The sequence below is a fragment of the Triturus cristatus genome, chromosome 10 (genome assembly GCF_964204655.1).
Source record: "Triturus cristatus chromosome 10, aTriCri1.1, whole genome shotgun sequence".
NCBI classification, from domain to species: domain Eukaryota; kingdom Metazoa; phylum Chordata; class Amphibia; order Caudata; family Salamandridae; genus Triturus; species Triturus cristatus.
In genome coordinates this window covers 1,238,795,801-1,239,071,803 of record NC_140593.1, presented here as the reverse complement: position 1 = coordinate 1,239,071,803, position 276,003 = coordinate 1,238,795,801, and the positions used below count along the sequence as shown (strand labels likewise).

Genomic DNA, 276,003 nt, shown 5'->3' with positions numbered 1-276,003 from the left:
GGCAGTATAGGCAATACAGGAGAAAGGATAGCGGTCAAGAGGTGAAAAGAAGAGACTGAGTGCTAGGAATGAGATGGAGAAGAGAGGTGAAATAGGGTAAAAAAATAAAAAGGTGTATCGAAGTGGTACAAAGAGGCAGCATAAAGAAAGCAATAGGAATTAGGACAGATTGTGCAGTAGAGAAAAGGAAAAAAGACATGAAGAACTGAAGCAATGAAAAAACGATGGAAATGCAGACAGAAGAAGGATATATGAAGAAAGAAAAAGAGGGGTGGGGTATGGAGAAAGAGATGAAGGATTTTATTCAGCAGGGCAGAGAGAAACTGAGCTATGTAGTTGAGTGATAGGAGGATGACTGCAGGACAAAGGAGAGGAAGAGGGAGAAATGGAGAAGACAGAGGAAAGGGAAGAATGAAAAGGAAAGGGTAAAACGTTGAAAGCAGAAGAAAATGAAAGATGGGGAGAGGAGATGTGAGCGAGAAAATAAGACAAGGCAACAGGTGATGGGGAAAAGAAAAACTGGAGAAATAAGAGATGGTGATAAGAAAGAGAATTTAAGATATAGATGTGAAATAGAATGGAAGTATGATAATATAGAGGACAGCTAGATTAAAGGGTGGAGAGGATGTGGCCTAACAGCTAGAGTGGTGGACCTCAAAGCTGGGGAACTGGGTTCGAGTCTCGGCAGGGGCGCTCAACATCCTGTGATTCTGGGCAAATTATTTAATCCCCCCTGCCTAAAAAACAAGCATTTACAATGCAATGGTCTCGGCATTGGTAAAGTTAGAGCTATTGGCATTGCTCATGACATTTTTTTTGTTTATGTTTTTGTTTTTAAAACATTTAAAGAAACGGCATTGTTATTTACAATGTCAATAGCTTAATCACTCTCAAATGCGAGACCTATTGCATTTGCACCCACACACACAAAGCCACCCACACACACAAAGCCACCCACAGAGCCACTCACATAGAGCAACCCACACACAAATACAGCCACCTACACACACACACTGATTAAGCTATTGACATTGTAAATAACAATGCCGCTTCTCTACATGTTTTAAAAACAAAAACAAACTAAAATAATGTCATGAGCAATGCCAATAGCTCTAACTTTACCAATGCCGAGACCGTTGCATTGTAAATGCTTGTTATTACTGTAGCCGACTCCTGTAGTAGGATTCGATTCCCTCTGGTTTTTAAGAGTTTCTTGCAAACGTTACAGTGTATTTTGTTAAGTCAAGCAGACTAAGCCCAACCACAAGAAAGGCTGCTGCCTTATGAAACTGCAATGATACTGGTGAAACTCTGAAGACAGAACCCGGGCCTTTGACCTTGCTGCGGTTAGGATCAGTTCTCATTATCCTGCACATTTCGCTTCCTGTCTTTGAATGATATTCATTACAAGGCCAACGATATGTCTGACATTTTGTATGCACTTATGGCGAAACAGCCCTATTTTAACATAGGTAATTTTGCTGCAGACAAGCTCGCGGCTGAACTTTTAGCCCTACAGGTTAGTACTGTCAAACAAAGAGATTTTTTCCCTGTCACTTCCTTCTGAGATGAAAGGAACGATTTCCCTCAGCCTGCAGCATTTAGTGTGCAAGCACTCCGCCACAACATTTTGAAAGGCGAGAAATCATGCAGCCAGTCTGTGACCTTCCCTTTCAGTGACAGTACAGGAGTCCCTTGAGCAGGTGAGACATCCTCTGATATTTGGAGAAGTGTCATGTTCTCTTCGCAGAGAAAACTGTCATATTGTTATTGCTATGAAAAATACAACACTCGCAGTTGTGGCTGCCGTGTTTGTTTCAAAATGTCACCCGAGCAAGTGACATGTTTTTGTTTTGCTTAGAGCAACAAACAACGTATGATATTCAAATAGAGCTATTAGTCCCATGCATTTAACAGTTTTCCTGAGAACAGCGATAACCAGGCAGTCAAGTGCCATTTGGAAGTCGGGGCATGTAGGCTGTGGTGGGCGGAAGTAAAAACGTGAATAGTACAACAAACCATTGAATAAAGAGTGTTGGCTCAAAGAGGCAAAATCGGTAATTTTAGTAAAATCCAATTGTCATGGCCATAGTCAGGTTTAAAAATAGAATCCCCACACAGGTAGGTGTCCCTGTACGCACACAATAGTCTGGAGTCGATTGTAGGTAATGACGATCAAGTTATCAAAGTTCTGGTTGGCTTGGAGCACGCGGTCTGCGGGTTACACGTAACTTCCTGGAGTTGTGTGTTCACTTAACGTTAGTGGCTGTCGAATGCCTCACACGACACCGATTCGTAGACGAGTGCTCCTCGGGCGGCTGAACACAGCAAATGGCCGCTGCTCTTTTAAAGCCATGTGCTGGGCATGAATGCAGCTGCTGGAACATAAAAGACCAAATGGCTGTTGACATTTGGTAAACCCTAAAAAGGTTTACTGGGCAGGCCCTCCCCGGGAGCCCATGAATGCGAGAGAACAATCCGCATTCTTGGGGGCTAAGTGTGTGTTTAAGACCCACCCTCAATTCAGAAGCTAATTGTCTGAATGGAGATGAAGAGGTCGGTGTGCTCTTTTGGCCAGCGGAGGATTCAAGCTGTGTTTTTTTTTTAGTTTAGTTTAAAACCTCGACCTAGTGACGCAGCGGGGGTGGGTGGGGAGACGGGACTGACTGTCAGCTCAATTACCGGCTCTCAGAAGGACAGGAAATAAAGCGTTGTAGTAGTTACAACGACATGCTCTAAGGCATTTATGGTGTTACAAGTGCCTTATAATACACCAATAGCCTGAAAGGGAACGATAAAATAATGTTACCGTATAATCGCGAGTTAAAGCGAACAGGCGGTGTGTTCGAGGCTACAACTTTCCATAAAATAATTGGCTGCGCACCGCGGGTTCACGGAGCCTCAGCTCGTATTTTCACTAAAGAAGCTGTCATTACGGACGCCGGGCATGAATATTTTACAGGGTTGGCGCCTGCCCGGTTCTCCAACGGGAAGCTGCACTTCGAGGGGGCATGCCTCTCCCTCCCACACCACGGGGTTGTTGGGCCCAATACGCTCCTTCAGGGAAGTTGTGGACTGCCTTTCTCCGCGGCGAAGCAGAAATGCCTCGGAGAAAGGCAGCGGCGGTTTCGAATTCGGGGGCGTGTTTTCCTTTTCTCTCCTCTTGCCATTGGCTGGAGGAGATAATTAGAAAAGTTGGAAAAACACGCCCCCGAATCCGAAAAGGACGGGGCCTGTTTGGAGTGACGGACCTCTTCTCCAATGGCTGGCCAGCATTCAAGAGGCCAGCCAATGGAGAACAGGGGAGAAGAGGGGCGGGTTCAAGCCCCTCTTCTCCAAGTCATTAAATCTCGGACGGAGACTGCGCAAGCGCAGCCTTCGAGCCGAGACCTAAAAATGAATGTGTCTGTCTGTAACGCAACTGGTGCTCACGTAAAGCACTCTGATACCTTTGGGTCAAGTTCACGCTATATTAAAAAAACAAAACTCCAAGGGTGCCCATGGGAGAGGGGAGCATAGAGCTTAGATGTAAGCAGAAAGAAATAGGATGACGGAGAAGTTGGGAAGAGATAGAAAGAAAAATGTGAACGTGGGAGGCAGACCGGAACGGGGACTATTTGTCGAGGTTGAAAGGGAGAAATTAGATGTGAGATGGAGAGAAGTAGCGTGAAGGAAGGAAAGTCAAATGAGGAACTACGAGCATTGAAGGTAGAGACGTTATCATTCTAAGTCCAGCAAGGACAAAGCCAGCAGTGCATGAATGTGGGAGGGACCCATTACATCTCGACTATGGCTATATTTCATCCAATAAAGGCAAACAAAAACAAACCAAAGAGTGTCTGAACAGTACTGTACGTTCCCGTCCAACCACTCAAGAAAAACGTACAACAATGTCAACAACAGTGCAAAATGCAGCTCCCCCACGGCAATCATTTTTGCATCACACTATAACGGAACTTTATGGCAAGCGTTGACTGTAGAATAGCTATAAAGATACGAAAGAGGGCAGGGGCGGATGTGCACATTTCTTGTAAATGAGAGGAGCGGTACTTTCGAGAGGACGGATGTGCACATACACCTACAGGATGCAACAATGAATTAACTGCCGGAGGTCCTGTTGGGCTATCTCCTCTGATCTCCAGTACCAGATATTTCACAGATGAGCTGTGTAAAATAGGGCATAATGGAGCTCCCTCTCGGAGGGGTTCAATCTCCACACAGCTGCATTTTCGGTAAAAAAACAAAAAAAAAACCAAATGTGCAGTTCCCACGGTAGAAACAAGGAAAACATTTCACTCGCACTGACCCGCGATGTTAATTAAATCCGATATTTTATTTCAAGGCACCATGGGAGCCCGACGTCAACCTCCTCCCTGGTAGTCTCGGACTGTGTATTAATATCGTCCCCTTAAGAGTGTTTAAATAAGGAAAACATTTCACTCGCACTGACCCGCGATGTTAATTAAATCCGATATTTTATTTCAAGGCACCATGGGAGCCCGACGTCAACCTCCTCCCTGGTAGTCTCGGACTGTGTATTAATATCGTCCCCTTAAGAGTGTTTAAATAAGGAAAACATTTCACTCGCACTGACCAGCGATGTTCATTAAATCCAATATTTTATTTCAATATTTGTTTCCTCAAGATGCACATACGTTTACAGTGTTTGAACATCTATCACTGTGTTTTAACTACTAACATTTGAGATGAAGCTGTCGCCATTGTGAAACAAGCATCGATCTCTTGTCTTTATGGGGCCATGTTTGCTAATTAGAAACACATGGCCCCATAAAGATAAAGCGCTTTGCGACCGCAGCAAAGTAGGCGACCCAGTCCGGCTCGGAGGCGAAAAGGGCGTCCACCAAAATCTCATTTCCAATGGCAGGCCGCCGTTTAGCATAAACGGTGACGCCAGCCAATGGAAATGAGGGTCGGGGCTTAAAGCCCTTTTCTGAAAATGCTCATTGACAATAAATCTCGCCGAGGCGAGCAGCGCTTCGCGCTGCAACGCCACGCGAGACCTACAAATGCAGGTGACCATAGGGTGTCCTATAGAAGCAGCCCAATGGAAGGATTTCAAAAACTGGTCTATTAAGGCCATCCGCGGGGCGAATTTTAAACGTATGGCACTCTTCACCAAATGGCAACTATACCACACCACGGAGAAAATGCACAAAATATTCCCGGAAATAACACCAGGTTGCCCTAGATGTAATTATCAAGGAGGGGACTGGCTTCATATGTGCTTCTCTTGCCCTAAACTGACTGACTACTGGACTAGGGTCTCTCAGTCGATTAGCAGGCAACTTAAACAGAACATAGACCCAAATCCTACAGTTATTTTATTCAGGATCCCAAATCCAACATGAACGGTGCGAAAAAAACAATTTGTTTTCAATGCTTCTTTAATAGCTAGATCCTTGATTTTACAAAATTGGAAATCATCGGATTCACCGAAATTTGCACAACGGGTAATTAAAATGAGAAGCACGAAAGAAAGGGGGAAAACTATAGTCCCTTAGAATAAGAGCTATCCAGAAATGTGTACAAATATGGGGGGCAGAAAAGATTCTAATATTTGTAGACACTACAATAAAAGCATATGGTGAGGATACGGATAGCTGGCAACAACTAGAACTATTCAGTACAAATGCCAATACGATCCATTTATCATACTTTACATATGTTTACAATACATAGAAACTTATCAACAAGAATCCTGAATATATTATGTATGCCAGTAAAAAAAAAGAAGAAAAAAAACACATTTTGGGAACCCGGATATTGATGTCCATTATTATGTATCATATTCGAATCATGAACTGTCGGTATGGGTCTGTGATTGATCGATTCTATACGGAAAATGCTACTTACCCAGTAGGCATCTGTTTTTGGCATATAGAGCAGTAGATCTAGTGTTGGGCATCGACTCCATTTTTAGATTGTTTATCCACAGAGGGTGAGAAATGTAGTTAGTAAGAGTAGAATAGAGATGTCCATGCATATGTATAACACGTTAGAGAGAACTGCAACAGGTATAGGTACCCGGGGAGGCGGGCGGGCGCATGTGAATCTACAGCTCTACATGCCAAGAACAGGTGCTTACCGTGGTAAGTAGCATTTTCCGTTCGAGGCATGTGAGCTGTAGATCACATGCTTTGCATAGACTATCCAGCAGTATTCTCCCAAAGCGGTGGCTAACCTGTAGCTGTTGCAGTCGTTTGAAAAAGTTGTCTAAGAACTGCCTGGCCCACATTAGCTTGTTGTCTCGCTAACACATCTACACCATAGTGTTTGGTGAATGTGTGCGGTGTAGACCATGTTGCAGCTTTACAGATGTCAACTATGGGGATGTTTCCTCAGAAAGCCATAGGAGTCCCTTGTTTGCGGGTGGAATGCGCTTAGGGGGTATTGGAAAAGTCCGCTTTGCTTTTGCATAGCATGTTTTAATACATTTAACTATCCACCGAGCAATACTGGATTTGGAAATGAGATTGCCTTTGTTTGGTGGAGCAAAAGCCACAAAGAGCTGTTTAGTTTTACGAAATGTTTTTGTCCTTTCTATGTAATATAATAATGCTTGTTTAACATCTAAAGTGTGTAGAGCTCGTTCTGCTACTGAATCTGGTTGAGGAAAGAACACAGGCAACTCAACCGACTGATTGATTGATGTGAAAGGTAGATACCACTTTGGGTAGTAATTTGGGGTTAGTGCGAAGAATCACTTTGTTATGGTGGATTTGAAAAAATGGTTCCTCTAAGGTTAGTGCCTGAAGCTCACCCACTCTCCTCAGTGATGTGATAGCAACGAGGAAAGCAACTTTCCAAGTGAGAAATTGTAGTTCACATTTGTGCAATGGCTCGAAAGGTGGACCCATTAGTCTTGTGAGGACAATGTTAAGATTCCACACTGGAGCAGGTGGGAGTCTTGGTGAAATAACTTTTGAGTTCTTCCATAAAAGCCTTGATAACGGGTGCACTGAAAAGGGACAGATGCTGTGTATTTTGAAGGTATGCAGCTAATGCAGCTAGATGCAAGCGTAAAGATGTGTAATCTAATCCTGACTGCTGTAAGCATCTAGCGGGTTGATATGGCTGTCATGACAATATATAACAAACCGCTTCCATTTAGCTGTGTAGCAAGCTCTTGTAGCAGGTCTTCTGGCCTCTTTAATGATATTCATACAGTCTGGTGGGAGGTTCAGATGGCCAAACTCTATGATTTCAGGTGCCAGATCGTTCGGTTGAGATGTTTGGGATCTGGATGTCATCTCTCCATGGCTCTGCGTGAGGAAACTGGATGTGAGATGGAGTTTTTGATGAGGAAATACTGAGAGCTCCAACAGGATAGTGAACCAAGGCGGACGGGCCCATGTGGGAGCTACTAGGATCAGTGTGAGGGATGTTTGTCTGAGCTTCAGAACCACTAATGGAATGAGTGGGAGAGGCAGAAAAGCGCAGGCCAATATCCCTGACCAGTTCATCCATAGTGCATTGCCTTTGGACAATGGGTGTGGATACCTGGAGGCAAAGTTTTGGCATTTTGCGTTTTGGTGGGTGGCGATCTAACCCCACATTTGAAAGAATGGAAGGAGAAACTGAGGGTGAATTTCCAACTTGTGAATCTGTTGTCTATGCCTGCTGAGAAGATCTGTGATCAGGTGTCCTGCTAGGAGATAAATTTGGTGATGTATGGCCCACCTCCAAATGGCTTGTGCAAGGCTTGACAGCTGGAGAGGGTGTGTCTCCCCGCCCCCCCCCCTTTCTGTATGTAATACATGGCTGTCATGCTGTCGGTGCGTATCAGGGCAGTTTTGCTTGCAAGGTGAGTCTGGAAGGCTTCGATCACTAGAAATACTGCTAGCAGCTCTAGATGATTTATGTGAAATTGTTTTTGCTTTTGACTCCACAAACCTTGAATTGTGGGAGTTTGGAGATGAGCTCCCCAACCAGTGAGCAATGGGTCTGCTGTTACTACTGTCTGTAGAACTGGGTCGATGAAGGGCCGCCCTTTGGATAGGTTCTGTGGGTTCCCACTGCAGAGAGCGATGGGTGCGGCCGTCTACCAACACTAGATCTGACAATTGATCCTGAGATTGATTCCACTGACGTGCTAAGCATTCCTGAAGGGGACGCATTTGAAGTCTTGCATATGGAACTATTATGATGCAAGAAGCCATAATTCCTAGTAACTGCATATATATTCGAGCTGGTTATGACTGGGTGAGCTGAAATCGTGAAGATAGAGCCTGAATGTTGCAGATCCTTGCTGCATTGGGAGAGGCTAGAGCTTTTTGAGTATTGAGAGCAGCTCCCAAGTATGTTTGCGTGTTGGAGGGTTGAAGATGGGACTTCAACACGTTTACTGTGAACCCCAGATCGTGCAGTAACTGTACTGTTATCTGAGTGTGCTGGAGACACTGTGGGTAAGAACTGGCTTTGATAAGCCAATTGTCCAAGGATGGGAAGACATGAATATGTTGTCTTTGTAGGTCAGCAGCAACTACAGCTAGGCATTTGGTGAATACTCTGGGAGCAGTGGTGACTTCGAATGGAAGCACTTTGAACTGGTAGTGTTGTCCCGCTACCACAAACCGGAGATATTTGTGATGAGCGAAATGTATTGGAATATGGAAGGATGCGTCCTTCAAGTCTAGGGTAGCAAAGTCGCCTTGCTGTAGGAGCGGGTGCACTTGTTGAAGTGTCACCATGTGAAAGTGATCTGAGTGAATGGAATATGCTACTTACCAGTATGCATCTGTTCTTGGCATGTAGAGCTGCAGATCTACACACTTGTACATAGATCGCCATCTGGTGTTGGGCCCGGATGTTTGCCGTTGTTTTTCCTCTTGGAAAGTCTTTGGAAGTCACAAGGTCGGTGACTCCTCCTTTGGATCGTATTGCGCATGGGCTTAGGCTCCATCCTCAGATTGTTTTTCGCCAACAGGGAAAGATGGAGCGTAGTAATAACAGGAAAGATGCCCATGTGTGTTGTATCTAAAATAAGATAAACTGGAACAGATAAAGGTAGCCGGGGAGGCGGGTGGGCGTGTGTAGATCTGCAGCTCTACATGCCAACAACAGATGCATACTGGTAAGTAGCATATTCCGTTCGAGGCATATGAGCTGCAGATTACACACTTGTGCATAGATTATATAGCAGTACCCACCCGTAGCAGCGACCACCCGTATCTGTTGCAGTGGTTTGAAATAATGTTTTGAGTACAGCCTGGCCCACACTAGCCTGTTTAGTTTGCACATCTACACAATAGCGTTTGGTGAAAGTGTGCGATGTTGACCATGTAGCTGCTCTGTAGATATCATCTAATGGGATGTTCCCTAAAAATGCCATTGAAGCCCCTATTTTACGTGTAGAGTGGGCTTTAGGGGGAACGGATAGTGTTCGTTTTGCTTTGTGGTAGCAAATCTGAATGCATTTGACAATCCACCTAGCTATTCCCGACTTGGAGATGGGGTTGCCTTTGTGTGGTGGAGAGAAAGAGAAACAATTGTTTGGTCTTACGGAAAGGTTGTGTTCTCTGTATGTAGTAGAGTAAGGCTCTTTTGACATCTAGTGTGTGAAGAGCTCTTTCTGCAACGGTCTGTGGTTGCGAGAAGAATACTGGTAGTTCTACCGCTTGGTTTAGGTGAAAGGGAGAAATGACTTTAGGGAGGAATTTTGGGTTGGTACGGAGAACAACCTTGTTATGGTGCATTTGGAGAAAAGGTTCTTGAATGGTAAGTGCTTGTATCTCACTGACCCTTCTGAGGGAAGTGATGGCTACAAGAAAAGCGTTTTTCCATGTTAGGAATTGAATATGCTACTTACCAGTATGCATCTGTTCTTGGCATGTAGGGCTGCTGACATTAATATCTGTGCATAGATCGCTGCCTAGTGTTGGGTCCGGATGATTGCACATTGTTGTCCTGGAAGAGTCTTCGAAGTATCACGAGATAGGTGGCTCCTCCCCTGGACTACAGTGCGCATGGGCATCCTCTCCATCCTTAGATTGTTTTTCGCCATTGTGGCAGTGATGGAGTAGATACAGTAAGTGATGACCATGCTATACAGTAATTCTGAGTGCTGCAGCCGCTACAGGCGCCGGGGAGGAGGGTGGGCGATATGAATGTCAGCAGCCCTACATGCCAAGAACAGATGCCTACTGGTAAGTAGCATATTCAGTTTGAGGCATGTGGGCTGCTGAATTCATATCTGTGCATAGATCATATAGCAGTCCCTCCATTAGCGGCGGCTGCCCGTGCCAGCTGCAGCAGTCTGAAAAAGAGTTTTGAGAACAGCCTGTCCTACAGCTGCCTGATGTTTTGAGTGTACATCTACACAGTAGTGTTTGGTAAATGTATGTATAGTGGACCATGTGGCTACTCTACATATTTCCTGTAAAGGCATGTTTCCTAGGAAAGCCATGGACGCCCCTAACTTTCGTGTTGAGTGGGCTCGTGGGGGAATCGTTAATGTGCGTTTAGCTTTTTGATAGCAAATTTGAATACATTTAACGATCCATCTGGCTATCCCTGCTTTGGAAATGGCGTTGCCCTTGTGTTGTGGAGAAAAGGCAACGAAAAGTTGTTTTGTTTACCTAAAGTCCTTAGTTCTGTCTATATAGTACATGAGGGCTCTCTTTACATCTAGTGTATGGAGCATTCTCTCTGCGACATTTTGTGGATTTGGAAAGAAAACAGGCAGTTCAATAGTTTGATTCATGTGGAACTGCGATATCACTTTGGGCATGAATTTGGGGTTGGTACGTAGTACAACACTGTTTGCGTGAACCTGTATGAATGGCTCTTGAATGGTTAGTGCCTGGAGTTCACTAACTCTTCTTAACGAAGTGATTGCCACTAAGAAAGCTACTTTCCAGGTGAGGAATTGAATCTCACATGAATGGAGAGGTTCAAAGGGTGGACCCATTAATCTGGTGAGGACCAAATTAAGGTTCCACACCGGTGCCGGTGGGTGTCTTGGGGGAATTACTCGTTTGAGTCCCTCCAAGAAGGCTTTGATGGCAGGCACTCTGAATAAAGAGAGGTGCTGCCTGTGTTGAAGATAGGCTGCTATCGCGGTTAAATGGATACGTATTGAGTTGTATGCCAGATTGCATCGGTATAGGTGTAAGAGGTAACAGATGATGTTTTGAATGAATGCGTCCAGCGGGTTAATGTCATTGTTGTTGCAGTAAATGACAAACCTCTTCCATTTAGCCGCATAGCAAGCTCTGGTCGTGGGTCTCCTGGCCTCTTTGATGATATCCATACAGTCAGGTGGCAGGTTTAGGTAGCCAAACTCTAAGACCTCAGGAGCCAGATTGCCAGGTTCAGCTGTTGCGGATCTGGGTGCTGAATTTCGCCATGGTTCTGCGTTAAAAGTGCGGGTTTGATCCGCAGCCTTTGATGCGGCACCACGGAAAGTTCTAGAAAGGTGGTGTACCATGGTTGGCGCGCCCATGTGGGAGCAACTAGGACGAGTGTCAGTGAGTGTTGTCGCAGTTTGCATGCCACTAGCGGTATCAATGGCGCTGGGGGAAAAGCGTACGCAAATCTGCAGGACCAGTTCATCCATATCGCATTGCCCTGTTACTGCGGATGTGGGAACCTGGCGGCAAAGCTTTGGCATTTTGCGTTTTCGTTTGTGGCGAATAGGTCTATCTCTGGATGACCCCACGGTTGGAGTACTGACGGGTGTAGCTCCCACTCGTGCATCTGGTGGCTGTGTCTACTGAGCAGATCCGCCATCTGGTTGTCCTTGCCGGGGAGATGTTCCGCCATGAGGAATATGTAGTACATGGCAGTCATGTTGTCCATCCGGATCAACACGACTTTGTTGCACAAGTGTACTTTGAATTCCTTCATGACTAGGAAGATTGCCATCAGTTCCAGAACGTTGATGTGCATCTTCTTTTGTTGTGTCCATAGTCCCTGCACTGTGTAATTGAGTACATGAGCTCCCCAACCCTGGAGAGAGGCGTCCGCCGTCAGTATTATTTGTGGAACAGGCTCTTGGAACGGTCGGCCCTTGCAAAGGTTTTGTGGGTTCCACCAATGCAGAGAGTTGTATGCCCGACCGCTCACCAACACTAGGTCTTTTAATTGTCCGTGAGCCTGATTCCATTGACGTGCTAAGCACTCCTGAAGCGGGCGCATATGTAGTCTCGCGTGCGGGACTATGAAAATGCAGGAGGCCATCATGCCTATCAACTGCATGAACACTCGCGCAGGAAGGGAGTGTTGAGGTTTGAACTTTGAGATCAGCAGTTGCATGCTGTTGATCCTCACTAAATTTGGCTGAGCTGTGGCTGCCAGAGTGTTTATGGTCGCGCCCAGGTACTGTCGTACGTGTGCGGGTTGGAGATGTGATTTTGGGTAATTTAGTGAGAATCGCAGACTGTGAAGAAGGTGAATGGTGAGGGACATGTGGCTGGCACATTGCTGGGCTGACTTTACCTGAACAAGCCAGTCGTCCAGGTAAGGGAAGGCGTGAATGTGTTGTCTTCGTAGATGTGCAGCCACCGTTGCTAGGCACTTGGTAAAGACCCTGGGTGCTGTTGTTACTCCGAAGGGGAGAACTTTGAACTGATAGTGATGCCCCTGAATAGTGAACCTGAGATATTTCCTGTGTGATGGGTGTATGGGTATGTGGAAATACGCACCTTTTAGGTCCAGTGTGGCTAGGAAGTCTCCCTGACTGAGGAGCGGTAGAACCTGCTGTAGGGTGAGCATATGGAAATGCTCTGAGAGAATGTAGTGGTTGAGGGGTGTCAGGTCTAGTATAGGTCTGAGCGAACCGTCCTTTTTTGGGATTAAGACGTACAGAGAGTACACCCCTGTCCCCTGTTGGTTGACGGGCACGACCTCTATTGCCCATTTTTGCAGCATACTTAGCACTTCCTGCTGCAATAATGCCAAGTGCTCTACGGACATAGGACGGTGCTTTGGCGGTATGTTGGGTGGAGTGGACGTTAATTCGAGACAGTAACCATGCTGGATAATGTCCCTGACCCACCTGTCTGTGGTGATGGTTTTCCAGACTGACAGGAACTGTTGGAGTCTCCCCCCCGACAGGTGTTATGTGGTCGGGGGGCAGGGAGAGGGCATCACTGTTTTTTTTTGGGGGAGGACCTGGTGTTGCCGTACCCACGTCCTCTGCCTTTGGTGCTGGATCCAAGATATCCACCTCTGGTGGTTTTATCATAGTTACTTTGTGTGCCCCCTTTATTGTACTGCTGCTGTGACCCCTGACCTCTAGCTGCTCCTCTATTCCCGGGGCGACGAAAGGAGCCACTACGAAACTGCTGCGTCTGCAGAGCCCCCATTGATTTTGCAGTGTCAGTGTCTTTCTTAATTCTTTCGAGGGTAGTGTCAACTTCAGGGCCAAATAAATAGTCTGGGTTGACCGGTTGATTTAAGATATTGTTCTGAATGTCAGGCTTGAAGCCTGAGATTCTCAACCATGCGTGCCTCCTCAACATGACGCTGTGTTGATTGCCCTCGCCGCAGTGTCGGCTGCATCCAGTGCGCACTTGATGGATGCATTGGTAAGGAGTTGTCCCTCTCTGATAAGGAGCTCCGCTGCCTCTTTATATTCATCTGGCAAATGTTGTAGCAGTGATTCTAGTGTGTCGTAGTGGGACCTATCATAACGGTCAGGAGTGCCTGGGTGTTGGCAATGCGCCAGATGTTTGCTGCTTGCGCTGCAATCCGTTTGCCTGATGTCTCCAGCACTTTGGACTCCTTGTCTGGGGGAGGAGCATCACCCGTTGTTTGTGAGTGGGCTCTTTTGCGAGCATTAGCAACAACCATGGAGTCTAAAGGTAACTGACCCCTAATGCACATAGGGTCTCCGGGTGCAGGCTTGTATGTCTTTTCGATTCTGGGGTTCAGCACCCGTGCCCTGGTTGTTTCTTTAAAAATGTCTTTTGCAGGTTTTCGAACTCCTTTTAACATGGGCAGAGTCTTGACAGTTTTTTCAGTGGAGGCGAAAGTGTCCACCAAGAAGTCTTCTTCTACAGTGTCAGAATGGAGTTCTACTCCATGATTGGCAGCAGCCCATTCTATCAGGGCATTAAAGGCAGCAGTGTCCTCTGTGGGAGATGTCTTTATGTTATAAAGCTGCGTGTCATGAGTATCTGGTGCGGTACCCTGGTCGGTGGGGTCATCCCATGCCTGATCTGGGTCTTGCAGGTGATCATCAGGATCGATATCCCCAGGGTAGGTGGTATCATCCCCTACATAGTCTTCTCCTGCGTCTGCATCTGAATGCGTAGGAGAAAAGGACGGTGGATCCTGATGGAAGGGTTGAAAGTGTTCATGAAGCACTGGCTCTGATCCTGCCGGCAATTTGTGTTTGAGAGGAATTTTGTAGGAGTCCAATCCCCTCGCTGGCGTGATTTTCCGCTTGCGGAGCATCAACCTACCAGTGTCGGCGTCGATAAATTGTTCCTGTGAAGGCTCGATATCTGTTTGTCCAGTGGATGGGGACTGTGTTTGGCGGACACGTGTCCGAATCTCGAACAGTTTCGGCGCCGTGGGTGGCGGCAACCCAAACGTGATGTTCGCCGGCGCCGAGTGTGATTTTGCGGCCTTGTGCGCGTCGGGACCCGACGTAGAGTGGAGGGTTGCCCGTTCTCTGATGCGTTGCAACGATGCTGAGACCTGTTGCACGGTGAATGCAGATGGCACCTTGGAACCGATCGGCACCTTGGAGGTAGGCGTCGAAGCGGCATCCGACTTCTTTGCAGTCATTGGGTCGTCGATCCGAAGGGAGGTATCGACGCTCGTTGGAGTCGATGACTTGGCAGGCGCCGACGTCTTCGACGCAGACGGGCTGGCCACCTTGACTTTGGTGGTTTGGGCCGTAATCTTCGGTGCCAGAGGCCGAGGCGCCTTGTGGGGACCGAGAGCCTTCTTCTTCAGCTCGGCACCCGTATCCGCTGCGGTGAGCTCGGCACCGAAATCTTTTTGCGGGTTCGGAGCCGATGACCTTTGCCGGCGTCGAAGGAGTGGAGGGCTTCGAGGCCTTCGAGCCGATCGCAACCAGTTTCACTTTCGGTTTCGATGGAACCGGTGCGATGGACGGTTTCGGTTTCGCTGAAAGGAATCCAGTCGTCTTCGATAATAATGGCTCTTGTGAAATGTTCGAGGCCGGGCCTGGAGGCGGGGCCGAAGAACCGTGAGATTGATCTTGGGTAAGGCCCGCAGGCGATCCCTCGACCTGAGCCTTATGACGAATTATTTTTTCGGCCTCCGTATCGACGGGTTGGCCTAGCTCTTCGCTGGAGCTATCTTCCTCGGCCCCAAGGGCCTCATCGTAGTCTCCTACCTCATCGACGACTTCTTCTCCCTGAAATATCACCTCATCGTCGTCTTCCGATCGTGAGTCGTGTTCGGAAGCGAGGCTGGAGTCTACGTCTTCCACGCTCTCGGCGTCTTCGTCTTCGGTGCTAAAGATGTTGGCCGGGGCAGGCGCAGATTGCTGCGCCTCCAATCTCGCTGCCCGTCGATTCCGGAGAGTCTTCTTCGAGCGGAATCGGGCACAGGCCATACATTTCGACTCATCGTGATCCGGTGAGAGACATTTGTTGCATACCGGGTGGACGTCGATGTGTGGGTATTTCGCGTGGCATAAAGGACATCTCTTGAAGGGAGTCCTCGATTCCATCGTCGATCGAAGTTCGATGTTCGGACCAACCGGATCCGAAAAGCTTGAAGAAGGTGCTAAAGCACTAAAGAAACTAGTCGATACCGAACGGGAACAGTACCGACGATAACTAAAGGCCTTTTGGCCTTAAACTGAATTTTCCTAACTTGAGCTAAGATAAGCACATCCGAACCCAATGGCGGAAAAAAACAATCTAAGGATGGAGAGGATGCCCATGCGCACTGTAGTCCAGGGGAGGAGCCACCTATCTTGTGATACTTCGAAGACTCTTCCAGGACAACAATGTGCAATCATCCGGACCCAACACTAGGCGGCGATCTATGCACAGATATGAATTCAGCAGCCCACATGCCTCGAACTGAAGTTCACATTTGTGCAGAGGTTCGAAGGGAGGCCCCATTAGTCTGGTGAGAACGATGTTTAAGTTCCACACAGGTGAGGGTGGCAGTCTGGGTGGGAATTATTCTTTTGAGGCCTTCCATGAAGGCTTTAATGGCAGATACTCTAAAAAGTGATAGATGTTGCCTGTTTTGCAGATAAGCTGCTATGGCTGTGAGGTGCTGTCTAATAGACGTATAGGCTAGATTGCATCTTTGTAGGTGTAGTAAATAGCCTATGATGTGTTGAATGGACACATCTAGGGGATTGATGGTATTGTTGTGACAATAGACAACAAAACGTTTCCACTTGGCGGCGTAGCACGCTCTAGTGGTGGGTCGCCTAGCTTCTTTGATGACGTTCATACAGTCAGGGAGAAGATTGAGGTAACCGAATTCTAGGATTTCAGGAGCCAGATCGCTAGGTTGAGCTGAGCTGGGTCCGGGTGCCTGATCTCTCCATGGTTCTGGGTTAAGAGGTGTGGAGAGAGGTGTAACTTTTGGTGTGGTACTACAGATAGTTCCAGCAGTGTGGTGTACCACGGTTGTCTGGCCCAAGTTGGAGCTACTAGGATGAGAGTGTTTGGTCACCACTAATGGAATGAGTGGGAGAGGCGGAAAAGTGTACGCAAATCTGCCTGACCAGTTCATCCATATCGCATTGCCTTTGGACAATGGGTGTGGATATCTGGCGACGAAGCTTGGGCATTTGGCGTTTGTGGGTGGCGAAGAGGTCCATCTGTGAAAGCCCCCACATTTGAAAGTACGGGTGAAGAACTTGTGGATGTAGTTCCCACTCGTGGATCTGTTGCGTCGTGTCTGCTGAGTAGATCGGCCATAGTGTTTTGGACTCCTGGGACATGTTGGGCCAGGAGGAAGATTTTCTGGGGTATGGCCCATCTCCATATGCTCTGTGCTAGCTAAGCGAGCCGTGGAGAGTGTGTGCCGCCTTGTTTTTGTATATAGTACATGGCTGTCATGTCTGTGCGGACTAGGACTGCCTTCCCTGATATTTGTGTTTGAAAGGCCTTTAGGGCTAAGAATATGGCTAGTAACTCCAGATGGTTGATGCGGAGTAACTTTTGTTGAGGTGTCCATCTGCGCTGCATGGTGTGATGTAGTAGGTGAGCTCCCCAGCCGGAGAGCGATGTGTCCGTTGTCAGTACTATCTGAGGAACCAGGTCCAGGAACGGTCGCTCTTTGGAAAGGTTTTTGGTCCACTACTGCAGAGAGCGATGGGTGCGACCGTCTACCAACACCAGATCTGTTAATTGACCCTGGGCCTGGTTCCATTGGCGCGCTAAGCACTCTTGGAGTGGACGCATCTGGAGTCTTGCGTGAGGTACTATGAATATGCAAGTGGCCATCATCCCGATTAGATGCATAAACACTCGAGCTGGAAGGGAGCGTTATGCCGTAAATTTTGCGCGTAGAGCCTGAATGCTTGTGATCCTGGCCGGACTGGGGTAGGCTAGCACTTTTGAGGTGTCTATGGTGGCACTGAAGTATTGTTTTACGTGGGACGGTTGCAGATGGGACTTTGCGTGGTTTACCGTGAAGCCCAGTTGGTGAAAGTAGCTCGATAGTGGCATGCGTGTGTTGTACACACTGGTTGTATGAACTGGCTTTTATTAGCCAGTTGTCTAGGTATGGGAAGACATGGATGTGTTGTCTCCGGAGGTGTGCTGCCACGACTGCTAGGCACTTGGTGAATACTCGTGGTGCTGTTGTGACTCCGAATGGGAGTACTTTGAATTGGTAGTGTTGGTTGTCCACTACAAATCTGAGGAACTTCCTGTGAGCGTTGTGTACAGGAATGTGGAAATAAGCATCTTTTTGGTCTAAAGTGGTCAGGAAGTCGTTTTGGGAGAGCAGGGGAAGTACCTGCTGAAGTGTTACCATGTGAAAATGGTCTGAGTGTATGTATGTGTTTAGGGGCCGGAGGTCTAGGATGGGCCGTAGAGTCTGGTCCCTTTTTGGTATGAGAAAATATAGGGAGTAAACCCCCAGATTTTGTTGGTTGGTAGGAACGTGTTCTATCGCCCCTTTTTGTAGGAGGGAGATTACCTCCTGCTATAGTAATGTTAGATGTTCCTGTGACATTGGGCGTTGTCTGGGTGGAATGTTTGGGGGGGGTAGATATTAGTTCTAGGCAGTAGCCAGACCGAATTATTTGAGTTACTCAGAGGTGATGGTAGCCTAGACATGAAGGAAATTTTGGAGTCTGCCCCGACCGGAGTGGGATGGTCTGGGGGGAGTGGAGGGAAGTCATTGGGCAGGTGTGGGGGCGAGCGGGCGGTGTTTGTTTTGCCTCTGCCTTTATTATTGTTGCCCCTGTAGCCGCCTCTTTGGTAACCCCTTGTGAAGGTGGATTGGGTAGGAGCTTTATATGAAGTGGAAGCAGTATCAGAGGAGTAGCCTCTGGATGTGCTCCGAAAGGAAGAACGGCGAAAGGAACGCCTGGGAGGGTGTGATTGTAAGGCTCCCATAGTTTTGGCCGTGTCCGTGTCTTTTTTCATCTTTTCTAGGGCCTCATCCACTTTTGGGCCGAACAGTTGTTCCTGGTCAAAGGGATGATTTAGGATGGAAAGCTTGTACTTCTGGTTTAAATCCTGAGATCATGAGCCAGGCATGGCGACGGAGGAGGACGCTAGTATTGATGGCCCTGGAGGCGGTGTCTGCTGCATCTAGGGCACAACGGATGGAGGTATTAGTGATGGTTTTGCCCTCCTGAATTAACTAGTTTGCCCTATTTATGTATTTGTCAGGGATGTGTTGCATTATGGCTTCTAGTTTGTCATAATGGGCCCTGTCATATTGTGCTAGTAGCGCGTGTGTATTGGCAATACGCCATATGTTGGCAGCTTGTGATGCAGTGCGCTTGCCGGATGCGTCCAAGAGTTTTGACTCTTTGTCAGGTGGTGGTGCTTCGCCTGACGCCTGGGAGTTGGCCCTCTTTCGTGCTGTGGACACTACCAGGGAATCTAGTGGTGCTGGCCCTCTGATGTAGGAGGGATCTGTAGGGGCAGCTTTATATTTCTTCTCAATGCGCGGGTTAATGACCCTGGCTCTGGCTGGGTCTTTAAAGACCTCTGGCGCATGTTTTATAACCCCCTTGAGCATGGGCAGTATGGAGGTGGCCCTATGCGTGGTGTCGAAAGTATCGAGGAGGAAATCCTCCTCCAAGGGGTCGGTATGGAGATCTACCCCGTGATAGTGTGCAGCCCTTTGGAGTAAATGGTTGAACCCCAATGAGTCTTCTGGTGGGGATGGTCTCGAAGGATAGAGATCATCTTGTGGGACGTTAGGGATGTCGGGGATGTTATAGTCGTCCCATGGGTCTGGGGAGCTTGTGGGAGTAGGGTCCCCTGTGGGTAAGTCATGGGGCACGTCCCCTATGCATCATATGTGTTGTCATGATCATCATCATCCGGAGGGGGTGTTGGGGAATGATGAGGAGGGGGTGGAGAAGGAGAAGGTGGAGGGGGAGAAGGTGGAGGGGGTAGAAGAGGTGGGGAAGGTATTCTGAAAGGTGACATAGCAGAGTCCTCCCTCTTTGGAGGTGGAGCTGGGGCAGGTTTTTCCAGCTGTCTCTTTTTGATGCTGAGAATCAAATGTCCGGTTTTGGGATCCTTTGTCAATGTCTTTTGCAAGGGATCCGGTGTAAAGAGTTCTTCTAAAGGTGGTTTATCCGTCGGCGCCGAAGGCATCGGGGCCGTTGGTTTTCTGGCTTTAGTGTCCTGTTTGGAAGTATGCGGCTTGGAAAAAGCTTTTTGTTTGGTCGGTGCCGAGATGGGTTTCGACTTCGAGATCTCGGTGCCGGTGGCCTTGTGTGCTTTTGTCGGTTCCGGGGATGGGGTCGGTATCGAGGAGCTTGAACTGGGTTTCGGCACCAAGTGTTTCGGTGTGGGGCTCGGTGCCGAAGAGGAGGCCATTTTCTTTTTCTGTGTCAGAGGAATGTTTGTCGGCATTGACGGTGGGCTGGCTCGAGCCCGAGCTGCCTGAAGGCTTAATCAGCTTCTTTACCGGTCCCGAAGGTGCGGTGTGGGAAGCAGTGTCTTTGGTTTTACCTAGGCCCGGAGGCGAAGGCGTGACCAAAGCCTTTTTCGGTGCCGGGGAGGGTGGGGGGGGGAGAAGGGGGGGGGGCAAATTGGTACACCCGACCGTCTGTGCCGGAGTGATGTCCTCCACATCTGAATCGTCTGCTTCGGAGGCACTAACGAGGCCCTCGTCGGTGTGGTGTTCTTCTGGAGCGTCGACGCCCTCTCCGAAGATGTCATCTGGAATAGCCGTCGACGAGTGTGCCATTGCTCTTCGGTCTCGGATAGTTTTCTTGGACCGGATGGACTTGCACGCCGGACAGTCTCGAGCCTCGTGTTCAGGGGAGAGGCAGAGATTACATACTTCGTGGAGATCGGTGTGGGGGAATTTGGACCCACATCAAGGGCACTTCTTGAAGGGAGTCCTTTCCATTAGCCAGGACCGGAGCTTGGGTAGGCCCGAAGGCCGGCGTCGACAACTGGAATCGAAGGTCTTGATCGATGAGAGCCGCGCCGAGTGTGGAGATCGTGATCGAAACAATATCGCGAATTGGGGTGAGGATTGCGCGTCGATTGAACTGGAAACCTGTTCGGAACCGGAGCACGAAGATTACATCCGAGCCCGATGGTGGAAAAAACAATCTTGAGGATGGAGCCGAAGCCCATGCGCAATACGATCCAAAGGAGGAGTCACCGACCTCGTGACTTCCAAAGACTTTCCAAGAGGAAAAACAACTGCAAACATCCGGGCCCAACACCAGATGGCGATCTATGCACAAGTGTGTAATCTGCAGCTCATAGGCCTCGAACATATTGATTTAGTTCTCAGAGGTCCAGTATAGGCATGAGAGAGACGTCCTTTTTGGGTATGAGAAAATATAGGGAGTACACGCCGGATCCTTGATATCGCAATGGTACGGGCTCTGTAGCTGCCTTTTGCAGAAGAGAGCGAACCTCCTGTTTGAGGAGGTGAATATGCTTTGGTGATATTTTGTGTGAACGGGGAGGAGTGTTTGGGGGATTGTTGGTAAGCTCCAGGCAATAACCAGATTGTATAATTTCTAGGACCCATCTGTCTGAAGTTATTGTATGCCAGACAGGGAGGAATTGAGGGGCACGTCCCCCAACAGGTGTGAAATGATCGGGGGAAGAGGAGGCAAGTCACTGTTAGTTTATTGAGGGGGAGGTGCGGGGTGTGGTACCTTTACCTCATCCCTTGCCATTGTTGCCTCTAAATCCGCCTCAAAAGTAACCTCTTGAAGAGAGTGACCGACTGTTGCCTCTATATGATGCGGAGGTGTTGTCTGTGGATACATTCTTGGAGCCCCCCTGTAGAAGGAGCGGCAAAAAGAACCCCGATTGGATGGGGACTGCAGGGCTCCCATGGATTTTGAACATCTGTGTCAATTTTCATCTCTAAGGAAGTGTCTACAACAGGACCAAAGAGATGCTCTTCATCAAAAGGAAGATTTAAAATTGAAGCCTGGACTTCGGGTTTAAAACTTGAAATTCGAAGCCAGGTGGGCCTTCTTAGCAAGACACTAGTGTGGATTGCGGGAGCGGCAGTGTCAGCTGCATCCAGAGCATCTCTTGTCGTGAGGAGGCGCATCCCCCGGTGATTGTGAGTTTGCCCATTAACGGGCATTAGGAACCACTATATGATCCGATGGTAATTGACCGTTGATATACACTGGGTCTGATGGTGCAGATTTATACTTCTTATCCGCCCTGGGTGTAAGAATTTGTGCGTGAACCGGATCTTTAAAGATGTCGTCCGCGTGTCTAAGCTTACCCTTCAGCACAGGCAGAGTGCGAGTGGATCTCTGGGAAGAGCTCAGTGTCTCAAAGAGAAAACCCTCCTCAAGTGACTCTTTATGCAGCTGAACTCCATGATACTCAGCGGCCCTGTTTATTAGAACCATGTACCCTGCATTATCATCAGGGGGAGAGGACTTTGTAGGGTGGAAGTCTGGCTTGTTATCTACATTTGGATCTGTATTCTAATCGCTCCATGTGAGGAAATATGAATTTTTATGGTCAATTGTGTCCCCTATCTTAGACCCCAACGGCTCCATGTACATGCTACAAGTACATGTATGTTCCCTCCAGTTTCAGCTATGAAGACGCAAATACATGTGCGTCCAACGTCAACCTGTCCTCTTTCAGATCTGCCATGAATGGGTCGAATATTCCATTCCTAAGTATGATTGGCCACCGACTTTATATGGTTCACTTTTCACGTTTTACAGTTCAGGCAAGTAGGCCCTGAATTCTGTCATCAAGCCTTTTCCTGCTTCTGCCTCTGAAATGCTCCAGCTTGGACCTGCATCCGTATCCATGAACTTTGTCCTACTCCCTGCGCGGCTAACGGTGCCTGACGCGGACTGTTGCCTGCCAAAAACTGTATTCAGCCTTCAAGTTATCTGCTCCGCTCCTCATCCAATGCATTCCTGTCTAGTAGTTTAGGTAAACATCCTTCCAGCTACCGAGCAAAGAGCTCGGCCTCGCTGTCTTCATGCAAGTAATTCATAGCCCCTGTTACCATGGAAGATTCCTGCCCCCTCGCATCTCATGTAGACACATAGACGCTTGTACATGCACTAACAGTCAGTATAGAATAGATTCCGTCCGAGAGACCTTTCCTTTTGGATAAAACAGTTCCTTAAACAAAGATATCAGATACGATTTGGGATTAGGTTGACCTGACCCCCAGGCTTCTGTCTCCACATGTAGAACTAAATGTCAATTCCCCTTCACCCTCTAGTTGCACGTCAATCACACGTCATGCGGCTGCGCGCGCATCTCTGCCAAATATTTCTGCTGACACTGCAGGATTCCCTTATGGATCCACCCACTTGTGACATCATTTTAAATGACGTTTCTGGTATACGCCTGTTATTACGCCTATTTTTATTACGTATGTGTATTCTTATCTGTATTATCAGCTGTTACGCCTCCTGCATCTGTCTTAATGCAATGCTTTTCATATATATATTGTTACTTGTCAATAATGTATTGCCTATCCCTTCCTGAACCTTCGTGGTGATGGAATAAGATTGCCTGGTTCGAACCATAATTCCTTTGTAAGGAATAAAGCCCTTTTCAGAACCTCTAATACCACGGATTCTGCCTCTTATTTTGACTGAGTTATTCTTACTAGACTTTTCCGCATAAAAAATAGTACAGGTAATTTAAATATTTACCACATAAATTGGCGCCCGAACAGGGACACTTTCTCATCTCACGCGCCGGAGGTGCGTTGCAGGCCCGGTCCCCTGCCACAGCTGAACGGACAAAAACGCGTACCCGCAGGATTTCCTGTATCTCCCTCCGGCCAAGCGGGGGTGACTGAGGCTGCGATAAACACCCAGACGAGGCGGTGAGAAGTGCGCAGTATCCCGACCAGAGCCTAGTTGAGAGAGCAAGATCCGAGGTATACAGAGGCCCACCAGGTTCCGAAGTTTCCGAGTCGAGTCCAGTCCAGTCCGGTCCAGTTCAGTTCAGTTCCGAGGCCTTCCGTTCCGTGCTACCCGGTGAGTACCGTTGCTGGGGAGGCATTTAGACGTGCACATTAATTTGTGCCGGTCCTGACGGGTTTGGGTACACAAATCCGGTCTGCACTGTTTTAGCAGTGTATCTGTACTGTTTAGCAGTATATCCAGTATGTTCATGTATATAATTCAGTATTATCTAGTATTAGTATTATGTCAGTAGTTAGTTTTCTCCTAATTATCATTGTTCGTTAAATGTTACATGTCAAATGTCTTAATGTGTTTAAAAATGGTGGTATGAATGAGTGTTCATTATTGTGTTTATTGTATTAATTGTGTTCAAGTCCAGTTTGAGTAAGAATCAAGTAGCAAGGTTTAAAGATGCCGTTCTTTTCAAAATTAAGACAGATCAAAACTAGAAAAGGAGTACTCGAAGAAGCTGTTCCCATTCCACCTAGGAACACTCCAGGGTATTTTATGTATCATAAACATGGTCTAGATGCCGTACTATATCTTGACTTATGGGTAGACTACACCAAGGATCTAGCAGAAAGTCAGAGGTGGCCCGTAGCTGGGACATGGGATGCAGATTGCATCATGAGAGTAGAAGAAGAATTATGGAAAAAGAAAGCCAGACAGTCACAGAAAGATGCCATTGAACTATGGCGTAAAGAATCGCATAGGCGCACGGAGAAAGCGCTCAGACAGGAAGAGAAAAGTAGGGAGAACTCAAATAAAGCCCGAGAAAATATATTAATTAAGGAAGGTACCCGAGTAAAAGCAGAACAAGTAGACAGACAACGAAACACTCTTATGAATGGTATGTATCCTCTTTTGGCCGAAGGTTTACCTAAGGCCACCCCGGAAATACCGAAAGATTTGCCACCCCCATTACTCCCGATTAAAGCACATCCCAAGACCGCAAAAGATATTTTCCTTTCCTCCTATTTAGACGATGTAGCTCCCGAATATGTTAATGTTCCACCACACACGCCACCTGTCGATGGTGCTCAACCTCGAGATCATCCGCCCCCAACTCCGCAACCACAAACTCCTCCGCACAATCCAACTTTTCCTGCATCCACAGTTTCTACCTTACATCCCACAAATCCTTTTATGCCTAGCACCTCAGAAGGTGCGACAGGAGGTGCGGCAGCAATTTTCACCACGCCACCATTACGAAGTAAATCGTCTCTTAGAGATTTAGCAAACCAACGTACACCCCAAATAGCAACGTCCGACATGTTTAAGGAACATCTTGTAGATTGTAGATATGATCCAGTGCCCGGTAAAAATGACAGAATGCTGCTATCATCACTACGTATACGACGAGCTTCAATGTATTTAACGACACTACCAGGAATGATTAAACATTTAGACAATATATATCGCTTTGTCCAAACAGGGCAAGGCCCTGAAAGTATTGACGAAGCCATGGAATACCAGAAAGTGGATATACAGAGACTACTGTTACGTTTCTTCATAAACTGCTTGATCAGAGACAGAGATAGGTCCGAGGTAGACCAGGATGAAATGCAAGTACTTACCAGATGGGGTCAGAATATATCAGAGGGAAAACATGATAAACAGACATGTATAGTAGCTATGTGCCGAAAGATCCGCAAAGAAGTAGAACGAATACATAAAGCCAGATTGGAGGCAGACAAAACTGAATCAGAGGGAGAGGAGGAGGAAGAATCAGAAATGCCCACAGGACAGTTAGAAACGATAGCTTATGTAGGTAGGGGAAGACCTTGTAACAATACCAGATACTTTAATGACCCGATACGTCCGATACGTCCAGAATGTAACAGACATTTTCAAGCCCCTATACTAAATACGAAATCCCCTGAACACTTATTCCAGGCTGCTGATAAACTACTCCGAGACCGAAGGGGGTATCATATGCTCGATTCTATGGATGAACAAGAATTAGCCAGGTCAGCAGTACAATGGGCTGACAGTTCTGAAAAATACAGTGATGATGCGTTAGCACACACGTTTTTGAATCTTACCCCAGACGAACAGCGTTTAGCTGGTATATACATGATACAACACCTCGTTATATTATATAGAAGCCAACACTCCGATCCTGGTCCCCTACCTGATATACTGATAGAATTACTCACGAACAAATGGAGAGGTTCAGGTACTGATTTAATTAAAGAAATTCTAGAATATCGACACCAGTACATTGTCTTCGTATGCCCAGAACATGTTTCAGTTCCCCCCAAGGAAAGAAAAACGTATCACATAGACAGACAGAATCCCTTACGCGAAGTGCACCCGATCAGAGGTGAGGACAATACTTTTAAGCGTGTGTTTGTGTACACGCCCATAACTAAAATTGAATTATTAGAAATGAAGAAAGTAGTACCCAGCCATGACAAAGACCCAGCAGGTTTCCACCGTGAAATAAAAGACATGTTACTGATGGGAGAGTATACTTATCCTGACATTATGAAAATATTGAAAGTTTTATTGCCTGCCGGTATTTACGAGAAACTCAAAGAAAAGGAATGGGAGGTGGGAGACCAAAAAATAGAGTGGACAGCATTAGAAAACGAAGAAAAAGCCCGAGCTGCAGGTTCAGGGCTTGGGGAAAAGACTACAGCATTACCAGGATTATTAGTGCAGGTACTACCACGTTTATTAACTACGAAAAAGGAAGATTGGGGTGCAATTTCAGCCTGTAAACAAAAACAAGATGAAGACACTAGTGATTTCTATTCCCGATTTGAAAAATGTTTTGGTATTAATAGTGGCATAAAAGCAAGTAGTGAGTCGTATCCACATCTGTTTGTAACAAAATTAGTTGAGAATTCCCTGCCCCAAGTTAAGAATAGAGTATTAAAATTCGAGAGTACCTGGCAAGGTAACACACCGTCACAGATGTTACAAATGTTACAATATCATCACAATAGAATTAGAGAAGAACAAGAAAATGAACAAAGACGTATGAAAGACACGAAAATGAAAATGCTTGTTGCTCAGTCAGTTCCAGCTGACGGTCATAAGAAGGGTACGACACAGTCCAATGATTCAGTAGGTCCTGTTAGAGGGACATGCAACTATTGTAAACAGCCAGGTCATTATATACACGATTGCGCAGTTCTGAAACATAATATCTCTACGGGTATAACGAAAGAGAGACCACGTCCGCCTAGACAGGATCAGATCCAACAACAAGTACCTCAGAATATACAGCCTATGCCAGCTGTACAACAGACCGCACCACAACCACAACAACAGCCACAGCCTATTGCTGCAACACAAAACACGACACAACAGATGTACCAGTATGCACAAAATGACTATCCAGAGTATCAGCGCTACACATGAAATAGCCTAGAGAGGGAAGTTGGCCTACCCCTTATTGAGGTTCCCGTAGATCAAGAAGGTCCTTACGTACAGAGTCACGTATTAGGGAAAGACAGAAAGTTTCTACTCGATACAGGGGCAAGCAGAACCACTATCAGTCACAGCGAAGTCCCAGGGGCACCCCTCTCAGGCTCACAAAATATTTCCCTTGGTTTTTCAGGAAAGCCCACTATTAACGAAGTATCGCAACCACTTGCATTCACAGTCGGTCCATTAACACGGACTACAGATCTATTGCTTACGAAATCATGCCCAGAAAACTTGTTAGGTATAAAAACATTGAAGGCTCTAGGAGCTGTAATATGTTGTTCTCCGGAAGGAGTACGACTATTTTTGCGTGACTTTAAAGGTCACTATGTGTCCAGAGACATGGATCACCGGTTACAGAATTTACCCACACATTTATGGGCGCAAGGCCCCACTGATGTTGGTTGTATGCACATTACACCATATCGAGTCACACTCAAAACAGGAGTAGTATTACCACGAATACGACAATACAAGTTACCACCAGATGCTGTTGTGGCTTTACTGCAAATCATTGACGAGCTCATTGCACAAGGAGTGGTTGTAGAAACGGACTCCAATGTATGTAATTCCCCGATAATTCCGATTCTTAAACGAACTGATCCAAAAGCACCACCAGTATATCGATTAGTTATTGATCTGCGAGAATTAAATAAATGCATTGTACCACAATACCCCGTGGTCCCAGATATCTCTTCATTGCTAACAGCTATAGATTCAGAAGCAACGTTCTTTACTGTAATTGATCTTAAGAACGCTTTCTTTAGCGTCCCAATCGATCCGGAAAGCCAATATTTGTTCGGATTCAGTTTAAATTGACGAAGTTTTAAATTCGCACGCGCACCTCAAGGATTCACAGAAAGCCCCAGCATCTATAGCCAAGCACTGAAAAGAGAACTTGACAGTATCCACATGCCAGCTAACACTGCCCTGCTTCAATATGTCGATGATCTGCTGATCACCGCCCGAAGCGAACCTGAATGTGAAAAAGCATCACTGACGGTTTTACATTTCCTAGCCGACAAGGGGCACAAAGTGTCCCCTTCAAAGCTGCAATTCTGTGTCCAGCAAGTTGTGTACCTTGGGCACTTGCTGTCCAAGGGGGGAAGACAGCTTACACCCGACCGTATCCAGTTAATTGTTAACATGCCGACACCCAAGACACAAAAGGAGGTACGGGCATTCATAGGCCTCACTTCGTACTGTAGGCAGTGGATCCCTCAATATGCATTTCTAGCAAAACCACTCATTCAGTTGACAACACAGGAGGCAGCGACATCGACTGTCCTCCCTTGGACTCAGGAACATACACAAGCTTTTGAAAGCTTAAAGAAAGCTTTATGCCAAGCACCTGTTTTAGCAACACCATGTTACAGCAAACGTTTTACACTTTTTGTTACAGAACGTGAAGGTACTGCTTTGTCAGTACTCACGCAGGAACAAGCAGGATCGCACAAGCCATGTGCTTATTTTTCTAGTACATTAGATCCCGTAGCTCAGGCTCTTCCTGCGTGCCTGAAATCAGTCGCAGCAACAGCTTTAGCAATCAGACAAAGCGATGCCATAGTGTTAGGACATCAATTGACAGTACAAGTACCACACGCAGTAGAGGTTCTCTTGAACCGGACCCAAACACAACACTTGACTATAGCAAGACTGACGGGTTATGAATTGACATTGTTCCAACCACACATAGAAATCAGACGTAGTACATTAAATCCTGCCACACTTTTGCCATTAAGTGGAACAGACCCATTGGCACATGATTGTATTGAAGTTATCACTATTACGACGAAACCCAGACAAGACTTGACAGATATTCCATTATCAGATCCAGACCTGACATTATATGTAGATGGTTCATGCATGAGAACAAGTACAGGAGAGTTAGTGGCCGCTTATGCAGTCACAACAGACACTGAAATTATTGAAACAAATTGTATCGATACCTTGTCAGCTCAAGCAGCAGAGCTCATCGCTCTGACACAAGCCTGTATTCAAGCCAAAAATAAGAAAGTCAACATATACACAGATTCACGTTATGCATTCGGAGTCGTCCATGACTTCGGCGTGCTTTGGCGAGAGAGAGGTTATTTAACTTCTCACGGTGCCCACATCCAGCACGGTCCCCTTATTCAAGCTCTGTTAGATGCAATACATCTGCCAACTGCAATATCGATTATGAAGTGTAAAGCCCATACAAAAGTGACTGACATTATTTCTCAGGGTAACGACCTAGCTGACAGAACAGCTAAACAGACTGCTCAGAATCAGACTCATACAACTGACACGACAAAGACAATAGTTCCGACACCAACACACTGCATGACAGTTAAGGATCCCGCCCTTGATGTAATTGACATGCAGACACATGCTACCCCAGAAGAAATAAAGAGATGGACTGAATTAGGAGGGATCCAAACAGATCAAGGATGGATGACGAAGGGAAAATCTACATGGTTTCTCCCCGACTCAATGGTTCAAGTCATCATTAACACAATACATAGTCCAGCGCACCTAGGAGAGAAAGCTATGCTAGACAGTATTCAACACATTTGGTTCAATAAACACTTGCGAGCAGCAGCTAAACAGAAAGTACGTACCTGCATGATTTGTTGTCAGTTCAATCCAGGAAAAGGCGTACCTGTAGAACAGGGTGGATTTCAACACCCCGATCACCCTTTTGAAGTCCTCCAGATGGATTATATCCAGATGGAACGATGTCGAGGATTCAAATATGTCCTCGTAGTTGTATGCGCTCTTTCCCGGTGGACAGAGGCGTATCCCGTCTCAGATTACACTGCCCCGACTACTGCCAAACAGTTAGTTCGAGAATTCTTCCCACGGTATGGTTTGCCCCGTGTCGTGTACTCATATAATGGCCAACCGTTCTCATCCGAGTTAATGAAACATGTTTCACTTCTGTTAGGCTATCAATGGAAATTCCACTGTGTCCGACATCCCGAGGCAGCAGGTCTCGTGGAGCGGCATAATCAAACTTTGAAAATTAGACTGTCCAAAGTATGTAGAGAAAAAGGTGTCGACTGGATAGTAGCTTTACCAGTTGCGCTCTTTTACATGAGAATGGTAGCACACTCTCGAACAGGGCTATCCCCGTATGAGGTGATCTTCGGTAGACCACCAAATATGTGGGGGACGCCTATACCTCGTAAGATAACTGATGTTGATTGTAATATGCTGACAGATTACCTGGCTTCCTTGATGTCTGCACTACAATCTTGTCGTTCACAGGTAGCTGCAGCTTTTCCCGATAACACTGAGGTGAAGCCCCATGATGTGGTTCCGGGAGATCTTGTACTTGTAAGGAACTTCGACAGAAGGAACCCGCTGGAGCCTCGCTGGCAGTCGCCTAAACTCGTCTTATTGACCACAAGGACAGCCGTGAAGATTGAGGGACGTAAAGGGTGGTTGCACTCGAGCCATATCAAAAAATTTCATGGACTATCATCCGACTTGAATTTTCAGCCCTGCATTCCCTCACAGACTGACTCAAAACTTCCCCTGGTTGACAAGACAGAAAAAGAAAACTATAAACTGAAACTAAGGTCTAGCAAGTCAGACAATTTGATTGTTTAAGTCCTCTCCAAGGTGAATCGGTTGAATTTGTCTCTGACATGTATCCTCTAGACCGAAATAGAGAGAGAAATAGACAGAAACAGCTCAAGAAACATGCGTACTGTAAATCACTTCGTAGTCACTGCATAGTGACATTGTTAATTATGTTTTTCCCAAGTCTTCTGATTATCATTGCCAGTATATTATTACACATGTATTACCCTATTTCCAAGCGTGCTTTCAATGCTACTGCCGAACATTCTTTTAGCGAATTACCCCCGCATGAGTTGTCCTATAGATTTGCACTGCGCAACAACACATTCATTAGTATGTTACATCATTCTCATCAGACCAGCAATGCTACAAATTGTTGGATATGTGGCCGACTCCCTCCCTATCAGAAATACAAGGGAGTTCTGCCTCTCTTTCCGTATCCATTCACACACAATGGCTCCTGTGGAGCATGGTTTAGTTTGATTAATTCCCTAGATTCAAATTCAGTAGTTTATCAAGACAACTGGGTTTGGGGAAACCTGAACATAGTTTTACTTAAAGTCTGCTACCCTAACAAGGAGGGACTTCCCAAAAGAACAGGAACTGATCTAGAAAATGAAGTATATGGATTAGGTAACTTTACACTTAATCTCATGATCCTGAATGTTGAATCCGAAGCTACACCAATCTTGCCCGCTATGTCAGTATTTCCAGTTAGAGGCGAATTATGTGTAAGAAAGAATGGTTCAATACACATGGGCCATAGTAAATGTACCACTGTAATAGAATTCAGTGATAAAGGCAAGTTTACATTTAGAGCTTCTCGTCACTCCTACTTCATCTGTGGTCACACCGCATATATACGCCTACCCCTAGATTGGGATGGTACCTGTTACATTGCATTCCTTCTGCCACCTGTTTTCCTAGCCCCGCCTGATTACCATAGGAATACCCATTTAGTACACAATAGACAGCAGAGAGATCTCCCGATTGTCGACTACACCGAAACAGCATGGGAGCAATACACAGATTTCAATAAAGGTTTCTTTCCCTACATAGGTACAGTCACTAATAGTAAGCTGATACGTAGATTAACTAGAACCCTTGAAGCAGTAGTGAATGAAACTACTTCCGCATTAGGCAACATAACAGAGGAGCAGTCTGCGATGCGGATTGTTGTTCTTCAAAATCGTCTTGTCCTTGACGTCATCCTGGCCGATAGGGGCGGAGCTTGTAGGGTCATCGGATCAAGTTGCTGTGTTTTCATACCAGAAAACGCGCCGTCAGTATATAAAGCCATAACTCGACTTCATAAGATCGCAAGCCAGATACACCAAAATCCAGGCACCTGGACTTGGTCCGGTTGGTTCTGGAGCGTGTTGTCAGCCTGGGGATGGAGGATCCTATCCTTCCTAGGTATTGGCTTTCTCATTCTATTCAGTTGCTGCTTGTGTCTACAATGTGGGCCAGCGATTTGTGGTCTGTGTGTCACATCGTGTATCCCGCCTTCGAATTTTCATTCAAGATCCCGGAAGAAGAAAGAAGAACAAATGATGCTATATGAACAGATTGATGGATTGATGAAGATAGATATTTCATAAGGGTCCGTAGGGGACAAGGAGGGAATGAGGAAATATGAATTTTTATGGTCAATTGTGTCCCCTATCTTAGACCCCAACGGCTCCATGTACATGCTACAAGTACATGTATGTTCCCTCCAGTTTCAGCTATGAAGACGCAAATACATGTGCGTCCAACGTCAACCTGTCCTCTTTCAGATCTGCCATGAATGGGTCGAATATTCCATTCCTAAGTATGATTGGCCACCGACTTTATATGGTTCACTTTTCACGTTTTACAGTTCAGGCAAGTAGGCCCTGAATTCTGTCATCAAGCCTTTTCCTGCTTCTGCCTCTGAAATGCTCCAGCTTGGACCTGCATCCGTATCCATGAACTTTGTCCTACTCCCTGCGCGGCTAACGGTGCCTGACGCGGACTGTTGCCTGCCAAAAACTGTATTCAGCCTTCAAGTTATCTGCTCCGCTCCTCATCCAATGCATTCCTGTCTAGTAGTTTAGGTAAACATCCTTCCAGCTACCGAGCAAAGAGCTCGGCCTCGCTGTCTTCATGCAAGTAATTCATAGCCCCTGTTACCATGGAAGATTCCTGCCCCCTCGCATCTCATGTAGACACATAGACGCTTGTACATGCACTAACAGTCAGTATAGAATAGATTCCGTCCGAGAGACCTTTCCTTTTGGATAAAACAGTTCCTTAAACAAAGATATCAGATACGATTTGGGATTAGGTTGACCTGACCCCCAGACTTCGGTCTCCACATGTAGAACTAAATGTCATTTCCCCTTCACCCTCTAGTTGCACGTCAATCACACGTCATGCGGCTGCGCGCGCATCTCTGCCAAATATTTCTGCTGACACTGCAGGATTCCCTTATGGATCCACCCACTTGTGACATCATTTTAAATGACGTTTCTGGTATACGCCTGTTATTACGCCTATTTTTATTACGTATGTGTATTCTTATCTGTATTATCAGCTGTTACGCCTCCTGCATCTGTCTTAATGCAATGCTTTTCATATATATATTGTTACTTGTCAATAATGTATTGCCTATCCCTTCCTGAACCTTCGTGGTGATGGAATAAGATTGCCTGGTTCGAACCATAATTCCTTTGTAAGGAATAAAGCCCTTTTCAGAACCTCTAATACCACGGATTCTGCCTCTTATTTTGACTGAGTTATTCTTACTAGACTTTTCCGCATAAAAAATAGTACAGGTAATTTAAATATTTACCACACATGGATCAGGACTATCATCATGATCCCCATCATCCTGGTTGTCAGGTGATTGTGGTGGCGGTGAATTTGCGGGTGTTATAAACAAATTTGGGTTAGGTGCAGAAGGAGGTGGTAGAGGAGGAGGAGAGGGGTTAGTAACAACATGTTTCCTTTTAAAAGGAATGTGGTAAGTGTCCTTAGCTTCTGTTTTTTTGTTTTTTAATGGTAATTTTGCAAGAACATGTACAGTTTTGGAATTGATGACAAGTTCTTTTTGTTTCGGGTCCGGGTTTGAAGGTGGGATGTCGAAACGATGCTCCTTTGTTGGAGTAGGTGCTGGTTTGTCTTTTGGTGCCAATATTTTTTTGGGGCGGATGTTTTCAGAGTCGGAGTGTTTGGGTCCGAAGATGATTTTGGTTTCCGAAGCGAAGGGATTGTCACCACAACGTGTTTCGGTCTTGGTGCCGATTGTTTCGTCTCGGTGCCCGAATGGGGCCGACTCGAACCTGAGCCAGAAGGCTTTGATGTTTGTGTTGGTGCCAGCCCGAAGGCGGGGTGTTCGAAACATGTTCTCAGTGCTGACCTTGGCCCGAAAGCAGAGGAGAGACCAGAGCCTTTTTCTTGGGCAGAGGTAGAGTTTGGGGCAGGGGAGGATTGGTAGTCACGATAAACTGACCCTGTAGAATGTCCTCATCCATGTTGGAGTCTGCTTCCGACACGGAAATGTGTTCGGCTTCTTCCTCGGCTCCTTGCGCGTCATCAACGTCTTGATCGGAATCTTCTCCGAAGAGATCCGGAATGGAGCTGCTGTGTTGTTGCATTTTGTGACGTCGAGCCTGACGGTCACAGAGCATCTTCTTGGATCGTAAAGATCTGCATGCGTCGCAGTCTTGTTCGTTGTGCTCCAGGGAGAGGCACAAGTTGCCCACTTCGTGTGAGTCGGTGAGCAGATACTTGGCGTGGCACCGAGGACAGAATTTAAATGGAGTCCGTTCCATCGACTGTGAAAGCGTTCGACGCGGCTAGGCCCGACGGCCTTCCACAAAGCTTCCGATCTAAAGAGTTTTTTCTTGAAACGATACGCAGAGAATGGAAAACGCGATCACATAACAATACAGTCAAGGGTAAGTGGATTGCGCCCCAAGGGAAACCTAAGAAATGGTGCCGAACCGGAGCGCAGCAGTTCACGTTCGAAACTGATGGCGGAAAAAAACAATCTAACAATGGAGTCGATGCCCATGCGCACTATCACCGAAAGGAGGAGTCCCCTACCTCGTGACTGGAAAGACTTCTTTGAAGAAAAACAAGGTGAAAACATCGGGACCCAACACTAGATGGCAGGAGTATGCAAAGCATGTGATCTACAGCTCGCATGCGTTGAACATAAAGCTTTAAAAAAAAAATTCTCCCACCTAAAAAACAAACCTGGTTGTATTTTTCAGTTATAAATAGGACAGTGTGTCTACCAGCCACTGAGAGCAAGATGCCTGCTGTGATAAAATGCGACACTTTGAAATGGGAGAAAATTCAACTGAAGAGTTAACTTTGTGTTTCTATGGATTCCATAAAACTCATCATTTAAATTTTCTCCCAGTTCAAAGTGTCACATTTACACACAGCAGGCATTTTGCAACCAGTGGCCTGTAGACATGTTGCCATATTTAAAATAGTAAAATACAGCCATTTGTTTAAAGAGGAGGAATTTAAAGTGAAGAAATACGCTTTATGAAATATTAAGATGTAATTGGCTTACTTGAATGGAGAAAAACATTGACTCAGTGCTTCATAGAAATATTTTTATCCACTTTAAATTCCTCCCATTTGAAAAAAATGAAAGTCTCTTACAGTTATAAATGTGGCACAGTGTCTACTAGCCACTGGGGGCAAGAGGCCTGCCATTTTTAAATGCAACACTTTGAAATGGGATAAAAGTAAAATGAAGAGTTAACTCAATCATTAAGTTAACTCTTCATTTGAATTTTATTGAAATAAAACTCATTCAGAAACATCATTTTGTTCACAGCTCCAATGTTGCGTTGACAAGTACTTTTATTTAAGATTTAAATACCCCAGGGTTTCCGTTCTTCACCTCTGTTCCTGGGGTCGTTAACCCGACTCCAGCACTGCTCATTCTCAGGCCCTGGTATCGGCAGCTTGAAGACTTGGAACAAGCACAGCCTTCCCTTAACTTTTAAAGGAAGAGGTGACCCTGCGCTTATTTAAAAATGAACTCGAGGCTGCGAGCGGCTCTGAAGGAGTCTGGGAGCTCACGATCGACAGGTTGGAGACACCTGCTCCAGGTCTACCCAGTGTATCCCAACAGCAGCGAAACCCTGCTGCCCATACATGGCAAAATATATTTGACAGGAAGGAAAGCCAGATTTTATATATTAAATACGTCGCCCCTCAGCACACCTTGCAGCCCACAGGGTACAGTGCATGATATTTAAGAGCGGGACATGTGTGACATTAGGAAGGGCATGTTCCTTCAGTGACTAAACTCAAAACGGCATTGTCACTGGTCAGGCTGTAACAGGTGCAAGGGAAAAGTCGAGCGTAGATTATACGCTTTAATCTATAACTTTAGACCTGTACCAGTTACAGGCTCCATTCAAAGCCTGCTTTCTACATTTAATAAAAATCCAATCTTTTGTTGAATTTTATTAAATATATTGGAAATGTAACTTTAAGAAACTTACCTTTACCCTGCTTGAAGCTGCTGGAGGCTAATTTGCATTAGCTCTCCAGGAACTGCTCAGCCTGTACGGGCCTGAATTATATGTGGAAGTGTGAAAACTGTTCCCAGACCAGAGACAAGGACCTTGGAGTGTGGAGGTACTTTCTTCCCCAGGCAGGAAGAACAGCTGGAGTGTGCCCAGGAGCTTAATTAATTTCAAAGGGGCCCATCCTGTCACATGCACAGGTTAGGTGACATAGAAAGTCCCAGCTTTTGTCTCCCTAGTCAGGCTGGCACCAACCCCAGGGGAAGAAAAGCTACCCCCAGAACTGCTTTTGAGTGACCACTGAGGAGGGGACTGCTTATGACCTTGGCTACATTTCTGAGTGGGCACATATGGCCCGCACAAGGGGAGAACCCAATCTTGGATTTTTAGAATTAAAGGCACTGTGGGATTGTCTGCCGTAGGGCAAACCAGGACTGCTGAAAAGGTGGGTTGAGTTGCTCCTGTTAACCTTTACCCCATTGGCGAGGTGTGCCCGGGAGTAATCTCCACCCACTAACTGCTGACAGACATAAATGTGGCACCTCCTGGAGAACACTTTCTGGACTTGCGGAAGCTCAGGAGAGGACTCGACCTGCTGTTTATGACCTGAGAGGAGACCAGACGATCTGAACTGCTCCCTCTTGTGGCCAGGACAGAGAGGTGGACTCCAAAAGGTCAGCTGGCTGACCTGCTGTTTGGCTAGAATATTACAACATATTTCTTCTTTTCAAATAATGTTTTGAACTGTATTTGTGGGAACAAACTTGTTACTATTATTGATTATGGTTTGAACGGATCCAATAGTCACGCTCAATGTTCAGAAATGAATCCACGGTGAACATGGTGGTGTTTACGTTGTTACTGCCCTTGGTTTGTGGGTGACATTAGGCATTCTTTGTACTTTTGTATCTTACTATAAACACACTGCTTCCACCATCAGCCTCAACATAGCCTGGGGTGAAAGGGCAACAGATACTCTCTCAAAAGGGTGAACTGTCACCGAACACCCCAACCGCCTACAGGCCCATAACCACGGGCACATAAACACTCTCTGCGACGCATGTGAATCTAGAACCGATTCAAGCTGCGAAAGAAAAAGGAACTTCCCTCTAAAACTAGATGTGAAGCATGTATTTTTAACACAGCATATCAGCATTGAGCTCATCTCAGGGTTTGTCCTTAAAAAGAGGTCACAAGGTTCCTTTTTAACATCTTGGAAGCGGTTAAACACCCAAACACCCCCAGGAGCAGGCACAGCATGTGAATCCATAGCAGCTGTCATGCTGCACAGCAGGGTCACATGTAAAACACTTTTCATTAACTTATTTGTTGTATGGAACGCAACGGAAATGATGGTGACCTTGAATAACTTGAAATATACCTTCTGAAAACAAAGATCCACATTACTTAGTTCAGCTTCGCATATATTTACATTTATTTATTATCTTGGCCAACAGGGAAGTAACAGGAAGTAGAAGATTCCAATGAACTTTGGAAAGGCACAATAATTTTCCCCATTGTTGTAAAGTCATTTTTAAGCATTTGGAGAATTCAGCATTTCTGAACATTGCTCTCCAGGCACGAAGAGGACACCAAAATAAGTGCTCAAATGTTAGCGCCGTGAGGATCATCCGTGCCTCGACATATCTGGATTTCCGAGCCAGCGGCATCAGCGGAGCAGGTGAGAGACAGAGTGAGGTCGAGTTTGTGCAAGAAAGAGGCAAGCAATCCCCCAAGGGAAGACACAGAGCATATGTTCTGGCACCTCCTTCACAAATCCTGCATGAAAGTGCCCCCCTGGAAAGCACTCAAGACAAGGCTCCCTCTAGATCGGTACAAATCGCATTTGAGTGGGAGGAGGCATGTCTGTGAGCTAGTATTCCTGGCGTATACTAAAGATTAAAGAAGCAGTCCTGGTAACGGGGCAGACGTAGCTTGGTTCAGTCCAGACCACATGGCAATAGCCTATGGTTCACTTGCCAGTCCTCAACAGAGCAGTCTTGAAGCCTTCAACCATTCACTTGTGAAGTCAGTACATATCCCCAACAGGGTCAGTCATTCGATGCACTGCGGGGGGTCACTGTATGCATTCCATCACATGAATCTGAAGCGTGTCCATGTCCGGCGCCTTGTACTGGCACTTAGGACAGCAGAAGTCTGGCTGCTCCTCACTCGCCCTGCCTCCAGCGCCTTGGTGCATGTGAAAGTTCCCTTGGTTTTGGGGGTACGGCAGTGGATTCGGTGGGTACGCCACTAGATTCTGCGCATATTGGCCTTGATTTGCAGGATACGCCACTGTCAGAGAGAGAGAAAGTCAGATGCAGGTTAAATATTTCTGCACAGCAGAGGATATACATTTTTCCTACACACAGTCTTTCTCTGGTTTGAAGCCTATTAGGACTAAAATCTACCGGAGGGAGGAGGATTACATATCTGCATCATCATGGAACAGCATTTACACCTCCTTCTGTCAGCATGACAATTCTTAGAGATCTGTACAGTTTGCAGGCGCCATCTTTGTAATGCAAGGTATAGTCAATCCGCCTTCAAAACCAAGACACAAGAGGCTCATGACTTGCTGCTCAATCGGAACTGCCTCCAGCAAAAATGTTCCTACCAAACCAGCAGCCTTTTCGGTCCTCTTGGGACTAAATCTGGTTTCTCTTCAAAAGAATTTCATTGCTTAACTTTACCTCCGAGACGGAAGCCGACCTCCCCTCATTTTGGTTTACAAGCCCTGCCCACATTTTCATCGTATGCCACAGACAATCCACTTATTTGTGGCCAGTTGATTCAAAAGGGCAGTGACCACAACAGCACTTGGAAAATGTGGATAGTTTGCGATGTTTTCTCAGACCACCTATGATAGAGTAGCAGGGTTTCAAAGAGTGCAAGCAAATCTGTATTTCTTTGCCTCATAAGGATTAAGTCACTTACCCTGTAAGCATCTGTTCTTTGCATGTAGTGCTGCAGATTCACAGGCTTTACATAAGTCCGCCATCTAGTGTTGGGCCCGGATGATTACAAGTTGTTTCTGTTCCAAGAAGTTTTCTTCAAGTCACAAGGCTGTGTGACTCCTCTTGGGAATACTGCGCAAGGCCCTCGACACCAGCTTCAGATAGTTATGCCGTAGGTCGGGGAGAATGTAATAGTGTATATGTACACAATGAGATGGCCATGCAGTAGTACGATGTCAGTATATTAAGTATATGAACTACAACCTACACATAGTTTTTGGGAAGGAGGGATGGCGCAAGTGAATCTACAGCAAGTCATGCCAAGAACAGATGCTTACAGGGTAAGTAACATAATCCATTCAAGGCCTGTGCGCTGTAGATACGCATGCTTTGCATAGACTGTAAAGCAGTCACTCTCCCTAGGCAGTGGTTAACCCGTGGGGGTTGCTGTGGTTTGAAAAAGGGTTCTTAGAACAGCTTGGCCAACAACGGCTTGTTAGCGTGCAAAGACATCTACACAATATTGTTTTGTGCAGGATTGTGGAGTACGCCATGTTGCTGCTTTGCAAATATCGATAGGAATGTTCCCTAAAAAATCCATTGAAGCTTTTATTTTCTTGGTGGAGTGAGCTTTGGGGGGGGGGGGGGGGGAAGGTATCTGGTTGCAGGAAAAAAACAGATCAGTCAATGGATTGATTAATATGAAAATTAGAAACTACCTTTGGGAAGAACTTAAGAACAAATGTTACTTACCTGTAAACTGTGGTTCTCCAGTATTGGTGTCTTTCGTAGATTCACATGCTTGAATATTTCCCGTCGAAGTGGGAGTCCCACGGTACATAAAACAAGCATTTGCAATGCAATAGGTCTCGCATTTACGAGAGTTTCAGCTATTGGCATTGTAAATGACAATGCCTTCTATTTATGTGTTTTAAAACATAAATAAAAGGCATTGTCATTTACAATGCCAATAATCTTAAACTCTCGCAAATGCGAGACCCATTGTACTGTAAATGCTTGTTCTGTTTGGTTATTGATCCGAGTTTTAATCAGTAATTGAAATGAAAATATCTAAGTGAAAGCGTTTTTTTTTTTTAAATGGGTGAGGTGAAGCAATGGGACAGAGCAATGTGAAGCGGGCAGTAGAGACGTCGCAGGGGTGTGAAGAAGCAATGGGCAAGAGAGGAGAATGCGGGTGAGAAGGAGAAACATTGGGTGAAAAATTAACCTCAAGCAGGCAGGGAGAAGTGCACAGGTGTGAACGCATGGGTGGGAAGTACACAAGGAGAAGTGCTACATCGAGAGGGTGGGGAAAAGCACATGATGACAGAGTCAACACGGAGCACCTCGGAATAGAAGTACACGAGGGGTACAGTTGGAAAAAGCATGCGCCCTCATGGAGTGCTTAACCAAAAAGAACAAGAGGCATGTTAACATCATGTCAGATATTTATTAAAATGTTATTGTTTTTTTTCACAAAAGGAGTTCATAACGTAGAATACTGAAAACACACATCAGTACCTATAAATATTAGATTTAAACACATGTAGAATTTGTGCTTAACACAGGTTGCAGCAGTGAGACCCGCTTAGACATTCAGCGGGAGTGACGCACTGGTAATGTACTGAGTCACGGCGGTGCTTGGGTGTGATGCTCAGCAGAGTTTGCAGCACTGAGACTCTCTTGGAGGTGTAATGGGCCGTAGGTCCAGTGAGAGACTTTTTGAAATCCCTGCTCACGATACTGGAACGGTATTGCACTGGTGTTTCTAGACCAGCGGTGCCCCCTGTGTGCTCTGTGCTTCAAGGTGCACAGCACAGGCTCGTCTGACGTGCCATCGAGCACATACAATGAGATGGGGGCCTCTCTGTTCAGATGTGACCCTTTCTGCCCAGGTTTAGCACCATTCAGCAGCACTGCGTGTGCCACCGCCATGCACTGGTGACGTCTCGTGCAAGAAGTCCCTGGCACCATCGTAGGGTTGGCTTTATTGTGAGCCCTGGCATCTGTCTGTCTGCAGCACGTGACCCGGGCACTCACCTGTGCACTGCAGCTGCTGGCACCAGAGGTGTCTGTGTACTTACTGGGTGCGGGGCACGTACCTGGCGCTGGCACTTCGAGCTGTGCCCCATGAACATCTGTTTCTACGTCAGGCATCCCATAATTTCACACTGGCTGCTGAGAGATGAAATGCTGCTTCCTGGTTCAGAGACAGGGATGTGTGCGGGCACACGCATGAACGCACGCACCCATGCACACATGCATGCACACACTAACGGACCCACGAGCACACAAAGGCACACAAACGCCCAGAAGACGAAGGACCACTCACTAGCAGACACGTGACACGCAATTAGGGCACACAAAACATATTTATACATTTGTGCACACAAAACACACCTGGAAACATGCACATACACACCCAGACAGAAACATGCAGAGAAATACACACACCCGAGCGCGTATACAGAGGGAGAGGCAGGCAAGTGTGCACACCACTGCTGCACACACACGCGCACACCTTCACAGCACAGCTCCAGTGCACGAAGGTGCTTTTACATGCACTCGAGAGATTTATTTTATGTTTTCTACAGAGTGAAGTTCCAACGATGACAACAGAGGATTCCTCCGAAAGTGAAATGGTTAAAGCAACACTTGCCAGTTAAATGAACTTTCCAGATAGTTCCAGTGGTATGCAACACTCTTACCGATTGTGGTCGTGGAGGAACTCGTCTACACATGAACTTCAGATACATCATGGCGTGTTCATGAAAGCGGCCTGTTTGGGAATCTTCTGAAAGATTCACCGTGCGTGGCGCTAGCTGTTTCTCTCCTTCCCCGAGCCACACATTCGACACCAACAGGAGGGTGGTAACCAGTGCTGGAAAGTAGGGGAAACTCGCCGGAAACTGGTTCTAGTACCAAGATCTGGGCCGGATCCCCATGGACGTATGCTAATGCTGAATTTGCCCTGCTGTGGCTATGTTTATGTGCAATGGGGGCTCAGGACCACTCGGTTGGCGCAGCAATCGGAGGGCGGCGCGGAAAAAGATGCTGCAGCCTGTAATTTATCCATCAAGCGGGGTGAAGTCAGACTCCCTGGGCCGCGGAGCATCGCCGTGATCCAAAGGGTATCATCGCCGCATGAGTCACGCCGTCCGACCGCCTCTCTGCGGGGTCTTACACGGCTCACTGCCCCCAGTCCAAGTGAAGAGGTCATAGGAGCGCCGATGAGAAGTAATGCATTGAGGCCGTGGCATCAGCAACTACCACCGTCCATCCGTATGGTACTACACAACCTTCCGTCATCATGATGTCAGCCTTACACAGCCCTGGGTCTGCGTGATGTCTATGCACTGAGGTTGTGTCATCAACAAACTACCGCCATTCACCCGTGCTGCCCTTCTCAACACCCTGTCACCATGATGCCAATGAGCTGACGCTGTGATGTCATCAAACCACCGTGGTCCCTTTGTGTGCGGCAGGGCTCTGCACCGTGACATCAAAACCATTTCCGTCGCTCCTTTCAGTTTGACATATCCAGCTGTGACGTGAAATAATCTCTCACTTGGAGCGGGTAACACCTGCCTTCATGTCGTCAGAAATCCACCATGAGCCAAAACGCCATCCACCGATCGTGGACACAAGTGCTACACCGTTTCTACCGTAGCACTGACATACGCCATACGACTGCGTCATATTGAAACAGAAATACATCACATCACAATGTAAAACGGCGATTCCGAACACTGCGCCACATGACTGCTGAAATTCAACATCAAGATCGCTACATCAAAGAAAATTGCGTCACACGGATTAGGAAAGAAGGTTTTTAAAATCACGGGTTCATTAAGATGAAAGTCAGACGGCACCTTGAAAGCTGGATTAGTACGAAGAATAACACAGTCCGACTTAAATTGGAGAAAAGGAGGCTGTATTGTGAAAGCGTGAATGTCACTTACTCGGCGAGAGGAAGTCAGAGCTAGCAGGAGGGCAACCTTCCAGGACAAAAATGTTTAATCCGCTGAATGGATTGGCTCAAAAGGCGCCCTCATAAGTTGCGCCAATACGATGTTAAGACGCCATGTGGGCAGAAAGCGCCGAATGGGTGGAAACATCCGGAACAACCCTTTAAAGAATTGCTGAATCATTCTAGATGAGTAGAGGGAGGAAGAACCGTCCTGACGAAAACGAGAAATTGCTGCCAAAAAGACTTTTAAAGTGGAATGAGACAGTCCTGACTGGGCTAACTGCAAAAAGAAAGGCGGAATCTGTGCCGGAGAGGCGTGCACTGGGTGAATGTTGACAGATGAACACCAATGACAGAAGCGTTTCCACTTTAGTTTGTAGGTCTTCACCGTGGAAGGCACCCGCGCCCTGGCAAGAACCTCCCTGCAGGCAGGCAAAATATTCAAGTGAGCAAATTCAAGGTGCTCAGGTTCCAGGCCGACAATTTGAGGGAACTGGTATTCGGATGGCAAATCTGACCGCTGTTCATTGTTAGAAGGTCCGGCCGGGGGCGAAGAAGGATGGGCTCGCATTGAGAGAGGAGCAGTAACTCCGAGAGCCATGCCTGCCGAGGCCACCGGGGAGCAATCGGGAGAATATGGCATGGTTGTCTCCGCATTTTCCACAACACCCGAGGTATCAGCGGGATTGGCGGAAAAGCGTAGGCAAATATCTTGCACCTTGCACCAGTCCATCGAAAGGGCATTCCCGCACGACCCTCTGTGGGGAAGCCAACTTGCGTAAGACTGGCATTTGCTGTTCCGTGGAGTTGCAAAGAGATCCAGGCTCGGGTGACCCCAAAGGCTGAAGACAAAGTCCAGAGTCGGCTGATGCAACTCCGACTCGTGGGTCGATGACGCTGACCGACAGAGAATCTGCTAGAATGTTGGAAATGCCTGGTAGGTGGACTGCTGTGAGCGTGATCTGATGAAGTATGGCCCAATCCCAGATCTTCTGAGCCAGCTGGGAAAGCAGTGGAGATTTGGTACCGCCCTGCTTGTTTAGGTAGTGCATGCTGGTGGTGTTGTCCGTGGAGTCGGAAAGATTTGAGTGCAAGGAAGATCGCCAGCAATTCTAGCCTGTTGATGTGCCAAGAACGTTGGGACAGGTTCCATTTGCCCTTGATGGACAGATCTTGAAGGTGTCCGCCCCACCCTTCCAGGGAGGCGTCTGTGGTAAGGACGAGTTCTGGGGCTTTTGCCAAGAATGAAGTGCCGGCTGCGATGCTGTGAGATTGCGTCCACCAGCGCAGAGCTCGTGCCATGCGAGCGGTTACCAAGATCCGGTCGCTGAACGAACCGGAGACCTGACGCCATGGTTTGTCCAGTTCTTCTTGAATTGGACGACTCTTCAGTCTGCAATGTGGGATCAAAGAAATGCAATAGGACGCCATCCCCAGAAAAGACTTCAAGATGCGGACTGAAACGGACCGCTTTGACCTGATGTGAGCTGCTAGCTGTAGGATCCATTTCTGCCGGTCGTCGGAAACAAAATCCATGGCCATGGAGGTATCGATAGTAGCGCCTAGGAATGTTCTGTGAAGAGCTGGCGTGAACTGAGATTTTGTACGTTGATTGACAGTCCTAGAGAGTGGAACAGAGTCTGATAAAACTGGGTATCGAAGGATGCTTGGTGGTAGGACTGAGACTTGATGAGACAATCGTCCAAATATGGCAATATTTGAATGCCTTGCAAACGCAAATGGACCACCACCGGGGCAAGGACTTTCGTGACGACTCGAGGAGCGGAGCGGAGTGGAGCCCAAAGGGCAGGACTCTGAATTGGAAGTCCCTTTGGCCTACACGGAAGCGTAGATATTTCCTTTGGCGTGGTAGAATCGGCATGTGGAAATAGGCAGCCTGAAGATCGATTGTCGACATGAAGTCGTCTCGAGAAAGGAACTGAAGAATGTCCCTCAGTGTGAGCATGCGGAATGACTGGTCTTTTAGAAACTTGTTGAGAGACAACAGGTCAAGGATAGGGCGCCACTCCCCAGACTTCTTTAATATGAGGAAAAAACAGGACTAGAAACCCAGCCCCTTCTTAGATTTTGGAACCACTTCGATGGCCCCTTTCTTGAGCATAATTTTGATCTGATGGAAAAGCTCTTTGAGATGAGCAGGAGGAGGACCGGTTGGGGGGTTGTTCCGAGGGAATTTGACGAATTCTAGAGCATGGCCTTTGGATACAATGTCCAACACACAACGGTCTGAAGTTATCAATGACCAATTTGAAAAGAATTTTGAGATTCGTCCTCCAACTCGGAAAGGGGGGGTGTTGGACAGGCCACACGAAGGGCTTGCGCCCTCCCCGCATGACAGGGCCCACGCCCCCGGCCCCCCAGGCGCGGCCCACGAGAATCACCCGCACCCCGTCTCCCGACGGAACTCCTGCCCTCGGACCTCCCTGTAACACGGGCCCAAGCCACCACCGGCTCCCTCGGCCGGGTCAAGCCGCCATCTTGGGCCCTGCGCCACGAGGCCGCGTGGCCTCCCCCCGACCCTAACCCTGGGCCTGGCCGGCCCCGACATCCCGGCACCACCATCCACCCAGGAGGTGAGCGGATCACTTGGCAGGTCAATGGGAGGACGAAGTGCCAAGGACTCTCCCCCGCCAGGTGACAATCGCCTCCAGCTCCCCCAGGCACCGGCTCCACCCCCCCGCTGGGTGTCTGGACACCTTCATCCCGGACCCTCCGACCCCCAAGTGCGAGGGTCCGGACATCAAAGGGCACCTGCCCTATAACTGGAGCAGCTGCGGAGCAGGAAGGCAGTTGTATCCTGGAGTCGAGAGACACCGAGAGAACTCAGCCTTGACGGACTACTGGCGCTGCCGTAGCCCTATCTTGTGATCTATCGTCCTGCCTGCTGGCGCTGCCGCGGCCTCCTACAACATCCATCCTCGTCGGGACCTGCTGGCGCTGCCGCGGCCCGTTGTAACAACCAAATTTCACCGGGACCTGCTGGCGCTGCCGCGGACCGTACATCGACCATCTTCGCTGGGACCTGCTGGCGCTGCCGCGGCCCGTGTATCGACCATCTTCACTGGGACCTGCTGGCGCTGCCGCGGCCCGTACCAGCTAGACCACCTAAGCTCGAGGATTGTGAGCTACCCACCATACCACCTCAACTGCCAGACTGGTAACCAGACTGTCCCGCTACCCCCTCTCCCATCTTGAGAGACTTGAATCGAGGGGACCCCTGAGTCCAGACCTCCTTGTACCTTTTCATCGTACCTTAAGAAGTGCTTATAAAGAACGCTAACTCATCTCCTTGTGTGGTATCTGTCTGTGGGGGGGAAGTTATTTGTCTGTACGATCACTGGAGACGGCTCTCCCCGGAGACCTCTCCCCTTGTCCTCGGCCGACCCTCCCGGTCCGTCTAACATTGGTGGCCAGCGGCGCGATCCGAATCAACGCGTAATCGTACAGAGAGTAGCTCACCCCACGACAAAACCACGATGTCGGCTAAAGATAGCGGTTCCACTGAAAAGTTCCAAATGGATAAGTTGGAAGAATATAGCCACCGCGAACTTAAACAATTCTGCATGGAACTAGGCATTGCTACCACCGGCCTGAGTACCAAAGAGGATTTGAAGCGCGCCCTTGAGTCGTGGGCAGAAACTGGGACCACCGGATCCCCCGACCAAAACAGTGTCGCACCACAGGGGAACGCCACGGCTCCCGAGGAAAGGGGAACGGGCCTCTCGCAGGAGGAGATCCAGGAAAGAGAAAGGACCAGATTACACGAGTTGGAAATGGCACGACTCAAGATGGACGGTGAACTAAAGTTAGCCGAGCAGAAACTAAATCTAGAGCATCTGCGGCTCCGAGAGGAGCGAGAAGAAAAACAGAGACAGAGAGAGCTTGAGGAAAAAAGAATAACACTCGAACACGAACGCAAACTGGCGGAAATAGAACTTCGGAAACAGAATAAAGAGACGGGGGTGCCTGAGCGACCGCACACCCCAGGGGCAACCGAGAAAAAAGTCCACATCCCCAAGGATGTTGTCCGAGAGTATGTCCGAGAAGACGACATACAACAGTGGTTCAAAGCCTACGAGATCGCCATGACCTCCCACCGGATCGACCGGAGTGATTGGGGAGCTGGACTATGGGGGAGGTTCGTCAACGAAGGTCGCGATGCCCTGTTGCAGCTCCCAGATCACCAAATGTCGTCCTACGACCACATGAAGGCTGCCCTCCTCACCCGCTACGGCCTCACACCCGAGATGTACCGCCAGAGGTTCAGAGATTGCACCCGGATCCCGGGTACAACTTGGGTGGAGTACGTAAACTATTTCAGCCGAGCCTTCGAGGGTTGGATCAAGGGGAGCCATGTAACGACCTACGAACAACTCTTTAACTTCATGGTATGGGAACACCTGTCGAACAACTGCTTCGTCGAGCTCAGGCAGCACCTCCTCGACAGTAAATTGACCGACCCCCGGCAGCTCGCCGCTGAAGCTGACCGATGGGAGAGCACCCGAGTGGGCCGGAGAGGACCGCACGAGCAGAACCGAAGCAACCAAGGCCAGCACCGTCCTCGGGGAGGAGGAGGAGGCCAGGGGCGAGGGAGAGACACCCTCCCGGCAACACCCGTGGCCAGCACCCCGCCCCCGGCCGGCCGGGGAAACCCCCCGATGCGTCCAGGGTTCCGAGCCAATGTCACGTGCCACCGATGCCAGCGAGTCGGCCATTACGCCAATGACCCGAGCTGCCCGCAGAACCAAACACCCAAGCCCCGCCAGGTAGCGGCCGCCGCCCTGGGGGAAGAACGACTGTCAGAGGAACAGGAAGAGTATGAGCCGGCCCAGCAAGAGTGGGAACCGGCCGCCATGGTTCTAGCGTGCCTAGGGGGAAAAGACATAGTCCCGCGGGCTCCCCTACCCGCCAACACCAGGAAATACGGTCAGTGGGTGACCATTAATGGGCATCGGGCCGAGGCCTTACGTGACACAGGCGCCAGTGTGACGGCCGTCCGCCGTCACCTGGTGAAACCCGAGCAGATCCTGCCGAACATTCTCTGCCCCGTCCGCTCAGCTGACAATTCCGAAAGCCTGTGTCAAATGGCCTGCGTCCCCTTCGAATGGGGAGGGGTCTCCGGCCTGTTGAAAGTGACGGTCCGGGATGATGCCCCCGTGGACTGCCTCCTGGGGAATGACCTTGAGAGTTCCCAATGGGCCACCGTCGAGAGAAGAGAGCACCTGGGGATGCTGGGCCTCCCGGACTGGGCCTGCGTAACCACCCGGTCCAGGGCAGCCCATGCCGCTCCCCGACCAGAAGAACCGGAATGGCCAGCACCTCCGCCCCCGGTCGCCCCAGTAGAAGACAACGATGAGGCCAACCCCCCGGAGCCAACGACCGAAGGGGACGCGCACCTCCAGGACGTCCCCAGCCTGGCTCAGTGGCGTCAGGAAGGGGGACCCAAGAACAGTTCCGCCAGGAGCAAAAGACTTGCCCCTCCCTCGAGGGACTCCGCCAACAAGCCAGCGCCCAGAGCGCAGGGGACTCCACCGGAACTCACTGGGTCTACTGGGAGAACGACCTGCTATACAGCGAACAGAGGATCGCAGAGCTAGGGGCCGGTCGAGTACTGGTGGTACCTCTCCGCTTCAGAAACTTCCTGCTCAATCTGGCCCACGATGTCCCCCTGGCTGGACACCTGGGCCAAGACAAAACTTACAGTCGCCTAGTGACCCACTTTTTCTGGCCGAAGATGCGGAACGACGTCCTGAACCACTGCCGGTCCTGCCCCACGTGCCAGGCCAGCGGGAAGAGTGGCCGTAAGCTGAAGGCCCCTCTACAACCCTTCCCGGTGGTCACCACCCCGTTCGAGAGGGTAGGAATCGACATTGTGGGGCCCCTGGACCCCCGCACGGCACAAGGACATAGGTTCATCCTAGTACTGGTGGATCACGCCACCCGCTACCCCGAGGCGGTGCCTCTACGAACAGTAACAGCTCCGGTGGTTGGCCGGGCCCTAATGGGGATCTTCTCCCGGGTGGGCTTCCCCCGAGAAGTCGTCAGCGACCGAGGCACGAACTTCATCTCCAAATACATGAAGTCCCTCTGGCAACAGTGCGGGGTCACCTACCGATTCACGACCCCCTATCACCCCCAAGGGAACGGACTAGTGGAGCGATTCAACCGCACTCTCAAGGGGATGATTGGGGGATTGGAAGAGCCCCTCCGTCGCCAGTGGGATATACTACTCCCGTGCCTCCTCTTCGCCTACCGGGAAGTTCCCCAGAAGTCCCTCGGTTTTAGCCCCTTCGAGCTCCTGTACGGGCACCCTGTGCGAGGGCCCCTCAGCCTAGTCAAAGAAGGTTGGGAGATGGCCCCCCTAAAGACCCCTCCAGACGTCTTCAAGTACCTCCTGGCCCTACGTAATCAGACCCGGCGCTTCAGGGAGATGGCCAAGGCGAACCTCGAGGCCAGCCAGGAAGACATGAAGAGATGGTATGATCACAATGCCTCCTCCGTCGAGTTCGAACCTGGACAACAAGTGTGGGTGATGTCCCCCACCGAACCATGTGCCTTGCAAGATAAGTGGACGGGGCCCTTCAAGGTGGTCGAGCGCAAAAGCCCCGTCACTTACCTCATCGACATGGGGACCACCCGGAACCCCCTTCGGGTCCTCCACACCACAGACTCAATCCACACTTTGTGCGCTCAGAACTCAGCCTCCTGATGGCTACAGACAGTGGGGCGGAAGAAGACTCCGAGCCTCTCCCTGATCTCCTGAAGACTCAGGAGAAAGACGGTTCCGTGGACGGGGTCCGGCTCTCCGATGCCCTCACCCCAGAGCAACGCCAGGGCTCCCGGGACCTCCTGCTGCGGTTCGCTTCACTGTTCTCCCTCACTCCCGGGGTCACCCCTTGGTGCTTGCACGACGTAGACACCGGGGACAGTCCCCCTGTCCGGCACCGGGCCTACCGCGTACCAGATCGGGTACGGGCCTGCATACAAGAGGAAGTGGCCAAAATGCTCACGATCGGGGTCATCGAGCCCTCGGACAGTCCCTGGGCCAGTCCAGTTGTATTGGTCCCCAAAGCCGCTGCCCCCGGCACCACACCTGAACTGAGATTCTGCGTCGACTACCGGGGCTTGAACGCTGTCACCCGAACCGACGCTCATCCTATCCCCAGAGCGGATGAATTGATCGACCGGCTGGGGGCCGCCCGCTACCTCAGTATCTTCGACCTAACAGCGGGCTACTGGCAGATCGGTCTCACACCCCGAGCTCAAGAACGATCCGCCTTCTCTACCCCCGATGGTCACTACCACTTCAAGGTCCTGCCCTTTGGCATGAAGAACGCCCCCGCTACATTTCAACGTCTTGTGAACCAGGTCTTGGCGGGGCTCGAAGAGTTCAGCGCTGCCTACCTGGACGATATCGCTGTATACAGCCGCCACTGGTCCGACCACCTCCTCCACCTCCAGGAGGTCCTACAGGCCCTCCAGCGGGCCGGCCTCACGATTAAGGCCGGCAAATGCCAAATCGGTCAAGGGTCCGTGACCTACCTGGGGCACCAGGTGGGGAGCGGGCTGGTGGCCCCACTGCAACTTAAGATTGCTGCCATCCAGTCCTGGCAGCCCCCCGTCACTCAGACCGAAGTCCGAGCCTTCTTGGGGCTCACCGGCTACTACCGGCGGTTCGTGAGGGACTACGGCAGCATTGTGGGGCCCCTCACGGGTCTCACGTCCAAGAACCAACCAAAGCGGATTAGCTGGACCCCCGATTGTCAAGCGGCCTTCGAAAAGCTGAAGGCCGCCCTGTGCACCGCCCCTGTGCTCCAGGCCCCTGATTACAGTCGGGAATTCGTAGTACAGACAGACGCCTCCGACCACGGCATCGGAGCGGTTCTTTCCCAAGTGAACCCCGAGGGTCATGACCAGCCGGTGGCCTTCATCAGCCGACGTCTCCTGGGCCGAGAACAGCGCTGGAGCACCATCGAGAGGGAGGCCTTCGCCGTGGTGTGGGCCCTCAAAAAGCTCCGGCCCTATCTCTTCGGTACCCACTTCCGGGTACAAACCGACCATAGACCCCTGCAGTGGCTGATGCAGATGCGGGGGGAAAACCCCAAACTATTGCGCTGGTCCATCCCCCTGCAGGGAATGGACTTCACCGTGGAGCACCGACCAGGCCAAGACCACGCCAACGCAGATGGCCTGTCCCGCTTCTTCCGCCTCGACGAAGAGAGTCCCCAAGGAGATGGGTGACTCTCCCCGCCTTCAGCTGGGGGGGACGCATGTTGGACAGGCCACACGAAGGGCTTGCGCCCTCCCCGCATGACAGGGCCCACGCCCCGGCCCCCCAGGCGCGGCCCACGAGAATCACCCGCACCCCGTCTCCCGACGGAACTCCTGCCCTCGGACCTCCCTGTAACACGGGCCCAAGCCACCACCGGCTCCCTCGGCCGGGTCAAGCCGCCATCTTGGGCCCCGCGCCACGAGGCCGCGTGGCCTCCCCCCGACCCTAACCCTGGGCCTGGCCGGCCCCGACATCCCGGCACCACCATCCACCCAGGAGGTGAGCGGATCACTTGGCAGGTCAATGGGAGGACGAAGTGCCAAGGACTCTCCCCCGCCAGGTGACGATCGCCTCCAGCTCCCCCAGGCACCGGCTCCACCCCCCCGCTGGGTGTCTGGACACCTTCATCCCGGACCCTCCGACCCCCAAGTGCGAGGGTCCGGACATCAAAGGGCACCTGCCCTATAACTGGAGCAGCTGCGGAGCAGGAAGGCAGTTGTATCCTGGAGTCGAGAGACACCGAGAGAACTCAGCCTTGACGGACTACTGGCGCTGCCGTAGCCCTATCTTGTGATCTATCGTCCTGCCTGCTGGCGCTGCCGCGGCCTCCTACAACATCCATCCTCGTCGGGACCTGCTGGCGCTGCCGCGGCCCGTTGTAACGACCATCTTCACCGGGACCTGCTGGCGCTGCCGCGGACCGTACATCGACCATCTTCGCTGGGACCTGCTGGCGCTGCCGCGGCCCGTGTATCGACCATCTTCACTGGGACCTGCTGGCGCTGCCGCGGCCCGTACCAGCTAGACCACCTAAGTTCGAGGATTGTGAGCTACCCACCATACCACCTCAACTGCCAGACTGGTAACCAGACTGTCCCGCTACCCCCTCTCCCATCTTGAGAGACTTGAATCGAGGGGACCCCTGAGTCCAGACCTCCTTGTACCTTTTCATCGTACCTTAAGAAGTGCTTATAAAGAACGCTAACTCATCTCCTTGTGTGGTATCTGTCTGTGGGGGGGGAAGTTATTTGTCTGTACGATCACTGGAGACGGCTCTCCCCGGAGACCTCTCCCCTTGTCCTCGGCCGACCCTCCCGGTCCGTCTAACAGGGGGGCTTTGAGGGGAGGGGGGTGTAAACAAATAGTCATTGTTTTTTGGAAGAGTTCCCCCTATAGTTGGACTTTCCTCTGTAGGATTTGCTAGTCTGTTGCCTGTAATACTGTGGGTTTTGGGAGGAAAAACGTTGGAGTCCTTGGCTTTATGAGCGGCATTGTGTTGATCCGCCACGAAAGGAGGAGGTGCTGCGTCCGCGAACACCCCGAAAAGGCTGCGTCTTAAACTGCAGCGTGCCAAGGGAACGAGCTGTCTCTGTGTCCTTCTTTATTGTTTGAAGCGCGTCATCCACGTGCTGTCCAAACGACGACTCCCCATCAAAGGGCATATCAAGGATCTTCGCCTGGACTTCCTGATGAAAAGAAGTAGAACGAAGCCAACCTTGCCCCCTCAAAACAGCTGCCTCAGCTAGCTGGCGAAAACCAGTTGAAGCGATATCCACAGATTAATCAATAATCTCTGAAGATGCTCTTTCTCCCTCCTGTAGAATTTTGAGAGCGTCCGCTCTAGAGGGTTCTGGGATGAGCTTAATGTCCGACCACATTTGGCGATCGTAACGGCCCAAGATGGCCAGGGAATTCGCTGCCTTGACCGTTGTGGAGGCCATGGTCGAAAATTTCTTCCCAATGGCACCCAGGCGACGCCCATCACGGTCAGGTGGAGAGGAAAGTGGAGACGAGGGATTCTTCGAGCGACGTTGTGCCGCCTGGGTGATGACGGAATCTGGCTTAGGCTGGGATACTAGGCAAGCAGGAGAAGAGTCCGGAGCTTTATACTTTTTCTCCAACCGCGGGAGAACTGCTGGGATTGAATTTGGCGTCTTCATCAGTTTAATACCCTCATTCCAAATGAAGTCAATTATGGGCACGGCCCAAATCGGTTTCACTGGCTGCGACTCAAAATCATATAGGAAACAATCATCCTCTCTCACAACCATGGGGAGATGAAATCGCTGTGCCGCCTTTTCCATCAACTGATGGAAACCTGTAATGTCAACAGGTGGAGAGTTTACTGGCGACCTCGGAGGAGAAGGCGGCGAATTAATCTGATAATCGTCCCAGTCGGCCATAGTGTCATCGCCCTGGAGTTCTCCGTCTTCAGTATCTGGAAGAACGTCAGCGTCACCCTCTGTAGGGGGTATTAGGAAAGGTGCAGATGGCGTTGGCTCCGCCGGCGCTTGAGGAGGAATTTGAATGTTAGGTGGTGTGTCACGTGGAGAGCCGTGAGAAGAAGGTGGAAAATGGCGATTGTAATCCTCCAGCATAAATTGAAGATTAGAGATGAGGGATAAAGGCAGCTGTGCCATTGGAATCTGTAAAGGAGGGCCCTGCTCTTCCTCTTGATAAAAATGATCCTCCTGGTCCTCATCTCCGAAATCTTGACATTTTATGAAAAGTTCTGATGGAATGCGAGCAGCCCGGAATGTAGAATGAAAGTCATCATCAGAGGCAGAGTCATCCTCATTGCCAGAGGGAAACAGTTGTTGCGGCGGTTGAATGGCCGGTGGCATTGCAATGGATTCCAGAACAGCGTGACGACGCTGATGTAGGGAATCGTCGACAGGAGCAGACGTTGGCGTAGGAATCGGCACCAGTGGAAGAGATGCAAAACTTGTTGAGGGTGAAAGACTTGCCATCACCGCCGACGAAGCCACCGCCGACGAAGCCACCGCCGACGAAGCTTTAGTCATCGACGACGAGGATTTCTTTTTCTTGATCGTTGATGAAGATTTTGACGTCGACGGGATTGCCAGCTTCTGCGTCATCGACGAGGAGGATATTGGAATCGTCGACGAGACAGCTTTTAAGGAGACACAAACCACTGTCGACGTCGACAGTCTGGCAAGTTTTTGAGTGGAAACATGCGATGAAAGAGCAACAGACGCCTGAGAGTGAGATCTCGGGGGCGTTGGCGTAGTAACAGAGTGTACTGGCACCTTAGAAACTCCCGAAAGGTGAAGGTTTCTCTTTTTAAGGAAAGGAGAGGGCAAATCCTGTACACTACTACGCTTGGAAGAGACTCCAGTGCGAGCAGAAAGCCATACTTTCGATGTCAGAGAGAGGATTATCGGCGTCCTTCAACTTCTGGAGCCACAGAAGAAGTCGACCCTCTCTATCCTTTAGAGTCTTCTGTGAAAAAGTTCTGCATATTTTACAGTTGCCCACCTTATGGTCAGGGTAAAGGCAGCATATACATTTTCCGTGAGCTTTTTGGTTGCCTTTTCCAGCCAATGTTTGACAGATCTCATTTTACTGCGCATGAAGTCACCCACAAGTAAAAAAACAAGAAGCACGAGCAACAAGCCCGGGAGTTGTGTGCGCGAGCACGCGCCAAAAAACCCCAAAAAACATGCGAGTGGTGCACGTGAAAGAAGGGGAGGCCAGAGGCTGAAAGCTGGCGGCTGCGCGTGTGAACGCAAGCGCTAGGCCGTGTGGCAGCACTTTTAAAAGCCCTAACTAAATGTCTCGCAGAGCAGCGCATGTGCTGGCTCAGGCGAGACCTAATCAGCATTCTTCATCCCAGGTGGATTTTACCAGTAGGCATGGGCAGAGCTCGCGGAGTTGCTGAGAAACTCCGCAGAGTTCCGTGACTGTCCGCGAGTATTGCTGGCCCACCCCTAATGAAGTCCCCTTGGCTGTGGAGGGTCGTTGGGAGGGGGGAGGGGGGGGGGGGGGGGGCAAAAACCCCTATTGTTGCCACAAGTAAGTCCCCCACGGTGGGATTGCTAAGACTTCGGAGACCCGCCCCCTTTTTCAACCACTCTGAAGAGGAGCCTCCTGATGTACTACTGGTTGGGGGATGAAGTCCCCTTGGCTGCTGAGGGTCGTTTGGGGCCAAGAACCCCTATTGTTGCCACAAGTAAGTCCCCCACAGTGGGACTGCTGAGACTAGGGGTGAGCGTGCCCTTTTTGACATGGTCACCCCACGTTTTGCTTGGTATTGGATGCAATTTTGACTTAAGGGCACTGGGTTCCTGCTAACCAGGTCCACAGTGCCAGTGCTCTTTCCCTAAAACAAGGTGACTTTTCAATTCTACCCCAGTTGGCAAGACGTTTAGCACCTCTGTAAGTCCCTGGTACCTAGGGCATGGGTACTAAAGAGGGTCCCCAAGGGCTGCTGCATGTATTGTGCCACCCTAAGGGACCCACCACTGAACTCATGCAGACTGCCATTGCAGGCTGTGTGAAATTGTGCAAACAAGTGTGAAAACGCGACATGGCAAACACCCCGTGTGCCATGCCCACAGACACTGCATGCAATATATGTATTATTCAACCCTAAGGGACCCTCCCCCCTACAAATTGCATGCAGACTGCGCTGCATTGTGAAAACCATGAGTGAAAACACAACATTGCACACTCACTGCGTGCCATGCCAAAGTCACTGCATGTAATAGATGTAAGTCACCCCTAAAGCAGGGTGCATTATATCACATGTGAGGACATATCTGCATGAACACATGTCCCTGTGTTGTCTGGTTCAATTGCTAAGATACTACAAGTGAACAGGGAAGCCAACTTAAGTACATTGTAGGAGAGTAGGGTCTGCTTTCTATGTTCACCCCCACTTTTTGCTTTTGCTTTACTGGTTTTCGACTTAGATGTGGCTGTGGGCCTGCTAATCAGACCCACAGCCCTGCTGTTCTCTCTCTAAATTAATACTATGTACTTTAGGTGCATAACCCGTTTGGATAGGATCACCTTATTGGCCCCTGTACAGTGTACCCTAGGTACCCAGGGCATAGGTGTACCCTAGGCCTACCAGGGGCTGCAGCATGTATTATGCCACCCCTGGCCTGGCCTTCCATTTTGACACAACTGGCTGATCACTCAGCTGGGGCAAGGTCGTGTAATCACCCCTTGCTTAGGTGTAGTATTCCTATACCTAACTTACATATAGACACATGTGTACCTATCAGTCACTCCTATGGCAGGCCTTGACAATCCTGGAGGCAGAGTGCTTGGTAACATGTGAGATGGTGCTCTAGCATGAGCTGAGCCTGTCTGCAGCTTTCGGAACCTTGTCCTTATAGCTGTTCTATGATATAGCCTACCATATACTCTTAAAGTGCCTTATAATCTTAGACTGTTATGGTAACTATGGTTTGGCTTTATCAAAACATGTCGTGTAAGGTGTCTAACACTAGGGAATAATACCCCCATGCCATTTCTGGACATGAGAATATTATTCCCCCCTTCTAGAGGGAAAGACATGTTAAAATCATACTTCAACTGTTAGCCTCTGACCAAAGCCTCAGCATCACAAAATGGATGCTGCTGCCACGACACAAGTCTGACCTCCTGCAGCTGGGAGTGATCCCAGCCAGGGAGGCCTGGACAATAGGTTTCCTGCTTGGGGAGGTGCTAGCACCTCCCCAGACAGCCTTTAGTGTATTGGGGCAGGGTGGGCTGAAAGGAATGAGACATGCCTGGGGCACACAAGGTGTTCCTTGCATAGTCCAGTTCAAACCGGCGCTGGGGCACTCCAGCCCCAGCTCTGGCGCGAAACTGGACAAAGGGAAGTGGGTGTAACCACCCCCTCCCAGGTCCCACCCATAAGGCGTGACCTAGCAGGTATCCCAGCCCCCCAGATTAGTATAAGAGTGGGAGTTGGGCCTCAAGACTTTAGATTATCCTGAACCTGCAAAACTGAACAGAAACTCTGGACCTTCGACATTCGACGAAAGAAGAAGACTGAAGAATCTCCCTTGTAGCCAAGGAGTGGCTACCCTGTGCAAACAGGCACCATCAAGAGACTACCCTTTGCTTTGCCCACGTTCTACGAGGAACCGACTGCAGAGCCCGACCAGAGCCTTGACTTCCAGACTTCTCCGACCCTGATCCACATCTACAGCAGAGCTGAGATCCGTGGAGGCGACGAGCGACGTGGGACCGGCTACCTGGAAAAAGTGGCTAGTAACTTAAAGCGCAGCTTCTGAGGTACCCTCGAAGTTGTGCACCGGGGATTGAGAAGCCCCAACCCCAAGCACCATCTGCACCGAAGATCAGCCCCCCCACACTCCACGAGTCCTGCGTGGGGCCCTTCAGCATTTTCCTGCTTGCCGCGTCTGTCCGGTTGCTTGCCCGCTGGCTAGTGGCCTTTGTGACGACGCACCCTGAAATCTTCTGCGCTGGTTTGGCTCCTCCAGACTGGCTCCCGCTTCTCTGCAAAGAAGAAGCACCCCAGACCTTCCTGGTCTGCACCAGAAGCAAGTCCTTCGTTCTTCGTGGGTTCCGCTTGCCAAGGCTTGGTGAGTCCTAGTCCAACTTCGACGCCGCCGACAGCAAGAGCCTTCGTGGGACAGCTCGCCTCCTGGTCCTGGTCGTCCTCGACGCTTCCTGGTCCTCCTGGCTGCAGCGACAAGCTTCACCTTCACCTGCAATCTTCACGACATCGCCTGGTTCCTTCCTGGTTCCACGTGGTCACTGGCTAGTGACCTTGACTCTGTCCCTTCTGCTTGCAGGTTTCTTCTCTTCTTGATCCCAGCCTTGGGATCCACCGGACACTCTTCACTGACTGCCTGTCAGCATCTTTCTTCAGGCATCCATAGGAGTCGACGACGAAAACGACGCATCTTCACCCCTATGCACCCGCAGCCTGTGGGCTAGGTAACTTGGGTACTCCGGTGCTCATCAGGATAGTGACTATCCTAGTGTCTAGTTTTCAAGTCTCAACTTCCTAGCTACTCCGGAAGTGTCCTAAATCTACAGTTTTCTAAACTGTACTATTGCTATTGACTTTTACGCATTACGCGTGAGTGTTTCCACTCTGCACACGAATCCCGTGGGCCTCCCACTTCCTAACTAACGCTAGTGTAGTGTAGCCCCAGCGATTCCCTAGGCCTAGGCCTATTCTATTTCCGTGACAGTGGTCCTTATACCACTTACTTAGTATATGGTTTGCGTGGCCCCTATTGCCTAACTGTATTACTTACCTGTGTGACTTAATGTATGCTTAAATAAGACTGTGTTGTACTTACCTCTAATCTCATAAAGAGTGCTGAGGGTTTGACTAGAATAAATACACTTTATTTTATATATATATCTGTTGTGGTGTCCTTTCATTTGGTATTCAAGGGATTATATATGGTATCACAGCTGGCTTCACATGCCATTCAGAGTTTAGCCTAAGACTGCTCTTGTCCATGCTACCACTAGGATAGCTGGTCTATAAGGTTGACTTTACAACCAATCACCATAAGGGTATTTGGACTGATATAAGGTGTAAACTAGAACTAGTGACATCATACATCAGGCCAACTTCTCACATACATGTACTGGGCACTGGTCATTACGAGTTTGTCAGCTACATGATGGCTTCACTGAAAGCTCTGGTGTCTGGTATCAAACACCTTATCTTAATAAATCCACACTGATGCAAGTAGTGGCTTTATTAAGCTATGCACCCAGACAGCATCTTAGAGGTGCCTCTTGAAAACCTACCAGCCTGTTAGTGTGCTAGCTGCCTGGCATCTTCCAGCTTGCCACCACAGACGCTTTTCTGACCCCTCTGGAGGTAAGAGTCCATGTTCTCAGACGTCAGAAACAATGCCTGATCTAGTAGAAGGTGTTTACACCTCCTCCAGCAGGGTGGCTAGTGAATCTGCACACCAAGGTCGAAGTTTTCAAAGCTTCTGGCACCTTTGATATGGAAAACCAGCTTCCCTCAGACCTGGGAGATGGCAACCCCTGCCCCGAGGCCCACCTGGCACCAGGACAAGCAGGAAATTAGATATGCAAGTGGGAGCATTGCACCACCAGGCGAGTCACACCCCTAATGTGTGTGTTACACTAAGGAAGGATTCTCCCATCTTGATTTTGGTGCAATTAGGAACTCTGGGACAGTGTTATGTCCACTCCCCACAGGATGTGGTCATATATGGGGTGTAGTGACCCCAATGGTAAGTAGCCTATTGGCTACAACCTTACACTCCACTTAAAGCCTCTAATCTCAGTTTGTAGGTGGTTCCCTGACACCAGGAACTCAGATTCACCTGACTAAAGAAGAAGGATCACCAAGAAGACCCGATGATGTGAGAACTGCGAACTAGATGTGAACTTTTGGTGCCAGACCCTGACAACCTGACTTGTCCTGCAGCTGTGCATCCTCTAAAAGTCTTGGAGGGCTTCAAAAACTTCGCCAACCAGCCAGCATCTCCCCTGAAGGGGAGGAGTCATTTCCCTGCAACCTGAGGAACTAACCGCAACGTCCGCTTCACCATTCTGCTGACCACCGGTACCACCGATGCAGCTGCCACCCAATAGGAGGTCACCGTGCTCCAGGAGGTCAGAACGGTCTCCCCACCAAATTTGCAGATGCCAGGACCCCCAGAAGCTGCCATGCACCAATACCTGTAGTACCAGAACACTTGCAGCAACCAAGGCTTGTTTAAAGTCCAATCCAGAATCAGACACTGCCAAGAACGACCAGGGACGTTAGCATCTTAGAGGCCACCACGAGAGTGGCCCAGCTGCTCTCTTTTGTGCCCCTCTGCAGGTCTGACCAAGAACCGTGAGCACCTTTGATGCATGGGAACAGCTGACCAAAACCCTCTGCACCTGAGCTCCCTGTCCCGGGTCCACTAACACTGGCTTCCCCCTGCTCCCCAAGACCCTCACAACATGAGTCCCCCCCCCCCCCAGCCCCCTTTGGGAGCTCCTGGACTTGTTCCCAAGTTCCCCTCTGCAGTCTGTTTCTTTATGAGCCCCCACCCTCCTTGTCAACGGTGTAGCGTGAAAAGCTACCAATCTCTCCAGCACCTGTACCCTTGGACACTTCAGGGAAGGTATACTGGAACTACTGGTGGATCTTGTGACCTAGACCCCCAAGCTCCTTAAAGGGGACCCCTGAAATATGATTGCAACTACTTGTATGCAGTAGATGTTTCTTTCTCTACAGGAAAGCATTCCCACGTAGAAATGCCCTTGTGTGACACCTCTGCCTAAATGTAAAAATAGAAAAGTACTTACCGATTATGAAGCTGCCTGTGTTAAACATTCTATGACAATATATGTTATTTTTCTAAATTGGTCTCGCGTTTATACTTGAGTATCTCATTTATTGACTGTGTGTACAACAAATGCTTAACACCACCCTCTGAAACCGCTTGCCCACACTACCACAAAAGAGAGCATTTGGGATCATTAATTTAAGCTCTGTAAGCCAATAAGGGTCGTCTGTACTTTCTACATTTTGGTGCACGACATAAAAACCCGGCTTCCTACAAATGCTTTGTTCCATTCTACGAATAATTGTAACTCACGCTGTTTACACAGGAATACCATTGTTTAAAAAAACGGTTTGAGAAGCCAATGTGTATCTTTCTGGTATCTCCCGTGGGCATTCCTGAATAACAACGAAAGCGTGCATCTGTTTCCACAATGTTCTTGTGGAATTAGAGTGGTCATGTTTCGAGTTTGCAGATACCATCCAGTACCCTGTTAAGGTTTGGGGTTCAGATGGGGCACTGAGAGCTAGCTGGGGCTTGGACCAACACACTCTGATGTGTGTGGACTCAGTCCCCATTGTCTGACAGTTCTGCTGTCCGGATACACAGTCCTACTTGAATCATAGGAAATGTACGACAGTTGGGACTGCATTATGGGGTAGCATGCCCACCTCAGTTTTCATTTAACCTTGAGGGTTCTGGGGCGGAAAGCCTAGCATGCTGTGAAGTCCTCCAACGTATGATCCTTGGGTAGTCAACAAGTTGAAATCTGGCCAAATTACCACCAAAAGTGGCTCGGCAAAAAACAGTTTGCAAGACGGGTTTATTTTCCATTCATTCTTCATTTCAGAGGAGGACTAGTGAAAACGACCACCCCACATACAACATCCTCTGACCCACGTGGTCAAAGCCTTAACAAAAAGGAAAATGCTACCTACCCAGTATGCATCTGTTCTTGGCATGTAGAGCTGTAGATTCACATGCTTTGCATAAGTCTGCCATTTAGTGTTGGGTCCGGATGTTTGCACTTGATAATGGAGTTAGTAAGAGTAGAATAGAGATGTCCATGTATGTATTTATCCAAGTAAGATAATACTGCAACAGGTACAAGTACCCAGAGAGGCGGGTAGGCACATGTGAATCTACAGCTCTACATGCCAAGAACAGATGCATGCTGGGTAAGTAGCATTTTCCGTTCGAGGCATGTGAGCTGTAGATCACATGCTTTGCATAGACTGTACAGTATAGAAAAACAATTGGTCCTAGACTTATTTAACGTGACAAAAGAAGTTTATGATTTGTAATACAATTTAGGAATGCATAACATGCAGAAGATCAGCACAAGGTACTAAATCCATACAAAGCTTTCAAATGTGCACCTTCAAAAGAAAGTCACCCACAGATTCTTCAAGAAACGATCTGTTTTATTCACAGAAACCTATTCAGAAGGTGAGCACATGACCATGTGATATAGCAGTTATAGAGGAGGCTCCGAAGAGAGGGGTGAAGCAGGAGTGCTCATGTGTGTAATAGATAAAAGGGGATTTCAAAGAGTGAAATAGAGAACAAGCATTGGCATAGCCAATAGGTCTCGCCTTTGTGACCTTATAAGTGTTTAGCTATGCAACAGTTGATGTTGTTGCACCAAGGATATTGTGCTGGATAACTAAACACTTATAAGGTCCCAAAGGCAAGACCTATTGGCTATGCCATTTAATTAGCTATCAGTAACTCGTTATGTAAAGCGCCTAGACAAGACTGTCCCGTGAGCGCTAAGAGCTATGCTAGGAGTGGCAGTTTGCAGAGGACACCTTCGTACTCGCACACATATTTCGATTTTTGCTCAGTAGAACTCTGCTCAGGGTGCGTATTTACAAGCCCTTTCTTTTCGGTACGTGTCCGCTCGTGCAAAGATAGGACTGTCCGTGTGTGAAAGGCGCCCTGTGCAGTGACACTAATAACACATCCAGCCAGGTGCAGGGTTCAGCAACCCTTTCGGTATGTGGCTTTTTTACAGTTCTATGATGAGAGTAGTAATATTAATAAGATAGCAATAATCGCTCTGTCTAATTGCTCGGAAAACATGGCGGCCGCGGGTTAGCGCAGGTCATGCGTTTCCGAGCAGTACCTTCTTACGAATGCCTTCCTGATTCTTCCCGACCCGTTTCCTCGTTTCCCCGTTTCACGGCGGGCTTGGTGTGTCACGGTTGACGGGAGCTTTTTTTTGAAGTTCGGCTCCCTCCGGTTTGCTCCGGCGTTCTGTGGATGTGTGTCAGGGAGAGGCCACTTCTCTCTCCCTGTCTGCTAAGGTGGAGTCGGGCAGCCGTGGAGCTTAGACGTGGCCGCGCGGTGGCGGCTCGTGGTTCTTTGAGACGGAGCTTCGGCGGCCCCGCAGGAGGGCTAAACGCTGTCAGACGTCGAAAGCACTGCATGGATGTGGCCGGGGAGGTCTGCAATCAAGTCGACTGCAATCAAGCCGAAGAGTCATCAGCCCCAGTCAGTAAGGAAGTAAGTCGGAGCTCCGGCAGGGTCCTAGAAGCTACTGAAGGTAAGACTCTGATACATACGGATGGTGCAGAGGAGGCTCACAATACCCCTGATAAGTCTGTTAAAAGTAAACAAACCGATAAAGGGAAGAAAATATTTAAAGGGGACAGAAGCATATTTCGTAAGCAGACTCTTAGCAAAAAAGAGAAAGTCGCAGCTTTGGCAAAGGTTAAGAAAGATAACGAACAACTTGAATTGGAAGAAGCCAGAAGGTGTATCCCGATAGGCGAGGGGGAGCTAAAGAATAGAAGGGCAAGTCGGAGTCAGGAGGGAGAGGATAAGGAAGTACAGAAGCACGTTAGAGGGAGAAATTCCTTACAGAAGGGGGAAAAGAAACAACAGAGCAATATAGTTCGAACAACTCCCTCTCTGCGCTCCTTCTTCAAGGTCCTACCTCAGGTTTTGGAGATCTGTGCTAGTAAGGATACCTTGCCACCTTCTGTTGACCCTTCTCCCGAACCTATGTCTGACATTTTCGATATAAGGCCTTCTGCTTGCGGTGAACAAGCACCCATCTCCCAAGAAGTTAGTACCGGAGTGGCGGAGGCAAGTAGTGGGGGTGTGACATTGAAGGTTATGGAGACTGGCTGCGATCCGAGCACACTGGGGGATCTTGCACAAATATTAGCAGATATGAGGGAGGAGATTAGATCTGATTTCTCAACCTCTAAGCTTAATCAGGCGGAAATAAGAGCTACGTGCGAATCACTGGGAAAAAAAGTTGGAGGGCGGATTGAGAATCTGGAGACCTCTGTTGAGGTCTTGAAATTGGGCATGGAGAAAGCCGAGGATAAAATTCACTCCTTACAGAGAGAGGGGGTTGTCTTGAAAGAAAGGGTTGAGTCTCTCGAGAATTTTTCGCGTCGGAACAATCTCCGCCTCCTAAAAATTCCGGAGGGAAAGGAAGGAGGGGATATTAAGTCCTTTGTGATCAATTTGCTAAAAGCCTCTTTGGTTTTTGATGAGGGTGTGGAGATTTTAGAGAAAGATATACAGCGGATCCATCGGGACCCATTTCGGTTAAAACCAGGAAGAGACAAACCAAGGAAAATTTTGATTAACTTTCAGACTTACGCCCTGAAGGAGAAGCTTTTAAATTTGGCGTTAAAAGAGAAGTCTGTCAAGGGTCCTGAGTTCTCCTTCGTGATCGGACCTCTCCAAAACTACTCTGGACCGTCAGTGGGAGCTTTGCCAAAGAATGGAAAAATTCCGATCATTGGGAGTTACGGTACAGATGAGATTTCCTGCCTTTTTGCGGGTGATGTACAATAATAAAATGCTTAATTTTAGATCTCTCCAGGAGGCAGATGCATGGCTGAACGATACTCTAAGGAGCTCTCAAGGGCGAAGCTAGGAGCTTAAATCTTGAATCTTGAGTTGTCACCATTGTCGAGTTATGGTTATAGTTCCTCCTACAGGAGGGATAATTATGAATAATTATGAAGGGAAAGTTAAAAAAAAAAAAAAAGGGGGGGAAAGATGGGTAAGGGGAAAAAAATAAATAAATAATAATAAAGAAAATTAACTATAAAAAAAGAAATTAAATAATAAAAAAAATATATATAAATATATAAATAACTTATTCTTCATTCTAAGTTCTTCCCCTGTGATGGCATCTTTTATGGGGAATCAGAAGGGTAGTTTTTTGGATCATGCAGCGGTGGACGAGGGTACTGCTCAAGGACGCAAATCTGACAGTCCAACAGGTCAGAGAAAGTAGGCTCACTTAAAAAGGGGAAGGCAGCGGGTCCTGATGGCTTACCTGGTGAGATCTTCCGGGTGCTCTCACCAACCTTGGTTTCAACGCTTACGGCCCTCTTTAACGAGATCTTGATCAAGGGCAAGACTCCTCCTAAGTCATGGAACGAGGCAATCATTGTGTTGATACTCCAGCCAGGTAAAAACCCGTGCGAGTGCGGTTCATATCAGCCAATCTCACTCCTCAATAGTGATTATAAAATCTTTGCAACCATCTTGTCGGCAAGATTAGGGAGTGTAATTGGGTCTATTATACACCAAGATCAGAAAGGATTTATTAAAGGGCGACAACTGGCTGAGTTGACAAGGGAGCTGGTTGGCGCAATTGATATCGCCACCACTTTTTCCATCCCCTTGGCAACCCTTACGTTGGATGCTACCAAAGCGTTTGACAGGGTTAATTGGAGTTACCTGGATGCGGTTCTGAAGAAATTTAATTTTGGGGAATTTTTTTGCCGTACTATCTCTCTGTTGTACGGGGCACCATCAGCTAGATTATTAATCAATGGAGTCTTAACAGAGCCTTTTACTATTATGAGAGGTACCAGGCAGGGCTGCCCTCTCTCTCCCTTACTCTTCGATCTGTATATAGAACCTTTTGCGCAGGTCCTGAGAACTGATGTGAATATTCCCCCATTTAGATTTGAGGGGTGGGAGAGGAGGGTCGCTTTGTATGCAGACGATATTCTTATTTTAACATCTGACCCGGGTCTAGCATTCCCAACGGTTATTAAAAGGGCTGAGGAATTTGGCCGCTTTTCCGGGTATGAAATCAACCCTGGAAAAACAGAAATCATGGCATGGAACATCGCCAGTGAACACCTGAAGACGACTTCCTCTATGAGATACCTTGGTATTTGGATAACACAAGATATTGAAAATATCGCACAAAGCAATATGGACCGGGTATTTAAGGATTGTCGGAATCTCTTAAAATCATGGGCCCATCTCCAACTTTCTATCATTGGGAGGGTAAACTTCATTAAAATGTCTATCCTGCCCAAATACATATTTCTCTTTAACACTATCCCCTTGGTTTTTGACTCTAAAATCTTGAATAGATGTCAGAAAGAGATAAATTCCTTCATTTGGAACTATAGAACCACCAGGCTTGCATGGAAAAAGCTGAGGAGGAGAAGAGAGAAGGGGGGGCTGGCACTTCCAGATTTAGAATATTATGCATGGGCTTTTATGCTTTCATATTCAAGGATGCTCTTGAAGTCTCCATCTAATATCTCATTGGGGCTAATGTATAACGCAATGCTAGTGGGTGCGGACCTACCATTAGATGGATTTTTGTTTAAATATGGAGACCAAAAATTCTTCAAAAAGGTGAAATTCACTCGGGAAGGCTACTAGTCTCTATTTCCAAGAAAACACCTCGTCGGTAGACTCTCCGGCTATCCTCTGGGAGGCGTACAAAACGGTCCTGAGAGGACACGCGGTCGCCTCCATTGCAGCGCACCGGCGCGAGCGACATCTTGAACTACAGTCGCTAGAAGCAGATCTTGCCGCGGCAGAGGCACGCCAGGCCGCACACCCATCGCCTGCGACCTCCCGGGGATTACAGGTGGCGCAGGTGAAATATAAGGAGCACCTGGCGGACTGCACCAGGCGACGGTTAGAGGCCACGCGACACAGAATCTACGATGTCGGGGACAAGACAGGGAAGCTGTTGGCATGGTTGGATAGAAGGGAGGGTGGTTCCAGGTGGATAGCGCAGCTCGATTCGGGGGAGGGTCGGATGGCAACTGACCCGCGTGATATAGTGAACACCCTGGCGGGTCACTTCGCTGCGGTCTACTCTTCCGCTTCTTCCATGTCAGAGGAGGAGGCGCTGTCGTATGTTCGAGATCTGGATATGCCCAGGTTAGCCCCTACCGCGATGACGGCCCTAGAAGCCGATCTGACGGTGGACGAAATACAGGCTGCGGTGGGAGCGCTTCAGTCGGGTAAGGCGACGGGTCCCAACGGCATCCCGGTTGAGCTGTACAAAAGGCTGATAGGGACGCTTGCTCCTCACCTGCTCAATATGTTTTCCGATAGTCTGCGACGTGGCGAACTCCCGCCGGATCAGCGCACGGCAACTATTGTGGTCATCCCAAAGCCTGGCAAGCCGGCGGAGGAGTGCACTTCCTACCGCCCCATCTCGCTCCTTAACGCAGAGGCCAAGATTCTGGCCAAGCTGCTGGCGGCTAGGCTGACGCCGCACCTCGCCGACATTATACATCCGGACCAGTCTGGCTTTATGCCCGGCAGAAGTACGTCCCATAACCTGCGGCGTCTGCACGGTGTGGTGACCCGGACGGGACAGGTGGGTGAGCCGGCGGTGCTTCTGTCGTTGGACGCGCAGATGGCGTTCGACATGGTCGAATGGCCCTTCCTGTTCGCAGTCCTTCGCCATCTGGGATTCGGGCCCAAATTCTGCGCTTGGATTCGTCTCCTGTACACTAAGCCATTGGCTCATGTTGCGGCCAACGGGCATATGTCCGGCGACTTCCCCCTGTCGCGGGGCACGCGCCAAGGTTGCCCCCTGTCGCCATTATTGTTTGCCCTTGTGTTGGAGCCTCTGGCGGCGTGGATACGCTGGGAACCCTCGATAAGGGGACTCAGGTGGTCAGATGGCTGGGAGGACAGGGTTTCTCTCTACGCCGATGACATCCTGTTGTATTTGGCCTCCCCGCGGCGTTCCATCCTCACGCTGCTCAATATATGCAGGGTCTTTGGCGAGGCGTCGGGGTACACGATAAATTGGTCCAAATCCGTCATGTACGTGCTGTGTGGCCCTCCACCGCAATTACCGGCGGATTGCCCCCTCAGGGTGGCGGAAGGGTCGTTCAAGTATTTGGGTATACACATCACTGCGGACCCGGTAGTATTCTACCAGAAGAATCTTCAGCCCCCACTGGACCGTCTTCGTCTGGACGTCCGTCACTGGGGGGCGCTGCCGTTGACCCTACTGGGGAGGGCGGCGCTCTTTAAGATGATGTCCCTGCCTCGCTTCATCTACGTGCTCGAAAACACGCCATATCCAGTGCCCCCGGCGTACTTCCGCTCAATTGCGGCACAGGTGACTAGTCTTCTGTGGCACAACCGACCGGCGCGTATTGCACAGTCCAAACTTACCCGCGGCTGGTACGACGGGGGGGATAGCGCTGCCCGACATCCAACTTTACTACTGGGCGACGCAGCTCAAGGTCATCAACTATTGGCTTGAGGAAATATGAATTTTGTGATCAGTTATGTCCCCTATCGTAGACCCCAACGGCTCCATGTGCATGCTACAAGTACATGTATGTTCCCTCCAGTTCCAGTTATGAAGACGCAAATACATGTGCGTCCACCGTCAACATGTCCTCTTTCAGATCCGCCATGAATGGGTCAGATATTCCATTCCTAAGTATGAAAGGCCACCGACTTTATGTGGTTCACTTTCCACATTTTACAGATTCAGGCGAGTAGGCCCTGAATTCTGCCATCAAGCCTTTTCCTGCCTTCTGCCTCTGAAAGCTCCAGTCCGAGCCCGCATCTGTACCCATGAACTTTGTCCTACTCCCTGCGCGGCTAACGGTGCCTGATCCGGCCGTTGCCTGCCAAAAACTGTATTTCACCTTCAAGATTATCTGCTCCGCTCCTCATCCAATGCATTCCTGTCTAGTAGTTTAGGTAAACATTCTTCCAGCTACCGAGCAAAGGGCCAGGCCCCACTGTCCTCATGCAAGTAATTCATAGCCCCTGTTACTATGGAAGATTCCTGCCCCCTCGCATCTCATGTAGACACTTAGACGCTTGTACACGCACTAACAGTCAGTATAGAATAGATTCTGTCCGAGAGACCTTTCCTTTTGGATAATACAGTTCTTTAAACATAAGATATTAGATATGATTTGGGATTAGGTTGACATGACCCCTCAGACTTCTGTCTCCACATGTAGAGCTAAATGTCAAGTCCCCTTCACCATCTAGTTGCACGTCAATCACACGTCATGCGGCTGCGCGCGCATCTCTGCCAAGTATTTCTGCTGACATTGCAGGATTCTCTCATGGATCCACCCACTTGTGACATCATGTTTAATGACGTTTTTAGTTACGCCTATGTTTACGCCTTTTTTCATTACGTATGTGTATCATTATCTGTACTATCAGTTGTTACGCCTCTTGCATCTGTCTTAATGTAATACTTTTCATATAAATATCATTACTTGCCAATAATGTATTGCCTTCCCTTCCTGAACCTTCGTGGTGATGGAATTTGAAGCCTACAGTTCGAACTGTAATTCCTTTGTAGAGGAATAAAACCTTTCAGAACCTCTAATACCACGGATTCTGCCTCTTATTTATACTGAGTTATTCTTACTAGACTTTACCGCATAAAAAATAGTACCGGTAATGAAATATTTACCACATAAATTGGCGCCCGAACAGGGACACTTTCTCATCTCACGCGCCGGAGGTGCGTTGCAGGCCCGGTCTCCTGCCACAGCTGAACGGACAAAAACGCGTACCCGCAGGATTTCCTGTATCTCCCTCCGGCCAAGCGGGGGCGACTGAGGCTGCGATCAACACCCAGACGAGGCGGTGAGAAGTGCGAAGTATCCCGACCAGAGCCTAACTGAGAGAGCAAGATCCGAGGTATACAGAGGCCCACCAGGTTCCGAAGTTCCGAGTCCAGTCGAGTAGAGTCCAGTCCGGTCCAGTCCAGTTCAGTTCCGAGGCCTTCCGTTCCGCGCTACCCGGTGAGTACCATTGCCGGGGAGGCATTTAAACGTGCACATAGTCTGTGCCGGTCAAGACGGGTTTGGGTACACAAATCCGGTCTGCACTGTTTCAGCAGTGTATCTGTACTGTTTAGCAGTATATCTAGTATGTCTTGTAAATAATTCAGTATCATCTAGTGTCAAGTATTATGCCAGTAACCAGTTTCCTATTAGTTATCATTGTTTGTTAAATGTTAAATGTTTTAAATACGTTCTATACATTGTGGTGTGAATGATTGGTCATTATTGTGTCTATTGTATTAAGTGTGTTCAAGATTAAGTAACCAGATCTAAAAATGCCGCTCTTTTCGAAATTAAGACAGATCAAAACTAGAAAAGGGGTACTCGAAGAAGCTGTTCCCATTCCCCCTAGGGACACTCCAGGGTACTTTATGTATCATAAGCATGGCCTAGATGCCGTATTATTTCTTGATTTATGGGTGGACTACACCAAAGATTTACCAGAGAGTCAGAGATGGCCCGCAGCGGGGACCTGGGATGCAGATTGCATCATGAGAGTAGAAGAAGAATTATGGAAAAAGAAAGCCAGACAGTCACAGAAAGATGCCATTGAATTATGGCGTAAAGAATCATATAGGTGTACAGAAAAAGCGCTCAGACAGGATGAGAAAGGTAGGGAGAATTCGAATAAAGCCCGAGAAAATTTATTAATTGAGGAAGGTACCCGAGTAAAAACAGAGCAAGTAGACAGACAACGAAACACTCTTATGAATGGTATGTATCCTCTTCTGGCCGAAGGGTTACCCCAGGCCACCCCGGAAATACCGAAAAACTTGACACCTCCATTACTCCCGATAAAAGCACATCCCAAAACAGCAAAAGACGTTTTCCTTTCTTCCTATTTAGATGATGTAGCTCCTGAATATGCTAATGCTCCGCCACACGCACCGCCCACTGATGGTGCTCAACGCCAAGATCATCAGTCCGTATCCCCGCAACAACAAACTCCTACGCACATTCCCACAGGTCCATCTGCTTCTACCGCTTTTCCTACATCTACAGCTTCTATCTTACATCCAACAAATCCTTTCGTGCCTAGCACCTCAGATGGTGCGACAGGAGGTGCGACAGAAATTTTTGCCACACCACCTCGAGGAAATAAATTATCCCTTAGAGATTTAGCATACGAACGTACACCCCAACTAGCAACTTCAGACTTGTTTAAAGAGCATCTAGTGGATTGTAGATATGATCCTGTGCCCGGTAGACGGGACGGTATGCTGCTGTCATCACTACGTATACGACGAACTTCAAGATATTTAGCGACGCTACCAGGAATGGTGGCACATCTAGACAATATATATCACTTTGTCCAATCAGGGCGAGGCCCTGAAAGTATTAACGAAGCTATGGAATACCAGAAAGTGGATGTACAGAGACAACTGTTACGCTTCTTCATAAACTGTGTGATCAGAAACAGAGATAGGCCTGGGGTAGATCAGGAGGAAATGCAAGTACTTACCAAATGGGGTCAGAATATATCAGAAGGGAAACATGATAAACAGACATGTATAGTAGTTATGTGCCGTAAGATCCGCAAAGAAGTAGAACGAATACATACAGAAAGATTAGAATCAGATCAACATGAATCAGAGGGAGAGGAGGACGAAATGCCTACAGGACAAAGAGAAACGATGGCTTATGTAGGTAAAGGAAGATCTTTTAATAAAACGAGATGTTTTAATGACACATCCGATACGTCCAGAATGTAACAGACATTTCCAAGCCCCTATGTTAAATACAAGGTCTCCTGAACACCTATTCCAAGCCGCTGATAAATTACTCCGAGACCGAAGGGGGTACCATATGCTCGATTCCATGGATGAACAAGAATTAGCCAGGTCAGCAGTACAATGGGCTGACAGTCCCAGCAAATACAGTGATGATGCACTAGCACACACGTTTCTGAACCTTGCCCCAGACGAACAGCGTCTAGCTAGTATCTACATGATTCAACACCTCCTTATATTATATAAAAGCCAACACTCCGATCCTGGACCCTTACCTGACATATTGACCGAATTACTCACGAATAAATGGAGAGGGTCAGGTACTGATTTAATTAAAGAAATTCTAGAATTTCGAAACAAGTATATAGATTTGTATGCCAAGAAAACGTTCCAATTCCCACTATGGGAAGAAAAATGTATCACATAGATAGACAGAATCCCTTACGCGAAGTACACCCAATCAGAGGTGAAGATAATAACTTTACACGCGTGTTTGTGTACACGCCTATAACTAAAATTGAATTATTAGAAATGAAGAAAGTAGTACCCAGCCATGACAAGGATCCAGCAGGTTTCCACCGTGAGATAAAAGACATGTTACTCATGGGAGAGTATACCTACCCCGACATTATGACAATATTGAAAGTGTTAATGCCTGCCGGTGTTTACGAGAAACTCAAAGAAAAGGAATGGGAGGTGGGAGACCAAAAGATAGATTGGACAGCATTAGAAAACGAAGAAAAGGCTCGAGCTGCAGGATCAGGGCTTGGGGAAAAGACTACAGCATTACCAGGATTATTAGTGCAGGTACTGCCACGTTTATTAACTACGAAAAAGGAGGACTGGGGTGCAATCTCAGCCTGTAAACAAAAGCAAGATGAAGACACTAGTGATTTCTATTCCCGATTTGAAAAATGTTTTGGTATAAACAGTGGCATAAAGGCAAGTAGTGAGTCATATCCACATCTGTTTGTGACAAAATTAGTTGAAAATTCCCTACCACAAGTTAAGAATAGAGTATTGAAATTTGAGAGTACCTGGCAAGGTAATACCCCGTCACAGATGTTACAGATGTTACAATACCATCACAATAGAATTAGAGAAGAACAAGAACATGAACAAAGACGTATGAAAGATACGAAAATGAAAATGCTTGTTGCTCAGTCAGTTCCAGCTGATGGTCATAAAAAGGGTGATTCCGCAGGTCCGGCGAAAGGGACATGCAACTATTGTAAACAACAAGGTCATTATATACACGATTGTCCAGTTCTGAAACATATCGCCACGGGTAGAACCCAGGAAAGACCACGTCCACCTAGACAGGATCAGAATCAACAACAAATCCCTCAGCATGCACAATCTAGGTCAGCTCCGCAACAACTAGCTCCGCAACAGGCAGCTCCACAACAGACTGTAGCACCACCACAAGCGCAGCCTATTGCTGCAACACAAGCAACGACACAACAGATGTACCAGTATGCACAAAATGACTATCCCGATTATCAGCGATACACATGAAATAGCCTAGAGAGGGAAGTTGGCTTACCCCTTATCGAGGTTCCTGTAGATCAAGAGGGACCTTATGTGCATAGTGAACTATTAGGGGAAGACAGAAAGTTTTTACTTGATACAGGGGCAAGCAGAACAACTATACGACGCAGTGAAGTTCCAGGGGCACCCCTCTCAGGCTCACAGAATATTTTCCTTGGATTCTCAGGAAAGCCTATCATTAATGAAGTAACGCAACCCCTTCCACTTACGGTTGGTCCATTGACACGAACTACAGATTTATTGCTTACTAAATCATGTCCAGAAAACTTGTTAGGTATAAAAACATTGAAAGCTCTAGGAGCTATAATATGTTGTTCTCCGGAAGGAGTACGATTATTTTTACGTGACTTCAAAGGTCACTACGTGTCCAGAGACATGGATCACCGGCTGCAGAATTTACCTACACATCTATGGGCACAAGGCCCCACTGATGTTGGTTGCATGAACATTACACCATATCGAGTCACACTAAAAACAGGAGTAGTACTACCACGAATGCGACAATACAAGTTACCCCCAGATGCTGTTGTGGCTTTGCTGCAAATCATTGACGAGCTCATTGCACAAGGAGTGGTTGTCGAAACCGACTCCAATGTGTGTAATTCCCCGATAATTCCGATTCTTAAAAGAACGGATCCAAAAGCATCACCAGTATATCGATTAGTTATTGATCTGCGCGAATTAAATAAATGTATTGTACCACAATACCCTGTGGTCCCAGATATCTCTTCATTACTAACAGCTATTGACTCAGAAGCAACGTTCTTTACTGTAATTGATCTCAAGAATGCCTTCTTTAGCGTCCCAATAGATTCGGAAAGTCAATATTTGTTCGGATTCAGTTTGAATGGACGAAGTTTTAAATTCACACGCGCTCCTCAAGGATTCACAGAAAGCCCCAGCATCTATAGCCAAGCACTGAAACGAGAACTTGACAGTATCCACATGCCAGTTAACACTGCCTTGCTCCAATATGTCGATGATCTGCTGATCACCGCCCGAAGCGAACCTGAATGTGAAACAGCGTCACTGACGGTTTTGAAATTTCTGGCAGACAAGGGGCACAAGGTGTCCCCTTCTAAGCTGCAATTCTGTGTCCAGCGAGTTGTTTACCTTGGGCACTCGCTGTCCAAGGAGGGAAGACAGCTTACACCCGATCGCATCCAGTTAATTGCTAACATGCTACCACCCAAGACACAAAAGGAGGTGCGGGCTTTTATAGGTCTCACTTCATACTGTAGGCAGTGGATCCCTCAATATGCATTTCTAGCAAAACCACTCATCCAGTTGACAACACAGGAGGCAGCCACATCGACTGTCCTCCCTTGGACTCAAGAACACACACATGCCTTTGAAAGCTTAAAGAAAGCTTTATGCCAAGCACCTGTTTTAGCAACACCATGTTACAGTAAACAGTTTACACTCTTTGTTACAGAACGCGAAGGTACTGCCTTGTCAGTACTCACTCAGGAACAAGCAGGATCACACAAACCATGTGCTTATTTTTCTAGTACATTAGATCCAGTAGCTCAGGCTCTTCCTGCGTGCCTGAAATCAGTGGCAGCAACAGCTTTAGCAATCAGACAAAGCGATGCCATAGTGTTAGGACATCAATTGTCAGTACAAGTACCACACGCAGTAGAGGTTCTCTTGAACCGCACACAAACACAACACTTGACTATAGCAAGACTCACCGGTTATGAATTAACATTGTTTCAGCCACACATAGAAATCAGACGCTGTAATACATTAAATCCTGCCACACTTTTGCCAGTAAACGGAACAGATCCATTAGCACATGATTGTATTGAAGTCATTACTATCACGACGAAACCCAGACAAGACTTGACAGATATCCCTTTATCAGATCCAGACCTGACATTGTATGTAGATGGTTCATGTATGAGAACAAGTACAGGAGAGTTAGTGGCCGCTTACGCAGTCACAACAGACACTGAAGTCATTGAAACAAATTGTATTAACACTTTGTCAGCTCAAGCAGCAGAGCTCATCGCTCTGACACAAGCCTGTATTCAAGCCAAAAATAAGAAAGTCAACATATACACAGATTCACGTTATGCATTCGGAGTCGTCCATGACTTCGGCGTACTGTGGCGAGAGAGAGGTTATTTAACTTCCCACGGTGCCCACATCCAACACGGACCCCTCATTCAAGCCCTATTAGACGCGATTCATCTACCTACTGCAATATCGATTATGAAATGCAAAGCCCATACAAAAGTTACCGATATCATTTCTCAGGGTAATGACCTAGCTGACAGAACAGCTAAACAGACTGCTCAGAATCAGACTCATACAACTGACGCGACAAAGACAATAGTTCAGACACCAACACATTGCATGACAGTTAAGGATCCCGCCCTTGATGTAATTGACATACAGACACATGCTACACCAGAAGAAATAAAGAAATGGACTGAATTAGGAGGGATCCAAACGGATCAAGGATGGATGACGAAGGAAAAATCTATATGGTTTCTTCCCGACTCCATGGTTCAAGTCATCATTAACACAATACATAGTCCAGCGCATCTAGGAGAAAAAGCTATGCTAGACAGCATTCAACACATTTGGTTCAACAAACACTTGCGTGCAGCAGCCAAACAGAAAGTACGTACCTGTATGATATGTTGTCAGTTTAATCCAGGTAAAAGCATCCCCGTAGAGCAGGGTGGATTTCAGCCTCCCGATCATGCTTTTGAAGTCCTCCAGATGGATTATATCCAGATGGAACGATGTCGAGGATTCAAATATGTTCTCGTAGTTGTCTGTGCTCTTTCCCGTTGGACAGAAGCCTACCCGGTTTCAGATTGCACTGCCCCGACTACTGCCAAACAGCTAGTTCGAGAATTCTTCCCACGATTCGGTTTACCACGTGTTGTATACTCAGACAACGGCCAGCCATTCTCATCCGAACTGATGAAACACGTTTCACTTCTGTTAGGTTACCAATGGAAATTCCACTGTGTCCGACATCCCGAGGCAGCAGGTCTTGTGGAACGTCATAATCAAACTCTGAAAATCAGATTGTCCAAAATATGTAGAGAAAAAGGTGTCGATTGGATAGTAGCCTTACCAGTTGCGCTCTTTTACATGAGAATGGTAGCACATTCTCGAACAGGGCTATCCCCGTATGAAGTGATCTTCGGTAGACCACCAAATATGTGGGGGACGCCTATACCTCGCAAAATCACTGATGTTGACTGTAATATGCTGACAGATTACCTGGCTTCCTTGATGTCTGCACTACAATCTTGTCGTTCACAGGTAGCTGCAGCTTTTCCTGATAACACTGAGGTAAAGCCCCATGACGTGGTTCCAGGTGATCTGGTTCTTGTGAGGAATTTCGACCGGAAGACCCAGCTGGAGCCCAGGTGGAAGTCGCCCAAACTCGTTTTGCTGACAACAAGGACAGCCGTGAAGGTTGAGGGACGTAAAGGGTGGTTGCACTCGAGTCATATCAAGAAATTTTATGGACTACCGTCCGATGTGAACTCTCAACCCTGCATTCCCTCACAGACAGACTCAAAGCTCCCCTTGGTTGAACCAACAAAAAACGAACTCTATAAACTGAAACTAAGGTCTAGCAAGTCAGACAATTTGATTGTTTAAGTCCTCTCCAAGGTGAATCGGTTGAATTTGTCTCTGACATGTATCCTCTAGACCGAAATAGAGAGAGAAATAGACAGATAAAACTTAAAAAACATGCGTACTGTAAATCGCTTCGTAGTCACTGCACAGTTACATTATTAATTTTGTTTTTTCTAAGTCTTCTGATCATCATTTCTAGTATATTGCTGCATATGTATTATCCTATTTCTAAGCATACTTACAATGTTACTGCTGAACATTCTTTTAGCGAATTACCTCCGCATGAGTTGTCCTATAGATTTGCGCTGCGCAACAACACTTTTATTAGTATGTTACATCACTCCCATCAGACCAGCAATGCTACAAATTGTTGGATATGTGGCCGACTCCCTCCCTATCAGAACTATAAGGGAGTTTTGCCCCTCTTTCCGTATCCGTTCACACACAATGGCTCCTGTGGAGCATGGTTTAGTTTGATTAATTCCCTAGATTCAAATTCAGTAGTTTACCAAGACAACTGGGTATGGGGAAACCTGAACCTAGTTTTGCTTAAAGTCTGCTACCCTAACAAGGAGGGACTTCCCAAAAGAACAGGAACTGATCTAGAAAATGAAGTATATGGATTAGGTAATTTTACACTTAACCTCCTGATTCTGAATGTTGAATCCGAAGCTACGCCAATCTTACCCGCTATGTCAGTATTCCCAGTTAAAGGGGAATTATGTGTAAGAAAGAATGGTTCCATACACATGGGCCATAGTAAATGCACCACTGTAATAAAATTCAGTGATCAAGGCAAGTCTACATTCAGAGCTTCCCGTCATTCCTACTTCATATGTGGCCAGACCGCATATATACGTTTACCTCTAGATTGGGATGGTACCTGTTACATAGCATTCCTTCTGCCACCTGTTTTCCTAGCCCCTCCTGATTATCACAGAAATACCCATTTAGTACACAATAGACAGCAGAGAGATCTCCCGATTGTCGATTACACTGAAACGGCATGGGAGCAATACACAGATTTCAATAAAGGTTTCTTTCCCTATATAGGTACAGTCACTAATAGTAAGCTGATACGTAGATTAACTAGAACCCTTGAAGCAGTAGTGAACGAGACTACCTCCGCCTTAGGCAATTTAACAGAAGAGCAGTCTGCTATGCGGATTGTTGTGCTTCAAAATCGTCTTGTCCTTGACGTCATCCTGGCCGATAGGGGCGGAGCTTGTAGGGTCATCGGATCAAGTTGCTGTGTTTTCATACCAGAAAACTCGCCGTCAGTATATAAAGCTATAACTCGCCTTCATAAGATTATAAGCCAGATACACCAGAGTCCAGGCACCTGGACTTGGTCCGGTTGGTTCTGGAGCGTGTTGTCAGCCTGGGGATGGAGGATCCTATCCTTCCTAGGTATTGGCTTTCTCATACTATTCAGTTGCTGCTTATGTCTACAATGTGGGCCAGCGATTTGTGGTCTGTGTGCCACATCGTGTATCCCGCATCCAAGTTTTGGCTCAAGATCCCGGAAGAAGAAAGAAGAACAAATGATGCTATATGAACAGATCGATGGATTGATGAAGATCGATATCTCCTGAGGGTCCGTAGGGGACAAGGAGGGAATGAGGAAATATGAATTTTGTGATCAGTTATGTCCCCTATCGTAGACCCCAACGGCTCCATGTGCATGCTACAAGTACATGTATGTTCCCTCCAGTTCCAGTTATGAAGACGCAAATACATGTGCGTCCACCGTCAACATGTCCTCTTTCAGATCCGCCATGAATGGGTCAGATATTCCATTCCTAAGTATGAAAGGCCACCGACTTTATGTGGTTCACTTTCCACATTTTACAGATTCAGGCGAGTAGGCCCTGAATTCTGCCATCAAGCCTTTTCCTGCCTTCTGCCTCTGAAAGCTCCAGTCCGAGCCCGCATCTGTACCCATGAACTTTGTCCTACTCCCTGCGCGGCTAACGGTGCCTGATCCGGCCGTTGCCTGCCAAAAACTGTATTTCACCTTCAAGATTATCTGCTCCGCTCCTCATCCGATGCATTCCTGTCTAGTAGTTTAGGTAAACATTCTTCCAGCTACCGAGCAAAGGGCCAGGCCCCACTGTCCTCATGCAAGTAATTCATAGCCCCTGTTACTATGGAAGATTCCTGTCCCCTCGCATCTCATGTAGACACTTAGACGCTTGTACACGCACTAACAGTCAGTATAGAATAGATTCTGTCCGAGAGACCTTTCCTTTTGGATAATACAGTTCTTTAAACATAAGATATTAGATATGATTTGGGATTAGGTTGACATGACCCCTCAGACTTCTGTCTCCACATGTAGAGCTAAATGTCAAGTCCCCTTCACCATCTAGTTGCACGTCAATCACACGTCATGCGGCTGCGCGCGCATCTCTGCCAAGTATTTCTGCTGACATTGCAGGATTCTCTCATGGATCCACCCACTTGTGACATCATGTTTAATGACGTTTTTAGTTACGCCTATGTTTACGCCTTTTTTCATTACGTATGTGTATCATTATCTGTACTATCAGTTGTTACGCCTCTTGCATCTGTCTTAATGTAATACTTTTCATATAAATATCATTACTTGCCAATAATGTATTGCCTTCCCTTCCTGAACCTTCGTGGTGATGGAATTTGAAGCCTACAGTTCGAACTGTAATTCCTTTGTAGAGGAATAAAACCTTTCAGAACCTCTAATACCACGGATTCTGCCTCTTATTTATACTGAGTTATTCTTACTAGACTTTACCGCATAAAAAATAGTACCGGTAATGAAATATTTACCACAGGCTCCATGCCCCGCACTCGGATCCGGCGTTTAAAGCGGATAGAGCCATATTGGGCACGAGAGGTATGTTGTCTCCCTTGTACGATGGGAGGCTCGGCCCAGACCTCATTGGCCCTCTGCGGCAAACAGTGGCCGTGTGGCACGCGGCCCAGGCCCGGTTGGGGTGGAGAGGAGTCTTGACCCAGCTCACGCCCTTGTGGGATGCGAAACGGCTCGGGAGACTTAGGCATAGCAGGGGCTTTGATAAATGGGATGACATTGGGATCTCCACAGCGGGCGACATGTGGCACAAGGGTGCAGTGATCACCTTTGCGCGCCTACAGCAACAATATGAGCTGGCGCCTTCGGAATGGTTCCGATCCACACAAATTAAGCACGCGCTGCTCGCCGCTTTGGTGCCTGGAGCCACAGTTCCGGAAGCGTCGCCACTGGAGGATAGGCTGCTCACAGATTATATGCCCCAGCGGGCAACATCATTCACGTACCGGAAGCTGATAAATAATCTCCCGGACCCTATGGGCACCCTGCGGGAGAGGTGGTCCAGTGATGTCGGGGAATTTGATGACCCAGAATGGAGGGAGGCGTTGGCGTCCCCCCGGGAGGCAGGGATACCCTCCAGGCTTCGGTTGGTACAGCTCCGGATTCTGCACAGGTCCTACTACACCAGGTACACACTCTACAAAATAGGAAGAGCACCCCACCCATTCTGCCTGCGCGGCTGCGGGGAGGAAGGCACCTTCTATCACACCATCTGGGAGTGCCCTAAAATCCAAGAATACTGGAGGCGAGTGATGCGAACGCTGTCCCAGGCGGGGGGTGTGTCGCTTGTACCAGAGCCCAGGCGCTGCCTGCTAAATGTATGGGAGCCTAACGACCTTGGCCGGCAGGCTCAGTGTTGGGCTACAGTGGGAATCGTGCTAGCTAAGCGGAACATAGCGCAGAAGTGGGGGGTGGGAGAGGTGCCGCTGCTGTCTGTATGGGGGCGTGACATGGATAGGGCTATGATAGCCGAGCGCTCAGTGTACATAGGGAGGGGGTGTCCCCAAAAATGGTCTAAAATATGGGGGGCATGGAACACATATCGGGGAGATATATGCGAGCCACCGCCAACGCTTGATGATGAAACCCTTGATGCGGACTGAGGTGCAGACCTCTATGGTGTACATAGGGGGTGTGACTGCTGGGGATGGGCGCATGTATGGGGGGATTGCTGGGAGGTGGGGGGCTGAGCCGCTTCAGATTTTGTTATATGCTGGAAAACGACTAAATGATCGACAATTGCTGTATTGTACTGTGTTGAAAGAAAATAATAAAAATTGTTTAAAAAAAAAAAAAAAAGGTGAAATTAAAAATCTTAAAATCTTTGGCTAAGGCCTGGGCATCGATTAGGAAGAACCTGGGGCTCTCTTACTATTCCAACTATGCACCAATCTGGGACTCCCCAGGCCTACCGGCCTGGCTGAAAGACCGATTGGCCACACCTTTGAGGGATGCAGGCATTGTAAGGTGGGGGGAACTTCTGTTAGAAGGCGACATTATATCTTGGGACGATTTGCTGGGTAAGGTTGGATCAGGATTGGCAAGATTTAAGTATATACAACTTGGAAGCTGGGTCAGGGCTCTTGGTGAAAAAGGGGCTCCTTTGGGGGCTATTAGCAACTTGGAACAACTACTGGCAGAGCGGCAAAGGGGGGGTAAAGAGGTTGCCTTGTGGTACTGGAGTTTGCTCGAAGATATTGATGGCGATTTCACCCTCCCTGGTGATCTTTGGGGAAAAGATCTGGACTATCATTGCAAAGAGGACTGGATTAAATCTTTTTCCATACTATACAAAATTGTGAAACCTGCATGGTTTAGACGGAACCATCTTTTCACAGTACATCGGGCCTACCTCTCCCCGTTAAGGCTTTCAAAGTACCAGCAAAATAAAAAGTGTAATAAATGCAATCTTCCCAATGCATCGGATATTCATATGTTTAAAGATTGCCCCTCTATCGCCCGGTTTTGGGATGAAGTAATAACATCGCTGAATTCCATTCTGAATGCCAACCTGACTCTTACCTTGCCATTAATAGTTTTTGGTTTGGACTCTAATATTACGGGCCAGGCCAGACTCTTTTTATTCTATGCAATCCTTCTGGCTAGAAGACAGATTTGTAAGGTCTGGGTCGACACATCTGCGCCTCAGCATGCTGGCTGGTTGATGTCCCTGATCGAGACATCAAAGATGGACTTAGCCAGGACAGGCAACAAAGGCAATCGAGCATTCTGGGACATTTTGATTCATCGTAGATAGGGCGCCGGGGTTTTTTTTTTTTTCCCCCCGGGTCTAATGATTATGCCTAAATAAACTCCAAGGATCTTGGGTCTTCAATCTCCGGTTTTTACTCCATTTAGATCCTATAGCTGGTATTAAAATCCAGTCGGGATGTGTCTCCTCTTCTGGCTTACCATCATCCACCAATATGCCATCGTGCTTAGGTTCGGTTGAGGAATTAATCATGTCTTCTACCGGTGGGCACGCTAGGTGGTCGGTGTACACAGAGAATGAGGGATATGGCAAATGAGGACAAAAAAAAAGATAGCAATAATCGCATTAATTTAAATAACAACAGTAAGTGCGAATCTGTTTCCGCCCATGCTGACGAGGTCACAATACCAGTGGGGCCTCTGAAGAGGTCTGTCTGCGTCAGAACAGACAGCATTGATGGAGCTCGAACAATGAAAATGGAGAAGATACAATGAAAATAACCCAACCTCGAGCATGACAGTAAAACACCCCCAGTTCCTTTCGCTGGCCACGCACTCTTGTGGTCCCTCTTTGGGTGCAGCCGATATTCCTTCTATGCCAGTGACGTGTAGTACTGCCTGACATCGACTCGGCCCCTCCGATCCGACTCTTCACAACGGTGACTAACTCTGATGACAAACAGCCCAGGAGCGCCCTGCGACCCGGCTGGTGTACTGCACGCAGGAGGCAGCTGTAGTTGAGGCGCTAGGGCTGATGGAAATCAGTGCCTCCGGAGCCCCGGGCCTTTGTGTCGCTGAGGGTGATGGCCCATAGCACCGCTGACCGTTGCTCTAGGTGATGGTAGGCAGTATTGTGTGTGCGCGCACACATTCTGTGACATGTGACCCACACATCAACTCTGTACGTGAGGTAGCTGGCCAGCACACAACACAGCAGCCTACTGCGCTTCACGTGGTAAGAAACAGAGAAGTGCGTGGCACGTGTGTGTTGCCATACACAACAGGATGTATGTCTGTGCCGTGATACACAGCACAGAAGCCCCGTGCGCCCGCAGATTTATCAGCAGACAGCTCCTGATGACAAACAGCTCCATCGGTGCCGACCACGCTGTGCATAGTAAGAGGTGGCATTAAAGAATGAGGTTAATGGGGAGAGTGTGGCGTTATGGCCAGAGCTTCCGAGCCTTCCACGTCCGAAGCGCTGACTCAACGCATTCATTCTATATACATCGGCTAGTTAAATGCGGGCAGCTGCATTCATTTTATATACATCGGCGAGTTAAATGCGGGCAGCCGACATCTGAAGTGTAGTATTTTCAGCAGGATACTACAAGCAGGTCACTCCCCTTAGCTCAAATGTTGGCAGCTTACACAAACTTGAAGGCTAGTGTTTAGAGATATACAGGGTCTGTGCAAGGCAGCAGCAATTCACACTACAAACAGCAAACAGATAACAAGCGCGGCCCCAGCGAGCCTCGCATATCGGAAGGGGCCGCGAGACGCGCTCTGTGGTGGGGGAGGGGGAGGAGCATTGAGGCGCAAAAGTGAAAGCAGGCTGGCTGGCGAGTGGTGTGCGATGTGCGCGCGCCATGACGAGAGAGGAAAACCATATGGCGCCTCTGCTCGTCATTGTGCGCGTAACCGCACGCCCGTCGCCAGTGGGCTGAAGCGCTTCACAAAAGCGGATTGAATGGCGGCACGATGCACGTGATTGTGCGCGTGCTCGCCATGCAATCCGCTTTTGGGAGCACTTTTGGGAGCCCCTTACTAAAGTCTCGCTGAGCGATCGCTTACGCGATAGCCAGCGAGACCTAAAAATTACAATAATTCTAATCGGAACTGGTTATAAGTAGCATCAACGCCAGTTAGTTATGGCCTGTCCTTCATTGATCATTTACGTTGTTACTCTTGATAATGTTCAAACAAGTCAGAGAAGTATCATCTGTTGGCTGGACGGGATAATGGTGGCATAAGGTACAGGCCCACTTGGGTATGAATCTCGACGTTTCGACCCGACTTAGTGCGTGGAAGGTAATTACATCCTCAGCTTGGTCTTCCTTAGGAAAGAGGAAGAGTGGGAGGCAACCAACTATGGGTGCCTGTAGGTTGATGGCCCGGATCACAGCTCCCAGGGTTGGGTAGTCCGTATCATGGTTGCGGTTTAGTAGTAATTATTCCACATAGAGGGTATCCAGAGACCCAGTCATAGTCAGTGAAAGTACCGGTTAAGAAGAGGGATAAACTCCATCCAAGGGAAACCAATCACCCCCCCAAAAATCATCTTGAAAAACGTGTTTAGAGCTGCCCGGGGAGTCAGTACTTCGCTTGTCAGGATATCCTTGTGGATGGGGAAGTACGGGGTGTATTACCTTTACCTCTTCCTTTGCCACGGTTTCCCCGAAATCCACCTCGAAAATACCCTCTGGTAGAAGGAGATGGACTATTGCCTGTATATGAGGCAGAGGACCCGTCAGCAGGCATGGTCTTTGAGCCTCCCCTGTAAAAGGAGCGGCGAAAGGAACCATGGCTGGAAGGTATCTGCAGCGCTCCCGTTGATTTGGCTGCCTCAGTATCTTTCTTCATTTTTTCTAATCAAGTGTCCACTGCAGGGCCAAATAAATATTCCTTGTTAAAAGGTAAATTTAAAATGGAAGCTTGGACCTCCGGTCTAAACCCTGATGCCCTTAGCCGTGCGTGGTGTTAATCGCGGGTGAAGCAGTGTCTGCTGCGTCTAGAGCACACCTGATGGAAGTGTTGGAAGAAGCTTCCCTTCCTGGAGGAGGTCATGAGCTTCAGCTTTATGCTCATCAGGCAGGTGTTGGATCAGCTGCTCCAGCTCATCATAATGAGCTCGGTCATACCTTGCTAAGAGTGCTTGTGCATCAGCTATGCGCCAATGATTGGCTGCTTGCGCTAATACTCTTTTGCCCGAGGCATCTATTAATTTAGATTCTTTATCAGGAGGCGGGCGTCTTCTGTTTGAGAATTAGCTTGTTTATGAGCATTTGATACCACTAAAGAGTCCAACGGGACCTGAGCCCCGATGTAAATCGGGTCTGTAGGTGCAGCTTTATATTTTTTGTCCACTCTAGGTGTGAGGACCCTAGCTCGCAGTGGATCTTTGGACACCTCATCTGCGTGTTTTAACAAACCCCTGAGCCTAGGGAGTGCAAGTGTAGTCCTTTGCGATGCACTTAGTGTCTCAGATAAAAAATCTTCCTCAAGAGGCTCCTTATGGAGCTGGACTCTTGGTACTGTGCGGCTCTAGTAAGCAGTTCAATGAACCCCACGTTGTCATCTGGAGGAGAAGGTTTAGATGGGTATAGGTCTGGTTCGTTATTATTGGGATCAGTGCTCTAGTCGACCCATGGGTCTGGAGCATTGTGTTGTGGCACATCCCCATGTGTGCCCCCATCTTGATCTCCATTCCCATCATCTTGATAATCTGGAGATTGTGGCTGAGGGGAATTTGTGGGTGTTATGAGCAAATTAGGATCAATAGGTGAAGAAGGTGGTGAAGAAGTGTTAGTAGCTATACTCTTTCTGTTTAAAGGGATTTGATAAGAGTCCTCCAATCCTGGTTTTCTTTTTGCTGGCAACTTTGCATAAAGGTGTCCTGTCTTAGGGTTAATAACAAGCTTCTTTTGTTTGGGGTCTGTGTTGGCAGGCAGAACATCCAAACAAGGCTCCTTAGATGCTGTAGAAGCAGTTTTGTCTCTTGGGGTCAGAATTTTCGGTGTGGAAGATTTTGGTGCTGATGATTTCAGAGCCCAGGATTTTGGTGTCGAGGATTTAGGTGCCAAAGTGCGTTTCGGTGCCAAAGTGTTTAAGGGATCACTTGGTTTGTCTTTCGGTGCCTAAGTTTGGGTTTGGTACCCAAAGGAGGTCGACTCGGTCCGAACCGGAATGCTGCGATACGTGTTTTGGTGTCGGGCCCAAAGGCAGGGCGTTCAAAACTTTACCTCGGTGCCGACCTTGGCCTGAAGGCAGAGGAGGGACCGGAGCTTTTTAGAGGGTACCTTTTGGGGCAAAGGAGTATCTATACTCACGGTACGCTGACAAGGCGAGATGTCTTCCTCGATGTCGGAGTCTTCCTCAGACACGTAGATGTGTTCCTCCTCTGCCTCGGTTCCCTGTGCTTTGAAGATCTCTTTGTCAACATCTTCTCTGTAGAGATCCAGAGCGGAGTCTCTGTGTTACTGATACATTTCATGACATCGAGCCCGAATGTCACAGAGCGTCTGGCAAGCTTCGTAGTTTTCTTCCTCGTGTTCGGGTGCTAAACACAAATTGCACGCGTCGTGTAGATCGGGGCTGGGGTACTTGGAGCGGCCCCCGGGGCAGAATTGGAATGGAGTCCGTTCCATCTACTGCAAACTCGGTCGACGCTGCTAGGACCAAGGGCCTTGCACGAGACTTTCCGATCGAAGTTGTAGAAATGGATATAATACGCAAAGATATATACACAATCCAGAAACAATACCGTAGAGGGTAACCCGAAACAGTGTCGAACCGGAGCGCAGCAATCCAGCTCCGAACCTGATGGCGGAAAAAAACAATCTAACAATGGAGTTGATGCCCATGCGTACTATCACCGGAAGGAGGAGTCCCCTACCTTGTGACTGGAAAAGACATCTTCGAACAAAAACAAAGTGCAAACATCCGGACCCAACACTACATGGCAGACTTATGCAAAGCATGTGATCTACGGCTCACAAGCCTCGAACAGCTGCTTTAAAAAAATATATTTCTCCTTTCCTTCAATGTTTGCTGTCATCTACGATTTTTTTCTGGTGTTTTTGCTCCCCTCTGAGCATGGTCACCATCTTTTTCATCAGTCTCCAACCTTGAACTGTGCCTACAAAACCAACCGTGGACGAAAGAATCAAAAGATAGTGACCACTAAATAGGTAACTGTAGGCAACATATGAGGTCTTAGGGGGATGACACTGACCACATATTGGTCGACGGTGAGAGTGGGGTAGAAGTAAAAAAAATAGGGACTATTCCAGCCCGAACCACTAAATGGCGCAAAAATGCTTAGCATGCAAATCCAGAAAAGTTTCATGCTGCAAAATCTGATGCAACATTACAGGACATCAGTTTTGAAAAGAAACGAAGACAAACAGCAATTCTATTCCCTGCACATGAAGCAGTATTTACGTTTTAGATAGGTAGAACTTACCCAGCTGAGCTCCACCACCGCGGAAATTATCAGAATGTCTGTTTCTCATCTCTTCGATCCGACCCCTACAAAACCGACACGAGACTTAAACAACAACCAATCATTTCGGGACCAAAGTCTTAAATATATTTGCATGAGGTCCTGTTTGGTTTCAGTCTTGTGGTAACTCCCATCTCCTGACACCAGTTTACTTAAAGTCAGAACATACCCAGCAAAACTAAGTCTGCCTCGGATCAAGATGCTGCTCTGGCTGCTCCCCCAGACTTCCAGCCAACCTCTCTACCATGACACCCTCTCTTTCCCTGAGCTCCGGCAGTCCCCCTTTCTGTTGGCGACAGAGCAGAGCTCCTGCTCTTCCTCTACAAAAAGGCTCTGAAAGGTTTCCATCCCACACATGCGCCGCTCCACCCTCCTTTAGCGCCCAGACCTCACCTTGCTGCTGCATCAGTGTCCTTCCTCAGCTTCTCGAAGGCCCTCTGCACTTGCTCAAGCTGCTCTTGCAGACGGTCACGCTGCTCGTGCAGCTTCTCGCGAGCCTCCCGCTCAGCCTGGAAGTCCATCTTGTAGATGTCAGCCTGCGAGAGAGAGAGAGGCAGTGAGTAAACTGTTTAAGCACTGGAGGTGCAAAGACCATACTACACCTTTACCACTTGAGGTCCAAACCTTAGCTTGGATTATGGCTCACACCTAATTAAATTGAAGACCAAAGCTTAAGTGCCTACGTAGGGATAAGTGGAAAAACAGACTTGCATTGTACACAAATCACCCAGCCTTCTGGACGTTGCAAGGGCCATGGCAGGGAGTGACTATCTTTCAGGAGAAGGCTCGAGTTTGCAGCCTGAGAGACCCTAAAGGTGAACTTGGAGTAGGTAAAGCCTCGGGCTGCTAGGAAGTGAGGAGGGTCAAAGAGCTGGTTTCAGTGAAAGGGGAATGGGAGCAGCTCGGCACCAGGCAGTGAGGAACAGTTTACGACAATCTGGAATAGCAGCTCCATTTGTAGCAAGCAATAGCTCTATCCCTCGTAGGGGTGTTAAGTGGGAGGGGATATAAACGCCTTTGGAGTTCTCAAATAAGGTAATTTTCACAATGTGGAGTCAAGTGGTAAATTTTATAGCACTTTTTCATAATCAAATGCGGATAAGCCACATGATTTATCAGGAGTTACTAGTGCACACTAATGAAATAGGCCAAAACTGGAGGCTTTCCTCAGAAAACTCTAAGGTCTCTATAAACATGAGAAAGGCAGATTAATGCCTGTGCGCCGATCTGATACAAGGCATCCAAAGAGAATACATGAATCCAACGGCAGAAGAAATGACAATGTGCCAAAACATCAGACTGTATATTGCTGTCCTTGAACCTGTATCTGCTCAATTTTGGTATCATAAAATAAAAAATAAGAAAACGAATTCCAGGGCTGCTCACTTGTCCGGGCGGGCCGGGTGCCAGCGGTCGGGGATGCCAGGGGCCAGCGGTCGGGGAGGGCCAGGTGGCAACGGTTGGGGCAGACCAGGTGCCAATGGTCATGGTATTCATGTGCTATGGCTGCTCATGTGCTTGCATCGACTCTGAATATCTGGGCAATAAAATGTAAAAAAAAACCACAAAAAAAAAACCCTGGCCCACAAAATTTAAATAAAAACTGATTCCAGAGGTGATCAGATGTCATGGCTGTAGGAAGCTGGCTCTCTATATACTATACCAAAGTGAGGTATAGTGTGCACTATGGAACCCAAAAGGTAGGCAGAGGTAAAAGTAGATAGCACCTCCCTCTCTGTTTGTGGTAGCGTGGTCGAGCAGTAAGGCAGTATCAGAGGACAGTGTTAAGCATTTGTTGTACACAGTCAGCAAATGAATTCACACACTCAGAGACTGAACTTCAGACCAATTGGTTTTGCATAAAAATATTCTTTTAGTTATTTTATTTCCTAGAACCAAGCCAGCCTGGCACAGGTAAGTGATAAGTACTTTGCATTCAATATACAGTTTGTAACAGTTTGGATTGCAATTGTAAATGTACTTTGATTTGATGACAGTAGTGTTACTGATAATGCAATGTTTTTCAGAATAAAGTACATATACTTTGAATGGGATTTTCAGTAAGATTACAGGTAAGTTACTTTTGAGATTACTTTTCGTACACAGAGTAGTATACCTGGATACTACTCTGGGACATTTCCTGTAAACAGATAAGTAAAATCGTTTTTGTTCATCGGTACAATTTTAAAGAATTTCTTTAGGCTTTCAAACTCCACACTTAGAAACTTTTCCAAGAAAACCAGCCAATGTTACCCTATGGAGGAAGATAGCGCTATCGGTTTTAATGTAAGTATTTGGTAGTGGGAGACGAGGTTCTGGGGGTAGACTCAGGGGTCCCCCAGGGTCAGTGATGCACTCTTGTTACACCCTCAGCAGCACTAGGGCGGCCGGGTGCAGAGTGCTGAGGCTCAATGTTATCCAAAGGGGGATAGGGAGCCTCCGGGCTGCTGACGAGCAGGCCACTGGGTTGTGGGAGCAAAGCTCCTGGATTTAAGCTCAGGGCAAATGGGGGTTTAGGCCAGCACAACAGATGCGCCCTCAGCGGCACTAGGGCGGCCGGGTGCAGAGTGCTGTTTTGGCGTCGGAAGCCCTGTAGCTTTCAATGGGGAATCTCCAGTTTGCAAAAGCACTGCAGGCTTGGGGACGAAGGTCTTCTGGGTGCGACCACCACTTCGAGAGGTAAGTTGGGAAGTTAAGAGTTGGTTAGGCACCATTGGTTGGCCACCCAAGGCCGAACGGCGTTTGTTGCAGGGGTGCCTTTTGTGGTCGGATCGTCTTACCAGCTCCTGGTCGCGGTTGGGGTTACCTTCTGGATTTAGCCTGCAGGTGTCGGCTGGAGGCAGGTCAGGGGTCACCGGATCTCGGGTCAGGATGGCCGGGGGATCCTCCGCTTGGTGTTTGCCCGCTCGGGCCGTGGTTGGCGGGTGCAGAGTGGTGCAGATTTGCGATTTCCGGCCGGGGCCAGAGATTGCAGATGAACAAATCCGGTGTTCACAGGAGACAAAGTGTTTGGGGTTGAAGGCAGGCAGGTCCTCCGATGTTTTCGAGGTGGCTGGCTGCAGTACACACCGGGATTTCGCAGGAGCAGGTTCAAGGTGGAGACAGGTCGGTAGGGCTGGGGCCAAGTCAGTGGGCGTCTTCCTCTTGTTTGCTTCTGCACAGCTGTTCGGTCCTTCTTCTTCTTGTAGTTTCTTCTTGTCTGAGGAAGCAAGGTTCAGGAGTGCCCCTAAATACAAGATTTAGGGACGTTACAGGTAGGTAAAAGGTAGGGACCAATGGGTCCCTTCCCTGGGGTGGGTAAACCCCCTATTCTGCCCCTCTCCAGTGGGAGGGGGGCATGAGCCTGTCCCTGGTTGGTTGGTTCCCCCCCATCCTCAAGATGGCGGGGACTCGAGGTTGTGCTTCACCTTGCCTCCCCCACCTGAGGGGTGGAGTTGGCAGAGGTGGAAACACAATAAACGGTCCCTGGGTTTCAGAATATAGGGAGAGGAGGGCAGGGAAAATCAAGGAACAATAACGAGAAACCTCTCCCTATGAATCAGTTAACCTGTTGAGTGCTCATGACGAGCTGAGCTCGTCATGAGTCACAGTGGAGCTGTGCTCATGACGAGCTGAGCTCATCATAACAGTCGCGGCCCACCCACGAGCGATTAATTCCCGAATTAATCAGTGGGCGGGGTTGTGACGAGCTGAGCTCGTCATGAGCACAGCTCCACTGTGAGTCATGACGAGCTGAGCTCGTCACAAGCACAGGGCCGCCACGGCTTCCCCCCCCACCTCCCCGCACCGCGGGGGAATTACCCCCGCAGGGAAGGGGTTAATACATTAGTGGTATATCCTAAATTAGAAACAACATCATTGTCCCACAAGCCAATGTTTTTTTTCAGGTTTTATTTCATCAAAAAAGCTCTTTTTGTATAATGTTATATATAAATTAATTTGTATAAAATTCTTTACTGTACACAATACAAGTAGAAGAGCCCCACAATAACATGACACCACACAGCACACAGACACCAAACATACCATACATAACTCAAATGAAAAAGACAATACACACAACCAACTATATACAAAAAAAGTTACAAAACATGCAATTCATAAATCATTTCAAAACTCTTTTGCCAACAGTTCCTTCGTCAGGTTGCAGAAGATACAATTCACTGGGTGGTCAGATACCATCCTTAAGTCAATATTGGCTTGTGGGACAATTATGCTGTTTCTAATACAGGCTGTTACACTAATGTATTCATTTATTCATAGGGAGAGGTTTGTCATTGTTCGTTGGCAAAGGTGGATACACCTCCCTTCCTCACTTGTTTTTCCCGCTGGTTCTCCCGCCCAAAGTGGGGGTTAGAACCAGTGGGGACCAGTTGCCGAGTACAGCAAGTGGTCTGGAAAAGCTCACAAAGGCGGCAAGCCTTTGAAGCTTCTCCTTCGTGAATCCTGCCCTTCCTGGGGGAGGAGGCTTGGAACCTCGTCCCAGAATGTGCATTGTTTCAGGCCCCAGAGAGCAGCAGGCTCTCGACCCAAGGGCCCAGAAACATGTCTGGTGGTGGCAGCTGAAAGCAGCCACTCAGCCTGGACACTAGTGGTAGGTTAGTTTTCAGGGGGCATCTCTAAGATGCCCTCTGTGTGCATTTTTCATTAAATCCCACACTGGCATCAGTGTGGGTTTAATGTGCTGAGAAGTTTGATACCAAACTTCTCAGTTTTAAGTGTAGCCATTATGGTGCTGTGGAGTTTGTAAGCACAAACTCCCAGCACCATATACTCTTAATGGCAGCACTGCACTTACAATGTCTAAGAATGGATGTAGACACTATAGGGGTACAGGGCTCATGCACTTGTACCCTCACCACTGGTATAGTGCACTCAGCTAGAGGGGTGGCTGAAGTATGCCAGGGCAGTGGGTTGTAGGCATCGCACATAGAGATGTGTGCCATGTCGACTCTTCACTTTGTTCTGCACCAAAACACGCAGCCTGCAAAGGCAGTGTGTGTGTTTAAGTGCTGCAGTCCTTGGAGGCCTTCTATGGTCACAGTGCTCTGGGTACCTGCTAGGGCCGCTCATGTGCTGCTGACATGCCAGGGCTGCTCATGTGCCAGTCAGAACTGCTCAGGTGCGGCTGGTTATGTGCCAGGGCTGCTTATGTGCCAGTCAGACCTGCTCAGGTGCTGCTGGTTATGGGCCAAGGCCGCTCATGTGATGTTCACATGCCAGGGCTGCTCCTGTGCCAGTCAGAACTGCTCAGGTGCTGCTGGTTATGTGCCAGGGCCGCTCATGTGCTGCTCACATGCCGGGGCTGCTCATGTGCCAATCAGAACTGCTCAGGTGCTCCTGGTTATGTGCCAAAGCTGCTCATGTGCCAGGGCCAGAACTGCTCAGTTGCTCCTGGTTTTGTGCCAGGACTGCTCGGGTGCTAGTCAGAACTGCTAAGGTGCTGCTAGTTATGTGCCAGGGCTGCTCATGTGCCGCGCACCTCCCATGGCTGCTCTTGTGCCACTCAGAACTGCTCAGGTGCTGCTAGTTATATGCTAGGGCAGCTAAAGTGCTCAGGTGCTGCTGATTATGTACCAGGGCTGCTTGTGTGCTGCTCACATGCCATAGCTGTGCCTGTTCCAGTCAGAACTGCTCAGGTACTGCTGGTTATGTGCCAGGGCCACACGTGCTGCTCACATGCCAGGCCATAGCTGTTCATGTGTGTTAGACCTGTCAGCCCTAGGGTGGTCTTTCCCTGTGTTTTTGCCCTTGCCTCATTTTTTCCACCCTCTTTTTCGTTGACCTTAGGTCTCCGAGCGCCTTCCCATTGCTAATCAATGCTAAGGTGCAGGTGCTCTCTTCTCCCAACATGGCTGCCACAGACCCCTGCTACTGCGGAGTGGTCTTTTTAGTAGCACCCTAGTTGCCAGGAGCTGGCTGGGACCCTAAACATTGTTGCCATACCAGCCCGCCTTTTTCTCCCCTAGTTAGACTAGGGAAGCTCCTGGAACCTTCTAGAATAAGGGCGGGGTCTGCTTTTGCCGCCTTAGAGAGTGGTCACCTGACCTGGGCATACATAAGGCAAGGAGGGAAACTTTTTAGTCAGTTGGGGCGACGCGGACCTGGGGGAACCTACGCAGGAGACTTCGGCGGTAGGGCCTAGTCAGGGACCTATACCACTGGGAGTGACAGGGCTTAAGTGCTGCCTTCCAAGCTGTGTGAGGAACACTGGACTAGCCCACTGAACTGGCCCGGCGGGAGGCGAACCCAGGGACGACCTACAAAGGCTGAATAACCTATCTACAGCCACCAACTCAAACTAACCCCCCCCCCCCCCCTCCCCCTCAGGAAACTAACTCCTAAGGGCGCAGAAACCAGCAAGCGTCGAAGAAGACCTTATCAATTCGCACAGAACTGCTGGGGGATCAACCAGGTATTAGCGCTGTGTCACCCCTGCGCTCCCTGACTCCACCTGGGACCCCCTTCACTGAACTGCCACGGTCGTGTGGCCTGCCCCCCTCCAGCCTGCACTGCCCTGAGCTGCTGCGCTCCCCCCGCTGGGCACCAGTGAAATTGCCCCCTAACTGAGGCCTGGGCCTTGAAGCCCCCCACCCTTGCCGGTCATCCATGTGAACCGCCTCAAGCTCTACAATGACAGGGCTGACATCACCATGCTGATGGTGACTGATGAGGAACAGGAAGCAGAGAGTGAACCTCTCCCTGACCTCCTCTCGTACAGCTCAGTAGATGGTGTGATCTTTTCAGACACCCTCTCTGCCCAACAGCAAACTGACTGCAAGCAAGTCTTGCAACAGTATGCTAGCCTCTTTTCCCTGACCCCTGGTCTGACAAACTGGTGTACCCATGATGTGGACACTGGTGACAGTGCACCTGTCAATAACAAAATCTATCGACAGTCAGACCAAGTCAAGGAAAGCATCAAAGCTGAGGTCAGCAAGATGCTGGAGTTAGGGGTCATTGAACCCTCTGAGAGCCCCTGGGCAAGCCCAGTTGTTCTGGTGCCCAAACCTCATCGACAAGGTGAAAAGAGAGAGATGAGGTTCTTTGTGGACTACAGAGGGCTCAACTCTGTCACCAAGACAGATGCTCACCCTATCCCAAGAGCAGATGAGCTGATAGATAAATTCCTCAGTACCTTTGACTTAACTGCAGGGTACTAGCAGATTGGCCTGGCCCCAGGAGCAAAAGAAAAGACCGCATTCTCCACCCCTGATGGGCATTATCAGTTTACTGTAATGCCCTTTGGGCTAAAGAATGCCCCTGCTACCTTCCAGAGGTTGGTGAACCATGTCCTGGCTGGGCTGGAATCCTTTAGTGCAGCTTATCTTGATGATATTGCTCTCTTTAGCTCCACCTGGCAGGATCACCTGATCCACCTTGGGAAGGTTTTAGAGGCTCTGAAAATGCAGGTCTCACTATCATCCAAATGCCAGATAGGGCAGGGCACTGTGGTGTACTTGGGCCACCTTGTAGGTGGAGGCCAAGTACAACCCTTATAACCCAAGATCCAGGCCATCATGGACTGGATAGCTCCAACAACCCAGACCCAAGTCAGGGCATTCCTTGGCTTGACTGGGTACTACAGGAGGTTTGTGAAGGGATATGGGTCCATTGTGACCCCCCTCACAGAACTCACCTCCAAGAAGATGCCCAAGAAGGTTAACTGGACAGTTGTTGCCAAAAGACTTTTGACACCCTGAAAGAAGCAATGTGCTCAGCACCAATTCTAAAAGCTCCAGATTATGCCAAGCAGTTAATAGTGCAGACTGATGCCTCTGAGCTAGGGATAGGAGCGGTCCTATCCCAGACCAAAGATGAAGGCCAAGACCAACCTGTTACTCCCCAGAGAGCAGCGTTGGAGTGCCATTGAGAGGGAGGCCTTTGCTGTGGTTTGGTCCCTGAAGAAGTTGAGGCCATACTTGTTTGGCACTCACTTCCTGGTTCAAATTGACCACAGACCTCTCAGATGGCTAATGCAGATGAAAGGTGTTAGACGGACCGGGAGGGTCGGCCGAGGACAAGGGGAGAGGTCTCCGGGGAGAGCCGTCTCCAGCGATCGTACAGATGAGTAACTTCCCCCCCACAGATATACACCACACAAGGATAGGATTTAACGTTCTTTATAAGCGATTTCTTAAGGTACGATGGAATGGTACAAGGAGGTCTGGACTCAGGGGTCCCCTCGATTTCAGTCTCTTGGTTTGGGAAAGGGGGTAGCGGGACAGTCTGGTTACCAATCGGGTAGCTGAGATGGTGTGATGGATAGCTCACAATCCTCGAGCTCGATGTTCTAGCTTTGGACGGGCCGCGGCAGCGCCAGCAGGTCCCGGTGAAGGTGGTCGTTACATGGTCCGCGGCAGCGCCAGCAGGTCCCGATGAAGGTGGTCGTTACACGGTCCGCGGCAGCGCCAGCAGGTCCCGATGAAGGTGGTCGTTACAACGGTCCGCGGCAGCGCCAGCAGGTCCCGACGAGGATGGAGGATGCAGAAGGCCGCGGCAGCGCCAGCAGGCAGGACAATAGTTCACAAGGCAGGGCTACGGCAGCGCCGGTAGTCCGTCAAGGCTGAGTTCTTCTCGGTGTCTCTCGACTCCAGGATACAACTGCCTCCCTGCTCTGGAGCTGCCCTAGTTATAGGTCTGGCGCCCTTTGATGTCCGGACCCTCGCACTTGGAGGTCGGAAGGTCCGGGATGAGGGAGTCCAGACACCCAGCAGGGGGGTGGAGCCAGCGCCCGGGGGAGCTGGAGGGCGATCGGCACCTGGCGGGGGAGAGCCATCGACACTTCTTTCTCCCATTGACCTGCCAAGTGGTCCGTTCACCTCCTGGGTGGATGGTGGTGCCGGGATGTCGGGGCCTGGCCAGGCCCAGGGTTAGGGTCGGGCTGAGGCCACGCGGCCTCGTGGTGCAGTGTCCAAGATGGCGGCTGGTCCGGCCGGGGGAGCCGGTAGTGGTTCGGCCCCATGATACATGGATGTCCGGGGGCAGGAGTTCCGTCGGGAGACGGGGTGCGGGTTGTTCTTGTGGGTAACACCTGGAGGGCCGGGGCTTGGGCCCTGTCATGCGGGGAGGGAGCAAGCCCTTCATGTGGCCTGTCCAACATGCGTCCCCCCCAGCTGAAGGCGGGGAGACTCACCCATCCTCTTGGGGACTCTCCTCGTCGAGGCGGAAAAAGCGTGACAGGCCATCTGCGTTGGCGTGGTCTTGGCCCGGTCGATGTTCCACAGTAAAGTCCATCCCCTGCAGGGAGATGGACCAGCGCAATAGTTTGGGGTTTTCCCCCCGCATCTGCATTAGCCACTGCAGGGGTCGATGATCTGTTTGCACCCGGAAGTGGGTACCGAAGAGATAGGGCCGGAGCTTTTTGAGGGCCCACACCACTGCGAAGGCCTCCCTCTCGATTGTGCTCCAGCGCTGTTCTCGGGCCAGGAGGCGTCTGCTGATGAAGGCCACCGGCTGGTCAAGACCCTCGGGGTTCAGCTGGGAGAGAACCGCCCCGATGCCGTGGTCGGAGGCGTCCGTTTGCACAATGAATTCCCGACTGTAATCGGGGGCCTGGAGCACAGGGGCAGTGCACAGGGCGGCTTTCAGCTTCTCGAAGGCCGCTTGACAGTCGGGGGTCCAGTTAATCTTCTTCGGGTGGTTTTTGGACGTGAGACCCGTGAGGGGCCCCACAATGCTGCCATAGTCCCTCACGAACCGCTGGTAGTAGCCGGTGAGCCCCAAGAAGGCTCGGACCTCGGTCTGCGTGACTGGGGGCTGCCAGGACTGGATGGCAGCGATTTTGAGTTGCAGAGGGGCCACCAGACCGCTTCCCACCTGGTGTCCGAGGTAGGTCACGGATCCCTGACCAATTTGGCACTTGCCGGCCTTGATTGTGAGGCCGGCCCGCTGGAGGGCCTGCAGGACCTCTCGGAGGTGGTGGAGGTGGTCGGACCAGTGGCGGCTGTACACAGCGATATCGTCCAGGTAGGCGGCGCTGAACTCCTCGAGCCCCGCCAAGACCTGGTTCACTAGTCGCTGAAAAGTAGCTGGGGCATTCTTCATGCCGAAGGGCATGACTTTGAAGTGGTAGTGGCCATCGGGGGTAGAAAAGGCGGACCGTTCTTGGGCCCGGGGTGTGAGACCGATCTGCCAGTAGCCCGCTGTCAGATCGAAGATGCTGAGGTAGCGGGCAGCCCCCATGCGGTCGATCAATTCATCCGCTCGGGGGATGGGATGAGCGTCGGTCCTGGTGACAGTATTCAAGCCCCGATAGTCGACGCAGAATCGGAGTTCGGGAGTGGTGCCGGGGGCAGCAGCTTTGGGGACCAGCACGACCGGGCTGGCCCAGGGGCTGTCCGAGGGCTCGATGACCCCGAGCATCTTGGATATTTCCTCTTGGATGCAGGCCCGCACCCGATCTGGTACGCGGTAGGCCCGGTGTCTGATAGGGGGACTGTCCCCAGTGTCTACGTCGTGCAAGCACCAGGGGGTGACCCCTGGGGTGAGGGAAAACAAAGTAGCAAACTGCAGCAGGAGGTCCCGGCAGCCTTGGCGCTGCTCTGGGGTGAGGGCCTCGGAGAGCCGGACCCCGTCCACGGAGCCATCTTTCTCCTGAGTCTTCAGGAGATCAGGGAGAGGCTCGGAGTCTTCTTCCGCCCCACTGTCTGTAGCCATCAGGAGGCTGAGTTCCGAGCGCACAAAGTGGGGTTTGAGTCTGTTGGTGTGGAGGACCCGGAGGGGGTTCCGGGGAGACTCCATATCGATGAGATAGGTGACTGGGCTCTTGCGTTCGACCACTTTGAAGGGCCCCGTCCACTTGTCCTGCAAAGCACATGGTTCGGTGGGGGACATCACCCACACTTGCTGACCAGGTTCGAATTCGACGGAGGAGGCATTTTGATCGTACCATTTTTTCATGTCCTCCTGACTGGCCTCAAGATTCGCTTTTGCCATTTCCCTGAATCGCCGGGTCTGATTGCGTAGTGTCAGGAGGTACTTGAAGACGTCTGGAGGGGTCTTTAGGGGGGCCATCTCCCAACCTTCTTTGACTAGGCTGAGGGGCCCTCGCACAGGGTGCCCGTACAAGAGTTCGAAAGGGCTAAAACCGCGGGACTTCTGGGGAACTTCCCGATAGGCGAAGAGGAGGCACGGAAGTAGTACATCCCACTGGCGACGGAGGGGCTCTTCCAATCCCCCAATCATTCCCTCGAGCGTACGGTTGAATCGCTCAACTAGTCCGTTTCCTTGAGGATGATAGGGGGTCGTGAATCGGTAGGTGACCCCGCACTGTTGCCAGAGGGACTTCATATATTTCGAAATAAAGTTTGTGCCTCGGTCGCTGACGACTTCTCGGGGGAAGCCCACCCGGGAGAAGATCCCCATTAAGGCCCGGCCGACCACCGGAGCTGTTACAGTTCGCAGGGGCACAGCCTCGGGGTAGCGGGTGGCGTGGTCCACCAGTACCAGGATGAACCGATGTCCTTGTGCTGTGCGGGGGTCCAGGGGCCCCACAATGTCTATTCCCACCCTCTCGAACGGGGTGGTGACAACTGGGAAGGGTTGCAGAGGTGCTTTGAGTTTGCGGCCGCTCTTCCCGCTGGCCTGGCACGTGGGGCAGGACCGGCAGTGGTTGAGGACGTCGTTTCGCATCTTCGGCCAGAAAAAGTGGGTCACCAGGCGACTGTAGGTTTTGTCCTGGCCCAGGTGTCCAGCCAGAGGGACATCGTGGGCCAAATTTAACAGGAAGTCTCTGAAACGGAGGGGCACCACCAGCACTCGACTGGCCCCTAACTCCGCGATTCTCTGCTCACTGTATAACAGGTCGTTGTCCCAATAGACCCAATGGGCTCCGGTGGTGTCCCCTGCTCTCTGGGCGATGGCTTGCTGGCGGAGTCCCTCGAGGGAGGGACAGGTCTTCTGCTCTTGACGGAACTGTTCCTGGGTGGGCCCCCCTTCTTGACGCCACTGAGCCAGGTCGGGAAGGTCCTGGGGCTGGGCGACCCCTTCGGGGGTTTGCTCTGGGGGGTCGGTATAGTCGGTGTCCTCTACTGGAGCGATCGGGGGAGGAGGTGCAGGCCATTCTGGTTCTTCTGGTCGGGGGATGGCACGGGCGGCCATGGACCGGGTGGTTACGCACGCCCAGTCCGGGAGGCCCAGCATCCCCAGGTGCTCTCTTCTTTCGACGGCGGCCCACGGGGAACTCTCAAGATCATTCCCCAGGAGACAGTCCACGGGGGCATCATCCCGGACCGTCACCTTCAACATGCCGGAGACCCCTCCCCATTCGAAGGGGACGCAGGCCATCCGACATAGACTCTCCGAATTGTCGGCTGAGCGGACGGGGCAGAGAATGTTCGGCAGGATCTGCTCTGGTTTTACCAGGTGACAGCGGACGGCCGTCACACTGGCCCCTGTGTCACGTAGGGCTTCGGCCCGGCGCCCATTAATGTTCACCCACTGGCTATATTTTCTGGTGTTGGCGGGTAGGGGGGCCCGCGGGACCATGTGTTTTCCCCCTAGGCACGCTAGAACCATGGCGGCCGGTTCCCACTCTTGTTGTGCCTGCTCGTATTCTTCTTGTTCTTCGGAGATTTGTTCTCCCCCCAGGGCGGCGGCAGCTACCTGGCGGGGTTTTGGAGTTTGGTTCTGTGGACAGTTCGGGTCATTGGCGTAGTGGCCGACTCGCTGGCATCGGTGACACGTGACGTTGGCCCGGAACCCCGGGCGCATCGGGGGGTTCCCCCGGCTGGCCGGGGGCGGGGTGCTGGCAGCGGGAGCGGCCGGGACGGTGTCTCTCCCTCGCCCCTGGCCTCCTCCCCGGGGACGGTGCTGACCTTGGTTGTTCCGGTTCTGCTCGTGTGGCCCTCTCCGGCCCACTCGGGTGCTTTCCCACCGGTCAGCTTCGGCGGCGAGTTGCCGTGGGTCAGTCAATTTACTGTCGAGGAGGTGCTGCCTGAGCTCGACGAAGCAGTTGTTAGAGAGGTGCTCCCACACCATGAGATTAAAAAGTTGCTCGTAGGTCGTTACGTGGCTTCCCTTGATCCAACCCTCGAAGGCTCGGCTGAAATAGTTGACATATTCCACCCAAGTTGTACCCGGGATCCGGGTGCAGTCCCGAAACCTCTGGCGGTACATTTCGGGTGTGAGCCCATATCAGGTGAGGAGGGCAGCCTTCATGTGGTCATAGGATGACATCTGATGGTCTGGGAGCTGTAGCAGGGCATCGCGGCCTTCGTTGACGAACCTCCCCCATAGGCCGGCTCCCCAGTCACTTCGATCGATCCGGTGGGAGGTCATGGCGATCTCGTAGGCCTTGAACCACTGTTGTATGTCGTCCTCTCGGACATACTCTCGGACAACATCCTTGGGGATGTGGACTTTCTTGTCTGTCGCTCCCGGGGTGCGCGGTCGCTCGGGCACCTCCGGTTCTTTGTTCTGCTTCCGTAGTTCTATTTCTGCCAGTTTGCCCTCGTGTTCGTATGCTAATCTTTTTTCTTCGAGCTCTCTCTGCCTCTGTTTTTCTTCCCGTTCTTCTCGGAGCCGCAGATGTTCTAGGTTCAGTTTTTGCTCGGCTAATTTTAGTTCACCGTCCATTTTGAGCCGTGCCATTTCTAACTCATGTAGTCTGTTTTTTTCTCTTTCTTGGATCTCTTCCTGCGAGAGGCCCGTTCCTCGCTCCTCGGGAGCCGTGGCGTTCCTCTCTGATGCTGCACCGTTTCGGTCTGGGGATCTGGCGACCCCGGTTTCTGCCCACGACTCAATGGCGTGCTAAAAATCGTCTTTGGTACTCAGGCCGGTGGTAGCAATGCCTAGTTCCATGCAGAATTGTTTCAATTCACGATGGCTGTACTCTTCCAATTTATCCATCTGGAATTTCTCGGTGGATCCGCTCTCTTTGGTTGACATTGTGGTTTTGTCGTGGGGTGAGCTACTCTCTGTACGATTACGCGTTGATTCGGATCGCGCCGCTGGCCACCAATGTTAGACGGACCGGGAGGGTCGGCCGAGGACAAGGGGAGAGGTCTCCGGGGAGAGCCGTCTCCAGCGATCGTACAGATGAGTAACTTCCCCCCCACAGATATACACCACACAAGGATAGGATTTAACGTTCTTTATAAGCGATTTCTTAAGGTACGATGGAATGGTACAAGGAGGTCTGGACTCAGGGGTCCCCTCGATTTCAGTCTCTTGGTTTGGGAAAGGGGGTAGCGGGACAGTCTGGTTACCAATCGGGTAGCTGAGATGGTGTGATGGATAGCTCACAATCCTCGAGCTCGATGTTCTAGCTTTGGACGGGCCGCGGCAGCGCCAGCAGGTCCCGGTGAAGGTGGTCGTTACACGGTCCGCGGCAGCGCCAGCAGGTCCCGATGAAGGTGGTCGTTACACGGTCCGCGGCAGCGCCAGCAGGTCCCGATGAAGGTGGTCGTTACAACGGTCCGCGGCAGCGCCAGCAGGTCCCGACGAGGATGGAGGATGCAGAAGGCCGCGGCAGCGCCAGCAGGCAGGACGATAGTTCACAAGGCAGGGCTACGGCAGCGCCGGTAGTCCGTCATGGCTGAGTTCTTCTCGGTGTCTCTCGACTCCAGGATACAACTGCCTCCCTGCTCTGGAGCTGCCCTAGTTATAGGTCTGGCGCCCTTTGATGTCCGGACCCTCGCACTTGGAGGTCGGAAGGTCCGGGATGAGGGAGTCCAGACACCCAGCAGGGGGGTGGAGCCAGCGCCCGGGGGAGCTGGAGGGCGATCGGCACCTGGCGGGGGAGAGCCATCGACACTTCTTTCTCCCATTGACCTGCCAAGTGGTCCGTTCACCTCCTGGGTGGATGGTGGTGCCGGGATGTCGGGGCCTGGCCAGGCCCAGGGTTAGGGTCGGGCTGAGGCCACGCGGCCTCGTGGTGCAGTGTCCAAGATGGCGGCTGGTCCGGCCGGGGGAGCCGGTAGTGGTTCGGCCCCATGATACATGGATGTCCGGGGGCAGGAGTTCCGTCGGGAGACGGGGTGCGGGTTGTTCTTGTGGGTAACACCTGGAGGGCCGGGGCTTGGGCCCTGTCATGCGGGGAGGGAGCAAGCCCTTCATGTGGCCTGTCCAACAAAAGGGGAAAATCCCAAACTACTAAGGTGGTCCATCTCCCTACAGGGAATTGACTTTGAAGTGGAACACAGACCTGGGACTGCCCATTCCAATGCAGATGGACTTTCCAGGTTCTTCCACTTAGACAATGAAGACTTCATAGGGCAAGGTTAGCCTCCTCACCTTTCGTTTTTGCTGAATTGCTGAATGTACTTTGACTGAGTGTACCCTGGACTCCTGCTAATCAGGTGCCCAGGGCCTATGTTCCTTCCCTAAAAACACAAAACACAAATTGGCAATCCCTGGCCACATGTCAGCCCCTGGTAAATGATACCCTAGGTACCCAGGGCCTTGTGACCAGTGAAGGCCTCTAGGGGCTGCAGCACTCATTGTGCCACCCTTAGAGGCCCTGTACCCTTACACACACACACACTGCCCTTGCAGGCTGGGTGTCTGGGTGCAAGACAAAACAAAGAGTCGACATGGCACACATCCCTGTGTGCCATGCCCATCACCTACACTGCCATGGCATACATCAGCCACCCCTCTAGCTGGGTGCCCTATGCCAATGGTGTGGGCAAAGGAGCAGGAGCCCTGTGCCCCTACAGTACCCAGGTCCATTCCTGGGCACGGTAAGTGCAGTGCTGCCATTTAAGAGTACATGGTGCTGAGAGCCCGTCAAACACGAACTCCACAGCACCATAATGGCAACACTGAAGACTTAGAAGTTTGGTATCAAACTTCTCAGCACATTAAACCCACACTGATGCCAGTGTGGGATTTAATGTACCAAGCACCCCAGAGGGCATCTTAGAGATGCCCCCTAAAACCTAACCTACAATCCACGTCTGTTCTAAGGCTGCCTAGGCTGCCACACAGCAGACATGTTGCTGGACCCCTGGGTAGGAGAGCCCCTGCTCTCCTGGGCCTGCAACAATGCACATCCTGGGCGAGGTGCTAAATCTCCTCCTCCAGGATGGGCAGGGGGAAGCTTCAAAGGCATGCCGCCTCTGTGAGCTTCCCCAGGCCACTGCAACCCCCCACTCTGGTGGGAAGCTTGGCCGGAAACCCCAAATAAGGACAAGGGATGTGCCAGCCTGCCAACCCCACCCCTCAGGTGGGGGAGGCGAGGTGAAGCACATCTCCGGGCTCTCGCCATCTTGAAGATGGGAAGCCCTACCCTATCAGGACTAGGCTACTGCCCCCCTCCCACAGGAGAGAGGCAGGATAGGGGGTGAACCCACCCCAGGACAGGGACCCATTGGTCCCTGCCCTTCACCTACCTGTAACACCCCTAAATCTAGTATTTAGGGGCACCCTGAACCTTCCTTCCCCAGATTCCAAAATCCGAAGAAGAGCTAGAAGAAAGAAGGCCTGCCCTGCAGCTGCTAAGAAGAGGATGACACCAACTGCTTTGGCCCCAACCCTACCGGCCTGTCGACCCTCGAACCTGCTCCTGCTCCAACCTGGCATCTCTTGTGGCCAGCAACCTCACAAACCCCGGAGGACCTGGCTACCTTTTGACTCTAAACCCCTGGGACTCCCATGAGTAGAGGCTCTACTCAAAATCTACTTCTAATCCCTGGCAGCAGCCCGGAACCGCGAACCCAGCACACTCTGCACCAGCCAAGCCTGGCCTGTGCCGGAGTGAACAAAGACCACGAGGACGACCCCACGGCGACTGTGACCCCGAGTCTGGCACCCAAGGACCTCCCTCGACACTCCTGAAGAAGCCTGCAGCCTCAGAACCAGGTGCCCCCCCAACCGCGATCAACAGAGGGTAAGATTTCCCGACACCAAAAGGCACCCCTGCACCCGGCGGCCCGCGGCCCACTGTGACCAATCCCTGGGTATTTACCTATCCTTCAACTACCCAACTTACCTCTAGAAGTGGTGGTGGCACCTGAAGAATCTTCGTCCCCGAGCTTGCAGTCTTTTTCCAAACCGGAGATTTCCCATTGAAATCAATTGAGCACCCGAAGGCTCAAAAGCACCCTTCACCCAGCCGCCCCAGTGGCCCTGGCAGTGCAACCTCTACACCTATCTACTTCCCCACTTGCCCTGGGTAAGTGACCAGGAGCCCAGCCCCCACAGCCGCGTGGCCTGCTAGTCAGCAGCCACCAACCAAGGCCCCCCCTACCTCTCATAGGATAACATTGGGCCTAACTCTCTCTGCACCCGGCCGCCCTTGTGTCGCTGAGGGTGAACCAACTGTACCTACCTGACCCTGGGAGACCCCTGAGTCTATGCCCAGAACCTTACCTTTAAACCGATAACTCAATTTTCTTCATAGGGTAACATTGACTGGCTTTTTCCTGAAATTTCTTCTAAGTGTGAACTTTTCAAATCTTAAAATATTCACCAAAAATCAGCCGAGTAACGAAAACGAAAATACTCACCTGCTCTTAGGTGAGCTCCCAGTGCTGGATCTTGGTGCCCAGCACTGACTCTGAAAAATACTTACAACTGTACTTACCAGTAACCAAATTTTCTCCCATAGGAAATCATTGACTGTTTTTCTGTGAAATTTCTTCTGTCAATTTCTGCACACTTTAAATATTCTTTAAAAATCGTATAACTTCTGAAAACGTAATTGCTTACCTGTTTTGGATAAAGGTCCCAGTACTGAGTCTAGGCACTCAGTACTGGATTACAAAAGTAACAAGAACATACTATACCTGCAACTTGAATTTTCTTCTATAGGGAATCATTGATTGTTTTCTATGAAATATTTTCTAAGTGTCAACTTATAAAATAGCAAAATATTGTCTAAAAATCAGCACAGTAATTAAGTCGACTTTTATCACTTGATTCTAAGTACTGACAGGACTGAATCTAGGATCCAGTCCTGGAATTCCAAAAGTAATCCTAAAAGTAATCTGTTGCAAATAACTTGAAATTTCCATTTAACTCAATGCATTATTGTGTTTAAAATTGTGTTGCCTGTTGCAACCACTTGTAACATTCTACAAAAGTCAATTGCATATTGCAAAAGTATTTATATAAAGCATCTCATTCTGAGAAAGTATATTCTAATACCTATTGTTGGTTCTAAAATAAAACAAGCATATATTTTTTATATATAAACCATTGGCCTAGAGTTCAGTTATTGAGTGTGTGAAACCATTTGCTGGCTGAGTGCTCGACCAAGCTACCACTTTAGAGAGTAAGGTTATATCGAACTATAGCCTCTGCCAAACCTCTGGGGACTGTGGACTCTGTACCTATTTAGGAACAGTATATACAGAGCCACTTTATCACATTGGGGGTCTCACCTCTGCTGTTTCTCATTCCGCCCTTACTCTCACCTGGGCCGTTAAGAGGGGGTCGCACCTCTGCTGCTTCTCATCCCTCCCTTACGCTCACCTGGGCCGTTAAGCGGGGGTCTCACCTCTGCTGCTTCTCATTCCTCCCTTACTCTCACCTGGGCCGTTAAGAGGAGGTCGCACCTCTGCTGCTTCTCATCCCTTCCTTACTCTCACTTGGGCCGTTGAGAGGGGGTCGCACCTCTGCTGCTTCTCATCCCTTCCTTACTCTCACTTGGGCCGTTGAGAGGGGGTCGCACCTCTGCTGCTTCTCATCCCTTCCTTACTCTCACTTGGGCCGTTGAGAGGGGGTCGCACCTCTGCTGCTTCTCATCCCTTCCTTACGCTCACCTGGGCCGTTAAGAGGGGGTGGCACCTCTGCTGCTTCTCATCCCTTCCTTACTCTCACCAGGGCGGCTGGGTCTTAAAGAGCGGCTGCACATCCACTGCCTCGCAACTCCCCCTTACTTCCATCTGGGCCTTTGGGACGAGGCCTCATTTCTGCTGCCTCAAGGTCTCAGTGGACTAAGAACAACGTCTCGCCTCCCACCCCTCATGATCTCACTTATGTCATTAGGACGAAGCCCATGTTTGTTGCCTCCCACAGTCACACCTGGTTCTTTAGGACAAAACCTCCTCACGTTCCTAGTGAGCCTTCAGAGCACGGTGTCATCACTCCTGCTCCTCCTCCCACAGTCTCACCTGGGCCTTTAAGACCGGGATGGTCTCCAGCTGGATCTTGTAGTGTTCTGCATCCTCCTTCAGTTTATCAATCAGCTCCTGCTTGGCCACCAGCGCCTCCTCGGCCTGCTGCAGCTGCTGCTTCAAGTCATCCAGGTCTACTGCCTGAGCACAGAGGAGAAAAGGCTGTCACGGGGGCAAACACTGGAGAGGAGGCGAGAGGAGGAGCAGGGTGAGAGGAGGAGGGGCAGTGTGAGAGAAGGAGGGGGAGGGTGAGAGAGGGAGGGGCAGGGTGAGAGAGGGAGGGGAAGGGTGAGAGAGGGAGGGGCAGGGTGAGAGAGGGAGGGAGTGGGGCAGAGCCCAGGTAAGGAGAGCAGCAGGGAACGGAAAGGGAGGGCTACACACCGGGTTCCTCTTGGCATTCTCCAGGCTGGTCTTGATGTGGGCATCGTACTCCTGAAAGAGGTGGTGGTAAGCTGCCTGCAACTGCGCCAGCTTTCTCCTGGGAGTAGAGAAAGGATAGGAGATACTGTAGTGTCTGTTGTCCTAGCAACCATACCCCGCCGCCTTGAGAAACTCCTGGGATGTCCAGGCAAGCAAATCGTGGACCCACAATACATTATACATTTCAGCCCTGCATAGAAAGCATATTTTAAGCTGCTGCCCAGTTCTCGCTGCCCTATCGTACCCCATCAGGGTCACTTTTCAGTGTTGAGCTATTTGACTATTTTCTAGAACACCTTCAAAGGACATCAGGGACCAGAGACTCATTTGCTTTGGCTAGGAGTGTTTGTCACATTGATTTCTCCTTCTATGTGCTCTAAGCTCTATCACTTCCTTTCGAGGGTCTACGAGACTTTGAGTGAAGTAGGGGAGAGCGGAGCTCCCCCCTCTGAAAACACATGAGGGTTCTGCTAACTCGTGTCCCCTCAGAGGATCTTAGATCTCCTCTACCACCCTCAGAGAATAGGAATATGCTACTTACCAGTATGCATCTGTTCTTGGCATGTAGAGCTGCAGATCTATACACTGTGCATAGATCGCCATCTGGTGTTAGGCCTGGATGTTTGCAGTTTGTTTTTCCTCTTGGAAAGTCTTTGGAAGTCACGAGGTCGGTGACTCCTCCTTTGGTTCGTATTGCGCATGGGCTTCGGCTCCATCCTCAGATTGTTTTTCGCCAGCAGGGAAAGATGGAGCGTAGTAGTAACAGTAAAGAAACCCATGTGTGTTGTATCTAAATAAGATAAACTGGAACGGATACAGGTAGCCAGGGAGGCGGGTGGGCGTGTATAGATCAGCAGCTCTACATGCCAAAAACAGATGCATACTGGTAAGTAGCATATTCCGTTCGAGGCATATGAGCTGCAGATTATACACTGTGCATAGATTATATAGCAGTACCCAACCCTAGCGGCGACCACCGGCATCCGTTGCAGCTGTTTGGAACAGTGTTTTTAGTACAGCCTGGCCCACACTAGCTTGTTGCTTGGTTTGCACATCTACACAGTAATGTTTTGTGAAAGTGTGCGGTGTTGACCATGTCGCTGCTTTGCAGATGTCATCTAGTGGTATGTTTCCTAGAAAAGCCATAGAAGCCCCTATCTTCCTTGTAGAGTGGGCTTTAGGGGGAACAGATAGCGTTCGTTTTGCTTTGTGGTAGCAAATCTGTATGCATTTTACAATCCACCTAGCTATCCCTGATTTAGAAATAGGGTTGCCTTTATGTGGTGGAGAGAAAGAGACAAATAGCCGTTTGGTTTTTCTGAAAGGTTGTGTTCTTTGGATGTAGTAAAGTATGGCCCTTTTAACATACAGTGTGTGTAAAGCCCTTTCCGCAACGGATTGAGGTTGTGAGAAAAAGACTGGTAATTCTACCGACTGGTTTAGATGGAATGGAGAAATGACTTTGGGTAGAAATTTTGGGTTGGTGCGGAGTACAACCTTGTTCTGATGCATTTGGAGAAAAGGTTCCTGTATAGTGAGTGCTTGTATTTCACTAACCCTTCTGAGGGAAGTGATGGCCACTAGGAAAGCTGTTTTCCATGTGAGAAATTGCAGCTCACATTTATGTAATGGTTCGAAAGGGGGTCCCATTAACCTTGTGAGAACTATATTCAAGTTCCAGACAGGTGAGGGTGGTACTCTGTGTGGAATTACTCTTTTGAGGCCTTCCATAAAGGCTTTGATGGCAGGCACCCTGAAAAGTGATAGGTGCTTCCTGTTTTGTAAATAAGCAGCAATTGCCGCGAGGTGTAACCGAATGGATGTATATGCTAGGTCACACCTTTGTAGATGGAGTAAATAACATATAATGTGCTGTATGGACACATTTAAAGGATTGATTGTGTTGTTGTGGCAGTAAATAACAAATCTTTTCCACTTTGCAGCATAGCATGCCCTAGTAGTAGGGCGTCTAGCTTCCCTGATAATATTCATGCAATCAGGGGGAAGGTTAAGGTATCCGAATTCTAGGACCTCAGGAGCCAGATCGCAAGGTTGAGCTGAGCTGGGTCCGGGTGTCTGATCTCTCCATGGTTCTGGGTTAGGAGGCATGGTGAGAGGTGCAGCTTTTGGTGTGGTACTACTGAGAGTTCCAGCAGTGTGGTGTACCACGGTTGTCTGGCCCATGTTGGAGCTACTAGAATGAGTGTGAGGGAGTGCTGTTGTAGCTTTCGCACCACTAATGGAATTAGTGGGAGAGGTGGAAAAGCGTATGCAAATTTGTTTGACCAGTTCATCCATATCGCATTGCCTTTGGACAATGGGTGTGGGTATCTGGCGGCGAAGCTTGGGCATTTTTTGTTTTCGTGGGTGGCGAAGAGGTCTATCTGTGGATGCCCCCATATCTGAAAGAACGGGTGAAGAACCTGTGGGTGAAGTTCCCACTCGTGGATCTGTTGCGTTTGTCTGCGGAGCAGATCTGCCACAGTGTTTTGTATCCCTGGGACGTGTTGGGCCAGGAGAAAGATTTTCTGCGAAATTGCCCATCTCCATATGCTCTGTGCTAATCGAGAGAGCTGTGGAGAGTGTGTGCCTCCCTGTTTTTGAATGTAGTACATGGCAGTCATGTTGTCTGTGCGAATAAGGACTGCCTTGCCTGAAATCTGCGTCTGGAAGGATTTTAGGGCAAGAAAGATTGCCAGTAACTCCAAATGGTTGATGTGGAGTAACTTCTGTTGCGGCGTCCATGTGCCCTGTGCTGTGAGATGTAACAGATGAGCTCCCCAGCCGGAGAGCGATGCATCTGCCGTTAGGATTATTTGTGGGACCGGGTCCAGGAACGGTCGACCTCTGGAAAGGTTTGTGGTGTTCCACCACTGCAGAGAGCGATGGGTGCGACCGCCTACCAACACCAGATCTGTCAGTTGCCCCTGGGCCTGGTTCCACTGGCGCGCTAAGCACTCTTGGAGTGGACGCATCTGGAGTCTTGCATGGGGCACTATGAAAATGCAAGAGGCCATCATCCCTATCAGTTGCATAAACACTCTTGCTGGGAGAGAGTGTTGAAATATGAATTTCTGACGCAGAGCCTGTATGTTTAAATCCTGGCAGGATTGGGATAGGCTATGGCTTTTGAGGTGTCTATGGTAGCACCGAGGTATTGTTTTGTGTGTGATGGTACCAGGTGGGACTTTTGATGTTTCACTGTGAACCCTAGCTGGTGAAGCAGTTGGATTGTTGCACACATTGTTCGTAGGACGTGGCTTTTATTAGCCAGTCGTCCAAGTAGGGGAAGACGTGAATGTGCTGTCTTCTGAGGTGTGCAGCCACTACTGCTAGGCACTTGGTGAATACCCTTGTTGCTGTTACCCCGAACGGGAGCACCTTGAACTGGTAGTGTTGCCCGTCCACCACAAATCTGAGGTACTTTCTGTGAGCCTGGTGTACTGGGATGTGAAAGTATGCGTCTTTCAAGTCCAGAGTGGTGAGGAAGTCGTTCTGGGAGAGGAGTGGAAGATCCTGTTGAAGGGTTACCATGTGAAAATGGTCTGAATGTATGTAAGTATTTAGAGGTCTGAGATCTAGGATAGGTCGTAGAGTCTCGTTTCTCTTTGGGATCAGAAAGTACAGGGAGTAGACCCCTAAATTTTGTTGATTTATGGGGACCTGCTCTATGGCACCTTTTTGCAGGAGGGAGATCACCTCCTGTTTTAGTAACGTAGCATGTTCTTGAGACATAGGGCGTTGCCTGGGTGGAATGTTTGGGGGGGTAGATGTTAATTCTAGGCAAAACCCTGAACGAATAATTTGGGTCACCCATCTGTCTGAGGTGATTGTCTCCCAGACGTGAAGGAAATGCTGTATTCTGTGCTCGACCGGAGTGGAATGGTCTGGAGGGAGCGGGGGAAAGTCATTGGGCAGGAGGTGTGGCAGAGCGGGCGGTATTTGTCTTGCCTCTGCCCTTATTATTATTGCCTCTGTATCCGCCTCTTTGATAACCCTTTGTGAAGGTAGATTGAGGAGGGGATTTGTAGGACGTGAATGCACTATCCGAGGAGTAGCCTCTGCCCGTGCCCCGAAAGGAAGAGCGGCGAAAATAGCGCCTAGGAGTGTGAGACTGTAGGGCTCCCATGGATTTTGCCGTGTCAGTATCTTTTTTCATCTTTTGGAGGGCTTCATCAACTTTTGGGCCAAATAGATGATCTTGGTCGAATGGGTGGTTTAATATAGAGGCTTGTACCTCAGGTTTAAACCCTGAAACTCTGAGCCAGGCATGGCGACGGAGGAGGACACCGGTGTTTATGGCCCTGGAGGCTGTGTCTGCTGCATCTAGGGCACAGCGAATGGAGGTATTAGTTATTATTTTTCCCTCTTGGATCAATTCATTAGCCCTGTTCTTGTATTTTTCAGGGAGATGGTGCATGATGGCCTCTAACTCATCATAATGCGCCCTGTCGTATCTGGCCAATAGCGCTTGCGTGTTGGCAATACGCCATATGTTGGCGGCTTGTGACGCAGTGCGCTTCCCTGACGCGTCTAGGAGCTTGGACTCTGTCAGGTGGTGGTGCTTCGCCTGTCACCTGAGAATTGGAGCGCTTCCGAAGCATTCTGACACTCCATCCGCTCCTACCCAGGCCACCTAAGACTGCTCCAGACACTCACTTGTCCTCCGAAGCATTCTGACGCTCCATCTGCTCCTACCCAGGCCACCTAAGACTGCTCCAGACACTCACTTGTCCTCCGAAGCATTCTGACGCTCCATCTGCTCTTACCCAGGCCACCCAAGACTGCTCCAGACACTCACTTGTCCTCCGAAGCATTCTGACGCTCCATCTTCAGGGCCGTCTCCAGGTTCTGCACCTGCATCAGATACTGATCCACCTGCACACTGTGCTGCTGCTGCAGAGCCTCCTTCTCCCGCTTCAGCTGAATGGTCTCATTGCAGGCGCTGCGGAGGCTGCAGAGACAGGAGAGATGAAGGGTTGGTCACAGGATAAAACAGATTCACAAACCACTGCGTGGGGACCGCACACCACGCCCTTCACAAGGGTGTCCTCGAGCTGCTAACATTGGTGGAGGTCATGGTAGAAATATACGAGGTTTAAGAACAGTGCCAAGGGCAATAATCAGACCAGAAAAGAATATTACTCACAGGTTCTGGCTTGACACTACAAGTCAATAAGCGCCTACAAAGTCCATATTATTAGTAATGTTCCACCGATTGCAACTAGTGCATAAAACTTTAATAAAGACACGAGGGATATATATATATATATATTTTTTTTACTAATTAATGCCTTTGCCCCGGTGTGAGACACCTTTGACACTGACCCCGTAACATTATTATCTAATGTTCATCATCCACTTAACAGCTCACCATTTTGTGGCATTATGGGATTTGGAGTCCTAAGGGTTTGGGAGCACGTGCTCGGCAGATTTTGAGTTGCCAGTATACTCATTGTCTGAACATGCAACCCAGAGATGAGACTTTAATTATCCAGTCCCGGTGCTCGGTTTTCATCAGGATTGTGACATTGATATCGCGGCAGGAAAACACTTCAATTTCAAATTTGAGGTCAGATGTCATGCTGCTGCGGATTTGTTATCAGCTCGTTCTCCGAAGCTGGCTAACAAAAGCGGACATGAACAATAACGTTTGACAGCAGTGGCATTTTTATATTAAGAGTTATATATTTTTATTAAGGCAACACAGGATTACAAGTTTGGCTGCATTTTTTGAAATACCCACATTAATCCCACTGTGATAAACGATTTTGGTGATACATATGTATAATTATCCATGCGGACAACATTTTCGGTATTTTAAGCAAACTAAATACATGCATTGTGTGTAATATTTATGAAGTTATGCCTTACCTGCATTTATACTGATTTTCTAGCTGTGGATAGTACATATATATTTTATATTTCATCTGTGAGTTGATCACCTACTTTATAGTATGTTGTTTATGTTTATTCATCAGTCCGGTGGGAAGGACTCCTTAATACAGGTGCAATTCAGCGCCAAACTAGATTGACAAAGGCCTCTTGAAGGCTGAAACGCGTCTCTCCTCGTGCTTGGGATTGAGGGCGACCTGAATAAATAAAAAGATGCTGAATCCGGAACCATCTTGAGTCCGTGCCTTCTTCCATAGAGCTTCTGTGGGAGGTGGTTGTTTGTTTCATATGTTGGCACCCTCAGACATCTCATTAACAGATCCATTAGCATATGTGGGCCAGCTAGTTACATCAAGCAATCACTAAAAAGGTTTGTATGAAACATGGGCACTGCTGGTCCAGAAAGATTGTAGACTGCGAGTAACGGAGTTGCTGATAGCGAGTAGTTACTTTTTTGTTTAATTGCTCTTCATCTGCTTTTGGTTTTACAGTTCTCCGATTGAACATGTGGCTTATCTCAGTTCAAAAACCTCTACGTACGTAAGCTGGGTATCTCCAGAACATTTCACAACGTATCAACGAAACAAAACGGATAAAAACAATAATCAACTTCCTCCGACTCATTTAGATTACATATCAGCATGACGCAGTCTTAGAGACACTAAGTGGGTAGCAAATAAAGTGAATCCGCGCCCAAGCGCTATGCGAGGAGTTCTCGTCAGGTAGTTGCGTATATGTACAAGTTTGCACCTAGTTGTAGAGTTCAGCAGTACATTGTCTTCCACATTCAGGGATGAATCATTTGTTGTGGGGCAATCCCCGCAGCCTACGGGGGGGGGGGGGAGTGGGCAGCTGTAGTGTGTCTTCAAAACGAATGGTCTTCTAGCTTTGCTTCGAGGAGACTCCTTATAGCATCCATATACACAGAGCCCTCAGGTCTTATGAGAGAACGCAAACAGGGGCTGACTCAAAGTGAGGCGTCCCTTTTAAAGATGGTTCCCCCCACCCACCAGTGGGGGCATGCTTCATCATTGGGAATCCTCCTCGCACCAGGAGACCTAGTCATGGTGGAGGCTACAACCCCCTCACTGCGATGGAGGAGCTCAGGGATGTTTTTCTGTATTAGAGGGGTTATTACTAACACCCAATGTGAGCTGGCGGGGTGTTGTGAGGGGTGCAGTGCAAGCAAGTGGGTGAATCAAAGCTAGCTACAGGGTTAACCGCTTATCCTTTATTCTGGCGATCTGGTGCTAGGACTAAAAACAAAAGGTACGACAGAAACCCTTCGATTCAGTCGTACTAGACAGTGATGACCTATTGTTTTTACTCCTACCACAAGACAGCACACACACTGCCTTCACAGACTGAGTGTCTTGGTGCAGAACAAAGTAAAGAGTCGACATGGCACACATCCCTGTGTTCCATACCTACAACCAACTGCCCTGGCATAGGTCAGTCACCCCTCTAGCTGGGTGAACTATACCAGTGGTGAGGGTACAGGTGCATGAGCCCTGTACCTCTACAGTGTCTAAGTCCATTCTTATATATTGTAAGTGCAGTGCTGCCATTAAGAGTATATGGTGCTGGGAGTTTGTCATTACGAACTACACAGCACCATAATGGCTACACTGAAAACTGAAAAGTTTGGTATCAAACTTCTCAGCACAATAAACCCACACTGATGCCAGTGTGGGATTTAATGAAAAATTCATACAGAGGGCATCTTAGAGATGCCCCCTGAAAACGAACCTACCACTAGTGTCCAGGCTGAGTGGCTGCTTTCAGTTGCCACCACCAGACATGTTTCTGGACCCCTGGGTCGAGGCCCTGAAACAATGAACAAACCTGGGACGAGGTGCCAAGCCTCCTCCCCCAGGATGGGCAGGGTTCACGAAGGGGAAGCTTCAAAGGCTTGCCGGCCTTGGGAGCTTCCCCAGGCCAATTGTTGCTGCAACTGGTCCCCACTGGTTCTGACCCCCACTTTGGGCGGGAGAACCGGCAGGAAAAACAAGTGAGGAAGAGAGGAGTGCCCACCTCTGACAACTCCACCCCTCAGGTGGGGGAGGCGAGGTGAAGCACAACTCTCAGTCCTCGCCATCTTGAGGATGGGGGGACCCAGCCAACCAGGGACAGGCTCCTGCCCCCTTCCCACAGGAGGGTGGCATTATAGGGGGTGTACCCACCCCAGGAAAGGGACCCATTGGCCCCTGCCTTTTACCTACCTGTAACACCCCTAAATCTAGTATTTAGGGGCACCCCTGAACCTTGCTTCCTCCGATCCAGACAAGAAACAAGAAGAAAAGAAGAAGAAGGACCAAACAGCCATGCAGCAGCTAACAAGAGGAAGACGCCCACTGACTTGGCCCCAGCCCTATCAGCCTGTCTCCCCCTCTAACCTGCTCATGCGAAATCCCGGTGTGTCATGCAGCCAGCAACCTCAAAAACCCCGGAGGACCTGCAGGCAGGAGGTTCTCCATTAAAAAAAACAGGGCATCCAACGTTGAAACAGTATCCTGCACCCGGCCGCCCTAGGGCTGCTGAGGGTGCACCTTTGGTGCTAATTTGTTTCCCCATTTGCCCTGAGCTAATGTCTAGGAGCTTTGCTCCCACAACCCAGTGGCCTGCTCGTCAGCAGCCACCAACCGGAGCCCCCCTATCCCCCACTGGATAACATTGGGCCTCAGCACTCTGCCCCCGGCCGCCCTAGTGCAGCTGAGGATGTAACGAGAGTGCATCCTTGACCTTGGGGGAACCCTTGTTCTAACCCCAGAACCTCAACTCCAAAGACCGATTACTTACCTCCAAACCAATAACACTATTTTCCTCCATTGGATAACATTGACTGTTTTTCTGTGAAAAGTTTCCAAGTGTGGAGTTTGAGAAACTAAAGAAATTCTTTAAAAGTGCATAATCTACAAAAGCGATTTTACTTACCTGTTTGCATGAAATGTGCCAGAGTAGTATCCAGGTAGACTACTCTGAGTAAGCCTCGTAATCTCAAACGTTACTTACCTGTTTGCATGAAATGTCCCAGAGTAGTATCCAGGTAGACTACTCTGAGTAAGCCTCGTAATCTCAAACGTTACTTACCTGTGTTCATGAAATGTCCCAGAGTAGTATCCAGGTAGACTACTCTGAGTAAGCCTCGTAATCTCAAACGTTACTTACCTGTTTTCAGGAAATGTCCCAGAGTAGTATCCAGGTAGACTACTCTGAGTAAGCCTCGTAATCTCAAACGTTACTTACCTGTTTTCAGGAAATGTCCCAGAGTAGTATCCAGGTAGACTACTCTGAGTAAGCCTCGTAATCTCAAACGTTACTTTCCTGCTATTTTCCTAAAAAGCATCTTCAAGTCTATGTCCTGCATTTACCAAGTATTGCATTTCTCTGCATCCGTCCTGCAAGCCAAAACAAAGTGCATATACAATTACAATTCAAACTGTGTTTCAATTAAATTACTACTGTAAAGTATGCATCACTTACCTGTGCCAGGCTTGCTTGGTTCTAGAAAATAAAAGAACTAAAAGAATATTTCTAGAAAAACTATTGGTCTGAAGTTCAGTCTTTGAGTGTGTGAATTCATTTGCTGACTGAGTGTGTACAACAAATGCTTTACACTGTCCTCCGATACTGCCTTACTGCTCGACCAAGCTACCACTTTAGACAGTAAGGTTACATCTAACTTTACCTCTGCCTACCTTTGGGGTTCCACTGGACTCTGTGCTCACTATACCTCACTTTCGTATAGTATATACAGAACCAGGCTTCCTACAACTGTCCACTGTAACAGTGACACCAAGTAATAAGCCTCAGTCTGCTGCACCCACAACTTCCTTATTGAGTGGCCTTTGGGTTTTATTTCAGGCCACTCTACTGCTCCCACCTCCTGCCAACTCAGTTCAGTGAAGACGGTGTTAAGCTCCATAAATATCTGAGATTTTCTTACAATAGGTATAGCGGCACAGCGATATAGGAGGCATGGTAATGAAATCATCCTAGCTATAGCTACTCTCCCAATTGGTGGAAGGTCAACCTGTTCCTGAATCGGATAGATTGTCTAAAAGCATTTATTGCCTTACCCACATTGCCTGTTATAAGTCTTGCATCTTCAAAATAAATCTGTTTCGCAGATATTTGGAAGTCTACGGCTCCCTTACCAATGGGGTATTCAAGGGCGGCAAGGCACCTGGCATACCAGGGGACCTCAGCTCAAAAAAACACGATACGCCCCCAGTCCACTGGTAGTCCTGCAACAGGACTAAAATCGCTTAAAACATTCTTTGTAGCAGATATACTATGCTCTGGAGGCCGCAGATACATCAAACCATTGTCCAAGTACAGCGATATCATTCCAGGCACACCCGTCACGTCAGTGCTTCCTTGGCCAAGGTCGGAGACAGTGGGCATGCCTGCCTTATACCTCTGACTACAGTTAACGGATTAGATATTGTGGGTCCTGTGTGGACCCTGGTGAGTAGCCTGGTGTACAGAATCTGAACCCTTTTCATTGAGACTGTACCAAAAACCATTTCTCTTGTGGACCGTTCAAAGGTAAGGCCATGACAGCATACTGAATGCGCTTTCTATATCCCGAGAGGAGGCTCTTGGGATCGGCCCCTCCACTGGCATCCTGTCCAACATACGAACAACCGCCTCAGATTAACGCTGTGTGCCTGCCTGGTACCAACCCGCACTGGTCGCAGCGCACGTCAGCCATGAGTGGTATGTGTTGCTGCCTGCTACGAAGCCGCACTGGTCACGATGGACAATGCCAGCCATGAGCGGTATGTGTTGCTGCCTGCTACGAAGCTGCACTGGTCACGGTGGACAATGCCAGCCATGAGCGGTATGTTGCTGCCTGCTACGAAGCCGCACTGGTCACGGTGGACAATGCCAGTCATGAGCGGTATGTGTTGCTGCCTGCTACGAAGCCGCACTGGTCACGGTGGACAATGCCAGCCATGAGCGGTATGTGTTGCTGCCTGCTACGAAGCCGCACTGGTCACGGTGGACAATGCCAGTCATGAGCGGTATGTGTTGCTGCCTGCTACGAAGCCGCACTGGTCACGGTGGACAATGCCAGTCATGAGCGGTAGGTGTTCCTGCCTGGTACAAACCCGCACTGGACGCGGTGCATAATGTCAGCCATGAGCGGTAGGTGTTCCTGCCTGGTACAAACCCGCACTGGACGCGGTGCATAATGTCAGCCATGAGCGGTAGGTGTTCCTGCCTGGTACAAACCCGCCCTGGACGCGGTGCATAATGTCAGCCATGAGCGGAGGTGTTCCTGCCTGGTACAAACCCGCCCTGGACGCGGTGCATAATGTCAGCCATGAGCGATAGGTGTTCCTGCCTGGTACAAACCCGCCCTGGACGCGGTGCATAATGCCAGACATGAGTGGTAGGTGTTCCTGCCTGGTACAAACCCGCCCTGGACGCGGTGCATAATGCCAGACATGAGCGGTAGGTGTTCCTGCCTGGTACAAACCCGCCCTGGACGCGGTGCATAATGCCAGACATGAGCGGTAGGTGTGCCTGCCTGGTACAAACCAGCCCTGGACGCGGTGCATAATGTCAGCCATGAGCAGTATGTGTGCCTGCCTGCTACGAAGCCGCACTGGTCACGGTGGACAATGCCAGACATGAGCGGTAGGTGTTCCTGCCTGGTACAAACCAGCCCTGGACGCGGTGCATAATGTCAGCCATGAGCGGTATGTGTGCCTGCCTGCTACGATTCCGCACTGGTCGCAGTGCACAATGTCAGCCATGAGCGAGATCACTCTGTTGGCTATAATTTCACTTTTTATTCGATAGGACAAGGGGTGATCTGACTTTACACCCAGCGGGTCTCTACCTTTTTGGTCAGTACCACAATGGCCGCCTCTGGTAGGCTGCTTAGAACAACTGTCTAATGGGATTCCTCCTATAGTGCAAACATCCAGAGTGAGAGATTGTCTCTGAAAGAACCATAAAACTCTACCCGTAAACTATCCAACCCCGTCTTTCCTCTTCCCAAAACATTTATTGCCTCTTTTAGCTCGTCTCGTGTAAGTGGTCTATCTAATACGACCCTCTGTTCCAATGTTGTACTGAGTACAGGGATGGCTGCCCGGTATTCAGTGAGGTGCGTGGTGTCCTCTTCTGCAGGGGCAGCGTACAATTCTTTAGAATAGGCAACAATATACGCATTTATTTTAGAATGCTTATCTATTCCATAACAGAGTTACTTGGGGGACTCTACCACGCACAACTCTGCCAGTAATCAACCAGTCTCGTCACCCTCCGAAAGCTGCCAATCCACACAATCCCTGCAGTCCACAAATTTGATCGGATTTACCAGCTCAGTGTGTCTTTTCTTGGCTTAAACAAGTCATTGCACAGCGTGACTGTCACTCAGGAGTTTGCATTCTATATGTCTGATGCAGTGTTCAGTTGAAGCGATGTCTCGACCAAGAGTCAGTCTTATACCATATATGTTTCTAATGCAAATGCTTCCTGTAACAACTTGCAATCTATCCCATTCGGCCGTCCTGATGCTAGCGGTCCCCTCATCAAGTGTGGAAAGACATCTCTACTATCCCCGGTAGGAACAGAAGGGAGAGGCGTGTGGGGCCTCCATCTTGAGATGCCACGTAGGCACCGCTGGGATTAACCGCCAAATCCCACTGTCGCCAACACCGAGTTAAGATCAGAGTCTGTACTACTCGAACACTCTGACCTTGGGACCTTAAGCCCCTGTGCCCATATTTGTATCCAGTCGCGTGTACAAGCCTTGAACAGGGGAGTAGAACGAATAATTTCTTACCTGTCGGTGTAGTTTTGCAGCTTGAAGATCTTTCTGGATTCACTATGCTGTGCATTATTCCGCGATCTTGTGGTTGGGTCCGGATTCGTAGTCTTTTCTTTTTTTTTTTTTTTTTCTTTTCTTTTTTTTTTTTTGTAGCCCAGGTGGGCAGCGACGACCCACCATTTGGTGCACCTCCCGTGACGTCGTCGTGCTTCCTGCGGAAGTCCCACCTTTGGGGCGCCATCTTCGGGTTCTTTTTTCCCCTTTTTTTTTTTTTTTTTAACCCTAGGCGATTGATTAGACCTTCAGTTCATTTTCTGTACGCTTTTATTCCTTCTGATGTTTTCCACTTCACCCCTTCTTCCTCCAGTCTCATCTTACTGGCGGAGGTGGGTGGGTTCGCTAGTGAATCCAGAAAGATCTTCAAGCTGCAAAACTACACCGACAGGTAAGAAACTATTCGTTTTGCAGCGTGAATCTTTCTGGATTCACTATGCTGTGCATAGACTTTGTAGCGGTTTTCCTAATTTTGTGGCGGCTGGGTGGAAGATGAGCGTTGGTCGTTGAAAATGTGTTGAAGCACCTTCTGTCCAACCTGTGCTTCCTTGTTCATCTGAATGTCCACGCAGTAGTGTTTCGTGAACGTGTGCACAGATGCCCAAGTTGCCGCGAGGCATATGTCCTGGATGGGCGTGTTCGCCAGGAAGGCCACGGTGGCCCCTTTCTTCCTTGTGGAGTGAGCCTGCGGCCCCTCCGCTAGCTCCTGTCCAGCCTGTTTGTGGCAGAATTGAATAGTGAGGGCAATCCATCTAGCGATGGTGCCCTTAGTCACTGGTCTACCCATGAAGCTAGTAGCAAAGGACACAAACAGCTGCTTCGACTTCCTGAGTTCCTTGGTTCTCTCAATGTAGTGCATCACCGCTCTTCTAGCGTCGAGGGTGTGCAGAGCCCTTTCTGTTTTCGTAGTCGGGTTTTGGAAGAAACTCGGTATCTGAATACTCTGATTCATGTGGAACGCCGACACCACCTTGGGCATGAAGTGTGGGTCTGTTCTCAGGACTACCCTGTCCTTGTGAATCTGAATGTAGGGTTCCTGTAGCGTTAGTGCTTGAAGCTCGCTCACCCTGTGTAGCGAGGTTATGGCCACCAGAAAGGCCGTTTTCATCGTCAACATTTGCAGTGTGGCCTTGTGAATGGGTTCAAACGGTGCCTTCATGAGCTCCGTCAGTACCACGTTGAGATTCCATGCTGGTGGCGGCAACCTTTTAGGAGGGGCAATTCTTTTGGCTCCTTCCATGAATCTCTTCACAACCTGCGAAGTGAAGAAACTTCCACCCTTCTCACCTCTGGTGTAGGCTACGATCGCCGCTAGGTGTACCCTTAGGGAGCTCGAGCAGAGGTTACTCTTTAGAGGGTGTGTGAGGTACCTCAGTACTGTTGAGTCTCTTGTCATTCTGTTTTGCAGGCCCTTCTTCCTGCACCACACAGTAGATCTCTGCCATTTGGCGCTGTAGCATTTTCGTGTAGTTGGTTTCCTTGCCTCCCGCAGCACCCGCATAGTGCTAGGAGGCAATTTAAGGTGAGCGAACTCTAGGTCTTCAGGAGCCATGCTGCCAGGTTGAGGCTCTCTGGCTCCGGATGCAGGACCTCTCCGTTTTGCATTGAGAGCAGGTCCCTTCTTCTCTCGAACCTGTGGGGATTGCCCTGTGCCATTTCTTGAATTTGTGAGAACCATGTCTGCCTTGCCCACTGCGGAGCCACTAGGATCAGAGTCATGTTGCTGGTTCTGCACTTGTCGAGCACTCTGTGCAACAGGGGTATCGGTGGAAAGGCGTAGGCAAATGTCCTCGACCAGCTTATCCATAGGGCATTTCCTTGGGATTGCTGATCTGGTTGCCTGGACGCGAAGCTTTGGCATTTTGCATTTTGGCGTGTTGCAAACAGGTCTATTGTGGGAGTTCCCCATCTCTGGAAAAGCTTCTCCGTTTCCTGGCCATTGAGCTCCCACTCGTGTGATGCCGAGGTCTGCCTGCTTAGCCAGTCTGCCTCCACATTGTCCTTCCCTGGAAGGTGAATTGCCAGTAGATCTATCCTGAGAGGTATGGCCCATCTCCAAATCTCCTGTGCCAGAGAGGAGAGAGGGAACAACTGTGTCCCCCCCCTGCTTGTTGATGTAGAACATTGCCGTGGTGTTGTCTGTTTGAACCAACACCCTCTGGTTGTACAGGTGCCTCTGGAATGCCTTCAGGGCTAGCAGGATGGTTTTCAATTCGAGGTAATTGATATGGCGTACCGCATCTGCTGGAGCCCACAGGCCCCTCACTCTGAGGTTGTCCATGTGCGCTCCCCATCCCTTTTGCGATGCGTCCGTGGTAATGGTCATTGTTGGGTTTGGTGGTGTCAGGCTTCTCCCTGCTGTCATGTTGTCTCTGTTCCACCAAGTTATCTCTTCCTGCACTGCGTGCGTAACAACCACTAGATCTTCCCAACTGCCGCTTGCTTGTGACCATTGCTGTTGTAGCCATTCTTGGAATGGTCTCATGTGCAGGCGTACATTCGGCACCAGCTGGATACATGACGCCATCATCCCCATCATCTTGCTCACTGACCTCACTGTCAGAGCTCGCCCCTTCTGGTAGAGACGCGTCTCCTTCAGTAGGGCATCTGTTCTCCTGTCGCTGGGCACCACTGTGCTGTTCAGGGTGTTGATTTTTGCTCCCAGGAAAATCTTCACCTGCTCCGGTTCCAGCGATGACTTCCCCCAGTGTATCGAGAACCCCAGGTTCGTCAGAGTGTCTGTCACGCGTGTTGCGTGTCTCTCGCACTTCTCGCGTGTGTTTGCCTTGACCAGCCAGTCGTCTAGGTAGGGGTAGACATGGATCCCCTGCCTTCGTAGGTGGGCTGCGACCGCCGACAGGCATTTTGTAAAAACCCTTGGCGCCGATTCTAGCCCGAAGGCCAGGGTTGTGAACTGGTAGTGTTCCTGGTCGATGTTGAACCTTAGAAGGCCCTTGTGCCTTCTGTTTATTGGGATGTGCAGGTAGGCATCCTTGAGGTCCACAGTGACCATGAAGTCCCGGTCTCTTATTTGGGGGAGCACCTCCTGCAGCGAAGTCATTTTGAACTTCTGCGTTCTGATGAACTTGTTCAGGTATCGCAGGTCCAGGATGGGTCTGACGTTTCCGTCTACTTTCGGGACCACAAAATGGTTCGAGTAGACCCCCTTGTTGCGTTCTTTGAACGGCACTGCCTCTATGGCTCTTTTTTCTAGTAGTTTCAGGGTTTCTTCTCTGAGTAGGGCCAGTTCTTGAGCCGATCTCTGTCTTCCCTTTGGTCTTCTGTTTGGAGGTCTTTCCTCCAAATCCACGCAGTATCCGTATTGCATGACGTTCAGTATCCACTTGTCTGTGGTTATACGCCGCCACTCCTGAAGGTAGAACCTCAGCCTTCCGCCTACTGGTGTTGGATGCTCGTAGGCTTTTGACTCTTCTCTCCCCCTTGATGTTACTGCATTGCGCCTCACCCCTGGGGGCATGTCGAGGGTAGGCGTCCTCCTGCGTGCTGAGTCACTTTGATGAGGGTTGGTCACCCCCTCTCCTCCTCTGGCCACGTCCGTTCCCTCTCCCGCGAAAGGACTGGCCCAGAGGTTGGTACTGCCAGTTTTGCTTCTGTTGACCTTGTTGTCCGTGACTATCACCCTGCTGACCCTGCTGGAAAGTCTGGTGCGACGCTCCCTGCTGGCTTTCTCCCCGACCGTAGGGTCTCCTAGAGGGATTGCCTCTCCTCATCCCTCTTAGCTGTAGGGCCCCCATGGACCTCGCCGTTTCATTTTCTTTTTTCAGCTGGGCGAGTTTCTCGTCTACTGTTGCTCCGAACAGTGTCTCTCCGTTGAAGGGGGTGCTAAGGATGTTGTTCTGCACCTCCGGTTTGAATCCCGAGATTCTTAGCCATGCATGTCTTCTCTCGGTGACCCCTATGGCCATTAATCTTGCCGAAGTCTCTGCCCCGTCCAGCGCCGTCTTTATACAAGAGTTGGCGATATTTTTACCTTCTTCCACCAGGTGGGAGGCTCTTTGGCGGTATTCTTCGGGGAGGTGTTTTACTAGCTCCCCCATCTCGTCCCAGTGCTGGTACTGGTGCCTATTGAGGAGTGCATTGGAATTCGCCATGCGCCAGTGCATTGCGGCGTTCCTCTCGACCTTTCTTCCTGTGAGGTCTATCCTCCTGCTCTCTTTATCTGGTGGTGGCCCCGAAGTTGCTGGCACGTTGGCCCTTCTCCTGGCCGTGGAAGCTATGATGGAGTCGGCCGTGATACTACCCTTGATGTAAGGGGGGTCCAGAGAAGAGTGCTTATACTTCTCCGTCCTTGGCGTGATCGAACGGCAAGTCGCTGGTTCCTTAAAGGCCTCTCTTCCCTGATTCATCACACTTTGTAGCATTGGAAGGAATTGGCTCCTCGTCTGGATGGGGAGCAGGGTCTCGAGGAGGAAATCGGCTTTCGGCCTCTCCTCGTCCAGTTTCACGCCGAAGGCTGTCGCTGCGCTCCTGACCACCATATTGTACACCCCGATGTCGTCGGGTGGAGAAGGCCTCGAAGGGTACGTGTCCACGTGCTCCTCGGGGTTTTCGGTGTCGAGATCCTGCCATTCGATGTCGTGGCTGCTTGATGGCGCCGAGCTGTAGAACGACTGCTGGTCTTCTTCCTCGGGTTCGCCTTCATAATAGGTCTCGTCTTCCTCTTCGAGATCTCTTGTCAGCCCCTCGGTGTCGAATTCGTCCTCGATTTCGATGACGTTCGTCAGTGGAGCCGTTGGAATTTTGAATTCCTTCATCTTGGCGTCGAACTCCTTCTTCCTCTGAAGGATGTTCTCCATTTCGGCCTCGAGCCGCCTCTTCTTCTCCATCTCGGAGATGCTTTCGGCGTCGACCGCGGGCCTCTTCGACGGAACTTGCGTCGACGCCGACCTGTCCTTCTGCGTCGAGCGCCCCGTTTCATGGGTTGTCTTTGACGAACCTTGCCTTTCGGCGTCTTTCGGCACCAGGGAGTCCTTTTCGAAGGATCCGCTTGCCCTCTTGTCCATGGTTCCCCCCTTGGTCGTTGAAGTTTTCGGCGCCGGGGCTCCCTTCGTGGACTTTGACTCAGATTTTCTCGAGTCACCCTCGGGTTTTCGAGGCATTTTCGGGTGTTTTGAGCTCGACGATTCTCTTACCTCGTCTTCATTTTTCTTGTCGGTCTCTACGACCGTGAAGTTTTCGGGTCCCTCGGCGACGTTGTCCTCATCGTCTGTGGAGAGGCCCAGATCGTAGAGCGACGGGGCCTTACCCTTGCCATCCATGCTGGCGTTGGCTCTTCGCTGACGTTCTCTCACCCGGAGCGTCTTCGGCGCGAAGGCTGAGCAGGCGTTGCAGTCCTTGCTCTGGTGGTCGACCGGTAGGCAGAGGTTGCAGACCGGATGCTGGTCCTTCTGCGCGAACTTGTGGTGGCAGTTAGGGCAGAACTTGAATGGCGTCTTGTCCATTGCACTCAGGGCCTCTGAGTGCGCATTCTCCAAGGGCGTCGAAGAAAAAAGGTGGAACACTTCCTTCTTCGCGCTCCTGATGTGAAATATTCCTTTCCTGTGATATCTTCGTAGTCCTTTATCGACGAAACTTGCTTTTCCTTCTTCTTCCTTCGATTGTAACTCTGGAGCTTCCCGATGACGATCCAGACCCAACGGCGGAAAAAAGAATCTGAAGATGGCGCCCCAAAGGTGGGACTTCCGCAGGAAGCACGACGACGTCACAGGAGGTGCACCAAATGGTGGGTCGTCGCCGCCCACCTGGGCTACAAAAAAAACAAAAGAAAAAAAAACAAAGAAAAGACTACGAATCCGGACCCAACCACAATATCGCGGAATAATGCACAGCATAGTGAATCCAGAAAGATTCACGCTGCAAAACACATGCTCTGGAGTTGGCGGTTGCATGCACATCCCAACCAAGGCTGAACATTTGCCATTCCCCAATCCATGCGGCGGACTTGGCCAAGAGAGTCTCACCTTGGGGTCCCTTGCAACAGAGGTTCTGATCTATCTAACTGAATGTCGTGCACACAACTAGTCTCCTCCCGAGCCCAGGTATGTGATAGCACAAAGTGCTGCCCATTCATTTAATGACCCGAGCAACGGTCTCTGCAGCTTCCTGGCTTTTCTGAGATCTGTGGGGGGAAAAGAACAAGAGAGGGGCGACGGAGCAGAGTAGAGTTTGGGGAAGGGGGAGGTTACATCTGAAGTTACAGGCGCATTTAGTTATGGGGAGCCCATCTCCCAGAGCAGTGGACGGCCTAATCACCGCGGTGGTGCCTTTGCTTGGAGCAGAGTAAATACACGGTTTAAATTTGTTTAATGTTTACATTCCAACGGTACACAGTAGCGGAAGGCCACCTTCATTTTAAAGGTAGATTTGTGCTGCTTTGTTTTTATAAGTAGAAGTACTTTTTCTCTCCAGAAACAGCCGATAACAGTTTTTAAATTAAGGTTTCCAAAATATATGAATGTTAACAAATAATTATAATCATGCACATTCAAAACCACGAGACCCATTATTCTATAATGTGCCTATCCTGCTTGCTTTGCAACTTTTAGAACATTTTTTGTGTACTGCGTTTCCTTTCTGTTCTTGGACTACACCGGAATAGGGTTTGCTTCAGTGGTGCTTAGAAAGCGAACTGCTATGAAACAGAGGGGACTATTGTGAGGAACTGGGGTGTATAATCCGGTGTGGTTGTGTGACCTCACCGTGTAATACACTTACCAACCCCTTTATTTATTTATAAAGTTTTGTATAGCGCCAACATGACCCTTCCGGGTATCAGAGCGCTTCTCAATTTTAGGTGAGAGGGATACAGTATTGGGAAGCAAAAACATTTGTTCATTACATGATAATACAAGACGCGTGCAATAATCTAGTAGGTGTTCGAAACCTTCACAGGAGGTTAGGGCGATACAGCAAAGGGGGAAGAACATTCAAACAGTACAATGCATGCTAAATAATAGTATTCCCGGGTATATATTCATGTCCAAAGTCAATCAAGATGAGCAAATAGAACCAGTAGATTGCATTAGTGCAACTCTTAGCTCAATCCTGGGTAGCTGTGGTTCTGAGTAGTCAGAATTACACAAAGGAACAAGTGTAAAGAATCTAAACGGCACCAAAACAATTGAAGAAGAAAAAACATGAGACACTCAAGGAATCCAATAACCAGTTTAGAACAAGCATTTTCAGTGCAATAGGTCTCGCATTACTCATAGTTTGAGCTATTGGCGTTGCATTATTATTTGAAAAAGCCAATAGCTCAAACTTTTAGTAATGCAAGCATTTGTGTGTTACGTGGCCACAGTAGATCTACTAAACAACACTGACCACCGTACAAAGTTCTGCCATAGAGGTGGGGGCATGTTAATGAGGCAAACAGACAGAAATAGAGCATTACCCATATCAGCTTCACGCAAAAAGAGCGCGATCATTATGGCTACTGGTCATAAGCATTGTCAAAGCCAGTAGATCAGGCTTGCATTTTGAGTCAATCTAAAAGCCTAATGAAAATTCTGCTTAGATCTCTCTATTTTGCAGCACAATAGCTACTGCAGACTCTAAAATTGAAGTATTTTCCACAGCTGCACTATAAACAGACACTTGCAATACAAGCTTTAAGAAGTACTGCAGGAAAATGCAAGGGGGAAAAGAAGATCATCGGGCACCGCTCACTGTGCGGAACGTAACCCACCAATCACAGCTGCCACAGCCCCCTCTCCCATACCCCAGAGCCAACAAGCCAAAGCCAACAAAGCAATACCTTGCTAGATGCTGGCGCAACTTTCGGCTAGACGTCTATGGCATTGAGATGCGATGCGCGGCACACTGTGATAGGAGCACGGACGCGCCACAACCATCAAAGCGGTCAGAAGTTGTCAACTGGACACTCCATCAAGCAGGGACACCCGAGCCTCAGCCCTCAGTGCATCACAGCCAGCGAGAAGAACCGTGCACGCTAACTCAAACGTGCCATGCCACCAGAGTAAAAAATAAATAAAAAGAAAGGATCGCGGCCACCATGAATATCAAGTTTGGCATGCCGCGCTGCATACATCTTTTTTTATTTACATAAAAAAAAAAGGATTTGGGTGAGCCGCGGTATAACAAAGTCGCACAGCCACCATATGTGCTGCATAAAATATAATTTTTTTTTTTAAACAAAAAGGATTTGTGCGAGTTGTGCAGCCGCCATTACTGAAGCTCAATCACGGCATGCCAGTGTACTTCAAAAAGAAAAATAGTGCTCACATATGGTAAACAACAGATTCGGGGTAACAACACATGTAACAGGGGAAGTCCTTATGGGAGGGTGCAACAGAAGGAAAGGCGGTACAAAGGCGGGGCCAGGAACGAGTTTAACCAAAGAAACAAAAGCATTTGGAAAAGACAATCAAAGGAGCCAATGAAAAACATGGGTGGGGCTTAATGCCCATATCCGGAATACAGAAGGTCTCAAAGAGACACTGCAAGCGCTGCCTAGGCGAAACCTAAAAATAGACTGCATCTTTATTTATTTTAGGCACCACAACGAAAAAGATCAACCGGAGGGTTCTGGAGATATAGAATTTACAATGTACAGTAAATATGCACTTTCACTTAACCGTGAACAAGCATTGGCAAAATCAACAAATTTGACATGTAGAAACTTTTTCAAGGAAAACTTTCGGCATGTGTCAATGTGGTTCGTTATAGTTACTTTAGACACCCAACTCCCGCAGAAAGTGAGGCAGGGGGACTAGCAAGGTCCACAGAAACCGGTACCTCAGAGGTAGAAGCACTCTTCAGTGAGTTCCAGGAACTTTTAGCTCTTTGTTATGGGTTGCTTTGGAGTGGTCCTGATGCAAGGGATACAGGATGCTGAAGATGCTCAAGGATGTTGCGGATGTGATGCGGTCTACAGGGGTCTTCCTGCAGCTACTCCTCGGTCCACGAGCTAGGAAACCACAGGGCCCTGGCCACAGGGGTTGACGTCTTTCGAAGTCTTCTCAGTCCTGGCAGAAGTCCAGTTGCTACTGGGCTACCAGTCACCCTGCAGGATGGTCACAATGGAATCCTGCCTTGAAGGTAACTTGCCTTCTAGGCGACCAAGCTGTACTCAGATGACTCTCCCGGGTTCAGCGATCCCGGGTGCAACTTTAAACTTCAGATCCTGGTCTCAGGTCTGATTTGCACTACCAACTCACCCCAGCAGGCTTCTTCAGCTGTTGTGTCCTGTGCTGCCAACAGGAGGGCAACCAACTGACCCTTTGAGTCTCTTGCTTCGGCTGGGGTCCGGAGACTACTTCTCCATGAGCAGTATACAGCAGGCACAATCCCTCTGATTTGCAAACCTTTCTCTTTGCCGTATCCATGGTGCAGCTTGGCAGTCCTTCCTCAGACCTTCTTCCAGTCCAGATGAGATCGGAGTTCTGGTTGCCCTATTTATGCTCAGAAAGTGGCCTCAGGGTAGGATGCAGTTGGTAGCCAATGGACTACCAGGTCCCCTCCCTCCTGTTGACCACTTCCTTGAAGTGTGGCATCTGGCTATCTTAGGATGCACCAATCTGCCCACTCCCCACATGGCAGAACCCCTCTCTCGGCGTCCAGAGTTCTTAAGCCCAACCCAGAGGCGTGGCTACCAAGAGGGCTACATGCTCCTGGAAAACCAGTTTGGCAACCTGGTCCCCTCTCCTTCCTGAGTGCCAGCCTGCCTACCTAAATAACGGGACAGCCCCTTTGCCACGTGTTCGACATTTGCCCTTCAAGGCGGCTTCACCATTGAAGTTCAGCTTTTTGGCCAACACCCATATGGCTTCCTTCCAGGGAGAGGTCACCGCTCTCTCTAGTGCAGGCTTCTATTGTGTGCTTTCCTGGGAGTCGTTGGCACGTCTCCACGGGAGGGTGGACAGTCGTCTCAAGGACAACCCAATGCAGGAGCACATGGCACATGTTACATGAATTTGGACTGGATAATCATGTCGAGCCTAATGAAACAAAGTGTGTAACTTTGTACTCGTCAACGGGGCAACCAAGTCTTTCCACAGTAAAAACAAGTTTTGCTTTTTTACTGCCAGAACCTGTAAAATACATGCTCTGTCCATGAAATATGTCGCACCCAGGGCTCGGTAGGCCTGCCATAGGGATGACTTACCTACTACACAGGGAGGTTTTGGCTCGGTCATTGCTTTAAATGTCAAAGTTGGGCTAGCAGTTTAAAAACTGCTCTTCCAGTCTGCACTGGCGAACTGGGAGACAATATTTACTTGGGTCACACCTAGGGAGGCACCACCCGTGCGGCAGTCCCTGGAGTGACCCTCGAACATACATGCCCAAAGTACCATATACTAGGAGCTTCAAGCAAGTCAGCCTACGCCAGTCTGGTATAAGCCAGTGCGACATACATCATTTTAAGGGTCAAACCACATGCACAGAGCCCTGTTTAGCAGGGCTCAAGGCATTTCAGCGTCATTACACCAGCACCTAGTGGTCTCAATGGGGGAAAAAAGGTGGGGGGAAACCCTGCAAAAAGTCTGTTTCTTACACCTGTCTTTTACACAGCAAATAAGCAAATAGTAGAAGCACATACTTATTCCATCGCAAACCAACTGAGCCAAAAATACAATTAAACATATACTAAAAAAGTGGTGTTGTGTCAAATATGTTTATCTTCTCAAGCTAACGCTGGAATTTCTTTTTTCTTTTTACATAAACTCACCACAACCGGCTTAACTTTTTATGAGCATTTATACATAATTTAAAATTTGATTGATTTAACACAATTTAGCAGAAAAACCTATTATTGCAAAAATAAAGCTACTGATTTCTTTATACAGACCTTTAAACAGCTAATACTTGCGTCAATGTGATGATGTGAGTGAAAGTGTGACCTTTCACAAAATAAGCGAGCACAGTTTACTTTTTTTATTTTCCTGTGAAACAAGCAATTTTCAAAATGGACAAGATAACTTTGTAAAATCTTAAACACAGCTATCAAGTTTGTTCCATGTCATGCATACCACTTTCGGCCAGTTCAGGCATTTTAGCCAACACCACTTTGCTTTCAGCACGGTCAGTGCAGTTTAAGTATGCAGAGTTACAAGCCCCACACAGCACCATGCTGCAGGTTGAAAAGCCGGGAAGGGCTGATGGTTTCATATCTCACAGTGGCATGTGGCACACTTGTGAAACGCAAAATAAAATTACTGCCTTTTATTCTTGTCAGCAATCTAGGGTTAAACATTCCAGTGGGTGAGAGGATAGAAATGGCCTTCAAATGCATGTGTGAAGAGCTCGTGGGGCAGCTGGCTTTCTAGAGGAGCTCGGGCAGAAGTCCAGGTGGGGATTATCTGAGGAATGGGGTGGGGGAGAGGCTTGGACATAAATAGAGTAGCACGAAGTTTGGAAAAGTCCCTTCGCGACCTGAAACAGAGTTCTAGTGTGTACCTGCCTTTGTTGTGGGTTGGCTCCTCCTACTCAGGGCAGTCAGAGAGGCACAGAACCAGTTTACTGGTCCTTCATTGGAATAGCCCCATGGGTGGGCAGACTGAGCTCCAGCAGTGGACGCGGCTTTGGACATCTTGATAAATCCTCGGAAGAGTTATTGGTTTTACTAGAAGCTGAAAGAAAAGCTTCAATGTTGTGAGGTGTTGTGGATGCCGATAGGCTCAGGCCCCTCCAGCTGCCGATGTAGGTACTAGTATTACTTGGGGCTCCCACCCCAGGACAGGAAATCACCATGAAGCTGGTGAAGATCAGACCTGATGTATCTCGCTGTTTATCTGCACGTGTCCCAGGGACATGAAGGACATGAGCGTGAGCCTTTTAAGTATTCGGCCAGCTCAGCTGGACTTTACCAAGGAACACAACCCCTTCGAAGGACTCCAGGAGCTATGATTCTACACCCTGGCTGTCGCTTAAGGGACAAGCGACATCTCTCATTCACAAGGAGATGGTGAGGGGAAGAACGCAAGCACCAAGCCAAAGACCCAAGGCAGCATCCTTGACTGAACACATAATTCAGGTTCTAATCACCATAGCATCCAATCATGACGCAGTGTTTACCTGTCCTCCAGTTTGCGTTTCTCGGCCCCGCACTCCTTCAGGCAGTCATTACTCTCTTGCAGCTCCCCCAGCAGGGAGGTGACCTGCGCCTTCACAGACGTCTTGTCATCCAGCAGATGCTGTGGAAAGAGAACGGATGGGTGAGACATGCTGCCAAGGCCTGCATTCAGTGAGTCAGACAGGAGCTTTCAGGTATAACCCTGCTCTGAGGGTCTCACTTGACTGGTTAACAGTGGACGCACAGCTACAGAGGTCTGCTCTCAGCACTGAATTAGGCAAGTCGTGAGTGTGAGTGCACACGCATACAATAGTCTGCTCCGAGCGCTGCACTGGGTTGGCTGGTCAGACAGCGACCATGCATTTGTGAGTGTGCCCCAAGGTCTGAACTGGGTTTGTAGGAGTAAGAGGGCATACACGTGGCAATGAGTGTAAATCCAGCCCTGGGTAGAGTTGAACACAGCATGAATATTCGCATCTAGGAGTACGCTGCCAGCTCGGGCATAAATAGCTCAATGTTTTTTAACCCGAAGGAGTATGTGCTGGACCAAGCGACACTCCGCTCCAAGTACCAAAGACCCCGTGTGGCACATGGTGTGTAGCATGCTTCCACTTGCGAGGGGAGTCCTGCAGGCTGAGAGGTTAGCCAACGATGTCCATGAGGGACAGAGGCCTGACCCACACCATGCCCATGCATACCTCCACCTGCTGCCTCAGTGCCTGGACTGTCTGCTCCGTCTCCTTTTCCTTCTTTAGCACTTCTCCCCGGAGAGAGTCCAACTTGGTCTTCAATGTGTCATGCCTACCAAAGAAAAGAACAAAAGGGAAGTCAGAACAATGTCTTCATATGGCCTCACATGCACTCTTCCGTTGAACCCACTTTTATAAGGGTGTGGGGGACATCGCTCAAGAACCCACTGAACACGGGAGTAGTCTCGCGGGGGTAGAGGCAACAAAGTAAGTACCATGCCTTGTACAGCGGAAAGTTGTTTACACAGGGACTCAAAAGTTGGACACACGAAACATGCTTTGCCGAATTCTAGCATCCAGCGACAGCATCAAAATGTCTCCAAACGTTTAGTTAAACTGAAAATAATCAGGTAGTTGTCGACTTAGGCCTTCTTCAGTTTGCTTTGTGAAGCCACAGTACAGTGTGCAGTGTGGTCTCATGTGGAGGGTGCATTTCACTCTTTAACAGAGGTCAATCTGCAAAATATTGTGTGGCCGAGCGCGCTTCCTGCACCTTTCGGTAGTGGAGCATCATTACCTCCTGAACCCCTGCAGATTGCGGCTTTGGTACTTCTCTGTCAGTGGGGAGCAGAGCTCACTCGCCACACTCCATCTATAACTCATTCAAGCCACACTCCATCTACAACTCATTCAAGCCACACTCCATCTACAACTCATTCAAGCCACACTCCATCTACAACTCATTCAAGCCACACTCCATCTACAACTCATTCAAGCCACACTCCATCTATAACTCATTCAAGCCACACTCCCATCTACAACTCATTCAAGCCACACTCCCATCTACAACTCATTCAAGCCACACTCCATCTATAACTCATTCAAGCCACACTCCATCTATAACTCATTCAAGCCACACTCCATCTATAACTCATTCAAGCCACACTCCATCTAGCCAATAACTCCATGGCAATTTCCTTGGTACCAAATACCATGAACAGTTAAGGCGAGTTTCAAAAATGTTAAATCGAATAAGAGAATCTCAAAGCCCTTGTCGTATGACATGTAGTCTGGCTCCTTTAGGCCAGTATTTGTGACTCCGAAAGAATGCTGATAACTTCATGGTCTCGTTTAAGCGGAGATCGGCGATTACTTTTCATGTAGGTATGTCAAACTGGTCACCTGCTTTGTAACCAATATCCCCTTCTTAATGCTCACACAGGGTTTGCAGAACGGCCCTGGTGATCACTCTGGAGATGAAGTCAATGGAAACCCTGAACTTCATGAAGCAACCTGCTATCCCCAAAGGAAGGAGGTGACAAGAATAGTCATGAACACATTGTGGCTCCCAAAGGAAATGATTTCATTAAGTGTTCAAAGGGAACGCTGGGATGCAGGACACTTAACTCCATACCAGCTGCAGAATGAGCAGGCGCTGCTGGATACTTTTATTCACACCACATAGCTCTACATTTTTACTCACCACCTCTGTACCTGGGGGCCTGCTAGAGGATTTATGTCCACTCGGCAGCTCTAACACCACCCATTGGACAAAATCATCACTTCCACAATCCTTCACATCAGAAGCGCAGCTAGTTCCTAACCCCGCCCTGCAGCACTCTCCGATTGTTCTTGATCAGACGAACTGCAGAACACGCGGGATCCATCGCTGTCTGCACAATGGTTCATGTGTTTTTAAACTCTAGCTATCTCAGAGCTGTGTGCATGCACAAACATTTGGGGATTCTACCAGACGTTGTTCTGAGAACTGTAAATACACTAATTGTCACTCCCAAATAATTGAATAAAGTATTTCCAGATTCGCAGATCAAAACAGACGAGTAGTTAGTTAACAAATAAGTGGATTATTTTGACCAGAAGCACTGATGCAACTTAACCAGGCAGCGAGATGGAAACTGCAATGGCCCCACGAGCAGAAGTGTGCAAAGTGGATCTAAATTCACAAGCTGTGAGGATGGGCACCTACATTCAGTCATAGCACTCAGAGCTGAACAGACAAAAGGTTCCATAAACACTGTAAAGTAAAACAGGATCTCCACCGACCAGATCTACTGGGATCGAACCAGATCGAATGTGATGCAGCTCATGGTTACATCTTCACTTGTGACGCTTTTCACGCCAGCCACAATAAGAGAAACGTAGCTGAATAATAACTGGCAGAAGATCATTCTTCGGAAAACCCAAAAATATTCAACTCAAATGAACGAGACAGCACATGTTTCTGTACTGTTTGTCAGCCGAGCCTCGGTCTACTCATGGGGGGGGGGGGCAAGCAGCACACACAGTGAACACTAGATGGGAGACAAAGGTCCCCTGCATGGTGTAGTCGTGTTCACTTGCCCTAACTTCTGTCCCCGTAATGTGGGCCACTCATTGGCTTTCATTAGGTCGGTGGCATGTATAAAGGAGTTATCAATTTCCTATACTGTGACGGGGCCAAATGGCGTTCAAGAGATTTACATGGCACAAGAATGGGTCCTACGATTATTTACCAATACACAGAAGAACATCCAAGCGAAAGAAAGGTTTAAGGTAGGTCTGAAAACTTCGGATCGCTCAATTGGTCTAGAGTTAGAAGAAAAACGTGCCTGCCATGGTTTCCCAAAGGATAGGAGGATGGCAAGAGTTTTTAGCAAGGACACAGTGAGTTCCAGAAGTTGGATGTAGCACTAGTAAAGTATTGCTTCACACTTCTTATTTTGAATTTCTGAATTGTCAGCTATACTCAATTTTTGATCCTCAGCATAGGAGAGATGTGAATCCTATTAAATAAATATAAACTATTGTTCTAAGTACGGATTAAACCGTGCCGGTAATAGTATACATAAATAAGGGACACCACATATCGCCATCGTTTAAAGAACCTTATTTTTCTTCCTTATTTGACAATTGAGAAAGGAAGGAGGAGAACCAATAAAGACGCAGCTGCTGGAGCCCATTCTCTGTTGCAGAGCAGACCGACACCAGCCTCTGATGATCGCAGAACTAAAAGCTGCTGGAGCCCTTTCAATGCTGCAGAGTAAACCAACACCAGCCTATGATGATCGGCAGTATTGAAAGCTACTTGTGAGAAAGTGGCTCTGTATATACTGTTCCTTAATAGGTGCAGGGTGTACAGAGTCCACAGACCCCAAGGGTTTGACAGAGGCTAAAGTTAGATATAACCTTACTCTCCAAAGTGGTAGCTTGATCGAGCAGTAAGGCAGTACCAGAGGACAGTGTAAAGCATTTGTTGTACACACTCAGCCAGCAAATGGTCTCACACACTCAAGACCTGAACTCTAGGCCAATGGTTTATATATAAAAAATATATGCATGTTTTATTTTAGAACCAACAATTGGAATTAAAATATACTTTCTCAGAATGAGATGCTTTATATAAATACTTTTGCTAATGCAATTGACTTTTGTAAACAGTTACAAGTGGTTGCAATAGGCAACACTATTTTAAACACAATAATGCATTGAGTTCGATGGAAGATTCATGTTATTTGCAACAGATTACTTTTAGGATTACTTTTGTGATTCCAGGACTGGATCCTAGATTCAGTCCTGGGTCAGTACTCAGAATCAAGGGATGAAAGTCGACTTAATTACTGTGATGATTTTTAAACAATATTTAGCTATTTTAAAAGTTGACACTTAGAAAATATTTAATAGAAAACAGTCAATGATTCCCTATGGCAGAAAATGCAGGTTACAGGTATAGTATGTTCTCGTTACTTTTGTAATCCAGTACTGGATGCCTATACTCAGTACTGGGACCTTTATCCAAAACAGGTAAGTAATTAAGTTTTCAGATATTATACGATTTTTAAAGAATATTTAAAGATTGCAGAAATTGACACTTAGAAGAAATTTCACAGAAAAACAATCAATGATTTCCTACGGGAGAAAATTGGGTTACTGGTAAGTACAGTTGTAAGTATTTTTCAGAGATAGTGCTGGGCACCAAGATCCAGCACTGGGAGCTCACCAAAGAGCAGGTGAGTAATTTCGTTTTCGTTACTCGGCTGATTTTTGGTGAATATTTTAAGATTTGAAAAGTCCACACTTAGAAGAAATTTCAGGAAAAAGCCAGTCAATGTTACCCTATGAAGAAAATAGAGTTATCGGTTTAAAGGTAAGTACTCGACTGGCAGAGTTGAGGTTCTGGGCATAGACTCAGGGGTCCCCCAGGGTCAGGTAGGTACAGTTGGTTCACCCTCAGCGACTCTAGGGCGGCCGGGTGCAGAGTGAGTTAGGCCCAATGTTATCCTATGAGGGATAGGGGGGCCTTGGTTGGTGGCTGCTGACTGGCAAGCCATGCGGCTGTGGGAGCTGGGATCCTGGTCACTTACTCAGGGCAAGTGGGGAAGTAGGTAGGTGTAGAGGTTTCACTGCCAGGGCCACTCGGGCGACTGGGTGCTTTTGAGCCTTCGGGCGCTCAACTGATTTCAATGGGAAATCTCCGGTTTGGAAAAAGACTGCAAGCTCGGGGACGAGGATTCTTCAGGTGCCACCACCACTTCGAGAGGTAAGTTGGGTAGTTGGAGGATAAGTAGGTACCCCGGGATTGGGCACAGGTGGCCGTGGGGCGCCGCGTGCAGGGGTGCCTTTTGGTGTCGGGAAATCTTACCCTCTGTTGATCGCGGTTGGGGGGCACCTTGTTCTGAGGCTGCAGGCTCCTTCAGGAGTGTCGAGGAAGGTCCTTGAGTGCCGGACTCGGGGTCACAGTCGCCGTGGGGTCGTCCTCGTGGTCTTTGTTCACTCCGGCACTGGCCAGGCTTGGCTGGTGCAGAGTGTGCTGGGTTCGCGGTTCCGGGCTGCTGCCAGGGATTAGAGGTAGGTTTTGAGTAGAGCCTCTACTCATGGGAGTCCCAGGGGCTTAGAGCCAAAAGGTAGCCAGGTTCTCCGGGGTTTGTGAGGTTGCTGGCCACAAGAGATGCCGGGTTGGAGCAGGAGCAGGTTCGAGGGTCGACAGGCCGGCAGGGCAGGTCTTCTTTCTTCTTGCTCTTCTTTGTAGTTTTGAATCTGGAATCTGGGTAAGGAAGGTTCAGGGTGCCCCTAAATACTAGGATTTAGGGGCGTTACAGGTAGGTGAAGGGCAGGGGCCAATGGGTCCCTGTCCTGGAGTGGGTACACCCCCTATCCTGCCTCTCTCCTGTGGGAGGGGGGCAGGAGCCTAGTCCTGATTGGGCAGGGCTTCCCATCTTCAAGATGGCGAGAGCCCGGAGATGTGCTTCACCTCGCCTCCCCCACCTGAGGGGTGGGGTTGGCAGGCTGGCAAATCCCCTGTCCTTATTTGGGGTTTCCGGCCAAGCTTCCCGCCAGAGTGGGGGGTTGCAGTGGCCTGGGGAAGCTCACCGAGCCGGCATGCCTTTGAAGCTTCCCCCTGCCCATCCTGGGGGAGGAGATTTAGCACCTCGCCCAGGATGTGCATTGTTGCAGACCCAGGAGAGCAGGGGTCTCCTACCCAGGGGTCCAGCAACATGTCTGCTGTGTGGCAGCCTAGGCAGCCTCAGAACAGACGTGGATTGTAGATTTAGGTTTCAGGGGGCCTCTCTAAGATGCCCTCTGTGGTGCTTTGTACATTAAATCACACACTGGCAACAGTGTGGATTTAATGTGCTGAGCAGTTTGATACCAAACTTCTCAGTCTTTAGTGCTGCCATTATGGTGCTGTGGAGTTCGTGTTTGACAAGCTCCCAGCACCATGTACTCTTAAATGGCAGCACAGCACTTACAGTGCCCAGGAATGGACCTGGGTATTGTAGGGGCACAGGGCTCCTGCCTCTTTGCCCACACCACTGACATAGGGCACCCAGCTAGAGGGGTGGCTGATGTATGCCAGGGCAATGTAGGTTGTGGGCATGGCACACAGGGATGTGTGCCATGTCGACTCTCTGTTTTGTCTTGTATCCAGACACTCAGCCTGCAAGGGCAGTGTGTGTGTGTGAGGGTACAGGGCCTCTAAGGGTGGCACAATGAGTGCTGTAGCCCTTAGAGGCCTTCCCTGGTCACAAGGCCCTGGGTACCTAGGGTACCATTTACCAGGGGCTGACATGTGGCCAGGGTTTGCCAATTTGGGTTTTGGCTGTTAGGCAGTTTTTAGCGAAGGAACACAGGCCCTGGGCACCTGATTGGCAGGAGCCCAGGGCCCAACAAGGAAAAGTGCATCAGCTATTAGGCAAAAAAAAGGGGGGGGGGGTTACTGCAACAGAAACCCACTTTCTTACACTACTGGAGCCCATTCTCTGCTGCAGAGCAGACCGACATCAGCCTATGATGATCATCAGTACTGAAAGCTGCTGGAGCCCTGTGAGGCGGTACCGACGGGGACCAGTCTCTTACCTGTCCCTCCAGGCCGATATGACCGAGGCAGCCTTCACGCCGAGGAACGGACCCGGATGCGTGACTTCCGTGGTGCGCCGCCTGAGACGATAGCCCCACCCACCTGTTATCTCTCCACACAGGAAGGGCAAGACCGAGGTGATACGGCAGAAGTGCGAGGAGCCGAACCCGGAAGTAGTTACCCACAGAGGGTGAAAAAGGACCAATCCACAGAGGATGGGGGCGCAGCGATCAGAGGAGAAGGAGAGGAGGCGAGCGAAGACCAGCGAGTGAAGACCAAGACTATCAACCAGAGCAGCCAGAAGGAAGATGTTGCGAAGAAAGAAGATCCCTTTGTGACCCCTAAAGTCCAAAGAACCAAGAATTTCAATAAAATTCACACCATTGCTCATTACATACAGCCTCCGCGTCTGTTTATCCGGCCCGCAATCCCACAGGTGGTGTCAGAAGTGGGATCATCCGGAGACATGGAGGCTGCAATCGCTAAAATGGCAGAAAGCCAGGAAAACCTGGGGAAAGTGATGGAGCGTTTCCTCACCGTGGTAGAAGATCGAGGCAAACTACATCTAGTGCTCACCCGACAAGGTCAAACCCATGGGGCAGCCATGGAGAAACTCACGGAAGCCATCGGACATCAAAGGGTGCCTGCCGCTCTTCCCTCTGTGATATGTGAGTGGCAAAGATCTGGACTACTTCTTTAATAATTTTGAGCGCATGGCCACCGTATGCGGCCTGGCCGACAGATAAATGGGGACAGTACTTGGGCCCTTCATTGTCAGGCGATTTACAAGCGGCTCATCAAGCTGCAACTGTACAGGGAGGGACTCCATATGCTGACATAAAACAATGTATCAAGAAAAGATTGGGAGTTGATGAGGAGACGTATAGAATGAGACTCTGCCAAATAAAGGAGGGCCCCCAGGAGACACCAAAAGCACTATACTTCCGGGTAAAGGACATGGCCGACCGTTGGTTTAAACCCTCCAATACCACCAAAGAAGGGATCATAGCCAAAATCTACCTGGAACACTATTTGTCCTCCCTGCATCCTCCCATCCAAAAGTGGGTCCGACAGCATGCACATCTCACCCTGGAAACGGCTGTCGAAATAGCCAGTGCATACAGCAGAGCCCAGGAAATACAAAAGGGGTGAGATGATCCACACTGGAAAGCGGGAAGTAGTGGGGTCCACCAGCCACCCCGAACCCCAATCATACGAAAGCTGGAGCCCGTCACCGTCATACCAGGTCCTACCTTGTTCAAACCCCCCCCCCCCCCCACTGGACCCTAATGCTTTAATTGCAGGGGGATGGAACATAATAGCGTGTTTTGTCCCCAAAAAGAAGAGCCAATGGAGGATGGAATGGTCCGGAAATATTATTGCTCCCCTCCCGATAGACTACCACCCCCTTATCATTGTAGGGTGTCTGAACGGACAACCAGTCACAGCATTGGCGGATACAGGGTGCCTTCAAAGTGTCAGGACCTGGAACACGGGATCGGCCCCATTGAGGGGACAGTAACCATACAATGTGTTCATGGTGACAAGAAGCAATACCCTACCACCCGTGTACAAATTCAACACCAAAATGACCCTGGATCCACTCTGAAGGTGGGTCTCATCCAACGATTGCCTGAACAGGCCATTCTTGGAAACGATTACCCGAACCTATCTCAATTGATTAAGGATACGCCACCAGAACATGAGTGAGTGGTGGAATACAGCTCCCTTCTCCAGGGACGAAGACCACGAATGGCCTTCCTCCAAAATTAAGAAAAGCCAAAGCCAAAGAAGAATGGAAAAAAGGAAACCCACCCCAGTGTTGCCAGTCCTCCATGATGAGAACCCATGGGAAACGGATAGAAACTTCCACGCAGCTCAAAGAGAGGACCCTGTCCTACGAGAAGCCTGGGATAGAGCCCTAGAGAAGGAAGACCCTCTTCAAGTAGGTCCCTACTTCTTTAACAAGAATGGGTTGTTCTACAGAGAGGGAAACCCCACACACAAACGCCAACTGTTGGTCCCGGGGCCGTTTCGTGAAAAGGTCCTTTAACTAGCCCACAGTCATCTTTTAGGGGGCATTTTAGTGATGAGAAAACAGAAAAGCTGATTATGGAAAACTTCTACTGGCCAGGAATCTACCAGCAAGTAAAGGCGTATTGCCGGGAGTGTCCCATACACCAGAACAATAGTCGCTATAGGCCTACCCGTGCACCCCTTCGTCCTGTCCCAGTTATTGATGAACCCTTCTGTAGGGTAGGAATGGACATCATAGGACCTGTGTTGTCTTCTCAAAGCAGGTGTCACTATGTGCTTGTCCTAGTTGACTACGCCACCCGTTTCCCTGAGGCGATCGCCTTGCGTCGCCCAGACGCCGCTAATATAGCCAAAGCCATGGTAAATGTTTTTTCGCGAGTGGGGTTTCCAAAAGAGATCTTAACAGATCAAAGAGCCCCGTTTGTGTCCAAACTAATGAAACAAGTGTGTGCCCAGCTGGGTATCAAGTAGCTACGAACTGCAGCGTACCATTCACAAACAGATAAATTAGTGGAGCGGTACAATGCCACCATTAAAACCACTCTTAAGAAGCTCCTCACCTTAGAAACCAGGAAATGGGAGGACATGTTACCCTTGGCATTATTCGCCATCCGATGTAAGGTACAAAAGAGCACAGGTTATTCCCCTTTTGAGTTATTGTACGATCACCAACCACGATCCCTATTAGAGATGGCTCATGAGGCATGGGAAAATGAGCAGAACGACATTAAACTCCTGGTGGAATACGTGTCAAACGTCAAAACACATTTAGGTCAAATACGGGCCATAGTCCAGACTAATATGGATGAAGCCATGGCTGCCCAAAAGGCCCAACATGACAAGAAAGCGAAAGAGATCCTTCAATGTGGGAGATCCGGTATTTCTCATGATAACCTCCTCTGATCATAAACTGTTAGGGCAGTGGCACGGCACCTATACCGTGACGGAGAAGGTAACACCTGTTGTGAGAAAGTGCCATCTTTCTTGCATGGTATGCCCCCACTTTTTGCTGAATTGCTGAATGTACTTTGACTGAGTGTGCCCTGGACTCCTGCCAATCAGGTGCCCAGGGCCTATGTTCCTTCCCTAAAACAAACCAAACCCCAATTGGCAAACCCTGGCCACATGTCAGGCCCTAGTAAATGGTACCCCAAGTACCCAGGGCTTTGTGACCAAGGGAGACCTCTAAGGGCTGCAGCACACCTTGTGCCACCCTTAGAGGCCCTGTACCCTTACACACACACCCTGCCTTTGCAGGCTGAGTGTTTGGGTGCAAAACCAAAACAAAGTCGACATGGCACACATCCCTGTGTGCCATGCCCATCACCTACACTGCCATGGCATACATCAGTCACCCCTCTCGCTGGGTGCCCTATGCCAATGGTGTGAGCACAGGAGCAGTAGCCCTGTGTCCCTACAGTGCCCAGGTCAATTCCTGAGCCCTCTAAGTGCAGTGCTGCCATCTAAGAGTACATGGTGCTGAGAGCTCGTCAAACACGAGCTCCACAGCACTATAATGGCAACACTAAAGACTGGGAAGTTTGGTATCAAACTTCTCAGCACATTAAACCCACACTGATGCCAGTGTGGGATTTAATGTACCCAGCACCACAGAGGGCATCTTAGAGGTGCCCCCTGAAACCTAACCTACGAATCCACGTCTGCTCTGAGGCTGCCTAGGCTGCCACCCAGCAGACATGTTGCTGGACCCCTGGATAGGAGAGCCCCTGCTCTCCTGGTCCTGCAACAATGCACATACTGGGCGAGGTGCTAAATCCCCTCCCCCAGGATGGGCAGGGGGAAGCTTCTGTGAGCTTCCCCAGGCCCCTGCAACCCCCCACTCTGGCGGGAAGCTTTGGCCGGAAACCCCAAATAAGGACAGGGGATGTGCCAGCCTGCCAACCCCACCCCTCAGGTGGGGGAGGCGAGGTGAAGCACATCTCCGGGCTCTCGCCATCTTGAAGATGGGGAGCCCTACACTATCAGGACTAGGCTACTGCCCCCCTCCCACAGGAGAGAGGCAGGATAGGGGGTGTACCCACGCCAGGACAGGGACCCATTGGTCCCTGCCCTTCACCTACCTGTAACGCCCCTAAATCTAGTATTTAGGGGCACCCTGAACCCTCCTTCCCCAGATTCCAGATTCCGAAATTACAAGAAGAGCGAGAAGAAAAGAAGACCTGCCCTGCAGCTGCGAAGGAGAGGGAGACACCAACTGCTTTGGCCCCAGCCCTACCGGCCTGTCGACCTCGAACCTGCTCCAAACCCGGCATCTCTTGTGGCCAGCAACCTCAGAAACCCGGGAGGACCTGGCTACCTTTGAACTCTGATCCCCTGGGACTCCCGTGAGTAGAGGCTCTACTCAGAACCTACCTTTCACCCCTGGCAGCAGCCCGGAACCGCGATCCCAGCCCACTCTGCACCAGCCAAGCCTGGCCGGTGCCGGAGTGAACTAAACCCACGAGGACGACCCCACGGCGACTGTGACCCCGAGTCCGGCACCCAAGGACCCCCCTCGACAATCCTGAAGAAGCCTGCAGCCTCAGAACAGTGTGCCACCCCAACCGCGATCAACAGAGGGTAAGATTTTCCGACACCAAAAGGCACCCCTGCACCCGGCGCCCCACGGCCCTCTGTGTCCAATCCCGGGGTACCTACCTATCCTTCAACTACCCAACTTACCTCTCGAAGTGGTGGTGGCACCTGAAGAATCTTCGTCCGCGAGCTTGCAGTCTTTTTCTAAACCGGAGATTTCCCATTGAAATCAATTGAGCGCCCGAAGGCTCAAAAGCCCTCTGCACCCAGCCGCCCGAGTGGCCCTGGCAGTGAAAACTCTACACTTTCCTACTTCCCCACTTGCCCTGAGTAAGTGACCAGGAGCCCAGCTCCCACAGCCGCGTGGCTTGCCAGACAGCAGCCACCAAACAAGGCCCCCCCTATCCCTCATAGGATAACATTGGGCCTAACTCACTCTGCACCCGGCCGCCCTAGAGTCGCTGAGGGTGAACCAATTGTACCTACCTGACCCTGGGGGACCCCTGAGTCTGTGCCCAGAACTTCAACGCTGCCAGTCGAGTACTTACCCTTAAACCGCAAACTCTATTTTCCTCATAGGGTAACATTGACTGGCTTTTTCCTGAAATTTCTTCTAAGTGTGGACTTTTCAAATCTTCAAATATTCACCAAAAATCAGCCGAGTGACAAAAACGAATTTACTCACCTGCTCTTAGGTGAGCTCCCAGTGCTGGATCTTGGAGCCCAGCACTGACTCTGAAAAGTACCCACAACTATTCTTACCTTTAACTCATTTTTCTTCCATAGGAAACCATTGACTGTTTTTCTGTGAAATTTCTTCTAAGTGTTGATTTCTGCAATTTCTAAATATTCTTCAAAAATCGTATAACATCTGAAAACATAATTACTTACCTGTTTTGGATAAAGGTCCCAGTACTGAGTCTAGGCACCCAGTACTGGATTACAAAAGTAACGATAACCTACTGTACCTATAACCTGAATTTTCTTCCATAGGGAATCATTGGTTGTTTTGCTCTGAAATATTTTAAATAGATAAATATTAATTAAAAATCATTACAGTACCAAAGTCGACTTGCATCAACTGATTCTGAGAACTGACCCAAGACTGAATCTAGGATCCAGTCTTGGAACTGCAAAAGTAATCTAAAAAGTAATCTGTTGCATATAACTTGAATTTATCATTGAGCTCAATGTATTGTGTTTAGAAATAGAGTTGCCTACTGCAACTACTTGTAACCGTTTACTAAAAAGTCTATGGCATATACAAAAGTATTTTTATGAAACATCTCCTGTCGAGAAAGTATATTTTAATTCCAAGTGTTGGTTCTAAAATAAAACAAGCATATATTTTTTATATATAAACCATTGGCCTAGAGTTCAGTTATTGAGTGTGTGGAACTATTTGCTGACTGAGTGTGTACAACAAATGCTTTACACTGTCCTCTGATACTGCCTTACTGCTCGACCAGGCTACCACTTTGGAGAGTAAGGTTATATCTAACTTTAACCTCTGGTAAACCCTTGGGGTCTGTGGACTCTGTACACCCTGTACCTATTAAGGAACAGTATATACAGAGCCACTTTCTCACACCTGTGACCTACTGCATTGAGACAGATGCAACTCGGGGTTCTTCGCAGATATACCACGTCAATCTGTTGAACAAATGGGAGGGACCCTTTCCAGCACTTGAAGGCATGACAGTAGGACAAGCCCCTTTGTTTGACCAATGTATCGATCCCGATCTGCCTTCTAGTCTGAGGCAGAAATTGGTGGATGTCCTCCATCCCCTACGAGAAACTTTTTCTCTGTCCCCAGGAAAAACATCCCTGTAGGAACACTCCATCAAAACTCCTCCAGGGAAGAGTGCGTCTCAGACCATATCGGATACCCAAGGCACGTAGAAATACCATTAGAGAGGAAGTACTTCAAATGTTGCGAATGGGTATCATCGAGCCATCAGTAAGCGAATGGAGTTCGCCCATTGTCCTGGTACCGAAGCCGCATGGGTCGGTACGCTTCTGTATAGATTTCCGAGAAGTGAACAAAATCAAGAAGGATGAAAGCCGCTGAGTGCCCCTCCCTCGGAATGATATGAACACCGTTTGAGACCGCTGGAAGCGCAGTCTCACTGCCAAGAGTGGGTCTAAAACCGGACTAATAATCATCAAGTCTATTGTTTTCCTTGATAAAACATAAGTGAGTGTTTATGTACCCTTCCAGAATCTTGGTAAAAAACGTTAAGCGTGAGATGGGGCGATAACCAGCAGGAGTGTCCGCATCAAGAATGTCTTTCTGTAAGCTCAGAGTGACAAGCGCAGTTTTACAAAAAGTAGGAATCTCCCCGATACTTAATTTATTACACATCATGAAAATTACTGGAGGAAACAAGACTACCAGTGCTTTAAAAACCTTAGAAGGAGAAGGGTCAAGTGGTGATCTAGATTTAATTGTTGTAATTTTAGCAAGAACCTCCGCCATTTAAGAACCAGGATTTAAGCGGGAGAGTGACATTTTCGTGATTTCTTCCAACAGAAGTCACCAGTGTAAAGGATGATACAGTAGTGATATTTTATAATAGAAAAAGTCAAAAGCTCTGAGCAGAATACTCCTATTCCTACTGGTTACAGAAAGTATTTACAGGACACATCTGGATTTTTCCATCCAAATCTAAAGTCTGTCACGGGTAGCTTTAGAAATATGCTCTGAGGATTCTCGAGCTCCCGCAGAGGGAAAGTGGTGTCAACAAGTATGTTCAAACGACTAAACCTAGGAATGAGCTTGCAACGCATGTACATGCTTCTCTACTCAACAGAGATGACTTCTCACCCTACCACTGGACACAACATTCCTTTTTGAAAATGTACCTCTTGCGCAAATGACATCTTCAAGATTACATTTTAGCTTGTTTACCCAAATTGCCACGGGTGTAGCACGGCCCATTATTGCACCGGCTGAGGGAGGGTATTCCATTTCCAGAATTACGCAACCGATCTCTCTAGCCACTACTGTTCCCAGAAGGATACCATCTGTCTTAGTAGCCAATCTCCAGCGTCTGTGGGAAATGAATTCCTACAGCCCCAACCATACTGTCCATTTTATGTGTAGGGTGAACTGGATTCCTGGCATGCAGAGGGTCTTTCCCAGCCCCACTTGTATCAGTGGATTCTCTACGACCAGTCATCTCAGAGATATAGGTCACCAATGTCAGTTTCCACCCAGAGAATGGCTTCTATATGGCTTCTGTGATACTTTTGTACAAAAATCGGTATAAGGTGTTACAGGTGTCCTGCCCAGATATAGCAGCCAGACCCCCGCTCTAAATAATCAGCCAACGAGACTCGGAAACAATCCTCAGCTATATGATGGACTTCACGGGTGGAGTATTTTTTTGTGAGAGTGCCGTTTTGGGGTTCAACGACTTTGGCTATTTCTAGAATTTTGTGCTGGAAACTCAACAGCTGAGGCTTCAGACCACGGAGCTCTTCAGCCTTAGACCTAGAGCCAGAGTAGATGAAACAGGAATATACCGAAAGCAGCACATTTGCAACATTGGATAATGTTTTACTCCCGACTGTCTCGTTGACCGGAACAAAGAAGCATTTTTATGGTAAAAATTAGTCACGAGGTTCTCAGGGCTGACCCACGTGCAGCGTTATATGAACGTGCTGGCCATGGGGCCAATAATCAAGAAAGCGTAGTGCTTAGTGCGTAAATGATAAACAAATCCATGTCATATATAAGCCCAGAGGGTGCCACACGTTTTCTTTTCGCACCTTACTTTTAGAACAGAAGCTGTACCTCCTCCACAGTGCTGAGTGCGGCTTACTGTGTCAAGTTCGTGCTGAGTTTCTAATACCCATCACCTCCTAGAGTAAGTCTTGGCTGCTCAACTTCACAACCCACAAACAGTCACGTACCCTAAGGGTACCTGGTTCTTCCAGGGCTATCCCATTTGTGGCTGTGGGACATTGGTGGTGAACATCCACATCAGATACTGCCCTGTAACCAGGGACTGCCCAGTTAGTCAAATGAAGGCCTCAAACCTTGTGAAAACCCCATCATTTACGTTTGCTCCCATTTCCGTTTCACTCCTTCTGTTCTCCCATATTCAAGTGTTACCAACCCCCCTGCCCTCTAATTTACAAAACACTGTCCCATATTTCCTGTTCCATGCTGTTCAGTCCCAATCTCCCAAGCTCCCCTTATTTCATACTCCTCCCGGCACACTTTCCTATATTATTGTTCTCATCCTGTTCTCCACACTACAGCCATTTCTTTTTCTCTTCTTACCCATACATTTACTCCACTCTTCCCTCACACTGCCTCTCAGAACATTCTTCAGTGTACCCAGTTTCACTCACACTTTGCCCATCTCCAATGTTCCCCTCACTTTCCGTTTTTTCTTTCTACTTACAAAGCCTTCCACCGCCCTATTTCCCTGTAGGAGTCTCTGCATCACTCCCGTCACTGTCCCTCAAAACCCTTCTCCACACAATCCTATTGACCTCAGACCCTCATAAAGCAGCCATCAATGCTCACTACAGACCTTGCTTCAGCGTCCTTTAGTTTTGTTTGCAGCTCTTCCAGTGCAGCTCTAGAGATGGAGAGAAAAGGTATGAGGTGAGCTCGAGTAAGCTTTGCAAGTAGAAAAGGAATCTCAATCACGGTGCCATAGGAAGATAAAAACCACTAAACAGCGGAGGCTAAGAAGATGTGGGAACAATGTGCAAAGAGTGGCCTGGATGAGGAAGAGGGGTGCACTCTGGTGGAAAAGGGGACATGGGTGAGGTGCGGCCTGAAAAAGTGGGTGTGTGTGAGGTGGAGCCTGAAGAAGGGCACATGGCCATGTGTTGAAAATGGATAGGCGGGGTTATGGACAATGTATAATCTGGAAGAGGCAGAAAAATTAAGGAGGTGTACGGTAAGGGAGGAAACCTAGGTCAGGTGTGTGCACCATAGAGCAGGAGTAATCATGCACTAGGTGCTACTATGGATGGGAGGTGATGGACGAGGTGCACCATAGAGGATGACATAATATGGTCAAGTTGGGGCATGAATGGAAGTGGACAGTTTTGACATGCAACATGGATCAGATGACATGGGTAAAGGGCACACTGGAGAAGGAGACTTGAGGAAGGGACATGGCTAAGGTGTGGCTTTGCTGAGCGGGTGATATGGGCTAGGTGAGGCCTTGAGAAGGAGGGAAAAGGGACTAGTTGTGGCCAATAGGACCAGGGGCATGGTGGAGGTGCAGCTCAAGAAGCAGGGGAAAGGGACTAGGTGTAGTCATGAGACCAAAGGTCATGAGTGACATGCTGCCTTGAAGAGCAGAGGACAGACGAGGAGCAGCATGGATAAGGAAACATGGGTGAGAATAGTCATGGGTGATGTGTAGCCTAGATAATCAAGATACATGGGGAGACATCTGGGTGCCCGAATTCCTCCCTCGAGGAGGAGGAGGAAGAGACATGAATAAGGTGCAGCCATGGATAACGTTGTCACGTGGTCGAAGACACTCCTTGGTAAGGATAAGAGATGGTCAAGGTGAGACCTTGAGGATCAGGAGATATGGCGAGGTGTGGCACCCGCGGAGCAGGAGACCGGCGCAAGGTGCGGTCTAGCAGATGCCATGGGTAAGGTGTGACTTTGATGAGTGGGTGATGTGGGCTAGGTGAGGCCTTCAGAATCAGGGGAAAGGGACCATGGCCATGGGGGCGGTGCTGCCTTAAAGATCAGGGAACATTAGTGAGGCGCAGCATGGAAAAGAAAACATGCGTGATAAGCATCTAATGATAAGAAGGTTTCACAGGTGAGATGTACCATGGATGAAGGGAGATACTGATGCACAGTCTTGGATGGGGTGACATGGGGAGAAATCTGTGTGCCTGAAATGGTCCATGGAGGAGGAAGAGACCTGAATAAGTTGCCACCATGGATGAGGTTGTTCCATGGTTGAGAGACTTGGGTGAGGAGGGGAGATGGTTGGGCGCTGTAAAGAATGAGGTGACCAAAGACAGGGGGGCCATAGGGGCCATAAAGAAACAGAGAAAAGCAAGTTGCAGACGGTGATTTCATGTTACATAGGTGAGGGACAGTCAAGACTAAAGTGACGGCAATGGCGTGTAATGGAAGGAGGGTGATGAGGGCATCTTGAAGACAGGGATGAAGCAGCGACATAGTCAAGTTACTGCATGGTTGAGCAAGACACAGATGATGTGTAGCCATAGAGATGTGAGGTGACGCTAGCTATGAATGGGGCGATTTGAATAAGGAATATGCTACTTACCAGTAGGCATCTGTTCTTGGCATGTAGAGCTGCAGATCTGATCTACACACTATACATAAATCGCCATCTGGTGTTGGGTCCGGATGTTTGCACGTGTTTTTGTCTTGGAAAGTCTTTGGAAGTCACGAGGTCGGTGACTCCTCCTTAGGATCATAGTGCGCATGGGCATCGGCTCCATCCTCAGATTGTTTTTCGCCAACAGGGAGATGATGGAGCTTTGTAAGAAACAGGAAATATGCCCATGTATGCTGTATCTAATTAAGAGAATACTGGAACAGATAAAGGTAGCTGGGGAGGCGGGTGGGCGTGTGTAGATCTGCAGCTCTACATGCCAAGAACAGATGCATACTGGTAAATAGCATATTCCGTTTGAGGCATATGAGCTGCAGATTACACACTATGCATAGATTGTATAGCAGTATCCCGTCCTAGTTCGACTACCACTATCTGTTGCAGTAGTTTTGAATAGTGTTTTGAGTACAGCCTGGCCCACGCAAGCTTGTTGTTTTGTTTACACATCTACACAATAGTGTACGGTGTAGACCATGTAGCTGCTCTGCAGATATCGTCTAAGGGAATGTTGCCTAAAAATGCCATTGAAGCCCCTATCTTTCGTGTAGAGTGGGCTTTAGGAGGAACAGATAATGTACGTTTTGCTTTGTGGTAGCAAATTTGTATGCATTTGACAATCCACCTAGCTATCCCAGATTTGGAGATGGGGTTGCCTTTGTGTGGTGGTGAGAAAGACACGAATAATTGTTTGGTCTTACGAAAAGGTTGTGTTCTTTCTATGTAGTACAGCAGTGCTCTTTTGACGTCTAAGGTGTGAAGAGCTCTTTCTGCAACTGTTTGTGGCTGCGAGAAGAATACAGCAGCTCAACAGATTGATTGAGGTGCAAGGGAGAAATGACTTTAGGGAGGAATTTAGGATTAGTTCGGAGAACAACCTTATTATGATGCATCTGCAGAAAGGGTTCCTGAATGGTTAGTACTTGTAGTTCGCTAACTCTTCGTAGAGAAGTAATGGCTACTAGGAAAGCAGTTTTCCATGTTAAGAATTGTAGCTCACATTTATGTAGAGGTTCAAATGGAGGCCCCATTAGTCTTGTGAGAACGATGTTTAAATTCCACACAGGTGAAGGTGGCACTCTGGGGGGAATTATTCTTTTGAGTCCCTCCATATAGGCCTTTATGGCAGGTACTCTGAAAGTGATAGGCGTTGTCTATTTTGTAGATATGCTGCTATGGCAGCAAGATGCAGTCTGATAGACGTGTAGGCTAAGTTGCATCTTTGGAGGTGTAGTAAATAGCCTATGATGTGTTGGATAGACACATCTAGGGGGTCAGTGTTGTTGTTATGACAGTACATTACAAATCGTTTCCACTTGGCTGCATAGAATGCTCTAGTGGTATGCCGTCTAGCTTCTTTAAAGACGTTCATACAGTCAGGAGGAAGGTTAAGGTAACCGAATTCCAGGACTTCAGGAGCCAGATCGCTAGGTTGAGCTGAGCTGGGTCTGGGTGTTGGCTCTCTCCATGGTTCTGGGTTAGGAGGTGTGGAGGGAGGTGCAATTTTTGGTGCGGAACTACGGAGAGTTCCAGCAATGTGGTGTACCATGGTTGTCTGGCCCAAGTTGGAGCAACTAGGATGAGAGTTAGGGAGTGTTGCTGTAGTTTGCGCACCACTAGTGGAATGAGTGGGAGACGCGGAAAAGCGTACGCAAATCTGCCTGACCAGTTCATCCATACCGCATTGCCTTTGGACAATGGGTGAGGATACCTGGCGGCGAAGTTTGGGCATTTGGCGTTTTCTTGGATGGCGAAGAGGTCTATCTGTGGTTGCCCCCACATCTGAAAAAACGGTTGAAGAACTTGCGGATGAAGTTCCCACTCGTGGATCTGTTGTGTTTGACGGCTCAACAGATCGGCTATTGAGTTTTGGACTCCTGGGACATGTTTGGCTAGGAGAAACATGTTCTGAGGTATAGCCTATCTCCATATGTTCTGTGCTAGCTGAGAGAGCTGCAGAGAGTGTGTCCCGCCTTGTTTCTGTATGTAGTACATGGCTGTCATGTTGTCCTTGCGGACTAGGACAGTCTTGTTCGATATTTGTTTTTGGAATGCTTTTAAGGCTAGGAATATGGCCAGTAATTCCAGGTGATTGATGTGGAATAACTTTTGTTGCGGTTTCCACCTGCCCTGCATGGTGTGATGTAGTAGGTGAGCTCCCCAGCCGGAGAGCAATGCGTCCGCAGTCAGAACTATTTGAGGAATCGGCTCTAGGAACGGTCGCCCTTTGGAAAGGTTCTTGGTGTTCCACCACTGCAGAGAGCGGTGAGTACGAGTGTCCACCAACACCAGATCTGTTAGCTGACCTTGAGCCTGGTTCCATTGGCGTGCTAAGCACTCCTGGAGAGGACACATCTGGAGTCTGGCATGAGGCACTATGAATATGCAAGAGGCCATCATCCCTATGAGCTGCATGAACACTCGAGCTGGAAGAGAGTGTTGCGGTTAGAATTTGGTGAGAAGAGCTTGTATGCTTGCTATCCTGGCGGGACTGGGATAGGCCAGCGCCCTTGAGGTGTCTATTGTGGCACCGAGGTATTGTTTCATGTGGGACGGTTGCAGCTGGGACTTGGCGTGGTTTATTGTGAACCCCAGGTCGTGAAGTTGTTGAATAGTGGTGCGAGTATGTTGTACACACTGGTTGTATGAGCTGGCGTTTATGAGCCAGTCATCTAGCTATGGGAAGACGTGGATGTGCTGTCTTCTTAGGTGTGCTGCCACCACTGCTAAGCACTTGGTAAACACTTGTGGTGCTGTGGTGATTCCGAAAGGGAGTACTTTGAATTGATAGTGCTGACCGTCCACTACGAATCTGAGATATTTTCTGTGAGCGCTGTGAATGGGAATGTGGAAATGGGCATGCTTGAGGTCTAGGGTAGTAAGGAAGTTGCCCTGTGAAAGCAGAGGAAGGACCTGCTGAAGTGTGACCATGTGGAAATGGTCTGAGTGTATGTATAGGTTTAGGGGTCTGAGGTCTAAAATAGGCCTTAGAGAGCAGTCCTTTTTTGGTATGAGAAAATAGAGGGAGTAAACTCCCTTGTTTTGTTGGTGCAGGGGAACTGGTTCTATTGCACATTTTTGTAGGAGGGAGATTTTCTCCTGCTTTTGCAGTAACCGATTTTTTTGTGACATTGGACGCTGTTTGGGTGGTATGGTTGGAGGGGTAGATGTTAGTTCGAGACAGTAGCCTGATTGAATTATCTGTTGCACCCACCTGTCTGAAGTGATGTTTGCCCACGCAGGGAGGAATTGGTGGAGTCTTCCCCTGACTGGAGTGGAATGGTCTGGGGGAAGTGGAGGGAAGTCATGGGGTGGGGGTGAAGGCAGAGCGGGAGTTGTTGTTTTTGCCTAGGCCTTTGCTGTTATTCCCCCTGTAACCACCCCTTTGGTAACCCCTAGTAAAGGTGGATTGGGTGGGAGCCTTGTAAGAAGTGGAGGGGCTATCTGAGGAGTAGCCTCTGAAGGATGAGCGACGAAAGGACCGTCTGGGAGCTTGCAACTGCAAGGCTCCCATAGATTTGGCTGCGTCTGTATCCTTTTTCATTTTCTCAAGTGATACGTCCACATTGGGGCCAAATAGGTGTTGCTCATCAAATGGCTGATTGAGTATGGAACTCCTGGACTTCAGATTTGAATCCTGAAATGCGTAGCCAGGCATGCCTACGTAAAAGGACACTGGTGTTTATTGCCCTTGAGGCGGTATCTGCCACATCTAAGGCACAACGGATGGAGGTATTAGTGATGGTTTTACCTTCCTGTATGAGTTCATTGGCCCTGTTTTTATACCTGTCAGGGAGGTGCTGCATTATGGACTCAAGTTCATCATAATGTGCCCTGTCATACCTAGCTAACAGCGCTTGGGTATTAGCAATGCGCCGTAGGTTTGCTGCCTGTGACGCTGTGCGTTTGCCAGAGGCGGCCAGGAGTTTAGATTCCTTATATGGTGGTGGTGCGTCACCTGATGTTTGGGAATTGTCTCTCTTCCTTGCATTAGAGACTACCAAGGAGTCTAGTAGTGCGGGGCCTTTAATGTATGCTGGATCAGTAGGGGCAGCCTTATACTTTTTTTCTATTCTCGGGTTGATGACTCTAGCCCTGACTGGGTCTTTAAAGATCTCTGGTGCATGCTTAATGACCCCTTTAAGCATGGGTAAAATTGAGGTGGACCTTTGTGTGGTGTCGAAAGTGTCCATGAGAAAATCTTCCTCTACTGGGTCTGTATGAAGGGCAACCCCTTGGTACTGGGCAGCTCTGTGAAGGAGCTGGTTGAAGCCAATATTGTCCTCTGGAGGGGAAGGCCTGGAGGGATAAATGTAATCTTGTGGGGTGTAAGGGACGTCTGGGACACTGTAATCATCCCAGGGGTCTGGGGAGCCAATAGGGGTAGGGTCCCCTAGGGGTTGATCGTCCCCACCTCCCCATGCATCATCTGAGGTGTTATCATCATCATCTACTGGGGTAGGTGATGGTGTAGGAGAGCGGTGTGGTGGGGGAGGAGGAGGAGAAGGGATCCTTAATGGAGAGGTAGCAAAGTCTTTCTTTTTCGGTGGTGGAGCCGGTGACGGCGTATCTAGGGGTCTTTTCTTGATGCTAAGCATTAAGTGACCAGTCTTAGGATCCTTCACAAGAGTCTTTTGGGTAGGATCTGGTCAAAACAGTTCTTCTGTGGGAGGCAGATCCTTTGGAGTCGACGGCTTCGATGCTGTAAGCTTTTTCGGCGCCGACACGGTAGCGGTTCTAGGTTTGGAACCGTGCAGTTTTGCAGTGTCTTTGTCCGATGGAACCTGTTGTTGTTCTTTCGGTTCTGAGGTCTTTGTCTTGGAAGAATGGGAGTCGGGCCCTTTGGTGGTCGTTTTTTGCTCGGCTCGGAGGGTGTGGTCGGTGCCGAGGAACCGGTGCTAGCCCTCGACGCAGAGTGCTTAGATGTCGAAGCAGCGGTCGGCGTGGATGAGGAAGAGGACGTCTTCTTTTTCGGTGCCTGAGTGTCTCAGTGTGCACCTGGGCGTGAAGGTGGTACCGAATCCTTTTTTGATGGTGTCGAGGGGGGGTTTGTGTCGGGGTCGACGTCTGTACTCACGGTCCTCTGAGCTGGAGTGATGTCCTCGACGTCGGAGTCATCTGCTTCGGAGGCGCTGATGCCTTTTTCGACCCGACCTTGCTCCGGAACATCGACGCCGTCTTGGAAGAGGTCGTCTGGGATCGAAGATGACGAGCAAGCCATTGCTCTTCTAGCTCGTCGGTCCCGGATCGTCTTCTTGGATCGGAAGGAGGTGCAAGCTGGACAGTCTCTGGCCTTGTGCTCCGGTGAGAGGTAGAGGTTACACATCTCATGCAGGTCGGTGTGGGGAAACTTCGACCCACATCGAGGACACTTTTTAAATGGCGTCCTTTCCATGAGCGGGAGATGAGGCCCAGGTAGGCCCGAAGGCCTTCGTCGATGACCGGAATCGAACACTTCGAAGTTGAAGGGTCGCGTGGATTGGGAAAACGGGATCGAAACAATACCATCGAGAAGGGAAGGATTGCGCGTCGAAAGAGAAAACCGTTAACGGTTCCGAACTGGAGCGCGAGAACACATCCGACCTCGATGGCGGATAAAAACAATCTGAGGATGGAGCCGAAGCTCATGCGCACTATGATCTAAAGAAGGAGTCACATACCTTGTGACAAAGAATTTCTAAGACAAAAACAAGTGCAAACATCCGGGCCCAACACCAGATGGCGATCTATGCATAGTGTGTAATCTGCAGCTCATATGCCTCGAACAGTACATTATAGTGGAGTAATTGGTCTGGTTGAAGATATTTGTGAAAGAGAAGGTGTTCTGGGTGAGGTACGCTTTAAAGCAAGATGGGACACAGGCGAGGTACTTTGGAGGGGACAAGTGAAAGGTGAATTCTGAAAGAGATGGTTGAGGTGAGGCCGAAAGAAAGAGTTGGCCACGTGAGCTTATCTGGAAGAGGTGGAACCATTGATGATGCGACAACAAGGCAGAGAAATGCTCTAAGTGAGATGACGACAAACGAAGTGCGCTGTATGGGAAGGTGTGGCCTTGCCTGATTATAAAGGTGGATAAGGTAAGGTGAGACACGTTGGAGGCGGAGACGAAATGGTTAGTTCCATAGTGGAAGAGTAGGTGGTCACAGATCAGTAAATGGAGTCTCACCTGTCGCCCACACACTCCAGACCGTTGGCATTCTGCAGAAAGAAAGTGAAATGGTTACTAAACAATTCTTTGTCTGTGGTAAACGGCAAAGCAAGGTGAGGGAATCTCTGAAACTACTGATGGGAATGCAAGGAAATCCTTCGCTAACAACGGCAATGCCCACAATAGCACATATGTGCACAGTTGTTTTTCTTATTGCATCAACAAAGAGATAAAGCGAGATATAGGGCGTTTATGTTGGTTTACATTATAGGTTTTGACAACACCCCTTAAAACCGGAAAATTACCAAAGAAACAGAGTGAGACAGCGCGAGAGAGGCGAGGTGACGAGCAGGCTGACCATATGTGGAACACCAGCTCAAAGCACCAGAACAGTGGAAAACCTGGCAAGCACAGAACTTTATGCAGGCACCATAAACGCACAGTGCCCAGAGAAAGGCAAAACTTGAAAGCACCCTCACTTTGTCCATTCATGTGCCTTAGACTGCTCAGGTAGGTAGTTGACCCCTACAATGGGACCACAACAAAGAAAGTGCAAAACATCACTCTGCCCTCTGTCCACAAACATGCAAGGGCAACCAGTCCAGCAACGCCATCTACACGATATCTCCTACGCCACATCCCACCGTGTCACTGCGCCGCTTTCTGTTCTCGGTGTAGGGGAAACTCACCAAGCTGTCCTCACCAACACAAAACACTGTGGCTAATGGAGATTTTGATTCTTCAGGACAGAGGTGAAAGCAAGATGCCATTACAAAACACACACACGTTTATGTGAAGTGTGTATACACAAACACACACACTCTGCTCTCCCAGACCCCCAATCAAGCACCTTCCTGGAAGTATTCCTGAGCATAAGCGGACGGTCCTCGAGAAGCCGCACTGGAGCTCACTGGAAAAAGCTCGACAGGAGTGTTTGAACCGCCTTTCTAGCGCTTACCGTGCAAGTGTTATATTCAGGTCAGTCCCCAGCCCTAAAAGACCAGATTCACTATTGGGATCACCTACTGCGCTGGGTGCCTCTGATCACTTGAGGAGATTACCAGGTGGGCTGTCAACTGCTAGTGGGATTCCAGTTAATTACAACTCTTAAACTGTGTCTCTCATTGATGTTTACATATTTGGAGCAAAACCTTTCAGTCTGCATCACCCCTCTTTTTAGGAGTGACACCTTCTATTTCATCCGTTTGGTAGCTCCGCTGTACCCACACACAGAGCTGGGTCCAGCGTCAATGCACCTGGATCCTTTCTACTCTGCTGAGACCCCTCTGTGTGGTTTTAGCTCACACTATGAACTACAGACTCAAGGGCCTCGGAAGCTACAAGAATCTACCCGCACCAAGCATCCAGGACATCAGGAGCCCTAGCACCAGTGTTAATAGAATGTGGAGAAGTGTGGCTCAATGGTTAGAGCGGCAGACCCGGATGCAGAGGTCTGGCCCGGGACCAGGGTTCAATTCCCGCCACGGCGGCTCTTGGATTCAATTTCCCCGGACCTGATAATTCTCGCCTCGGTACCTATTCTAATCATGGGTCCCACTGTGCAACTCTGGGCAATAGCTTGCTTAATCTCCACAACGGCCCCCCACAGCGCTAGGATGCCTGGCTTCACCTTGGGGGTGCCCAGGAGTGGACATCTCACAGGAAAACCAGGAAGGGTTCCACAGCGGTATGAATACAGCGCTACGAGACCTCTGGGTAGAAGTGCGCTATACAAGTACAAATACATTTACATTATCGAGGACAAAGTATGGGACACATCTCAGCCTGCAGCCTGCTGGCCACTGCTGCATTTTGCATCTTTCTTTTAACTGTCCTTACCTTTTAATAAAGTTATTTACTTTTTCTAAAGCAAAGTACCGTCTGAACAACGCATTTTAGTGAATCTGAGTTTTTAACCTCCCCCATTCGCTACAGTCATCCTTAACTGCTCGACTTCACTGTCAACTGCAAAACAGGAGTCTCTTGGCCTATCGCGGTCTGGGGGCAGTGGTGGTAAGGGAAATGCTACTTACCAGTATGCATCTGTTCTTGGCATGTAGAGCTGCAGATCTACACACTATGCATAGATCGCCATCTGGTGTTGGGTCCGGATGTTTGCACTTGTTTTTGTCCTGGAAAGTCTTTGGAAGTCACGAGGTCGGTGACTCCTCCTTAGGATCATAGTGCGCATGGGCATCGGCTCCATCCTCAGATTGTTTTTCGCCAGCGGGAAAATGATGGGAGCTTTGTAAGAAACAGGAAGATGCCCTTCTATGCTGTATCTAAATAAGATAAACTGGAACAGATGAAGGAGGCCGGGGAGGCGGGTGGGTGTGTGTAGATCTGCAGCTCTAGGCAAGGCAAGAACAGATGCATACTGGTAAGTAGCATTTCCCGTTCGAGGCATATGAGGTGCAGATCACACACTTAGCATACATTGTATAGCAGTCCCCCTCCTTAGCGGCGGCCACCAGTATCTGTTGCAGTAGTTTGAAATAGTGTTTAGAGTACAGCCTGGCCCACACTAGCTTGTTGTTTTGATTGCACATCTACACAATAGTGTTTTGTGAACGTGTGTGGTGTAGACCATGTAGCTGCTCTGCAGATGTCATCTAAGGGAATGTTCCCTAAAAATGCCATAGAAGCCCCTATTTTTCTTGTAGAGTGGGCTCTAGGAGGAACAGTTAAAGTACGTTTTGCTGTGTGATAGCAAATTTGCATGCATTTAACAATCCATCTGGCTATCCCAGACTTTGATATGGAATTGCCTTTGTGTGGTGGTGAGAAAGAAATAAAAAGTTGTTTAGTTTTTCGAAAAGGTTGTGTTCTCTCAATGTAATAGAGCAATGCTCTTATAACATCTAAAGTATATAGAACTCTTTCTGCGACTGTGTGTGGTTGCGAGAAGAATACGGGCAACTCCACAGATTGATTGAGGTGGAAGGGAGAAATGACTTTAGGGAGGAATTTAGGATTAGTTCGGAGAACAACCTTATTGGGATGGATTTGTAAGAAGGGTTCCTGAATAGTTAACGCTTGCAGTTCACTAACTCTTCTTAGAGAAGTAATGGCCACTAGGAAAGCAACCTTCCATGTTAAGAATTGTAGCTCACATTTATGTAGAGGTTCAAAGGGAGGCCCCATTATTCTTGAGAGAACGATGTTTAAATTCCACACAGGTGAGGGAGGAACTCTGGGAGGAATTATCCTCTTGAGTCCTTCCATAAAGGCTTTGATGGCGGGTACTCTAAATAGTGATAAATGTTGTCTATTTTGTAGATATGCTGCTATAGCAGCAAGGTGTAGCCGAATAAACGTATAGGCTATGTTGCACCTTTCTAGGTGTAGTAGGTAGATTATGATGTGTTGGATAGGCACATCTAGGGGATTGATGTTATTGTTATGATAATATATCACAAATCGTTTCCACTTGGCTGCGTAGCAGGCTCTAGTGGTAGGGCGTCTAGCTTCCTTAATGAGGTTCATACAGTCAGGAGGAAGGTTAAGGTAACCGAATTCTAAAATTTCAGGAGCCAGATCGCAAGGTTGAGCTGAACTGGGTCCGGGTGTCTGATCTCTCCATGGTTCTGGGTTAAGAGGCGTGGTGAGAGGTGTAATCTTTGGTGCGGAACAACGGACAGTTTCAGTAATGTGGTGTACCACGGTTGTCTGGCCCAAGTTGGAGGAACTAGAATGAGAGTCAGTGAGCGTTGCCGTAGTTTGCGTACCACCAGTGGTATGAGTGGGAGAGGCGGAAAGGCGTATGCAAATCTGCCTAACCAGTTCATCCATATCGCATTGCCTTTGGCCAATGGGTGTGGGTATCTGGTGGCGAAGCTTGGGCATTTGGCGTCTTCGTGCGTGGCGAAGAGGTCTATCTGTGGTTGCCCCCACATTTGAAAGAATGGTTGAAGAACTTGTGGATGAAGTTCCCACTCGTGGATCTGTTGCGTTTGACGACTTAACAGATCGGCTATGGGACATGTTGGGCTAGGAGAAAAATGTTCTGAGGTATAGCCTATCTCCATATGTTCTATTCTAGCTGAGAAAGCTGCAGAGTGTGTCCCCCACCTTGTTTCTGTATGTAGTACATGGCTGTCATGTTGCCCGTGCGGACTAGGACAGTCTTGTTCGATATTTGTTTTTGGAATGCTTTTAAGGCTAGGAATATGGCCAGTAATTCCAGGTGATTGATGTGGAATAACTATTGTGGAGGTGTCCACCTGCCCTGCATGGTGTGATGTAATAGGTGTGCTCCCCAGCCGGAGAGCGATGCGTCCGCTGTCATGACAATTTGAGGAACTGGCTCTAGGAACGGTCGCCCTTTGGAAAGGTTTTTGGTGTTCCACCACTGCAGAGAGCGATGAGTGCGACCATCTACCAACACCAGATCTGTTAGCTGACCTTGAGCCTGGTTCCATTGGCGTGCTAAGCATTCCTGTAAGGGGCGCATCTGGAGTCTTTCGTGAGGCACTATGAATATGCAAGAGGCCATCATCCCTATGAGCTGCATGAACACTCGAGCTGGAAGAGAGTGATGCGGCTGAAATTTGGTGAGGAGAGCGAGAATGCTTGCTATCCTGGCTGGACTGGGATAGGCTAGCACTTTTGAAGCATTTATTGTGGCTCCGAGGTACTGTTGTGTGTGAGAGGGTTGCAGATGAGACTTGGTGTGGTTTATTGTGAAACCCATGTCGTGGAGTAATTGGATAGTCGCGGGAGTGTGATAAACACACTGGTTGTACGAGCTGGCTTTTATGAGCCAGTCGTCGAGGTATGGGAAGAGGTGAATGTGTTGTCTTCTTAGATGGGCTGCGACTACCGCTAGGCACTTTGTGAATACCAGTTGTGCTGTTGTGACTCCGAAAGGGAGTACTTTGAATTGATAGTGCTGCCCGTCCACTACAATCCTGAGATATTTTCTGTGAGCTGTGTGAATGGGAATATGGAAATATGGAAATAGGCGTCCTTGCGATCTAAGGTAGCCAGGAAGTCGTCCTGTGAAAGTAGAGGGAGGACCTGCTGAAGTGTGACCATGTGGAAATGGTCTGATTGTATGTACAGGTTTAGTGGCCTGAGGTCTAGAATAGGTCTCAGCGAGCCGTCCTTCTTTGGTATGAGAAAATACAGGGAGTAAACTCCTGTGTTTTGTTGATGCAGGGGAACCAGTTCTATTGCACTTTTTTGTAGTAAGGAAATTACCTCTTGTTTCAGGAGTGACAAATGTTCTGTTGACATTGGATGCTGTTTGGGTGGAATGTTTGGGGGGGGTAGAGGTAAGTTCGAGACAGTAACCTGATTGCACTATTTGTCGCACCCACCTGTCTGTGGTGATGTTGGTCCAGACAGGAAGGAACTGTTGTAGTCTTCCCCCGACCAGAGTGGAATGGTCCGGGGGAAGTGGAAGGAAGTCATTGGGCAGGGGTGGAAGCAGAGCGGGTGTTGTTAGTCTTGCCTCTGCCCTGGTTATTGTTGCCTCTGTATCCTCCTCTCTGATAACCTCTGGTGAAGGTGGTTTGGGTGGGAGCCTTGTAAGAGGTGGAAGGGTTGTCTGATGAGTAGCCCCTGGAGTTGCCCTTGTAGGATGAGCGACAAAAAGAACGTCTGGGAGCTTGCAATTGCAAGGCTCCCATTGATTTGGCTGTGTCTGTGTCCTTTTTAATCTTTTCAAGGGATGCGTCAACATTAGGGCCAAAAAGGTGTTGTTGGTCAAATGGTTGGTTGAGGATAGAGCTTTGCACCTCAGGTTTAAAACCGGAAATGCGTAGCCACGTGTACCTGCGGAGAAGGACACTTGTGTTTACTGCTCTGGATGCTGTATCTGCCACATCGAGAGTGCACCGGATGGAGGTGTTGGTGATAATTTTACCCTCCTGTATGAGGTCATTTGTATTTGTCCGGGAGGTGTTGTAGTAGGGACTCCAACTCATCATAGTGAGCCCTATTGTATCTGGCTAACAGGGCCTGAGTGTTTGCGATGCGCCAAATGTTAGCTGCCTGTGATGCTGTTCTTTTGCCAGAGGCGTCCAGGAGTTTAGACTCTTTGTCGGGCGGAGCTGTATCACCTGATGTTTGCGAGCTAGCCCTCTTTCTAGCAATTGAGACCACCATAAAGACTAATGGAACAGGGCCCTTAATGTAAGCTGGGTCTGTAGGGGCAGCTTTGTATTTTTTCTCAATTCTAGGATTGATGACTCTAGCCCTAACAGGGTCCTTAAATACCTCTGTAGCGTGTTTAATAACCTCTTTGAGCATGGGTAATGTGGATGTGGACCTTTGTGTGGTGTCAAAAGTGTCCTTTAAAAAATCCTCTTCGACCGGTTCTGTATGTAGGTCGACCCCGTGGTACTGGGCAGCTCGGTGTACCAGCTGATTAAAACCCATGGTGTCTTCTGGTGGGGAAGGCCTAGAGGGGTAGATGTCATCTTGCGGGACATTAGGGACATCAGGCGTATTATAGTCATCCCAGGGGTCAGGGGAAGTTGGTGGACTGGGGTCCCCTAGTGGCAGGTCGTCCGCACCGTCCCCTGTGTCATATGTGTCGTCATCGTCTACTGGTGTAGGGTATGGCATAGGAGAACGAGGTGGTGGGGGAGGTGGAGGAGGAGGTGGAGGTGGAGAAGGGACTCTAAGAGGTGATGTGGCTATGTCCCTCTTTTTAGGTGGTGGAGCTGGTGAAGGCATGTCCAGTGGTCTTTTCCTGGAACTCTGAGTCAATTGACCAGTTTCAGGGTCTTTAGTTAGACTTTTTTGTTGAGGGTCTGGTAGAAAAAGCTCTTCTGAAGAAGGTTGGGTGTTCGGTGATGACTGCGTCGATAGAGGGCTTTTTCTGCACCGGCTCCTGAGCGGTTTTGGGCTTGGAGCCGTGTGGTTTACCAGTCTCTGTGTGCTTCTTCGGTGTCGATGGTTTTTTCGACTCCGAAGAGTGTGAGTCTGAACTTTTGGGGAGTGGCTTCTTCGTCGGCTCAGAGTGTTTTTCGGTGCCAGGGAGTCACCGCTTGGTGTCTTCGGTGCCGAGGGCTTCGGGGTGGAAGTAGCGGTCGGCCCGGAGGATGGGTGCGGCTTCTTTTTCGATGCCGATGATTGGGCTTCGGCGCCGGTGGCAGGCAGACTCGACCCGAGTCGCCGGAAGGCTTGGTAGGCTTCTTTGCCGGGCCCGAGGGCGGGGCTTGGGAAGCAGTGCGTCGGTGTGCACCTGAGCCCGAAGGTGAAGGTGTGACCGAAGCCTTTTTTGCTGTAGGGAGTGGGTCGGGGGTCGGCGTCTCTACTTACGACCCGTTGAGCCGGAGTCACTTCTTCGACGTCGGAGTCATCAGCTTCGGAGGCGCTGATGAGGCCTTCTTCGACCCGCTCCTCTGGCACATCGACGCCCTCTTAGAAGATGTCGTCGGGGATCAGAGTCGACGAGCGAGTCATGGTCCTTCGAGCTCGATCCCGGATGGTCTTCTACGAGCGTAAAGGGGCACAAGCTGGACAGCCTCTGGTCTCGTGCTCCGGAGAGAGGCAGAGGTTACACATCTCATGCAGATTGGTGTGGGGAAACTTCGACCCACAGAGGACACTTTTTGAAAGGCGTCCTTTTCCATGAGCCAGATGCCAAGGCTCAGGTCGGCCCGAAGGTCTTCTTCGACGACCGGAATCGAAGACTTGTAGAGATGCACGCCGATTAGGGTTCGCGATCGAGACAATACCGTTGAAAGGGTGAAGGATTGCGCATCGAAACAGAAATCGGTAACGGTTCCGAACTGGAGCGCGAGAAATACATCCGACCCCGATGGCGTAAAAAAACAATCTGAGGATGGAGCCGATGCCCATGCGCACTATGATCCTGAGGAGGAGTCACCTATCTCGTGACTTCCAAAGACTTTCCAGGACAAAAACAAGTGCAAACATCCGGGCCCAGCACCAGATGGCGATCAATGCATAGTGTGTAATCTGCAGCTCATATGCCTCGAACATGATGGAACCAAAACAGGATAAGGCCCAGTAACTTCTGTTAGAGGACCACAAAAAAGGCCTTGCACGCTTCCAACTTTTAGCCACCTCTTCAAAAACTTCTCAGAAGCTAAGCTAGTTCTTCAAACCAAAACCAACACCTTCAAACCAGCTCAAAAGAGAACATCAGCTGAACTGAGGTCAGACGGCCAGCGACTATGGGACTTTTGCCAAAGTTCAGTCATATAGAGTAACTATCAGCCCGTACATCTTCAAACCAACTTTGCCACTCACTGGAACAGGCAACAGCCTAGTTGCCAACTTGCATCTATGCCCCTGGGCCTCACCGAGTGTCTAATTTCACAATAACTAACTTGCTACACAAACTCTCTCCCAGAAGCTGGAGCCACAACAATTGCACATATGCTGAAGATTCCGAATGCAGGCTCAGACAAGACTATAAAAAACGTTTACAACCATCATTATTTTTCTCTGTGCAGTAATTATCTTTAAGATATCAGTTACCTTTTTTAAACATAGAAACCACAACATATACAGTAATTTCTAGTCAGGCTTCAAACCACTGCACATTGAATATGCATAAAAAACTCAGCAGTCAATGTTCAACTCCAAGACCACATCAATGATAATCCTCTCTTGCACGGCTAGCAGGCAGACGTCCGATCATGCTGCACCCGGAGTCTGCTACTGGACACATCATAGAAGATGCCCATCTGACCACAAATGAGGATAAACTCTGCTTCCGGATATTGCCGATTGCTTGACCTCTCAGCTGCCTCCGACAGTCTACCATCTCACCCTCATACTCACCATGGGGTCTTGAATGAGATGCACCGGTAATGTCCTTCACTGGTTCCTCTCCTACCATTCCATCCAACACCAGTTTGTTCACATGGACACCTCCAGGTCCCAAAACATCCCCATCACTTGTTCAGTTCCCCAGGGTTTCAGTCTGTCTCCGGTCATCTTAAACCTCTACTACTTGCTGCTCGACTCACAGATAACAGCATTACAATTCACCAGTATGCCACACGAAAGTCTCCTCTGCTTCAGACATCTACACCTCAAACGCTGCCGGCACATCATCCACACCTGTAGGTCCAGCGCCTACCTGTAGCTCAGACCAACCACAACCGAATTCCTGTTATTTGCCAAGAACAACATAGAAACCGTACAAACTTGGCTCAATGTCGTGAGCTTTTACGTCTTCGAACCCCAACTTTCACTGAATATTCATTCACTTGTAAACACCCTCGATGCCAACCTCACTTTCAAGGAACACACTGCCGAAAAACCAAGAAGGCCTGGTACCTGCTCCCGCTTCTAAAGAAAGAAAATCAGTTTCTTTTAGAAAGCGGCTTCAGAACAGCTGGCTGAGCCCTCCTACTCTCATACCTGGATGGTGGTGACAACCTTCAAGACTCCACCAAAGGGCATCTGACACGGCGCAGCAAGTCTCAGTCATGGCCTGATGAAATATGACCACATCACCCCATCCTGATGGAACCTGCCCTTGCCGGCCTGCATTATCTTCAAAACCACCTGAATCATTTTCAAAGTCATCACAACTAGCACCCTGCTTATGTTGAAGACACGTTCACCACCGCTGGTAGCTCTTGACATATCCAGAGCGAGGACATCAGACTGCAGAGTAAGAAGTGCAAAAAAGAAAAAAACACAAGACAGCAGACCTTTTCCATCTGTGCACCCAGGATTTGAAACAACCTATATCCACCAGGACGACCCCAATTCAGAAAAGAGTTGAAGACTCACCTGTTTATAGAACACTACGTCACAATCCATTAACCACCCACAACCAAAGCTACCTGTTGTATCACTCGTTGACTTTATGGTCGTCTTTGACCCTGTACAGCAGACAGACAGACAGACAGACAGACAGACACACACACACACGCATAAGACACTGGATCGGATGGCACCAGGCAACCTCAGCAAGTCCACCACCCCTAAAATCCAACCTATCAACAGTGGCCAGCCTCCACCCCTAAAATCCAACCTATCCGTCAACAGTGTGACTAACACACACCACGACCTCCCCACGTAAATATATACGAAGACTAGCTACTGAGTGTAATGTAGCACGTTTTTACTATTCTCACTCACATGTTTTTATACTGGGACAGGTTATACAATAAACTGAAGCAAATATAACAGCACTTTAGTTTTTTCGAAGAACTTACTCGACTGCACCAACACAGACTGCGGGACCAGTACCTGTAGTGCAATGGTCAACGAGATGGTGCTGGACCGGTTTGTCAGGATTTACCAACCCTGTGAGGACAGTCTAAGGCGTGTAATGCTCTTTCTGCTATGGACTCACATTGTGGATAGAATACGACCAGCTCAATTGTTTGGCTAATGTAGAACGGTGAAACTACCTATGGCAGGAACTTTGGATTAGTTCTGAGGACCTTGTGCACCTGAATGGTGCGTGCTTGTAGCTTGCTGATGCGCCAGAGTAAGAACAGGATTATTAGAAAGGCGAACTTCCAGGAGAGAAACGGAGGTGCAAAATAGGAGGGGTTCAGAAGTCTGACCCGTAGGCCTTGTGAGAAGTACATTAAGCTGGTGCACTGGGGCTGGAGATGTTCTTGGGGGTATTAACCTTTTGAGTTGTATCATAAATGCATTCACCACTCGACTCCTGAAGGGGGGGGGGGGGGGGGAGGGGGTCGGCGAATATTTCCTATTCTGCATCTATGCTGCCACAGAGTCCACGTTGAAGGGTATAGAATATATGCAAGACCTACCTTCTAAATGTGTAACTGGTAACAGAGAATGTCCAGAACCTTGACTCTAAAGGGATCTAGATGCAGTAAGGGACACATCTCTTCTACTTGGCTGCATACCTCACGTGCTGCGGGCCTACATGCCTCCTACAATATGTTCCATACCCTCCACAGGGAGGTTTAGGTAGACAAAGCTTAAGACCTCAGGTGCCAGATGGTTAGGTTGAGATGCTTAGGATCTGGGTGCCTGAATCAGTGGCGTTGCTGTGTTAGAAGGTCCAGCATTATTGGGAGCATCTTGTGGGGTCTGATGGACATCTCTGCCAGCGCGGCCCGGCTTAGGTGGGATCCAGGAGGATGAGGGCCAGGTCACCTGCCTCAAGCTCTTTACCACATACTGAATGAGTGGGGGAGGAGGAAAAGCATAGGCAAATATCCCTTGCCAGTTCATCCGCAGGGCACTGCCGATGAACTGAGGATGTGGGTCCCTGGGCACAAAGCTTGGGCATTTTGCATTTTCTGTGGTGACCAAGAGCTCAATGATTGGGCTTCCTCACGTTAGGACGTACCTGTGGAGGACTTTAAGGTAGCGTTCCCACTCATGAACTTGAATCAATAGTTTAACAAAGTCACTGTTCACCGCCGGGAGGTTTTCCTCTAACAGGTGGGTCTTGTGGATTGCACTGTGCCAGATCTCCTGTGCCAGAGCCGACGGTTTGTTGATATTGGGTGGGGGAGACGACTCCCGCTGGTTTATGGATAGAATACATGGCTATCATGCTGTCAGTCTTTATGAGGGCTACTTTGCTGTGAATGCGCTTGAGGAAAGCGTTGCCAGCTAGGCAGAGGGCCATAAGCTCCAAAAAGATTGTAACGCCCTGAACGTCTCAGGATCGTTTAACAGACACGATAATGAGGACGCAACCACTTGTGAAGGGTTAGTTATTTTAATGAAGGCAAAAACAATACAACGAATAAACAAAAGTTATAGTCACTGGAATCCTCCAGGCTAAGTACGTTACCAGCCCACCGCACGGATGGTCCTAACCGTCCTCTGCATATACGCCGGTCCCGGCGTATGCCAACAGAGGGCAGAAATGAAATGGCCGACAATGCCAATCGGTAGGCTGTGAGGGGCACGACGAGTGTTGGGGAGAATCGAGGAGTCAGGGAAACACCCAGCCGGGGTCTCTACCTGAAGGGAGCAGCCGCTCAACCTCTTCCTCAGACTGCACCGGGACGCGGAGTCACCTCCTGGTGATGCGTCACCGATACCCCAATCAAAACCAAGAAGACTGAACCGAGAGCAGCCGCTCGATCGATCCTGTGGACTTCCGAGTCTGTAACGCGGCAAACACCTCCTGGTGTGCGTTACAGCTGGCAGTCCCTGTATCTCTGGTCGGGCTGGGAGTTACGACTCCAACCAGCAAAAGCGCCACTGCGCTTTGACTCAGCCGAGTCAAAAAGCGAAGCTCAATGGTTGACCGGTAGAGCTTCCGGGTCCTTCACAGGTGACGATGGGGCAAGACACGGCCCAGGGAGTAACGACTCGACCTACCTCCGTTCTTGCCTTACTGGAGCACCACTCCGGAACACTGCTCTTCACGAAGCAGGTACGTCGGTGTAAACACAATATCCGACAGCCTTGTACCTCCCGGTTCCTCCCTTTATAGGGCGTGTTTTCCTTGAGTTATGTAACAGCTCTCCTGTTTACATAAGGGCGTGTTTTCCCTTGAGTTATGTAACAGCTCTCCTGTTTACATAAGGGCGTGTTTTCCCTTGAGTTATGTAACAGCTCTCCTGTTTACATAAGGGCGTGTTTTCCTTGAGTTATGTAACAGCTCTCCTGTTTACATAACCTCTCAACCGCTAAGCATCCTGGGAGATGTAGTCCGTTTACGCTGGTTACCGTTTTCCCCCCCTCGCATGACAGGAATTCTTGACAGTACATCCTCCCTCTCAGCGGCTCCCCACGGGTCCAGCGCTGGCAGGAAAACGCCGATGGAACAAGGAGACCAAGCGCGGAGCATGAACCCCTTCAGCCGGTTCCCATGATTGCTCCTCCGGGCCATAGCCTTTCCACGCAACCAGGTACCACAGCTTCCCCCTGCGCCATTTGGACGCCCGTATGCCCGACACTTCATACTCCACCTCCGACTCCACGCATACCGGCCTAGGTGTCCCAGACGGCTTGGAGGGTGCTGGTTTGAGCAATGATACATGAAAGACAGGGTGTATCCGCAATGACTGGGGCAAGCACACCTTCACGTTCACGGGACCCATACACTTGGTAATGCGATAGGGGCCCATGTACTTGGGATGGAACACACTGTTCTTTCGAAACCTCATGTTTCTTGTGGATATCCAGACATAGTCTCCAGTGCGGTACAGTGGCCCGGGCCTCCTCTTCCTGTCGGCCGCAGCCTTGTATCGTCTCTTGGCCTCTATTAGGACAGCCCTTGAGCGCATCAACGTGTCTTTTATGTGTGCCACCCTGTCCGCTGTGGCGGGAATCCTGTCCTCTCTGAACGGATGTAGAAATGGCAAGAACCTGGGATGTTGGCCATAGTTGCTATAGACCTGAGATGACTGTGTGGAGCTGTGAGTGGCGTTGTTATAGGCTATCTCTGCAACCCATAGCAAGTTGACCCATTCTTCCCTGCCCTGGTCCACAAAACATCGCAGATACTGTTTGAGCGTTTGGTTCAGGCGCTCGGTTTGGCCGTCCGTTTGAGGGTGGTAGCTGGTGGACAGGGCGGTCTTAACATGCAGCGCAGTGCACCAAGTCTTCCAGAATTGCGCAGTAAACTGCGACCCCCGGTCTGACACGATCACCCCAGGTAATCCATGCAGTCGTACCACATTCTTTAGGAGTAGTGACGCCAATTCCCCGGCCGTAGGGACTCTCTTGCAGGGGATGAAGTGCCCCATTTTCGTCAAGTAATCCACCACCACCAGTATTGCCGTCATCCCCTGGTCTACCGGTAGGCCCACCACGAAGTCCAGTGATATGCTATCCCATGGTCTATCCGGGGTCGGAAGTGGATGTAAGAGCCCTTGGGTTCGGCCATGGTCGGCCTTCATGGTAGCACACGTAGGACACTCCTGTCCCCACCTCCTGACATCCACTCTCATGGTTGGCCACCAGAAATGCCGTCCCATGCTAGCCACCGTTTTTTCAAAGCCCAAATGACCTGCGCATGGAGAGTCATGGCACCAGATGAATGCTTGTTTCCTTAGCCTAGGCGTGGGTATCAACAGGCACCTGCCCTTCAGGGGTATCCCGTCCTTCAGCTGCCATTCTCTGTGACTGAGGAGCCACCTCCGCCATGCGAATGACCTGATCCCTCTCTTTATTCCCCTCAGGAAAGTATCCGGTTGGATAACCCCCAATACCATCCTCGGGGAAATGATGGAACGCTCGGTCGCAGGCAATGGTTCCTTAACTGCAGATTGACGGGACAGGGCGTTCGCCTTCCGGTTTTCCGTCCCCGGCCGATATGTGATGCGGAAGTTGAACCCCGCAAAGAAGAGCATCCACCGCAGCTGCCTGGGAGAAAGGTGTCTTGTGGCCGTCATGAACTGTAGATTCCGATGGTCCGTGTACACCGATACCACATGTCTTGCCCCCATCAACCAATGCCTCCATTCGGTGAAGGCGTCCTTGATTGCGAGAAGCTCCTTCTCCGCAATATGGTAGTTGCGTTCGGCGTCGTTGAGTTTGCGGGACATGTACGCAACGGGATGAAGCACCCCTGTGTCGTGGTTGCGTTGGGACAAGATAGCCCCCAGCGCCACATCCGAAGCGTCCGCTTCCACCACGTAGGGGAGATCCGGATCGGGGTGAGCCAACACCGGCGCCTTACCAAAGGCGCTTTTCAGGGCCTCAAAGGCTGTGTTCCCTTCAGGGGACCAGACAAACTCCTTGGACTTCCTCAGTAGCTGTGTGATTGGGGCCACCAATCCTGAAAATCCATCTATAAACCGCCTGTAAAAGTTGGCGAAGCCAATGAAACTTTGGACGTCCTTCACGCTTTGGGGCACCGGCCATTCTTTCACCGCCTTGATCTTTCGTTCTGCCATCTCCTGTCCCTCTGGACTCAGCATCACTCCGAGGAATTCCACGGACGTGACGTGGAAGTCACACTTGCTGAGTTTACAAAACAGCTTGTTTTCCCTCAGCTTTTGGAGCACAGCTTTGACGTGGTGTACGTGCTCCTCCACACTGGACGAGTAGATGAGGATGTCGTCGATATATACGACCACGTAGATATCCAACTCCTCTCTGAATACCTCATTCAAAAAGTACTGAAAGGCTGCCGGGGCGTTGCACAGACCGAACGGCATGACGAGGTACTCAAAAAGGCCGAACCTGGTCTTAAAGGCGGTCTTCCACTCGTCTCCGTCCCTCATGCGCACCAGATGGTATGCCCCTTTCAAATCCAACTTGGTGTAGATACGAGCTTTCTTGACCTGTTCCAGCAGTACACTGATGAGAGGCAAGGGGTACCGATTCTTTATGGTTATCGCATTCAATGCCCTAAAGTCCACACAGGCTCTCAGCTCCCCATTAGCTTTCGGGATGAAGAAGAGTGGCGAGGCGGCCGGAGACTTGGACGGGCGGATGAATCCTAGCTTGAGGAGTTTATCCAGGTACCCCCGGAGATGCACGTTTTCAGGCTCCGTCAGGGCATACAGCCTGCCGCTGGGAACGCTGGCCCCTGGCACCAGGTCGATCTGGCAGTCAAACTGTCTATGTGGTGGTAGCACTTCCGCCTTCACCTCATCAAATACATCCTCAAAACTGTGATAAGCCTGGGGGAGAGCCACATCTTTTTCTGCCGCTGTAGCCACCGTCTGACTCCCGCTCTCATCTGCGTCAAGGGATTCCGTTCTTTTTCCACAATGCAGGATGCAATACGGTGACGTCATTTCGACGCGATGTGTTGGCCAATCCACAGAGGGGTTGTGTTTCTGTAGCCACGGCAATCCCAATATGACGCCATATTGGGGCGCTCGGATGATGTTAAAATCGATTTGTTCCAAATGGTTCCTCCCATATCTCATCGGAAGGACCCCCGTGTGCTGCCCGATGGGCCCCGTCACCAATCGCCTTCCGTCTACAGCATAGACGTCTTCGGATACAGCTTTGGGAAGAAGCACTAGCCCTAGCCTGCATGCCTTGTTGTGGTCCATAAACATGCCAGTGGCCCCTGAATCCACCATGGCCACAACGGGTATCCACTGGTCATGCACTCCCACGTGCACCGTGAGAAACAGGTGTCGGTGTCCCTTAGTGACCGAGTTGGAGAGTGAAGGGATGGATGAGTGACTCCGAGATGCCCCTTCTTTGGTCTGGGAGTCCTCTAGTTTTCCGCCGGTATGTCCACCACGGCTGTTACCGACCGGTTGGCCCGATAACGTGACGTCTTCGGTTTGGCAGGGCATTCACGTACGTAGTGGCCTTTTTTGCCACAATATAGGCACAATCCTTGTTTACGGCGTGACTCTTTCTCCGTGGCTGTGAGGCTCGCTCGTATTGCGCCGATGTCCATGGGTTCTCCCTTGGATGCGGTGGAAGTTTCAGGACTTCCCACCGTCACATAGGATGGAAGGGATTTTCCTTTTCTCCCATGATCCCCTTTTCTTTCACTCAGCCTATGTTCCAGCCGTAATACCAGGTTGATAAGGCCCTCACATGTCTTGGGTTGTGGGTCAATATGAGCCACGGCGTCTTTGAGCTCATCGCACAGCCCGTGATGGAAGAGCGCCGTCTGTTTAGCAACAGGCCACTTGGTTTCCGCAACTAGCCGTCGGAACGCGTTGAGATACTGCACCAGGTCGTTGGATCCCTGTCTCAACTCAAGCATTTCACGGTCCGCCGTGTACGAGTCAGCCCTTCTGTCGAATACCTTCAGGAATTCCTCGCGAAAAGCACCCCAATCACATAAGATGGGGTCGTCCCTGCTCACCAGAGGTACGGCCCATTGTGCTGCGTTTCCAGCCAAATAGGAAATAAGGAAAGCCACACGAGCCTGACTCGTGGGGAACGCCTTTGGTTTGCACGATAAATGTAGCGCCACTCGTGTGAGGAATACCTGCACTGTGTTAGGATCCCCACTGTACCTCTCTGGTGTTGCCAAGGGGATGGCTACCGGCATTTCCACTACTACCGCAGGGGTCTGGTTCGTGAGGGAGGTGCTGGGCATGAGCGGGTCCAATTGGATAGCATCCAGTCTGGCTTTTACATCGGCTGTTTCTTGCCTAGAGGCAGCCACTTCAACTTGCACGGTCGCTAAAGCAGCCAGCACATCATCAAGTGTTGCCATGTCTGTTATCGACCGGGAGACAGTTAGTGTTATTACGGTCGGATATTTTGTAACGCCCTGAACGTCTCAGGATCGTTTAACAGACACGATAATGAGGACGCAACCACTTGTGAAGGGTTAGTTATTTTAATGAAGGCAAAAACAATACAACGAATAAACAAAAGTTATAGTCACTGGAATCCTCCAGGCTAAGTACGTTACCAGCCCACCACACGGATGGTCCTAACCGTCCTCTGCATATACGCCGGTCCCGGCGTATGCCAACAGAGGGCAGAAATGAAATGGCCGACAATGCCAATCGGTAGGCTGTGAGGGGCACGACGAGTGTTGGGGAGAATCGAGGAGTCAGGGAAACACCCAGCCGGGGTCTCTACCTGAAGGGAGCAGCCGCTCAACCTCTTCCTCAGACTGCACCGGGACGCGGAGTCACCTCCTGGTGATGCGTCACCGATACCCCAATCAAAAGCAAGAAGACTGAACCGAGAGCAGCCGCTCGATCGATCCTGTGGACTTCCGAGTCTGTAACGCGGCAAACACCTCCTGGTGTGCGTTACAGCTGGCAGTCCCTGTATCTCTGGTCGGGCTGGGAGTTACGACTCCAACCAGCAAAAGCGCCACTGCGCTTTGACACAGCCGAGTCAAAAAGCGAAGCTCAATGGTTGACCGGTAGAGCTTCCGGGTCCTTCACAGGTGACGATGGGGCAAGACACGGCCCAGGGAGTAACGACTCGACCTACCTCCGTTCTTGCCTTACTGGAGCACCACTCCGGAACACTGCTCTTCACGAAGCAGGTACGTCGGTGTAAACACAATATCCGACAGCCTTGTACCTCCCGGTTCCTCCCTTTATAGGGCGTGTTTTCCTTGAGTTATGTAACAGCTCTCCTGTTTACATAAGGGCGTGTTTTCCCTTGAGTTATGTAACAGCTCTCCTGTTTACATAAGGGCGTGTTTTCCCTTGAGTTATGTAACAGCTCTCCTGTTTACATAAGGGCGTGTTTTCCTCGAGTTATGTAACAGCTCTCCTGTTTACATAACCTCTCAACCGCTAAGCATCCTGGGAGATGTAGTCCGTTTACGCTGGTTACCGTTTTCCTCCCCTCGCATGACAGGAATTCTTGACAAAGATGATGTGTTGCCCTGATGGGGAGTCCAAGTCCCTTGCACTGTCGCAGGCATCCCACCCACTGAGTGACGAGTTAGCGGTAATGCTCAACTGTGGCAGGGGTTTCAAAAAAGGCCTTCCAAGCAACATGCTGTTTCTGCTCTACAGACCGCAGACAGTGCAGAGTGCTGACTTTATCAACACCAGATCTCCCCTGTGTACTTCCGAGTCCACTGTCTTGCGAGACGCATGTGGAGTCGGCGCATGTGTAATCTACAGTGCTGCACAATTGCAATGCAGGATGCCAGGATACGCAGAGCTTTATTACAGTTATCACTGTTCGAAGACTGAAAAGAGGCAGAAGCTGCTGGAATACCGTCAACCTTTGCTGGTTAGGGTTTCCCTGTAACTGCGTTTCACATCGAGCCCAAAAAGGCCTGGATCTGTTGGGCATGACTGTGGGACTGCTTTGCATTTATATTGAACCCTGCGCTGCCGAGCATGTTGGAGCTGCTCGAGTCAATGCGAGGCATTGTTGCCTGCTGCTGCTATTGATCAGCCAGTTGTTGCGGTACGGGAAGAAGTAAACAGACTGCTGGGTGCCCTTGGACTTCTCGATCTCGGTCTTTATGTTTAATCTTTCCCTCAGGGACTAGCTCCTCCACTCTTTCTGTAGATCTCAGTTAGGCGCTTCATAGGTGACTCCATTTCCCCCCGTAAAATATGTTGTCCCTCTGGGGCAAATGGTGGGAATGTCTTGGGTTAGGTCCACTGTAATTCTCATGTGGAGAACTGCTCAGGTGTGGTAGCAGTGAATTGCCATCATGTCTGCAATACCATTATATTTTCTTTTAGTGTCAATCAAGAGTTACCAGATGTGGTGGTTATGTTCCTATGAAATAATACAATTGGATATATCTATATTAACTTGACAGCAAGCCAACCAAACTGGCGATATGCCAGCCAATGGAACATAGCACCACTTGCAGGTGGTGTCCAGGTGCTGGCGATCCTTTTTAATGTGTAGGATGGGGGGGGGGGGGTGTTTAAAGCATCAGCTAGCAGGGCTTCGAAGCGCAGTCGGTGGGAGTAGAGTGGTCGTGCCGCTGGGAGATGAGTAAAATAGAGATCGACTGCGTGGCGGCTTATCAAGAGTCATCAGTCTTGAAAGGTTTGCAAGAAAGTGGCTCTGTATATACTGTTCCTTAATAGGTGCAGGATGTACAGAGTCCACAGTCCCCAGAGGTTTGGCAGAGGCTAAAGTTAGATAGAACCTTACTCTCTAAAGTGGTAGCTTGGTCGAGCAGTAAGGCAGTATCAGAGGACAGTGTAAAGCATTTGTTGTACACACTCAGCCAGCAAATGAATTCACACACTCAAGAACGGAACTCTAGGCCAATGGCTTATATAAAAAATATACGGTAGTTTTATTTTAGAACCAACAAGAGGTATCAAAATATACTTTCTCAGAATGAGATGCTTTAGTTAAATACTTTGCAAGAGGCAATTGACTTTTGAATGCAATAGTTACAGTTTGTTGCAATATTCAACACAATTTCAAACACAATAATACATTGAGCTCAATGGGAATTTCAAGTTAAATGCAATAGATTACTTTCAGGATTACTTTTCTAACTCCAGGACTGGATCCTAGATTCAGTCCTGGGATAGTTCTTGGAAACAAGTGAGTACATATGTTTTAGTTACAGTTGTGATTTTTAAGCAATATTTTGCTATTTTAAAAGTTGACACTTAAAAACTTTCTGATCAAATTACCAATGTTATTCTATGGAAGGAAATTCACTTAGCAGGTAAATGGGGTTATGGTTACTTTTTCTAGGTCAGTGTTGGATCCTGGATCCAGCACTAGTGTACCACCTGTAAGCAGTTGTGAAACTGTGTTTAAGTTATACAGGCCATTTTTTCAGGAATATTTATAAGTTTGCAAAATCGACACTTAGAAGAAATTTCATAGAAAAACAGTCAATGTTATCCTATGGAAGAAAATTCAAGTTACCGGTAAAGTATGTTCTCGTTACTATTGTAATCCAGTGCTGGGCTCGTAGGCTCAGTACTGGGACATCTATCTAAAACAGGTAAGCAATTACGTTTTCACAGTTGGTACGGTTTTTAAAGAATATTTGTAGTTTGCAAAAATCGACACTTAGAAGAAATTTCACAGAAAAACAGTCAATGGTTTCCTATGGGAGAAAATTGGGTTACTGGTAAGTACGGTCGTAAGTACTTTTCAGGGTCAGTGCTCACTACGCCACTGGAGTCAAGCTATCCTGGCTGATGACGGCTGATGGCCAGAAACCGGTCCTAGGATGCTTGATTCCGGTCCAGGGAAGACATGGCTTGGCAGTTCGGGCTGGACTGTTCCCATGAGGCACAGGGTCAAGACTGATTTGCATATGGCCATGTCTAAACTGGGGTGGTGTAGTGGGCAAAAGAACGATGGATTTAACCCAGATCTCTTGACTGGGGGAGAATGTCTGCATTGTCAGCATTCCGTCCATCAATTGTTTGTTGGGCACCAAGATCCAGCACTGGGATCTCTCCTAATAGCAGGGGAGTATCGTTACTCGGTTGATTTTAGGTGAATATTTTAGAGTTTAGAAACTTCACACTTAAAACAAATTTCAAGAGAAACCAGTCAATGTTACCCTATGGAACAAAAGTGAGTTATCGGCTTTAGGGTAAGTACTCAACTGGCAGAGTTAAGGTTCTGGGCATAGACTCAAGGGTCACCCAGGGTCAGGTAAGTACAGTTGTTACACCCTCAGCGGCACAGGGGCAGCCAGGTGCAGAGTGAGTTAGGCCCAATGTTATCCTATGGGAGGCAGGGGGCCCTTGGTTGGTGGCTGCTGACTAGCAGGCCACGCGGCTGTGGGAGCTGGGCTCCTGGTCACTTGCTCAGGGCAAATGGGGGAAGTAGGTAGGAGTAGAAGTTGCACTGCCAGGGCCACTCGGGCGGCTGGGTGCAGGGTGCTTTTGAGCCTTCGGACGCTCAATGGATCAGTGACGAACAAAGGCTGCAAGCTCGGAGACGAAGATTCTGCAGGTGTAACCACCACTTCGAGAGGTAAGTTGGGTAGTTGGAGGATAGGTAGGTGCCCAGGAGTCGGGCACAGGGAGCCGCTGGGCGCTGGGTGCAGGGGTGCCTTTTGGTGTCGGGAAATCTTACCCTCTGTTGATCGCGGTTGGGGGGGTCCCTGGTTCTGAGGCTGCAGGCGTCATCAGGAGCGTCGAGGTGGGTCCTTGGGTGCCGGATTCAGGGTCACAGTCGCCGAGGAGATGTCCTCGGGGTCTTGGTCCACTCCAGCACAGGCCAGGCTTGGCGGGTGCAGTGTGTGCAGGGTTTGCGGTTCCTCGCTGATGCCAGGGGTTAGATACTTGCTTTGAGCAGAGCCACTGCTCATGGGAGTCCCAGATGCTCAGAGTCACAAGGTAGCCAGGTCCTCCGGGGTTTGTGAGGTTGCTGGCCACAGGAGGTGCCGGGATTTAGCAGGAGCAGGTTCGAGGGTCGACAGGTCGGTAAGGCTGGAGCCAAAGCAGTTGGAGACTTCCTCTTATTAGCAGCTGCACAGCAGGTCTTCTTTCTTCTTAATCTTCTTTGCTGTTTTGGAATCTGGATCGAAGGAAGGAAGGTTCAGGGTGCCCCTAAATACTAAATGTAGGGGCGTTACAGGTAGGTAAAGGGCAGGGACCACTGGGTCCCTGTCCTGGGGTGGGTACAGCCCCTATCCTGCCACTCTCCTGTGGGAGGGGGGCAGTGACCTAGTCCTGATTGGGCAGGGCTCCCCATCTTCAAGATGGCGAGAGCCCGGGGATGCGTTACACCTCACCTCCCCCACCTGAGGGGTGGGGTTGGCAGAGGCTGGCACACCCCCTGTCCTTCCTTGGGGTTTCCGGTCAGTCTTCCTGCCAGAGTGGGGGTTTAGAACCGGTAGGGGCCAGTTACTGAGTACAGCAAGTGGCCTGGTGAAGCTCACAAAGGCGGCATGCCTTTGAAGCTTCCCCTGCCCATCCTGGGGGAGAAGACCTAGCACCTCGCCCAGGATGTGCATTGTTGCAGGCCCAGGAGAGCGGATGGCTCTCTACCCAGGGGTTCAGCAACATGTCTGCTGTGTGGCAGCCTAGACAGCCCATCAGACCAGACGTGGATTGTAGGTTAGGTTCAGGGGGCATCTCTAAGATGCCCTCTGTCGTGCATTGTACATTAAATCCTGCACTGGCATCAGTGCGGGTTTAATGTGCTCAGAAGTTTGATACCAAACTTCTCAGTTTTCAGTGGAGCCATCATGGTGCTGTGGAGTTCGTGTTTGACGAGCTCCCAGCACCATATACTCTTAAATGGCAGCACTGCACTTACAGGGTACAGGGTACTGTAGGGGCACAGGGAGCATGCTCCTGTGCCCACACAACTGGCATAGGGCACCCAGCTAGAGGGGTGGCTGATGTATGCCAGGGCAGTGTAGGTGGTGGGCATGGCATACAGGGATGTGTGCCATGTCGACTCTTTGTTTTGTCTTGTACCCAGGCACTCAGCCTGCAAGGGCAGTGTGTTTGTGTTAGGGTACAGGGCCTCTAAGGGTGGCACAATGAGTGCTGCAGCCCTTAGAGGCCTTCCCTGGTCACAGGGCCCTGGGTACCTAGGGTACCTTTTACCAGGGGCTGACATGTGGCCAGAGAGGCCAATTGGGTTTTGGTTGTTAGGCAGTTTTAGGGAAGGAACACAGGCCCTGGGCACCTGATTGGCAGGAGCCCAGGGCACACTCAGTCAAAGAGCATCAGTAGTCTGGCAACAAAAAAAGAAAAGGGGGGGGGGGTTTACTGCAACAGAAACCCACTTTCTCACAAAGTTACGCTGTTAGCCCGAATAAAATGAGCAAGGATCTTGTTATGTTGGCCAAATCCGAACTCGAGTGTAGAAAATCGAATGTGGAGTTGGTGCTCACGTGCATTGTTCACCAAGGGAGGAGTCACAGCACATCCTGTGGCTGGACGTTTCTTTAAAAAACACGTTATAATGTCCAAGCCCACCAATAGATGGCAGGAATATGCAGAATGCATGTATCCACAACCACACATGCTGCAAACACAAAGCTAACCAAAGTAAAACGCAATAAAGGTATAGACCAATTTCCTCCCTATTGTGACAGTCTGAAAGCAGATCTGCCCCCGTCACCCAATAATATTGCATGCATTGCTACAATAATCTCGCTGCAATATTCTTTCCAGAAAATCAATCATGCCACTCTTGGGTTTGGTCACTCAATCTTCTGCTTGACGGAGCCAAAAGAAGAGGGGGCAAAGTTGTTTGGGACGCTACCTCGATTAGGAGGAGCTCTGGGTCCTTTTTAGGTCTTGCCTGAGCCAGCGCATGAGCTGCTCTGGCGAGACATTTAGTGTGTGGGCTTTAATAAGCCGACCACAGCTTTTTGGCTGGCATAGAGCAAGCGGTTACGTGCAGAATGACAAGCAGAGGCGCCATCTGGCTTTCCTCTCTCGTAATGGAGCGCGCACATCGCACGCCACTTGCCAGACGTGACGCTGCAGCTCCTTTCACTTTTGCAGTTTCGTGGGTGCGCACGCGAGCAGCACTCGCGTGTTTTTTTTTTCTTAAATGTTTTCTTTTCTTTTAGCGCGCACACAACTCAGGGTTTTTTTTTTTTTTTTTACTTTCTATTACAGAAGCCCTCTGACCATCGATCTGCAGAAACCTGAACCGTAAACACTTCTGGTCATTTCTGTTGAAATCCAAAACTTGGAGCTCTGTACGTAAAACCAGCGATGGTTGAACATGCCACATACCTCACGGTTCTCCTCTAAAAGCTAGAGAGATGTAACTTTGGAGGATATTGTAACGGTAGATTGCATAAACTTTGCACCGCGCAGTCATTTTGCACCGACATTTCCAGCGAGCAGCTAGTGTTCGATGAGGACATTCGTGCCCTGCTGGTCACTGCGGACGTGGTGGTGGGAATGTTCTGTGTCATACACTGTTACACAAGCGAGTCCTTTACATTAAACACAACATTGAAAACGGGCCTCCTTGGCCGTCTGTGACCATGTGTCTGTCGCTCCAGAGCGCACAGTTTACTCCACAGGGATTAATACCGCTGGTGAGAAGATTAACCCGGGGCCCAACATATAAATATATCACAGCTCCTGAGCGGATTATGAAGCAAGCGGCTCAGGATGCGAGCGCAGCGTGTGGGCTCCTCTGTGTGCTGCTGCCACACGCCGGAACACGCTATACCTCTGTAACAGCCTACCTGTACCGCAGATATAACAAAACCCTCAAACCACGCCGTTGCTACAAAACCATTCACCTATGATGCTCAACCTCCAGGAACCACACCAGGTACCGCTGGTACCACTGTTGGCCAGTAAGCTGGCCAGTTCGACAAACGGAAAAACAGCATGCTGCCGGGCTATATAAACATCTTAAGAAGTGCTTTAAATTACGCGAAAAGGCGGGAGTTCCTCAAAGGGGCGTGGCTAAAGAAGCAAAACTAAGCATATTTCCCTAGAGGTGTGGATTCTGTAATTAAGGATATGACTTAAAGTACAAGAAGTGAAATTAGGAGTGAAAATGTTTCAATTCCATATTAAACATAGCACTACTGAGGTGAATTCAACACTACAAAGGTCTTTGTAGGAGGTAGTGGTCTTTGCAGTGTTTCATTAACTCCAGTTCTTCCCTTCACACCGCTGTCCTATGCAGTCCCTCTGTTACTTCCAACTTTCATCATTTTGAAATCCTCCCTCTGCAGACCTCACACAGCAGGTCTTTGCTCTTCAGCGCCGTATTTCAGCTTCTCTGTATAACCTACTCCCGCAACCACACAAACAGCCCATTATCTTTCCTCTAAAAGTGCTGTCAATATTTCGACCCTCACATTGCCTTCAGCCTCGGCTCCAAAGCTATTAATTGTCCTTATCATAAACACCGACTGACAATCTTTACTTATGCAGGCCTTTCAAAGGCGGCTCAGTACACAGCACGCACTATACAAGAGTCCAAAGTCACATGAATAAAACTTCAAAAACACTACATCAAGAAAAAGCAAATATTCTTAAATTCTGCAAGGTTATATAAAGCATGTGAAATAAAAACTGCAGAGTGATATGGCTTACCATGAGGGTTTTCAGTCTTTTTAAAAAAAAAATCTTAACTTTTACATTTAAGGATATATATTTGGGGCCTGAAAGGAACCCATTTCAAAGTCAGTTTTAATTACCAGTGGGTCTGAGACCCAACAGGACCCGCCCCACTTAAAGCCCTGATGATAAGCATTTACTGATGAGATCTGTGTTTAACTCACACATCAAAAGATTCCATCCTTGTTGTTATGATAGCCTTCATCCTTCTAATGTTGGTATAGTAAATACCACTGAACTGGGCAATACCCGTTTCTGTCAGCAGTACTACAGAGCCAGTGCTGCGCGATGTCCTTTTCTGTGCTAAAGAAAATGGCAGCAGACATTGTGCCTTTCAATTTACAGAGCCTTAACGTGCGTTTTGTATTTTCTCGGTAAGGCAAAGTTGGCTACATTTTATTTTGTTTGCTTAAAGTTGCTCCAGTGCTCGTCTCTAGCTTTCTATTACATAGCCAATCTCTGGGTCATAGATTACATATTTCAAAAAAGGCTGTGCAGTTAAACTATTCATGCACTGGATTTTCATTTGTAAAGTTTAACATGAAATGCGCTGCTCCTTCCTGGGCCTGGTATCTTCCTAGGATGTCCAACTCGTGCGCCATTGCTTGTCTTGTAGCCGTGCGTTTGTCGTACCCCTCGCCACGTGTTTTGCTTTGTTTGTCTTGCAGTCTGGGGTAAGTCCCCCCCACACCCCCAACGTATTACTTTCCTCGTCACCTTGTCTCGTCATTGTCCTGCTCTTATCGCAGTACATTTCTTTACTTGTACTCCTGGTCTGCTCTTATCCCAATAGGTTGCTTTGTCTTTCTGTCCTGTGTTTGTCCTGTCTTTATCTCCGAGAACTGATGTTCTTGTAGTCCTATCCATTGTCTGTTCTGCTCAAAATTCCCTGAATTGGTTTTCATGTATTTTTGAGACCTCTTGCTGTCCTGCCCTTATTCTCGATGTATTGCTTTATGTCGCCATTCCCAGTCGTTGTCATGTACTCCTGTTTGTCTTCTTCCTGCTTCAGTGCATTGCTTTCCTGTCATCTTGTGGTGCGCCTGCCATGTTCCCGTCCCAGTGAAGCGCCCCGTTTCTCTCCCAGTGAAGCGGTGTGTTTCGCTCCGAGTGAAGCTATGGTTTTATCTTCTGCACGAGGAGGAAACACATGGGATCCCCTTAGCATCCTGCAAACAGCCAACTTCCCTACTGCACAGCTTAGAAACAGTGGTAAAGTCAATAGCTTTACCTAAACACTTATAAGGCCCCCCAATGCATAGCCGATAGGTCTCGCCTTTAGGACATTATAAGTGTTTAGTTATCCAGCACAATATCCTTGATTAAACATCAAGTGTTGCATGGCTAAACACATATAAGGTCCCAAAAGCGAGACCTATTGGCTATGCCAATGCTTGTTTTCTTTATACCCAGCACGTCAAGATTAAAGAATCATGACTGGAGGGTGTTAACCCACCCCCCAAACATGATGATGTCATCAATATTCCACAAAGTACAAGATGACATTGAAATAAAGGAGACACGGAGCGGGGGCATGGAGAAAGACAGCAAGCGAGAGACGTTTGCAAGCGCTTCTCATCCTCTGTTTCACTCACCCGAGAGGTACATTCTAGTCACCTAGAGGCGGAGGGGGCTGTGTACTCACCTAGGTCTCAGTGAGTCCAGTGCAGAGGCTGGTCACACGCAGGCTACACATGCCTCATACTTAAAGCACAGACACACTCCTCCCCTCACACACATGCATGGGGAACTCACAAATATGCTTCCTACACAGGCACTTTGCTGTCTCTCACACATGCACGCGTTCAAGCAAGCACACACGTTCAATCAGGCACACACACCAACCTTTGCCCGGTCATTCATGCTTGCAGCAGACCACCCTCTTCTTACCTCAACTCCAGTGTCCACTTCCCCAGGAGGACTTTGGGCCAGTTTCGTCTGAAGCTCTTGGTATGCCGTGAGCAGACCACCCTTTTCTTGCTCGAGTTTCTGGTTATTTTCTTGAAGTTGCCGGACATTCTCTTCCAGCTGCTCTTTCCTCTCCTTCAGCAGTCGTACGAAGTCTGTGCCACCTTCTGCGACCTGATCATTACAGGAAGAGGCAAACAATTAGACGGAAAGCGAGCTCAGCACGGATGCCCGCTTGAAATCTAAGAGAACAGGAACACGGAGAGATGCAGCAATCAGCATTCATGAGCTCCTTCAGAGGCACAAGAGGTGCAAGAAACCTCCGCTCTGGAGAACTGCTAAAACACACCCTCCTCCCCTACAGCACATCCAGCTAGGAGAAATTTAACTCCCAAGGGTAAGATCTCCTCTGCAGCCAGGCCGGACAGCAGCCTCTATCGGGTCAACAGAGGGCAGAAGCTACTCTATGTCCATGCCCTACCACACCAGCTCTTGACAGAGACCAGCACAGCAGCGGGCAAGCACCCTCCTGCACCATCTCTGCATCGCTTGCTTGGAGTATTCGAGGCTGCGCGGACAAAGATTTGCTGTTGTCCTTACACGGTCAGCTGCGGCTGCTTCTGGAAATAAGTTACCAACGACAGTCTTCATCCTGCCCAGCTGAAAGTGGATGGCAGGGCTCAACAGCACTCTAGCATTACTGCACCTGATCAGCCCTATAAAGAAAGTAAACTGGGCAGATCTAATCCCACTCCCAGATTCCACATACCTAAGGTCGTCCTGGTTACGATGGCCTTAGCACTCTCACCTGTGCCCCTGCGGTCAACGATTCCAAGTGTGTCCCCTGCAGCCTCGTGCACGCAAACATGCTTGGAGTGATAGTGTTATAGGAAGCCAGCGACGTCTCCGGAGTGCCGTCATCCTGTATACAGGCACAACCAGCCAATCACTTATCAGTAACCCTCAAGCGTGCGCAGCCATAAGCAACACTGACAGTCAATGATGTAGCAACAATCCCCAATACCCAGAAACAAGTCCTCCATAATCCAATCACTGATCACAAGTCCTTAAAGGTATTGAAAGACGAACAAGACATCCAAGTCAGTCATTGATCAGCAATAGGTGAATAGCAGTGAATTTAACGACTTTGTGACCCTTCGAAAACCTGCTTGGGTTTTCATTACTGAAACCTGGGATAAAGTTTGCTCTGGTCCTGACCCAGTGGAGGCTATTCCCGGTGGATATTTGTTTGACAGGCTTGATGGAGAGGGGAAGATGGGCGGAGTTTGGGTGTAATGTATAAAGACATTCACTCCTGCTCCACCAAAGTCCTCTCCTCTCCCTTAGACACCTATCAGGCCTTATATTTCTCCTTAAAAATTCTTCCTACGGAACGTTTTATAGGTGTGGTTACTTACCGGCCTCCTGGACCTAGGGCCTCGTTTCCCCAAAATTTCAGCAGCCGAATAGAGCCTATTATAGCCAGCTCAAAGGTCACTTTTCTGGGTCATTTTAATTTTCATCTGGAGAGAATTCAGTGCCCCGAAACGCAGGCCTTGCTGGAAGTCATGGACTCCTGTGGGTTCCCTCAGCTGGTGAAGAGTCCGACACACTCAGCAGGACACACCCTGGATGGGATTTTCTCGAATGACCCAAGGATGAGGGTACTGGATTCTATTCCCCTCTCTTGGTCGGATCACTTTGCTATCCCTTTTACCCTCGAGATTGGAGGTCCCCACAAGGACCCCAATTTTAAGAATAGGGTGGAGCTAAAAAGAAATCTTAGAGGGGTCAGTAAGGAGGATTTGCTCATCAAACTTAGCAATTATAGCTGCCCCACTTATGCGGATGTTAATACCGTCTATGACGACTTTACCAGTTGGCTAATGTTAGCACTGGACTCCCTTGCCCCTCTTAAAAAGCACTATGTGGTGAGAAAGCGCCCTCTGCCCCATGGTTGTCTGAGGGGTTGAGAAAGCTTAGACAGGGTTGTCGGCAGCAGGAAAGAAAATGGGGCCTGGACCAGACTATTGTTGAAAGGGATCTGCACAAACTTAGGCTAAAAGAATACAAGGAAGCCATTAATAAGGAAAAGGTCTCTTACTACACCAAGATGGTGCAATCTTTTAGATCCCCCAGGGAACTTTTCACCATGGTCAATTCCCTCCTAGCTCCCTCAACCACTGCCCTAACCGAGGTCACCCAGGACCTTTGCGATAATATGGCAGTTTATTTCCATACCAAAATCAAGGACATTTACTCCGCTCTGGAGAAGTCAAACTCTGTGGGATCCAAAACCAACCTCCTTGCTGATCATCGGGTAGGCCCACCTAAGGATTATGGTCTGCGCTCCTTTCCTCCCATCTCTCAAGAGGAGACTGAGCGGTTGTTAAGTGGGATTAGATCTGGCTCCCCCCTTGAATCCTGTCCTCTTACGATTGTAAAACTAGGGAGGGAGGCCATTGTACCTCCCCTGACTACCATCATCAATACTGTTATTTCCTCTGGCCAGGTTCCCGCCATATGGAAAACAGCGGTGGTAAAACCCTTGCTTAAAAAGGCCTCTCTGGATCCTACAGAATTAAAAAACTTTCGGCCCATTTCTCTATTGCCTGTTCCAGCTAAGTTCCTGGAAAAACAGCTTAACTGCCATCTCAGCTTCTACCTGAAGGAACATCAATTACTTGATGGGTCACAGCATGGGTTCAGGAGTGAACACAGCACGGAGACGGCCTTAACCGTTGTCTTTAATAACATCCGACAACAGGTTGATGCTGGTCATTCTACCCTACTGATCCTCCTGGATCTGACGGCAGCTTTTGACACCATCTCTCCTGGTAGGTTGCTGGGAAGGCTTCGGGAAATCGGGATAGAGGAGGCTGCATTTAACTTGCTCTCCTCGTTCCTTTAAAACCGATCGCAAAGAGTTAAGATGGGCCAATATTTTTCTGCCCCGATACAACTGTCTTGTGGAGTTCCTCAGGGATCCTCTTTGAGTCCCACTCTTTTCAATATCTACGTAGCACCGCTCGCCGCTGTGGTAATGTCCTTCGGTCTGGAAGTGCTTTCCTACGCTGATGACACTCAGATTTTGATTTCCATCACCGAGAGTGTCTCTGCCTCAGCACTTAATTTTAAAAACTGCATGCGAGCGGTGGCTGCGTGGATGGTGGGGAACTATTTGAGACTCAATGGGGATAAAACGGAGGTCTTTATTTTCGGTGGCAAGATTGATATTTGGTCAGAGGCCTGGTTCGCTCGGTTCTTGCCCCAGCCCCTGTCCCACCGCCAAGAATTTAGGCATTATTATGGACTCCACGCTCTCTGGGTTCTCAAATAAATAGGACAGCTGCCACCTGCTTTGGGATGATACGGACACTTAGGAAGATTTTCAGTTTTCTGCCCCTCTCTGCCCGCAAACAGGTAGCGCTGGCCCTTGTGGGGTCCAGGTTGGACTACTGCAAGGCTCTTTACTTGGGGATCAATAAAGGACTCCTGCATCGTCTCCAACCAGTGCAGAATGCTGCTGCCAGATTGGTGATGAACCTCCCGAAATTTCATTCAGTATCTGCCACTATTAGGAGCCTGCATTGGCTCCCGTTGGGGGGGAGAATTGAGTTTAAGGCCTAGTGTCTGGTTCACAAGGCTGTTCACAAAAAGGGGTCAGAAGATTTCAATAAAATGTTTCAAGGATACTGTCCTGGGAGGGGCCTCAGATCTGGAAATAAGAACCAGGTCATTGTTCCTAGAGCCAGAAGAGCCTGATGGGGGGAGGGCCTTCTCTCTGATAGGGGCCAATACGTGGAATTCCCTCCCTTCCACTGTTTCTTCCCTGGATTCCCATCTGGTCTTTCGGAAGTCCCTGAAAACCTGGCTTTTCACCTGTCCGATTGCTGTCCAATGTGAATCTTTAGTGCTTCACCGTCTGATATCGCTTACCATGATCCTGTTCCGCAGCGCCTTGACGCCCCTGGGCTAAGTTCGCGCTTTATAAAATGTATATTCATTCATTCATAGGCAACAGTACAGAGAGAAGTAAAACAGCCACCAATAACAGATCACCAATATTTTACATTCAAAATGATATGCAACGGATCCACCCAATCACTGTTCCACAGCACTGACAAACAGGTGAAAACTCTAGCCATTTACTGGCCAACAGCCCCTAAAAATAGAGGCAAGAAACTAAACAAGCCAGTCACAGATCAGCAGCTATCAACACGTAAGTTACATAAACATGCCCAGCCAATCGGTGCGCACCAATTCTCAACCAAGACTTCAGAAACACATCCAGCCAATCAATCAGCAATCATTTATAAAAACCGAGGTAAGTGATGCATTCACAAAATCCTTTGGCTACTAATTCTCGACAGAATGAAGACTTCAGCAACACAACCAGACACAATGACCTACAATCTTCCGCTGTAAATAATCACAACCAAATATCCTACCATTAGATCATCTATCCCAAGCAGGGCATAGAGACAAAGAGCGCATTTAGTCAATCATCAACCATCAATCCTCAACAGTGCAATTGACAGGCAAAGCCTATCACTGCTCCACAATTCTACACTGTAGAATTAGACAAGCAACAGCACCAGCAATTGTTGACAGAACTAAGCTTATCACTGACCAACAAGTCCTAATAATGCAGAGAGGAAAGCTCCACAACCAATCAACGATCACAGATTATCAACAGGACAAAAAGTAAACCAATTTAGCATACTGCCAAAGTTGAAATACAAGTTTTACAACCATTCAATGTTCGACATCTTCAAAACACATGTATAAGTCAGCAAAGCTAAAACCATTCATCTACCCTTTCTCTACAGCCCACCGCGTACAGGGAGGCGGTTTCAGGCCCGTTCACTGTCAGACTACTTTCTGAAGTTATTGTGGAACTTTCCCTGCTAAAGCCACAGAAACACAGAACAGGTAGCTTGAGGAAGCTTGCAATAAGTCTAACCATATTCAGTCGCTCAGGGCAGACCCCAGCCCTTTGTACTCCTGCCAACCATGCCACCTCAGACTCTCCGTGTACGCATGCATAGCGGAGCAGCTCTTTGACTCTGTATCCAAGAGTCCAAACCAGGCCTCCATATGAACCAATACTGAGGAGCGGTCTCTCGTACCAGCCAAACACTATACCCGCAATGTGTAAAAGACTGTCATAACTCTACTTTAATGGTCATTATGCAATCTCAAATTCATCTTGGTGTTCCACGGCTTAGTCACATTTTTCCTCACTTTAATTCTCACAGAGTTTTCAAACCGTGGGCAGTAACTCAACGATGACCCCAGAAATTAGCAAATCACTAATCAATAAATGATTAGTTAGCCATTCAATCGTCGGTCCACGCACCACAGCCATCCTGAGAAGGGAGATATTATGTAAGCATGCTTACAGAGAATGCTACTACATGGTACAATAATACTGCCCGCAATCAACAATCTAAATGCAAGGACAAGCAGATAACAATCAAGTCCAGGTGCCAAAGACAACCTGACAAGACAAATCTACAGTACAACTAAATACATGAACATTGCCAATGAATCAGTAATACCCAAGGTCATTACCAATCAATAATCAGTCCATGGACAGCAAGAACCAGCCACTAATCACTCCAAATGCCAAAGACATCTTGGTAAGGGGAGAGCTAAACTACAACCAGAAATAAGAACATGACCAGCAAATCAATGACAGAAACTACTGATTTAGGATCAAAGCGAGAGAAAGTCAGCCCCTGATCGGCCAAGGAACAAAAAACATTCTCAGGCAAAAGGAGATCCATCAGACAAAAGAGTAGAGAAACACAGTCAGTTAACAATAGACCACAATATCAAACAGCGTTGAGAGACACCCACACAAAAAAGTACAGAAACACGGTCAGTAAACACAGGACCACAACAAACAGCGTGGAGAGGCACCCAGACAAAACAGTACAGACACACTGTCGGTGAACACAAGACCACAACATCAAACAGCTTCGAGAGACACCCAGACAAAAGAGTACGGACACACGCTTAGTTAACACAAGACCACAACATCAAACAGCGTGGAGAGACACCCAGACAAAATAGTACAGACACACAGTAAGTGAACAGTGGATCACAACATCAAACAGCATGGAGAGACGCAAAGACAAAAGAGTACAGACACACGGTCAGTGAACACTGGACCAAAACATCAAACAGCGTGAAGAGACGCCCAAACAAAAGAGTACAGAAACACGGTTAGTGAACACAAGACCACAACAAACAGCATGGAGAGACATCCAGACAATAGAGTACAGAAACACAGTCAGTGAACACAAAACCACAACAAACAGCGTGGAGAGACATCCAGACAAAAGAGTACTGACACACGCTCAGTGAACACAAGATCACAACATCAAACAGCGTGGAGAGACATCCAGACAAAGACTACAGAATTACGGTCAGTGAACACAAGACCACAGCATCAAACAGCATGGAGAGACACCCAGACAAAAGAGTACAGACACATGGTCAGTGAACACAGGACCACAACAAACAGTGCAGACAGACACCCAGACAATAGAGTACAGAAACACAGTCAGTGAACACAGGACCACAACAAACAGTGCAGAGAGACACCCAGACAGTAGAGTACAGACACACGGTCAGTGAACACAGGACCACAACAAACAGCATGGAGAGACATCCAGACAAAAGAGTACAGACACACGCTCAGTGAACACAGGACCACAACAAACAGTGCAGACAGACACCCAGACAATAGAGTACAGAAACCCGGTCAGTGAACACAGGACCACAAGAAACTGTGCAGAGAGACACCCAGACAAATAGTACAGACACATGGTCAGCGAACACAGGATCACAACAAACAGTGTGGGGATACACCCAGACAAAGAGTACAGAATTACGGTCAGTGAACACAAGACCACAGCATCAAACAGCGTGGAGAGACACCCAGACAAAAGAGTACAGACACACGGTTAGTGAACACAGGACCACAACAAACAGCGTGGAGAGACACCCAGACAATAGAGTACAGAAACACAGTAAACACAGGACCACAACAAACAGCGTGGAGAGACACCCAGACAGTAGAGTACAGACACACGGTCAGTGAACAGAGGACCACAACAAACAGCATGGAGAGACATCCAGACAAAAGAGTACTGACACACGCTCAGTGAACACAAGATCACAACATTAAACAGCATGGAGAGACACCCAGACAAAATAGTACAGACACATGGTCAGTGAACACAGGATCACAACAAACAGTGCAGCGAGACACCCAGACAATAGAGTTCAGACACACGGTCAGTGAACACAGGACTACAACAAACAGTGCAGAGAGACACCCAGACAATAGAGTACAAACACATGGTCAGTAAACACAAGACCACAACAAACAGCATGCAGACACCCCCAGACAAACTCCAATCTAATCAACAATAAATCAGTGTTGAACCAGTCACCATATATTCTGCTCATCGGCTGACAAAACAGTTTCTATTTACAAACTATTATTTTAGCCTTTGTCTCAATACACTGAAATCATTGTAATTTATTAATTCCACAGTTAGCAACTTTAACAAGTAAATGCAATGCAATAGGTCTCACAACGGCGCCTCTTTTACTGTCAGCCTTGCTTCTCGTAGGCAAGGACTACAAGTACAAAGTGCATGTTTACGCACCGTTCAAAACCCACAAATAAAAGGCATTGTCATTTACAATGCTAATAGCTCAAACTCTCTCAAATGCGAGACTTATTGCATTGCAAATGCTTGTATAATTGTGCTCACAAAACAAGTCCTGGGTATTTGTATTTTCTATTGATGTGTTGAGTTATTCATACACGTATTTATTGTGGTTACACAGCGCACGAAGCAGGAAGAGCTCCATCTTATTTTCTAGCTCTTCAGGGCACAAGTCAAGACAGGATTATACATTTCAGAGAAAATGAATACAAATGCAAGGAGTTCAAAATCATTTGCTCAGTCACAGTTTGATGAGCGACAGAGGTGAAAGTAGCAGCAACACTGATGACACTGTTTACTGATTTGTTGACGAGAAAAGAAATGGAGCAAACAAGCTCGCTACTATTTTGAAGCAGCAAATATGGAAATTAGCAAAGACATGTTCAACCCGATTTGTTTTCATTTTTTCGCAGGCAATTTTTGTTTGTATTTAAGATTAAACAAACGAAAAAAGAAGATGAAGGGCCTCATGTAGGTAGCCTAATACCGGTCGGTAACGGCCGATTTTCGGTAATTATACCGTTACCGACCGGTATTTAGGCTTTTGCTATGTAGGGGGATCATTTCTGTATTCGGTAATTTACCGAATCGGTAAAATTACCGAATCGGTAATTTTACCAATTCGGTAAATTCCGAATACAGAAATGAGATGTAGGGGGAGTGTGTGGGTGTTGTCTGGAGTCGGTATTTACCATTAACTAATAGTTGGTGGTAAATTAAGAATGGATGTGTAAAAGCATTTTAAAGCGCTTAGAAGTGTGCAATGTGGCAGACATACATGCCCTTAGGGCATGTATGTGTGCCTCATGTGCACACATGCAGGAATCAGGGGTGCAACAGGGTGTCAATGTGACACCCTGCCACCCTTGATTGTGTTCCCCCCATTACCGAATCGGTATTTACCGATTCGGTAATGAGGCATACCTTCCCATTGATTCAATCAATGGGAAGGTATGCCTCATTACCGAATCGGTAAATACCGATTCGGTAATTACCGAATTACTACGAATCGGTAATTTTTACCGCAGGAATACCTACATAGCATTTACCACTTCATAAATACCGAATCGGTATGATTCGGTATTTATGAAGTGGTAAATGCCAGCCCACCTACATAAGGCCCTTAGTATTCATTTTATCAAAGACACAGAGGGGGCTTTTGTAAGCACTTAGGAGCAAGACTAAAAGGTGGATTTGTCAGTATGCCAGGGACAGATGAGCCTTTCAGGACAACATACCAGTTCACTAATGATGTGAAAACAAAGAAAAGTGTAGTGCATCGCTACACATAGCACAGGATGGTAGGGACGGTGACGCCAGGCCGTGCATTACAAAAGCAGGAGGGAGGAGGAGGAGGCAGCTGCAGCCAAGACAGACCTCAGTCTTTGAATGCACAGCAAATGTGGCAAGATAAGAGTACAGCCCTGTTTACAACAGAGCTCTGTGAATCACGAGCACCGCTCTCCAGGGCTCCAGCAGAGCTCTGTAAACCACGAGCACTGCTCTCCAGGGCTCCAGCTTAAAGAAAGAATGTACAGCCCTGTTTACAACAGAGCTCTGTGAACCATGAGCACCGCTCTCCAGGGCTACAACTTAAAGAAAGAATGTACAGCCCTGTTTACAACAGACCTCTGTAAACCACAAGGACTGGTCTCTAGTGCTCCAGGTTAAAGAAAGAAATAGTGCTCACAAGCTCGGAGTAACAACACATGTAACAGGGGCAGTCCCTTAAAATGGGCAGAGCTTTTAAAGCCCATATTCTGAATACAGCATGCCTCGCAGAGACGGTGCAAGCGCTGCGTAGGCGAGACCTAAAATACGCGCCTCTCACTGCAGCTCTTTGCGTGATTAGCTGTCAGCATTATAATCCATGTTTACTTTCAAACACTGAAACAACGGCACATTTGGTTGTTTCAACCAACCCTATTTCTCTTTAAGCGATCAGTGCAATACCGACACTAGAGTCGAAATAAGCGGAGTATGAACCAGACAGACTGTGTCCAACCTGAGTAAGAGAGGACTCTGGCATATTTTCCTCAGCACAAGATGTTGCAGAAGGAACCATAAAAAAACAAGAAGCTTACACTGTATTGGGGAAACAACTCAATCAGCCTTGTGTTTCTTTTCACTTTAATTAGTCCATTGTTTTTACTTCACCTTAATCAGCACTTCCCGCCAAACCCAACTTCCACGAAGGGATGAAGGCCGTCGCCGAGTGGATGAAGGGCAGCCGCCTGAAACTGAACTCGGAAAAGACTGAGGTCCTCACCCTCGGCTCCACCCCTCCGCCTGGGAGGACTCCTGGTGGCCGGCCTTGCTGGGAACTGCGCCGACATCCACCGACCACGCATGCAACCTGGGGTTTATCCTGGACTTCACTGTCAATGACCCAACAACTCAACGACGTCTCTTCCTCCTGCTTCAACACCCTCCAGAATGCTTCGCAAGATCTACAGATGGATCCCCACCGGAGCCAGAAGAATGGTCACCCAGGCCCTCGTCACCAGCAAGCTGGACTACGGCAATGCCCTCTATGTGGGAACCACGGCCAAACTCCAGAAGAGACTCCAACGCATACAGAATTCCTCCGCACGCCTCATCCTCGACATCCCCCGCCACAGCCACATCACCACCCACCTGAGGGAGCTGCACTGGCTCCCCGTCAACAAGAGGATCACCTTCAAGCTCCTCACCCACGCTCACAAGGCACTCCACAACACCGGACCACCATACCTCAATACCCGACTCGCCTTCTACACCCCGAACCGCCAGCTCCTCTCCGCCGACCTCGCCACCGTCCCACGCATCCGCAGAACGACTGCCGGCGGCAGATCATTCTCCCACCTCGCCGCCAAGGCATGGAACACCCTCCCCACCCACCTACGACAGACCCAGGACCTGCTGACCTTCAGGAGACTCCTCAAGACCTGGCTGTTCAATCAGTTGCTGCTCTCCCCCTCCCCCCCCCCCCCCTCCCTCAGCGCCTTGAGACCCTCATGGGTGAGTAGCATGCTCTACAAATGTTTGATTGATTGGAACAGTAGGTGGTTCAGGGGAGGTGTTGGCGATGAAGGGGTACATAATGGACTGGGAACCTGTAGCTCAGACATACATACTACTCCCCAACTCTGCAATCGTTATTTTGCAAGATTCTGAAGTGTGTATCACAGATTAACTAGTTGCAGTAATAAATCTGTTTTCTCATTATGGTTATATATTTTTTTATTATTACAAATCAATTTTACACAATTATCCTGTTATGTGGTTTCTGCATAAAATAAATATGGTCAAAATTCAGATCCACATATACACTTCATTGTGCACAGCCCTATGATAAGCCATCTACTAGTGCTGGGATGAAGTGCAGCGCACGGAGAGCCATGCTGCCTGCTCAGGCTTTCTAGATAACCCCAGGTTTTTCCCTCAATGAGCCGGACAATCAGGTGAGACCATTAACAATTCCCCATTTCAAAGGGACTTGGGGAATTTGAACTGAGCTGGGATGTCGAGTGGGTTTGCCCAACATGCGCCTCTTTCAGGAAGAGGCTGCTGCCCCTCTACGCAGGTCCTAGTAGAAGCACTGCGATGGGAGCATCAATTGTCAGCCAGGGGTGGAAGTTCTCTCACCTGTACCCTAAGGAGGGATGGCCTACCATCTCCCTCCCGTCTAAGTTTGTGCAGTCTCCCATAAATTGGTCTTTAGGTCTCCATCATGTCTCAGACATGCATGGAAATGATCTGTGCCGTGTGTCATGATCTGTGCCGTGTGCGATTGCTGAGTGAGTTTACTGGTTAAAGAGGAACTGGTGGGGACGTCCTAACCTGGAGCCAAATAACATTCAATCCAGAAGCTGGCACCGGGGCCAAAGAAGGGAGTAGAGCAGGTCCGGTGGTCCTCAGGGATCGAGGCTCACCTTGACTTCAACCCCTAGACTTTGGATTTGGCTGGGTAGATGGAGGAGATCGCTCTGGTTACAGGACTTAACCAGAATCAAAATGCTAACCGGCAGTTCAAAAGAAGTTAACATTTGACCATTCACCGTACCTTCCCCAGGACTTGTGAATTTTCCAGCTTTGTCTTAACTCTCACTATGTGCAGTGATGGGTGGTGCTGTCCACGCGGGTGCCCCTTCTCCCACTGGAATATTTTGACTGCAACTGGTGAGTTAAGGGTGATGCATGCACCACCAGAGCGATTATTCCCTCTTTGGGTCACGGGTCCGGAGGCAGACTGAGGATGCAGGTGAGCCATCCACGCTCCTGCAACTTGAATCCGGCAAGTAATTGAAACCCCACCCCAGCTACTGAAAGCTAATCACTGCAAAGCAAACACTGATGCTGCTACTTGGCTCTAAAGGGAAGCAGTGTGTAGCGCGGTCCATAACTGCAATCTCCACCATCTTTGTAGCGCTTGCTGTTTAAACACTGTAGTACTTTTCAGGATCAGAACGCTGGCCCCACGAGTTGCAGAAACACCTGCCTTTCTTGGTTTATCTCAATGTTATGTGTAGAAATGCGAAGATAAAAGGATCCCAGGAGGCAGACAGGAAAGGGGAGGGTGCAGGGGAGAGAAGGGAACTGAGGAGGACAGAGAGGGAGCGTGTCAAGAACAGGGGACTTAAAGGAACAGGGATAAAGAGGAATGATCTGCACTGACCAGGCACAGTAAAGAGAAGGTGCATGGAGATGTCCGGGAGGAGGAGAAGGAGAAAAATAGTGATGAATCAGGAAACAGTCTTTGCCGCAACAAAACGCGGGCGATGCTGGTTTGTGCTCCTCTACCTTTGTCTTGCTTCCACACAAGCTGGGCGGCAGCTATCTCATGCTTCTAGATTTTTTATTTATTGTTCGGCATGCTCAATGCAGATAGGTCCCCAGGCTCGGCCTTTTACAGCCGTTCTGGTGGTCAGGAGCATATTTAGGGCAGACGCCTGATTGAGACTTTACTGGCTAGTGGCTGCAAATCAATCCCTCCCAATCCTATGATCTGTGTAGGAAAGAGCCCCTTTTGGACATGGGCACCCCCACTTTTTGTCTGGTATTTGAGGCAATCTTTAGAGACAGTGCACTGGGTTGCTGCTGGCCAGGTCCAAAATGCCAGATCTCTTTCCCTAAACTGTACAATTGTTTCCCAATTGCCAAGACCTTTAGCACCTCTGTAAGTCCCTAGTAAATTGTACCCCTGGTACCTAGGGCCCGAGGTGCCAAAGAGGGCCCCCAAGGGCTGCAGCACGGATTGTGCCAGCCTAAGGGACCCACTTAACCAAGCATATGCAAGGCTGCTACTGCAGGCTGCGTGTAAGTCAAAGTACGACATAGCACCTAGCCCTCTGTGCCATGCCTGCAGATGCTACATGCAGAACAGGTAAGTCACCCCTACAGTAGGCCTTACAGCCCTGAGGCAGAGTGCACTATGCTACATGTGTGGATTATCAGCATGAGCAGATATGCCCCTGTGGAGGCCAGTTCAATTACTGCAAGTGGCCATGGAAGCAATTTTAAGTACACGTGCTGGACACTGGTCAAAAACGAGTTCACCAGCGACATGATGGCTTCACTGAAGATAGGGATGTTTGGTATCAAACATCATGTATTAATAAACCCCCACTGGTTCCAGTGATAGATTTATTAAGACATGCACCCAAGGGGCACCTTAGAGGTGCCCCCTGGAAACCTACCAACTACTAGCGTGCTGGCTGAATGGTACTGACCCGCCTGCCACCACAGAGGAGTGTCAGACCCACAGGGGTGACAGCCCTAGCTCTCAAGAGGTCAGGAACAAAGCCTGCTCTAGCGGAGGGTGTTTTACACCCCCTGCAGCGAGACGACCCGTAAATTAGCATTCCAAGGCAGGGAGCTTCAAAGAGCCTACCGCCTTTGGCATGCGATTCTGGCTTCCCTAAGAGGTGAGGGGATGCCAACCCCCCTGACCAGGGCTAATTTGGCACTTAGACAAGCTGGAAAATTAGTAATCAGAGAGGCGTGTTCACCCTCAGGCTAGTTTCACTCCTAAGTTGAGAAACCTAATTTGGATGCGAAAATTAGAAGTCTGCTATTTTGGTGATGGCAGAATTAGGAACTTGAGAAAGGGTTATACCCACTTCCCCCATGAAGTCGTCATATAGAGGGTGTAGTGACCCAAAGGGGAAGTAGCCCATTGGCTACTACCATACACTCCGGTAACGCCCCTAAATCTGGTATTTAGAGAAGCCCCTGGCACCAGGAAATCAGATCCAGCTGACCTGAAAGAAGGAGGAGGACCCTGAAGAGCTGTAAATGAAAGAAGAGAGGAGCAGCAACTGACTTGGCGCCAACCATGCGGCCTGCCTGCTGTCCCGGACAAGTGCGACAAAGACGACTCGTTCTGTAGCTGCTGTGCCTCCAAAAGCCTGGTAGGACTACCAGCCCTTCACTCAAGACCCAGGAACTCCCATGGAGTAGATGATCTGCTTCCCTGCCTCCACCAGGCACCCCAGAAGAACTGCAGGGACTCCGGACTGCTGCAAACCCAACACCGGAGAGCATCACTGCACCAGTGGCTCCTAGCCCGAGTCAAAGTCGGCCGACTGTGCCAGCATGGTCCCCGGACCCTCCAGAGACGAAGCGCACCTTGGGTTTGCCAAGAGTGGACTCTCTGATGCCGCATGCAGCCTCTTTGTGCAGGCCCCCCCACACACAAATGTGGTGAAAGCCAGATGCCTCCAGACACCTCTGTCCCTGTCCGCCTGGCCCAAGGATAAAGGGACAAAAGTCTCTGAGCATCTTAAGAACTGAATCCTCTGTTTGGTTCAGCCGGACTGGTCCCTCAGTTCAAGCTTGCAGCCTATTTGTCACCGAATCGATCCCCATAGACTTACACAGGGAACCAGAGGCTGAAAAGCATCTCGGCACCCGGCCCCCTCAGTGCTGTCCAAGGTGACCTGTTAGTGCTGCCTTGTAACTAAAGTCCAGGAGATTGGTCGCATGAGTCGCTGTGAAGTGCCTGTATGCACTGGATGTCTTTCCTCCATAGGATAAACATTACAGCTCCAGAAACTGTACTGTGTTGATTTTTAAAAGCTTTGAAAATTCATACCTCAAAACTTACTAACCCAATTTTGATGATCTTAGTGTGTAAATATTGAATATGCTACTTACCAGTATGCATCTGTTCTTGGCATGTAGGGCTGCTGACATTCATATCTGTGCATAGATCGCCGCCTAGTGTTGGGTCCGGATGTTTGCACGTTGTTGTCCTGGAAGAGTCTTCGAAGTATCCTGGGATAGGTGACTCCTCCCCTGGACTACAGTGCGCATGGGCATCCTCTCCATCCTCAGATTGTTTTTCGCCATTGTGGCAGTGATGGAGTAGATACAGAAAGTGATGACCATGCTTACAGTGATTCTGAGAGCTGCAGCTGCTACAGGCGCCGGGGAGGAGGGAGGGCGATATGAATGTCAGCAGCCCTACATGCCAAGAACAGATGCATACTGGTAAGTAGCATATTCAGTTCGAGGCATGTGGGCTGCTGAATTCATATCTGTGCATAGAATATATAGCAGTACCCTCTATTAGCGGCGGCTACCAGTGCCAGCTGCAGCGGTCTGAAAAAGAGTTTTGAGAACAGCCTGTCCTACAGCTGCCTGCTGTTTTGATTGCACATCTACACAATAGTGTTTGGTAAATGTGTGTGTAGTGGACCAGGTGGCTGCTCTACATATATCATGCAAAGGAATGTTTCCAAGGAAGGCCATGGAGGCCCCTAACTTACGTGTTGAGTGGGCTCGTGGGGGAATCGTTAATGTGCGTTTAGCCTTTTGATAGCAAATTTGAATACATTTTACGATCCATCTGGCTATACCTGCTTTGGAGATGGCGTTACCTTTGTGGTGTGGGGCAAAGGCAACGAAAAGTTGTTTTGTTTTCCTAAAGACTTTAGTCCTGTCGCTATAGTACATGAGGGCTCTCATTACATCCAGTGTATGGAGTGCTCTTTCTGCGACAGTTTGTGGGTTTTGAAAGAAAACAGGCAGTTCAATAGTTTGATTCATGTGGAACTGCGATATTACTTTGGGCATGAATTTGGGGTTGGTACGTAGTACGACCCTGTTGGCGTGAACCTGTATGAATGGCTCTTGAATGGTTAGTGCCTGGAGTTCACTAACTCTTCTTAATGAAGTGATTGCCACTAGGAAGGCTACTTTCCAGGTGAGGAATTGAATCTCACATGAGTGGAGAGGTTCGAAGGGTGGACCCATCAGTCGGGTGAGGACCAGGTTGAGGTTCCACACCGGTGCTGGTGGGTGTCTTGGGGGAATTACTCGTTTAAGTCCCTCCAAGAAGGCTTTGATGGCAGGCACTTTGAATAAAGAGAGGTGCTGCCTGTTTTGGAGATAGGCTGATATTGCGGTCAAATGGACACGTATTGAGGTGTATGCCAGATTGCATCGGTACAGGTGTAGGAGGTAACAAATTATGTTTTGGATGGATGCGTCTAGCGGGTTAATGTCAGTATTATTGCAATAAATGACGAACCTTTTCCATTTGTCTGCATAGCAAGCCCTGGTAGTGGGTCTCCTGGCCTCCTTAATGATGTCCATACAGTCAGGTGGCAGGTTTAGGTAGCCAAACTCTAGGACTTCAGGAGCCAGATTGCCAGGTTCAGCTGTTGCGGATCTGGGTGCTGAATCTCTCCATGGTTCTGCGTCAAATGCGCGGGTTTGATCCGCAGTCTTTGATGGGGCACCATGGAAAGTTCGAGAAAGGTGGTGTACCATGGCTGGCGTGCCCACGTTGGAGCAACCAGGACGAGTGTTAGTGAGTGTTGTCTGAGTTTGCGAGCCACCAGCGGTATCAATGGTGCTGGGGGAAAAGCGTACGCAAATCTGCCGGACCAGTTCATCCATATCGCATTGCCCTGCGACTGCGGATGTGGGAACCTGGCGGCAAAGCTTTGGCGTTTTGCGTTTTCGCTTGTGGCGAATAGGTCTATCTCTGGGTGACCCCACTGCTGGAAGTACGGTTGGAGTACTGATGGGTGTAACTCCCACTCGTGCATCTGGTGGCTGTGTCTGCTGAGCAGATCCGCCATCTGGAGGTGTTCCGCCATGAGGAACATGTTCCTCTGAATGGCCCACTTCCACATGCTCTGAGCCAGATGAGACAACTGTGGAGAGTGTGTTCCTCCCTGCTTCTGTATGTAGTACATGGCAGTCATGTTGTCCGTCCGGATCAACACGACTTTGTTGCACAAGTGTACTTTGAATGCCTTCATGGCTAGGAAGATTGCCATCAGTTCTAGAAGGTTGATGTGCATCTTCTTTTGTTGTGTTGTCCATAGTCCCTGCACTGTGTAATGGAGTACATGAGCTCCCCATCCCTGGAGAGACGCGTCCGCTGTCAGCATTATTTGTGGAACAGGCTCTTGGAACGGTCGGCCCTAGCAAAGGTTTCGTGGATTCCACCAATGCAGAGAGTTGTATGCCCGACCGCTCACCAACACTAGGTCTTTTAGTTGCCCGTGAGCCTGAGTCCATTGACGTGCTAAGCACTCCTGAAGCGGGCGCATATGTAGTCACGCGTGTGGGACTATGAAAATGCAGGAGGCCATCATGCCTATCAACTGCATGAACACTCGCGCGGGAAGGGAGTGTTGGGGTTTGAACTTGGAAATCAGCATTTGAATGCTGTTGATCCTCACTAAATTTGGCTGAGCTGTGGCTGCCAGAGTGTCTATGGTCGCACCCAGGTACTGTTGTACGTGTGCGGGTTGGAGATGTGATTTTGGGTAATTTAGTGAGAACCCCAGGCTGTGAAGGAGGTGAATGGTGCGGGACATGTGGCTGGCGCATTGCTGGGCTGACTTTGCCTGAACAAGCCAGTCGTCCAGGTAAGGGTAGACATGAATGTGTTGCCTCCGTAAATGTGCAGCCACTGTAGCTAGGCACTTTGTGAAGACCCTGGGCGCTGTTGTCACGCCGAAGGGAAGAACCTTGAATTGGTAGTGCTGCCCCTGAATAGTGAACCTGAGATATTTTCTGTGTGATGGGTGAATGGGTATGTGGAAATACACATCTTTGAGGTCTAGCGTGGCTAGGAAGTCTCCCTGTTTGAGCAGTGGGAGGACTTGTTGGAGGGTGAGCATGTGGAAATGCTCTGAGAGAATGTAGCGGTTGAGGGGTCTCAGGTCTAGTATGGGTCTGAGTGACCCGTCCTTCTTTGGTATTAAAAAGTACAGGGAGTACACCCCCGTACCGTGCTCGTGGACGGGTACGACCTCTATTGCGCCTTTTTGCAGCATACTTAGCACTTCCTGCTGTAATAGCGCTAAGTGCTCTGAGGACATAGGACGGTGTCTTGGCGGTATTGTGGGTGGAGTTGAGGTTAATTCTAGGCAGTAACCGTGTTTGATAATATCTTTGACCCACCTGTCTGTGGTGATGGAGTTCCACGTGGACAGGAACCTTTGTAGCCTTCCCCCGACAGGTGTTATGTGGTCGGGAGGAAGGGAGAAGGCGTCACTGTTTGTTCTTGGGAGAGGATCTGGTATTGCCGTATCCGCGTCCTCTGCCCTTTGTGCTTGAACCACGATATCCACCCCGGGTGTTTTTATCGTAGGTACTTTGGGCGTTGCCCTTGTTGTAGGTTTGCTGTGACCCCTGTCCTCTACCTGCTCCTCTATTTCCGGGGCGACGAAAGGAGCCACTCCGAAAGGTCTACGTTTGGAGAGCCCCCATGGACTTTGCAGTGTCTGTGTCCTTTTTTATTTTTCCTAGGGTGATGTCAACCTCTGGTCCGAATAAGTAGTCGGGGTTGACCGGCTGATTGAGGATGTTATTTTGAACCTCCGGTTTGAATCCGGAGATTCGCAACCAGGCGTGTCGTCGTAACATGACGCTAGTGTTTATTGCTCTGGCAGCTGTGTCTGCGGCATCCAGTGCACACTTAATGGATGCGTTAGTGAGGAGTTGTCCCTCCCTGATGAGGATCTCTGCTCCCTCTTTGTATTGGTCAGGGAGATGTTGGAGTAATGTTTCTAATGTGTCATAGTGTGCGCGATCGTAGCGAGCTAGGAGCGCCTGAGTATTGGCAATACGCCATATGTTAGCTGCCTGGGCTGCAACCCGTTTGCCGGAGGTCTCTAGCACCTTGGACTCTTTGTTCGGGGGAGGAGCATCCCCAGTTGTCTGTGAGTGCGCCCGTTTGCGAGCATTGGCGACTACAATGGAATCCAGAGGCAACTGGACTCTAATGTAGGTAGGGTCCCCAGGCGCCGACCTATATTTCTTGTCGATCCTGGGGTTTATTACTCGTGCCCTGGTGGGTTCTTTGAAAATGTCCTTTGCTGGTTTGAGGACACCTTTCAACATGGGTAGAGTTTTGATATTCCGTTCTGAGGATGCGAAAGTATCCATTAGAAAATCGTCCTCGATTGTGTCGGAGTGGAGTTGCACACCATGATTGGCCGCAGCACGTTCAATAAGGGCGTTGAATGCGGCAGTGTCCTCTGTGGGAGACGTTTTCGCGCCATATAGCTGCGTGTCCTGTGTATCTATATGTGCACCCGGGTCTGCAGGGTCATCCCAAGCCTGATCAGGGTCCTGTTGGCCGTCAGGGTCCATCTCTCCGGGGTAGGGGACGTGGTCACCCATGTAGTCCTCCAAAACGTCGGTTTCGGAGTGTGTCGGAGAGAAGGACTGTGGATCTTGGTAAGAGGTATGGAGAGGTTCGTAAAGAACTGGTTCCGAATCCACTGGCAGCTTTTTCTTTAGAGGGATCCGGTAGGAGTCCAAAGCTGGCTCGGAAGTTATCCTCCGCTTGTGGAGCATCATTCTGCCGGTGTCGGCATCGATGATGTGGGATGGTGACGTCTCCGTAGGAGAGCGTTCGGCAGGCGTGATCCTAGTGTGGGTGACACGTGTTCTGATTTCGAACAGTTTGGGTGCCGTGGATGGCGGCAAGCCAAAAGTGATGTTGGCCGGTGCCGGAGAAGCTTTTTGAGCTTTTTTCGGCTCGGAGCCTGAAGGGTCCTGTAGGGCTGCCTTTTCTTTGATGCGTTGCAAGGATGCTGCAACTTGCCGCACCTGGAACGCCGACGGTTCTTTGGCGCCGACCGGTTCTGTAGAGGCTGGCGTGGACTTTTTCGGCGCCACGGGGTCATTGAGTCGAGGAGAGGTAGTAGCTGTCGACGGCGTCGATGATTGTGCCTTTGGTGCTGCTTTCGAAGTAGTGTGAGACGCAGCAGCTATTTTGACCTTTGTGGCTGGAGCCGATTGTTTCGGTGCCGGGAGCCGAGGCGGTTTGGCGGCACCGAGGGCCTTTTTCCGTGTGTCGGCGCCGACGTCGGCTGCTGCGAACTCGGCACCGAAGTCCCGTTTGGTGCGGTCGGTGCCGACGGGTTTGGCTGGCGTCGAAGGTGTGGTGGGCCTCGATCCGACCAGTGTTCCTTTCAGTTTCGGTGGAACCGATACGGCTTTCGGTTTCGATGAAGGGAAACCAGTCGTTTTGGGTAGTAATGGCTGCCGCTGAATGTCCGAGGCCGGGCCAGAGGGCGGGGCCGAAGAACTGCGGGATAGGACTTGGGTAATGCCCGAAGGCGATCCCTCGACCGGAGCCATAGACTGACGCACTGGGATATCCTCCGTCTGTACGGGTAGGCCTTGCTCGTCACCGGAGCTACTCTCTTCGGCCCCTAAGGCCTCATTGTAGTCTCCTACCTCGGTGTCGGCTTAGTCTCTGTGAAAGAGTCGTTCTTCTATGTCTTCCGATCCGGAGTCGCGTTCGGAAGCGGGGCTGGAGGGTAGGTTCTCCACGTCTTCCACATCTTCGTCCTCGGCGCTGAAGATGTTGGTCGGGGCCGGTGCCGCTTGCTGCGCTTCAAGTCTCGCTGCTCGTCGATTCCGGAGAGTCTTTTTGGATCGGAATCGGGCACAGGCCATACATGTGGACTCGTCGTGATCCGGTGAAAGGCATTTGTTGCACACCGGGTGGACGTCGACATGGGGATATTTCGCATTGCATACAGGACACCGCTTGAATGGTGTCCTCGATTCCATCGTCGAAGTCGGGTCGATGGTCGGATATGATGCGAAAAGAGTTGGTCTTGAAGTTAGTAAACTAACAAATAACTATCGATACCGATCGGGAACAGTACCGACGCGAACTAAAGGCCTTTTGGGCTGAAAAAAGTTTTTCCTAACTTGAGTCAAGATAAGCACATCCGAACCCAATGGCGGAAAAAAACAATCTGAGGATGGAGAGGATGCCCATGCGCACTGTAGTCCAGGGGAGGAGTCACCTATCCCAGGATACTTCGAAGACTCTTCCAGGACAACAACGTGCAAACATCCGGACCCAACACTAGGCGGCGATCTATGCACAGATATGAATTCAGCAGCCCACATGCCTCGAACATATAAAGATGCGTGCTGTTTCTGTAAATTAGTGTGAATCTCCTGAGTTGTGTGCAACAGATGTCGAACACTCCACTTCGATAGGCCGAAGGCTGCTCGACCACACTAGCCCTTGAAGAGCACCTTAGGAGTGCGAGAGCTAGCCCCTGTCCACTAGTGAGGGAATACTTGCACTCTTTGCAAGGCATACCTCTTTTTAATACACTATATAATGGGCCAGCATCTTGCACTTTGGGTCATGTATATGTACTGCTAAGAGCCGAGCCGGTGCATAAGTACCGATCTGGATTCCAATATTCAGTTAGGCTGCACAAGTCTGTAGACTACTTTGGTGGTGGGTCGTGACTAGAGTTATTGCTTTACAATTTTGTCCACATACGATCATCAATTTGATTGAGAGGGGAATAAAAATGCCTTTCTCCAGGCAAGCATACTGCATAAGGACTTGTCTTTTGGTCACTTTTTATGTTTAAAGTCCTGCTCACAAGAGCAGCACCTTTCCTTGCCTTCTTCCCATTGATGTGGACTCAGTGTGGGGCTTCCAGGGAGCGCAAGAGGACTGAAGGGTGACTCACTAAATTCAACTTTGTGCATCTTACCAAAGAAGCTTCAGCTGTCTGCCCTGTCCCGATCTCATCATCTGTGCACGGAATCCCTGCGGTCTCTCTCATCACAACACACGTCTGTAAACAGGACAGCCAAGAGTGAGTAAGCAGCAACATGTTGTTCTATGTTTTAGTCTATCATTGAGTGGCACAGGGATAGAGACTTGGTTTAATCACCCCAGGATTGTCGGGGCACATCGCCTACCGTACTCACAGCTTTACCTGCTTTGGGCTTTTCATCGACACTTTGGAGTGCTCATCCCACTGCGCCCACAGGCTGGCCCTCTCCGCACGCAGCTGCGCCACAGTCTGACGCGCTTCGGAGAACTTCTGAATGAGGAACTCCTTCTCTTCCTTCTGGTTGGCCTGGAAGTTCACAAACTCGTTGCAGCGTTCCCGCAGCATGCGGTTACTCTGGTGCAGGGCCTCTGCCAAAGACAAGGAGTGTGGTGACAGCAGGGAGCAAACTACGGGTTTATAGTCAGAGTAATCACTCCTAGTTTACTCTATCGATTGAACCTCCATTTCCTAGCAGCTACTTCTTGTCTGTCGTTTACCCTTTTCTATGCTGCAATCTTTTTGCTAATTACTTCATTTACTTGAAATTGTTATTCCCACTTTATTATTTTCCTTACTTGTGCATTACTCCTCCCTCTTCACCCTGCGTCCCATTTTCTACTCCTCCTTTCTTTCTCTTTACCCCTCCGTTTCTTGTTCCCTATGTAGGTATCTTTTTCGCCTGCAGCCTCCTACCTTAGTTCTCCCTACCACAATATCAAACAATCCAGCTAACCCCAAAGCTTTACACCCCCCTCCCTCTTGATCCATACTGGACTAAGTTCATACAAAAGGAACGTGCAGAAGCGTGCAACAGAGGCGTACTGAGAACACATGGAGCGCGGACGTCAGCAGCCAGAAGGGACAAAGGTCACACCGAATGAACATGTAGAAGCGTGCAACAGAGGCGTACTGAGAACACATGGAGCGAGGACGTCAGCAGCCAGAAGGGACAAAGGTCACACCTAAGGAACATGTAGAACATGCAACAGAGGCGTACTGAGAACACATGGAGCGAGGACGTCAGCAGCCAGAAGGGACAAAGGTCACACCGAAGGAACATGTAGAACATGCAACAGAGGCGTACTGAGAACACATGGAGCGAGGACGTCTGCAGCCAGAAGGGACAAAGGTCACACCGAAGGAACATGCAGAAGCGTGGAACAGAGGCGTACTGAGAACACATGGAGCGAGGACGTCTGCAGCCAGAAGGGACAAAGGTCACACCGAAGGAACATGTAGAAGCGTGCAACAGAGGCGTACTGAGAACACATGGAGCTAGGACGTCTGCAGCCAGAAGGGATAAAGGTCACACCGAAGGAACATGTAGAAGAGTGCAACAGAGCCGTACTGAGAACACATGGAGCGAGGACGTCTGCATCCAGAAGGGACAAAGGTCACACCGAAGGAACATGTAGAAGCGTGCAACAGAGGCGTACTGAGAACACATGGAGCGAGGACGTCTGCAGCCAGAAGGGACAAAGGTCACACCGAAGGAACATGTAGAAGAGTGCAACAGAGGCATACTGAGAACACATGGAGCGAGGACGTCTGCAGCCAGAAGGGACAAAGGTCACACCGAAGGAACATGTAGAAGAGTGCAACAGAGGCGTACTGAGAACACATGGAGCGCAGACGTCTGCAGCCAGAAGGGACAAAGGTCACACCGAAGGAACATGTAGAAGCGTGCAACTGAGGCGTACTGAGAACACATGGAGCGAGGACGTCTGCAGCCAGAAGGGACAAAGGTCACACCGAAGGAACATGTAGAAGCGTGCAACAGAGGCGTACTGAGAACACATGGAGCGAGGACGTCTGCAGCCAGAAGGGACAAAGGTCACACCGAAGGAACATGCAGAAGCGTGCAACAGAGGCGTACTGAGAACACATGGAGCGAGGACGTCTGCAGCCAGAAGGGACAAAGGTCACACCGAAGGAACATGTAGAAGCGTGCAACAGAGGCGTACTGAGAACACATGGAGCAAGGACGTCTGCAGCCAGAAGGGACAAAGGTCACACCGAAGGAACATGTAGAAGCGTGCAACAGAGGCGTACTGAGAACACATGGAGCGAGGACGTCTGCAGCCAGAAGGGACAAAGGTCACACCGAAGGAACATGTAGAAGCGTGCAACAGAGGCGTACTGAGAACACATGGAGCGAGGACGTCAGCAGCCAGAAGGGACAAAAGTCACACCTAAGGAACATGTAGAAGCGTGCAACAGAGGCGTACTGAGAACACATGGATCGAGGACGTCAGCAGCCAGAAGGGACAAAGGTCACACCGAAGGAACATGTAGAACATGCAACAGAGGCGTACTGAGAACACATGGAGCGAGGACGTCTGCAGCCAGAAGGGACAAAGGTCACACCGAAGGAACATGCAGAAGCGTGGAACAGAGGTGTACTGAGAACACATGGAGCGAGGACGTCTGCAGCTAGAAGGGACAAAGGTCACACCGAAGTAACATGTAGAAGCTTGCAACAGAGGCGTACTGAGAACACATGGAGCGAGGACGTCTGCAGCCAGAAGGGACAAAGGTCACACCGAAGGAACATGTAGAAGCGTGCAAAAGAGGCGTACTGAGAACACATGGAGCGAGGACGTCAGCAGCCAGAAGGGACAAAGGTCCCACCGAAGGAACATGTAGAAGCGTGCAACAGAGGCGTACTGAGAACACATGGAGCGAGGACGTCTGCAGCCAGAAGGGACAAAGGTCACACCGAAGGAACATGTAGAAGCGTGGAACAGAGGCGTAGTGAGAACACATGGGAGAGGAGTTGGCCTAACGGCTAGGGCGCTCAAACTCGGAACTGGGTTTAGGTCTCGGTAATGACGCTGAACGTCTCGTGATTCTGGGCAAATCACTTAATCTCCCCCATGCCTAACAAAAAAATGAATGTGTGTCCTCATGTAACGTAACTGGTGCTATGTAAAGTGCTCGGATACCTGATTGGATTCGGGTCAAGCTCGCGCTATATAAAACTCTGCAAAAAAAAAAAAGAAAATGGAGCAAGGACGTCTGCAGCCAGAAGGGACAAAGGCCACACAGAAGGAACGTGCAGAAGCGTGGAACAGAGGCGTACTGAGAACACATGGAGCGAGGACGTCTGTAGCCAGAAGGGACAAATGTCACACAGAAGGAACGTGCAGAAGCGTGGAACAGAGGCGTACTGAGAACACATGGATCGAGGACGTCAGCAGCCAGAAGGGACAAAGGTCACACCGAAGGAACATGTAGAACATGCAACAGAGGCGTACTGAGAACACATGGAGCGAGGACGTCTGCAGCCAGAAGGGACAAAGGTCACACCGAAGGAACATGCAGAAGCGTGGAACAGAGGTGTACTGAGAACACATGGAGCGAGGACGTCTGCAGCTAGAAGGGACAAAGGTCACACCGAAGTAACATGTAGAAGCTTGCAACAGAGGCGTACTGAGAACACATGGAGCGAGGACGTCTGCAGCCAGAAGGGACAAAGGTCACACCGAAGGAACATGTAGAAGCGTGCAAAAGAGGCGTACTGAGAACACATGGAGCGAGGACGTCAGCAGCCAGAAGGGACAAAGGTCCCACCGAAGGAACATGTAGAAGCGTGCAACAGAGGCGTACTGAGAACACATGGAGCGAGGACGTCTGCAGCCAGAAGGGACAAAGGTCACACCGAAGGAACATGTAGAAGCGTGGAACAGAGGCGTAGTGAGAACACATGGGAGAGGAGTTGGCCTAACGGCTAGGGCGCTCAAACTCGGAACTGGGTTTAGGTCTCGGTAATGACGCTGAACGTCTCGTGATTCTGGGCAAATCACTTAATCTCCCCCATGCCTAACAAAAAAATGAATGTGTGTCCTCATGTAACGTAACTGGTGCTATGTAAAGTGCTCGGATACCTGATTGGATTCGGGTCAAGCTCGCGCTATATAAAACTCTGCAAAAAAAAAAAAGAAAATGGAGCAAGGACGTCTGCAGCCAGAAGGGACAAAGGCCACACAGAAGGAACGTGCAGAAGCGTGGAACAGAGGCGTACTGAGAACACATGGAGCGAGGACGTCTGTAGCCAGAAGGGACAAATGTCACACAGAAGGAACGTGCAGAAGCGTGGAACAGAGGCGTACTGAGAACACATGGAGCTAGGACGTCTGCAGCCAGAAGGGACAAAGGTCACATAGAAGGAACGAATGAATGACGTTATTCCACTGCCTTTTATCACGTTGTGATTCCACATACCATTACCCTGCAAGTCGGAACAACGACTTGCGGAGGGGTGGCACTGGATAATTTACTATTCCAACTCCAGTCTGTGCGGACACTAGGGAAGGTGTTGGATTCTAAATCCAACACCTCCCCCCCCCCCGCAAGTCATTGTTCCGACTTGCGGAGTAATGGTATGCGGAATCACAACGCGGTCGTTGTAACGACCGCGTTGCGATTCCCTGCGTTTTAAAAGTTTCGTTGTTTACCAGAAGGAACATGCACAAGCGTGCAGCAGAGGCATACTGAGAACACATTGAGCAAGGACGTCTGCAGCTAGAAGGGACAAAGGTCACATAGAAGGAACATGTACAAGCGTGCAACAGAGGTGTATTGAGTGCACACAGTGTACATGTCAGCGAGGACGTCTGCAGACAGAAGGGATAAAGGTCACATAGAAGGAACATGCACAAGTGTAGAACACATGGTGTACATGGTGTACATGTCAGTGAGGATGTTTACAGCCAGAAGAGACAAGTTCAAACTGTAGGAATGTGCACACTTGTGGAACAGAGGCGTACTGAATACATGCTGTGTGTTCATGTCAGCGAGGATGTCTGCAGCAGAAGAACTGGAGTGCACAGCGGAGACAGAATGAGAGACAAGGGGTAGATGCAGTGCTAATGATGGAGGAATGCTCGTCTGAATAAAGAGTGAAGAAGGTCAGGCGATGGAGGATGGGTGTTAAGGTTAATGGGGGAGGCAGCAGTCTGATTAGAGTATGCACGGTTTAACATTGGTACGGTTTGGGGGTGAAATCAATGTTAGATCAAGAGGGGGGGCTATTGAGAAGAGCTAAGGTTAGAGGTTCCATTGTGAATGCATAAAGGGGGGGGTCTGCAGAGAACAGGTGGGGACCAGCAGAGCAGAGGATCCATTTTAATGCACTTGCAATGTTGGAAATTCGGTAACAAATGGAATGCCGCTAGGAGGTAAGGGCCGGGGACAGACTGTAGGGTGAGAGCGGGGGAATGATTAGACTAGGGTCATGCTGATGTTACTCCAAAAGTGACAGACACAGAACAAACCAGGGGATGAGTGCTTTACACAACCCAATCCAGGGCAGGACTTCCCAAACGTCCTAGAACCACGACCCAATCTTTAGAACAACAAATGTCCCCCACCCACCTACCTTTAAATGACTGGGGGGGGGGGGGGAGGGGTGATTTTTCAATGCATCTAAAGCATCGTGTGGCAGCTCGCTGTCATTTACAGACAGCAGATTTTCCATTGAAATGTCCATTAGATTTGCACAGTCTTTTACTGATACAACTATACAGCACACAAATACTAATGCGTCGAAATCAGGTGTCAGTGATTTGTTCTGCTTCACCAAGTAGATTGTCTTGAATTGATTTGATCCCATTAAAATGTTTATTTCCATCATACTTCCAAATTACAAAAAGAATGTGCTTCATTTTTGCTTTCCTAACTGCTAAATGTGTACAGATTATTCCAGGAAGAATGAGGGGTACATGGGTGGTGAGTGTTACACCCAAAGAAATAGGGGTACGTGGGCTGCAAGTGTTACATCCAAAGATTTAGCGGTGTGCGGGCGGTAAATGTTACACCCAAAGAATGGGTGGTACGAGGCGGTGAGTGTTCCACCCAAAGAAGAAAGCGTACATGGGATCAAAGTGTTATACTCAAGGTGGTGTGGACTTAAATCTGGAGGCTGCAAGTGTTAAAGCCACAATAATCTGGGGGCTGCAAGAGTTACACACAAGGTGGTAGAGGGCACCGCATTCTGGGGCTGTGAGGGTTACACCAACGGTGGTAGAGGGCACAGCATTCTGGGGCTGTGAGGGTTACACCAACGTGGCAGAGGACACAACAATCTGGGGCGACGAGGGTTACACTAACGGCGGCAGAGGACACAACAATCTGGCTCAGGGCTGCAAGAGTTGCACTCAAAGTGACAGAAGGCACATCAATCTGGGGCTGTGAGGGTTACACCCACGGTGGCAGAGGGCACATCAATCTGGGGCTGTGAGGGTTACACCCACGGTGGCAGAGGGCACAGCAATCTGGGGCTGTGAGGGTTACACCCACGGTGGCAGAGGGCACAGCAATCTAGCAGATGCAAAGGTTACACCCAGGATGACAGAAGGCATAAAAATATGGGTATGATCAGGCAGGGAGGGTTACACCCAGAGTGACAAAGCACAACAATTTGGGGTCTGCGAGAGTTACACTCAAGGTGGCTGAGGACAACAATCTGGGAGCAACAAGGGTTACAACCAAAGGGGCAGAGGGTACTACAGTCGGCAGGCTGCGAGAGTTACACCCAAAGAGGTAGAGGGCACAAACATCTGGAGGCTGTGAGGGTTATGCCCAAAGTGGCAGGGCAATAACAATACAGAGAACTGTGATTGCTAGCTCTGTGGAGACAGAGGTACCAGCAACCCTGGGGCTGTGAGTGTTCGCTCGGAGGGGACAGCGGTACAGCAATCCTGGAGCTCTGAGTGTTAGCTCTGAGGGGACAGAGATACAGCAATCCTGGAGCTCTGAGCGTTAGCTCTGAGGGGACAGTGGTACAGCAACCCTGGGGCTGTGAGTGTTAGCTCTGAGGGGACAGTGGTACAGCAACCCTGGGGCTGTGAGTGTTCGCTCTGAGGGGACAGAGATACAGCAATCCTGGGGCTGTGAGTGTTAGCTCTGAGGTGCAGTGATACGGCAACCCTGGGGCTGCGAGTGTTAGCTCTGAGGGGACATAGATACAGCAACCCTGGGGCTGCGAGTGTTAGCTCTGAGGTGCAGTGGTACCAGCAATCCTGGAGCTCTGAGTGTTAGCTCCGAGGGGACAGAGATACAGCAATCCTGGAGCTCTGAGTGTTAGCTCTGAGGGGACATTGATACAGCAACCCTGGGGCTGTGAGTGTTAGCTCTGAGGGGACAGAGATACAGCAATCCTGGAGCTCTGAGTGTTAGCTCTGAGGGGACAGCGGTACAGCAACCCTGGAGCTCTGAGCGTTAGCTCTGAGGGGACAGCGGTACAGCAATCCTGGAGCTGTGAGTGTTGGCTCTGAGGGGACAGCGGTACAGCAATCCTGGAGCTGTGAGAGTTAGCTCTGAGGGGACAGTGGTACCAGCAATCCTGGAGCTGTGAGTGTTAGCTCTGAGGGGACAGCGATACAGCAATCCTGGAGCTGTGAGTGTTAGCTCTGAGGGGACAGAGATACAGCAACCCTGGAGCTGTGAGTGTTAGCTCTGAGGAGACAGAGGTACCAGCAACCGTGGGGCTGTGAGTGTTAGCTCTGAGGGGACAGCGGTACAGCAACCCTGGAGCTGTGAGTGTTAGCTCTGAGGAGACAGAGGTACCAGCAACCCTGGGGCTGTGAGTGTTAGCTCTGAGGAGACAGAGGTACCAGCAACCCTGGGGCTGCGAGTGTTAGCTCTGAGGGGACAGTGGTACAGCAACCCTGGGGCTGTGAGTGTTCGCTCTGAGGGGACAGAGATACAGCAATCCTGGAGCTGTGAGTGTTAGCTCTGAGGGGACAGTGATACGGCAATCCTGGAGCTCTGAGTGTTCGCTCTGAGGAGACAGAGATACAGCAATCCTGGAGCTGTGAGTGTTAGCTCTGAGGGGACAGTGATACGGCAATCCTGGAGCTGTGAGTGTTTGCTCTGAGGGGACAGCGGTACAGCAACCCTGGGGCTGTGAGTGTTAGCTCTGAGGAGACAGAGGTACCAGCAACCCTGGGGCTGTGAGTGTTAGCTCTGAGGTGCAGTGATACGGCAACCCTGGGGCTGCGAGTGTTAGCTCTGAGGGGACAGAGATACAGCAACCCTGGGGCTGCGAGTGTTAGCTCTGAGGGGACAGTGGTACCAGCAACCCTGGGGCTGTGAGTGTTAGCTCTGAGGGGACAGTGATACAGCAATCCTGGAGCTCTGAGCGTTAGCTCGGAGGGGACAGAGATACAGCAATCCTGGAGCTGCGAGTGTTAGCTCTGAGGGGACAGCGGTACAGCAATCCTGGAGCTGTGAGTGTTAGCTCTGAGGGGACAGCGGTAGAGCAATCCTGGACCTGTGAGTGTTAGCTCTGAGGGGACAGAGATACAGCAACCCTGGAGCTGCGAGTGTTAGCTCGGAGGGGACAGAGATACAGCAATCCTGGAGCTCTGAGTGTTAGCTCTGAGGGGACAGCGGTACAGCAACCCTGGTGCTGTGAGTGTGAGCTCGGAGGGGACAGTGATACAGCAATCCTGGAGCTGTGAGTGTTCGCTCTGAGGTGACAGCGGTACCAGCAACCCTGGGGCTGCAAGTGTTAGCTCTGAGGGGACAGTGGTACAGCAACCCTGGGGCTGCAAGTGTTATCTCTGAGGGGACAGTGGTACAGCAACCCTGGAGCTGTGAGTGTTAGCTTTGAGGTGACAGTGGTACCAGCAATCCTGGAGCTGTGAGTGTTAGCTTTGAGGTGACAGCGGTACAGCAATCCTGGAGCTGCGAGTGTTAGCTCTGAGGGGACAGCGGTACAGCAATCCTGGAGCTGTGAGTGTTAGCTCTGAGGGGACAGCGGTAGAGCAATCCTGGACCTGTGAGTGTTAGCTCTGAGGGGACAGAGATACAGCAACCCTGGAGCTGCGAGTGTTAGCTCTGAGGTGCAGTGGTACCAGCAATCCTGGAGCTCTGAGTGTTAGCTCTGAGGGGACATTGATACAGCAATCCTGGAGCAGTGAGTGTTAGCTCGGAGGGGACAGCGATACAGCAATCCTGGGGCTGCGAGTGTTAGCTCGGAGGGGACAGTGGTACCAGCAATCCTGGGGCTGTGAGTGTTCGCTCTGAGGGGACAGAGATACAGCAATCCTGGAGCTGTGAGTGTTAGCTCTGAGGGGACAGCGGTACAGCAACCCTGGGGCTGTGAGTGTTAGCTCTGAGGGGACAGCGGTACAGCAATCCTGGAGCTCGGAGTGTTAGCTCGGAGGGGACAGCGGTACAGCAATCCTGGAGCTCGGAGTGTTAGCTCGGAGGGGACAGCGGTACAGCAATCCTGGAGCTGTGAGTGTTAGCTCTGAGGGGACAGAGATACCGCAACCCTGGGGCTGCGAGTGTTAGCTCTGAGGTGCAGTGGTACCAGCAACCCTGGGGCTGTGAGTGTTAGCTCTGAGGGGACAGCGGTACAGCAATCCTGGGGCTCTGAGTGTTAGCTCTGAGGGGACAGCGGTACAGCAATCCTGGAGCTGTGAGTGTTAGCTTTGAGGTGACAGTGGTACACCAACCCTGGGGCTGTGAGTGTTAGCTCTGAGGGGACAGAGATACAGCAACCCTGGAGCTGTGAGTGTTAGCTCTGTGGAGACAGAGGTACCAGCAACCCTGGGGCTGTGAGTGTTAGCTCTGAGGGGACAGCGGTACAGCAACCCTGGAGCTCTGAGCGTTAGCTCGGAGGGGACAGCGGTACAGCAATCCTGGAGCTGTGAGTGTTAGCTCTGAGGGGACAGCGGTACAGCAATCCTGGAGCTGTGAGTGTTAGCTCTGAGGGGACAGTGGTACAGCAATCCTGGGGCTGTGAGTGTTAGCTCTGAGGGGACAGCGATACAGCAATCCTGGGGCTCTGAGTGTTAGCTCTGAGGGGACAGTGATACAGCAATCCTGGAGCTCTGAGTGTTAGGTCTGAGGGGACAGAGATACAGCAATCCTGGAGCTGCGAGTGTTAGCTCTGAGGGGACAGCGGTACAGCAATCCTGGAGCTGTGAGTGTTAGCTCTGAGGGGACAGCGGTACAGCAATCCTGGACCTGTGAGTGTTAGCTCTGAGGGGACAGAGATACAGCAACCCTGGAGCTGTGAGTGTTAGCTCTGAGGTGCAGTGGTACCAGCAATCCTGGAGCTCTGAGTGTTAGCTCTGAGGGGACAGCGATACAGCAATCCTGGGGCTGCGAGTGTTAGCTCTGAGGGGACAGAGATACAGCAATCCTGGAGCTCTGAGTGTTATCTCTGAGGGGACAGCGGTACAGCAACCCTGGAGCTGTGAGTGTTCGCTCTGAGGGGACAGAGATACAGCAATCCTGGAGCTGTGAGTGTTCGCTCTGAGGGGACAGTGGTACAGCAATCCTGGAGCTGTGAGTGTTAGCTCTGAGGGGACAGCGGTACAGCAATCCTGGAGCTCTGAGTGTTAGCTCTGAGGGGACAGTGATACAGCAATCCTGGGGCTGTGAGTGTTCGCTCGGAGGGGACAGTGGTACCAGCAACCCTGGGGCTGTGAGTGTTCGCTCTGAAGAAGAAGAGGCACAGCAATGCTACGCTTGAGAGTCTTCGCTCTAGGATGACAGAGGTAAAGCAATGCTGGGGCTGCGAATGTTACCTCGGAGGTCCTGGTTCTCCACCAGGAGACGCTGGAAGGCCTCATGGTTGACGACCTCTGATGGAAGATGCAGCATCGCCGATCTCCCCAAGGATGACGCTCCTCCAGTTATATCGAAGTCACTGCCTGGGCTCCCACTCGGCTGCACCATTTCAGGTCTCACTCTCTTCCTGATCCCATTCATTAAAGGTCACATCAAGTTCTGAAATGACAACAAGACAGTTTGAAGTAAGAAAGACACTGAAACAAGCCCTGGAAGTATTAATTTACTTTGACCGCTACTTCAAGAGGTGATCACACTCTGAAAACAGAGGGGTGTCTAGAACGAAACTCAAACAAGCCCCGAGTTAGAAGTACTGAACTTTGAACAAAACGGAGCCACAAACCGAGGGAATGCCTCGCAGATAAACAAGGTCCAACCATTTGCTGGAAAAGAGAACTTCCAGCAATGCAGGTGAAGGCCCAACTTTAATCAGCAAACGGTAAACATATTTCTGCAAAAAGCTCCTGTGCCCTGGACTCAATTTGTTTCACACGTTTACAATTGGAATGCTATTTGTACATATATACTTTACTATTGAATCCATCAAATAATCTGTAACATGACCAGCCCCCTTTTCTTAATCAATCACAATCCTTTCGATAACCATTAATAAAAATATCATTGCATTTTCTTCAACCTTAACTGCCCAATGACCACGACTCACCCACTCACCTCGCAGTAGACACACACACACGACAATCCACAAGAAAAGACAGTGGTGCAGGTATCATTTTTCAAAGTATGCAGATGTCTGACAATCAATATAGAGCTTGTAGCAGACAATGAAAGCAAGCAGAGCACACCAGGAGGCAGAACTATAAATACCTGCAAGTGAGACACTTTGCACCTATGCCCTAGAGGCCAAACTCCAATAGAATGCCCTTAAAATGACAGGAACAATGCCACGCATACTACAGGTACAGTCAAGTACGTCCATTCGCTCAAATACGCGCATACTAAAGATACATCAACCACACTCATTGCAAAGGCAGTGTGTGTGTGTCAGGGTACAGGGCCTCTAAGGGTGGCACAATAAGTGCTGCATCCCTTAGGGGCCTTCTCTGGTCACAGTGCCCTGGGTACCTAGGGTACCATTTACCAGGGGCTGACGTGGCCAGAGATGCCAATTGGGTTTAGGCTTTAATGCAGTTTTAGGGAAGGAACACAGGCCCTGGGTACCTGATTGGCAGGAGCCCAGGGCACACTCAGTCAAAGCACAACAGCAATTCAGCAACAAGCATTTACAATGCAATAGGTCTTGCATTACTGAAAGCTTGACCGCTTGGCATTGCATTATAATGTGCAACGCCAATAGCTAACACTTTTATTAATGCGAGACCTATTGCATTGCAAATGCTGGGTTTTTTAAAAGTTCTCCTCCAGAGAAAGTCCTGGCACTGAATGTGGCAAGGAACTGGGGAGTAAGCAGGCTTACTGTTGTATTGGGACAGAGTTTGGCGAGGATTATGGATGCGTGGGTGGGAGGGAGCTTGAGCCCGTAGGCTGCCAGCCCCAGATCTCATCTGCCTTCCACTTCATTTCCTGGAGCTCCCAGCACGGTGGTAAAGTAAAATGCAATACCAGTTCGGGTTCCAGTATTGCATTTTAAAACATACAAGTTTAACAAAAAAGTGTTGGGCAGCAGCACAAGAGTAAAGAAACGGTTGCAACGGCCATTGTGGAACCGGTTCGGGTTCCGGTATTTTATGAGGAACCAGACAGAGTGGACAGGTAGAGTGGACCTGGCACCAGCGAGGCATCAAAATGCAGAGGGCGGCGGAAGGCCGGTTTCAGAATGTGAAGAATATCTCCTGAGGCTGGTAGACGAAGACACGATGCCCCTTGAATCACATTTACCCCCTATAAAAATGCCCTCGTGGAGAGAACACGACAGAGGGACACGATCCTCCAACAATTGTATAGGTAATTGCCAGTGAGATAAACTGGGCACGAATGTAGTGAACACAGGAAAGGGTTTTTAGAGAACATAGGTTAGTGACGATGCGGAGTAAGAGTTACAGTTTCAGCTGAGATTAGGCGAAAGATAGGAAAACTGTCAACACATATGATGACTAACCTCGTTAAAAGTCCAGGAAAATTCGATTATGCGGGTAATACTTCATTCACCCTTGTTGTACACCTTTGTTTATTGCGAGAATGATACTGTGAATGTCAGTGTTTAAATGTGGCACCCTCTACACAGTTTTATAAACTGGAAACGAAATGAAAATAAATATATTTTAAATGTTGGTGCCCGAGAGCTAGAGCTGGTACTTAACTCAATGAGAGGAGGGTGTGGGTGGATGAGTGAGCGAATGAGTAAGATCTGGCACCATCCTCACCTAGGGGATATTCCATGTCAGCAGCTGTTGTTAAATGTGCTGTAATATCCTGCAGTGTTTTCACTGTCACTTACTGTCGGTCCATCCTCTTTGAATGACTAAAGACAATATGAGCGGCCAGAATCACACAGAGTTAGCACGGAGCTGGGACCGCCTCCCTTGAAACTCTGGTCCTGGGTCCACCCACTATCGCTAATATCATTAAAATAATCTCATTAGACTGGTTGACTGCGGCAGAAACATCTGTTATATACAGGGTCACTGGAATTATGTGATCCTGCGGCCGCTGAGATTTTCGCATTATTATAGAATTGCCGCACTTGCCACATAATCCATCATCTGCTGCTTAATGTGCAGCTTTATAAAAAAAAGAAGAAAATCCTAGCTCAAATGGTGCAAAAGTTACAAAAAATGCAGCAACGTTGACACGCTGACGAAGGCCTGTTGAAAAGTTGAACTGGTCACCATTGCTTATTGCTATATTTGAATTTTCAACTGGTCCCAATGATGCGCAATCAATGTCCAGACAGTGTTATCAAGTTTAAAAATGAAGAAATAATGAAGTAATACTATTAAAAAATGTGCCACATTATGCCGCAAAATGTACCCTTTCTTGCCACATAATTTACTCAATCCTGCCACATAACTTGGCCCTTTCCTGCTGCACAATTCCAGTGGCCCTGGTTACATAGTGCCATATATTTGGGGGAGGAGATAAGCCAGTGCCTTCAGGTTCCGAGTTTTTTACACTAACCATTCTATGCGCCCGCCTTTGCCCAATTGCGTGCTGCATTTTTTTTTTTTTAAACACGCGAAAGTCAATGGCAGTCGGGAAAGCAAAACCACACGCACAAGCGTGTGGTCAGCTTTCGGATCCCCGTACAAAGGTCTCGTGCTGCGCGAGCAATGCTCTGCACTGCAACGCTAGGCGCAAGACCTAAAAAGTGGGGGCATACCATGCAAGAAAGAGGGCACTTTCTCACACACACATATTACAGCACAGGCAACCAAGCCCAGTGGCTTAATACCACCCATATCACAGCACAGGCAACCACATCCATTGGCTCAATACCACACATTTTACAGCACAGGCAACCACGTCCATTGGCTCAATACCACATATATTACAGCACAGGAAACCACGCCCATTGGCTCAGACTCCCCATCCTGTATTTTCTCCTTAGTTTAAAGGGTCATTTTCTGAACTCCGTCCACCAGAACAAGTAAGATTTCAATGCTCCAAGGAACAAATACCTTGCCCTGCGGAACATCTTGAAAGAATCAAGTTTCTTGAGGAAGCTGGCCTCATAATTACCCTGCTTGAAATTCTCAGGAGTTCTACACCGACATCGGTACAGATAATTCTCTCTGAGAATCATAAAGTATACCGTGAGAGTTGAAAACTAACTATATTATCACTTTACCTAGACACCATATTCAAATACAATATTCTGCAAACAAAATGTAAATGAGTTAAGCGCAGAGACTAAACAAGCATTTGCAATGCAATCGGTCTCGCATTCGCGAAAGTTAGAGCGATTGGAATAAAAAATGGTACTGTAGCCTACAAGTGTGGGATACACTTGTGTGCTTCAGTGATTTTGCCCGTTTAATATATGTGTAAAGTTAGTACTATGGACATAAACCCTTGTTGCGGACATTCAGGAGAGTTTAGGGTACAGACTAATGCTAGAGCATCCAACAAATGTTTCACAAGTTTGCTGACTGTGTTGACATGCATGAATAATTATGAAAAGTATGTATTTATCCTAAGCTTGTTTAATAAAAAGATTTCCCCCCCAAAAAAAAAATGTACATGTAAATGTCAAATGTCCAGTATTTGTAAAGCACAAATAATTACCCGAAGGTGTCAAGGCGCTGGGGGCCCGTCGGGAAGATTAAGCGAGCTATTGCCCAGAGTCACATGGTGCTGGGCTGTTTTGCCGCCGGTGCCAGGGATCGAACCGCGAGCCCCTGGGTTCCGGAGTCAGTCACCCAGGCCGCTGCGCCACACCTCTTCCCTAAGAAACGGTACTGTATTTAACTTGTGTTTTTTGTTTGCAGTGGAGTAACATAACAGGCGTGCGGGCCGCAGAGCCCCGGGCTGCAGCTTGTTTGCACAGAATGCTGGGGGCGGTGGCATCACCCTCTGAATGTTAATAATGTATCAACCACAACAATTTAGGAGCATGGCTCTGTGGAGAAATGAAGTTGAGTGTGTTGAAGCTCAGCTCTGTCCCTTAAATTTAAAGTAAAAGCGGAACTGCTGATAGATAAATAAATGCGCCCGTCCATGCTGTGTGGGGAGGTGGGAAGCGTTTGCTTTTGAGGAATGGCAACAATAATTTTGGAAGCTCACAAGCCCAAAGTAATTGCGGCGCCGTTAATAAGTAAGGGTCTGGGCAAAACATTTCAAGCAGAGGAGGGCAAAAGTGAAAGCAGCAGTCTTATTCAATAAAAGCACACGGCCATGCTTGTGAGAAAGTGGCTCTGTATATACGGTTCCTTAATAGGTACAGGGTGTACAGAGTCCACAGACCCCAAGGGTTTAACGGAGGTTAAAGTTAGATATAACCTTACTCTCTAATGTGGTAGCTGGGTCGAGCAGTAAGGCAGTATCAGAGGACAGTGTAAAGCATTTGTTGTACACACTCAGTCAGCAAATAGTTCCACACACTCAATAACTGAACTCTAGGCCAATGGTTTGTATATAAAAAAATATATGCTTGTTTTATTTTAGAACCAACACTTGGAATTAAAATATACTTTCTCGACAGGAGGTGTGTCATAAAAATACTTTTGTATATGCAATAGACTTTTTAGCAAATAGTTACAAGTAGTTGCAGTAGGCAACTCGATTTCTAAACACAATACATTGAGCTCAATGATAAATTCAAGTTACATGCAACAGATTACTTTTTAGATTACTTTTGTAATTCCAGGCCTGGATCCTAGATTCAGTCCTGGGTCAGTTCTCAGAATCAGTTGTTGAAAGTCGACTTGAATTTATCATTGAGCTCAATGTATTGTGTTTAGAAATAGAGTGTGTGGAACTATTTGCTGACTGAGGGTGTACAACAAATGCTTTACACTGTCCTCTGGACAGTATATACTGTACCTATTAAGGAACAGTATATACAGAGCCACTTTCTCACATTGGTGGTAGCGGCGGGATCGCGGTTCCGGGCTGCTGCCAGGGGTGAAAGGTAGGTTCTGAGTAGAGCCTCTACTCATGGGAGTCCCAGGGGATCAGAGTTCAGAGGTAGCCAGGTCCTCCGGGGTTTCTGAGGTTGCTGGCCACAAGAGATGCCGGGTTTGGAGCAGGAGCAGGTTCGAGATCGACAGGCCGGTAGGGCTGGGGCCAAAGCAGTTGGTGTCTCCCTCTCCTTCGCGGCTGCAGGGCAGGTCTTCTTTTCTTCTCGCTCTTCTTGTAATTTCGGAATCTGGGGAAGGAAGGTTCAGGGTGCCCCTAAATACTAGATTTAGGGGCGTTACAGGTAGGTGAAGGGCAGGGACCAATGGGTCCCCGTCCTGGGGTGGGTACACCCCCTATCCTGCCCCTCTCCTGTGGGAGGGGGGCAGTAGCCTAGTCCTGATAGGGTAGGGCTCCACATCTTCAAGATGGCGAGAGCCCGGAGATGTGCTTCACCTCGCCTCCCCCACCTGAGGGGTGGGGTTGGCAGGCTGGCACATCCCCTGTCCTTATTTGGGGTTTCCGGCCAAAGCTTCCCGCCAGAGTGGGGGTTGCAGGGGCCTGGGGAAGCTCACAGAGGCGGCATGCCTTTGAAGCTTCCCCCTGCCCATCCTGGGGGAGGAGATTTAGCACCTCGCCCAGGATGTGCATTGTTGCAGGACCAGGAGAGCAGGGGCTCTCCTACCCAGGGGTCCAGCAACATGTCTGCTGGGTGGCAGCCTAGGCAGCCTCAGGGCAGACGTGGATTCATAGGTTAGATTTCAGGGGGCACCTCTAAGATACCCTCTGGGGTGCTGGGTACATTAAATCCCACACTGGCATCAGTGTGGGTTTAATGTGCTGAGAAGTTTGATACCAAACTTCCCAGTCTTTAGTGTTGCCATTATGGTGCTGTGGAGTTAGTCTTTGACGAGCTCTCAGCACCATGTACTCTTAGATGGCAGCACTGCACTTACAGGGCTCAGGAATTGACCTGGGCACTGTAGGGGCACAGGGCTCCTGCTCCTGTGCCCACACCATTGGCATAGGGCACCCAGCTAGAGGGGTGACTGATGTATGCCATGGCAGTGTAGGTGATGGGCATGGCACACAGGGATGTGTGCCATGTCGACTTTGTTTTGGTTTTGCACCCAAACACTCAGCCTGCAAAGGCAGTGTGTGTGTGTTCAGGTACAGGGCCTCTAAGGGTGACACAAGGTGTGCTGCAGCTCTTAGAGGCCTTCCTTGGTCATAAAGCCCTGGGTACTTAGGGTACCATTTACTAGGGCCTGACATGTGGCCAGGGTTTGCCAATTGGGGTTTGGTTTGTTTTAGGGAAGGAACATAGGCCCTGGGCACCTGATTGGCAGGGGTCCAGGGCACACTCAGTCAAAGTACATTCAGCAATTCAGCAAAAAGTGGGGGCATACCATGCAAGAAAGAGGGCACTTTCTCACAATGCTGTATTAAATAAATGAAGGAGCACTGCCATGTGTGGGGAGGTGGGAGGAGTTTGCTTTGGAGTAAAGCAGTCAAGGTGAGCAGTAGAAAACAGGCTTTATTTCGGTCAAGGCTCAGAGCTGTTATTCTGTAGCACACGATCCCCAGAGGGAGAGGATGTGGTGCAGCAGTCAGAGCTGCCTACTCGGGAGCTGGGGTCCGTGTTAAAGCCTCTGCATTGGCTCAGCATCCAGTGATCTGTAATTCTTGCCAAATCACTTAATCTCCTGCCGCGTTCTACTAATTTAAATACATTTTTTTTTTTTTTAACACCTCAATCTTGGAGGGACAGTCAAGCAGTGTTGTGGGCGAGGTGGGGGCAAGGCAAATGAAGCTGCCAGAAGCAAAGTAAACAGAACAATTATGGAGCAGAGGCAGGCCAACAAAAAGAAAAGAGTGCAGTCAAAGCTCTCTAAATAACCCAGACAGTAAGATACATATAACAGGGGCTGTCCTCATGGGAGGTAACAGAAGAAAGGAAGGGACTAAACAGGAAGAAGGAGGGACTACTAACAAAATAAACCAATGAAATAAAAAGAATTCCGAAAGCCACTACAAGGAGCCAATAAAATGTATGGGTAGAACATAGGCGGAGCTGAATTCCCATATCCTGAATACAGAATGTCTGGAAGGGACAGCGCAAACGCTGCCTAGGCGAGACCTAAAAACGAGGATCTGTGAGCCTTTGCAACTACAGGAAAGTACCATCTTGGAAAAGCAGGCGAGATGAAACAAAGAGCACAGGCGTTGAAGTACCGCCTCAAGGTTCCCTGGATGACCGGTCCATCTCTTGACCCAGCAGAATAGTGTGAATAGGCAGCTGAGGCACGCTGAATGCAGCTGCGACCAATACAGGTCGGGAAGCGCCAAATCCATTCAACGCCGTCAGAAGAGCCAATGGCTCCGTAACTATAGGACTCACACGTGCTTGATGTAAATCTACCTATCCCATGCGGATGGATTTAAAATCTGGAGTGGATTTGGTTCTCTTCAGTTTACGGTGGATACCCCAATGGAGGCCGACACATCTACAAATGCAAGTCTCTCGCAGGACACCAGCCTGAAAAACTGGCCCAAAGGCAAGCTTACAAAGACAGGGTCCACAGGCGGCAATACTGGGAATCACAGAGATCACCTCTCCAACCCTTCCTCTTCCGAACCGTACCATTTTCTAACCACCAGAAAGTGGACTTTAATCTGAGCGGTGCCAGCTCCTTAGGTCGCAGTGTCAATCACCACATCTCTGTCACCCCTTTAGGATCACCGAATTTTCTAATGCAATTTCGGCGATGGGAATACATTGGTGAAGCTATACTGGAAGCCCCGTGAGTATCAGACAAAGCAACCCACAGATGTAGGTTGGCGGAGTGGGGGGATGCGTTCTCATGAAAAACTCTTGAATTTATTGTACCGGGTGGCAGAGATTGCTATGAAGTTGTGATAAAAACAGTGCGATAGTCAAGATGCTTCGAAAGAGTGCTACAAGATGAAGAGGTCTGGCAGAGGAGACATCTTCTTGGGGAGTGCCTTTTCCCAGAATGAAGTCAGAAGTCAATGAATTCCTTCTTTGCCCAAAGACGCTGCACGCGTAGACAGATCACGAGCCATCAAGGAGGTGCACTATATACTGCACACAGTCAACATCCCTTTGTTGTCCGTCATCCCTATCCTCATGATAGACAAAATAGGGAATTAAAAAAACTCCCAGAGCAGTCTTTAGATCTCTTCCATCTTTAACAGCAACTCAGTTCCATTTATTGCCAATTTATTCTATTTAGACCCTTGGAGGACTCATTCCACAGACGATGGTTCTGGGGTCACTGCCACTAGAACTGGAATGTTCTTGTCTTTTCAATATTGCAAGTCGACTGAGTGGGAAAGACAGTCCTTGTCTTAATGCTTATCTGACCCCTGGGACCCCACAGACTTCAATGCATGAATGATCCACACTCCATCGATGTACATGGCTGTCAGAATGGAGTCAGGTGTTCTCACCCGACTCTCAAGAACTTGTGCCATCGGCATGCCAACACCGCACACACACTGTCTGCTTGTGAGTAGTCCTGATGAAGGACGGAGACCGCGCTGCTAAAACCTCCTAGAAGTATGTATGCCATAGAGAACTGAAGCAGAAGAAGGCGAAAACCCTGCCCCATCAGCGGGGCTGATGGCAGATAAGATGAGGGTGTGAGCTGTTCCTGAAGCGTAACTGTCAACTGACCACTTTCTCAACATGCAGGTCTTCCTTTAACGTACATGGAAAGCAGGCAATTCAACCCAACTCGGCTACAAACAATTGATAGACACGGATATTGATTCTGTTCCAAAGCTGTTTCCCCAGAGTCTTGAACCCCAGGCCACACGCAGGAAAGTGATATCCCAAACATATTTGCATTTTTACCAGTCAGCTAATGGCAAGATGCCAGATTCCAAGGTGATACCAGAACACTGGGACCAAGTGCATAACCCAACAAAAACCTTAGAAGCCAACAAGGTTCAAAGTCAGAGCTGCCCTCTTCACAACTATCTTCAGCTTCACCCCCTTGAGTGACTCGCCACCTTCCCAGGTCTCAGCTATTACTCATCTGCTCAAGTGTCAAAGCATACCGGAGCTTGATGGATATTACATTTCAATAAAAGCGTACAACATAATGGGTACCCAAATTCACTGGGTGTGGAACTGTATCGCTGTAGAAAAGTTTGGGGAAAGATAGGAAGGGACACTGAAAATGCAACAGGAATTCCCACAACACTGACAAGGACTGCTGCAGTCCTGGGGATATGGAAAGCAACTGGCACAACAAGGCACCAAAAGAGGTTTGCGACTCAAGGCCTGGCCAGAACCACAAAGTATACTGAACAAGCATTGGCATAGCCAATAGGTCTTGCCTTTGGGACCTTCTAAGTGTTTAGCCATGCAACAGTTGTTGTTGCACTAAGGATATTGTGCTGCATAACTAAATACTTATAAGGTCCCAAAAGCGAGACCTATTGGCTATGCCAATGCTTGTTAATGTTGGAGGCGGGTTGGAGGGAGACAAAGAGCGTGAGTGGGAGTGGTGAGAGTGGAGGGGCATGGGGGCCCTCGTTTCGGTGGCTTAGGGAGGGGCAGCAAAGGGTTTAATTACAAGGGTAAGGCAGGGGAACCAGGCAGCGCGGGAGGAGGTTTTTGCAGATAAAAATGGAGTGGGTCGGATAGAGTACATTGCCCCCACGTGTCTGCAATTATGATCAGCGTGGGGTACTCAGATGAGTCGATGCAGTAAGTTTGCTTACACTTAACATTAACAAGCTAGCGCTATATAAAACTTTTAAAATAAAATAAATAAATGGTGAAAAGGAAAGTGGTGGTGAAACCTGGGGATTTGCAGTGTTTAAATGCAGCCACTGATGCACTCAATATGTACAGCTGTGTCTAAAACTAACGCTCGCTGCGGGAGTCTGAGGGCTCAGCCGAGCGTGAAAAGCACTGAGGACACGGGAGGGTGGAGGGGCAGAGAGAGGGAGCCTGGCAGAGAGGGCGAGCAGAGTGGGAGAGAGATGACAGTGACCATAGGGGACGGACATGGTGCATTTTATTTGCAGTTTATATAGCGCCAACTCGATCTGAAAGTATTGAAGCGCTTTAGTGAGCGCCAGGTTAGAATACACAAGAACACATTCCTTTTTTAAAGGCACAGGAAGATTAAGTGGTTAGCCCACAATCACGGGATGTTGAACTGAGAGCCAACGGGATTGGCTGTCGATCATACACTCTGCAGGCAGAAAGAAGCCAAGTGCTAACTCTGATTAACCAAGAAGTGCTTCGTAGGCTTTAGCCAGTTTCCTTTGCTTTGAGCGCCGAGGAGTCCTTGGAGACTGTTGTTGACCTGGCAGGGCAAGAGGGCAATCTGTGGCAGGGCAAGAGGGCAACCTGCTGCAGTGGCAGGCAGCAGTTCAAGGCGGTGTCCTAGAAACCAGTTGAAGGCTGTGTCCTCGAAAACAGTGGTGGCACGCGTGCCAACACCCATTCTAGTAACAGACAACGTAGGGCACTGCCAATGAGGCTGGGGTCGTGCGGCGTGGACCAGAGGCGCCAGCCCCATTCATTCTCTGCCTGTGGAGCCGTAATGAAGAGTCACCCGTTTGTGAAAGTTGAATGTCACTCATAAACGCACTGAAACCATAGAAATTTCACCCATAAACAATCTGGAAACTTGACAGCTATGGGGAAGGGACTCAAAGGGAGACCAATTTTTATGCAAAATAAATAAATAAAAATAGCGGCAATGCATCATCCCAAAAAACGCGCATAATCTAGAACAATAAAGCATTTAGTTGAAAAAATAAACCCAGTTTGAAACCCCGACGTCCTGCAATTCACTCCAGAATGGTGAACACAGCGTGAGCTATTGTTTCTAACACTGACATTATTATTTTATGTGTTTTAAGTATACTAATTAACTTAAAGAGTATGCATTGTCCTTAAATTGAGAGGAACGAGCACCATGCTATGATTGCCACCACGCTCACAGGAAGTAAAACTTGGACTTTGCCTTCAGACTTTTTTTTCTCTATTTCCATGCCGCTCGTAACCTGTAACAGCAAAACATAGAAGATGCGATTTTCCTTTATGCATGATGGCACAGGGTCCATTACTTATTACATTGCATCTGGCTGCATTCGCCTGGAACGTCTTCAGTGTATTGAAGAACTTGGAGATCACTGGCCTGACCCCGAGAGGGGTCGACGGAAGAGAAATTTAAGGTGGGCGTGAGATTGCCTGACGGAGATGCACCCACTGAGAGAATCCCGAACGCTTGTAAGCGCGAAGGCGGGGCAGGGGCGGAGGCAGGGAGCAAGCGAGAGGAAAGACAGATGGCGCTGAAGGCTGGCAGTTCGCGCATGCACGCTCGCGTGAACGTAAGCGATAGGCCAGCCAGCAGCACTTTGAAAACTCACCTACTAAATGTCTCTCAGAGCAGCGCATGCGCACTGACTCAGCAAGACCTAAAAACTAAAAGGGACAACTCAACCATGCCAACACTGGATGACTGGGGCTGCAGCATGGACTGGTGCACGGCAGCAGGAAAACTGATGTATGAGAGTGGCAACTGTCCCAACATTATCAACAAAATCTTGGGGCGGAGGGGCGAAGATCTACATGCACGTGATTAGATACAGGATATTAATCTTGTGCTCATCAACAGCTGAATAGGCACGCAGAGGAATGCAGAGTCAAACGGCGAACCGAAATTTGGCCTATACTGGAATACACCATCTACAAGACAGACGTATACCTGCTCCATCAGTTGTTTGAACTAAAACATACAAATGACTTTTTCTCATGCATGAATCAATAAATATGGGCACATGAGGTTGTGGCATTTATGATTATACACACAGTCTAGATGTAAGCTGCAATTTCACCCAAGTAGCTGTTCTTTGAATACACATAAAATCAATTACATGGTTACAAAAACAACAAAAACACATAAAAAGTTGGTAATTAATTGCCAATGCCACAAAAAACCTCTACCAACCACATATAGCCCGAGTAGCTCCCTACTCCACCATCCAGAAAACACTTTGGGGCCTCGTGGGGGGGGGGGGGGGGGGGGGGAAGAAAAGCACAATGGAAAAGCGGATCTACAGCGCTCCTCAAGTTAAGATAGCACTGCTCCAATGTCCTAGTCGGAGGTACCAGTCTGAACAATGAATTTTTTTTGGGCAGAGTTTTATATAGCGCGAACTTGACCCGAATCGTGTATCAGAGCGCTTTGCATAGCACCAGTTACGTTACATGAGGACACACATTCATTGTTTTGTTAGGCACGGGGAGATGAAGTGATTTGCCCAGAATCACAGGATGTTCAGCGTCATTACCGAGACTCGAACCCAGTTCCCCAGGTCCGAGTTTGAGCGCCCTAGCCATTAGGCCAACTCCTCTCCCCTTACGTCTGCAGCTTAACACATTTACACTGCAGCTCGAGAGAGCACCTGGTCTCAAAGGCTTTCTGACACGGAGAGGTAACACTGACCACTGGCAAGTGCTTTTCGAAAGTCATCTCAGTCAAAAGGTGCCAGAATACTTCTGTATCCTTCAACAGAGAACACACAGTGTGAGGCTTCGGAAGGGTCTTTTCTAGCCCCTTACTAGACGGAATACTCAGGCTGGCTTGTAAAAGGGAGTCAAGCTCTTCACTCAGGGGAACCACGGGTTAGAAACATTTCCTTCTAGGTGCGCCTAGACATATTTACTCACTCCACGAATGCTCTTTGCACGTGCCAGTGCCAGACAACAGTGTCACCAAAGTAGGCTCCTCTGAAGGCCTTTAGGACAGGCTTCTCCGAGCAGCTCATGAGCTAATGGTAGATCCCAGCTCCCTGTGTGCAGCTCTCCTGTGTGCAGCTCCCTGTATGCAGCTCTCCTGTGTGCAGCTCTCCTGTGTGCAGCTCCCTATATGTAGCTCTCCTGTGTGCAGCTCAGCTTCCTCAATGAGAAGCTTGTGCTTGACTGAATTAATATATATAAACCAAAACTGAAAACTGTGCATTCGAGACGAAAACGTGTATCTTCAGAATTCATAAGCGGATATTTTCAAAAAAAATTGTTGAATTTCCAAAATATATTCAACACTGCTATTCAAATGATAAATCGTGACGTGGAGGAGATTTATTGCTAATGTTACTTTGGTGCCAGGGGGATTGCGGCAGGACTTCTGTATTACCCATGTAAAAATATTCCATGCTGGCAAAGGCTTTTTTACATTACTGGAGACAAATATGACGATCACTCCTTATAATCTTCATCATGGAGGCTACCAACGTAATCTTGTCTACAGTGGTCTCGCTCACAACACTAATATTAGTAGCTCGGGATGATTTACATTCACCATAAGTAGCTCGCATTAAATAAAAGGTTGGAGACCCTTGCTTTAGAACAGTCATGTTCCCGCTCCTTAGTCTCTGGAAGGCAGCAAGGTCATTCTTTAGGTCTGGGGTGCAAAGTTCAGGCCTCTCCTTGGCTCCTTCCACCTAAGCCAACCATCATATGCCATGTGTCTTGATGTCGGGGAGCTCCATGAAGGACAGAGAACTGGAGTCCCTGCCCAGCAGAGAACGTCCTTTACCAAGCGGCTTAATCTATTGGCTACAACTGTCCCAGAATGCTGCAATCCACCTTGGTTGTGGCCTAAGGAAACATGACCACGCCTCAATGGCTCAAAGAGTCTTACACTAGCCCCCAGAGAGCTGGATTGAAGAGTGACCACTAGCCCCCAGAGAGCTGGAGCTGGAACAAAGATTAACCACTAGCCCCCAGAGAGCTGGATCGAAGATTGACCACTAGTCACCAGAGAGCTGGATCGAAGATGGACCACTAGCCCCCAGAGAGCTGGAGCGAAGATGGACCACTAGCCCCCAGAGAGCTGGAGCGAAGATTGACCACTAGCCCCCAGAGAGCTGGATCGAAGATGGACCACTAGCCCCCAGAGAGCTGGATCGAAGATGGACCACTAGCCCCCAGAGAGCTGGATCGAAGATTGACCACTAGTCACCAGAGAGCTGGATCGAAGATGGACCACTAGCCCCCAGAGAGCTGGAGCGAAGATGGACCACTAGCCCCCAGAGAGCTGGAGCGAAGATTGACCACTAGCCCCCCAGAGAGCTGGATCGAAGATGGACCACTAGCCCCCAGAGAGCTGGAGCTGGATCGAGGATTGACCACTAGCCCCCAGAGAGCGGGATCGAAGATGGACCACTAGCCCCCAGAGAGCTGGAGCTGGATCGAGGATTGACCACTAGCCCCCAGAGAGCTGGATCGAAGATTGACCACTAGCCCCCCAGAGAGCTGGATCGAAGATGGACCACTAGCCCCCAGAGAGCTGGAGCGAAGATGGACCACTAGCCCCCAGAGAGCTGGAGCGAAGATTGACCACTAGCCCCCAGAGAGCTGGATCGAAGATTGACCACTAGCCCCCAGAGAGCTGGATCGAAGATTGACCACTAGCCCCCAGAGAGCTGGATCGAAGATTGACCACTAGCCCCCAGAGAGCTGGAGCTGGATCGAGGATTGACCACTAGCCCCCAGAGAGCTGGATCGAAGATTGACCACTAGCCCCCCAGAGAGCTGGATCGAAGATGGACCACTAGCCCCCAGAGAGCTGGAGCGAAGATGGACCACTAGCCCCCAGAGAGCTGGAGCGAAGATGGACCACTAGCCCCCAGAGAGCTGGAGCGAAGATTGACCACTAGCCCCCAGAGAGCTTGTTGGACAGGCCACACGAAGGGCTTGCTCCCTCCCCGCATGACAGGGCCCAAGCCCCGGCCCGCCAGGCGTGACCCACGAGAATCACCCGCACCCCGTCTCCCGACGGAACTTCTGCCCTCGGACCTCCATGTATCACGGGCCCAAGCCACCACCGGCTCCCTCGGCCGGGTCAAGCCGCCATCTTGGGCCCTGCGCCACGAGGCCGCGCGGCCTCCACCCGACCCTAACCCTGGGCCTGGCCGGCCCCGACATCCCGGCACCACCATCCACCCAGGAGGTGAGCAGACCACTTGGCAGGTCAATGGGAGAACGGAGCGCCAAGGACTCTCCCCCGCCAGGTGACGATCGCCTCCAGCTCCCCCAGGCACCGGCTCCACCCCCCCGCTGGGTGTCTGGACACCTTCATCCCAGACCCTCCGACCTCTAAGTGCGAGGGTCCGGACATCAAAGGGCGCCTGCCCTATAACTGGAGCAGCTCCGGAGCAGGAAGGCAGTTGTATCCTGGAGTCGAGAGACACCGAGAGAACTCAGCCTTGACGGACTACTGGCGCTGCCTTCTGCAACATCCATCCTCGTCGGGACCTGCTGGCGCTGCCGCGGCCCGTTGTAACGACCAACTTCACCGGGACCTGCTGGCGCTGCCGCAGACCGTACATCGACCATCTTCACTGGGACCTGCTGGCGCTGCCGCGGACCGTGTAGCGACCATCTTCACCGGGACCTGCTGGCGCTGCCGCGGCCCGTACCAGCTAGACCACCAAGCTCGAGGATTGTGAGCTACCCACCATACCATCTCAACTACCAGACTGGTAACCAGACTGTCCCGCTACCCCCCTTTCCCATCTTGAGAATCTTGAACCGAGGGGACCCCTGAGTCCAGACCTCCTTGTACCTTTTCATCGTACCTTAAGAAGGGCTTATAAAGAACGCTAACTCATCTCCTTGTGTGGTATCTGTCTGTGGGGGGGGAAGTTATTTGTCTGTACGATCGCTGGAGACGGCTCTCCCCGGAGACCTCTCCCCTTGTCCTCGGCCGACCCTCCCGGTCCGTCTAACATTGGTGGCCAGCGGCGCGATCCGAATCAACGCGTAATCGTACAGAGAGTAGCTCACCCCACGACAAAACCACGATGTCAGCCAAAGAGAGCGGTTCCACTGAAAAGTTCCAAATGGATAAGTTGGAAGAATATAGCCACCGCGAACTTAAACAATTCTGCATGGAACTAGGCATTGCTACCACCGGCCTGAGTACCAAAGATGATTTGAAGCGCGCCCTTGAGTCGTGGGCAGAAACTGGGATCGCCGGATCCTCTGACCAAAACAGTGTCGCGCCAGAGGGGAACGCCACGGCTCCCGAGGAGCGGGGAACGGGCCTCTCGCAGGAGGAGATCCAGGAAAGAGAAAGGTCCAGATTACACGAGTTGGAAATGGCACGACTCAAGATGGACGGTGAACTAAAGTTAGCCGAGCAGAAACTAAATCTAGAGCATCTGCGGCTCCGAGAGGAACGAGAAGAAAAACAGAGACAGAGAGAGCTTGAGGAAAAAAAGAATAACACTCGAACACGAGCGCAAACTGGCGGAAATAGAACTTCGGAAACAGAATAAAGAACCGGGGGTGCCTGAGCGACCGCACACCCCAGGGGCAACCGAGAAAAAAGTCCACATCCCCAAGGATGTTGTCCGAGAGTATGTCCGAGAAGACGACATACAGCAGTGGTTCAAAGCCTACGAGATCGCCATGACCTCCCACCGGATCGACCGGAGTTATTGGGGAGCCGGACTATGGGGGAGGTTCGTCAACGAAGGTCGCGATGCCCTGTTGCAGCTCCCAGATCACCAAATGTCGTCCTACGACCACATGAAGGCTGCCCTCCTCACCCGCTACGGCCTCACACCCGAGATGTACCGCCAGAGGTTCAGAGATTGCACCCGGATCCTGGGTGGAGTACGTAAACTATTTCAGCCGAGCCTTCGAGGGTTGGATCAAGGGGAGCCATGTAACGACCTACGAACAACTCTTTAACCTTATGGTATGGGAACACCTGTCGAACAACTGTTTCGTCGAGCTCAGGCAGCACCTCCTCGACAGTAAATTGACTGACCCCCGGCAGCTCGCCGCTGAAGCTGACCGATGGGAAAGCACCCGAGTGGGCCGGAGAGGACCACACGAGCAGAACCGAAGCAACCAAGGCCAGCACCGTCCTCGGGGAGGAGGAGGAGGCCAGGGGCGAGGGAGAGACACCCTCCCGGCAACACCCGTGGCCAGCACCCCGCCCCCGGCCGGCCGGGGAAAACCCCCCGATGCGTCCAGGGTTCCGAGCCAATGTCACGTGCCACCGATGCCAGCGAGTCGGCCATTACGCCAATGACCCGAGCTGCCCGCAGAACCAAACGCCCAAGCCCCGCCAGGTAGCTGCCGCCGCCCTGGGGGAAGAACGACTATCAGAGGAACAGGAAGAGTATGAGCCGTCCCAGCAAGAGTGGGAACCGGCCGCCATGGTTCTAGCGTGCCTAGGGGGAAAAGACATAGTCCCGCGGGCTCCCCTACCCGCCAACACCAGGAAATACGGTCAGTGGGTGACCATTAATGGGCATCGGGCCGAGGCCTTACGTGACACAGGCGCCAGTGTGACGGCCGTCCGCTGTCACCTGGTGAAACCCGAGCAGATCCTGCCGAACATTCTCTGCCCCGTCCGCTCAGCCGACAATTCCGAAAGTCTGTGTCAAATGGCCTGCGTCCCCTTCGAATGGGGAGGGGTCTCCGGCCTGTTGAAAGTGACGGTCCGGGATGATGCCCCCGTGGACTGCCTCCTGGGGAATGACCTGGAGAGTTCCCCGTGGGCCACCGTCGAGAGAAGAGAGCACCTGGGGATGCTGGGCCTCCCGGGCTGGGCCTGCGTAACCACCCGGTCCATGGCCGCCCGTGCCGTCCCCCGACCAGAAGAACCGGAATGGCCAGCACCTCCGCCCCCGGTCGCCCCAGTAGAAGACAACGACGAGGCCAACCCCCCGGAACCAACGACCGAAGGGGACGCGCAACCCCAGGACTTCCCCGGCCTGGCTCAGTGGCGTCAAGAGGGGGGGCCCACCCAAGAACAGTTCCGCCAGGAGCAAAAAACCTGCCCCTCCCTCGAGGGACTCCGCCAACAAGCCAGCGCCCAGAGCGCAGGGGACTCCACCGGAACTCACTGGGTCTACTGGGAGAACGACCTGCTATACAGCGAACAGAGAATCGCAGAGCTAGGGGCCGGTCGAGTGCTGGTGGTACCTCTCCGCTTCAGAGACTTCCTGCTCAACCTGGCCCACGATGTCCCCCTGGCTGGACACCTGGGCCAAGACAAAACTTACAGTCGCCTAGTGACCCACTTTTTCTGGCCGAAGATGCGGAACGACGTCCTGAACCACTGCCGGTCCTGCCCCACGTGCCAGGCCAGCGGGAAGAGTGGCCGTAAGCTGAAAGCCCCTCTACAACCCTTCCCAGTGGTCACCACCCCGTTCGAGAGGGTAGGAATAGACATTGTGGGGCCCCTGGACCCCCGCACGGCACAAGGACATAGGTTCATCCTGGTACTGGTGGATCACGCCACCCGCTACCCCGAGGCGGTGCCTCTACGAACTGTAACAGCTCCGGTGGTTGGCCGGGCCCTAATGGGGATCTTCTCCCGGGTGGGCTTCCCCCGAGAAGTCGTCAGCGACCGAGGCACGAACTTCATCTCAAAATACATGAAGTCCCTCTGGCAACAGTGCGGGGTCACCTACCGATTCACGACCCCCTATCACCCCCAAGGGAACGGACTAGTGGAGCGATTCAACCGCACTCTCAAGGGGATGATTGGGGGATTGGAAGAGCCCCTCCGTCGCCAGTGGGATGTACTACTCCCGTGCCTCCTCTTCGCCTACCGAGAAGTTCCCCAGAAGTCCCTCGGTTTTAGCCCTTTCGAACTCCTGTACGGGCACCCTGTGCGAGGGCCCCTCAGCCTAGTCAAAGAAGGTTGGGAGATGGCCCCCCTAAAGACCCCTCCAGACGTCTTCAAGTACCTCCTGGCCCTACGCAATCAGACCCGGCGCTTCAGGGAGATGGCCAAGGCGAACCTCGAGGCCAGCCAGGAAGACATGAAGAGATGGTATGATCACAATGCCTCCTCCGTCGAGTTCGAACCTGGTCAACAAGTGTGGGTGATGTCCCCCACCGAACCATGTGCCTTGCAAGATAAGTGGACGGGGCCCTTCAAGGTGGTCGAGCGCAAAAGCCCCGTCACTTACCTCATCGACATGGGGACCCCCCGGAACCCCCTTCGGGTCCTCCACACCAACAGACTCAAACCACACTTTGTGCGCTCAGAACTCAGCCTCCTGATGGCTACGGACAGTGGGGCAGAGGAGGACTCCGAACCCCTCCCGGATCTCCTGAAGACTCAGGAGAACGACGGTTCCGTGGACGGGGTCCGGCTCTCCGATGCCCTCACCCCAGAGCAACGCCAGGGCTGCCGGGACCTCCTGCTGCGGTTCGCTTCACTGTTCTCCCTCCCTCCTGGGGTCACCCCTTGGTGCTTGCACGACGTGGACACCGGGGACAGTCCCCCTATCCGACACCGGGCCTACCGCGTACCAGATCGGGTACGGGCCTGCATACAAGAGGAAGTGGCCAAAATGCTCACAATCGGGGTCATCGAGCCCTCGGACAGTCCCTGGGCCAGCCCGGTTGTATTGGTCCCCAAAGCCGCTGCCCCCGGCACCACACCTGAACTGAGATTCTGCGTCGACTACCGGGGCTTGAACGCTGTCACCCGAACCGACGCTCATCCTATCCCCCGAGCGGATGAATTGATCGACCGGCTGGGGGCCGCCCGCTACCTCAGTATCTTCGACCTAACAGCGGGCTACTGGCAGATCGGTCTCACACCCCGGGCTCAAGAACGGTCTGCCTTCTCTACCCCCGATGGCCACTACCACTTCAAGGTCATGCCCTTCGGCATGAAGAACGCCCCCGCTACATTTCAACGTCTTGTGAACCAGGTCTTGGCGGGGCTCGAAGAGTTCAGCGCTGCCTACCTGGACGATATCGCTGTATACAGCCGCCACTGGTCCGACCACCTCCTCCACCTCCAGGAGGTCCTACAGGCCCTCCAGCGGGCCGGCCTCACGATTAAGGCCGGCAAATGCCAAATTGGTCAAGGGTCCGTGACCTACCTGGGGCACCAGGTGGGAAGCGGGCTGGTGGCCCCACTGCAACTTAAAATTGCTGCCATCCAGTCCTGGCAGCCCCCCGTCACCCAGACCGAAGTCCGAGCCTTCTTGGGGCTCACCGGCTACTACCGGCGGTTCGTGAGGGACTACGGCAGCATTGTGGGGCCCCTCACGGGTCTCACGCCCAAGAACCAACCGAAGCGGATTAACTGGACCCCCGATTGTCAAGCGGCCTTCGAAAAGCTGAAGGCCGCCCTGTGCACCGCCCCTGTGCTCCAGGCCCCCGATTACAGTCGGGAATTCGTGGTACAGACAGACGCCTCCGACCACGGCATCAGAGCGGTTCTTTCCCAAGTGAACCCCGAGGGTCATGACCAGCCGGTGGCCTTCATCAGCCGACGTCTCCTGGCCCGAGAACAGCGCTGGAGCACAATCGAGAGGGAGGCCTTCGCAGTGGTGTGGGCCCTCAAGAAGCTCCGGCCCTATCTCTTCGGTACCCACTTCCGGGTACAAACCGACCATAGACCCCTGCAGTGGCTGATGCAGATGCGGGGGGAGAACCCAAAACTATTGCGCTGGTCCATCTCCCTGCAGGGAATGGACTTCACCGTGGAGCACCGACCGGGCCAAGACCACGCCAACGCAGATGGCCTGTCACGCTTCTTCCGCCTCGACGAGGAGAGTCCCCAAGAAGATGGGTGACTCTCCCCGCCTTCAGCTGGGGGGGACGCATGTTGGACAGGCCACACGAAGGGCTTGCTCCCTCCCCGCATGACAGGGCCCAAGCCCCGGCCCGCCAGGCGTGACCCACGAGAATCACCCGCACCCCGTCTCCCGACGGAACTTCTGCCCTCGGACCTCCATGTATCACGGGCCCAAGCCACCACCGGCTCCCTCGGCCGGGTCAAGCCGCCATCTTGGGCCCTGCGCCACGAGGCCGCGCGGCCTCCACCTGACACTAACCCTGGGCCTGGCCGGCCCCGACATCCCGGCACCACCATCCACCCAGGAGGTGAGCAGACCACTTGGCAGGTCAATGGGAGAACGGAGCGCCAAGGACTCTCCCCCCGCCAGGTGACGATCGCCTCCAGCTCCCCCAGGCACCGGCTCCACCCCCCCGCTGGGTGTCTGGACACCTTCATCCCGGACCCTCCGACCTCTAAGTGCGAGGGTCCGGACATCAAAGGGCGCCTGCCCTATAACTGGAGCAGCTCCGGAGCAGGAAGGCAGTTGTATCCTGGAGTCGAGAGACACCGAGAGAACTCAGCCTTGACGGACTACTGGCGCTGCCGTAGCCCTATCTTGTGAACTATCGTCCTGCCTGCTGGCGCTGCCGCGGCCTTCTGCAACTTCCATCCTCGTCGGGACCTGCTGGCGCTGCCGCGGCCCGTTGTAACGACCAACTTCACCGGGACCTGCTGGCGCTGCCGCAGACCGTACATCGACCATCTTCACTGGGACCTGCTGGCGCTGCCGCGGACCGTGTAGCGACCATCTTCACCGGGACCTGCTGGCGCTGCCGCGGCCCGTACCAGCTAGACCACCAAGCTCGAGGATTGTGAGCTACCCACCATACCATCTCAACTACCAGACTGGTAACCAGACTGTCCCGCTACCCCCCTTTCCCATCTTGAGAATCTTGAACCGAGTGGACCCCTGAGTCCAGACCTCCTTGTACCTTTTCATCGTACCTTAAGAAGGGCTTATAAAGAACGCTAACTCATCTCCTTGTGTGGTATCTGTCTGTGGGGGGGAAGTTATTTGTCTGTACGATCGCTGGAGACGGCTCTCCCCGGAGACCTCTCCCCTTGTCCTCGGCCGACCCTCCCGGTCCGTCTAACAGAGCTGGATCGAAGATTGACCACTAGCCCCCAGAGAGCTGGAGCTGGATTGAAGATGGACCACTAGCCCCCAGAGAGCTGGATCGAAGATTGACCACTAGCCCCCCAGAGAGCTGGATCGAAGATGGACCACTAGCCCCCAGAGAGCTGGATCGAAGATTGACCACTAGCACCCAGAGAGCTGGATCGAAGATGGACCACTAGCCCCCAGAGAGCTGGATCGAAGATGGACCACTAGCCCCCAGAGAGCTGGATCGATGATGGACCACTAGCCCCCAGAGAGCTGGAGCTGGATCGAAGATTGACCACTAGCCTTCAGAGAGCTGGATCGAAGATTGACCACTGGCCTCTAGAGAGCTGGATCGAAGATTGACCACTAGCCCCCAGAGAGCTGGAGCGAAGATTGACCACATATCATCAGGTCGGAAAGCCCTACAATGGATGCTGGAAGGTTGGTTCAAAGATTGACCACGTTCCATCGGATCTGTTAGCCCAAGAATGGCAACCATAGCTGGATCGAAGATGGACCACGCCTCATTGAGCCCTACAATGGCTGCCAGAGATTGTGATCAAAGAGGTCGCTGGCAATGACCAACTGTTTCTGAAGAGCAGCCATATCACCAGCACTTAGGGTGAGCACTCTACAGAAACATAAAACGTATCCCAAAACATATCTACAACACGGGGAGGGGTGGAGGGGGCAAAACACCGCCAAGGTGAGAGACAGTTACGCTCAACTGCAGAGCATATTTTGAGAACAGCTTTAAATATCAATCTGTTAACACAAAGGGAGGAGCCAAGATGGCGACCGGAGCAGACGCTTGAGCGCCCGGCTCCGTCGGCCCTTGGCCTCGGACTATCATCCTGATTCCTATCCTCGCTGATTTTCGAGGTGCAACGTGTGCGACGATGCGCTGACCGCGCCGCCGCTTTCCCGGAGTCTTAGCCCGCCCGGACGCCGGAGTTCTTGGTGCTTTTGTTCTCCGCACTGGACCCCTGCTCTATTGTGGCCTTGGCCGGCCCCCTGGAAGCTCCGCAGTTACCGGACCCGCTAGCGTACACCTGAGCCCCGAGGTCCCGGTCCCACCTCACACCACGGACTGTCGCCGGATGAGCCGGGGGAGGGACGCCCGGACCCCTCCTGCACCCAGCACCGGATGGGCTGGAGCTATAGGGTAAGCCCCGGTGCGGCGGGTCTCCTGCCCCGTTCTGTGGACCGCGCTGTGGGAGGCTGCAGACCCCCTTCTTCTATTGCCTAGTCGGCTGCAAAGAGAACCCGAGGGAAGGGCAGCGACTGTTGGCTTTTCCCTGCTGCGGCGCAGACCTGAGGGGAATTGCCTCCTTGCTAAGACCCCCCCCCTGGCCACTGTACCGTTCTGCGGTAAAACATGGCGTTGATTGCCTGCTCGCGGCTGGGGGATGCTACTCCGGTCTCGCCCGCTGCCCGCTTCGCCCTCCCTCTACCAGACACCAGCTCCGCAGTGCCGTCCCGGATTGCTACCGATGTGGGGGCGCAGCCTCCGCTGACATGCGGCTCCGTTCTGGCTGCCCTACGGGACTTTCGTCTACAAATGTGTCTTGGCTTGCAGGCGCCGAGTGAGCGGTTTGACTCCATACTGTCGGCTGCGGGTCGTGAGCACCCCGTTTGTCATCAACAAGGCGTGGGTCTGCCAGTGCTTTTGTCCTCTTGCGGGGACGCAATGGCTGTTTATGATCGTGCTACACTGGTGCCTGCATCTGGCTTTACCGACACCCAGGATCAATCGCTCTCCAGCTCAATTGCGGATACTTTGTCTCCCCGTCCATTGTTGCCTGCTTCGTTGTTGCCTGCCTCACCGTGCCCGCAAGAGTATCCAGCAGAGCGACACCCGACGTCCTCGAGGAACCGTTCATGGTGGCCTACTGCTTCTTTTCTGTGGAACTCCTGTACTTTACATGCCAGGTCTGGACTTTATGTGGTGCACAAGGGGACCTCTATAGATGGTCGGCGGCCATTTTGTGACTCTACTTCACCATCTTCTCCCAAGCGGCCATATTGTCTTTGTCTGCACGGGGTGCGGGGCCTTCATGTAGGGGGTGGTGTAATCTTAAGCCCGCGATCGGGCCAGGGCTGAACTGATTTATATCGCCATGGTCTCACGGATGGACTGGACTGGAACTGTTTGCATATGTTGTGCGCACTCGTCGCGGTTTTGTTCGCCTTCATTTAAATTGTTGTGACACGTTATCTTCACACGACCGCTTTGGCGTAGTGGGTTCTCAATGTGTGGAGGCCATAGCTGGCCGATGGTTTCGGGCGCTCTGGGGTAACGTAGGCTCCTCCCCACTTACCTCTTTGTTCTCTTATTTTTCTTTACTCTATTCCTACTTTCTCTCTTGTCTATATTTCGGGTTCATTGGGCGACAGGCACTATGCTGGGGGGGGGGGGGTAGGCCGTAGCCTCCGCATTGGTGTAGGGTGGGGGGGTAATTCACTGTTTCTACTTAGTTCTATGGGCCTTTTTCTTTTATGTTTCTGTGCTATACTTGTTTCGATTCGGGGTCCGGGTGTGGGGTGGATTGAGTGGGGGCGGCTCTGGAGGGGTGCATATTTACTCATGTGACTATCCTGTTATATAACTGCATCGCCTCACTGCCTGAGATTTTCCTTCCATGACCGTTTTAATGATGCTGCTGCTCTCCCGTGTGGTGAAGCTATTTTGCGGACTCGAATCTCCTTGGTTCTTATTCTTTACTGATTTTTCCCTGATAAAATTATTTTGAAAACCTTAAAATTAACCTTCACTTCTCCTCCCCCTGGTGTCAAGGATCTCTCCAGTGTATACCTCATGACTCGTTGCTAATCTTGACCGTGGATGCTCAGGGGATGTAATGTTTGTATCTGTGCTTAACCGTACCGTGGCCGGCCTGACGGTTGTAGGCCCGTATTTGTTCTTTTCATATGCACAAATAAAGGTTTTTTTAAAAAAAAAAAAAAAAAAAAAAAATATCAATCTGTTAAAGCATGATTTTATTACCCCCGTTTGATGCATGGGAATAATTATTTTTTTTTTAAATGATGCCTTGTACCACAAAGAAGCTTCACATCTTTCTTTGGGTTTCTCTACACCAATCCGCACCATCCCATTAAGTGTTTTCTAGAACCAGGTTACCAGATGCCTCGGGTTCCCAATTGTTTTGGTAAGCAGTACCCGCATGAGTTGTGGTGGTTCAGCTGCCTCTGCATTCTGCAAACCTTCGAATGTGCGTCCCGGACACTGGCGGGGACCGGGCCAGATCCCTCTCTAAATGTTTACAAAAGTTCTAGAGGAATCAATACCCCGTTCAAATACCAATCTCTCCCAGTGAGAATCCCACTTGCATCCAGCTCGTGAAAAATGTAGGAGACCCTCCACGTTGGATGCCCCCCAAGGGTCCGGCTGGTGCCTGGGACGGATAGGGGGTCTTCACAATGCATGCTCTCCACCATTTCAATGCGGTCAATAAGAATATCCCAGAGCTTGGGATTTGGTACTCTTCTGCATTAAGCCTGCCATCAATGCTCCTTGATTTGGTTCCTTCCCCATTACCAACAACTCCTTAGTACATTCCACGTCCAGCCATCTGGCAATCCACTGTAATGGTGCAAAGGTCTCCCACCATAATTGGGTTCCTGAGTGTAACTTATACGCCCTTTGCCTAGCTCTATCCAAGACCAGTTCTCTAACCAGTGTATCGAGCTGTAAGAACCATTTAGCTGGTACCCAGAACAGGAGATTAATAAAACAAATATGTATGCAGTAGTCTTGGAAGAATTACTATCTTGGTAAGGTGAATTCTAGCCACAATGGGTACGCAGAAGGATCTCCAGAATGTAACAGACCACTCTGACCCTCTTATTACTACCCCGAGTTACCGTCCTGTCGGTCCATCACCTGGTGATAAATATGCACTCCCAGTTACTCAAAGATGTGGGGGCGCCCACTTCATTCCAATGTCTTGTGCGTCAAGTTATGTTCCCTACGACTAATTGGGAATACGTGAGATTTGGAACTATTTGCCTTCAGACCGGATACCGCTCCAAAGTCCCTCAAAACTCACATAATTGGCTCCAGGTCCCTCATTCCATTACCCAGATAAAATAGTAAATATTCAGCGTATAGAAATATGGTATGTGCTCAGTCCCACAACGGGATGCCTTGAGGCCCCACTCCTCTTTCCGAGCTACCTTCGCCAGCAGTTCCATAGCAATAGCAAAAAGGAGTGAGAAGAGGGGGCAGCCCTGTATAGTGCAATAAAAGCGACAATACTGGTGCGAAACTTGGTCCCCATTTTTTACCAGAGACACTGGGTTAGAGTACAGCACCCTGATCCATCTTATCCAACCAGACCCCATCCACATTCTTAACATAACAGCTTCTAGATAGTACCAAATACCTTCTCGAGGTCCATCGAACCTACCACAGACTCCGGGTACGAGTCCACATTTGTCTCATCTAATATCCTGTACAGTCTTGTAAGAATATATGAAGTATTGCGGGTGGTTATGAACCTTTTGGTCCTTATGGATCAATTCACGTTAATAGTTTTCAGGAAGGCAACTGCTTATGATAGATATATTTTCACGTCCTAGACTACATTTAATTTCTCCTATTGTGAAGGGGCGATAGTTCCTAGGTGTGCCCGTCCTTAGTTAACGAGGATATCTATGTTGCCACTTGTACACTCTGTAAATGGGGAACCTCTAGCCCATTGAGTCCAAGAGTATACATAGGAACAAGGACAGGTGAATATTCTTGAAATATTCCTAAAATTCTGGCTACAGGACTAGTGGTGTCTCAAGTTTTGTCTCAGAAGTATCCTTATTTTCAATGGTAAGCCAGAGCTCCAAGGTGATTCTAAAGGTACAGTGAACCCGTTTCGCCGCCTTTATGGCGCGCAGGCCTGTGGCTTTTTCCAAGGCTGATAATGTGTAAGGAGACAGTAAATAAAGAATGGAAAGTCACCATGTGTGAACAACATAAAAATATAGAGAAAGAACCATAAAGAAGGCAAAAAGAAAAACCAACCAATAAGAAAGACCATTTTGTCAAAGTTCTAGCAGAAAAAAAACATTGGACTGTTCATTGCAAAAGTAAAAGTATTAAACACATTGATATGAATAAATATATTCATTGATATTGAAAAAGCGCAATGATAATAAATCATATCAGTAAAGGAGTCACAAATTCAGCAAATATGGTTAGAAAAACACAAAGATTGTCCTCAAATAACAATAGAACGCAATAGATGAACTAGAAGCAACCCCAAAGAATATGTTCAAGTGTATAAAATGTCAAAGTTATGTTCATACGCAAGTCATCAAAATTACCCGAATCAGCATTACCGAACGCAATGCGTATCATAGGAAAAAACAGCAGTAGAGGCCAAAGATACAGATTGAATGCCTGTTGGATATGGTCCCACACAGTCAAGTGCCAAAGAAAACCATAATGGAAAGAGAAGAACAAGCATTGAAAATGCAATAGGTCTCGCCTTTGACTAAGTTGAAGCCATTTGTTTTGCTATACAATACCATTAACAAAGCAAATGGCTTTAACTTAATCAAAGGCGAGACCTATTGCATTTTCAATGCTTTTTTTAATATAGGCTTTTTAAGTGGCAAGCACTGGACAGCTGGAACTTTACGTCTTTGTGCAAACCCCTGTTTCTGAACAGTTAGCATATTCACGTGCTTTAGCATCACCAGGACTTGAATCAAATGAAAATGTGTAAACAGTTCAACGTTATTGTTAACAGGGGCCCCCAAAATATTGCTTGCCCAAAGCCCCAAAAACTCTTAGCAACTCTTAGCAGACACATCAGGATTTCACTTAGAAATAGGAACCAAATGCGTCACCCATGTAACGCATATCTATGTAATTACCGACAGTCACCAAGTCTATATATCACAAAAAGGAAGTGAAAGCGCAGATTCTCGGAATGACCAGAATTGGATTAAGATCATCAGGTCTATGGTTGAGCAATCACAACGAAGGGGCCGAAGCGGGTATTACAGTCAATGAAACAAGCATGCAAAGAGTACACGAAATGTGAAGGGACGTGAAACCGAGGACGCAGGCAGCCGACAGCAGATGCTCTTTTAAAGTCTGTGTGGCACTGCAGAACTGTGGAGAATCAACAGACATTACTGCTTCATTTCACTCTTCTTCAAATACCGCACAAGGTCTATCGGAACGCCAGATACAAGTATACGCATTTTAATTATTTACTGTGAGAAAGTGCCATTTTTCGTGCATGGTATGCCCCCACTTTTTACTGAATTGCTGAATGTACTTTGACTGAGTGTGCCCTGGACTCCTGACAATCAGGTGCCCAGGGCCTATGTTCCTTCCCTAAACAAAAGCCTCCAACCCAAATTGGCAAACCCTGGCCACATGTCAGCCCCTGGTAAATGATACCCTAGGTATCCAGGGCCTTGTGACCAGGGAAGGCCTCTAAGGGCTGCAGCACTCATTGTGCCACCCTCAGAGGCCCTGTACCCTTACACACACACACCCTTACACACACACACCCTTACACACACACACCCTTACACACACACACCCTTACACACCCACACACCCACACACCCACACACCCACACAGCCCTTGCAGGCTGGGTGTCTGGGTGCAAGACAAAACAAAGAGTCGACATGGCACACATCTCTGTGTGCCATGCCCATCACCTACATCAGCCACCCCTCTAGCTGGGTGCCCTATGCCAATGGTGTGGGCACAGGAGCAGAAGCCCTGTGCCCCTACAGTACCCAGGTCCATTCCTGGGCACTGTAAGTGCAATGCTGCCATTTAAGAGTACATGGTGCTGAGAGCTCGTCAAACACGAACTCCACAGCACTATAATGGCAACACTAAAGACTGGGAAGTTTGGTATCAAACTTCTCAGCACATTAAACCCACACTGATGCCGGTGTGGGATTTAATGTACCAGCACCCCAGAGGGCATCTTAGAGGTGCCCCCTAAAACCTAACCTACAATCCACGTCTGTTCTGACGCTGCCTAGGCTGCCACACAGCAGACATGTTGCTGGACCCCTGGGTAGGAGAGCCCCTGCTCTCCTGGGCCTGCAACAATGCACATCCTGGGCGAGGTGCTAAATCTCCTCCCCCAGGATGGGCAGGGGGAAACTTAAAAAGACATGCCGCCTCTGTGAGCTTCCCCAGGCCACTGCAACCCCCCCACTCTGGCAGGGAGCTTGGCCGGAAACCCCAAATAAGGACAGGGGATGTGCCAGCCTGCCAACCCCACCCCTCAGGTGGTAGAGGCAAGGTGAAGCACATCTCCGGGCTCTCGCATTCTTGAAGATAGGAAGCCCTGCCCTATCAGGACTAGGTTACTGCCCCCCTCCCACAGGAGAGAGGCAGGATAGGGGGTGTACCCACCCCAGGACAGGGACCCATTGGTCCCTGCCCTTCACCTACCTGTAACGCTCCTAAATCTAGTATTTAGGGGAACCCTGAACCTTCCTTCCCCAGATTCCATATTCCAAAATCCGAAGAAGAGCTAGAAGAAAGAAGACCAGCCCTGCAGCTGCTAAGAAGAGGAAGACACCAACTGCTTTGGCCCCAGCCCTACTGGCCTGTCGACCCTCGAACCTGCTCCTGCTCCAACCCGGCATCTCTTGTGGCCAGCAACCTCACAAACCCCGGAGGACCTGGCTACCTTTGAACTCTGATCCCCTGGGACTCCCATGAGTAGAGGCTCTACTCAAAACCTACTTCTAATCCCTGGCAGCAGCCCGGAACTGCGAACCCAGCACACTCTGCACCAGCCAAGTCTGGCCTGTGCCGGAGTGAACAAAGACCACGAGGACGACCCCACGGCAACTGTGACCCTGAGTCAGGCACCCAAGGACCTCCCTCGACACTCCTGAAGAAGCCTGCAGCCTCAGAACCAGGTGCCCCCCCAACCGCGATCAATAGAGTAAGATTTCCCGACACCAAAAGGCACCTCTGCACCCAGGGGCCCCCTTTGCCCAATCCCGGGGTACCCACCTATCCTCCAACTAACCTCTCGAAGTGGTGGTGGCACCTGAAGAATCTTCGTCCCTGAGCTTGCAGTCTTTTTCTAAACCGGAGATTTCCCATTGAAATCAATTGAGCGCCCGAAGGCTCAAAAGCACCCTGCACCCAGCCGCCCGAGTGGCCCTGGCAGTGCAACCTCTACACCTGTCTACTTCCCCACTTGCCCTCAGTAAGTGACCAGGAGCCCAGCTCCCACAGCCGCGTGGCCTGCTAGTCAGCAGCCACCAACCAAGGCCCCCCTACCTCTCATAGGATAACATTGGGCCTAACTTTCTCTGCACCCGGCCGCCCTTGTGCCGCTGAGGGTGAACCAACTGTACCTACCTGACCCTGGGAGACCCCTGAGTCTATGCCCAGAACCTTAACTCTGCCAGTTGAGTACTTACCTTTAAACCGATAACTCAATTTTCCTAATAGGGTAACATTGACTGATTTTTCCTGAAATTTCTTCTAAGTGTGGACTTTTCAAAACTTAAAATATTCACCAAAAATCAGTCGAGTAACGAAAACGCAAATACTCACCTGCTCTTAGGTGAGCTCCCAGTGCTGGATCTTGGTGCCCAGCACTGACTCTGGAAAATACTTACAACTGTACTTACCAGTAACCCAATTTTCTCCCATAGGAAATCATTGACTGTTTTTCTGTGAAATTTCTTTTGTCGATTTCTGAAAACTTTAAATATTCTTTAAAAATTGTATAATTTCTGAAAACGTAATTACTTACCTGTTTTGGATAAAGGTCTGAGTACCGAGTCTAGGCACCCAGTACTGGATTACAAAAGTAACGAGAACATACTATACCTGCAACTTGAAATTACTGCCATAGGGAATCATTGACTGTTTTCTATGAAATATTTTCTAAGTGTCAACTTTTAAAATGGCAAAATATTATCTAAAAATCACCACAGTAATTAAGTCGACTTTTATCACTTGTTTCTGAGTACTGTCCCAGGACTGAATCTAGGATCCAGTCCTGGAATTCCAAAAGTAATCTAAAAGTAATCTATTGCAAATAATGTGAAACTTCCATTGAACTCAATGCATTATTGTGTTTAGAATTGTGTTGCCTATTGCAACAACTTGTAATTATTTACAAAAGTCAATTGCATATTGCAAATGGAATTACCTACAGCATCTCATTCTGAGAAAGTATATTTTAATACCTATTGTTGGTTCTAAAATAAAACAAGCATATTTTTTTTATATATAAACCATTGGCCTAGAGTTCAGTTATTGAGTGTGTGAAACCATTTGCTGACTGAGTGTGTACATCAAATGCTTTACACTGTCCTCTGATACTGCCTTACTGCTCGACCAAGCTACCACTTTAGAGAGTAAGGTTATATCTAACTTTAGCCTCTGCCAAACCTCTGGGGACTGTGGACTCTGTACACCCTGTACCTATTTGGGGAACAGTATATACAGAGCCACTTTCTCACATTTACTCATAGCATACCTCCCCCCTCAGATTGAATATAATGAAACAAGCTGAAACGGTGTCCCGCTGAGCAGTTAGATGGCGATTGTGCATATGGTGTGAACCTGCCCACTGATAGAGAGTGGTAGAGTGCACACTCAACAGACAAAATGTACTCCAAGTGGAAATATGTCCGATGGCTTATGTCTGCACCGGCCAGAAAAAGCAAAAGAATTTGATTTGATTGATTTAAATTATTTCTAGAGCGCACGTATACCAGCGGTTTCTTGGCGCTAACTCTAACCGGATCCGGGGCTAATAGGCAGGGAGGGTTGATGGAGGATTATTCAAAAGACTTCGTGAAAAAATAAGTCTTGAGGTGTCTACGGAATTGTGAGTAAAGAGTAATGGTACGAAGTTCAAGGGGAAGGGAGTTCCAAAGGGTCGGGGCAAGGGTGGAAAATTTAGAACCTCCCCACTTCTTTCTCCGGAAGCGGGGGACGGTGAGGAGGGATTGGGAGGACGAGCGTAGTTCCCTGGTGGGAACGTATGGAGTAATCTCAGAAGAGATAAAGGCCGGAGCCAGGCCAAGTCGGGCCAAGAAGGTGATGGTGGCGAGTTTGAATTGGACTCTGGCTCGCACGGGGAGCCAGTGTAGAGATTTCAGAAGAGGGGTAGAGTGGTGAGATTTAGGAAGTTTGAAGGCCAGGCGGGCCGCCTGGTTCTGAATCTGCTGTAGGCGCCGCAAGCTATAAGCAGGAATGCAGGCATATAGAGCATTGCCGTAATCCAGGCGGGACACCACCATGGCCAGAATTATAAGCTTGAGAGCAGAGAAAGTAAAGAAGCGAGACACTCTGCGTATAGTGCGCAGGGAAAGGAAAGAAGAAGATACCACAGAGCTAACCTGGGAGTGAAGGGTGAGTTGAGAGTTGATTTTTATGCCTAGGGTTTTAACAGAGGAGGAGGGTGCAGGAGAAGGGCCAAGAGAGGGAGGCCAGAAAAGGGAGGACCAGGGGCTGGATGAACCACCCGTCAAGACCAGCTCGGTCTTGTCGGGGTTGAGTTTGAGGTGGTTGTGGTTCATCCAATCCCTGATATGGAGCATGAGAGATTGAAAGTTTAGAACAGAGGAGGGAGAAGAAGATAGGTTGAAAACAAGCTGGAGGTCATCCGCATAATTAAATACGGCGACCTCCATCTGTTGAAGGGAAAAGATAAGGGGGGCGACATACAGATTAAACAGGAGAGGGGAAAGGGAAGAGCCTTGGGGAACCCCGCACTGAACTTTCCGGACGTCCGCTGTAAAGTCACCCAGGCGAACGGCCTGGGTGCGGTCGCTCAGGAAGGAGGATAGCCAGACCAGGGCAGTCCCCCCGATTCCTGCCGCCTTGACACGGGATAACAAGATGGTGTGATCTACTGTATCAAAGGCGGCTGAGAGATCGAGGAGCACAAGGGCCTGGTGCTGGTTGGTGTCCATACCCTCCCTGAGGTTGTCCAGGACCGAGATGACAACGGACTCCGTAGAGTGTGCGGGGCGGAAGCCGGCCTGGCGGGGGGCAAGGGCTCCATGCGTCTCCACAAAGGAGCTCAGAGCGCAGGTGACATGGCGCTCGAGCACCTTGGCCAGAAATGGCAAGAGGGAGATGGGGCGGAAATTGGCAGGGACAGAAGGGTCTGCCCCGGGTTTTTTCAAAATAGGCACAATAACCGCCGACTTCAAGGGGTAGGGAACTACGCCTTGAGCAAGAGAGCTGTTGAGGAGGTGAAGGGGGGGGTCTGGGCAGGTAACAAAAATATGGCGGAGAATGTGGGCAGGGCAGGGGTCAAGAGGAGAGCCAGACTTGACCAAAGGCACTAAGGAGGTCAGACATTCTCTAGTGATAGGGGGGAGGGTGGTGAGTTCACCCTTGGGAGGGGGACATTGGGGGTCCACAAAGGAGGGAGAAGGGGGTGGAATGTTGGCCTTGATGGTAGCAATTTTATGAATAAAATAGTTATTAAGGGAAAGACAGAGTTCTTCGGACGGGGCGGGCTTGAGGGTTGTTCTGTCCGAGAACGCCAGGCTGTGGACGATTGTAAATATCTCCTTTGACTGGTTTTCCGCGGCTAAGATTTTGGAGGAGAAGTATGATGTTTTGGCCTCCAAGATGTCTATTTTATACTGGGTAAGAATGTCGGTATACTCCAGTTTTAGCGTGGGGCAATAGCTTCTCCTCCATGCCCGTTCAGCGCGACGTACTTTTAGTTTAGTGGCCTTAAGCTCGACGTTAAACCATCGGTTGGCGTCCTTCTCACGTTTGGAGGTGATGCGTTTGAGCGGGGCAATGGAGTCGCGGCCAGAGGAAAGCCATTGATCTATGGCATCCACCTGGGAGAGGGTGGAGAGGCCGTGCAGGGGAGGGAGGGAGGAACTGAGAAGGGAGGAGAGACTTTCTGGGTTAACTCGGCCCCACGATCGAACCCAGGTGTTTTTGGGGCGGGGGGGCTTAGTTGGGGGATGGATAGGAAGGGAAAAAGAAATCAAGTGGTGATCAGACCATGAGCAAGGCGAGATGGAAAGAGATTCCACAGGGCAGTTCAGGGACCAGATCTGGTCAAGTATGTGACCTTTGATGTGAGTGGGTGAGTGAACGTAGGATGTAAAGTTAAGGGATTGGAGGGTTTCGGAGAATTCCTTAGAGGACGCACATTCAGCGGGGTCGGATGGCCAGAAATTGAAATCGCCAAGAAGCAGAATGGAAGAGTTATTAATTGTGATAGTGGCCAAGACTTCCAGGAAATCAGAGAGAAACTGTAGAGGAGATTGAGGAGAACGATAAGTGAGAAAGCAGGTCAGAGGAGGAGAGGTAGAAGTGGTGCGAATCACCAGAAATTCGGAGGTCGCGATGTCAGGCAGGGATAGACTTTGGAAAAGTAGATCGACACGTGCGATGACCGCTACGCCGCCCCCAGCTTTGCCAGGACGGCGATCCGCCCTGAGGGCATAGTAAGTGGCCGGTAAGGTGGATAATAGGGCAGGGAGGGAGTCATCGCAGAACCAGGTCTCCGTTAGGAAAAGAAGATCTGGGGCATGAAGATCCAACAGGACCGCAAGCTCATGCGCATGGGCGACAGCGGACCGGGTGTTAAGATAGAAGGCCGTAAGAGCTTTAGGGGTTGACGTAGGAACTGTGCGGCAGGACGAGAGGCGGGGGGCCAACTGTGGGAGGAGGGCTGGAAAGGGAAAAAGTGGGGGGAAGACCAAGGAAAGAGATGCGAGAGCGTGTGGAGGCCATAATGGCCAGGGTCCCTGGAGGCTGCGCAGTTGGTCCGGGGAGTAGGTGATACGCGGGGCAGAGTGACATGCCCCTAGCCCCGGCCAGTCGCGGACGGGCGCAGACGGGCTTGCCTTAAGCGCGCCTTTGGCGCGCAATCGTCGCGCCCGCTGCGCTCGTCCGCTGCGCTTCCTCCCAAGACACATGATTTATGCTAAATGGTCGGGGCGTTGAAAGGGGCGTGGCCAACCGAGGGGGCGTGTCACGTGGCACACCTCGCCCTCGAGAATGGCGACCAGGATGAGGTGGTTCGTTGCAGCGTCAGCGCGCTGTTTGAGGAAATGCCAGAGAGTGCGAGTATGCTGGGTAAGTTAAGAACAAAGTATCACACACAATAATTAAAAAACAAAGTATCCACGCTCCCGGCTTTTCGCCTCAGGAGTCCTGCGTTAGTGTCGCGCTGAGAGAGCTGCGCGCACTATATATAGGTCTGGTAAGGGGGCGTGGCCAACCGAGGGGGCGTGTCACGTGGCACACCTCGCCCTCGAGAATGGCGACCAGGATGAGGTGGTTCGTTGCAGCGTCAGCGCGCTGTTTGAGGAAATGCCAGAGAGTGAGAGTATGCTGGGTAAGTTAAGAACAAAGTATCACACACAATAATTAAAAAACAAAGTATCCACGCTCCCGACTTTTCGCCTCAGGAGTCCTGCGTTAGTGTCGCGCTGAGAGAGCTGCGCGCACTATATATAGGTCTGGTAAGGGGGCGTGGCCAACCGAGGGGGCGTGTCATGTGGCACACCTCGCCCTCGAGAATGGCGACCAGGATGAGGTGGTTCGTTACAGCGTCAGCGCGCTGTTTGAGGAAATGCCAGAGAGTAATAAAATCTATGCTGTAGCCTGGAGGGATATAGCATTACATTGGAAGTCGACTGAGGATGTGGAAAACTGGGCTGTTGTGGAAGGGGCAGCTCTGGAAAAGGGCAACGGAGGATTTCGCAAAAAGCCCATTGCTGAACTCTGGTTGGAAGTGCTGAGAGCCTTCCCGAATAAAGACAGTGGGGAGGAGCTGTGAGTTCAGACCGCTACATGACCAAGGCAGGAAGGGTATATGGGCCCATGGGTGAATTACCGGCTTCATCAGCACATCGTCTATGTCACTCTATTAGCAACACTCGTAGTATTAGGCGTGGTAGTAGAGTCTAGGGGAGGTGGAAGGAAAGAAGGACGAACAGCAAATGAGAACTATCTAGAAGCACTGAGGTGCAATAGTCATCATCTTGTTTACATGCTAGGATTACAAAGCTCTGAACAGACAAGCAGAGATGTATAAATGAATCGATGGCATGCTCCCTAAATGTGCGCCACCACCAACATCTGGGCTGACAATGTACATTTGGAAATGTTGCAGTGGCAATGCTTTGAAAAAAAAAAAAATCAACAAATAGTTAAAAAAAAAATTAAAATTGAGTGATTGAGACTCTGAAGATCACAACCCCTTCAACAGGCCTCGGTAAGGTTTCATTCAGTTTCAATTTCAGAATTGAAAAATTTTCAATATTATTTACAAGAAAATTATTGTTTCGAATTTATCGTAGACTGCTACAGCCACTGACAAAGACAATAGTCCTGGCTGGTTTTAGATGTATGTCAGTTATTGTGTTATACATCTGGTGCAGTAAAAAAAAGCTCAGAGGGAACCAAAACTACTAGTTGGGTGAATGACACGATATTGAAAGCACAGAAATGTAGTCTAAAGAGAGACGCCCTTAATGACATAGGCACCACCTCTTTTAGAGATCCCATCCACTTTTTCATCCCACTTGTTAGAATTGGGGGTCTCTGGTTGGCACAGGTAAGTACTTGTGACAAGCAGGGACCCTCTCCTCTCGTCAGGGCAAGGGACTTACTCTTTAAAATAACCCCTGCTCACCCTCTAGGTTGCGCGGCGTGAGCAGACAAGGCTAATCTCAGAGCTTTATGGGTAAAGCATTTGTAAATACACACAGCAACTCAGTGACAACACCACACATGGACGCCACACCAGGGTTTGTATAAAAATAAGTATTCTTTATATAAAAGGCCTAGCACAAGACCCAAATAATGTTTTTAAAAGGAGGCCACAATACTATCTTAGGAAAGAGCGTTATTGTTACAAAAATGCGTATCTTTATGTCCTGTGCGCCTCGCGCTGACTGTGCGATTCTTTTTGGGGAAGATCGTATCAAAAAGAGTTAGCTAAACGTTGCGGACTCGCGGGTCCGATGAGCACACAGTCAGGGGCGACTCTCACAGTACCTTTGAAGTTCGTAGGGGTCGACGCGGATGATACCGCAGGTGAAGGTGTCCCAGGAGCGTGCGTTGGCTCTCCTCCGGTGCGGGCCTGGCTTGGGTAGATAACTCGGTTCAAGGCATCTGGGCGGGGCTGCAGGGCGGAGCAGACGGTCCGGGTTGTAGCGGCTTCACGGTGCGGCGCAGGATGCGCGTCATGCCTTGGAGCGGGGATGCCAATCCGAACACAGCGGCGCACTACGGGGAGGCCGGTATGCCTCGAGTGTACGAGCCGTACCCTTCGGTGCGCAGCTGCGGGTTTGGGTTCTGGAGTGTGGCGCCAGGGAAGCCGGTGCGCTTTGGCGTACGGGGCGGATTCTCCTTGCGGGGCGCTCCAGTCCTTAACTGCCAGTGGCAGGGGCGGCGAGACAAGCAGTGCGGCTCACGGGGGGGGGGGGGGGGGGAGGATGCAGCGGGGTGTAGGCGGCCCGGCAGTGGACAGTGCGGGTTACGGCTCGTACAGAGCGGAGCCACACGGTGCGGGTCAGCCACAGACACGGCTGCAGAGCAAACAGGGTTTCGAGTCGCACTTCACCGGGGCTCCAGCGGCAGGGCAAGTTTTGAGGCAATGTCCAGCGGCTCTTGAGGCAGGAGGAGTCCAATATTCCTGGGACTCCGTTCAGGGGGCAAGCTCACCCACAAGCCCTTGGAGATTAGGTTGAAGCACAAGTTCTGCAAAGTCTTTCAGTCTTTTCCCCTCCTTTCTCAGCAAGGCACCCACTGCAGGCCAATCCCCCAGGTCAGGGACAGTACTACTCCTTCAGCTTTCCCAGGTCCTTCTAGTCGGGCAGAGGTTCTTCGTGGTTCAAGCAGGATCGGATTTCTTAGGAGCAGGGCTCCTATCTTTATACTGCATTTCTTTTGTTCTTTGAGGCCAGGGCGCCTTTGCCTTGTTTAGTCCAGTTCTTGAGCACTTTGTTGTGGTGACTTTGGCTTGTCTTTTCAGTGTGCAGGGCAACGACATCAGACGCTCCACAGGAGGTGGAGCCAACATTGTGGTGGCAGAATACAGCCCTATTTCAGAGTCAAGGGGCACTCCTCTCACCCATCCTGGTGTAATCTTTCTATTCACCACCTGGAATTCCCCAGCCCTGTCACTCACACAAACCAGACAGCAGATACACATCAGAGCAGAGGCCGCCTGAAATGGTTAGGCAAGCAAATACCAACTTTCTAAAAGTGGTATTTGCAAACACAGAACATTAAAATAAACGTTGCTAAAAGATGTATTTTATTATTCTGAGTTCAGGCATATCAAACTCGAGTTTCTACCATGTTCCCTGAGTCTGCTAGGATTATAGAGTGTAATAATTCCAGCAGCCCATTCTGGCCTATGAGAACAGGTAGCCTTACAATAGTGAAAAACGAAAATGGCTGTAATTCACTATTAGGACATGCCACACACATCAGGGCTTGTCCTACCTTACACTTACAATGCACCCTGCCCTTGGGCCTACCATAGGGGTGACTAATATGAAGTTAAGGGAATGTTTAGGGACTGGCAAGGGGGTGCCCTTGCCCAGTCAGCATGACAGTACCAGACTGCACGCAGGTTCTGCAATGGCAGACCTTAGACACATTTTACAAGGCTGCTTCTGTGGGTGGCACAACCAGTGCTGCAAGCCCACTAGCAGTATTTGGATTTACAAGCCCTGGGCACTCCTGGTGCACTTTACTGGGGCCTGACAGTAAACCAAATAAGCCAATCATGGAATCCAATCAATGTATATACTTTATACAGGGAGCACTTGCACTGTGGCACTGATTGGCCGCGGCACAGTGCTCTGAGCAGCTAACACCAGCAAAACACATGAGGCAACAGCAACAAAAAGTGGAAGGGAGACCCACGCCAAGGTGCCAGGTCTAACACCACTGGTATACGAAGGTAAAAGAGGAGGGGAGGAAAGAGGGAGGAGAGGAAAGGGGGGTAAAGAGGAAGGGAAGAGAGAAGGGGAAGGAAGGGGAAAGGAGAAACAGAAATGGGAAAAGGGGAAAAGAAAGGTAATTTAGAAAGGAAGGGAGAGAGAGTCAAAGAGAAAGCTATTTCTGGGCAAAGAAAGGAGGACACATTTTCACAGACTATGGTTTTTACGAGTATGGGTGCTGGACATCAGTGTCAATTACACCGAGTGCAGGAAGGAATCAAAGCGACACTGATGCAAAAGAACCCATGCCGTCATCTACTGTGAAACTTGGGGAAAATCTCATAAAAGACACTCGTTATAATGTAGTAAGAAAACGTGCAAGAGAGCTGAAGTGCTAGGGTAGAAATTGAACTATATGAAGATCTTTCGAATAGTTGTGACGTTTGTCAGCAGATTTGGAAGGCAGAAATGTTTCTGCGTCAAGGGAATCACAGATCCACATACAAACATCTCAATCGAAAACATACAAAGTAATAAAAAGTAGTCACTCCAAGTTGATCGCTGTTCATGGCTATCATACATTTCCATACAGGTTACGAAATAGCTGTGGTAAACAAATTACATGTTTGCATCTATATCACTGCTGCTTATAGTTTTGGGATTGGATTTTACTTTTGTAAAACTCAACGGTCGCTGTGCGTTTCTTCATGTGCATGCTTAGAAGGTGAACACACCTGGACCACCCTACTGCTTTCTTCCTTCATGCTTTCCCTTATTATGTCCCTTTTATTTTGTAGCTTTAATAATGCAATGGGGCGGTGACGCTTCCTACCTCCTCTGTCCTTTGCACCAGTCCCGTTCGCCTTCAAACCACCCATCACGGTGGGCAGAGGCGACCTCACGGGCAAACGAGCAATCCGCTTGCCTCCTTTGACATGGCTTGAAACGTTTCCCATCTCTAGCGCGCCTCCCCTTCCCCCGCACCTCTTCTTATCACTTTCGTTGTCCAGAACTCATTCCATCGTACATTTTTCCTTCAGCCCTCCTTTGCCGTTTCCACCTTGCCTGCTGGGAAACATTTCGCTGTAACCATCGTAAAGCGTGGCGGCGATCTTCTAGTGTAGATGTTCTGCATTTTACAATCTGTTAATTACCAATGCCGTGAGATTTAGGAGGGCATATTATAAAGACAAGTGATAAAATTATCGCCGCTTTAGCGGCAGAAAACTGCTGCTAAAAAGGCGATAATGGGCTTGATAATATGCCGCAGAGAATTCCAATAGAAGCCCATGTTAGATGTCCTTCACATCTAACATGGGCTTCAGTTGGAATTCCATAGAGCAGATTATCAAGCCCATTATCGCCGTTTTAGCAGCAGTTTTCTGCCGCTAAAGCGGCGATAATTTTATCGCTTGTCTTGATAATATGTCCCTATATTTTTATAACGAACAGCTTTTAAAAAATTTTAACACCACGACCTTTCACTACACTAGCCTGTCGATTTTCGAGGAACGATTCTTTGTATAATGATTTTACTGTTCCAAGCGGCACCCTCCGCGGTCCCGTCAGCCTCTACCCCAGCCCTGTAGGTCTACCTCTTAACTCTGCTAACACCACATCTTTATTTATTTTATTTAATGCGATTTTATATAGTGCGAACATTACCCGAAGGTGTCAGAGCGCTTTACAAAAGAACCAGTTGCGTTACATAAGGACTTTGGATTACAAGAGTTACAGAAGAGATATAAACAGAAAAGAATTGCAAATGTACAAGTTGTAAAGTCACTCAAGGAAGAGATACAAACAGATAAACTCTAAAATCACATAGGAGTGGTAGTAAGTACAATGGTCTATTACATATACTAGTGGTTAGAGTTATATATATACAAATTGCAAAGTCAATCAGGATTACATTTTAACAGCGATTAGGCTTGGACGATTATATGCACAATTATGGACAATTATGCGATTCAGCTCTGGGGTTTTTTTTTGCCTAGTTATTCATTTGCTGCACTTGTCACTTACTTTCTCATCTCCTGCATAAATTGCAGATTTTGATAAAAAATAAATTGTTTCTAGCTCAAACAGATAATAGTTGCTGAAAACGCCTTAGCACGTGTTCCAGCTCAGTAGCAGACCCTTTGTCGCGCAGAGGCAGGCCATCCTTCAGTCGCCAATAGCTGTATTTATGTTTTGACCTTGGATCCTTTAGTGTAAAATTACAAAATGGTGCAGCATTACTGCTTCAAAATGTGTTACATCATGCCACATAATTTGCTTTCTCTTGCCACATAATTTAGTGATCCCTTCCACATAATTATGGTGGCTCTGCTCATGACTCTTCCAAGGGCATTTTGCCAACCGAGTCCTCATGTCTGGGTGAGTTCAAGGTGTTGCTGCGTGCTCAACACGGGGCACGATTCACAGCTCTAGAGAGGAGTCTGAAGGCAGTGCATGTTTTTCGCAGTGCCACACTCATCCAATTCTTGGCCTCTTCTGAGAGCAAAGAGCAATAAAGTATATTTGACAAGCAAAATTACCATTTTAGGGGAAAGTGCGTACAATTGGTACACAAATGCTGATGTCAAAATATTCACACCAAAGGAAAGGAAATGCAGTGTCTCGGTGTATGTGTATGTAAGAGAGGGGATGGGGGAAGAGGAGGGGACGAAAGAATGCAGAAGGAGAAAATGAAAAGAAAGGGCTTTTCTTTCTTTATTGAGTTTTATACAGCGTTGGCTAGACCCGAAGGTATCAGAGCGCTTTACATGAGGATTAAACAATGTTACAGCAAAACAATCAGTTACATTCGTTACTAGCGCATTGATGACATAGAAACATTAAAAACTGATGGAGTAAGGAAGGGAAAAGGGGGAACAGTAGAGGGGATTAGAAGAATATTAGGAGGCAGAAGAAAGGGCATGGGTGAAGAACAGTAGGGGACAGTAGAGGTAAGGGGGGGGGGGAAGGAGCCTAGTGGTGATCATGCCCCTAGATGCAGGGGAGGGAAGGGAACATAACGGGAAGACGAGGAAAAACAGTGTCCGATGTCCGGCTGGGTAGGTGCTGGCCGAGAGGGCGAATCCCAGGGCCTGACTCCTCTACAGCTATGTATGATAGCTCCACCGGGTATCAGCCAAAGGTTAAGCAGGCTCCGCGGTAATACGTATGCTAGCTCCACCGGGTATCAGCCAAAGATTAAGCAGGCTCCGCAGTAATACGTATGATAGCTCCACCGGGCATCCGCCAAAGGTTAAGCAGGCTCCACGGTAAGTCCAAACAGTTGAAGATTCAGCCCAGGGCGCAACGTCATAGCTCCATTGAAAGTAGTGTAGAAGAGAGCTGGAAGTCCATAGGGAGGAGATCAGCAGTGGAGAAAAAATGATGAGACCTATGTCCGAAGTCCGGCTGGGTAGGTGACGGCTCTAGCGGTGAGCCGGAGCCAATCTCCCCTATAGCTGTTGATGCAGCTCCACCGGGAATCGGCCATGGTGCTCGTGCTCTGACGGGATAGAATGAAGATCATGAAGTGTCCAAAGGTTTCGAGTCCGGAAACGGGAGAATGACGAGGACAAGGATGGTAGGATAGGATATGGAGCTTGACTGCCATCTTATAGTCAGGCAAGTTAAGTCGCTTGACCCCTGTGATTCTGCGGCTGGACTTGCCACTAGATCTATGTTTCTATAACTCTGCTATGCCTTTGAAGGTTAAGGTAGGACCTCCGATCTCAGGGATAGCCAAGATGGAGACGTCAGGGACGGAGAGCTCCAGAACCCGGAAAAGGTATAAATAAATTCTTGAATGCCACCAAATACGAGCGTTATTTCCCGTCAACTGGGGCCCCGCAGGGATCCGAAGGTACCTTCAGTGCTACACTCACCCACACTTGCATTCCTTCTTTCAGGCCCACAGTTCACTGGCAGCATCTTCAGTGCACTATTCTCCAGCGTTTTGGGGCTTATGGTAGACAGTCTACAACCTCCAGGTCCACCCCCCGCCTGCAGTACATCCAGCCATCAGCCTTTGACGTGGGAGTCCTGCCAACAATAATCCCATCAGCGCGAGTTCACCGATATATTCCACAATAAGGCCTCACCAAAGCTAGTCATGCACTGTGGGGGGGAGGGGCGCCAAACTGAATTAAAAAGTAGGCCGTCAGGGTGTAGAATGGCCGATTACTCCACATCGTCCCCACTTTATAACTCACCCACCCTGCTCCTGTCGCCTCTCTGCCCCTCCTGCTCACTACCTGTCCTGCACCTCTACACTTCTGTCTCTTCCTGTTTCTGCCCCTCTCTGATGCCTGTCCGCTACCTTTAATCACTTTCCACCCCGTTTGCCCTCACTGTCCTCGCCGCCTGCCCTTTATCTCTGCCCTGTTTCTGCCCTTGCTCCTCGTGCCCTGCCCCCGAAAGCCCGGACCAGCAGCTCAGCGGCAGCGCTCTCTCCACAGCCCAATGAAGCCTATCCTCTGCCCAGGGCTGTCCCAGACACCAAGGGCCGGGGGGGTGTGTGTGAATGGGCGCGCACTTAGGGGCCTTTCACAAACAAAAGTGACACTCTGGAGGGAGAGCGCGGCGGAGGGGGCGGGGGTTAGGAAAGGCCAAAGTGAGAGCAGTCTCACCAGCAGCCCAGGTGCCCCCCATATCTCCGCAGAGATCACGCTGCCCCCACCCCACCCCTTCCGAGGAAAACACACACATACAACATGCACCGGGTCTGACCCGCAAGGGGCTGCTTTCCAACCCCCCAGAGCAGGGACCACCAGGGGGCCTGCCTGGGAAAACAAGCACGCCAAATGGGAGGACGTCTGAGAAAACGGGCTGTAGTGGGGGAGAGGGGCTCCTACAAATCAAAACGGGATGGGGGCCGCCTGCAAATTAAACACAGAAAGAAAAAAAACTTTAGAACCAAACGCAAGTAAAGTACACCAAAGCAACAAAAACCGCACAGAAGACGAGCCCGGCTGATTTATACAGTGATAAAAACATTCTCTCCTCTGCCTGGATTCAGGGAAGTAAAAATTGAGTTTATAATGAAATTACGCTTTAAAGCTTCTCTTTGGCAGGCTCGGCAAGAACTGGTGCATAATGCAAGCTGCTGCTGTTCACTATGCAGGGGCTCGCAAGATTCAAGGCTAACAAAATGAAGGGTTTGGTTAAACAATAAAAAAAACACAACACAGCACAAGTTCCCCGAAGACCTCAGGCCCTAGTCATCGCGTGCAAATAGATCATGAGTGTGCAGTGAGTAGAAATGTGAACCTCGATACACAACCCACATTGTGAGCAAGTCTGCATAAATGCAACAGTGTGCCTTAGCATCATCACCCACCGCTCTGGGCGCTACAATTAACAATTGTCTGTTCTGTAATCTTCGTCAGTGGGCACCTCTTGAAGATTGCGCATGACTCCGTTTTTGTTGTTGTTCAAACAGACCTAGTCGTGGGATCCTTGTACAAGAGTCAATCAGACAGTGAATGATAAAGGAACATTCATCAGTTTCAAAGGATGCATAGGGTGATTGCTTGGAATGCAGGAGCTGCAGCAGCGCCCCATGTCGAGTGACTATCAACCAAAATCAATTGCTTTTTACGGTTTGTGTTAGAAAAGCATAAAATGACAATAGCAATGCATTACAAGTGCTCATCATTGCCTTGTCCTCCCCGTGACTCCGTGCCAGCTTCACAGCTGTTGTGAAGACTTTTCTTATCTGCTTGTTAAATAAACAAGCAGATAAGAAAAGTCTTCACGACAGCCGTGAAGCAGGCGAGCCAGTCCAGGTGGGCCGGACCAAAAAGCTAAAGGGAGGCAACGAAAAACCCTCCTTTCCAATGGGAAGCCAGGGTTTAACATAAACACTGAAGCTACCCAATGGAAATGAGGGGCGGGGCTTTGAGTCCCTTCTTGTTTACTATAAGTCTCGAGGCGAGGAGCGCATGCGCGCTCCAACGCCAACCGAGACCTAAAAAATAAAGATTCCATGGCTACGGCCATAATAAGTTCATAACCATATTTGAGAATCCATAGTAGGAATAAGCAATCATAATAAATAGGGTCAACATATAATAGGTCCAAAAAACCAACAGATGAGATGCGGTCATATATGTAAGTATCGAAATGCATCACACGTAAATAAAAATGATTCATGCCACATTCCATCAAATTGCATACAGTAAAACAACAATAATAGAATAAATAAATATAGTAGAATAGTTAAATAAACTAGTAAAACAAATTGAAAAAAAAAGGAAATAAATATACATACAGATGTCCATTGGTAATAAGCGTAGACATAAGGGTATAATATATTAAGAAGAAAGAAAAGAATAAAAATACGTGGAGTATCATATGCAATTAACTTATAGCCTAAATATTGCAACCTAGTGGAAGGCATGCAGTCCTGGAGCATGGAAGTGAAGTCAAAGAGAGTGGACCCGAGGTATCATATCATCAATCCAGGTGCAGGAGTGAAAGAAGAAGGGCAAGACTGGCCCGATGGAATGTCTTAAACTTCAGAGTCAAAAGGAAGGTATGGCAACCAAACGTGAAGAAACACTAATAATACCCCCTTCAGTGTTCAACGACCAACCGTGGTTAATGTAAATACGATGGAAGGCTCTTCCTGTTATTCAACTACCTGTAAGACAGCTGGTTACTAATTAAGATAAAGTTATGGAGGTAGAAAAACGAAGCCATGAGCTTCAAAATATGAAAGTGGAAAGAGACCCATTAATGCAAGTCATAGGTGTTTGGTTGGTTACCTGTGATCGATAAGACATGCAAGTATCCAAGAACCGTTTCGGGCAATTAATATGTAGACTTCATGGAAAAAAAATCACTATTTAGAAGAATTCGTAAGAAAGAAGCAGGGGACCCTAGTCCACGTCTGTGATCTGAAACACGTCTTCCATACCAGTCGGTTCAAAGAGTCTGAATCACTTGTGGTCCACATTAGCACAATGACGAGCCACTGCCTGAACTTATATGGAATGAGAAATGGCGGTCAAGCACTTCCGGGGTGGGAGTAAGATAGGACGCAACACTACTCGAGCTGGCCTGGAGCCACCAAACCTACCACAGACTCCGGGTACGAGTCGGCATTTGTCTCATCTAATAATCTGTACTGTTTTGTAAGATTATATGAAGTACTGAGGGTGGTTATGAACCATTTGGTCCTTATGGATCAATTCATGTTAATAATTTCAAGAAGGGCAACTGCTTATGGATGGATATTTATATGCTCATGTCCTAGACTACGTTTAATTTCTCAGTAGGACAAAGCCCTCCACGCGCTCAGGGTGGATTTAGAATCTAATCTCCACCTCATCCCAGAGTTTTGATTCCTGTGTCCTGCTATCAGCTGCGCAAATAAACTGCGGTATTTTTCAGTTAGTGATGTATTACGATATCGTACATCCTCCTTCTGGGTACTCCAGGCAGCCAACTGTGCTTCAGGGCCCTCCTCTCTTTGGGTAATGGCGCTCTGGTGATTGTGCCAATCAGTGCCTTCAGGATGTCTTAAGGTCTAACAATGTCCATTCCCCGCCTTGCAGGGGGATGACGGAAGCATTAGCCGCTGCTCTCAACTCCCCACTTGCTTGCCCAGTCCGAGAGGAATGAGAGAACTCCTTCAGCTCTGCATCATTTCGACTCGTACAAACAGCTAGCCAGCAGGTCATAGTAAAAATCAAACTGTTCCGCTTCAGGAGCCTAATAAGCAAGTTCAGTTCAGGACTCTGTGTGTTCTCTAGTTAAAAGACAGAAGGCCTGATAATGTGCGCTAGATGCCACAGGAGCTAAAAATCACGTTCTCAAAATGAGTCTCATTTAGACCACTATAAAATGAAGATAATACTCTAGAAAAAGAATATGTTATGGCTAGCAATTACATGACTACCTAACCGTAATCTGTAGTCTCTGTATCAAAGGATTAAACGATCTCCCAAGATTCCAATAACTGGATAGACGACTGCACAACTTGCCACTTTATTCACAACACAGTAGCAGGACCCTTCCATCTGGGCACACACTAGACTTCTCCCAATATCAGAGGCCCTCCTATTGCTGCCTCAATCACAAGGCCCAAAGCTTTGTGCCTCTACTTTCAAGATGGTCCATTCTCTGGAGGCCTCGACTCCACTGACCCGGACTCCGACACCATCACTCCGCTCAAGAGGTCAAGCATATATTGGTTCTTCATCATTCACTTCCCCTTTAAAAATGTCGCTCAGACACAACACCGTCCAAACATCAGAAGACTGGGATTCAACTCTTTTTTCTTGGTTTACCGTAATGATTATGTGGCCTGAGACAATCTGACCCATTTACAACCAAGTTTATTTTAGTAGGAGAGCCAGGGGAAGCGTTCCACAACTGAGCTGAGCCCAAAAATATTGTAACAAACAGCGCTTCAAAGGGTACTGTTTAGGTGAAATATCAAACTATGTATGAATATGTGTAGACTTTAAAGGCCGATGGTGGTCGCGGACACAAGGAGATGGCATAACAAAAATGCGTGCATCTTTCTTCATCCATGTTTCCTTTCTACACCCCCTCTCATCGATTCTGGGTTCTGCCTCCTTGAATTGCATGCATATTTTGTTTCCATCGGTTTTCCGTCCCTCCTTGGCTTTCATTTGCAGCATGTCAGGTGCGGTTTTGTCAATTGTGCAGCTGTGTATGCTTGTGGACAGCAGTTTCAAAACTTTTTTGGCCCACCCATGAGGAGGGTGGTTGGGTTTGTGGTGGTTTTGCTATGGTTGGTTCTTTTTCCACCTCAATATTCCCAGTGGCTTTCGCCTCCTGTCCCAGGGCACTGTATACCCGTTTCTTCTTGTTCACACTTCCAACTAAAAACTTTTGAAGGTTCCACATTTAATAGCGGTCCCAAGTTTAAAAAAAAAAAAAAGCACTTGTCTGCTGCGGCATGTTAAGTTATTTTAATTATTATTTGCTAGCCTTTGTCGGCAGCCTGCAATCTAATTGGTTGATTTCCCGCCACGACACCCTTTGGTCGTCTCTGTAATTAGGCACCCTCATTGCAGAGACCAATTGGCTATGCCAATGCTTGTTAATACTTGCGGGCAGCAGCTGGATTTCCTTTTTCTGCTTGTCAAACCTGCAAACCCCTTGCTCCAACGTCTACACTGGTTGCCCTTCCGTAAGCGGTCAAAATGTAAAATTCGCTGCATTGTTTATAGGGCCTTGCATAATAAGGGTCCTTCTTACATTGCTAGGAAACTCAAGCCTTATGTCCCTATCAGGCCACTCAGATCGGGAGACAAGGCTCTCCTTGTGGTCCCTCGGGTGAGGAAAGCAAGGTTAGGCGGGAAGTCTTTTTCCTACCTCGCTCCCTACTATTGGAACCAGCTTCCAATTGACCCGAGACAGTGCCCGGACTATCTGCGTTTTAGAAAATTTCTTAAAACTGCCCTATATCGTTAAGGTTTGTCTACCTGGCTAATGCAATCCTTAGCGCGGGGATACCCCTTCGGGGGTGATTCAGGCGCGGTATAAAACCTATAAATAAATAAATAAGAAGGTATGCAGTACGTTTTTCAAGTAGCTAACAAGGCCTGGATGCACCACTGGATGGACAATGCAAGTCCTCCAAGTCAAACTTGGCTTCACGGTTACTCAGAGCTGGAGTTCTTTAGTGAGATTGTTTTTGCCAGTGATGAAGAGGGCGGCTGCTGGAGAGACCAAGAGTACTCCTTGGAAGACCACAAAGAAGGGCGTTGCACCTGCGCAGATGCGAGAGAACCACGGCTTGCATTGCTCATGAGCAATAAAACAGCAACTGCTGAACTTCAGGTAGTACGGAATGCGGCTGCGAAACCAATACTTGAAGTTCCTAAACACCAGTCTCAACGGGGACCTCCTAACTGTATTGATTATCAGTGAACAAAGGGATTTCCTTTAAGGCCTTATGCATGGCGCAGAAGGCGGGGCAAAATATCGGGCCCAGAGGATTGACAAGGATATTCCAGAAATATATCCACACTTGACATCTTTGGTCTGCTAGCTACAATCCTGTAGTTTTTCCCAAATTTAGGAAAAGCGTTTTCCGTGGCCACAGCCAAATTGTGGAATTCGATTCCACCAGCTGTAATTTACAGGATAACAATAGTTTTCAGAAAGCACTAAAGACCTGGCTTCTTTATCTTTAAACTATGGACAGCAATTTCCTGGTGATATGAGGATTCTCATTCTCCGGAGCTCTCTCTTCTTTAGAGCCTTGACGACCTGTGGTAACAGTGCACTTTATAAATCCATATAATTTCATTTCATGTGAAGTCAGTCAGCAGGAAGTGTGCTTTCAGTTTTTATAGGATAAACAATCAGCATAAAATCGTATGTGTGAGGTTTGTGACACGTGGTATCACGAAGAGCTGGTGTGTTGACCTAAAGTGAACCCCAAATGCTTGCCCAGGAATTAGCTAGGTTGCGATACAACAGATGCAGAAGCCAGTCTTGGTTTGGAAGGGATGAAATAAAACACGCTCTCCCTGAACACTGCTAAACTGATATCCAGAGTACTCCCCACTAGGTGATGTCCCCGGTGCCTCTCCCTCTCTAGCAACCTCCCTCACCCTCTCCCTCCAGTCGCCCCAGTACTTCTCCCACCGAGCCTCCCTCCCTGCAGGTAATGTCTATGGTATCCTCCCATCCCAAGTGATGTCCCCCTTACCTCTCCCTCTCCAGCCTCCCCCTCACCAGGCCACAAGAAATCTACTTGCCCACTCGTAGTGGCGAGTCAGATTTCATGAGGGTGAGCTATTTTTAGGGCTTACCGGCCCATTCCAGTGAGCTGACAAAGAACAGCTGTTCTGTTCACTCACAGCGAATGAGCAATAAAGATGCCTTTAAATCTCGTTTTTATTTGGTCACATTTGCTCTGCATTCAGAGACAAAGGACAAAAGTCAGTTTGTCTTCCTAAATTTGTTTTTCTTTCTCTGACTGAAGTTAGAGGATTTTGTAAAGTGAACTATGCGACAATTGTGCTGAGCATGTAATGAAAAGCTGCAAGATGCCAGGCTTTTCTACCTAACAACATTTAAATAGCTAATAAGTGAACTGTACAAACATTACAAAATGTATTTCTTTAGTTATGAAGGAAACTGTCTGTATTTCTGTGTGGTGAAAAAAAGATTTTTAGAGAATGAAAGCAAATCACAACACGTTACTTGGTGAGGTGCAAATCATAAATATTGTTGCTGAAACCCAATTTCCAAACATTGTTTGTACGGTATATAGTTTTATCAGTAAAACTGCAAGTTCATGGGAAAGTTTGTGGCTATTTGAATGGAAATAGCGCTGTCTGTAAATGACCATTGCACTACCACATCATGTTTTGGTAATATATTTATTAAAAGAGTGTTTTTAAATATGAACGGAGAAATATTCCTGCCCCCACCATGATCACAACGCGATTAGTGAACAAAGAGACAAGTCATGGGTCATGTGTACCCTATAAGTGGGCTAGATTCTTACTATGCATGAAGCAAACGTTTAAACCATCGAATCAAACAAAAGATGTTTTTTTGTACAGCAGAAATGTTGAACTCGCATATTTGAAGGTGCTATTATATCTAATAATGAAGAAAGGTAGCTCTATAAAATATTTTTCTAGAATCACACAATTTGAAACAAGTTTAGGAGTCAAGAACATCACAGTTGAGTAGAGTGCTCAAATTACCAGGCCTGCAGATTAGTAATACTTATTATTTTTCAAGGCTTGCTCTCCCACCAGTCTCCCCCATACCTCTCCCTCTCCTGTTTCCCTTTTCCTCCCTCCAGGTGATATCCCTGTTTCCTCTCCCTCTTTTGCCTCCCTCCAGATGGTTTCATTGGTACCTCTCTTTCGCTCAAACCTCCTCCATGGTATGCCTCTGATACCTCTCCCTCTCCAGCCTCCTCCCCCCCCAGTCTCCACAGTACCACTCCAAACTCCTTCCTCCCCACCTCCCTCTAGTCTCACTCCCTCCTCCCCCCCCCCCCCTCCCTCCTCCCCAGTCTCACCAGTATCTCTACTCCTTTCCAGACTCCCTGGTACCTTCCCCATCTCCTCCGCCCCAGTCTCCCCGGTACCTCTCCCCCAGTACCTCCCCCCTGTCTCCCCCGGTACCTCTCCTCCCCCTCCAGCCTCCCTCCCCCTGTCTCCCCGGTACCTCTCCCCCTGTCTCCTCGGTACCTCTCCTCTCCCCCCGTACCTCTCTTCTCCTCCTCTCCTCCTCTCCTGCCTCCTGCTCACGCCTCTTACTTCTCTTCCTGGTCTGGAAGTGTTTTGCTCTTGGACGCAACCATTACCGACGCCTCAAGGTGAGCTCACTCACAGCATCCACTCCACGGAGGTGTACTAAACCCAAGCACTGCCCTTTGCTTTTCTAAAGTTTTTACATCCCTGAAAGGGGACGAACACTTTCTACGAGCCCTCACTTCCTCTTCAAAGCCTTATCCCACCCCCGCGGATTAATGGACTCGACCAAAACGTAGAAGCGTGATAAATCGAAAACGAAACTAAAAGTTCGCAGCTGATTACACCACCAGAGCCAATTTGCTGAAAAGAGACTCTTGGTAGCACCCCTGGGGTATTTGACAGGGCGGAAAAAACACACAGACACTACACCCCGGGGGTACTGAAGAGATGGACGTGACAGCTATCCCGCCCCGGGGGGACTGATACAGAGGAAGCATGACACTACTCTCGTTATTTCCCGGAAGTCATGGCCTCACGCATGCCAAGGTACCTAAGACGTCTAAAAGAACTAGAGCGCTGACTTCCCTCCGAGGGTGACCAGGCCCGGGGAGAAGGCGGACCTCGCTTGCACTTCTGTTGTGTTTGTGAACAGCGCGAGCCTGGTCCGAGGGCACGGGAGCTCCTGGCACCTTCGTTGTGTCTCTTTCATGCACAGGGACAGGAAGCAATGCTGGACCCTGAAGGCTCTAGGCTTGAGAGTCACCGCCCTCTGTCCTGGGAGTGTAACTCCATGCTGGCACTGCTGGGATGGACACATGCACCCCGGGAGCCCATACATTGTGGGGCACGTAGCAGAGGAAAGAAGGTGCAGGCACATAGTGAAGGCACCCCCCACCTGGTCGCCCCACCCGGATCCCACAGACTTGGACCACACCAATTTCACGTTATGACAGAATTGAGGCCGCAGTTTATTAGGCAGTTTAAACTTACAAGCGATCCTTCCACATGCATTACTTCAATTTATTTGAAAGCCTGTGACCTCTGTACCATAGCCAGAAGCACTGTGCCCTACATTCAGTGCCGGCCATCATTCACTTCCCCACCGGGTGACCTTTCACTTCCGGTGCAACCACACGTTTCGTTCCAGGTAAGCGTCTGTTTCCAACCCGACCGGGTGACCTTTCACTTCCGGTGCCCCACACATTCCATTTCGGGTAAGCTTTTGCTTCCAACCCAACCGGGTGACCTTTTCACTTCCGGTGCAACCACCTTTGCTTCCGGGTAAGCATCTGCTTCCAACCCGACCGGGTGACCTTTCACTTCCGGTAGGTACCGCCATGCATTTCCTTCCGGGTAAGCGCCTGCTTCCAACCTGACCGTGTGACCTTACACTTCCGGTGCCATCACACCTCCCAACTTCTTCCGGGCCACAGGCTCCGCCCTTGACTATTTTCTTCTGGTTCAACCCCCAAGGCCATTTGCGGTAGCTTGCTAGTACCCCCTGGGTCCTGCCTGTTCTTGTTTGGCAGATGCTAAGTTTAAGTAGGATCACTATCCTCTGCTAGTAACACACCCTCCTGTAAGTCTCCTCTGCCCCTGCGACTCACTTTTCCTAAGTGTACGCCGCTCTCCACTTTTGAATTTCTCAGCGGGTGGGTGGCTTCCCTAACATTCCCAGGAGAAAGAGGGTGTTGCGACCCACGCTTCTGCTTAAATACCCCACCACCTCTAGCCAAATTCCAAGCCTAAATTTATGGCTGGGCTGAGCCCAGTGTCCTAATCTGCTGCCCAGCCAGTTCCCTGCCTACGCTCCCCTTAACCCCGCCCTTTCCAGCCCGGGTTCTGCTCCCGGGGGGTGGCCTCCACTAAGGCCCCCGGTCCAGCCACATCCCCCCCCCTTTTTGGGCTGGGGGGAGCTTGAAAGGCAGAGTCTGACAGTCAAGTTATACATTTACTATTATTATTTTTTTTATCTGCTTCAAATAAGTTATCAGCAAGAACAAGCGTGGCAGCACATCTGTTCCAGGTCACGTGATTGGTCACAAAGGGGGTGCATTTTAAATTATCGCCAAGGGTTAAGACACCTGCTTCAGAGATCATTGTGTCTCCATCAAGTGTGAGGGGATGATAATGCCTGTAGGATCACTCTTGTTAACGCAGTTCTTGAGAGATCTGTATTTTGTCCAGTCATTGTTCTGACTCATAAGGTAGCAGAGAGGGTTAATGTGCCTGCTGCTAAGCACATCATTTAACATGCAGATCACAGATTTGTATTTTATGTTGATCAGTAAGTGAGCAACTGATTTTGATGCTGAGATCATCTCGTTAATTCCAGTTCATAAGTTGTAAGCCTTCAAATATAGCACAAGGATCTATCTACCAGCATCAAGGAAACACGTGCAAACTGTAAGTCATGGCTTTAGATCCTTATATATATATTTTCTTAATCTGTTGTTGCTCTAAGATTACAAAGAAGGGCTGCTTTTGCAAGTAATATAGTCGTTTTGGTTCTGACAACAACAATCACTGCGCTACGCTGTATATCCTAATTTTGTGTTTCTCCTGACCATTCACTCAGAACATATTATTTCTTCAAGCTTGGACGATATCTGATTGCTACACCTCCACCCCACTGTCTTAAGTAACATTTCCTGTGCATTGATTGACACCGTTTTATGATATATTGTGTCTCTGTGTTTGATACCACACCCTCTGACACCCTACTTTAGGATGAGTAGCACTTTACAAGCACCAGATAAAAAATACATTAGTAGGTGCTGTAAGAAAGTGGGTTTCTGTTGCAGTAACCCCCCCCCCTTTTTTGCCTAATAGCTGATGCACTTTTCCTTGTTGTGCCCTGGGCTCCTGCCAATTAGGTGCCCAGGGCCTGTGTTCCTTCCCTAAAAACTGCCTAACAGCCAAAACCCAAATTGGCAAACCCTGACCACATGTCAGCCCCTGGTAAATGGTACCCTAGGTACCCAGGGCCCTGTGACCAGGGAAGGCCTCTAAGGGCTGCAGCACTCATTGTGCCACCCTTAGAGGCCCTGTACCCTAACACACACACACACACTGCTCTTGCAGGCTGAGTGTCTGGATACAAGACAAAACAGAGAGTCGACATGGCACACATCCCTGTGTGCCATGCCCACAACCTACACTGCCCTGGCATACATCAGCAACCCCTCTAGCTGGGTGCCCTATGCCAGGGGTATGGGCACAGAGGCAGGAGCCCTGTACCCCTACAGTACCCAGGTCCATTCCTGGGCCCTGTAAGTGCAGTGCTGCATCTAAGAGTATATGGTGCTGGGAGCTTGTCAAACACAAACTCCACAGCACCATAATGGCAGCGCTGAAGACTGAGATGTTTGGTATCAAACTGCTCAGCACATTAAATCCACACTGATGCCAGTGTGGGATTTAATGTACCAAGCACCACAGAGGGCATCTTAGAGAGGCCCCCTGAAACCTAAACCTACAATCCACGTCTGTTCTGAGGCTGCCTAGGCTGCCACACAGCAGACATGTTGCTGGACCCCTGGGTAGGAGAGCCCCTGCTCTCCTGGGTCTGCAACAATGCCCATCCTGGGCGAGGTGCTAAATCTCCTCCCCCAGGATGGGCAGGGGGAAGCTTCAAAGGCATGCCGCCTCTGTGAGCTTCCCCAGGCCACTGCAACCCCCCACTCTGGCGGGAAGCTTGGCCGGAAACCCCAAATTAGGACAGGGGATGTGCGAGCCTGCCAACCCCACCCCTCAGGTGGGGGAGGCGAGGTGAAGCACATCTCCGGGCTCTCGCCATCTTGAAGATGGGAAGCCCTGCCCAATCAGGACTAGGCTCCTGCCCCCCTCCCACAGGAGAGAGGCAGGATAGGGGGTGTACACACGGTTACTTGTAGCGGTAACCATTTACTCGGAACAACGTTATCCCCACCACATATCGGTTTGACGCATCACGAACCTGTTTACTAGCCTAACTACATCGCCACGTTTAAACCAACATTTTCGCATTAGCGTTTGCTCTTGGGATACAATGTTCTCACAAACCTCGTGATACCTTGACGCGACCAGTAGGCTTTCCATCATCGTTTTATGGATCAAAAGTCTGCAATTATTTAAAGGAAGCGACCACCTGTAAGAACAGAACAGGGGTTCTCATCGATCTTTAAGTTTTCTTGGTTTCATCCTTTACCGCACAACTTGCAAGGACACTTACAGGAGTGACTCCTCCAATATTTTTTTTCCGCGCTCTTTTTACTATCAATTTGATGTACCTCAGGATTTAAACTCGGGCCCCCTGGATTACAGAAACGCATATAAATTACACCCTGAAGAAGGTGGCACCCTTATTGTTGGGTGATTGCACCGAAACGCGCGTCGGCGTGTCTTTTTGCATGATCTGGTGGTGTCCATCAAATTAGATACACTAAGACTTTGAGGAGAGTTTTCTTGTGTGCATAAGAAGTATTTTAAATGTAGAGAAAATGTATGTACAGTGTATTGGTTGATTGTGTAAGAGTGCATGGTGTGCTTGGTGAGCATGAATGTGATGTAACTATTTATACACTCCCCTTATTCCTCTGAGGGGGCCCAGCCTGGTTTTTTGGATATGTCCTTTCAAAAATCCATTGTATTCATGTTTTGAGTATCTGTTTTTTGTATATACACTAAGAGAATTATTGAACAAAAAAAATAAACAAAAATACAATCTCTAATCACAATATATAGTTTTTTGTGTGTTCTCTTCCAAATGGTGTGGCCGAAAGCGACCTTTTTGGGTTATTTATCAGTGAGATCTATTTGATCTGTTGTTATCCAGAGAGGTAGAGCAAAACTTTTGTTCTTGTTATTGTACACACCCCAGGACAGGGACCCATTGGTCCCTGCCCTTCACCTACCTTTAACGCCCCTAAATCTAGTATTTAGGGTCACCCTGAACCTTCCTTCCCCAGATTCCAGATTCCAAAATACAAAGAAGAGCAAGAAGAAAGAAGACCTGCCCTGCAGCTGCTAAGAAGAGGAAGACACCAACTGCTTTGGCCCCAGCCCTACTGGCCTGTCCACCCTCGAACCTGCTCCTGCTAAATCCCAGCACCTCCTGTGGCCAGCAACCTCACAAACCCCGGAGGACCTGGCTACCTTTTTGGCTCTAAGCCCCTGGGACTCCCATGAGTAGAGGCTCTACTCAAAACCTACTTCTAATCCCTGACAGCAGCCCGGAACCGCGAACCCAGCACACTCTGCATCAGCCAAGCCTGGCCTGTGCCGGAGTGGACAAAGACCACGAGGACGACCCCACGGCGACTGTGACTCCGAGTCCAGCACCCAAGGACATCCCTCGACACTCCTGAAGAAGCCTGCAGCCTCAGAACAAGGTGCCCCCCCAACCGCGATCATCAGAGGGTAAGATTTCCCGACATCAAAAGGCACCCCTGCAGGCGGTGCCCCGCGGCCCCCTGTGCCCAATCCCGGGGTACCTACCTATCCTCCAACTACCCAACTTACCTCTCGAAGTGGTGGTGGCTTCTGAAGAATCCTCGTCCCCGAGCTTGCAGTCTTTTTCTAAACCGGAGATTTCCCATTGAAATCAATTGAGCGCCCGAAGGCTCAAAAGCACCCAGTCGCCCGAGTGGCCCTGGCAGTGCAACCTCTACACCTACCTACTTCCCCACTTGCCCTGAGTAAGTGACCAGGAGCCCAGCTCCCACAGCCGCGTGGCTTGCCCGACAGCAGCCACCAACCCAGGCCCCCCTATCCCTCATAGGATAACATTGGGCCTAACTCTCTCTGCACCCGGCCGCCCTAGAGTTGCTGAGGGTGAACCAACTGGACCTACTTGACCCTGGGGGACCCCTGAGTCTTTGCCCAGAACCTCAACTCTGCCAGTCGAGTACTTACCTTTAAACCGATAACTCTATTTTCTTCATAGGGTAACATTGACTGGCTTTTTCCTGAAATTTCTTCTAAGTGTGGACTTTTCAAATCTTAAAATATTCACCAAAAATCAGCCGAGTAACGAAAACGAAAATACTCACCTGCTCTTAGGTGAGCTCCCAGTGCTGGATCTTGGTGCCCAGCACTGACTCTGAAAAATACTTACAACTGTACTTACCAGTAACCCAATTTTCTCCCATAGGAAATCATTGACTGTTTTTCTGTGAAATTTCTTTTAAGTGTCAATTTCTGCAATCTTTAAATATTCTTTAAAAGTCGTATAATATCTGAAAACGTAATTACTTACCTGTTTTGGATAAAGGTCCCAGTACTGAGTCTAGGTACCCAGTACTGGATTACAAAAGTAACGAGAACATACTATACCTGCAACTTGAATTTTCTGCCATAGGGAATCATTGACTGTTTTCTATTAAATATTTTCTAAGTGTCAACTTTTAAAATAGCAAAATATTGTCTAAAAATCATCACAGTAATTAAGTCGACTCTTATCACTTGATTCCAAGTACTGACCCAGGACTGAATCTAGGATCCAGTCCTGGAATTCCAAAAGTAATCCTAAAAGTAATCTGGTGCAAATAACTTGAAACTTCCATTGAACTCAATGCATTATTGTGTTTAAAATAGTGTTGCCTATTGCAACCACTTGTAACTGTTTACAAAGTCAATTGCATATTGCAAAAGTATTTATATAAAGCATCTCATTCTGAGAAAGTATATTTTAATTCCAATTGTTGGTTCTAAAATAAAACAAGCATATATTTTTTTATATAAACCATTGGCCTAGAGATCAGTTCTTGAGTGTGTGAGACCATTTGCTGGCTGAGTGTGTACAACAGATGTTTTACACTGTCCTCTGATACTGCCTTACTGCTCGACCAAGCTACCACTTTAGAGAGTAAGGTTATATCTAACTTTAGCCTCTGCCAAACCTATGGGGACTGTGGACTCTGTACACCCTGTACCTATTTGGGAACAGTATATACAGAGCCACTTTCTCACAGGTGCCATTTAAATCATTATTAATGCAGTTACTTATACACACAGATACATCATGCATTTTACTGTGCATGCAACTCTTACATAAAGGGGTTGAAAAAAGTCAAAACCTACCTCCAAGTCATAGTTTCTCTAAAGTACTTGTGAAGTGATCAGCTATGTGCCTTTGTTTCCTTGCATAAGATTGGCATCTAGGTGTTTGGCCCCCAACCAGGATGATACTGAAATACGAAAGGGCTGACAGCCCTTTACACCAGGTTCCTGCTTTAGATCTAGCTGGAAGTGAAAATAAGAAAGCCCTCTGCCGCCTGTGCAGTCACTGTGGAGTTGTGTCCAGTGTTGGAAAATGACACCAGGATAAATTCAGCGTATTTTCCTGGGTCAGGACCAGAAATAGCTGCGGGAACCAGGTTCCCGTGCAATTCCGCTACTTTCCGGCACTGCAAGCTGCTTTTTTCTCACCTAAATGTGCCAGTACAGGCAGAGCTAAGCCCCTACTGTGTACCTTCTCCAGCCCCGAGCCCTACAACTACCCCCTCGATAGCCCTGAGTCCTAAGACTGTCCTCTGTCACATCCTCTCCCAGCCCTGAGCCCTAAACCCACCCCTCCCCCTCCTTAGCCCTAAGACCAGCTCTTGCTACGCCCTCTCACCAGCACAAAGAACTAGGGCTGCCCCTTCCCAAGCCCTGTTGGAATGTATGTTGGTACCATGATGACCTCTCACAGAGAATGCAGCAGTTTTGAGTACCATGCTGCAGCCCTGCCATGTACCACGCATCAGGGGTTAGACTAACGCATTTTAGTGCTGGTGTCTGCAACATTGTGATGCGGCACTCTAAGCACTCAGTTGCATGATATAAAAGCAGTCTGCCAGTGCACTAAAATTGGCTTGCTCTGCCTGCCTCTGATATTTTTGTCTCACTGCTAGTGTCTCAAAGCATTATCTTATATTCATAGCGGGACTTTGTTGTCACTGCGGGTATGGACATGGGACGATGTGGTCTCAGCAACACTCTGGTCATAAATGTAAACAACACTGCTGCAGGATAGACTGCAACAGCACGTGGATGTTAGTGGCAAGCCTTGCCTTCTTGTCTGCCTGAACCATGTGCAGGAGATGGTTGCACAGGTGGCGGACAGCAGCTTTGTGTTTTCCTTTTGGCACTTGCCGCCAGTCATGAGAGAGAACTGCCTGGCATCTTTTCATCCCACACATGAGCGACCAGTGAGAGCTCATTGTATTGTGGAGGGATACTGAGCTTCAATGGCTGTAGGATGTTTACTTTCCAAGCCTGGTCCAAGCCAGGCCAGGCACTGCCTGCAGAGTCTTAAGTCCTGCCTGGCCCACTTGTTCTGCCTCTCAACTGCCTGCCCCTGCTTGTTCTGCCCCTCAGCTGCCTGTCCCCGCCTCTCCAGTCCCAGCCCCAGGGTTGCCTGCCCCTGCCTCTCCAGCCCCCCAGCTGCCTGGCCCCGACCTCTTTAGTCACCCAGCTGACTTCCCTCGCCTGTTCTGCCCCACACCTGCTACTTGCCATCGCCTGTTCTACCCCACACCAGCTGCCTGGCCCCTGATCCCACCTTTTCAACCCCCCAGTTGCCTGTTCCTCCTTCTCTCTAACCCCCCCCAGCTGCCTGTCCCCCGCATCTCCAGCCCCCAGCTGCCTGTGCCCGCCTCTCCAGCCCTCCAGCTGCCTGCTCCCCCGTCTGTCCAGCCCCAACTGCCTGTCCCCCCTCTCCAGCCACCCATCTGCTTGCACTCTACCCTTCCAGCCCCCCAACTGCCAGTCCCCCCCGCCTCTCCGCCCCCAGCTGCCTGTCCCCCCACCTATCCAGTCCCCCAGTTGCCTGTCTGCACGTCTCTCCAGCCCCCCAGGTGCCTGCCCCCGCCTCACCATCCCATCAGCTGCCTGTCTCCACGCCTCTTCAGCCCCCAGCTGCTTGTCCCGACGCCTCTCTAGCCCCCAGCCACCCAGCTGCCTGTCTCTACACCTCTCCAGCCCCCCAGCTACCTGCCCTCACACCTCTCCAGCCCCCCGCTGCCTGTCTCCACACCTCTCCAGCCCCCGAGCTGCCTGTCCCCACGTCTCTCCAGCCCTCCAGCTGCCTGCCCCCCCACGCCTCTCCAGCTCCCCAGCTGCCTGACCCACACCTCTCGAGCCCCCCAGCTGCCTGTCCTCTCGCCTCTGCAGCCCCCAAGCTGACTGTCCCTACGCTTCTCCAGCCCCCAGCTGCCTGGCTCCACACCTCTCCAGCTCCCCAGCTGCCTGTCCCTACGCCTTTCCAGCCCCCAGCTGCCTGTCCCCTTGCCTCTCCAGCCCCCCAGCTGCCTGTCCCCTTGCCTCGCCTGTCCCCTTGCCTCTCCAGCCCTCCAGCTGCCTGCCCCTATGCCTCTCCAGCCGCCCAGCTACCTGTCCCCATGCCTCTCCAGCCCTCCAGCTGCCTGTCCCCATGCCTCTCTAGCCCTCTAGCTGCCTGTCCCCATGCCTCTGCAGTCCCCCAGCTGCCTGTCCCTATGCCTCTCCAGCCGCCCAGCTGCCTGTCCCCACACCTCGCCAGGCCCCTAGCTACCTGTCCCCACACCTCGCCAGCCCCCCAGCTGCCTGTCCTCATGCTTCTCCAGCCCTCCAGCTGTCTGTCCCCATGCCTCTCCAGCCCTCCAGCTGTCTGTCCCCATGCCTCTCCAGCCCCCTAGCTATCTGTCCCCATGCCTCTCTAGCCCTCCAGCTGTCTGTCCCCATGCCTCTCTAGCCCTCCAGCTGTCTGTCCCCATGCCTCTCCAGCCCCCTAGCTACCTGTCCCCATGCCTCTCTAGCCCTCCAGCAGTCTGTCCCCATGCCTCTCTAGCCCTCCAGCTGTCTGTCCCCATGCCTCTCCAGCCCTCCAGCTGTCTGTCCCCATGCCTCTCCAGCCCCCTAGCTATCTGTCCCCATGCCTCTCTAGCCCTCCAGCTGTCTGTCCCCATGCCTCTCCAGCCCTCCAGCTG

At 49.5% G+C, this 276,003-nt stretch overlaps 1 protein-coding gene across 6 annotated transcripts; it reads right to left on the bottom strand.

Annotated features, from left to right (window-relative positions):
* Positions 1-37,488: 37,488 nt before the first annotated feature.
* IKBKG (inhibitor of nuclear factor kappa B kinase regulatory subunit gamma) lies at positions 37,489-266,215 on the bottom strand. 6 transcript variants are annotated; one of them, XM_085629872.1, is made up of 16 exons: positions 266,085-266,215; positions 214,597-214,798; positions 204,212-204,417; positions 203,984-204,067; positions 183,050-183,163; positions 182,224-182,415; positions 155,042-155,073; positions 147,067-147,114; positions 131,602-131,704; positions 130,906-131,024; positions 110,911-111,063; positions 106,071-106,167; positions 105,687-105,830; positions 87,019-87,161; positions 86,587-86,651; positions 37,489-38,376 (listed from the first exon to the last, which is right to left on the bottom strand). In XM_085629872.1, the coding sequence occupies exons 2-16, from the start codon at positions 214,778-214,780 to the stop codon at positions 38,159-38,161; spliced, it is 1,902 nt and encodes a 633-aa protein (XP_085485998.1). In that variant the 5' UTR covers positions 214,781-214,798; positions 266,085-266,215; the 3' UTR covers positions 37,489-38,158. The 6 variants fall into 6 exon arrangements, with proteins under 6 accessions (XP_085485998.1, XP_085486000.1, XP_085486001.1 ...); XM_085629874.1 differs by lacking the exon at positions 183,050-183,163; XM_085629875.1 differs by lacking the exons at positions 183,050-183,163; positions 266,085-266,215 and adding an exon at positions 265,729-265,762.
* Between the last annotated feature and the right edge of the window lie 9,788 nt (positions 266,216-276,003).

Excerpts from the sequence above, each read along its gene's own strand:
- IKBKG (XM_085629872.1), bottom strand. The coding sequence starts at position 214,780 with ATGAATGGGATCAGGAAGAGAGTGAGACCTGAAATGGTGCAGCCGAGT. Across the intron at positions 183,164-203,983 it reads AGACAGCTGAAGCTTCTTTG|GATGACGGCACTCCGGAGAC; the intron begins GTAAGATGCACA and ends GCCTGTATACAG. Across the intron at positions 106,168-110,910 it reads CAGAATGCTTCGGAGGACAA|GAGAAAGCTGGCGCAGTTGC; the intron begins GTGAGTGTCTGG and ends CTCTACTCCCAG.